General features: G+C 42.0%; 2 protein-coding genes, 1 non-coding gene and 1 pseudogene across 10 annotated transcripts; 2 read left to right on the top strand and 2 right to left on the bottom strand.

The window, feature by feature from the left end:
* The first annotated feature begins 22097 nt into the window (after positions 1-22097).
* Positions 22098-22204, top strand: LOC132501476 (U6 spliceosomal RNA). The gene has a single exon (XR_009534243.1). It is a non-coding gene; the product is annotated as a U6 spliceosomal RNA (small nuclear RNA).
* A 93337-nt stretch (positions 22205-115541) lies between these two features.
* On the top strand, positions 115542-287408 carry SH3D19 (SH3 domain containing 19). 8 transcript variants are annotated; one of them, XM_060116276.1, is made up of 22 exons: positions 182370-182556; positions 184268-184307; positions 222498-222538; positions 227140-227180; positions 228567-228609; positions 230856-230994; positions 231119-231281; positions 232530-233519; positions 243683-243790; positions 255428-255543; positions 260901-260962; positions 262037-262301; positions 264622-264690; positions 264860-265000; positions 271278-271350; positions 272632-272762; positions 274603-274658; positions 277354-277556; positions 278371-278424; positions 281131-281316; positions 281955-282052; positions 285468-287408. In XM_060116276.1, the coding sequence occupies exons 4-22, from the start codon at positions 227165-227167 to the stop codon at positions 285582-285584; spliced, it is 3030 nt and encodes a 1009-aa protein (XP_059972259.1). In that variant the 5' UTR covers positions 182370-182556; positions 184268-184307; positions 222498-222538; positions 227140-227164; the 3' UTR covers positions 285585-287408. The 8 variants fall into 8 exon arrangements, with proteins under 8 accessions (XP_059972249.1, XP_059972239.1, XP_059972232.1 ...); XM_060116286.1 differs by lacking the exon at positions 182370-182556 and adding an exon at positions 183970-184185; XM_060116266.1 differs by lacking the exons at positions 182370-182556; positions 227140-227180 and adding an exon at positions 115542-115915 and having other exon boundaries at positions 231119-231272.
* On the bottom strand, positions 140108-147419 carry PRSS48 (serine protease 48). Its single transcript, XM_060089258.1, is given in 10 exon segments — positions 140108-140326; positions 140328-140365; positions 140368-140416; positions 140419-140477; positions 140480-140681; positions 142968-143137; positions 143857-144119; positions 146591-146738; positions 146916-146932; positions 147355-147419. Coding segments are annotated over 10 exon segments (1167 nt in total). The 3' UTR covers positions 140108-140170.
* Positions 266016-266730, bottom strand: LOC132500940 (transmembrane and ubiquitin-like domain-containing protein 1; annotated as a pseudogene).
* Positions 287409-288358: the final 950 nt, after the last annotated feature.

Raw genomic sequence — 288358 nt, 5'->3', positions numbered from 1 at the left:
GAAGATACGGGTTCAGTATTTTTTTTAAAAAAGGTAGTAAGAGGATCTTCGTACACATATCATCTTCCTACTTTCAACAAATCCCCATTGTTCTAGGGATGGGGGGGCGGGCAGTGGGGGGAAGGTATCAGGCAGAGGGTGTTCTGTATTCACTATTTCATTCAACAGAAAGTGTTTTCTGAGCTCCTATGCCAGTGATGAATGACATACAGTCCCAAATCTCAAGACGCTCACAGGGGCCCTGAAAGACCTACCCCTCAGCTAACAATACTGTTAAGTCATACCCATTGGCAGAGGGAACTGGGTTAGAATCCAAAGTCGAACTCAAGGCAGCAATTACAAATAGCCAAAAGCACCCTCGAAAATCCCCTGAAACTCCTCATAAAACACAACACTGTGCTGTTTCTCACTAAGTCCAAGATAACCAGGTTTTTCCTGACCTTTGGGAAAGACTATTATCTCTTCAGGTCAACACCAGATGACACGTTTGGCTTGGATTTTGTGAGTCATGCAGTTAAACCCAAACACTCACAATCTTCGAGGAAATGAAATCTCCCTACAAACTGCAGGCTCATATCTCTCACCTCATGTTCGTTCTAGGACCATGCTCATCATATTTTTTTTTTTTTTTTTTTTTTTTTTGGCTGTGTTGGGTCTTTGTTGCTGTGCGCGGGCTTTCCCTAGTTGCAGCGAGCGGGGGCTACTCTTCGTTGCGGTGCATAGGCTTCTCATTGCGGTGGCTTCTCTTGTTGCGGAGCACAGGCTGAGGCACGCGGGCTTCAGTAGTTGTGGTGCATGGGCTCAGCAGTTGTGGCTCGCGGGCTCTAGAGCACAGGCTCAGTAGTTGTGGCGCAGGGGCTTAGTTGCTCCGAGGCATGTGGGATCTTCCTGGACCAGGGTTCGAACCCATGTCCCCTGCATTGGCAGCCGGATTCTTAACCACTGCGCCACCAGGGAAGCCCTGCTCATCATATTTCAATTGTCATTTCTTCCCCTTTTTTTTCCTTTCGTTCAAGTTTACTTCTCATGAGTAAAAGATGCACATAATATGACACCACTATAATATTACCACCTTAATATTTACCCAAAGACTTGCCCCAAATGCCACCATTTCTTTGAGTCAACATACTGAGAATCCTTCTTTTGAATTCAAACATGTAACAGGGAATGGGTTATATATTAACCCTACACAGGAGAATGAATGTGTTTATTAAATTAGCTCCAGTTATCTGGAGAGACAAGAGACATGAGAGAATGAACATACAGTTTGGTAGACGGAAAGAAAATCAGGAAAGATGCAGAATATGAAATGCACTCCCAGCAAATTGGGCCCCGTCAGGGAACGATGTGACGCCATGGTGCACCCCAGGAAGAAGACTGGGGGAGCAGGAGGGGGAGTCTAATGACACAAAGTCAGTCCTGCCCTCAATACACTACAAAGTAACCCCCACCCCCAAAGTCTGCCAGGCAAGGGATGATGCAAGGAAAAGAGACGGCCATCCCTGCTAGGCTACTCTGATTTGACTCAACTAGACTGCCCACCCAATGGATTTCAGGAGTCTCAACTGCCATTGTCTTCCATTCCCTTCAAGGTCACACACACCACTCTGGCTCCAAACACTTCCCTGGAGACGAACACAGTCCCTACATTTCTGTTCCCACATGGTCATTAAAACGAGTGTCCCACCACCACACCTCAGACTCTGCTGGGCAGCGTCAACAAAGTAAGCCTGAACGTTTGCTGGGAAACCTGGCCCTCTCCTACTCCCAGAAGGGCATGTATACATGATTCCAGTCAACAACAATGTTTTCTCAGGAAACCAAGAACTCTCTCTCTACCTCCTCCTCAACCTCTCTCCTCGTCACCTGGGTGTTTTTAGCCTTCTTTCCTCTCTTTGTTGCTGTAGATTCTGCGGGTGTTGCCCCTGAGCAGGGCCCATGGTTTCCCCTCCTTCATGTTATTATTTTTAGCTTTTAGGGTGGACATCCCTCTCTCTTTTGTCCCCTCCAGATTACAGCTCATCTTCATCTGTTCTTCCTCAACCTCCTAATTGTCTAGATCCTTAGCCTCCAGTTCCCCGGAAGAATAGGTGGCACGTTTAATTGCAAAAATGCACAAAAGAAAACTATTTATACTAGTCAACATCACATACATTTAAGCCCCATTCCATTCTTCTGGATACAAATGCTCCACACCAGCCTTAAACTGTTCATGTGTGCATTTCCCTCCTTCAGTGAGTTCCTGATCCGCTCAGAACTTTTACATGACCCTTAGTCCACACTTATCACCGTCTTAAATTCTTCAGCTGATTTTGGAACTGAAAAATTTTAAGCAGGCAATTAAAAAAAGACTAGTAAACCTGTTCTTGACAGGACTAGACTTAACAGTAATGAGATAAAATGACAAGTACATAGCTTGTTGCCAGAGTACCATGAACATTTAAGAATTAGATTCAAAATAGCTGATAGAATCTGAAAGGCAGAGTGACCTCCATACATGTTATCTTTTGCTTGGTTTGCACCGTGTGCAAGGTACGAAATTCAAAATATTAAGATACCAGCTGAAGAAGAGACCTTCAATTCGAGATTTAGGAAGAGGTGCTGGGGAGGTTACTAGAGCAGAATACTTACTAACTAGATGCAACTGTTTTTATCCACAGCGAATAGGAAATATATAATGTACTGTTTTCCTGAATTTTATGTTCAGAAACACTTCAAAATTTTTTTCTGTTTTGCAGAATAAAATGACCGTTTCTTTGCTAAAATGCTTACCTCTCACGCAAATATATAAACCTAATAAATTAGGAGAATTTAACATGGGACCTATAGAAACAACCTAATTTAAAACGTTAAAATTGTTTCCACATTTGAAAAACAGTATGTCAGCATTCACATTTTCATAATAATGTCTTCTCTAACACCAAAAAGAAATGTCATCTTTCACTAGACATCCACAATTTCAATAAGAAATGTCCTCCCATGGTGGGGGGGGGGGGGCAGGGGAGAGAACTCTTAAAATATGAAAAACCATAAGCATTCAAACCAGCTGACACAAGATTCGCTTTGTTTCATTTGTTCCATAAAATTAAGAGCATGTGTCCAGTAATACAGAAAAACGTAAAAAGCTGAATTTCAAGTGTATACAAAACCCGACTCTAGAGGTAAATAACAGAGATTAATGCAGTATTACCTTGAACAAGCAATTAAAAGGGGCTGAAAAGCAGCAACTAAACCCCAAACCATTTGCTCTTTCACCATAGAAAGCTGAAGATTATCTTATTTACTAAACATAAATCACTTGAGATCTAGCCAAATTCGTAAATGATGTTCCAAATGGAAACACTGCAAAGCCAGGAGCTGCTTACATAAGTCTTTTCTTCCAACCCTGAAAACAAACTGGACCAGTTTTTCTTGTTGCTTCTAGGAAAGCGATCATTTTAAGGCAATCAAGCAATTCAACAGAAGGGCTTCCCTAAGACCTGCTCATGCTCCATTTTTCGCCCCACCTCTGCCCCCCTTCTCTGAACAGTATTAGATTTCCTGCCACTGAGTTTGCTTCCTTCTCCTTCAGTATCTATTTTAAAAAGCCTTCAGGCTACAGAAAGCAAGCTCCATTAATCAGTCTTACCTTTTCATGTATTTTTGTAGTATATTCACATTGTTCAAGAAAAAATGTCAAGATGCAGCCCTTTAATTTTTCCGTGTGTGTGTGTGTGTCTGTGTGTGTGTCTGTGTGTGTCTGTGTGTACTTTTAAAAATTTTTCTCTTTAGGGCTCTGTGAGGTTTATGCAGATAGGCCTTTCACAGAGGCCACTGTGTTTCCCAGGGTTCATGGTCACGGGCAGCCAGGTAGGAATAGCTGGGCTCTACTTTTCACTTCCTTGAGTTAAAGGCACTTAGACAGAGAGGCTTTGACAGCTACAGTGTGCAATAAGTCAGTGACATGTCTCTTAAAATGTGCTGTGTTAACACACCTTTAATTTTTGGTTAACTCAACAACCAAAGGTTTGTGAGGATACTTTCTTTCCACTAAATACCACGGGAAATGCCAGTGGTCCCGATAGAGATCCACTTGGCCCCAGAAAAGCTACTCAACAGCGTGAGTAGAGCTGTTGAGATCGTCAGACAAAAGACAGTGAGAGAAGTCAGTCCCCTCCACCCGTCGAAAACCTCACTTACTTTTAAAGTGCATTGTGACAGGAAGCCCTGGATTAAATCTCAAGCCATACGTTTTAGTTCTTTATTCCACAGCTCTAGCTATTCCCTCATTCACAGTTAGGAAGCCAAAGGTACAAAATATCCAGTAGAGTTGACTCACATCTGCCAAAGCTCGGACCAAGCCTCAAGCAGTCAGATTTTCCCCTCCTACATGTTGCCCACACACCACGCGCATCTTCTGCGCCTCACAGGAACTAGTGCTTCCTTTATCCCCTACCAAGGCCTCACCTCCCTGGGCACCGGAGGAAGACCTCTAGAGCCTGTCCACACCACAGCACACCTGATCCTGCTATCTCCTTCTCCCCCGGGGCCAAGGACACTGCCCGTTCTCCAATGCCCGGCTGCTTCCTCCGAGGCCTCAGAGCTGGCCACTGCCAACACTGTGAATAGCCTGGCCACGGAATGACAACTGTTTTCCTATCCAATGAATGCAATTCAGAGTTCTGTGGCCTAAAATCAAAACACATCACAGGGCTCAAGACCCAGAGGCAGACAAACCTGTCTTGGTTCTCTGCTACTTACTATCTCTGTGACATGGGCAAAAAGCGTCAGTTTTCTCTCTGAGATGAGGATAGTAATAGTATTTACCTTTACTATGAAGACAGGACAAGATAATGCATGTACCCAGCAGAGTAAGTTCTCAAAACATGTGAGCTATTTGTATTACCGTTATACTCCACTCCTCTATGCTATTACAACAGCAGTCACGGGCATAAGCAGGCATAAACTGGTCGGCTTCTAGCCCAATTTGGACTTTCTGTTTGGCCACCACAATGTAGTCAGTGTTTTCTTTTTACGTTAACGCCTTTGGAGAGGTGAGCATCCTCCCACCGGTCACAGGCCCCACGCTCCTCCTTACAATCTTTTTTTCTTTACTGAAGTCTAGTTGATTTACAATGTTGTGCTAATTCCTGCTGTACAGCAAAGTGACTCAGTTATACACATAAATATATTCTTAATATTCTCTTCCATTACGGTTTATCCCAGGAGATTGGATATAGTTCCCTGTGTTATACAGTAGGACCTTGTTGTTATCCATTCTAAATGTAACCCCAAACTCCCAGTCCATCCCTCTCCCTCCCCACCTCCCCCTTGGCAACCACAAGTCTGTTCTCTAGGGCTATGAGTCTGTTTCTGTTTTTGTAGACAGGTTCATTTGTGTCATATATATATATATATATATTTTTTTTTTTTTTTTTTTTTTTTTTTTTTTGCTGTACGCGGGCCTCTCACTGTTGTGGCCTCTCCTGTTGCGGGCCTGTTGCTGAGCACAGGCTCCAGACGCACAGGCTCAGCGGCCATGACTCATGGGCCCAGCCGCTCCGCGGCATGTGGGATCTTCCCGGACCGGGACACGAATCCGTGTCCCCTGCATCGGCAGGCGGACTCTCAACCACTGCGCCACCAGGGAAACCCCGTGTCATATTTTAGATTCCACATATAAGTGATATCATGTGGTATTTGTCTTTCTCTTCCTGACTTATTTCACTTAGTATGATAATCTCTAGTTGCATCCTTGTTGCTGCAAATGGCATTATTTCATTCTTTTTTATGGCTGAGTAGTATTCCTTAGAATCTTACGTGCTCATTATATAGCTGTCTGGCCCCTAAGTTTGTGACACCCCTTCCCCTCAAGCAAAAGGTCTCAGAACTACAAAGAATTTTTTAATAAAGACATTAGAGGAATAGGACAGCCAGACATTATACTAAAAGCAATGTCTTTTTAAAAACCACAGCAAAGAGACACCAATTTCCAAGAAGATTTAGACCTCTCAACCAGTCAAAAGGCACATATGTGACAGGTAGAGAAAAAAAGGAATAAACTCTACTCTGTAGTATTATAGTCAGTAACAACTTCCAAAACATGGAGAATTTGTGAGGTTCTTATAAAACATAGAATCCCACTGTTAGCTTTCCAGGTCTGGCAAAAAATGGACAGAGCAAATATAATAAGGGCAGATCAGAAAACATACCCCCAAAGCCCGGCTCTTCCCTAAGTGTGAAGGCCACACTGCCCAGGCAATTTCTTGTTCCAAATGTTCCTGTCAGCTGTCAGTAGCTTTGCACATACTAAAAAATTAAGTTGTCTGACATTTAGTATTTTTCTTTTCTTACTAAACCCACATAAATTTTCCGTGACTGATGAAAAGGTATAACTAATAATTAAGAAATACACACCTTCTTAATAACATACATCATTTCTGGAAAAGAATACCACTATAAAAAGGACAAAAAAACTAAACACTATAAGAATACAAAGATATTTACCTATTACAGAGATTTATTACTATCATAAAATTAAACAACCATAATTCTCTTTATTAGAAAAATCTCCATTTCCTTCTATCATTCCCGAAAGTGTGTCCACTGAAAACATTCTCTTTAAAATAAGGTCATTTGGGCTTCCCTGGTGGCGCAGTGGTTGAGAGTCCACCTGCCGATACAGGGGACACGGGTTCGTGCCCTGATCTGGGAAGATCCCACGTGCTGCGGAGCGGCTGGGCCCGTAAGCCACGGCCACTGAGCGTGCACGTCCGGAGCCTGTGCTCTGCAACGGGAGAGGCCACAACAGTGACAGGCCTGCGTACCCCTAAATAAATAAATAAATAAATAAAATAAAACAAGGTCATTTGCTTTAAAATACTCTAAAATGAAATCAAGTGGGCTTTTTTCAAGGTTTACAAAAAATTTCAAAATAACTATAAAATAAAAGGTAGGCAAGGTCAAAATTATCATTGCAATAACCAACACAATGATCTTGTATAAATCCAACTCATATTTATTCTTTTTTTTTAAGGAAATGAAAATTTATTAACCAGGAAAGGTAGACATCATAACTGAAAAAAAAAAAAGCTGGTTACAAATCCTATGCACAGGACAACTTCACTCTGATAACACATGCACGCAGACACAAAGACAAAAAGATCTAGAAGGATACACTAGGTAATAACAGAGAGATATATGTATAATGAGGTACACTCTGGGTAGTGAAAATATGTTTTCTCTTATTTTTGTTTTCCTATAGCTTCTATATATATATATATGCTTTTGTAGCAATAAGGTAGTTGTTAAAAATATGTTTTTAAAAAAGGCTATAGAGTTTACTTATTCATCAGACCAAAAGGTCAGCTGGATCCCTGAAAAGCTTGACATGTAAATTCTTTTTTTTTTTTTTCAGATTTTAAGGGTTTTTTTTAAACTTTTTATTTTACATTGTAGTATAGTTGATTAACAATGTTGTGATAGTATCAGGTGATCCAACTCATATTTGTTCTTTATGGAATCCGTACACCCTCTGGTGAGAGAATCCAAATAAATATAAAGTCAATTACACAGAAAAAACAGGTCATATTCCACAATGTTAACAGTGATTATTTCTAGGTAGCCAGATTATAGGTGATTTATTTTCCTTCTGTGTGGTATTATACGCGTCTTTTCCAAGTCTTTTGCTCTACAAAAAAGGTTATTACTTTCAGTATCAGATGAAAAATGTTATTTATATATTTTAATAATCCTGTACCTAACTACAATTAGAGGATCAGGATATATTTTCTAAAGGACCCAGTTCCTGAAGGAGTCGGGAGTCAAAAGTAGCTCTGTCCAAGGTGTTCCTCATTTGCTCTGTCTTCACCTGATCTCCTGGGAGGCTTAATGACCAGCTTCTCCTGCCCAGCGTTCCTGAGCACTGACGCTCTGGCCGCACAGCGCTGACCTCTCGGCTGCCCTGGGCATGTTCTCCAGGGCTCAATGCTTCTACCTTACACCCCGGACTCCCTGCAATGGAAACTGTTTTACATTTGTTCTACGGACCTCGACAGAGCTTAGCACAGCTCTCTCAACACACAGCAGGCTCTGGCTATCTATTTGTTAAACATAAATGAAATAACTCGTTAACCAATTAATTAACAGTAAAGTAAATCCAGCGTTCTGCTTCTTGGCCTTTAGAGGCAGCGTGCTATATGTGTCGTAAGGAAGACTGAGGAGCGGTCCCACTGACCCAGATCAGAACTACTGATGGGAAGGCTTTCAGGAAACACCCAAAGCACCAAGGGAAGAAGCTGTTTCTCTCTGAGTCAGCTCTGAACTTCCAAAGTAAGGGGAACACACCTCGGGGGGGCCACATCTCAAGAAAGCAATGCAGTCAACTCCTACTGCTTGTATCATTGCCATGCAAGGGCACCTGAGGTTAGCTGTGGGCTGGTAATCCAGCTTTACTATTCCAAAGAGAACTAAATCAGCAAACAGTGGGAGGCAGGAGTAGCTGATCCCTGCTGGGTCATGACCTGCCACCTTTCATGACAGCAGTGGTTATGTCCGTTTACACAGCCTATGAAGCACTGGCAGAGTGTTCAGAGTTCTTAGACAAAGTGCTAGTATTACAGTGACGCTGAGGACTGTCGAATAATAGAGGAAACATCATTACGTTCTTTAGCTTCAATAGCTTTAATTATATTTACTGTGAATTCTCAAACCAGTGGGTGTACAAACTGTACAGAGAAAAATGTAAGTCGTGTGTGTAAAATTAATTGTACTGGGTACTGTGATGCTACTGTTAACCCTTAGTGCTTGTGATTACTAAACTGAGCTGCTTCTCAGTCAAATTATCATCTATACAAACTGCCATTTAGAATGGCAAAGTGCGGGGGCGGGTGGAGACTGGGATTTGATCTCCCAAAGAGGCTGGGTCGCTCTGTCTGTCCCAAACCACAGTACAGAATGATTTTTGTTTTACCTCTGGAAGCCAAGAATTGCTGTTGGAGTTAAGTGATGTCCACCAAAGTGGACAAGGAACGAAAAAAATAAAGCCACAAACAACTTGCATTTACGCAAACAAACTTAAGGGATGTATTTATAAATAGTCATAACCTCTTGGAGTATAATCTTTCAGGTGGTGGTAATGCAACATTTACAGTCAAACATGTAACGCTTCCGTGATTTCAAAAATGCCCCGAGGAAGCCCCTGTGCATCTCTTAAGGCTTCCTGTGTTTTACTACAACCCCTGCTTGAGATTTTTTTAAGCCTAATTTGCCTAACTTGCTGTTTTCTTCACAGGACTGTAATTGTTAGGTACACGAGTGTTTTAAACAAACAAAGCTGTAAACACAGGAAAATGAAAATTTGCCCTGGGGAGAAACGTAACAAACTTGCTAGCCTCTTTACTTCCACAAAAGAGCTATTTCAGAGTCTTTGTCATAAGAAATGCCTGTATTTTGTAACACCTTGTCCCATGTCACACAAGCAGACCCAAAGTTATTACAGAAACAAAGTTCCTGGACCAAACGGGAAAAAAAATGGCTGCCAGTCTTTCACACCAGTAACTCCAATGCTTCCTGGTGAGCCGCCAAGGTGTTACACCTGAATCAAGAGGCAGATGAATGCAACATCACAACCCTTTTAAGAATCAGCTCTCTTTGACTTAACCCAGTGATATTTAAAAAGCCATATTTTATCACCTCCTTCCCACAACAAAGAAACAGAAAATAACAAATTTTGATAAGGATGTGGAGAAACTGGAACCCTGTGCACTGCTGATAGGAATGTAAAATGGTGCGGTTGCTATGGAAAACAATGTGGTAGTTCCTCAGAAAATTAAGGGAACTTCCCTGGTGGTGCAGTGGTTAAGAATCTGCCTGCCAATGCAGAGGACACGGGTTCGAGCCCTGGTTCCGGGAAGATCCCACATGCCGCGGAGCAACTACACCATTGCACCACAACTACCGAGCCTACGCTCTAGAGCTTGCGAGCCACAACTACTGAGCCCGCTCACCAAGAGCCTGTGCTCCGCAATGAGAGAAGCCACCGCAATGAGAAGCCTGCACACCACAACGAAGGGTACCCCTGCTCACCGCAGCTAGAGAAAGCCCACGCACAGGAACTAAGACCCAATGCAGCCAAAAATAAATAAATAAATATTTTTAAAAATTAATTATTAATTTTTAGAAATACCTCGTGATACAGCAATTCCACTTCTAGACATATACCCAAAAGAAAGCAGAATCTCAAAGAGATATTTGTATACCCATGTTCATAACACCATTATTCACCATAGCCAAAAGGTGAAGGCAACCCAAATGACCATTCAATAAATAAAATGTGGTATAAATAAATGTGGTACACACAATGGAATATTAGTCATACAAAGGAAATTCTGACACATGCTACCACATGAATGAGTCTTGAGACATTGTGCCAAGTGAAATAAGCCCGTCACAAACAGAATAAATATTGTATGATTTCACATATATGAGGGACCTACAGTATTCAAATTCATAGAGACAGAAAGCAAAAAGTTGGTTGCCAGGGGCTGGGGAGGGAGGCAGAATAGGGTACACAGTTTCAGTTTTGCAAGAAGACAAAACTTCTAGAGATGGGTGGTAAGGATGATTGCACGACACTGTGAATATACTGAATGCCACTGAACTTTACACTTAAAAATGGTTACATGGTCAATTTTATGTTATGTATTATTATAGTCTGTTAGGGCTATCATAACAAAGGTTCATAGACTGGGTGTCTTAAACAACAGAAATTTATTTTCTGATAATTCCAGAAGCTAGAAGTGTGAGATCAAGGGGTGAGCAGGATTGGTTTCTTCTGAGAACGTTCTCTTTGGTTATCAATACTGTCTTCTAGCTGTGCCTCCACATGGTCTCCGCGCTATAACTGTCTGTGCCTTAATTTCCTCTTCGTATCAGGACACCAATCGTACTGGATTAGGGCCCATCTGAAAATGGCCTCATTTTAACTTACATCATTAAAGACCCTATCTTCAAATACAGTCACCTTCTGGGGTACTGGAAGTTCGGGTTTCAACATATGAATGTAGCAGCAGCGGGAAGCGATTCAGCCCGTAAGGTGTATATTTTACCACACTTTTAAAATAATCATACAATAAAATAAATGACAGCAGGCAAAGGGAAAAGAACAACCTGAGGAAGGGCCCTGAGGAAGGAAAAGGATGTGATTAGAGGAAATGAAAGAAGGCCCATGAAGCTGCAGCAAAGGGGGCAGTGATCGCTAGGATTACAAACCGAAGGTGAATGAAAACACAACCCTTGAACATTCATTCCGAAATTTACAAAAACTCAGAAAAAGTACCCTTCATAAAAGAAGAGTCACAACAAAGAATAAGCAACTTATGTAAAAGAGGTATCGGGCTTCCCTGGTGGCGCCGTGGTTGAGAGTCCGCCTGCCGATGCAGAGGACACGGGTTCGTGCCCCGGTCCGGGAAGATCCCACGTGCCGCGGAGCGGCTGGGCCCATGAGCCATGGCCGCTGAGCCTGCGCGTCCGGAGCCTGTGCTCCGCCACGGGAGAGGCCACAACAGGGAGAGGCCTGCGTACCTCAAATAAAAAAATTTTTAAAAAAGGTATTGCTATTTACCTCTGAAAGACTTCTCTGCACTGAAAAATATACAGTACTTCAGTGTCACCTTTGCACTTCGTTAGAGCCCTAAATGTTCCAAAAAGTTTTTCTTTCAGCCTTGGATTTTTTTACACACTATTATTGTAGTGAAATATACATAACATAAAATGTACCATTTTAACCATTTCTACAGTTTTTACTTATAGAAATATCACCACTTAAAAGAAAAGGTCCCTTAAGTCAGGATACATTGTTAAATGGAGAAAAGAATGGCTAGTAATGAATGCTCTCTTTTTATAAAGCCAACTTACTTTTCCATGAAATTGCAGAAATGTGTAAACCAGGGAGTCAAGAAAAACACCTTTAGAGATCTGGGTTAAAAATATATTAGCGATCTGGGTCAGCATCCACCTCCCAACTCCTCTATTCCCCAAGTGCTGGCCACCCTGTGGTCTGACACCATTGAAGCACTTAGATCTCTCAGCATCGAGCAGCATGAGCACTGTACTCCAACTTAAATAGTACACACTCCAAAGAAAACATTCTGAGTTACTGAATGTCAAGGATAGTTTTTCAACCAGAATTGTTTCACAATAGAGGTAGATTAAGAGGAGGGATGGAAAAAAAGACTCCAAAATTTTTAAAGTGCCAAAACTTACTTTTCAATTTGTCAAAGATTAACCACAAACAAATAGAGAAAAAGAGAGAATGTTATAATCATGGCTCCAGGAAAACTGACTGCTGGACATGAATACTGCCTTTTCCTCCTGACGCAATGGATCCTGCCCACAAAAAAATAAGTTCCATCACATATTATAGATACAGATACACACACACTCTTATATAGTCAGGATATACAAGGAATACCCACCAGTCAATACGAGAAAATGAGGAAAACATGGTAAACTTTCATAGAAGAGAAAGCATGAAAGGTTAATAGCCATATGATAATATATCTTTAACCTCATTAATAATCAGGAAAATGAAAATTAAAGTCACAATAAGGTAAATTATACTAAACATAAATTACATCTCAATTTTAAAAACACACAGTAAGATATGATTGCACACCCACCAAATAGGCAAAAATATTTGAAATCTGATCACACTAAGGTCATCAAGCCAAAGGCAACTGCACACACCAGTGTAGTCTATCCTGGTACAAGCACTCTGGCAAAGAGTTGTCATCACCTAGTAAAATTAAATATGCATATACTCTATGACCCAGCTATTCCACTCCTAGGTTTATACATTTAGAGAAACTCTAGCATATATACAACAGGAACTATGTTCACACCAGTCTTCCTCACGATTGTGAAAAGTTACACAAACAACACAAGTGTCCATCAGCAGCAGAAAAGATAATTAAATGTGGCATATTCTTACAATGCAATGCTATACAGCAGTAAAGTAAATAAAATATAGCTTCATGAATAAACATGGATGAATCTCAAAAACAATCTTGAGTAAAACAGCAAGGTACAGAAGAATACAAGTTATATGATTCTATTTATTCAAAGAGCCAAAGCAGCTAAAATTAAACAATATATTGTTTGGAGATAAACATACATAAGACAAGGGAATGACTTTGAAAATGAAGGATGAGGGTAACCACAGGAGGCAGAGAGGGTGAAGGAGATGCAGTCAAGGAAGGTACCCAGGGCTTTCTAAGGTACCGAAAACGTGACATGCCACTTCTTAAGCTATGTAGTAGGCACCAGTGTTCATTTGATCACTTTTCTTTAAATTATACATATATTCTATTATATGTATGTGTATGATGTATCTCTCATTTAAAAAAGTAAAATAAAAGCCAAATGCTATTTTTTATAAGAACAACTTTGAGGTTTCAGTTTCAAGATGGTTGATAGCCTGGTTGTCCCACCTGAATCCCTAATGAAGTGAAAGCACCAAAAAATAAAATAGAAGAATTCTGTAAGATTAAAAAGAGTTTACTGGACACGGACCTAGAGAACAAACGTATGGACACCAAGGGGGGAAAGGCGGGGTGGGAGGGATGAACTGGGAGATTGGGATTGACTTATACACACTAATATGCATAAATAAATAACTAATGAGAACCTGCTGTATAGTACAGGGAACTCTACTCAATGTTCTGTGGTGACCTAAATGGGAAGGAAATCCAAAAGAGAGGGGATATATGTATACATATGGCTGATTCAGTTCGCTGTACAGTAGAAACTAACACAGCATTGTAAAACAACTACACCCCAAAACATTTATTAATGCACTATATATATATATATATATACACACACAAAATTTTACAAAGCCACCAAGAGGTTTCTGATCAACAAAGTCATGAGTTTAAAAAGCAGAAGGGTGTGACATATACACACTACTGTATATAAAATAGATAACTAACAAGAACCTACTGTATAGCACAGGGAACTCTACTCAATGCTCCGTAATAGCCTATATGGGAAAAGAATCTAAAAAGAGAGTGGATATATGTATATGTATAACTGATACTTTGCTGTACACCTGAAACTAACACAACATTGTAAATCAACTATACTCCAATAAACATTAAAAAAAAAACAAGAAAAGAAAAGAAAAAGAGTTTGCTGGAAGAGAATTTTAAATGCACAAGAGATTGCAACAAAATTCTGGAAAACGAAACAGGAGATGGGAATGTGCTGGCAGATGAAACAGTGAGGGGAGAGAGCTGCCACCCACAGGCCAACAAGGAGACAATCTGCTCAAGAGAAGCCCAGGGAGGCACCAGGCTCAGAGTCAACAGGTATCACAGAGCGGGGAGAATAACACGGGGTAGCAAACAGGGGGATAAAGTGATGACAGTTAGCACGCACCGCCCCCACCTCCCCACCCTCTAACAGAGCCTTCAGGCAGCATGGCCAAGTATAATGACAAACATCTGGGGGTTCATCTCTAAAGGAACAGAACCAATCATGGCAGCAGGGAATGAGAGATGGCTTGTGGAGGTTTCTGATGTGAATCTTGGTTCCTCAGAGTAAATCCTCCTCATCAGGGCATTTTCGGGGTGAAGCAAAGCTGGCCAGCAGACCGCTCAGTAGCCCTGCCCCCGACTCCCACACACACGTACACACTGAGCTCTGTGTAGAATTCCTGCTCAAGGGAGAGGTGGCAGGGGCTGGGGGGCGGGGGGACTCTACATACAGATGTTTCCAAGGTAGTAAACGCTCCCCAGCCCTTCACCCTTAATTATGAAGAGGCAACCAGGCCTACAAGGAAAATCAGTAACCTTAGGGGGAAAGAACTGACACTGAGAAGAAAAGGAGTTAATTCAGGAAACAGGAGAGCACTTTAAAAAGAAGTTAACTCTAGTATGACTCAAAGAGATTCAAGATATTACAACCATTAAACAAGAACAAGACACATGAAAATAAAACGACTGGAGAAAAACAAAGAGCTTTAAAAATATTTTTGACAACATGATTACCAAAATAAAAATTCAGTAGAAGTACTGTAACAGTGAGGAAATCGCTCAAAATGTGGAACGAAAAGAAAAAAGGATAGAAAACAGGCAACAATTGGAAACAAAGAACCAGCACAGGAGGTGCGATACCAACTAAATGCTGCCTGATTGGTCTGACGTTAAATGCTCCCCCAGCCCAACCCAACAGGTCATAGAACTACGGTAGTTGCCTGGTCCAGGGGGAACAGATCCACAGGCTGAATTAAGCCAATCACATGGTCTCTTTTGAGACTCTGACGTTGGAAAAATAGAGGCTCTAACATGGGCCTAAAACCAAAAGCTCACATCAATGCTGGCAGGTATCAACATGCTGGCCCACGCAAAACAGAAGGAAATAGGTGGAGGAAAGGCAGAAGGAGAGAAGAGGCTGTGTGATCACGACTCCTGACTTTTTAGCCTGTTCCACAGTCCCTAATGGGTCCACTGGTGTCATCAAGAGGGGCTGTTAAGTCCTACATCTTTAAGTTTTTTTCTATTTTGTTTAAGTTAATTTGAGAGGGCCGCTGTACTTTCCAACCAATAAACTCCAACTAAAACAGCAGGCATCTGCCGTCTGGAGCTGCACAGTAACCAGGAGACACCACCCTGCCTGCTGTACCACAGGGACACCCTGCCTCTCCCTGTACCGATCGGCTCTCAGAACACAACATGGGCTCCCACGGCCTGTCATCCTGTCAGCATTACGCACAAATGGAAGCCAGGCGGGACTGTTGAACATCATTACAGTTACGTGTGATCAAATACGCCTAATAATTAAAATGTCAGAATCCAGAAGTAAACACACAGTGTATTCAATGAAAACTTGAAACTGTGGAACAATTGGAAAAGGAGGAGAATGTTAACTTGACTTACAATATGGAACAAGAGAACAAATCGTGCAAGATTTGGAAGAAAAAGAACAAATTAATGTCTTTTGTATGCCCACTGAGTTTTTCAATCAGCCTGAAAAATTAGAAAGCCAAACAAAAATTCTCTTTCAATGATATGAATAAAGCTGATTTACTTAGGGCGCAAAATGCCATTGTCTAGACTAATCTGAGCTGAACAAGAAAAAAATATTCTTTGAAGTTCAAGCAATAGAAGGAAACTCTTTTGCATATTTGGAAGGTAACTTTCATGCATTCCCTGGCTGGATAACCAGAGTCAAACCACAGCATGAGAATCTTAAGCCAATGTCTGAGACCTTGAAAAATGAATACAGATGGTCTCCCGACTTACAATAGTTTGACTTACGATTTTTCTACTTTACAGTGGTATAGGAGCCATACGCATTCAGTAGAAACTGTATGTGGAATTTTGAATTTTGATCTTGTCCCATGCTAGTGATAGGCAGTACATACTCTCTCGTGATGCTGGGCAGCTCCCAGTGAGGCACACAATCAAAAGGGTAAACAACCAATACACTTACTACCATTCACTCCCATACAATCATTCTGTTTTTCATTATCAGTACAGCATTCAATACCTTACATGAGATAGTCAACACTTTATTATAAAATAGTGTTTGTGTTAGATGATTTTTCCCAACTGTAGGATAATATAAGTGTTCTGAACACATTTAAGGAAGGCTGGGCTAAGCTATGATGTTCAGCAGGTGAGGCGTATTAAACGTGTTTTCAACTTACAATATTTTGAACTTACTGTATTGAACAATACAATGGGTTTATAGGGATGTAACTCCATCGTAAGTCGAGGAAGATCTGTACTGCGCAACTGAGCAGGGAAGAAGATGGCCACCAGGTGAAGGGTCAAGGGATGGAGTATGTATGACTACCAGCCAGACTTGTCTTTCCTAGTTTCTGATTTCACAAACCAGTAAAATTACATACACACACACACACACACACACACAAGCAGAGCCAATTCAACTGCCAATTTTCTATATTTCCAAATAAAGATAATTCACTTGAGCCCACTGCTATTACTAGATGTAATTACATCATTTAATTATTTTAAAAGATATTTTAATGCCAAAAAAGTAGGAAGGACTTGATCTTAGCATTTTCTAAAGCCCTTGAAAACACCACAGGCTAGAAAATACACTTAAACTAAGTCAATTTTGTTCCAGTTTAGCAGGTGTTGCTTTAGCTGTGATTTGTGATTCATTCCCTAACCCCCAACTCCATTATTCCATTAGTCCCTTTCCTCAAAAGCAATAAATAGGCAAATGGAACATTTAAGAATAATGCAAAATTTAGGAGCCCCAAACATGATACAGATGGCTTCACATATGTAAGGGCTGAAAAGTGTCCCTTGTTGATTAAAGGAAGACAGATTTGGATGGATAAAGAAAGAGGAAAACCAAGCACATGATGAACACAGTATGGTATGAACAGAGGGACATTAAAGCAGGAACGGGAATGCTTTAGGGGATGCTAAGGAAGAGGATCAGCTGAGGAGAGAACGGACAAAGAGCACTTGTGTGATCTAGAACTGGAAAGTTCCTGGGGAGTTCACTGGACTGCAGGCTGCAGACTCGGGACTCTGTTTAGAAGCAACAAGGAATCTCCAATGGAACTAGATGACAAAGGAAGCATATGGGCAACATTAACCCAACAGAAGCTATGATTTTAGCAGTAAGTTTTGGTAACTTTAGTAATTTCCTGGGCAGTTAAGCAGTTATCTCTAGTTCTGGCTCAAAAGGTTCCATTTGAGAAGATTCAGGCCCACCTATCTTGTGTGAAAATGCACTGTCACTGTTTCTGCACCTAGACCCTTGGGGGCAGTGGCTGCCTTAATACCCCTGAAAATCATCTAATTTGCTCTGTCTTGGGTACGGCTGCCAACTCCTCTAGGATTTTGCTCTTGGTAACATGAAAGTATTCATTGGTGGAAATAAGAAAATCATGAAAAAGTGCTGTTTCAGAAGAGAATTAGAAGTGATCAATTAATAGAAATGTCCACTAGGCAACCGAAGATTCATTCATTTATCTGACAATATTATTGAGCCCCTATCTGGCTACCTACTGTGTGCCAGACACTTGAACAAAAAAAGATAAAGATCCCTGCCCTTGTGAAGCTTACATTCAAGTAGGGATACAATACAAACAAGAAACATAATAAATACAGTATCTACAAGTATGTAAAAAGTGCTTTGGAAAAAAAGATGTAAGATAAAAAGAAAAAGAAAAGAAAAATCTAAAAAAGAAAAAAACTCAAATACTAATTGAAGCTAAGAGAAGAGATGAGTTCCCCAGGGAGGAGACTACCTGATTAATGACCTTTCCACTTCTAAAACTCTACCACCTCAAATCAAGGAATTTGACACATATAACCTCAACCTTCTTGTTTAAGCAGAAGGTAATATCAAAGCATCACATTATTGTTGTGACTTAAAGAAATAACAGAGACCCATCACCAGGGAACTGTCCTCTTACAGATGAGAAAATGGAGGACCACAGAATTTAAGTAAGATCACCTTAGAGCACAGGAGGACTGGGGGCAGATGGGAATTCCAGAACTCTCTAGCTTCTTGTAACTTTTAAGAGCAGAAGCCCTTTCAGTCACTTCAAAAGTACTTCAAACCCTCTTGGAGGCAATGAAAAATATTTTTATTACATAAATAGTTTAGCCATATAATGGCAATAATAAAAATAGCAAACACTTAACAGAGAACTTACTGGTGCCAGACACTCTTCTAAATCCTTGTCATGAGTAAGAAACTCACTTAATCCTCACAACAACCCTGTGAGGCGCCACGCCACCCCTTCCATTATTTATGCATACCTTCATAGAGCATAATCCTTATCACTAATTAGGAAACTGAGGTCTAGATCTTTCATCTGGACTTGGCAGAATTAGATCATATTTGTATGTCAAAAATGCAGCCATTTAAGCTTCATTTGAAGTAAACATGTTTTAGAAGTAAAGAAAATTTGAAACTATATAATATAATCAGTATTATGCTTAAAAAATGGTATTTCAGTAATTCGATAAAGGGTCCTCAAAGGTATGTTTTCAACTAAATAGTCTTCAGAGAAAGACACTATTTCAAGACCCTAAGTTTTTAAAAAATGAAATTCTAGTAAGGCAGATCTTTTTTTATGTTTCACTTGAAAAAACCTTATGCTTTGATTTTCACAGAAGGGAAAGGGAGAGAGAAATACAATGAAAAAAGTTCTTTCCCCTAGTATTTTTCTAAGCATTTAAAATTTTAGATTAGATTTTAGAAAAATCAGAATCATGAGGCTTACCAATAACATATGATAACATGATAATAAAATACAATAAATTTTTAAAAAACAAAGTTTCCCTTTCTCAACACACCAAATATAGACTGTGTAAATTCAGTTATAAAATAAAGTGTTACTAACTATGTATCTAAAGTTGATGATCTTTTTGCCTTCAGTTCACTAGGTTCATTTTCATTTCAATGGACTTTCCTATTAAAGAGTTTTGACAATTCACTCTATGGATCTGTCCACATTCTTTAGTTGTACTGGAATTTCATCATATAGAGTAACAGTTGAATACATGGATCATTGGCTACAGCTCACAACCATTTTAGAGATGACGTAATCTGCATTACCCAGTAGGTATGTCTACACTGTTTGTATGCATGGATCTCAAAGCAACTTCTAAACCTTCACTGGTAAAATTGTCCCTCTCCTAGCAAACTCCTTGTCTTTTTCCTGTGAGAGAAGAGAACTGACCTTTCTTACTGGAGCAAGGTTGGAGAGGCCAGGTTCCCAACTTTGACACATCAGTATATTCAGATAAGACACAAAGAGGAAAACAGCACATGTTGGCTCCTATATTCAACATTCTTTTCTCATCCTTAGGAGCATCCCGTTTCATTGTGCCGTATTTTAAAACATACAATCCCTCTGGCTCTCAGCATATTTCAAAACCTCCACTGGCATACCACATATTTCTTTCTCCTTATCCTTATCACCATGGAGGGCCCAACATGAAGCTATTTTTGAATGGCCTAGTCACAGCTATTATCTGAGTGCCAAATGGGTGCAAGACACTGTGACGGCACTGTAAGGAATATAAACAAAAGTAGTAGAATCCTTGTCTTCAAACAGCTTTTAAAGCTAGTAGGATTAGATAACCATACCAGTCACTGTAGCCACAAGGTAGAATGAGAGCCAGAATTGAGGTGTCGTAGACGTTTAAGGGGGAGGAGGGACTCTGAGCTTTGCTGCAGCCAACGTGTAGAGGGAAACATGATCTGTTATAAGATTCAGTGTCCCTGGGGTAAAAATAAACCGGTTGCTCAGAGAAAGAACAACTATTTTTGCTACTGAGATCAGAAAGCAATTCAACTGATGGTTTCTAAGAGAAGATTCTGTTAAATGTAATAAAAATCCTAAGGATATTTTTTTCACAATAAACAAGGGTAAGTTTGAAGAGGGCTGAGAAGCTCTCATGAAAACCAAGACATCTAACAACGACAAGAGGCAGAAGAGCAGGCCTCAGCTCTACCATGACTGCAAACTCCACACGAGCAGAAGATGGTGAAGCATGACTGTCACACTGAGAATAACTGCATTTCTCTGGGCGGAATGAGATGGGGTCTAAGTAAGTAAAAACCACTGTGTTATTTAACTGAATTCATTTATCCTTATACAAACAGAATCACAAAGACACTTTGATGTCAACATTTGACATTTCATGTAAGTAGAAAGTAGGTCATCAGTTGAAACAGACAAAAGTGACTTATATCTAAGAATTACTATTTTTAAAACAAAGTTCCTAAAAATATCTCATCTAATATGCACTTGATTCTACAAAGTTTTTTGTACCACTTAAATTTATATCAGCGGGCTTCCCTGGGGGCGCAGTGGTTAAGAATCTACCTGCCAATGCAGGGGACATGGGTTCAAGCCCTGGGCTGGGAAGATCCCACATGCCAAGGAGCAACTAAGCCTGTGTGCCACAGCTACTGAGCCTGCACTCTAGAGCCCGCGAGCCACAACTACTGAGCCCGTGCGCCACAACTACTGAAGCCTGCGCGCCTAGAGCGCGTGCTCCGCAACAAGAGAAGCCACTGCAATGAGAAGCCCATGCACCGCAATGAAGAGTAGCCCCTGCTCGCCCCAACTAGAGAAAGCCCGTGTGAGGCAACAAAGATCCAATGCAGCCAAAAATAAATAAATAAATTTTTTAAAAATTTATATCAGCATAGGTTCACAGTTTTCCCACTTTATAAGAACTGACAGGATTGTTTGAGGGAAGGATGACACTTGGTCAAGTTTAAAATTGGGGTAGAATTTCTGCTGAAGGTTACGCAGGGAAAATACGATAATCACAGATAACCCCTTAATTATTTGGCTGTCTTAATTTAAAAGACTTTTGTTATAAAGGAATCTAGTTCTTCATCCAATCACTGAAAGCAAAAGTTTCCTCCTAAAAAAGAAAAGGTATTTCTTTAGACGACAGAATCTAAGAATGATTGGTGGAAAGAGGTCAATTCTTTTTCCCTAACCAGTGACCTGCTCATTGCTCAACAGTGAGCACTACACAGTCTTCTGAGGCAGGTTTTGCATACATTGATTGGAAATAAAAGCATTACTAGATCATATCAGCTCAAATTCCAGTGATTAGTGCCAGGCCATTAATGACATCAACTCCAGGTTTCCCAATGGACCAACTATTAAAATTTATGAATGACTGACAAAAAAATTCCAATTCTTTTGCAAAGATTCATACACCTGGAAATGAATAACTCATCAAGAGGCAGAGTGGACGGGGTCAGTGTGCAAATATTTACTCATGAACTTGGCTCCTACATTGCATCACTTTTCATTTAGTTTTACAGTCTGTGATTATATGTACTATTTGCCTAAAAACTATCAATTAAGACAAAGTTCATAGAAAACAAAGAACATATAAATTTAAAATGTGATGAGTCCTTCTATTTATGTACTGATCTGTAACATTCTAAGTATTCAATATATCTCATTCATATAGTGAATACCATAGTGGCATTATTTATTTAGCCCTTATCTCATTCTACAAGGAATCTGAGATAGCTTATGAGAAATGCATGTATTAAGGAAGGAAATTAATAATCATGACCAAGGAGTGCTCACTTGGGCAACACATACACTGAAACTGGAACGATACAGAGAAGATTAGCCTGGCCCCTGCACAGGGATGCCATGCAAATTCGTGAACCACTGCATATTTTTAAAAAATCATGACCAAGGAAAAAAATCATAAATTAGAGAAGAAACTGAAGACTGTGGCTGGTATAAGAGACAGTGGAATAGAACTCAAATTTGGAGACCTATTTGAGTCTTACACAGTTACTACAGTTAAACAGAGAATTCGAGTCTGTGCTTCCTAACAGCCAAGGTGAAAATGTCAATGTGATTAATTATATGATTTTCTATAAGGAACAAACAGCTACACTCCTTCAGGGAAGCAAAGCTGTTTCTTATCACTTACTGTGAAAGAGCTGCTCTAGGAGACTCTGAAAGATGTGATGGAAAAATTTCCCAATAGCATCTCAATGGCAAATAAGGTCACAAAGCTGGTTTTTTTATGTTGTCCCAGATTAAAACTGAATTCTACAATGGAGTCAAGATAATATGGCCAAGGCGCCCAATTTTTCAAGCAACATGGTGGACTGAGCTGAGAATAAAGAGCTGGAATTCCAACAGTGTAGTTTAAGAGATTATTAGCACTAAAGTGCAAGAAGAAAAATTAAAATAAATAGCCAAAATTACGATGATTCTAAGTTTCCATCCTTACCGCCTTTCTCTCTTTGAACGAGTAAGTCCCTGACCAGTGTCATCTATTCCACAACTGGAACCACTTAATTATCTCCCCAGGGCTTCCCTGGTGGCGCAGTGGTTGGGGGTCCACCTGCTGATGCAGAGAGCGCGGGTTCGTGCCCCGGTCCGGGAGGATCCCACATGCCACGGAGTGGCTGGGCCCGTGAGCCATGGCCGCTGAGCCTGCGCGTCCCGAGCCTGTGCTCCGCAATGGGAGAGGTCACAACAGTGAGAGGCCCACGTATCACAAAAAAAAAAAAAAAAAAAAAAATTATCTCCCCAATCTACATCTTCTAACCCACAGCTAAAGTCTCCTTTTCAGGTACGTATCTGACACTTTTACCTCAAGGTCCTACCAGCACCGTTAACTCCACGAGTCCCAAACTAATCTAAGTTATCTGTCCTCTCAAACACATTTTTCCTTCTGCCATCCTCAGTTTGTCATAGAAATCCTGTCCTCTCAGTCACCTGGGCTTACATCCTTGGAATCATTTTTTTCCCCTCCTCTCCGTAACTGCCCCCATCTGATCAGCGGTCTGCCTTACTATTCTCCCTGTACAACTGGTCCACGTTCTCTCCTCCAGCCCCAGGGCCACCTTCCTAGATCAGATCCCCAGTACCTCAGGGCCATCACAATAGCCTCCTGAATTACTGTATTCTCTCTCCCCACTCCAATTTCTCATATACACTACTGCAAGAATAATATTTCTAAGGTGGTGACTATGTCAGTCTACTAAAAAAAAAACCTGTAGCAGGTTCCCTCTGCTTACCTGAAGCAAACCAGCCTACCTAAGCCCCCAGTGGCTTTCTCTCTTACACACCCTATGCTCCAGCCAGTCCATAAACTCATAAGTCTAGCCACTCCCAAAGTAAGCTCGATCTTTCCTCTTGTTCACAGTAGTATGGCCCTGAGATGCCCTCCCCTTCACCTCTACATATTTAAAGACCAAGTTTAAACGCCACCTCATTCAGGAAGCCTTCCATAATTCTCTCTGTGAGAAGCACCACTTCCTTCTGCCGCCTCCCCCTTGCACTTGTCTAGGGCTGTAATCCCAGAGGAATGACCATATCCTACCGTCAGCCTCTTGCTGTCTAGCCTATGCTTGAGACCGCTCCACAACCGCCATCCTAAACACACACCCGGTCCTGGCAGCACACGGCTCACCGCCACCCCTCAGGTTCCCTCCACAGCACTTTGTTCATACGTGAATCACTGCACATGTTGATTCTACTGTAGTTCGCTGTTTACATGTCTACCTCCTCCAGGGCAAGGATCAAATCTTATTTATCTCTGCAATCTAACATAGTCAGCTCTCCGCACACCATCCAAGCTTAATTCCCTGCAGAACGGGTCTTTTCTTGCTGATTTATTGTGTCTCTCCCACGAGAATGTCCACTCAGTGAGAACACAGACTTTGCTTGCTTTGATCTCCACTATTTTCCCAGCATCTAAAACAGTGCCTGGAACATACTAGGTGATCAAAAGCATAGGATGAATTGATAAATTGATGCATGATTCTCACTGTCTAGCCCAGTCCTGGCACACCAAAGTGCCAAAAAAAAAAAGTTTGCTGAATGAATTCTGTCTTGTGTAAAAGTTCTTTTTATACATATTTTACAAGCTCTAACAGTTAGTGATCTTGATATCCTACCCTGGTACCTAGCGTAGTGCTTTACACATAGGAGGTCCTTGATAGATTTCTATTAAATTGAACAGGTAGTTCAATAAATTAATACCTTACTCGAGCTTTTATCTTCTAAATCTGAATTTGTCTCATCTCGTCAATAAAGAGGAATCTGTATTATTTCTTATGACACAGGATGCCTCCCTCCCAGGGGGAAGGTAGAACTGCACAGTGAAGCTTACCAGCGGTGCTGTCAGAGAGGTCTGGGTTCGGGTCCCAGCTCTGGCACTGCTCAGGTATGTGACTTTGAGCACACTATTTAACCTCCCTTCAGCTTCCTCCTTAGAAGAAGATTAGGAGGACCTCTCAGGCAGAGCAGTCTATTTACTTCACAGCTAAATGAACAGCCAGTCCTAAATCCTTTATTACCCCTTCTTTATCAGCCTTAAATCGTTCTAACTCATGTTAGACTATTTTAATATATGTTGCCTGAACTTGAGTGGGTCATTATTTAAAATAGTAGTGGATTATGTTTACAAGGCATTAATTCTCCATTAACTTTTCATGACCTTACAGCCCTTCAGCACTCATCCAGAAAGCACAGGTGACTTGAGCCCATGACTGCCATAATTCCTAAGGCTTTCTGGAGTCACAGCCACATAGTGGCCCAAGGTGGCACTACCTCACACGGAAGGGCAATTCTCTTTCCCACACAGGAAACAGCACAACAATCTGATAAGTGATGGGTACAAGAACTAGACCCATCAAATACATTACACAGTGACATGATCCTGGCTTAAGATGGGACGATTTATTTTTTTTAATAATAATAAAGGGCTTAATGCTAATGTAAGTGCATCTCGATCAAAATGCATTCAAATCCCTCTGGAGGACAATTCCGTCGGGATGTAGGGAGTGCTTAGCCAGGACTCACACAGACGAATGTCACTGATCAGGTATGAGGTAATGACTCAGTCACAGACAGGATTCACTGAGATTCACGCAGATGGGCAGAGAACACAGTGAGTCTTCTGCACAAACGTTAAGAGGTCTTTTTCTAAGAGCCTTATTTAATGAAAAGCAGTGACCTGCCAAGGAAGATAATTAGCATAGAACCAATCTTTAAAAGACGGAATTCAAAAGATCATTCTCTCACAAATCTTGGTATTATTGCCTGGCACAGAAAATATTTGCATAAGGAGGCACAAAAATATTTTTTGCATAAGTAAATACTGTCAGCACGGAAGCAATATGAAAATGTAAGACTTTACTGTCAAGTAGTAAACCAAACAAAAAGCAACTGAAAGCCAAATCTCTGTTGCTCAGGTGAAAACGAGAACACTTGAGAATAAAAGGTCAATAGAACTTTTGTTGGCCGCATAGCTAAGGCTGGCCACCTTGTTAGCTGACAGAGCTGTCCACTATTCTGAGAGCGCCTACACCATGCTGAGTGTCTGAATGCATTTTCTCAAAAGTCAACAAGTGAACAGCACAGTGCTAATGGTGACCTGAATGAAGCTGTGACAAATGTCCTGCTTGAAGATAATCTTCAATAGCGGCAGTTACTGGTTCAGTACCACCAAAAGCGTTCCCAGAGATTAAAAGGCACAGGCGTGGCTGTGCTATTTTATTTTATTTTTTTTTTAATTTATTTATTTATTTTTGGCTGCATTGGGTCTTCATTGCTGCACGCAGGCTTTCTCTAGTTGTGGTGAGCACGGGCTACTCTTTGTTGTGGTGCACAGGCTTCTCATTGCGGTGGCTTCTCTTGTTGTGGAGCACAGGCTCTAGGCACGCGGGCTTCAGTAGTTGTGGCTCATGGGCTCTAGAGCACAGGCTCAGTAGCTGTGGCGAACGGGCTTAGTTGTTCCGCGGCATGTGGGATCTTCCCGGACCAGGGCTTGAACCCGTGTGCCCTGTGTTGGTAGGCAGATTCTTAACCACTGCGCCACCAGGGAATCCCAGATGTGTTTTTTTTTTTTTTTTTTTTTTTTTTTTTGCGGTACGCGGGCCTCTCACTGCTGTGGCCTCTCCCGCTGCGGAGCACAGGCTCCGGACGCGCAGGCTCAGCAGCCATGGCTCACGGGCCCAGCCGCTCCGCAGCACGTGGGATCCTCCCAGACCAGGGCACGAACCCACATCCCCTGCATCGGCAGGCGGACTCTCAACCACCGCGCCACCAGGGAAGCCCCAGATGTGTTATTTTAAATTCAGTTATTTCCACTTAAAATCCATGCTGAGGGCTTCCCTGGTGGTGCAGTGGTTGAGAGTCCGCCTGCCGATGCAGGGGACACGGGTTCGTGCCCCATCCGGGAAGATCCCACATGCCACAGAGCGGCTGGGCCCGTGAGCCATGGCCGCTGAGCCTGCGCGTCCGGAGCCTGTGCTCCGCAACAGGAGAGGCCACAACAGTGAGAGGCCCACGTACTGCAAAAAAAAAAAAAAAATCCATGCTGATTTAAGGTGTTGGAGAGAGGGAGTAAGCAAAGCAACTTCCTTCCAAAATCAGGAGGTAAAAGGGCAATACCTACCACAAAAGAGGTTAAGTGACAATGGCTAAAAAAATAAAAATAAAAATTAGGGGCTTCCCTGGTGGCGCAGTGGTTGAGAGTCCGCCTGCCGATGCAGGGGACACGGGTTCGTGCCCCGATCCCAGAAGATCCCACATGCCGCGGAGCGGCTGGGCCCGCGAGCCATGGCCGCGGAGCCTGTGTGTCCGGAGCCTGTGCTCCGCAACGGGAGAGGCCACAGCAGTGAGAGGCCCGCGTACAGCAAAAAAATAAAATAAAATAAAATAAAAAAATAAAATTAAATAAAATTAAAAAAATCAACAAAAATATTGAATAAATAATCTTGAAGAGCAGAACTTGGCAAGAATCCCTGACACTTTTCAGTGTAAGAATGTGGTCCCAGTTCTGTGATCTTTCACCCTAACAGGGACTTTTCCTAAACACAGAACTCAACATCTAAGAAATTTAAAGCACTTGATAATAGTTCATTCAATTCCCTATTACATTCCTTCCTGGTTCAAAAAAAAAAAAACCCACAAATTTTGCAAAATGTATTTTGACCATGGAGGATGGGAAGCACCAAGACGAAATGAATGACTGGAGAGTAAAATGCATCCCTCTGCCTCATGGCCAGAAGCAAAAGTGAGACATCCTACGGCACGAAGAGCGACTTCATCAAAGATTTTCACAGAAGCAGCAGAGCCCACCCATCCACAGGAGTACGAGCCCCTTCAAAGACTATACGCTCGGTACAAAAATGCCCGCCAAGGCTCAAGACATCTCAGGAACAAATCTTTTAAGGCTGCCTTCACGTATATAACATTCTTTTGAAATCAACTGTGACAAATTTGGGTCTTTGAAAGTGGAATTTGATATCTGTAAGTTGGAAATACATTGAGAAAATAAAGGGAATCATCAGGCTGGATTTTATTTTTAATCAAAAGAACAAGTGCTTTCCTTATGTGGCTTGTAAACTAATACTTCCAAAGACAATTCTTTAAAACTATTCCAAACTCCCTTTCTAAGAGCAGCAGCTATGGAATAAGCAGGCAGCCTCCCTAGATGACCTCTTTGAAGGGCACCTTTTGCTTTTTAGGATGTCTTTGGTATTGGCATTGTACGTGCACTTAATTAGGTAGCAGCTATATCTGATTCCACTTTTCCACATTATTCATTCATTCAACAAATATTTATGGTGCACCTAATGCGTGCCAAGTACTGTGTTAAATCCTAGCAAGATGATGGTGAGCAGGCCCACAACCTGTCCTCGTGAAGACGATTTACATAAGCACACAAATTATAACCTATAAGTCAGTCCAGTGGGAAAAAAAGACATATGGTGATGCAAAAACCTATTAAGAAATGATTAAAGAAGACAATGAGGTGATACAAACAAACTTTAACACTTTATGAAGCGGACAATCTCCTTGCGGAGAACTGCAAAATGGGCTGGACAGCTGGAAGCCTTCATAGGATAAAGAATAAAGAACAAGGAAGAGAGGGACTTCCCTGGTGGTCCAGTGGCTAGGACTCCAAGGTCCCAACGTAGGGGAACCGGGTTCAATCCCTGGTCAGGGAACTAGATCCCACATGCCGCAACTGATCCCGCACGCCGCACTAAGACCCAATGCAGCATGCATAAATTAATTAATTAACAGAACAAGGAAGAGAAAAGTAGAAAACATCGGTGATCAACTAGGGCCGCACAGTCACCCTTGTCTGGAGCGAGAAGGCCCAGAGCTGGCTGGGCCCTTGCAGAATGGCTGACTAGCTACGTTCACTGTGTTCCTGGTCAAGCAGAGCAGTTTCAGGGACAGCAGCATCATCTAAGTGTCAGTTTGCTGAGGTAGCACCCTGGGCAGAAGCAGCTGCATCTGGGGCCTAGAACGTTATTTCAACAAGCATATGATAGTGAGATCCAGCTAGTGTAAAGAGGCTTCCCTGAGGAAATGTATTAGTTTGAGCTGAAGATAAATAGGAGTTAACTAATAAAAGCAAAGGGGACTATGTGGGGAGAGGTATGGAGACAGTGGGGGTGGAGGAGAATGGTGTTCCAAGTATTGTGAACGGCATGTGCAAAGGCTCTGTGGCTTTTTAAAAGACTATGGGTACATTAAGAAGTGAAAGAGGGCCTTCCCTGGTGGTCCAGTGGTTGAGACTTCGTGCTCCCAATGCAGGAGGCATGGGTTCAATCCCTGGTCAGGGAGCTAGGATCCCACATGCTGCACCATGTGGCCAAAAAGAAAAAGAAATGAAAGAGGGGACTTCCCTGGTGGCACAGTGGTTAAGAATCTCCTGACAATGCAGGGGACACAGGTTCGAGCTCTGGTCTGAGAATATCCCACATGCCATGGAGCAACTAATCCTGTGTGCCACAACTACTGAGCCTGTGCTCTAGAACCCGCAAGCCACAACTACTGGGCCCGTGAGCCACAACTACTGAAGCCCATGCCTAGAGCCCATGCTCCACAGCAAGAGAAGCCACTGCAATGAGAAGGCTGCGCACCACAACGAAGAGTAGCCCCCGCTCGCCGCAACTAGAGAGAGCCCGCGCACAGCAACGAAGACCCAACGCAACCAAAAATAAATAAATAAAATTTTTTTTTTAAGAAAGAATCTATTGTAAAAATCTAGAAGAGAGGGTGGAGCTAACACAGATGAGAGAAATGAATGGATTTGAGAGACACTAGGATGTAAACACACTAAAGGTTTGGATGTTACTCTATATTCGTTATTTACTCAAAGAAAATTCTTTGGTTTTGCCTAAGAATTCCTTATTTGTTAATTATTTGCAAACCAAAAAACGTCATGCAAATGTCAGAGTTCTTTTTCAGAGTTCTGCATCAATTTTATCTTCTTTTAGATAAAGAAGAAAAAGTAACAAAGAGAAAAACAAAACTTAAGAAGTATCTCATTTTATGTAAAAATGTGTGTTTCTGAAAAACTGAGCTACACCTGGGTAATAAAAGAACCTATATCTTATTACTGAGTAAATATTTCTTCCTTGCACAAAAACACACTAAAAAATGCACAACAGATTATCATGAAACTATATCAAGTGAAATGTAAACCATTATCTCAATTATTTCCATACATCATTTCTCCTTTATTATAAGGTACATAAATCAGGTGATTTTACAACTCTAAAAGGAGGGAATGGCTGAGAGATTTAATAATCACCATCAAGTTTTATAATAAACCATTTAGTAAGCAACTAGAATGCCCAAGAGACTTGCAAGGATTTTAAAACTAGTCTTCCACCAATGACTTCACCCACATGGAAAAGTCATTTTTATACCTATATTACTATGATATGCCACTTGTAGTCCACACCCTACAAAAGATACAGCTCTCCAGTAGGCCTGGGTTACCATGTCATAGCAATGTAGTAAGAAGTTCAAAAGGTAGTCAGCCTTGTAAACGCTATGAATACACATATACCACAAAAAGTTGAATTTTGTACTGAATTGGCCAAACGTTCTTGTGTCTGATGTACACAGGCCAATCTACCACACTCAGAACAAACATAAAGGAGGAAACTGGGTTTCAGCAGTCTCATATCAACAACAAATGTACAAGCTAAATTCTAATTCCATGAGCTAAAAAAGTCTAATTTTGAGACTATGCAACTAGAGTCTATACCACCCCTTCAAAATGCAGGGTTTAACTTGGAAAGAAACAAATTCAGTATGAAAACCACTGAGGAAAGAAAACCACGGCATGTTAATAAACTGACTTCTAAAGGCTAAAATGCATATTTAAACATGCTGCTTTTGGCGACTTAAGTCACAACCCAGGCATTACTTGGTCAGAGACTCTGACTCATATGAATTTGTTTTCCTTCCTTTAAAAAAATCATTAAGCAACTGAAGTATATGTGAAGTAACTTGAATTGCCTAAAACATTGTCTTGACAGTCATTATCCTCTGTAACACACTTAAGCCTGAATTGGGCTTATAGTGGTATTTTAAGAAATAAAAATTCTGGGGACTTCCCTGGTGGCGCAGTGGTTAAGAATCCACCTGCCAATGCAGGCGACACCGGTTCGATCCCTGGTCCGGGAAGGTCCTACATGATGCGAAGCAACTAAGCCTGTGCACCACAACTACTGAGCCTGCACTCTAGAGCCCACAAGCCACAACTACTGAAGCCTGTGTGCCTAGAGCCCATGCTCTGCAGCAAGAGAAGCCACCACACGAGAAACCCGTGCACCGCAATGAAGAGTAGCCCCCGCTCGCCACAACTAGAGAAAGCTCGTGCACAGCAACGAAGACCCAACGTGGCCATAAATAAATAAATAAATAAATTTTAAAAAACAAAAACAAACAAAACCACACACACAGAGTTGAAAGATGGGCCCTATAGTAAAGATATTGACCCTTTCATGATTTCATCTGCTTGACAAAGATGTCATGATGTCACTTGGCACATGAGTTTCCTAAGTGGACCATGCGCCTTCACACACTCACCAGTATTTCAGTGAGTAACAGCAAAAGGGGTTCTTATCTAAGTCTCAGGGCTTACAATTTCTGAATTCCAAGTGGAGGGATAGTCATTCACCCTTTACTTTTCTTGAGAAGCACCAAGAAGTATGTCTGAAAAGGCAGCAAAAGCTTGAAGGATTAACAAGGATGTTAGACGTCTCATATCTAATTTTTATGAACAGAAAAAAATGGAGGTTTGTATTTATCAGGGCTTAATATGGTATGTTCCAGATTCTGAGAGGACCTGATTACTGAGGCATTTTGGTTTACCTTTTCTGTTTTCCACTTTTTATTATGGAAATTTTCAGTACATACAAAGTTGAGAGAGTAGTATGATGAACGGCCATCACTCGGCTCAAGAATTAACAATGTAGGGCTTCCCTGGTGGCGCAGTGGTTGAGAGTCCGCCTGCCGATGCAGGGGACGCGGGTTCATGCCCCGGTCCAGGAAGATCCCACATGCCGCGGAGCGGCTAGGCCCGTGAGCCATAGCCGCTGAGCCTGTGCGTCCGGAGCCTGTGCTCCACAAGGGGAGAGGCCACAACAGTGAGAGGTCCACGTACCGCAAAAAAAAAAAAAAAAGAAAAAAAGAAAAAGAAAAAGAGTTAACAATGTATAGCTATTTATGATCTCCCATTCCCACTCCTTTCCTCTGCTGGATTGTTTTAAAGCAAACTTCATATATCATATCTGAAATAAGCAGAAAAAATGGTCCGCAAAAATATATCACTTCCTAATCCCCAGAAGCTGTGAATATTACTTTACATGGCAAAAAACTGTGACTGTAACTTTGGATCTTAAGGAGGAATTTACCTTGGATTATCCAAGTAAGCCCTAAATGCAATCACATGAATCTTTATAGGAGACAGGCAGAGGGAAATGAGACACAGACATACCAAGAGGAGAAGGCCATGAGACAGTGCAGAGAGATGCAGCCACAAGCCAAGGACAGCTTCCAAACCTGGAAGAGGTAAGAATTCTCCCCTAGCATCTCAGAGGGAGCATGGGCTTGCCTACACCTTGATTTTAGACTTCTAGTCTCCAGAACTAAGAGAGAATGAAGCTCTGTTGTTTAATCCACCCAGTCTGTGTTAATTTGCTACCGCAGTCATAGGAAAGTAATACAATATCACGTAATCTGAAAAACATTTCAGTATGTATCTTTAAGAAATAGACTCTTTTTTAATAATAATATAATTATCATTCCCTTTTTTTAAGAGTCCTTTAATTTGTCTAATATCCAGAGTTTAAATTTCCCAAATTGTCTCATAATTTTATATTTATAATTTATAACTTTATGTTGATTTAGCCAAACCAAGATCCAAACATAGTTATGTCTCTTAAGTCTCAATGCCACTTTTAAAAAAATAATAAATAAATATACAATAAATAAAAACACTTATCTGACACCAACTTTGGGGGAAAAAATAATAGTTCCTCTTCCTTGTTTTTCTTGCCATTTATTTACTGAACAAACTGAATAACTTGTCCTACAGAAATTTCTGCATTCTGGATTTGGCTGATCACATCTCAATGGTATTTTTTGACAAGGACCTTTGACAAGGTCCTCTTTTTCCTATGCTTCTCATAAACTAGTAGTCAGATCTAAAGTCTTGATCAGAATCACTTTCAGCTTTTTGGCAAGAAACTTCAGAGATGGTTCCATATATTCCCTATTGCATCAAATTAAGGGGCACGTATTCACTTCTTTCTTTTTGTAATGTTAAGATTGATCAGCGGGTTCTGGGGTTATCAGTCTGATCCATCAATTATAAAGTTCCCAATCAGCCTTTGACTTAATAGTTTTCACAGTCACAGATGATCATTCCCTAGATCTGTTATTTCATTAGGGGTAACGGAATGATACTATTTTCTTTATATCATTCCTTCTGCACTTACTAGCTGGAATTCTTCTAAAAATAAGATTTTTGTTCAAACAATCTATTTGGTTACTCTGGAATACAGGGTTTTTGTTTGTTTCTTTTTTAAAACAGGAAAAGTAAGATAAATGCTTGACAACATCTAATTTTTAAGGTAGTGCCAGGACGGACATCCGCCTCTTGACTACAAAGACTACCTTGTCTGTACTCAGTGAATGTAACTTCTCCAGTGTACTCAACTTAGTCCTCAAGTTACCAATTCAAATACTCAGTCTACAATATGAAACCTGTTTTTTTTTGAGATTTATTTGTGCTTTTATTTGCCAGTATAATTTAACTACAATGGCCTGCAAACTTTTTTGATCTAAAAAGTACATTTTACATCACAGTCCAACAAACACACACATATGTAATATGCATACATAGATGAAAGTGAAACAAAAGAATATGAAACCTATTTTTAAAGAATAAAAGCCAGGATCCAACATGTCTATGTCAATTTGATGTCGATTCTTAGGATTTATGCCCATCAGATCAGTCCAAACTCCTCAACCAACCCCTTCAAACCACTCACCCTGAGTCTACCTGATGCTGTTTCACTAATACAACCCATCTTCTCATTCTGGATTCTGTGCCTTTGGTTCAGCGCTCTGCACACCTGCCTCTAACCCCGCAACCAGCTCAAGCTGTCCTCTTCGCCCTCAAAAGTAAACACGCGGGGCTTCCCTGGTGGCGCAGTGGTTGAGAGTCCGCCTGCCGATGCAGGGGACACGGGTTCGTGCCCCGGTCCGGGAAGATCCCACATGCCGCAGAGCAGCTGGGCCCATGAGCCATGGCCGCTGAGCCTGCGCGTCCGGAGCCTGTGCTCCGCAACAGGAGAGGCCACAACAGTGAGAGCCCCGCGTAACGCAAAGAAACAAAAAAAAGTAAACACGCCTCCTGCTCCTCCATCCAGCACCCTCCTTTCTTTTATGAATGGCACCATCCTTCTTTCAGGAGACTGTTCTTTCTCCCCGTCCTAACTATGGATATGTATTTCTAGATGGGGCTGCCAATTACCAAATAATTTGGGCCCCTGGCCACAGGGAAAAGGGTGTCACACATGCGAAGTCGACCAGAGGCATCCCTGGGATTCTGAGATGTAGACTAAAAGAAAGCCAGGCCCTCTTTCTGGGTGATCCTTGCCTTTCTGGCAGTCATGCCGCCAGCCACGTGGAGGAAACTGACTCAGAGAGAAGTAGGGATAAGACACAGAGAGTCCTGGTGGTATAGGAGTTTTCAGTTTTGGTTTCCAAGACCGCCTTCACTTCTCCCATACCTTTGACCATATGAACCAATAAATTCCCTTTCTGTACAGTTTAAATGTCTAAAATTTACAACCAAAGGAATCCTAATATGACCCCCACCATGATTCTTGAATCCTATGACCACAGTGACCTCTACCTTCCTGGTTTCTTGCACTTACTTTCTATACAAATAACACTTCATCACATGCTGTCCTGACTTTTTTGTGTGTCAAGTACATATCTGTCACCATCTTTTGTGGCCTTGCAGACATATATCTTACATACCTTTTGAAAGACCCCCAAACAATCCCTAGAATAGTGCTAATAGAGCTTCAGTAATAAATAACAATCACCATGTATTGATTATTACTTCCGGGGTAAGCACTTCACATGAGTTATCTTATTTAACCCTCACGGAAACCTCCTGGGTTGGGCATTATTATTTCCACTTAGAGATAAAGAAGCTGAGATTCATCATAGGAAAGTAACTGGTGCAAAGACACACATTTACTAAACAGTAAAGCAGGGATTTGAACCAGATTTGAATCCAAATTGCGTCCTCTTCCCACCTCACCCATGTTGCCTCCAACAATGATAGAAACTTGCTAATTAATTTACCAGAGACTGTAACTGATCAAAGACCTCCATTTAACCCCTGATTTTCCACTAACCTCAAAGCTCAGGTCCCTTCATCATTAAGAATAACATTAATATATGAATGTATAAATAAATGCGCTATACGAAAATAAGTATCTTGAAAAAGTTATAATACAATTTCTCCAAAATTGCTACTGGCAGCCTGAAGATGAAATGCTGGCATTTCTCTTAAAGTAATAGGTAGAAGGAATGAATATTTATTTAAGACCACTCTGCCAGAACAAGATGTATACAACTCCCCTGGCAGTGATATTTCAAAACAGCAAAAGGAGATTTGTGAGCACCTGTCAATGTGCAACATGCCTTCAGCTCTGCAGCTGCTCACAGGAATATTCCTGTGTCATCATTAGACACGGATGTTATTGAGCACTCCCATGGCTTGCAGGCAAGAACAGAAGCCCGTTAGGAAGAAAATGGCTCCGTCTTCTTAGCTCAGCAACGACAGGGGCCAGGAGGACAGGAACAGCAATTTACTGGTAGAGAACCTAAAAGCCACTGGCTCTCATCGCCACATGATCTGCATCCTTCAGGCCAACGTTTTCAATTCCATGCTTGTGTCTCCAATTCCTGCTGGACACATCAACATGGAACTCCCGCTATCGAATTAACTTTGGGGCAATAATAGTTTCTCAGCATCTAGCCAAGTCCTTTCCATTGAAAAGTGTCCCATAAACGTGTTGGTGGTTGTCTGTTTCTCTTTTTTCCTTTCTCATTTTTACCACTTTACTTGAGGGCCTTATACCATATACACACTCTTCTGGGAAATATAATGATTGTTCCTAGAAGGCCAGAAGCTGCTATCAAAGAGGCATTCTCCTTATTTATAATTTGGCAACAGCACAGCCAAAAGGAGGGTATGCCTAGCACACACTGAAGAATGGCTGCATCCCCTGATAGGATGAGACTTTGCTAACTTGCATACTCTGGTGAAAGACAGGCCCTGAAGAATTCACTGCCATCACAGACTCAAAAATACTTCAGATGAGATCGTATATGTGATAGTGCTTTGTGACTTTAAATTACCCCTGCTAGTGATGTGGCTGTTACAAAGGCAAAGACCTGGGGAACAGGTAGGCGTATGGTTTGAAAGAACTAACTAGGTCCGAATAGAAGGAGGCAAAAAGAAAGAGAAAGCCCAGAGGATTCAACAGAAAGCCTAGACAACAAAGGGGATGTGGTGGTGGAAAGTTTCAAGTTAGCAAACGCCCACTCAGTTCAACAAACACTCACTGGATGGTAGGCGCTGGTCTACATGTTGGGACACAGAGGCAAAGACGGTCAGAACTAATTCAGCCAAGATCCCTGCCCTTTGTGGAGCTTTATGTTCTTGTTCGGGGAGACAGCTGATAAACAATACGCATAATAAAGAAGTAAATTGTAATATGTTAGAAGATAAGTGCAGGAGAGCAGGGGAAGGGGGATGGAAAGTGCAGAGGGTTTGCAATACTCTCAGATGAAAAGGCGCGCCGAAGAGCCTAATGAGTCAGGTTTCCAATGATGTTCCTCAAAAACTACATTCAAGGGACTTCCCTGGTGGCGCAGTGGTTCAGAATCTGCCTGCCAATGCAGGGGACACGGGTTTGATCCCTGGTCCAGGAAGATCCCACATGCCATGGAGCAACTAAGCCCGGGCACCACAACTACTGAGCCTGTGCTTTAGAGCCCGCAAGCCACAACTACTGAGCCCTCGAGCCACAACTACTGAAACCTGTGCGCCTAGAGCCCATGCTCCGCAACAAGAGAAGCCACCGCGCTGAGAAGCCCGCGCACCACAACGAAGAGTGGCCCCCGCTCGCCGCAACTAGAGAAAGCCCGCATGCAGCAATGAAGACCCAATGCAACCAAAGATAAATAAATAACGTTTTTTAAAAACTACATTCAATTGCAGGAGAAATGAGGAAAATCAAACACAGTTTGAATGAAACATGCATAAAAGCTGACAAATCCAAATTGCCTAGGAACATACAGCTCATTTTCCATATTTTGTCCTCTTCACCCTTGTTCAAAATTATTGACACCGACAGGCTACGTAACATATTTACAGAGCAAGATATGAAACACCTTAGCCAGAAGCAGAGCAAAGGGAATTATAAGAGACAAGAGCAAAGTAGATGAGAGCAAACATAGGTGCAAAGCAGTACCTCAGGAAAGGGCTAATTCAACAGGACTTTAAATATGACAATTGTTTCTTAGGAATAGTTGGCTCTAGGTCGAGGATGATATATAAGTTTCATTTCTAGTAACAACCCCAAACAGCTGGCAGAGTCCTTCTGGATCCCTGCATTGATAAGGAGTTCTGGGTCCTGTGGGCAATGAACTAGACATTTCTTCCATGAGCTCAAGATGGGGGACTGTGCACACATGCCCTACACTTGCCTCTCCTTCCTTGGTAGAGCTTAGTGCTTTTTTTAAAAAAAAAAAAAAAGCAGTAAACACTCATTGGCCACCTACAATGTGAAGCAAAACCAAGAACAGTGGAGGATTTGGAGTGTAGAGCTTGATCCGAGTCCTAATGGAGTTTATAATATAATTGGGAAGAAGAATAATTACACAAAAGATAACACACTAGAAAGCATCAAATGACTAAATTCCTAAAATTTCAGCACAGAGATTCAGATGCCAGGAAATTGCTACAGGAAAAGATAGCCAAGAAAGACTTAAAGGAGGACACAGGCTCTGAACTGGGCTTTGAAGAATTCACGTCACTGAAATAACTGGAAGGAGGAAGGACTGTCCCAGCAAGATGGCAAGAAAGGAATAGGCGGGGCTTCCCAGGTGGCGCAGTGGTTGAGAGTCCGCCTGCCGATGCAGGGGACACAGGTTTGTGCCCCGGTCCGGGAAGATGCAACATGCCACGGAGCAGCTGGGCCCGTGAGCCATGGCCGCTGAGCCTGTGCGTCCGGAGCCTGTGCTCCGCAACGGGAGAGGCCACAACAGTGAGAGGCCTGTGTACCACAAAAAAAAAAAAAAAAAGGAATAGGCAGGTGTGCTCAGAAATGAGGAACAGACCAGCACGGCAGCCAGAGCAGAGGATCTCAACAGGGCACCAGATCATAGATGCCTTGAGTATTAGTCAGGGATCTCCAGAGACAGAGAACCAACAGGAGACATATATATAAAGGAGACTGTGTGTGTATATATAGAGAGAGACAGATAGAAAGGTTCATTATAAGGAATTGGCTCATGCAATTAGGAAGGCTGAGAAGTCCCAAGGTCTGCACTCAGCAAGCCAGAGAAGTAGGACAGCTGATAATATAGTTCAAGTCCAAGTTTGAGGCCAAAGGCACAGACGATGGGTGCCCTAGCTCAAAAACAGGCAGGGTGAGCACATGCTCCCTTACTCAGCCTTTCTGTTCAATTCAGGTCTTCAATGGATTGAATGACGCCCACCGACCATGCAAAGGCCATCTGCCTTACTCAGCCTACCAACCCCAGTGTGAATATCACCCAGAAACGCCCTCACAGACACACCCAGAATAATGTTTAACCAAATCTCTGGGCACCCTGTGGCCCAGTCACGTTGGCACCTAAATTTAACCATCACAGCTTGAACTAAGTCATTATCCAGTAGGCAACAAGGAGCGTGACCAGAGACCTGAGCAAAGCTATACTTTATAAAATCAAACTGACTGTGGCATGAAAATGGATTACAGAAAGAAAAACTGGAAACAGAAACAAGGTAAAGGGCTTCCCTGGTGGCACAACGGTTGACAGTCTGCCTGCCGATGCAGGGGACGCGGGTTCGGGCCCCGGTCCGGGAAGATCCCACATGCTGCGGAGCGGCTGGGCCCGTGAGCCATGGCCGCTGAGCCTGCGCGTCCGGAGCCTGTGCTCCGCAACGGGAGAGGCCACAACAGTGAGAGGCCCGCGTACTGCAAAAAAAAAAAAAAAAAAAAACAAGGTAAAAAAATATTATAATTGCCCATGTGATAATAAGAGGCAGACTATCAACGACAAACACGTACAGGATTCTATTCAAAGTAAGGTACTCTGCTAGGAGATTAAGATGAGCTAGTCGTGTCACCCTACAGTTTAATTTGATGTCAGGATCGAAATGGAGACCTACGCAGCAGGACTGGAGAAGCAAGCCTAGGATTCCAAAGGTCAGCAATGAGGATGCGGATTTAGGGATTACCCATAGAGGGAAGGGAGCCAAGTTGAGAGTTTGCTTCTGGCGTGCCCACGCTGACAGAAGCCCGCAGGACAGCAGGCTGAATCCGTCAGCCTTGAGTCAGGAAGCCTCATCAGACTGACTCGTTTTTGTGATTCACTGGGGAGGAATGACCACTCCTAGGTGGCAAACTAATCCTAAAACATGATCAAGAGGTGGGATTACTTTAGAGGAAAAAAAGGCAGGAGGCAACACAACCAGCCTGCAGACACCTAAACACAACTTACAAGCTGATTCATCAAGAGCAACTGCAGGGTCCACTTTCCAAATCAGACACACAAAGTCTTCAACAGGAACTCAGTGGAGAAGAACAAGGAGGAAATTGAGAGAAGGTCAAACTTCATCAAGCTGATAAGAGATTAGCATTAACCATTAAGTTTCTAATACAACTCAGGTAAAAAGCAGGTTATCTGGTATTTCCTGGAGCAAATCAAGGTCAATGGAAGTCCTATTGTCACATTTTTCATAAGCATTTAAATTACTGCATCTTGCTTAAAATAAGCCAAAGTGTAAACAGTCTGCAATATACACAAACAGGTGAGATTGTAAATATTCAACTTACCAAAAAAGTGACAATGTTAGAGAACAGGCAGTAACCAAGACTAATACATAAGGTATGTTGCATCTTCCCACGAAAAAAAAATCAAAAGAACTATATATAAACGATGAAGTTTCTCTTGTGTTCTAAGAAATTCTTTTTTTACAAAAGAATTTTTCATACAAAAAGTATCAAGAATCATTTTTCCTAATACAATAAATATGGGCAGCATCATCTTCATTTTGAGGATGCACAAAGTTTCATGCTAAATGACCTACTGGTTTTTTTTTTTTTTTTTGGCTGCACCATGCTGCATGCAGGATCTTAGTTCCCTGACCAGGGACCGAACCCGTGCCCCCTGCAGTGGAAGTGCAGAGGCTTAACCACTCAACCACCAGGGAAGTCCCAATGATCATATTTTTACAGTATAGCTTATATCACTTATGCATAAATACACACATGTATATATATGTATGTCATATATATATACACATAAGGTGTGTATATGTTCATATTGTACAGATATTTATATTTGTTAAGATACTTTTATACTCATTCTGATATATTACAAAGAAAATCATGAATGAACTCCAAGTACAAGTTCCATGAACACAAAGCAGAAGATACTCATCTTGAGGAATGCAACATAATCTTCTAATTGAATGGTTAGGAACAAAGCTTGGACTGGATGAAAATATTAATCAATTCTCTAAGATGGTCAATAAAAACTTTGCCACAGGAATTTCTGAAATGTTCCTCCTTCAATGAGCCTGGGTCATGAAATTTAGCCAAAGTATCATATTTCACATTTGCCACACACAGATGAGTGAAATCAGTTCCTGGGACTTTCTATAGGCCTAAAGATCTTAAAATTGACCCATGACCAATATTTCAACAGAGGTAAATTTTCATACAAGAAGAGGAGCTAAAATACACTCACTCTGCATTCTGCAAAACCTGGTGGATTCTCTGAACTCCTTAATAGCATGTCCTAGAATAATGTTCTTAAAAAAAATTTTTTTTAACTATGCTCCATAAAAAATAATTAGCAGCTCATCCGACAACTGCAGAGTATTTTTATAGCTGTTATCGATTACTATGTTCTCCTGGGGAAAACATTAAAACCAAAAAGAACCTGACATGTGAAGAAATGAGGTAAGCCTTACCTAAAAGCTCAGCGCCTTCTGTTACTACGACCTTTTGTTTCACAGTCGGGTCATGTAATAATAATTTCTATCTTCAGTCCAATACATTCAAAAAAAAAAGCTATTAATATAATTTAAAATGTAGGGACACTATTAGAGGAAGTGTAAATTAGAGGAATTTAGCATTTTCATATCTGTGACTCTTTCACAAACCTTTCCTACACAAGTGTACAAAGATAGACTTTAAAGGATGTTCTCTAAAGCACTAGTCTTACTATAGAAAAATGGGAAACAACCCAAATTTCCAACAATAGGAAACTGTTAAAATAACCTGTCATGCAAAACTATACAGTATGATCTGTATGTATGGTCATGGGAACATTTTCAACACCAATTAAGTTAAAAATAAAAACAAAGTTGAAAGTTGTTTTATATTACCCCACTTGTTATTAACAATCACAATAATAAATATATTTTAATACAGGGAAATTTGAGGGAAGTTTCTCTAGAATACAAGATCACAGTGCACTTTATCGTTCAACATTACATGTTTCTGTGATGTTTGAATGTTGGATAATATGTATTGTGTGTATCATCATAAAAAATAAAGTTTTATTTTAAGTTAGTGATATAATTGGAGGGGAAGTAGGAAAAAACTTTATGTATAAAGAAAAGGGAAATCTTAGGGTGTTAAAAACTTTTCTATTATAGCTCTACAATATTATCTGCCTCTACCTCTCTTTTGGAAGACAGTTGTTTCCTTATTCTCAGAATTTCAAAACTGAATAACACACATAGACATTGGAAGGGCCCCTTACCGTCTCCCGTTAGTAATAGCTTCTAGGGATAAAAGGTTAGGCCAAACTCCAGTATTTATCAAATTCAACACTGTCAGTTCCTGAACAGTTGCAAACAAACTGCAAAGGTGTCTCTAAGTTATTTCAGAAATAACCAAAAAAAAAAAAAAAAAAAAAAAAAGGATTCTGCAGACTCTGAAACTATTTGAAGCATTTTCACAATGGAAATATGAGGAATTAGAGATAGCTATACCTACTTTTGAATCCACAGCCCTGTAACCTCTTCAAACATTGTAAAAACTAGATGGAAAGGACAAGAGAGCAATGCCTGGAAAGGTAACTGAGGAATCACAAGCACGGGGGAAATGTCCGCCTGCCTGGGGAAGGGTGTGAACCTGTGCTGGGAGAGGGGTGTCTCCATAGTCATGTGACCTTAGCAAAACAATTAAACTCCTCTACCACAATTTCCTCACCTGCAAAATCAAAGGACGGAGAATAAACAATCTCTGTGGTCCCTTTTGGCTCCAAAATTCTGAAAACGAAGCTTTACTCTTTCCTTGCCAAAGGATATCTTAAAATATATATAGATACATATACATATATATATATACACACACATGTACATAGCATAAAATATAAGGTATAAGGTTATAAGGTACATGGCCAAAAACAGCAGACGCCTGCCCGGCTCCTCCTCAACCTTGAGTTCCACTCTCCAAAAGAAGCCCCTTCAATTCTTTTAGATGTTTCTTCTAGTAATTACTTCCATATTTGTAAATCACACACTTAGATTACTATTTCCTGATTTTTCTCAATTTTAGACCCTAACAAAAGTTCCTTATGGCAACTATTGGGGCATTTATCACCTGTCCCACCTCCTGGGGTGCAGCTACACTGTTGAGATGCAAAGGATATAAAGATTATATGCATGTACACACATGTATAAGAACGTGTTTCTATACAGTCCTGTCCCCAGTGGGCACTCATTTTGATTAATGAGAAATAAGGTCCCATTCTAAACACTGCACATCTAAACACTGCACAAAATGTAGCAGAGAAAAAATTAAAAGCCTGGCCTCTAAATCAGAAAAGTCCTGCATTCGGGTCTGAGTCCACCACATACAGGAACAAAGTATGCACCTGAAAATTCCTTATTTTCTCTGAATCTAATCTATTTTCCTCCTGTGTAAGCTGAATATAATACACCAACTACAAAATGGTTAAATCACAAAGCACAAATACGATACCTGTGAAAGCACTTTGTTACTCATAAAGCACTACAAAAATGTTACTTTCCGTTATTGTCTTCACTAAGAGATGCCTATAAATGAAGTACCTGAAGTTATTGGTCACTCTTGAGCACTGTTCTCCTATGTAGGCTAAAAACTAAGAGTCAGAAGTCACTGAGAATAAGAGTGAAATAGATGTAAATCATGTTCCAAGGCCAGAATCTGAGGGTCCAGCTCTTCAAAGGGTCTATGTATTGCCCTATGAGACAAATGCACCCAGAACAAAGATCGAGCATCTCAGCAGGGATGAGAGAAATCAATTGTTTTATATTTGCAGAGAGAGAGAGCTTCCTTATCAAATTTTCTTTATAAAAGTAATACAAGGGGACTTCCCTGGTGGTCCAGTGGTTAAGAATCCACCTTCCAACGCAGGGGACCCAGGTTTGAGATCCCACATGCTGCGGAGCAACTAAGCCCACACACCACAACTACTGAGCCCGTGCTCTCTAGAGCCCATGCGCCACAACTAGAGAGAAGCCCACGTGCCGCAATGAAAAATCTCACATGCTGCAACCAAGACCTGATGCTGCCAAATAAGTAAATATTTTTTTAAAAAATAAATAAAAATAAAATACAAGAACATAATTTCAAAAGTCACTCCTCAGGCTTCTTCTAATATGTACCTCTATATTTCAACATAATTTGTACATCTGCTTTTTGATTTGCAGACATAATCTACTGGCTTCCTATTACAACAGAAAGAACTTTGCAGAGAAAGTGTTTTGGACCAAATTTGGGAAGTTATCATGAAGAACTGTCCAGCAATGCATTACCGACACTACAGTAAAACAGGCCTCTCATTTCTGGTCTTCAGAGGCCTACACTGAAAGTGATACAACCATAGTGTCTCTATTTAGAGGCAAGTAGGAAGCCAGCTGGGTAGACAGGTCTAGATTATGAGACCACTCTAAATCTCTCTCTGAATCTAGTTCAGTGATACTCAGTTTCTCTTGTCTTTTCCACATGCCCCACACAGTTTAATCCTGTTCCTAAAGCTAAAGGTCAAATGACAAATGGGACCCCAAACTTAACTTATTTCAAGACAAGCATGGAAACAATTCTATGAGCTGTGCGGAAAGGGGTTAACTGGAACTAAAAGAAACCAGCCTTTAATTATCTGAAAAGTTATCTAAAGCCAACAAGTATGCTGCACTAAAAAGTAAATGTATGGACTGAATCTCCTGCTCAATTTCTGTCCAGAGAAGACCACTAAACTTCTCCAGATGTGGTCTTGGGCTGTGGTACCCTACATTTGGGCAGTTTCAGGGAAAACATCCTGCCTAGTGCCAGGTGTACAAGTGAACTTGAGGTCAGGCAGGTGACCCTGCTGACCGGGCATGGTACTTTAAGGAGAGGAAATCTTTTCTCTCGCTAATCAACAGGATAAAGGTGATTAAGCAGGAATTATTTTTCAATGACCTACATAATTTCATCAGGGCTGCTGTGGCTATTAGCAGAGAGCAGCTGACTTTCTAATGAGATGAATTTGATAGCAGGGCCCTGCCAGAGAAGGCAGGGAGTGGGCCCAATCCACAGGGAAGCAACAAATGGTGTGCATTGTTTACTCCTCCTGCCCAGGGCTGTCTCTGCTCTGTTTTGGGCTCCTTCCTTCCACGGGGAATACTCCTCACCCTGGGATGCCTAAGGCTGCAGCACCTGCTGAATGGTGGAAGCCGGGTCTATTTATTTTTTTAATTTTTATTTTATATTGGAGTATAATTGTTTACAATGTTCCTCGTTTCAGGTGTACAGCAGTGTGATTCAGTTATACAAATACATACATCTATTCTTTTTCAGATTCCTTTCCCATTTAGGTTACTACAGAATATTGAGTAGAGTTCCCTGTGCTCTACAGTCCTTGTTGAATATCTATTTTACAGATAGCAGTGTGTATTAGTCTGGCTCTCTCCCACCCACTTGGATCCACCCATTTTTAATAAACCCGAATAAATTAGGAGTCTGGAATTAACATAAACCGGGTCTATTAAGAATGGATGGATCCAAGTGGGTGGGATAGAGCTGGGCTAATTCATCAGAACTGCCCACATGATTCCCAAAGTCCCAAGCAAACAAGGCTACCGCTGCCACCAACACCTCTCTCTGGCTGGGCTTGAGATAGGACAGCAGTTAGTTCCACTGCCTACCAGAAGTGTAATTAACAAGGGACCTTTGTTAAGGTCGGAGCAGGACACACACACGCACGCACGCACGCACGCACATACCATCATCATCATCAATAACCATGACTTGAACGCAGTTTCATTAGAGAACTTGACGAAACTGAGCAAGAGCCACCCAACAAGTAAGTCCTAACACCAGGAAAGCGCTGCAATCCTCAGCGTGGCACCTCCTCTGCCTCTTGTGTGAAAGCGAGGAGGTCGGGAGAGGAAAATTGAGCCCCAGATCTCTTCGCCTTTGCCTGTTCCTCCGGTAGGATCCGGCTCTCTGGCCCCAAGGACCAAGAAACGGGTGGAGAGTCCAGGTGCCATCCTTCTCCGTCAAAACAAGCTGGCTCTTTCTCCCCCGGATCAGTCACCGAGTCACGCCCGGTCCAGCAGCTCTGGGAGCCCCCTCCTCCCCGCCGTGCCTCGGCCCGACACAGCTATCTTGCTTGGGATAGTCCCAGCGGGGCGCCCCCCCTCACAATTCCTGCTCCTCCCGCCCAGTCGGGGAACGCAGGCAAGGGATACTTCTGCTCTCCGCCTTGCCATAACCCCTAAAATAAAAGAATCCCTCAAGCGCAAATCTCAGATCCTCACGCCACGTACCTGTCAGAGGCCGCGGCTCCTCCTCCCGGCCCGGTGCGGGACTCGCCAGGACTGTCCGGGGACAGTCCAGAAAGTTTGTACCACCACCGCGCTGGGCACCGCGAGGAAGGGGGAGCGGGCTCCTCGCCGGGACCGGGACAGTCCGCTCTGCGCCCCGGCCGGCGGCCGCTCTCACGCCTCGGGCCGGGTCCTCCCCACCCAGCTCCAAGTCTACAGCGGCGCCCCGGGAAGAAAGTACGAGGTGGGAGAAGGTCGGAGCGCAACTTTCCGACGGTGCGTCAGCCGGTGGCGGAGCCGCGCCGCTCCTGGGCTCCCCCGCCCCACAAACCCGCGCCCTCCGGGCAGCGCAGGCGGGGCCCGAGCCGAGGCGGGGCCCAACCTGCCTGGCCGGCTCAGGGGAGCTCGCGTCCGGCCCCGCCCCTGCCCTCGCCGCCAGCCCCGCCCCTTCCCCCGGAGGGGCGGCCGTCAGGTGCGCGGGGGTCGGGCTAGGCTGCGAGGCCGCCCCGGCGCCCGTTGCCAAGGTGAAGGAGGCGGAGCCTCTGAGGGAAAATTTCCACCGAAACTTAAACCCCGCGGAATGGAGGACACCTCGCCCCTGGGGACTCGCCTGTCGCTAGAACTACACCCCTTCACGAACACACACACACACACATGCACACCACGTTTACGGTCCGGCCAAAAGGCTCATTTCTTGAGTTCTGCTGAGTGGAGAAAGTCAGCTCCACGCGGCACGCACCCTGCGAGTATAGGTGTACGTGTCACAATTCACTGGCAATTTTCCCCCTGAAAATGAGGACTCTTTAATTGGACAGTTCTACAGCAAAAAGAAATTTCCCCAACCCTCCCCGGGAAATGGGAGAGCAGGTTGGGAATCCGTTTCCCTACCACCCCGAGTGTGGCGGTGGCCCTTGGCACTGCCTCGTGTTTCGCCGTCCTTCCCAGAGCCCAGACCTCGGGCCCCGGCCGGCCCGGCCCCGCGTTTGCCGGCTGCCCTCCATCAGAGACCTCGCACATTGCCAAGCTGGTATTGCCATCTCAACCTCCGCATTTCTCCGCCTTCCACGCCTCTTGCATGCTTGGGTGGTAAAGTCAAGGATCTGCTTTCTGAACTTTAAATCCAGGAGGGGGAATCAAATTCTTGGTCAGAGGCTCTCTTGGCAGTTTCAGAGCCCTGTGGTTGGTGTGGCTGAAACTTGAGGTGAGCCGCAGTCTGAGCGGGTGTGGCGCGTGTGGAGCTTTTCCTACCGCAGCAGCATCCTGCTGGAGCCTCACCAAATTCTCCTTTGGAGGAAGTATCTTCCTCCCTCCATTCTCGATGAATGGCATCCGAAAACAACCAAAATCAAATTTACCTAGTTTCGGGTTCTCTTTTGCAACCACGGCAATCAGAGGATGCAAACTTCACACTTCCTGCTCTACCATCACTGCTGTACTTGATGATGGCAGCAGGAATGCACCTGCTGTGAATAACTCTCAGCATTCACCAGCCTTCCACTTATAACAAATGCAAGACAGGTGGCTCCTAAGTAAAAACTGGGGAAGGACAGAGAGATAAAAGAGTAGGAGCGGGGAAGTTCTGCCCAGCAGGTCACCTGGGCCTGTTCTAACAACTGGGATGTGGGGCAATCATTTATTCAACCAATATCGATTGAGTGCTTTTTGCATGCTCGGCATTCTTCTAGGGGTTGGGGACACAGCAGAGAACAAAAACATAAAAATCCTAGCCCTCATGGACCTTACCTTCCAGGTGGGAGAGACAAATGATAAAGAAAATATGTGCCTGCAACATGATTAGAAATGCTATGGAGTAGCACAGGGAGATCAGCTCCATGCTTTGTGACCACCTAGAGGGGTGGGATAGGGAGGGTGGGAGGGAGACGCAAGAGGGAGGGGATATAGGGATATATGTATACGTACAGCTGACTCACTTTGTTGTACAGCAGAAACTAAAACAACGTTGTAAAGCATTTATACTCCAGTAAAAATGTTAAAAAAAAAAAAAAGTAATGCTATGGAGAAATATTAGGTAGGGGTGGGACATAAGGAGTTTGAGGGGTGTTCTTTTAAGTAGGTGATCAAAGAAAACCTCTGGAGGTATTTGAGCAAAGGTCTGAAGGAGGTTGGGAAACAAGATGTCTGGGCAGACAACTTTTGAAGCAGAAAGCACAGCAAGTACAAAAGCCCTGAGGCAGGAATATGCCTGAGTGCCCTGGGAGCAACCAAGAAGCCAGAGTGGCAGAATGGGGAAGTCAGAGAAGAAGTAAGGGTGACAGGTCAAATGAGGCCCTTACTCTGAGTAAGTTGGAAGCCACTGGAGGGTTTTGTGTACAAAAGTGTCATCTTCTGACACACTGTGATAGGACCACTTTGACTGCTGGGTTGACAATAGACAGTAGGGGGTAAGGGCTGAAGCAGAGACCAATGAGAAGGCTATTGAAATAACCCAGGAGCGGGCTTCCCTGGTGGCGCAGTGGTTGAGAGTCTGCCTGCCAGTGCAGGGAACACAGGTTCGAGCCCTGGTCTGGGAGGATCCCACATGCCGCAGAGCAGCTAGGCCCGTGGGCCATGACTACTGAGCCTGCGTGTCTGGGACCTGTGCTCCGCAACAAGAGAGGCCGTGACAGCGAGAGGCCTGCACACCGCGATGAAGAGTGGCTCCCGCTTGCTGCAACTAGAGAAAGTCCTGGCACAGAAACGAAGACCCAACACACCCAAAAATAAATAAATAAACTTATAAAAAATAAAAAAGAAATAATCCAGGAGCAAGAGGAGAGTGACTGGACCAGGGAGATAGAGGTGGTGGTGATGAGCTGACAGGGATTCCTCACAGACTGGATGTGGAATGTGAAGGAGGACTCTGAGGGTTTTGGCCTGAGCAGCTTGGAAGGTTGGAACTGCCATAACAAAGATGGAGAAGGCTTCAAAAGGAGAAGGTTGGGGTAAAATCAAGAAGGCCAAAGGGAAGACCAGAAAGAAAGCACACGTGATTTGAATGATCTTCGATTTCCTCAGCTTATAAAATGAATGAAAGGGCTTCCCTGGTGGTGCAGTGGTTGAGAGTCCGCCTGCCGATGCAGGGGACACGAGTTCGTGCCCCGGTCTGGGAGGATCCCACATGCCGCAGAGCGGCTGGGCCCGTGAGCCATGGCCGCTGAGCCTGCGCGTCCGGAGCCTGTGCTCTGCAACGGGAGAGGCCACAACAGTGAGAGGCCCGCATACCACAAAAAAAAAAAAAAAAATGAATGAAAGAATACCTACTTCATTAGGATTGTTTTAAGGATGACATGAATTAATGTAGTGAAGCGTCCAGCACAGTACCTGACACCTGGCAGCCACTTGAGAATGTTCCCTCTCTGCAAATATGAATTCATATATATCCATTATGCCCCAGAAGTAAAGGAAAGGGAAAGAAAACAGGAGAGAAAGGACATGAAATGAAAACAGAGGAAATAAAGTCCAACAAAGGTGCCTAATGCAAAATGTCTGATGATAGTTTCTCCTAAATTCTGCTTTCTCAAGGGGACACACTGAAGTATCAGAGTTTGCTAGTTTGGGAAAGGAGTATGAAATATGAAAAGTTGGTAATAAAGCAGAAAAAAATATCCACAACATAAACAAAGAATTTCGGTTGCTACTCCTTATAAAGCATTCTTACAAACAAATAAGAAAGACAGAAGAACAGAAAAATAGTCAAGGGAGATGAACAGAGAATTCTAAAAAAAAAGCCAATATTCTCTAAAAAGTCCAACCATATTAAGTAAAGCTAGAATAAGAGGCAAATCTTTTTTATTTATAAATTTGACAAAGGTTAGAAAAAATAATTATGCCTATTATGGATATTGGACCATATCATACCATGCTGAATGGAGTATAAATTACAATAATTTTTAGCAATTGATGTCTAAATAATTAAAATGTATATACTTTTTGAACCAGAATTTTTTTTTTTTTTTTTTTGTGGTACCCGGGCCTCTCACCGTTGTGGCTTCTCCCATTGCGGAGCACAGGCTCCAGACGCGCAGGCCCAGCGGCCATGGCTCACGGGCCCAGCCGCTCCGTGGCATGTGGGATCCTCCTGGACTGGGGCACGAACCTGTGTCCCCTGCATTGGCAGGCGGACTCCCAACCACTGCGCCACCAGGGAAGCCCCTGAACCAGACATTTAACTTCTAAGAATTTATTCTAATATTCAAATATTTTCTAAAAATTTACATATAAGAATGTCCATTACAATGTTATTTAAATGTAGTGAAAAAATTAGAAATATCCCAAGTATCTAACAAGACAAAATTATGGTAAGCATAAGCACAATATGTTATGGTTTAGCTATGTTATAATATTATAGGCAGATTTTTTAAAACATTGTTGAATACCTATTAAATGGAAATATGTTCACAATACATTAATGTGTAAAATAAGCTTGCTACAAAACAGTATGTAAAATATGGTTCTCCTTTAAAATGTTAATAACTGTTATCTCCATACTAGGATGACAGTTTATTTTTATTCTCTTTGTGCTTTTCTCTATTTCTAAGTGTTCTGGCATAAGCAGGTATCCTGCTCTCTTAGGAGTGGAATTGCTGGATGACAGGCTGTATATATCAGTCAGACTTAGTTAATACTGTCAAACAGTTTTCCAAACTAGCTATACCAATTTACACTCCCACTGGCAATGTATGAGTTCTGGTTTGAAGATGCATTTTTTTTTTGAAGATGCATTTTTAACAGCATGCGTCCAGTAAACAGCCATTGATTTGAACCCTACTGCTTTAGAAGTTACAATAATTAATTAAGAAGTTAGAAACAAGTACATCAGTTGTGAATGCATATGTTAGTAACATAATATCAACCATTTCTAACTTGTACTTTTCATTAATTTATCTCATTTTATTTATTTTTACCCTCTTTAGGTGTGTTATATACCCTATGTTAAAGAACTAAAATTAGATTTCTTTAGTGCAGAAGCCAGACAAGATTTCCTTCTTTTTCTTACCTCCTTTAGTCCCACTTAAAAATGTAATTATGTCTTAAATTGTACTATACATTTCTCAAACTATTAAATATTTAAGATACAAAAAATCCATGCTTATATGAAAAAAGAGAGCAGTATCTTACTAACACACACACACTTGCACACAGTCTTCTTTCACAGAGCCCATAAGACCATAGTCCATATCTCTTTGAGGAAATGGACAAAAGGTATCACCCTCTGTTTAACAGAAAACAGAAGTTAAGGTGTAGCATAGGGAAGTGAGCAGTCTGAGATGAGGACATCAAAATGATCCCTTCATTGACCCAGATACCTTGGAATCTAAACTAAAAATAGCATGAAGACATTATCATTTGTAATCAAATTAAATCTAAATTTAAATTAGATTCTAAAGTTTCTTTTCTTAGAAAGAGCTCAGAAATGAACACTGTATATCCTATTAGAATATTAATTATCCCATCAAATTCTTTTTTCTAGCAAATACCTTAACAAAAACCATTGCTTTTGAATGGTCTTGTCTCCTATAGAAATTGTCAAGTGGTCAGGGTCTACTCCACTGATGATGCAAGGCTTATTTATTATTAAAAACTCTTCTCAAATCCATCTGTCTTCTCTTTTAAAGTGAATCACTATAGCATGTTAAGGGCCCAGGCTCTGGAGCGGATGCAGCTGACAGACATGTGTTCCAAATCCAGCTCTACTGCTTTCCAGCTTTGTGACCTGGATCAAATAACTAAGTATTCTTATGCATTTCTTGTTGTGCCTCAGCTTTCTCTCTAAAAATAACCATCATGGTACCTAGATCATTGGTTTGTAATGAGGATTGTATATCCCTATCTCTTTATATTTTTCTAATCACAGTCTACGGCACATAATAAACACTCATTAATTTAGTTTTCAAGGCAATTTCTAGGAACTTTATCATAAAGAAATAATGCTAAACATGAAGGTTTATGTACAAGTATTGTCATACCAGCAAGATGTTATAATATCTAAACTTTGGAAACAATTTAACTGACAAATAGGAATAAACTAAAATAAATTATATTCTATCCAAATATAGTTTACCAAATAGTATGATCTCAGTTTTATAAATACTATAAAATAGGGCTTCCCTGGTGGCTCAGTGGTTAAGAATCCTCCTGCCAATGCAGGGCACACGGGTTCGAGCCCTGGCCCGGGAAGATCCCACATGCCGCGGAGCAACTAAGTCCGTGCGCCACAACTACTGAGCCTGCGCTCTAGAGCCAGCGAGCCACAACTACTGAGCCCGCATGTCACAGCTACTGAAGCCCACGTGCCTAGAGCCCGTGCTCTGCAACAAGAGAAGCCACCGCAATGAGAAGCCCGCACCCCGCACCAAAGAGTAGCCCCTGCACAACTAGAGAAAGCTGCGCACAGCAATGAAGAACCGAAGCAGCCAAAAATAAATAAATAAAACTATATATAAAACTATAAAATAAATCCCTTGGTACATTCAGAACTACAACATATGGTTGTAGAAGTTCTTCACTGCACAAGGTACCTGCCCTGGGGGCAAGTGAGATCTGAAATCTAGCTGTGCTCTGCTTGTCAAAAGCCACATACCCTGGTGCAGGGTTGCATTCACCTAGAGAACAGGATGCCTTTTTTTGAATTGCTCAAAGGGGCATTATGGATTAGCACCGTCCATCTGGAAATATGGACAGAAAAAACACTGGAAAGACACAAACCAAGGTATTAACACTGATTATTTTAAAGTAATAGGATTCTGAGATTTTTTTTCAGTATGATTTTCTATGTTTTCCAGATTTTCTTTTTTTTAATAAATAAATAAATTTATTTATTTTTGGCTGCATTGGGTCTTTGTTGCTGCGTGCGGGCTTTCTCTAGTTGCGGCGAGCAGGGGCTACTCTTCGTTGCAGTACACAGGCTTCTCATTGTGGTGACTTCTCTTGCTGCGGAGCACGGGCTCTAGGCACGTGGGCTTCAGTAGCTGTGGCACGCGGGTTCAGTAGTTGTGGCTCACGGGCTGTAGAGTGCAGGCTCGGTAGTTGTGGCCTACGGGCTTAGCTGCTCTGTGGCATGTGGGATCTTCCCAGACCAGGGCTCGAACCCATGTCCCCTGCATCGGCAGGCGGAATCTTAACCACTGTGCCACCAGGGAAGTCCCTTCCAAATTTTCTATAATGAATATGCACTGCTTTTATAAGACAAAAATTTTACTTTTAAAAAACAAGTTGGGGGCTTCCCTGGTGGCACAGTGGTTGAGAGTCCACCTGCCGATGCAGGGGACACGGGTTCGTGCCCCGGTCCGGGAAGATCCCACATGCCACGGAGAGGCTAGGCCCGTGAGCCATGGCCACTGAGCCTGCGCGTCCGGAGCCTGTGCTCTGCAACGGGAGGGGCCACAACAGTGAAAGGCCCGCATACCTCAAAAAAAATAAAATAAAAAATAAATAAAAATAAATAAATAAAAAACAAGTTGGATTTAAAAAGGCAAATCAAAACTAAGATACCACCTCATACCCATTTGGATGCTACTAGTAAAAAAACAGAATATAACAAGTGTTGGAGAGGATGTGGAGAAATTAGAACCTTTGTGCTATAAAGGGATATAAAATGGTGCAGCCACTATGGAAAATAGTAAGGCAGTTCCTCAAAAAATTAAAAATAGAATTATCATACGATCTAGCAATTCTACTTCTGAGTGTATATCTAAAAGAATTGAAAGCAGGATCTGGAAGAGATATTTGCACACCCATGTTCTTAGCGACATTATATCCAATAGCCAAGAGGAGGAGGTAGGAAACTTGGCATTGCCCTTGACGAGCTGCCTCCCCCAGGGCCATGCCCGCTTCTTGGGGACAGCCTGCATCCAACAGCTGGCCTATGCAAAGAGTAAAGGTTGGGGCTACTCAGTCCAAATCAGAAGGGCTCTCCCAGCTGCAGAGTTCCTCATGCAATCAGGCTGAGACTGCCCCTGTTCAACTTCTCCATCAATGGGATTCTGCTTCCTTCACTCCTCCATCTGTGTTGAGCCTGAGAGCACACCCCAATAAACCTCCTGCATGCAAATCTTTTTTTTTTTTTTTGAACGTGCCCTTTGGCAAGCAGGAGTCCTAACCACTGGACCGCCAGGGAAGTCCCCAAATCTCTATCTTAGAGTCTGTTTCCCAGAGGAACCAACCTGTGACTCTTATTAAAGAAATCCTTTCCTTTCCTGATACCCTCTTATATTTTCTTCTTTCATTTTATATTTGATCTCTAGATTTTTAAAAATACATTTGGAGTTTACTTTTACATAATATAGGGATCTGGTTGTATTTTTCTCCTTGCAGTGAGAAAATTTCTTCGGTGCCATTTACTAAATACTCCAACGTTTCTTCTCTGATTTTATTTCTCTATCAAATAACAAATTCTCATATATACACAGGTCTGTTTCTTGACTTTCTACCCTGCCCTCTCAGCTTAAAGATTTGATCCTGTGACACTGTTTCAATTGCTTTGGCTTATTTTTCAAAATTGCCTTTAAATATTCACCAAATACACTTGAGAATCATTTTATTGATTTACCTCCAAAAATCCTTCTGGAATTGTTTTTCGAATTACACTGCATTTATAGATTAATTTTGGAGGAATTAAATCTTTAAAATGTTAAATCATCTCACCTTTTAGCATGGTATTTTGCTTCATTTATTCAGGTGTTTTTAATACCCTTTAATAAAGTCATACAATTTTTCCATAATTATTTTTATATTCTTTTTTAGTTTAACTTCTGTATATTATATGGTTTTGTTGCTATTAAAATATTTTCTATTGGGCTTCCCTGGTGGCACAGTGGTTGAGAGTCCACCTGCCGATGCGGGGGACACAGGTTTGTGCCCCGGTCCAGGAAGATCCCACATGCCGCGGAGCGGCTGGGTCCGTGAGCCATGGCCGCTGAGCCTGCGCGTCCGGAGCCTGTGCTCCGCAACGGGAGAGGCCACAACAGTGAGAGGCCTGCGTACCGCAAAAAAAAAAAAAAAAAAAGTTCCCATTCACCAGAGTATTTCAAGGATAAAATGAGCTAGGGAGGGGCTTACCTGGTGGTGCAGTGGTTGAGAGTCCGCCTGCCGATGCAGGGAACACGGGTTCGTGCCCCAGTCCGGGAGGATCCCACATGCCGCGGAGCGGCTGGGCCCGTGAGCCATGGCCGCTGGGCCTGCGCGTCCTGCGCCTGTGCTCTGCAACGGGAGAGGCCACAACAGTGAGAGGCCCGCATACCGCAAAAAAAAAAAAAAAACTTCTATTAAAATTTCTAACTGGTTATTATTGGTAAGGAGGAACTAATTTTTATATATTGATCACGTATCTAGCTGTCTTATTGAACTCTCTTTTTAGTTCTAAAGATAGGTTGAATTTGAAGACATATTTATATAAATGATCAACCTCTGAAAATGAGAATTTTATCCCTTTCTTTCCCATCCTTCTGTGTCATAACAGGTGCTTATCACTCTTTCCAGCCACCTAGCATGTTTGAATATCCTTCCTAGGTATTCAAAGAGGTTTCTCTACTTGTAAGTCCCCAGCTCCTATGATGAAAGACAGAAACTTGCTTTTTTCAGACTCCTGTGCAGCTAGAAAACTGATTTTGAAAGAGAAATTGATGAAGGAAAGAATAAAACGCTACGAGGGGTCATTCTGAGAGAGAGGTAGAAGAGAGCGACTGGGTAGTGGTGGAGATCCTTGCAGTAATGCCCTGTGCCCAGATTGGTGGAGTTGTCGGTACCCACTGCAGTGTCTTTGCCAAATAGTGGTAACAGTGGTATGTCTAGTGGAACAGACCTGCAGTATGATTTGGGTATAGTTTCTAGTTACATAGGCTCCAAATTTGTATCTGTGGTCAACTTTATAAACTCAGTAAGCTACCTAGCGTTGCCTCATAAGTTATGTTCTTTTAAACCAACTAGATATAGTTGCTGAAGTTTGTGGCAGAACTCTGACAGAGTTATATGTCACATTTACGTTTGTCCGTTTGCAATGGCCAAGACATCAAGTACTAATTTGAAAGGTAGTGGTCATGGTGGGGATCACTGTGTTTTTCTCAAGTTAAAGTGAATACAAAGCAGACACTACCAGTTGTCAACCCAATTTTAAGTCTCTATTTTTTCCTTTCTACCAGGAACCAATTTTGTATAAACAAAGCAAAATGCAGCTGCCTTTGCAACTGAGGGTGGTTATGTAACACAGTCCAAGCCAATGGTATGTTAGAAGGACGTGCCTGCATGAGCTTTCAGGAAGCTCAGCTGGCTTGGTCCACATCTCTTTACCCTTCTCTCCATCCTCTTCTTCCTGCCTGGATCATGGTTACCTAGAGAGGCAGAAACAACCTTGAGAAGTTGAGAACAAAAGCTGAATGTGCGGGATGAAGGAACAGAGAGCTAGAAGGGGCCTAGGACACTGAAGCTGTGTGAAGCCATGTAGAGGGCTGTACTGCCCACCTCTGGACTTCCTGTCTGTTATAAGGAAAAGCCAATCCCTGTATGTTTATACCACTGTTGTTTAGGCTTCATTTACATATAGCAAACACATGCCTAGATAATATCGCATCTAAAGTTCCTGTTAAATGTGATATTTGCTGTAGATTTTTGGTTGATGTCCTTCATCAGGTTGAAATTTTTCCCTTCTGTTCCAGAGGTGGAGATCTCCCTTCTGGCATCTCCAGAATTGCTGTGCATGAGAAAGATCCAGCAGCCATTCTTAGCTCACCATCTTATCTAGCACCAGAAGTCCCTGGTTTAATGCATCAAACACTGATGCAAATATATTTCACTAAGTATAAATACATACATTAGGGATAAGGAAGATACCATATGTGTGTGTGTACAGACACATTTATTTTTTTCCTTCCTTTCAATGTTTTACACACATTTCAAGAACCCACCAAATTCCAAACATTCCACTAGTCCTTGAAGGAGCCATAAAAATGAACACAACACCATCTTCACCACTCTAATCCAGAAAGGAAAATAAACTGTCTGTCCTAATCCCTGTAAACAAGTATAACATGATTAGAGTTACAGGATATTTTTTTAAAGGGTAGTAATTTTAGATGGGGCTCTGGGAAGGTCTTAAAGACAGGTATTTGAAAATTAACCCACCTCCTACCTCAGACACACTAAATCTGCCGCTACATATGAACAACTTCCTGCGGTTGCGGGGGGGGGGAACTAGCAAGCAACTCCTACACGTCGGGAAAATTAGAAAAAAGTGGGTAGGAGAGGCTTAAAAGCAACCCTGGTGTGGTAACCCACAATCAGGAGGGGACTCAAAATTCAGAGCTTCTCCCTGAGGAGCAAAGGGTTTTAACCCCACATCGGGCACCCCAAATTTTAACACCTGTATCTGAGACACAGACGAGCTTTGAAAACCAAGGGGGCTCACACCCATGGGACCTGCCAGGGTACAGTGATATGAGAAACAACTCTTAAAGGCCTAGTGCATTCAGATCACCCACCCCAGGGAGCAGAGAGGCAGCCAATTGTAAGGTGTCCAGATTTTACATGAGAGAAGCTCATTTGATTATATTAAAGCACTGGGGGACTTCTCTGGTGGTCCAGTGGTTAAGAATCCACCTTCCAATGCGGGGGACATGGGTTCGATCCCTGGTTGGGGAACTAAGATTCCACATGCCATGGGGCAACTGAGCCTGTGCCCTCTAGAGCCTAAGTACCACACCTAGAGAGACCGCATGCCACAACTACTGAGCCCATGTGCCCTGGAGCCCACACACCACAACTAGAGAGCCTGCACACCTCAACTACTGAGCTGTGCACTCTGGAGCCCACACACCACAACTAAAGAGCCCACGTGCGGCAACTACTGAGCCCACACGCTCTGGAGCCCACACCACAGCTAGAGAGAAGCCCGGGTGCTGCAACAAAAGATCCCACATGCCACAACTAAGACTTGATGCAGCCAAATAAATAAATAAAAGGTTTTTTTTAAAGAGGTTTGTTTAAAAAACAAAGCACTGGACCAAGGGGCAGGCATCTAATTTAACATTCATCTAGGGACCTACTGGGGTATTCTCCAGAGACAGAGGCTGGTTAGTGCCATCTTTGTGCTCTCCCTCTGCCACACTCCAACTCACCAGTATCTCCCAGAAAGGAGAGTGTACCCTCCTCTGGTGCCCCAATTTTTGTAGCTGCCACCAGGGGACACCTCTCTATCACCTGGCTCTGGTGGCCAGCAGGAATTACACTTGTGGTCCCACAGGAATGTATATATTTGCATACTTTAAAAGTTGCTACCTGAGAGTCTGGCTTCCAATCAGCTTGAACCTAGGTGAACCTTGACTGAGAAGCTCTCCTTTGGGACACTGACAAGTCTTGGCACACCCTCAACTACTGGGAGCCCTAAAATAGGCTGCATGGATAATCACAAATGTTTGAGAGACAACCAAGAGTTAGGGCAGTGTTGAACAATAAGGTTCATGTCCCACACGAGGTCACTCCTTCAAGACTAAAGAGGTGTCTGTTTTATCTAATACATAGAAACCAACACAGAGAGTCAAGAAAAATGAAGAAAACAGAGGAGTATGTTCCAAATGAAAGAACAAGATGTAATCTCAGAAAAAGTCCTTAATGAAATGGAGATAAGTGATTTACCTGATAAAGAGATTTTTTTTTAATGATCATAAAGATGTTCACTGAACTTGGGAAAAGAATGGATGAACACAGTGAGCACTAAAACAAAGAGATGAAAAATGTAGTAAAGTACCAAATAGAAGTCAAAGAGCTGAAGACTACAATAACTGAACTGAAAAATACACTAAACACATTAAACAGCCAACCAGATGGAGCAAAGAAAGAGATCCACAGAGCAGTGTAACTCACCCAATCAGAGCAGCAAAAAGAAAAAAGAATGAAAAAAAATGAAGATAGCTTAATGTACTTATGGGACAACATCAAGCAAACCAACATTCATATTATAGGGGTCTCAGAAGGAGGAGAGAGAGAAAGAGGCAGAAAACTTATTTGAGTAAATAATGACTAAAAACTTCCCTAATCTGGGGAATAAAACAAACATCCAGATCCAGGAAGTCCATAGAGTTCCAAATAAGATGAACCCAAAGAGACCTACAACAAGATATACTATAAGTAAAATGTCAAAAGTTAAAGACAAGGAGACAATCTTAAAAGCAGCAATAGAAAAACAACTTATCACATTCAAGGGAACCCCCATAAGACTATGAGATTTTTCAGCAGAAACTTTGTAAGCCAGAAGGAGTAGCACAACATATTCAAGTGCTGAAAGGAAAAAACTTCTGATGAAGAATACTCTACCCAGCCAAGTTATCATTCAGAAATGAAGTAGAGATAAAGTTTTCCAGACAGAAAAAGTTAAAGGAATTCATCACCACTAGACCAGCCTTATAAGAAATGATAAAAGTACTTCTTTAAGCTGAAATGACAGGGCACTTAAATGTTTGACAAAAAAAAACATATGAAAATATAAATCTCACTGGTAAAGGTGAATATATAGTAAAATTCAGAATAATCTAGTGTTGAAAAGGTGGTGGATCAATCACTTATAAGCTAGTATGAAAGTTAAACGACAGAAGTAGTCAAAATAATTGTAACTACAATAATTAGTTAAGGGATAAACAAGATAAATGTGACATTAAATACATAAAATGTGGGCAGGATGGGGAGTAAAAGTGCAGAGTATTAGAATGCATTCAAACCTAAGTTGTTATCAATTTAAAATAGACTGTTATAAATATAAGTCGTCATTTGTAAGCCTCATGTTAACCACAAAGCAAAAACTATAGTAGATACACAAAAGAAAAGAGAAAGGGGGACTTCTCTGGTGGTGCAGTGGTTAAGAATCTGCTTGCCAATGCAGAGGACATGGGTTCGATCCCTGGTCTGGGAAGATCCCACATGCCGCAGAACAACTAAGCCTGTGAGCCACAACTACTGAGCCTGCGTGCTGCAACTACTGAAGCCCGTGTGCCTAGAGCCTGTGCTCCACAACAAGAGAGGCCACCTCAACGAGAAGCCTGCACACCACAACAAAGAGTAGCCCCTGCTCGCCACAACTAGAGAAAGCCCACGTGCAGCAACAAAGACCCGATGCAGCCAAAAATAAATAAATACATTTATTTTTTAAAAAAAGAAAGAAAAGAGAAAGGAATCGAAGTATACCACTACAGAAAACCATCAAATCACAAAAGAGAGCAAGAGAAAAAGGAACACAGGAACAACAAAAGAGCCAGAAAATAATTATCAAAATGGGAGTAAGTATATACCTATCAAAAATTACTTCAAAGGTAAATGGGCTAAGTTCTCCAATCAGAAGACATACAGTGGCTGAATGGATGGATAAAACAAGACTCACCTACACATTGCCTACAGGAGATTCACTTCAGATGTAAGCACACACAGACTGAAAGAAAAGGGATGTAAAAAGATATTCCATGCAAATTAAAACCAAAAGAAAGTGGAGCAAATATATTTATATCAGATAAATAGACCTTAAAACAAAAACAGTAATAAGAAACAAAGAAGGGCATTACATCATGATAAAGGGATCAATCCAAAAGAGAATGTTCAATTTGTAAATGTTTATGTACCCAAGCTAGGAGCACCTAAATATATAAAGTAAATATAAAGAGACCTAAAGGGAGAAATAGAGAGCAATAAAATAATAGTAGGGGACTTTAATACCCCACTTTCATCAATGGATAGATCATCCAATAGAAAATAAATAAGGACAAGTGGGACAAGATGGCGGAGTAGCAAGACCCTGAGCTCACCTCTTCTCCCGAGCACACCAAAATCACAAGTATCTACAGGACAACCATCAGTGAAAAAGACTGAAACCTACTAGAAAAGGTCTTCTTCAACTAAAGACATAAAGAAGAAACCACAATGAGATGGGTAGGAGGGGTGGACTTGTGATATAATAAAATCCCATAACCCCCAGCTGGGCAACCCACAAACTGAAGAATAATTATATTGCAAAGGTTCTCCCACAGGAGTAAGAGTTCTAAGACCCATGTCAGGGTCCCCAGAGCCAGGGGTTCTGGCACCAGGAAGATGAGCCCCCAGAGCATTTGGCTTTAAAGGCCAGTGGGGCTTCATTGCAGGAGCTCCATAGGACAAGGGGAAATAGAGATTTCACTCTTAAAGGGCACACACAAAATCTCACACCCACTGGGACATGGGAAAAAGCAGTAATTTGATAGGAGCATGGGCCAGACCTACCTGCTGGTCTTGGAGAATCTCCTGGAGAGGCAAGGGGGGCAGCTGCAGCTGCCACCAGCGGGTGGCAGACATAATTGGGAACATGCAACCACATGTATTCAATACATTGCTGTTGCTGGCAGCTGACATCTTGGATCATTAGTGCCAAGACCTGGCACTACCCAACAGCCTCCAGGTGCCAGTGCTGGGACTCCTCAGGGCAAACAACTAACTGGGCATGACACAGCCCCACCCATCAGCATAAAGGCTACCTAAAGATTTCCTGAGCCTACAGCCACCTCTAGACACACCCCTAGACACAGATCTGCCCACCAGAGGGCCAAGACCCAGCTACACCTACCAGTGGGCAGGCACCTGCCTCCCACCAGCAAGCCTGCAAAAGCCTCTAGACCAGCTTCACTCACCAGGAGGCACACACCAGAAGCAAGAAGACTACCATCCCACAGCCTGCAGAACAAGTCCAACAACACAGGGGGCCAGACCCTTCCCTGGAACCAGCTGGGCCCTGGCCCTGCCCATTAGCAGGCCAACACAACCTTTGGAGCACTGTAAACCCCATACCCAGCTGTGTCAGCCCCCACCCCAACCAATGATCTGAAATGAACTCTGGGATCCCCGGGCCCTGCAGCCACACTACAGGAACCAGCTCTGCCTGCCAGTAGTCTGGCACTAGCCCCAGAATTGGACTTCACCTGCCAGTGGGTGGGCAACAGTTCAAGAGTCTTTGGGACCCTGACTCCACACACCAGTGAACTAGAACTAGCCCCGGGACCCACTAGGGCTCTGCAACCAGCCACCTCATGACCAAGCCCCACTAAAAAGTGACCAGCAGCGTCTGCACAAGGCAGGAACTGTGCAACCAACCAGACTAGGGGCCAAACAAATCTACCAGACCACTCACATAGTCAGCCCACCACAACAGAAGGACCCATGCAGCCCTCTTTAGGGGAACACTCAATAGCATATACCTTGAGTGACAAGAGGAGAGTGCACTGCTGGGACGCATAGAATGTCTCCAAAAAAGGCCACTTCTCCAAAGGTCAAGAAATGTAACTAAACGACCACATACATAAAAATACGAATAGCAACTCAGACAAAATAAGGAGGCAGAGGAACATGTTCCAGATGAAGGAATAAGATAAAACCCCAGAAGAAAACTAAGTGAAGATAGGCAGTCTACCCAAGAAATAGTTCAGAGTAATAGTTCATCTACCCATAAAAATGATCAAAGAACTCAGGAGAAGAAAGGATGTACAGAGCAAAAAGTTAGTAGTTTTTAAACAAAGAATTAGAAAATATAAAGAACAACAAATTGAGATGAAGACTACAATTACTGAAATGAAAAATACACTAGAAGGAATCAATAGTAGACTAAATGATTCAGAAGAATGGATCAGTGAGCTGGAAGAAAGAATAGTGGAAACTGTGGCCACTGACCAGAAAAAAAATGAAAAGAAATGAGGACAGCTTAAGAGACCTCTGAGACAACATCAAGTGCAGTAATATTCACATTATAGGGGTCCCAGAAAGAGAAGAGAGAGAGAAAAGGGGCCTGAGAAAATATTTGAAGAGATAGTACCTGAGAACTTCCCTAACCTGGGAAAGGAAACAGTCAACCAAGTCCAGGAAGCACAGAGTCCCATACAGGCTTAACCCTAAGAGGGACACACCAAGACACATTTTAATCAAAATGACAAACATTAAAGATAAAGAGAGAATATTAAAAGCAGCAAGGGAAAATATAACATACAAGGGTACTCCCATAAGGCTACTGGCTGATTTTTTTCAGCAGAAATTGTGCAGGCCAGAAGGGAGTGGCACAATGTATTTAAAGGGATGAAAGGGAAAAACCTACAACCAAGAATACTCTACCCAGCAAGGCTCTTATTCAGATCTGGTGAAGAAATCAAAAGATTTACAGACAAAAAAAAAAAACACTAAAAGAATTCAACATCACCAAATCAGCTTTACAACTGATGTTAAGGAACATCTCTAGGTGGAAAAAAACAAACAAAAAAAGGCCAAAGCTAGAAACAAGAAAATTTCAAAATGAAAAAGCTCAACGATAAAGGCAAACATACAGAAAAGGTAGGAAACCATCCACACACAAAGCTAGTAGGGAAGTTAAAAGACAAATATTGTAAAATCATGTGTATCAACAACAAGAAGGTAAGGGATACATAAAATAATTGGATGTAAAATATGATATCAAAAACAGTTATCTTGAGGGAGAAGAATACAAATGCAGGGTTTTAAAAATGCATTTGAAATTAAGAGATCAGCATTTAAAACAAGCACACATATAGAGGCTGCTATACAAAAGTAACCACAAACCAAACATCTATAGTATATATACACACAAAAAAATCAAAAATCACAAGAGAGGAGAACAAAAGAAGAAAGGGGGAAAAAAGACCTACAAAAACAAATCCAAAACAATTAACAAAATCGCAATAAGAACATATATATTGATAATTACCTTAAATGTAAACAGAATAAATGCTCCAGCAAAAAGACATAGACTGGCTGAATGGATATAAAAACAAGACCCATATATATACTGCCTACAAGAGATTCACATCAGATCTAGGGACACATACAGACTGAAAGTGAGGGAATGGAAAAAGTTATTCCACACAAATGGAAATAAAAAGAAAGCCAGAGTATCAATACTTATATCAGATAAAATAGATTTTAAAGTAGACTGTTACAAGAGACAAAGACAAACACTACATAATGACCAGGGGATCAATCCAAGAAGAAGATATAACAATTATAAATATATATGCACTCAACATAGGAGCACCTCAATATATAAGGCAAATATTGATGGACATAAACAGAGAAATCAACAGTAACACATAATAGTAGGGGACTTTGATACCCCCACTTACATCAATGGACAGATCATCCAGACAGAAAATCAATAAGGAAACACAGGCCTTAAATAATATGTTAGACCCAATTGACTTAATTGATATAGAGTGTTCCATCCAAAAGCAGCAGAATACACATTCTTTTCAAGTGCATATGGAACATTCTCCAGGATAGATCACATGTTAGGTCACAAAACGAGTCTTTCAATTTAAGAAAATTGAAATCATATCTTTTCTGACCACAATGCTATGAGACTAGAAATCAACTACAAGAAAAAAAACGCAGAAAACACAAATACACGGAACATAAGAACATGCTAATAAACAAGCGATAGGTCACTGAAGAAATTAAAGAGGAAATCAAAAAATACCTAGAGGCAAATAAAAATGAAAACACAACAATCCAGAACCTATGGGACACAACAAAAGCAGTTCTAAGAGGGAAGTTTATAGTGATACAAGCTTGACTCAAGAATCAAGAAAAATCTCAAGTAAACAATCTAACCTTACACCTAAATCAACTAAAGAAAGAAGAATAAGTAAATCCCAAAGTTAGTAGAAGTCATAAAGATCAGAGCAGAAATAAATGAAATAGAGACTAAAAAAAAAAAAAGAAAGAAAGAAAAAACAGTGAAACTAAAAGCTTGCTCTTTGAAAAGATACACCTTTAGCCAAACTCATCAATTTTGTTTATCAAGAAAAAAAGAGAGAGGGTCCACATCATTAAAATCAGAAATGAAAAAGTAGAAAGTACAACCAACATCACAGAAATACAAAGGATCAAGAGAGACTAATACAAACAACTATATGCCAATAAAATGGACCCTAGAAGGAAAGGACAAATTCTTAGAAAGGTACAATCTCCTAAAACTGAGCCAGAAAGAAATAGAAAATATGAACTGACCAATTACCAGTACTGAAATTGAATCAGTAATTTAAAAACTCCTAACAAACAAAAGTCCAGGACCTGATGGCTTCACAGGTGAATTCTACCAAACACTTAGCTAAGAGTTAACACCTATCCTTCTGAAACTATTCCAAAAACTTGCAGAGAAAGAGACACTTATGAACTCATTCTATGAGGCCAGCATCACCCTGATACCAAAACCAAAGAGATTACCAAAAAAATATATAACAACAGGCCAATATCACTGATGAACATAGCTGCAAAAATCCTCAACAAAATACTTGCAAACCTAATCCAACAGTACATTAAAAGGATGATACACTATGATCAAGTGGGATTTATCCCAGGGATGCAAGGATTTTCAATATCTGTAAATCAATCAATACAATACACTACATTAACAAATTGAAGAATAAAAGACATATGATCATCTCAATAGATGCTGAAAAAGCTTTTGATAAAATTCAATATCCAGTTATGATTAAGAAAACTCTCCAGAAAGTAGGCATAGAGGGAACATCCTCAACATAATGAAGGCCGTATATGACAAACCCACAGCTAACATTATACTTAGTGTTGAAAATCTGAAAGCATTCCCTCTGAGATCAGTAACAAGACAAAGATACCCACTCTCACCACTTTTATTCAGCATAGTTTTGGAAGTCCTAGCCAGAGCAATCATAGAAGAAAAAGAAATAAAAGGGATCCAAACCTGCAAAGAAATAAGACTGTCACTGTTTGCAGATGATATGATACTATACACAGAAAATCCTAAAGACACTGCCAGAAAAGTGCTAGAGCTCATCAATTAATACATAACATTGCAGGATACAAAATTAATATACAGAAACCTGTACACTAACAATGACCTACCAGAAGGAGTAATTAAGGAAACAATTCCATTTACTGTTGCATCAAAAGGAATAAAATATCTAGGAATAAACCTACCTAAGCAGGCAAAAGACCTGTACTCCAAAAACTATAAGATGCTGATGAAAGAAACTGAAGACAACACAATCAGATGGAAAGATATACCATGTTCTTGGATTCAAAGAATCAATATTGTTAAAATCACCATACTTCACAAGGCAATCTACAGATTAAATGCAATCCCTATCAAATTACCAATGGCATTTTTCACAGAAATAGAACAAAAATGTTTTAGTTTGTATGGAAACACAAAAGACCGCAGTAGCCAAAGCAAACTTGAGAAGAAAAACAAAGCTGGAATCACGCTTCCTGACTTCAGACTATACTACAAAACTACAGTAATCAAAACAATATGATACTAGCACAAAAACAGACACATAAATCAATGAAACAAGATAGAAAGCCCAGAAATATATCCATGCTCTTACGGTCAATTAATCTATGACAAAGGTGGCAAGAATATACAATGGAGAAGAGACAGTCTCTTCAATAAGTAGTGCTGGAAAAACTGGACAGATACGTGCAAAAGAATGAAATTAGAACATTCTCTACCACCGTATACAAAAATAAACTCAATGGGCTTCCCTGGTGGCACAGTGGTTGAGAATCTGCCTGCTAATGCAGGGGACATGGGTTCGAACCCTGGTCTGGGAGGATCCCACATGCTGCGGAGAAACTAGGCCCGTGAGCCACAACTACTGAGCCTGCACATCTGGAGCCTGTGCTCTGCAACAAGAGAGGTCGCAATAGTGAGAGGCCCACGCACTGCGATGAAGAGTGGCCCCCGCTTGCCACAACTAGAGAAAGCCCTTGCACAGAAACAAAGACCCAACACAGCAAAAATAAATAAATTAATTAATAAACTCCTACCCCCAACATCTAAAAAATAAAAAAATTAAAAACAAAATAAACTCAAGATCGATTAAAGATCTATATGTAAGACCAGATACTATAAAACTTCTACAGGAAAAGATAGGCAGAACATGCTTTGACATAAATCGCAGCAATATTTTTTTTGGATCCATCTCCTGGAGTAATGGAAATAAAAACAAAAATAAGCCAATGGGCCTAGTTAAACTTAAACACTTTTGCACACCAAAGGAAACCATAAACAAAACAAAAAGACAACTTATGAGATGGGAGAAAATATTTACAAACAATGCTGACAAGGGATGCATTTCTGAAATATACAAAGAGCTGATACAGCTCAATATCAAAAAAAAAACAAAACAACCCAATCAAAAAATGGGCAGAAGACCTAAATAGACATTTCTCCAAAGAAGACATACAGATGGCCAACAGGAACATGAAAATATACTCAATATCACTAATTATTAGACAAATGCAAATCAAAACCACAATGAGGTGTGACCTCACACTATTCAGAATGGCCATCATTAAAATGTCTACAGGGCTTCCCTGGTGGCACAGTGGTTGAGAGTCCACCTGCCAATGCAGGGGACACGGGCTCGTGCTCCGGTCTGGGAGGATCCTGCATGCCGCGGAGTGGCTGGGTCCATAAGCCACGGTCACTGGGCCTGCGCATCCGGAGCCTGTGCTCCGCAATGGGAGAGGCCGTGATAGTGAGAGGCCTGCGTACCACCAAAAAAAAAAAAAAAAAAAAAATTCTACAAATAATGAATGCTGGGGAGGGTATAGAGGAAAGGGAACCCTCCTACGTCGTTGGTGAGAATGTAAATTGGTGCAGCCACTATGGAGAACAGAATGGAGGTTCCTTAATAAAGTAAAAATAGAGTTTCCATATGATCCAGCAATCCCACACCTGCGCATATATCCAGGAAAAACTATAATTCAAAAAGATACATGCACCCCAATGTTCATAGCAGCACTATTTACAATACAGAATACATAGGAGCAACCTAAATGTCCATTGACAGATGAATTGATAAGGAAGATGTGGTATATATATACAATGGAATATTAGTCATAAAAAAGAATGAAGGGGCTTCCCTGGTGGCGCAGTGGTTGGGAGTCCACCTGCCAATGCAGGGGACACGGGTTCGTGCCCCGGTCCGGGAGGATCCCACATGCCATGGAGCGGCTGGGCTCGTGAGCCATGGCCGCTGAGCCTGCGTGTCCGGAGCCTGTGCTCCACAATGGAGTGGCCACAATAATGAGAGGCCTGCGTACTGCAAAAAAAAAAAAAAAAAAAAAAAAAATGAAATAATGCCATTTGCAGCAACATGGATGGACCTACAGGTTATCATACTAAGTGAAGTAAGTCAGACAGAGAAATACAAATATCACATGATATCATTGTATGTGGAATCTTAAAAAATGGTGCAAATGAACTTATTTACAAAACAGAAATAGACTCACAGACATAGGAAAGAAACGGTTACCAAAGAGTTAAGCAAGGGGTGTCAGTGGGGATAAATTAGGAGCTTGGGATTAACTGATATACAGCACTATATATAAAATAGATAAACAACAAGGACCTACTGTATGGCACAGGGAACTGTATTCAATATCTTGTAATCATCTATAATGGAAAAGAGTCTGAAAAAGTTATATATGGATAACTGAATCACTTTGCCGTACCCCTGAAACTAACACAATACTGTAAATCAACTGGGACTTCCCTGGTGGCACAGTGGTTAAGACTCCATGCTCCCAATGCAGGGGGCCCAGTTTCAACCCCAGATCTGGGAACTAGATCCCACATGCGTGTCACAACTAAGGAGCTCACCTGCCACAACTAAGGAGCCCGTGAGCCATAACTAGCACCTGACACAACCAAATAAATAAATAAATAAATATTTTAAAAAATTAAATCAACTATACTTTAATGAAAACTTTAAAAAATAAAATAAAGAAAGAAACATCAAACTTAAACAACACATTAGACAGATAGACTTAACAGACACATAAAACAGTCCATACAAAAGCAACAGAATACACATACTTTTCTTTTTATATACATATATATTTATATATCTTATATTTATTTATAAATATATATAAATATATTTATATAGTTTTTCAGATTCTTTTTCTTTTCCATTATAGATTATTACAAGATATTGAATATAGTGCCCTGTGCTATATAGTATGTCCTTGTTTATTTACCTAATTGAGTACACATACTTTTCAAATCCACACAGAACATTCTCCAGAATACATCATAAGTTCGGCCACAAAACAAGACTTAATAAATTTAAGAAGATTGAAATCATATGAAGCATCTTTTCCAACCACAATGTTATGAAACTAGAAATCGATTACAACGGCTTCCCTGGTGGCGCAGTGGTTAAGAATCCACCTGTCAATGCAGGGGACACGGGTTTGAGCCCTGGTCCGGGAAGATCCCACATGTCGTGGAGCAACTAAGCCCGTGCACCACAACGACCGAGCCTGCGCTCTAGAGGACACGAGCAACAACTACTGAAGCCCGCGCACCTAGAGCCCGTGCTCTGCAACAAGACAAGCCACTGCAATGAGAAGCCCGTGCACCACAACAAAGAGTAGCCCCCGCTCACTGCAACTACAGAAAGCCCACGTGCAGCAATGAAGATCCAAAGTAGCCAAAAATAAATAAATAAATAAAATAAAAAATTTTTTAAGTTAAAAGAAAAGTTATAAAGAAATCGATTACAGGAAGAAAAGTAGAAAATTCACAAATATATGGAGATTCAACAACATGGTGCCAAACCACAAATGGGTCAACAAATCAAAAGAAAATTTAAAAAATATCTCAAGACCAGGAAAAAAAAACATGGTGAGTTCCAGTGTCTTCCTGTCGATGACTGTCCAGCAGCTAGTCGTGATTCTGGTGTTCTCACAAGAGGGAGTCTTAAGATTGGGTTTTATGTGCGATTTGTGAAATATCTCATTGTTTTACAGTCACAATTCTTATGTGACAGCCACAAAGTCCTGTCCTCTCTTTCTCATTGAGGGAAGATGACTCTTGAGTCCATGAATATTTTTTAAAGGTTCTCTGCTCTTAGCCCCTCCTGATATGAACTGGTGCTGTCTTTTGTTATTATTAATTTATTTTTTATTGAAATACAGTTGATTTACAATTTTGTGTGTGTGTGTGCAGTATGTGGCCCTCTCACTGTTGTGGCCTCTCCCGTTGCGGAGCACAGGCTCCGGACGCGCAGGCTCAGCAGCCATGGCTCAAGGGCCCAGCCACTCCGCGGCATGTGGCATCTTCCCGGACCAGGGCATGAACCCGTGTCCCCTGCCTCGGCAGGCGGACGCTCAACCACTGCGCCAGCAGGGAAGCCCTCCTTTCCTTACTAAATATGTGTGTGTGTGTGTGTTTATTTGGAAATAATGTTCTAAATATAGGAAAATACAGAGAATAATATCATAAATATGCACATACCTATGGCTCACAATTAACGGAAATGGTCAGGTGTCAAATGAGTTCCTGATTTTTTTTTTTTTTTTTTTTTTCTTTTTGCGGTATGCGGGCCTCTCACTGTTGTGGCCTCTCCCGTTGTGGAGCACAGGCTCCGGATGCGCAGGCCCAGCGGCCATGGCTCACGGGCCCAGCCGCTCTGCGGCATATGGGATCCTCCCAGATCGGGGCACGAACCCGTATCCCCTGCATCGGCAGGCGGACTCTCAACCACTGCGCCACCAGGGAGGCCCGAGTTCCTGATTTTTAAAAATATTTAAGTCCTAAAACACTCAGCCACTACAGACAGAACACCCAGCCCCAGGCCTATTTCCTTTCCTCTCTCCCCGCAGAGACTGCTTTGATGATTTTGCTGTGTCTCCTTCAATTCCATAGTTTTGATACTTTTAATACATACTTTTGTATTTATGAAAATATATTGTTTTGTGTGTTTCCGAATTGTACAGGAATGGATGCATACCGTCTGGAAGTCTTTTTTTGCAGCCTACTATAGACAAATTTTTACTAGTTCATTCTTCTAAACCAGTGGTTCCCAACAGGAGGCAATTTTGCCCCCTCGAGGGACATCTGGGGACGTGTTTTTGGTGGTCACAATGGGGGAGGAAGAGGAGGAGGACGTGCTACTGGCATCAAGTGGGTAGAAGCCAGGGATGCTGCTAGACATCCTGTGCACGGGACAGGCCCACAGCAAAAAATGACCTGGCCTGGCATGTCAGTAGGGCCAAGGTTGAGAAACCCTAATCTAAACCAGTGATTCTCAAAGTATGAGCAGCATGAGCATCACCTGGGAATGTGCTCGAATTTGCAAATTCTAGGACTCTGCCCCTCACCCTGTGAATCAGAAACTTAGAGGGGAGAGCCCAGCATCTATTGTTTAACAAATACTCCAGGTGATTCTGATGCACAGCAAAGTGAGAACCACTGGTCTAAACTACTGAAGAGTATTCAGTTGTATAGAAACACCCCAATTAATTTATCTTGGAGCCATTTCACATTTATTATGAAACACAACATTTTCTGTACTATGAGGCTCCTTTGTCTTCCCATACTATACTATATATAAAACATACACTTTTACAAACTCAAATGGATAATTTAGTAGTAATAAACATCTACTGAATGCTGACCATATGCGTGGCATTATTCTAAATGTTTTTCATCTATTAATTACTCATAAAAACCGAGGAAGTGAGTGCCAGTATTATCCAATTTCACAGCTGAGAATCTAAGTAGTTAAGTAATTTGTTTGAGGTCACACAACGAAGCACTTCCTGACCACACAATGAGCCAGGATTTGAATCCAGTCTGTCTAGGACCAGAGCCTGTTTCCTTAACATTACATATACTCTCAGAAACATAGACCATATCATTTTGGCTTAATGTTCAGAACCCAGTATAACGGCTGACGTAGCCAAACATCTAACAAAAATCGATGTGAGAATGAGAGAAAAGGATGCAGTGAAGATGAAATCTAACCTACTTGGCATGCTTCCACCAAGCAGAGAATCCACATCTTAACTAAAATACCTCACAGCACCTGCTCCAGTCATATATACAGGCATTTATACTTATAGCACTAAAGTGTGAACCACCACATAAAATATGGAGGAAGTGTCTGGCTTCTCAACACCTTTTTTAGATTAAAACCAGGATTTGAAATCAGGTTGAATTCTGATCTAAGCATGTGAAAAATAGATGCTAAAACCTTAATGGTATTTTTTAACCCCCCCAAAAGAAAAAAACTTAAATAATGACTTTTAAACCGTTTCTGTGGTTTTTAACTTTTCTTGAATGCCACATTCTATTCTGATGTGTTATGAAAACTTTAGTGACTTTTACCCTAAAATATTTAGGCTTGCATCCTATCAGGCCTGCGAGCACGGCTTCCCCCCTTTAAAGGGCGAGCTATTGGTAACTTGAGTGGGATAATTCTTCATTATGTAGAACTCTCCTGCACATTGCAAGAAGTTTAACATCCCTGCTCCCCACCAGAGAGTGTAGCCAGGAGTGTTCCCAGTCACGTGACAACCAAAAATGATCCTGCACATGTCTGAACATCCCCTAATGCCTTGATACTCAAAGTGTGGCCCTTGGACCAGCAGCATCTATGTTACAGATATTGTTAGAGATGCAAAAGGGCAAAAGGTGGGGCCCACCCCAAACCTAGGGAATCTGAAACTGCATTTGGACAAGCTCTCCGGTGCTTTGTAAACACATCAAAGCTTGAGAAACAGAGTAGGACCACCAGCTGAGAACCATTTCCCTAGAGAAACTTTTCCTACGTATATCAGGAGGCAGGTACACAAATGCTTAGACTAGAGATGCTAAACATTTTGCAAAGCAGTTCTACTTCTGACTGAAAATCAGTAGCTTCGAGAGAGCATTTCTGAAAAAATGGAGTTGACATCTAGTGAGATGCAGAGTCAAATGGCAGATGAGCACAAGTCCAACAAAACTGTTTGCACCCCTTAAAACATCCTTGCCTATAGGATATATAAGTCAATACCTGGATATATAAATCAATACACTGCTTTTTTTGTTTAAAAATATTCCTAACCAGGGGTCTGTGAATGGGTTACTGAAGTGCCAAGCGGTTGATCCTTTCAGCCTTTTGGGCAAACAAATGGAGCCTCAGATGGCCAGAAACCCCAGCTGGTCACGTCTGACCATGAACGACTTGGCTTATTCACCCAGGTGTGCTAGTAATCATGTCTATGTGTGCCTTGATGAAAAAAAAATACTGGGAATTATTGTTATCAGCAATGGGAAGCAACTGGAGGTTTGTTTGTTTGATTTTAAATTGTGGTAAAGTACACATGACATAAAATTTCCCATCTTAACTATTTTTACACGTACAGCTCAATAGGGTTAAATATATTCACACTGTTGTGCAACCAATCACCAGAACTCTTCTCATCTTGCAAAATTAAACTCTATATTAGTTTAAAAAAAAAAAACATTCCCACCTGCCCCCAGTCCCTGGCAACCTCTAATCTACTTTCAGTCTCTATGAATTTTACTTCTCTAGGGACCTCATATAAGTGCAATCCCACAATATCTGTCCTTTAGCGTCTGGCTTATTTCACTCAGGATAATGTCTTCCAGATTCTTCCATGCTGTAGGATATGACAGAGCTACCAGGACTGATTTTTTTAAAGGAAAGGATTAAAGTTTCCCTCCTAGGACTTCCCTGGTGGCACAGTGGCTAAGAATCCGCCTGCCAATGCAGGGGATATGGTGTTCGATCCCTGGTCTGGGAAGATCCCACATGCCACGGAGCAACTAAGCCCGTGCGCCACAACTACTGAGCCTGCATTCTAGAGCCAGCGAGCCACAACTACTGAGTCCGCATGCTGCAACTACTGAGTCCGCATGCCGCAACTACTGAAGCCCGCATGCCTAGAGCCTTTTTTCTGCAACGAGAAGCCACCAGAATGAGAAGCACCCACACCGCAAGGAAGAGTAGCCCCCGCTCACCACAACTAGAGAAAAGCCCGCGCGCGGCAACAAAGACCCAACTAATTCACGTTGGCCAGCATCTAGTAGTTGCGGCAGGACATATTTGTCTGGAAGAAGCAGAAGATTAGAATAAACTCTATGCCTGATGTGATGCATTTCCCATGGAGGAAAGATACTGTGCTTGTTCCCACTGAACCCAGAAGTCTCAAATTGATAGAATAGTCAGTAATCATTTTTTCTTACAAGAAACTTCAGTCTTGTGGTGCTAGTCAAGTCAAGCAGAAATTTCCTGATCGTTGCGGTGTAAGAGTTTGCAGCTACTTAACTAGAAAGATGTCAGGTGTCCGACTTATCCTGCTCACTGGTTTCTGTATTTGACAGGACGTGGTATCTGTATGAATCAAAATTGGATGACTCAAAATACAGAAGAGGGTGTGATTTAGAATCTCAGTTCCTTTACCACTGACTGATTTTGTTTATGACAACTTGCAAGTTACACTTTTAAAACATGCATTGTATTAATGCTCACCCATCAAAGGGCTAGTTTCATTTCCTCTTTCATCATGAAGAGAATAGAATTTTTCTCAAGTAAGGATTCAGAGTTAATTCATTTATCTCTAAGCCTTGGAAACAGTTACCTGTGAATACTGATGAGGTGGTATTGTAAGAGTTGGTTGTTAATTTTTTTAGCTGATTGGTTGGTTGGTTGTTATTAGTCTGCTGAACAGTGGCAGAATGGGCAAATGCATTTCTTTGGAAAGGGAAATTCTTCTCACTGGCTTAACCTTATCTTAAGGCTCCCTTAGGTTTATTCTTCTTTCCAATCATATGATACATTTAAAATATTCACCATGTGTGAAAAAAAAGTTTTAAGAGTTTGCTAAACTATTCACTAAGCTATTACCAGTTACTAAAAAAAAAAACAACTGAATAGAGTTTAATGCTCCAAAAGCACTTACTGAGATTCCTGCCATTATTTTTGGAAACTTCTAATTATTTTATCATTTCTAAAATAATTGAACTTGATAGGTTTCAGTGTTCACTAGAGCATATTCAATTCAAACCATGATAAGAGATACAGCTTTACATTTGCAGCTCCGAATGGGTATTTTAATTTTTGTCCTTAATGTTCATTAATTACTATAATTTTCCCTACCTTTCCTTTCATTTAAACATTTCCTAAAGTTCTAGAACTTGTAAAGGCAAGATATTAAGAGAAAGCCTTCCCCAATATAAACTTTTAAAATAGTCCTATCTAGGATCCTCAGGTGTAATGACTCATCATTAAGCTAGAAATTTTAACTTATTAAATATAATTGGTTAACTTACCCATATTAAGCATTTCATAGTATTATTTTCCTGAATTTCATTATTCAGTTGCCTCTAAATCTTGTGTGAAAGCGGAACAATATAAGCCTAAAATATATATAAAGCTTTGTACACCATGGAATACATAACAATGATAATACTTAATAACTGTATAGAGCTTTACAGTTTATAGGGCTTTCACAGAGTAAGCAATAAGGACTTATGAGGAATTGTCACAGAGTTTTAAAAAAACAACAGTTCTTGAAGAATTCATTGTTGTTCAAATATACATAGACTCTGCCAAATGTAAACTAAGAATTTTGGGCTATTAAAAGGGCAAACTTTGCTATGAAGATATAAAAACACATAAGGGACTTCTGTTTCCATACAACATGGAGTAACATGGACCAGATTTATTCCCCTGCCTGAAATCCCCCAAAAGAAAGAAAGAGACAAAATTTAACAAGAGTTTCCAAGGCAATGGACATCAGGCAATGAAGTAAAATGATCCCTGGAACATGGAAAACAAGGAAGGGGAAGCCCACTCTTGCTGCAGTGTACAGCTTCGGGATAGGCTCCAGGCTGCTGTGCGGGGGATCGGGCACAGCCCAACAGATTCTCAGAGTTGAGATGGAGCTGAGGGTCCAAGAAAAGCAAGATGGTTAGCGTTCACAGGCCAGAGTACCAGAGAAGAAAGACCTGCACAAAGAGAGAACTCTGGAGATATACAGACGGCCCCCTTAAGTTTCCAGCAGAGTATTGATTAGCGCATGCATGTGAGGAAAATACAACAGTGAGAGGAAAAAATTATTTGAAAGGCACAAACTACCAAAGCTCACTCAAGAAGAATTAGGCAGCTTAAAAAGCCTTATGGACTTCTCTGGTGGTCCAGGGGTTAAGATCCAGCTGCCAATGCAGGGGACACGGGTTCGAGCCCTGGTCCAGGAAGATCCCACATGCCGCGGAGCAACTAAGCCTGTGTGCCACAACTACTGAGCCCGTGAGCCACAACTACTGAAGCCCACGCGCCTAGAGCCCGTAGTCGGCAACAAGAGAAGGCACCGCAGTGAGAAGCCCACGCACTGCAACGAAGAGTAGCCCCCGCTCGCCTCAACTAGAGAAAGCCCACGTGCGGCAACAAAGACCCAGCACAGCCAAAAAAAAAAAAAAAAAAAGCCTTATATATGTATTTCCAAAACTGAATATGTAGTTAAGAACCTTCCCAAAAAAGAAAACTCCAGGCTCAGGTGGCTTTACTGGTGAATACTACGTTTAAGGAAGAAATAATACCGATTGTAAACAAACTTTCCAGAAATTTTAAATTTAATTTCTGAGGCCAGCATTCCCTTAACACCAAAACAAGACAAACACGTTACAAGAAAACTGTAGATCGTATCACCCTTTAATATAGATGCAAGAAAAAAATCTAAACAAAATTGAACATTAAAAAGGATAATACATCATCATGACCAAGTGGCATTTACCCCAGGAATGCATAATTAGCTTAACATCAGAAAATTAATCAGTGTAATTCACCATCTTAAACTGAAAAAGAAAAATCATAAGATCATCTGAGCAGATGCAGAAAGGCATTTGACAAAATCCAACATCCATTTTCTCAGCAAACTAGGAAACTTCCTCGGCCTCATAAAGGGCATCCATGAAAAATCTATAGCTAACATCTTACTTAACTGTGACAGACTGAATGCATTACCCCCTAAGATCAGGAGCCAGGCATGAATCAACACTTCTTTTCAACATTGTACTACAGGTTCTGGAAAGGAAGATGTAAAACTACTCTTATTATCAGACAATATGATCATCTATGCAGAAAATCCAATAGAATCTACAAAAAAGTTACTAGAACTAACAAGTGATTTTAGCAACGTTGTAGGATACAAGATCAATATACAAAAATCAATAGTGTGAAATTAATCTCTATGATACTGTAATAGTGGATAGACATCATTACATATTTGTTAAAACTTATAGAATGTACAACACAAAGAGTGAATCCTATGTAACATAAGCTACAAACTTCAGTTAATAATAATGTATCAATATTGGTTCATCAATTACAACAAATATACCACAATAATTCACAATGTAAATAATATGGGGAACTGGGGAGTGAGGAGAGTATGTGGGAATTCTCTGTACTTTCTGATCAATTTTCCTACAAAACTAACAGAGTTTAAAAAAAAACTATTAATTTTTAAAAACTAACATATAAATTTACAATTAAGTAAATTATGTCAATTCTTCCTGAATTGATTTCTAGATTCAATGGCATCCCAATCAAAATCCCGGCAGATTTTTTTATTTTGGTGGAAATTAACAAATGATTCTAAAATTTATATGGAAATGCAAAGGACCTAGAATGCAAAAGAGCTTTGAAAAAGAACAAAGTTGAATGACTAACCCTATCTGGTTTTAAGACTTATAACACTATAATATTCAAAATAGATACTACCGAGCAAAGTGTAGATTGGAGCACCCTTTCTATGTGTCAATTGGCAAAGACCTGAAAAGTCTTTGACTCAGCAGTTCAGTTCTAGCAACTTTTACTGAAAAATAGTCAAACACACACAAGAACAAAGATATTAAAATCATCATTATTCTTAGTGGTTAAAAACTAGAAAATAAACAGATGTTTAACAAAAGGAAACTGGTTAAATAAATTGATATACACTTATGTTAAAATAAATATGCAGCCCAGACATCAAAAATCATGTATTAAATGACATGGGAAAAAGTTAAGTATATACAGTTATATGAATTTAGCAGGTCACAAAACAATAGTTCCTACTTTGTTAAAAAATATTTGTTTATATAACTGGAAGAGTATATAACAAAATATTTACAGTTCTAAGTGAAGAAATTACCAGTTATTTTTCACAAAAACTGCATAATGCTTTTGTGATTTTGAAAAAGATTTTAAAGTTTAGACTTTTTGAAGTTTTATGATTGGAAAGATATATTTATCAAAATAGTCATTTTTAGCATAAAAAAAATGATGGCTATCTCAAATGACACCTGACAATTTAAGATCCTGTTTCAAACTGGAGAAGGAAGATCTCTCTCTCAGTGACTGGAAGATATGTTTCTCCCTTCCTACTCATTTAACTGTGTTTTTCATCTTGAAGTCAGTCTGTACCTGTTATAAATTTTTGTATTTTAAAATAAAATCTGTACATGCTTTCTAGAGAAAATTTGAAAAATACAGAAAAGTATTCAGAAGAAAATAAACAATTATATATAATCACTACTAATATGTTCTCAAGTCTCATTATCCTTTCAAGGACTTGTGAGTGTGCTTCTCAATCCCTGGCCTTTATCAGCACAAGATCCATTAATGTGAATAAGCACACATGGAATCGGTCCCATGAGCCAACATAGCTTCATGTAACCGTGATAAAATCGTAAAATTGTTCTTCTTTGGGAATGGATATTTACTTATTTATTTGGGAATTTCCCTCATTAATTTTCTTCTAAGCATAAAAGTATCATATTCATTATTTTATAAATTATAAAACAATATAAAGAAGAAAATAAAAATCAACAGTAATTCTATCTTGGTAACTTCCAAGATTTTAATTCTATGTAAATATATATATTATAAACACTTTAATAAAGCTAAGATATCACTATATATTGTTTGGATATTTCTTTTTTTTTCACATAACATTTTTTCCTTATCATGTATCCTACATTTAAAAAGGTGCATTCTATTTCTTTGTATGAACATACCAGAAGTCGTTTACTCAGCCCCTGATCATTGAACACTTCGGTTACTTCCAATTTTTTTACAAGGCAAGTCCACTGTTTACTGGGACATGGGGACGTACAAGTAAGTCCTGTAGGGAACATCAATTTACAAACATTTCTGTACTCCACACACACTATTTATGATAGAGTTTTGTCTTTGTTTTGGGCGAGGAAGATCGATGGATGGTAGAGGAAGGAAGCGTGGAGCGGTAGAAGTTGGGGCCCTCCCACCCAGTCCAGGAAGAACCGCCTTTGCTGCTCTGGGGAGGGATTCCCTGGGACCCCGCCCCCAGACCCTTCGTCAGGCAGCGCCTGTTCCCGCCGTCCGCTGAGCTGCACTGCACCCCTGTGGCCCAGCTGCGACACTGCAGCACAGGAGCACCAGAGCCTAGTGGTTTTCGGGAGGCATTGGGGTTATTTTTTGGACTGATTTTTAAAATCCAATTTAAAACTGTGATTTTTTTTTCAGCTAAGCAACAGAAAATGTACAAGCTCAAAATGATAGAAGGCGTGGGATTTGGGTCTGTAATACACATTTTTTAAGAGCCCTGTAAATGTTCTTTAGAACATTTCTTTAGAGCACTTGAATGAAAATAAACTTAGCCCTTCTGTTCCCTGCTCGTTTCTCCAGCTTCAGTCGGGTCACTCTGCCCTTAGGCACTATCCCCTAGCACTAAAGAACTACTTACAAGTTTCCTAATGGTCCAGGCTTCGTTTTGCTTTTACTGGAACTTACACGAGCTAAGCAACCTCACACCCCTACCCGCGCCTGACTTCTAAATCTCCTTAAGACTTAGGCTCCTTTTGATTCCCTAAGATGAGGTTGATGGTTGATTGGTGTTCGGGGCTCCCTGTAAACTCATCTCTCTCTCCCCTATTGGACTGGAGGGTCCTTGAGCACCCACGTGACTCTTCCTCCTTTTGTCCACCACTTTTCTCGCCTTGGAGACAGTAAATCACGGAGAGTAGGAATCTAGTACGTTCAAAGGAGGAAAGCGCATGAACATGGACAATATAGTATACTCTCTCCATTCATTTCCACTGGATTCAGTTCTGCCAATATTGATGGGACACCTACCCTGTCCAAGAGTCCTCTCGGACAGCATGGGAGGGGAGAAGGGAGGTGAGAAAGGCTCTGAGATGACGAACGGATACCTCCTGCTATTAACTGCACGATTTGTTATTCCTTTCAAACGCCTACTGCGTGGACAAAGCTTGAGGCATTGAGGTCCAATGTCTGCACCTCACTTGAGAGGTTAGGCTCAGGCATGCATTTTTTAAAACATTTTTTGGCCACCCCGTGATTTTAATGCCCTGGAGTATCTGTATCATTGTAAGAAACTCCTGAGTCCCAGCCTTCAACAGTGAGAAAAAACAGTGAGAATTTCAAGTAAGCTGGTGGAATACTATTTGAAGCCAGGAGTAATTTGGAAAATCTGTTGGTTTTGCCTACCCAGTATCCATTCTTCTGCTGCTGCTAGGAGCCCCTCGATTTTCCTCTGGAGAGCCACTCCTTCCCTGCTCTAAGTCCTTGCAGTTGAGGTGGGGCTGATTCTCATCCTTGCCCCACCCCCACTGATTCCCAACACATACATACATGGGCGCTCGTAGGTGGTACTTGCACACACAGCCCATCCAAGCTCTGAATTTGCTTCTTTTTCAACTTGAATTGCACATGGATTCAGCCACATCTGAACCTTTAGACTGAACTTCTACCCTTAAACTTTCCAATTACTGAGCCAATTAATCCCCTGCCACCTTTTTCCCTAAATGAGTTTGAGGTGGATTTTGTCATTTGCAAGAACAAAATTTCTAACAGTAATTTATGAGACTTTCAAATGAGATAAGCAACTTTATATTCTGTCTGCTTATAGGAAAGGGATACATCAATTGACGTGTCCTGATATGCTGAGGTTTGGGGGGGTTTTCCTTGTTTTTTGATAAGATTTCCTTCACTGTTTTTAGCAGAGCTTAAGTTTATTAAACATGAAAAAGCCCATTTATTTGGCCTAGTTTAGCCCTGTTCAATGTATTTGTTTTTGGCATGGGCTTTTAAAAGCTGCCCACATGAACAAAAATGGAGATAATGAAACTTATCTCACAGAACTGTTGAAGGTAAAATGAAATAACATATGTGAAATCACCTTATGCTGTATAAATGTTGGGTATTATTCCTACAGCTTTCATCCTCATTATCATCGTATTTCATTTTCTGTCAGCAAAGTTGCTGGAGAGGGAATTCTCCAACGATGCAGTGGTTAGGACTCTGAGCTTCCACTGCAGGGGGCCCGGTTGAATCCCTGGTCCAGGAATTAAGATCCCGCAAGCCGTGCGGCACAGCCGAGAAAAATTTAAAAATAAAATAAGATTAAAACATTGCTGGAAAGTTACTTATTGTTAGTAGTACTGATAGCTGTACAAATGCAAACTGTCACCGAACAAGTAAAAGATGAAAAAAAAGGAAATTTGATTCCTTTTAGGCTACAATCATCCCAGGAATGTTGTAAATGATCAGTTGAGATCATATATTTGAAAAGGCTTTGAAAACAAAAATGCCATGTGATTATAAGATACTGTTATCTCCGCCCTGCAGGTCACTAAAACTTTGACGTTGCTCATTTGCATATATGTTTGATTTCAGAGTTTATTAATATCTGATACTTTTCATTTAATTTTAAAACAAAAAAACCCACATGCTGCTTTATAGAGTGCAGTCTTATACAGTGAACGGCTTTGTCTTGGTTTTCATTCTCTTCGGCCTCTCTGTGGCGTTTAACCACCCTGACAATCCACTCCTTCAAATTCTTTCCTCTCTTAGATCCAGCAACACTACATTTCCCTACTTCTTCTTGACCTGTTCAACGACTTTTGATTCCCCTCTCCCCTCCCAACTCCTATGATCTCTAGTTCCTTCTCTTCCTCCCAACCCAAGTTCCTGTACAAGTCACCCGTTCTCATCTATCTTGCATCAGTCCATAGTTCCGTCTTTATTGCATATTTATTTCAACACACATGTCCTGCCACTAACTCACTTTCAATATCTCCAAAAACGTCACAGTCTCCTCCATTCCAATTGGCTGCCTTCACAAGTGCCCCACTGCAATTGGTGGCCATGCCATGGTCCCCATGTTCCTACCCTTCTTGTTTCCCTCTCTTTCAATCCCTTTTTCCAGGCTCCAAATACTTCAAAGCCTTTCAGACACTTTTTCTCTGCTCTCCTAATACCCACACACCAGCCCAGGCCCTCATCATCCCTCTGCCCATCCTCACGGCTGGTCTCTTTAGCTCTGGACCCTCCTCACTCCCGTCTGTCCTGTGGATAGCAGCTGAATCAGGCTCCTAAAACGCCTCTGTGTGAGCTCCGTCAGAGCAAGTACTGCACACCGGGCACCTTGGTGCTCCCAGCACCTGGCACAATGTCTGGCACAGTTATGGCTCTTGACTGATGGTCCTTCCCTTGCTCAGGGGACTTGCTTCAGTGTGTGTGTGTGTGCGTGTGTGTGTGTGTGTGTGTGTGTGAGAGAGAGAGAGAGAGAGGTCAGTTTCAGACTTCTTAGCTTGACTAGTTCTCCATAATATGAATTATTCATCCCATCTTATTTTCAGCTGCTTCACAAAGTAAACCCTTTACTCAAGCCAATCTGGTTTCTCCTTTTATAAATTTACATTTCACTAATAATTTAGGTCAAACTACTTAGCAATCATTGTTTCTCTCCTATCAGTGTAATTTGTCTCCCTAACTAGATTATGATACCCTGAAACTGTGTTTATTGGCCACTACAGTCTTTTGATCCACTCCCTACCAAACGCCCTTACACCACAGATACTGCCTCTGAACCCACTAAAGTAAAAATATCTGATATTTTCCTGTGTATATTTATACTTACCTTTCTATTTATAGATCTTTAATATAGGTTTGTAGATCTCAAAACACCTAGCTCCGTGGTGAGTCCCGGGGTCACTTCAAATATTTGTTGATTAATCACATGGACCAAGCAGCAGTCTACTCTGATTCACTCCTCGACCTGGAAGCCCAACACAAAACAGCATCTTGGTGGCCTGACCTTGATACCGTTCTCTGGAAATATAAGGATTTAATTTGTCACAGAGTGAGTCTTTTTTTTTTTTTTTTGGCTGTGTTGGGTCTTTGCTGCATGCAGGCTTTCTCTAGTTGAGGCGAGCGGTGGCTACTCTTCGTTGCGGTGCACGGGCTTCTCATTGCGTTGGCTTCTCTTGTTGCGGAGCACGGGCTCTAGGCATGTGGGTTCAGTAGTTGTGGCTGGCTGGCTCTAGAGCGCAGGCTCCATAGTTGTGGCGCTCAGGCTTAGTTGCTCCGCGGCATGTGGGATCTTCCCGGACCAGGGCTCGAACCCGTGTCACCTGCATTGGCAGGTGGATTCTTAACTACTGTGCCACCAGGGAAGCCCATGGAGTAAGTCTTTTGATACTGGAATGATAGGACTCCAAATATTTATTTTAGTTTAAAATATTAGAAGGAAAAGCAATGATAACAACCATTGATAAACATGACTGTATAAACTGCAGGACTTACAAAGAAAGACTGATGGCCTCTGAGCTGCTGCAATGTTAAAAAAAAAAAAAAAGAGGTGGTGTGGTGCCTGAGGGACTTTTAACCAATCCAGTCTTGTGTCGTTTCTGATTTTTTTTTTCTTTTGCCCACAACAAAAATGATCACCTGGTAGCCTGAAAGAATTAATGAACCTCTTTTCAATTCCTAACTCGAAGCAAGGGAGTTACTTTGAGTCCTCGGCAGAATCTAACACACTGTGTCGATGCAGGAAGGAGCCTCAGAAACGGAGTCTTTAAGGCTGTATAATTCTGCATGTATTTGAATAATTCAAACTTCTGAGCCCCCTCCCCCAGCCATCCCTTTATGCTCAGCACACTGCAGACATTAACGACATGAAGCAATCGTGTACTCGCACACTTTCTGAAACAATCGCGCTAGTTGTGAACTTGCCAACTGCAAACAAAAATGCTAGTGTGCATTGCTCTGCAGTTGTGCCCAGTTCTACGAGGAGATAGCAACACTGTTGTCTCCACCAGCCAAGGCTCACAGATGGGTCACTCGGCTGAGGCCGAACTGGGCTGTACTCTTGGCAGATGGATTGGAAAGCTGGCCGACTTGCTCAGAAACCTGACATCCTGGTCACCTCCACCCCCAGGGGCGGACTCTCCTGACACCCAGCTGAATCTGAACCTTACCACCTTCTCTCCGCATCAGTCATTTTCCTTGGAAAAGTTTTGTTGTTGTTGTTGTTTTTAACTAGGTAGCTCGCTTTCATTCTGTTTCTATGATGACTGTACCTTTGCATGTCATATATATTTATATATAATATATATGTCATACATATAAAGATTTTAAAATTTGTTTTATATATAAAACAAATATATGTATATTTATATAAATACGTATAAAAATGTGTATATATATATATAAAACAAATACATATATAAATACAAAGAGAGACAGAGAAACAGAGAGAAGGGCTTCTCAGCCTCAGCACTGTTAACGTTTTGGGCTGGATAATTCTTTGTTTTGGGGACTGTCCTGTCATGACAACCAAAATGTCTCCAGACATTGCCAAATGTTCCCTGGCGGGGAAAACTTTCCCTGTCTGAGAAGCACTGGTATAAAGTAATGTTGAGTGAATTACTTGAATTAAGGTCTTGATGGGCTATACAAGCATACACACAATCCACGACAAAGTACAACCATATAAAATTCACTAGATCTGGGCTACCCTGGTGGTGCAGTGGTTGAGAGTCCGCCTGCCGAAGCAGGGGACACGGGTTCGTGCCCTGGTCCAGGAAGATCCAACATGCCGCGGAGCGGCTGGGCCCGTGAGCCATGGCTGCTGAGCCTGCGCGTCCGGAGCCTGTGCTCCGCAATGGGAGAGGCCACAACAGTGAGAGGCCCACGTACCGCAAAAAAAAAAAAAAGACCTAAATGTGAGGCCAGACACTATAAAACTCTAGAGGAAAACATAGGAAGAACACTCTTTGACATAAATCACAGCAAGATCTTTTTCGATCCACCTCCTAGAGTAATGGAAATAAAAACAAAAATAAACAAATGTCACCTAATGGAACTTAAAAGCTTTTGCACAGCAAAGGAAACTATAAACAAGACAAAAATACAACCCACAGAATGGGAGAAGATATTTGCAAATGAATCAACAGACAAAGGATTAATCTCCAAAATATATGAACAGCTCATGCAGCTCAATATCAAAAAAACAAACAACCCAATCAAATAATGGGCAGAAGACCTAAATAGACATTTCTCCAAAGAAGACACACAGATGGCCAAGAGGCCCATGAAAAGGTGCTCAACATCACTAATTATTAGAGAAATGCAAATCAAAAGTACAATGAGGTATCACCTCACACTGGTTAAATAGAATGGTCATCATCAGAAAATCAACAAACAGCAAATGCTGGAGGTGTGGAGAAAAGGGAGCCCTGTTGCACTGTTGGTGGGAATGTAAGTTGATACAGCCACTGTTGAGAACAGTATGGAGGTTCCTTAAAAAACTAAAAATAGAATTACCATATGACCCAGCAATCCCACTACTGGGCATATACCCAGAGAAAACCATAATTCAAGAAGAGTCATAGACTTCCGGGTAAGATGGAGGAAGAGTAAGACGCGGAGATCACCTTCCTCCCCACAGATACACCAGAAATACAGCTACACGTGGAACAACTCCTACAGAACACCTACTGAACGCTGGCAGAAGACCCCAGACCTCCCAAAAGGCAAGAAACTCCCCACATACCTGGGTAGGGCAAAGCGGAGAGATTCCCGCACAGAGGATCGGTGCCGAGCGGCACTCACCAGCCCGAGAGGCTTGTCTGCTCCCCAGCCGGGGCGGGCGGCGCTGGAGCTGAGGCTCGGGCTTCGGTCAGAGCGCAGGGAGAGGACTGGGGCTGGCGGCGAGAGCTCAGCCTGAAGGCGGCTAATGTGCCACAGCTAGCCGGGAGGGAGTCCGGGAAAACTCTGGAGCTGCCGAAGAGGCAGGAGACTTTTTCTTCACTCTTGGTTTCCTGGTGCGCGAGGAGAGGGGATTAAGAGCGCCGCGTAAAGGAGCTCCAGAGACGGGCGCGAGTCGCGGCTGAAAGCGCGGAGCCCAGAGACGGGCGTGGGACGCTGGGGCTGCTGCTGCCGCCGCCAAGAAGCCTGTGTGCGAGCGCAGGTCACTGTCCACGCCGCCCTTCCGGGAGCCTGTGAAGCCTGCCACTGCCGGGGTCCCGGGATCCAGGGGAGGCTTCCCTGGGAGAACGCACGGCGCGCCTCGGGCTGGTGCAACGTCACGCCGACCTCTGCCGCTGCAGGCTCGCCCTGCACTCTGTGCCCCTCCCTCCCGCCCGGCCTGAGTGAGCCAGAGTCCCCGAAGAGGCTGCTCCTTTAACCCTGTCCTGTCTGAGCGAAGAACAGACGCCCTCCGGCGACCTACACGCAGAGGCGGGGCCAAATCCAAAGCTGAGACCCAGGAGCTGTGAGAACAAAGAAGAGAAAGGGAAACCTCTCCCAGCAGCCTCAGAAGCAGCGGATTAAAGCTCCACAATCAACTTGATGTACCCTGCATCTGTGGAATACATGAATAGACAACAAATCATCCCAAATTGAGGAGCCAGGAGTCAGTGCTGTGCCTCTGAGGTGGGAGAGCCAACTTCAGGACACTGGTCCACAAGAGACCTCCCAGCTCCACATAATATCAAACGGCGAAAATCTTCCAGAGATCTCCATCTCAACACCAGCACCCAGCTTCACTCAACGACCAGCAAGCTACAGTGCTGGACACCCTATGCCAAACAACTAGCAAGACAGGAACACAACGCCACCCATTAGCAGAGAGGCTGCCTCAAATCATAAAAAGTCCGCAAACACCCCAAAACACACCACCAGACGTGGACCTGCCCACCAGAAAGACAAGATCCAGCCTCATTCACCAGAACACAGGCAGTAGTGCCCTCCACCAAGAAGCCTACACAACCCACTAAACCAACCTTAGCCACTGGGGACAGACACCAAAAACAACGGGAACTACGAACCTGCAGCCTGCAAAAAGGAGACCCCAAACACAGTAACATAAGCAAAATGAGAAGACAGAAAAACACACAGCAGGAGAAGGAGCAAGATAAAAACCCACCAGACCTAACAAATGAAGAGGTAATAGGCAGTCTATCTGAAAAAGAATTCAGAATAATGATAGTAAAGATGATCCAAAATCTTGGAAATAGAATAGACAAAATGCAAGAAACAGTTAACAAGGACCTAGAAGAACTAAAGACGAATCAAGCATCAATTAAAAACACAATAAATGAAATAAAAAATACTCTAGATGGGATCAATAGCAGAATAACTGAGGCAGAAGAACGGATAAGTGAGGTGGAAGATAAAATAGTGGAAATAACTGCTGCACAGCAAAATAAAGAAAAAAGAATGAAAAGAACAGAGGACAGTCTCAGAGACCTCTGGGACAACATTAAACACACCAACATTCGAATTATAGGGGTTCCAGAAGAAGAAGAGAAAAAGAAAGGGACTGAGAAAATATTTGAAGAGATTATAGTTGAAAACTTCCCTAATATGGGAAAGGAAATAGTTAATCAAGTCCAGGAGGCACAGAGAGTCCCATACAGAATAAATCCAAGGAGAAATACGCCAAGACACATATTAATCAAACTGTCAAAAATTAAACACAAAGAAATCATATTAAAAGCAGCAAGGCAAAAACAACAAATAACACACAAGGGAATCCCCATCAGGATAACAGCTGATCTCTCAGCAGAAACTCTACAAGCCAGAAGGGAGTGGCAGGACATACTTAAAGTGATGAAGGAGAAAAACCTGCAACCAAGATTACTCTACCCAGCAAGGATCTCATTCAGATTTGATGGAGAAATTAAATCCTTTACAGACAAGCAGAAGCTGAGAGAGTTCAGCACCACCAAACCAGCTTTACAACAAATGCTAAAGGAACTTCTCTAGGCAAGAAACACAACAGAAGGAAAAGAACTACAATAACGAACCCAAAACAATTAAGAAAATGGGAATAGGAACATACATATCAATAATTACCTTAAATGTAAATGGACTAAATGCTCCCACCAAAAGACACAGACTGGCTGAATGGATACAAAAACAAGACCCATATATATGCTGTCTACAAGAGACCCACTTCAGACCTAGAGACACATACAGACTGAAAGTAAGGGGATGGAAAAAGATATTCCATGCAAATGGAAACCAAAAGAAAGCTGGAGTAGCAATTCTCATATCAGACAAAATAGACTTTAAAATAAAGACTACTAGAAGAGACAAAGAAGGACACTACATAATGATCAAGGGATCTATCCAAGAAGAAGATATAACAATTGTAAATATTTATGCACCAAACATAGGAGCACCTCAATACATAAGGGAAATATTAACAGCCATAAAAGGAGAAATCGACAGTAACACAATCATAGTAGGGGACTTTAACACCCCACTTTCACCAATGGACAGGTCATCCAAAATGAAAATAAATAAGGAAACACAAGCTTTAAATGATACATTAAACAAGATGGACTTAATTGATATTTATAGGACATTCCATCCAAAAACAACAGAATACACATTTTTCTCAAGTGCTCATGGAACATTCTCCAGGATAGATCATATCTTGGGTCACAAATCAAGCCTTGGTAAATTTAAGAAAATTGAAATTGTATCAAGTATCTTTTCCGACCACAATGCTATGAGACTAGATATCAATTATAGGAAAAGAGCTGTAAAAAATACAAACACATGGAGGCTAAACAATACACTACTTAATAACGAAGTGATCACTGAAGAAATCAAAGAGGAAATTAAAAAATACCTAGAAACAAATGACAATGGAGACACGATGACCCAAAACCTATGGGATGCAGCAAAAGCAGTTCTAAGAGGGAAGTTTATGGCAATACAATCCCACCTTAAGAAACAGGAAATATCTCGAATAAACAACCTAACCTTGCACCTAAAGCAATTAGAGAAAGAAGAACAAAAACATCCCAAAGTTAGCAGAAGGAAAGAAATCATAAAAATCAGATCAGAAATAAATGAAAAAGAAATGAAGGAAACGATAGCAAAGATCAATAAAACTAAAAGCTGGTTCTTTGAGAAGATAAACAAAATTGATAAACCATTAGCCAGACTCATCAAGAAAAAAAGGGAGAAGACTCAAATCAATAGAATTAGAAATGAAAAAGGAGAAGTAACAACTGACACTGCAGAAATACAAAAGATCATGAGAGATTACTATAAGCAACTCTATGCCAATAAAATGGACAACCTGGAAGAAATGGACAAATTCTTAGAAATGCACAACCTGCCAAGACTGAATCAGGAAGAAATAGAAAATATGAACAGACCAATCACAAGCACTGAAATTGAAACTGTGATTAAAAATCTTCCAACAAACAAAAGCCCAGGACCAGATGGCTTCACAGGCAAATTCTATCAAGCATTTAGAGAAGAGCTAACACCTATCCTTCTCAAACTCTTCCAAAATATAGCAGAGGGAGGAACACTCCCAAACTCATTCTACGAGGCCACCATCACCTTGATACCAAAACCAGACAAGGATGTCACAAAGAAAGAAAACTACAGGCCAATATCACTGATGAACATAGATGCAAAAATCCTCAACAAAATACTAGCAAACAGAATCCTACAGCACATTAAAAGGATCATACACCATGATCAAGTGGGGTTTATTCCAGGAATGCAACGATTCTTCAATATACGCAAATCAATCAACGTGATACACCATATTAACAAACTGAAGGAGAAAATCCATATGATCATCTCAATAGATGCAGAGAAAGCTTTTGACAAAATTCAACACCCATTTATGATAAAAACCCTGCAGAAAGTAGGCATAGAGGGAACTTTCCTCACCATAATAAAGGCCATATATGACAAACCCACAGCCAGCATCGTCCTCAATGGTGAAAAACTGAAACCATTTCCACTAAGATCAGGAACAAGACAAGGTTGCCCACTCTCACCACTCTTATTCAACATAGTTTTGGAAGTTTTAGCCACAGCAATCAGAGAAGAAAAGGAAATAAAAGGAATCCAAATCAGAAAAGAAGAAGTAAAGCTGTCACTGTTTGCAGATGACATGATACTATACATAGAGAATCCTAAAGATGCTACCAGAAAACTACTAGAGCTAATCAATGAATTTGGTAAAGTTGCAGGATACAAAATTAATGCACAGAAATCTCTGGCATTCCTATATACTAATGATGAAAAATCTGAAAGTGAAATCAAGGAAACACTCCCATTTACCATTGCAACAAAAAGAATAAAATATCTAGGAATAAACCTACCTAAGGAGACAAAAGACCTGTATGCAGAAAATTATAAGACACTGATGAAAGAAATTAAAGATGATACAAATAGATGGAGAGATGTACCATGTTCTTGGATTGGAAGAATCAACATTGTGAAAATGACTCTACTACCCAAAGCAATCTACAGATTCAATGCAATCCCTATCAAACTACCAATGGCATTTTTCACAGAACTAGAACAAAAAATTTCACAATTTGTATGGAAACACAAAAGACCCCGAATAGCCAAAGCAATCTTGAGAACGAAAAACGGAGCTGGAGGAATCAGGCTCCCTGACTTCAGACTATATTACAAAGCTACAGTAATCAAGACAGTATGGTACTGGCACAAAAACAGAAAGATAGATCAATGGAACAGGATAGAAAGCCCAGAGATAAACCCACGGACATATGGTCACCTTATCTTTGATAAAGGAGGCAGGAATGTACAGTGGAGAAAGGACAGTCTCTTCAATAAGTGGTGCTGGGAAAACTGGACAGGGACATGTAAAAGTATGAGAATAGATCACTCCCTAACACCATACACGAAAATTAGCTCAAAATGGATTAAAGACCTAAATGTAAGGCCAGACACTATCAAACTCCTAGAGGAAAACATAGGCAGAACACTCTATGACATAAATCACAGCAAGATCCTTTTTCACCCACCTCCTAGAGAAATGGAAATAAAGACAAAAATAAACACATGGGACCTAATGAAACTTCAAAGCTTTTGCACAGCAAAGGAAACCATAAACAAGATGAAAAGACAACCCTCAGAATGGGAGAAAATATTTGCAAATGAAGCAACTGACAAAGGATTAATCTCCAAAATTTATAAGCAGCTCATGCAGCTCAATAGCAAAAAAACAAACAACCCAATCCAAAAATGGGCAGAAGACCTAAATAGACATTTCTCCACAGAAGATATACAGACAGCCAACAAACACATGAAAGGATGCTCAACATCTTTACTCATTAGAGAAATGCAAATCAAAACTACAATGAGATATCATCTCACACCAGTCAGAATGGCCATCATCAAAAAATCTAGAAACAATAAATGCTGGAGAGGGTGTGGAAAAAAGGGAACACTCTTGCACTGTTGGTGGGAATGTGAATTGGTACAGCCATTATGGAGAACGGTATGGAGGTTCCTTAAAAAACTACAAATAGAACTACCATATGACCCAGCAATCCCACTACTGGGCATATACCCTGAGAAAACCATAATTCAAAAAGAGACATGTACCAAAATGTTCATAGCAGCCCTATTTACAATAGCCCGGAGATGGAAACAACCTAAGTGTCCATCATCGGATGAATGGATAAAGAAGATGTGGCACATATATACAATGGAATATTACTCAGCCATAAAAAGAAATGAAATTGAGCTATTTGTAATGAGGTGGATGGACCTAGAGTCTGTCATACAGAGTGAAGTAAGTCAGAAAGAGAAAGACAAATACTGTATGCTGACACATATATATGGAATTTAAGAAAAAAATGTCATCAAGAACATAGGGGTAAGACAGGAATAAAGACACAGACCTACTAGAGCATGGACTTGAGGATATGGAGGGGGAAGGGTAAGCTGTGACAAAGTGAAAGAGCGGCATGGACATATATACACTACCAAACGTAAGGTAGATAGCTAGTGGGAAGCAGCCGCATAGCACAGGGAGATCAGCTCGGTTCTTTGTGACCGCCTGGAGGGGTGGGATAGGGAGGGTGGGAGGGAGACGCAAAAGGGAGGGGATATGGGAACATATGTATATGTATAACTGATTAAATTTGTAAAATAAAAAAAAAATTAAAATTAAAGAAGAGTCATAAGTCAAAAAGAGTCAGTCAACAGTTTTCACTGCAGCACTATTTACAATAGCCAGGACATGGAAGCAACCTAAGTGTCCATCAACAGATGAATGGGTAAAGAAGATGTGGTACATATATACAATGGAATATTACTCAGCCATAAAAAGGAATGAAATTGGGTCATTTGTAGAGACGTGGATGGACCTAGAGACTGTCATACAGCATGAAGTAATTCAGAAAGAGAAAAACAAATATCGTATATTAACACATATATGTGGAATCTAGAAAAATGATACAGATGAACCGGTTTGCAAGACAGAAATAGAGACACAGATGTAGAGAAAAAACATATGGATACCAAGGGGGGAAGGTGGAGAGGAGGGGTGGGATGAACTGGGAGATTGGGATTGACATATATACACTAATATGTATAAAATAGACTACTAATAAGAACCTGCTGTATACAAGATTTAAAAAAAAACAAGGATGCACACTCTTGCTTTTATTCAACATAGTATTGAATGTCCTAGCCACAGCAATCAAACAAGAAAAGGAAATAAAAGGCATCCACATTCAAAAGAAAACAGTAAAACTGTCACTGTTTGCAGATGACATGGTACTATGTATAGAAATCCTAAAGATGACGTTAAAAAACTGTTAGAACTAATAAATGAATTCAGTAAAGTTGAAGGATAAAAAATTAATATGTAGAAATCTGTTCCATTTCTATACACTAATAAAAGAGAAATTAAGAAAATGATCTCATTTACAAGTGCATCACAAAGAATAAAATATCGAAGAATAAATCTAACCAAAGAGGTAAAAGATGTGTATTCTGAAAACTATAAGATACTGATGAAAGAAATTGAAGATGACACAAACAAATGGACAGATATTCCATGCTCATGAATTGGAAGCACTACTATTGTTAAAATGACCATACAACCCAAGGTAATCTACAGATTCAATGCAATCTCTATCAAAATACTGAAGGCATTTTTCACAGAACTAGAACAAATAATTATAAAATTGGTATGGAAATGCAGAAGATCCCAAATAGCCCAAGCAATCTCGAGAAAGAAGAGCAAAGCTGGAAGTATCGTGCCCCCTGATTTCAAACTATACTACAAAGCTGCAGTAATCAAAACAATATGGTACTGGCACAAAAACAGGCACATAGATCAATGGAACAGAATAGAGAGCCCAGAAATAAACCTACACCTATATGAGCAGTTAATCTATGATAAAAGGGGCAAGAATACACAATGGGGAAAAGATAGCCTCTTCAATAAATGGTGTTGGGAAACTGGACATCTACATGCAAAAGAATCAAACTGGACAACTTTCTCACGCTGTGCAAAAAAATAAATTTAAAATGCACTAAAGACTTAAATGTAAGACCTGAAACCATAAAACTTCTGGAAGAAAATATAAGCAGTAGGCTCTTAGACATTAGTCTTAGCAATTTTTTTTCATATATCTCCTCAGGCAAGGGAAAGAAAAACAAACATAACCATATGGGACAACGTCAAACTAAAAAAGCCTTTACACAGCAAAGGAAACTATGAACAACACAAAAAGTTAGCCTACTGAATAGGAGAAGATATTTGCAAATGATATATATAATAAGGGGCAAATATCCAAAATATGCAAAGAACTCCTGCAACTTAACATCAAAAAAAATCTGACTAAAAAATTGGGAGAGGATCTGAACAGATATTTTTCCGAAGTCATACAGATGGCCCACAAGCACATAAAAAAAAATGTTCAACATTACTAATCATCAGAGAAATGCAAATCAAAAGCACCATGAAATACCACCTCACACCTCTCAGAATGGCAATCATTAAAAAGGCAACAAATAGCAAGTATTGGGAAGGGTGTGGAGAAGAGGGAACCCTCGTGCACTGTCGGTGGGAATGTAAGCTGGTGCAGCCACTATGGAAAACAGTATGGAGGATCCTCAAAAAAATAAGAATAGAGCTACCACATGATCCAGGTATCCCACTTCTGGGTATTTATCCAAAGACTATAAAAGCACTAATTCAAAAAGACATGTGCACCCTCATGTTCATCGCAGCATTATTTACAATAGCTAAGACATGGAAACAAACTAAGTGTCCATCAACAGATGAATGGATAAAGAAGGCATGGTATATACATACAGTGGAATATGTTTACTAGACTTATCATGGTGACCATTTCATAATGTATGAAACTGTCAAATCACTATGTAATACAGCTGAAACTGATATAATATTGTACCTCAACTATATTCTCATAAAATAAGAATGAATGAATGAATGTCATACCTCCCTCCAAGCCTCTTTCTACCACTGTAATCGTTGAAGCTTTATTGCCAAACTTTGAAGACAAGATATAGAATAAAGTGTCTCCAGGAACAGAGACATATGAGGGGCATGTCAGGACTCTGTTAAAACGACCACACATCCCTCCTTCAGTCAGTGCCTGAGGCATCTGATCTTTGCTTCTGCAGTATTTAGAATGGACAGTATTTAAGGCAAATCAGCCCTGACACCACATACAGTCTTGGAATTTGGTATTAGGCCAATTAACCTACAGACTCAGAAACACAGCCAGGTTAAGGGAGTGGGTGAGTGACATTCGAAATGATCCAAGGCTTCAACATGTGGTTTCAAATCAGGATCAGTTATGAAGCTGCCCAAGTAAACCCCAGCATAGAGCAATCCCTAGAAAATAAATTTCTGACATCAGGGTGGTAGCAAGGAAAGGAACTTTTTCCTTTCAGCTAGGGCATCAATCATCATGATGGCAGATAAATCATAGTTCATCTCCAGCATTTATTAAGGTGCCCAAAATATCATAGACACTCAATATTTATTAAACAAATGAATCTCAGCTTTTTAGAATGTTTGACAGTTGGTTCCAGGTAGAAATGAAGGATTAAGCAAATGCTTCTAATCTGACTCCCTCCAGAACCCCCACTAAAACTCATAAGGATGGAGGAGAGGGAGAAGAAGCAATAACAACATAATTTTGGAGGCTAGAAAGCAGTGATAAAGGACCTGGCAGACCTGAGAAAACCAAATGCTAAGTTAGTGGCATTGCAAAACCCTCTGGATGTGGAGTGAAGATGCAGGAGGGCTGAAATAAGAGAACTGGTTGGAGGTTGGAAGCTACTTGAGAGGTAGCTACTTTTATACCCTACCTTCTCCCCACATCTTTTCCACTGGGTGACTCCCCTCTCCCTACTCTAACCAAAGTGGAGGTTTATTCACTTTTTTTTTTCCCAAAGCTGAAGGGGCTTAGGGACTCTAGCGAGAAAACAGGGATTAATTAATGTAGGCACACCAAATGCTCAGATCTTCTCCCAATTCCTGATGGGTTAGAAATCGACCCTTACCCTCCAGACAGAAGATTGGAGAAGACTCCTCTAAGGAATATGACTAGACCAAGTGAAAAAAAAATCCCTAAAGATAGTGATATGGAGTGGGATGGGGTGAGGGGTGGAATTCCCTAACAAAGAGCTTACTCATATCATCTTTCAGTAAAATTTATGGTCAATAAGTCTTCCCGAAAGCATAGAGCTTCTCATCAGCTTTTTGCTATCCCACCCTTTAAATATAAGCAGGCAACCAGGATTACCAAACATCAGAGGAAACCTTAGTAGAAAAGATAACCGAAGGACCTAAATTGCCAGATTAAAAGAGCCCACAATTACCCAGCTCAGTGAATGGAAACAGATCCATGTCAAGCATATTATCATGAAATTCTAGAACACCAGACATGGAGACAACATTCTCTATACTTCTAAAGAGAAAAAGCACATATACAAATGAGTAGGAATCAGAATGGCATCAGACTTGTCAACAACCACCCCGAACCCTGAACTCTGAGGACAGTAGAGCAATGCCTCCAAAATTCTGAAAGAAAATGATTTCCTACCTAAAATTCTATACCCAGACAAACTGTCCATCAAAAATAAAAGTAGAATATACATAAATTCCCCAAAAGCTTACTTTCCATGCACCCTTTCTCAAGAAGCTTAGGGATGACATGCTAAATCAGAAAGAGAGAGATAGAGCATGGGAGGAAACCAAGGAAGAAGAAGGTGTGGAGGTGTGGATTATAGGGAAACAGAAAATCCAAGTAAGGAAATAGGTGAAGTGAGTCCTCAGGATGATGGTGGTGTAAGAGCTGTGTACCAGGTTTAGAGGGCAACAAGTACCCATAGGAGTGATGTGACTCAGGAGAGAAGACACATTGAGGTAGGTTATCACTAAGATGTCAACTGCTATTACTTTTTAAAATCTGAGGATGGAATGCCTGAATAAGCATAATCCAGGTTGTTTTTTGTATTTCCTTACCCATGTTTTCACAGAGTTTCTGTTCTCCTGCCCGCCTGCCCTCCCCCTCCTCCACACTATGACCTACTGCCTGCATAGACTGAGAAAGCTCGTTAAACCTCACAGAAGTTTTCTGCATGGACCTACTCCAGACCTGGAGATGGGTTTTGGTGAACTTAGAAAATGCAGAGCAATCCTCTCCCCCACCATAGTCTTGCCAGATGTCCTGTACCCAAACCACCTGCCAATGATCCCAACTGTAATGAGTCCTATGTTTCCCAAGTCTCACTCATGACCTTATCCACTGATCTCTCCAGAAATGGCTGTTATACACTTTCATAGATGCTGAAGCCAGATTATGGGCTAGAAATTCTCTTTAGCTTATCTTCTTGGAGATCATCTAACAGAGCCTTCCTGCCCTTTTTCTTACACACCTGGGTTTCTGCTTGCTGCTCAGTTTTATATTGACCATATATGGTGGTTGATAAAATATTTGAGAAAAAAAATGTTTGATAGTGGTATTCCCTATTTATTTTGATGACTTCCCTCACCTGGGACTTTGGAGATGAAATCCTGAGGATTGAGCCAATGAGTAGTGGATTGAAGTGGAAAGAGTTTGTGTTGCAGAAAAGCAGCCTCAAAGGCCTGAACAGCTGAGAAAGCATCCATCTTCTCTGCTTCCATTTCATGTCCCACATCATCTCCATTTGGCTGCTAAAATCTCCAATTCCAAATCTTCCCCTGCTGCCAGTACTAGACACTTTCCAGGAAAAAACAAAACAAAACAAAAACAAAATACCTAAGTGGGCCTTCCCAACCCTGCTCCTGGCTACCAGGTCACTCTGCTGCTTAAATTCCTCCCATGATCCCTATCGCTCCATCAATGGATGGCAGACAAAGGGTTTTCATTTCACTTTTCCCTACCTTGCCAGCTTCACCTGTGATGGTCCCTTATAGCATTTTTCTCTTATCCACAGGAATATTCATCTACTTCTAATTCCCTGGCTACTGTGTTCACAACTACTGGGTTGGCCAAAAAGTTCATTTGGGTTTTTCATACCATCTTACGAAAAACCCAAACGAACTTTTTGGCCAACCCAATACTTTGGTCAAGCCTAGAAGTCTCTTCTTACGCTCTCCCTTCTTCGCCTGGTTAATACCTACTTATTTTCAAGACCCAGTTCAGACATAACTTTCTACAGTAAAGCTCCACTACCCTAGCAACCACTCTTCCCCGGACTGGGTTAGATGTGCTTCCTCTGTGCCTACCTGTGTGTGTCACACTGTACTGCAAATTCTCTCTTTATCTCTCTGTGTCTTTCATTACATTAAATCCCTTGAAGATAGGGACAAGGTCTTCCATCTCTGCAACTCCAGTACCTAGCCCTGGGTCTAGTATAGAGTAAGCAGTCAAATAAATATTTGATGAATGTAATTCTTATAAAGCCTATCATATTGAAATTATGTTCACATTATTTTTTTCCTTTAAAAATAATTAACATACTTAATTTTTTAGAGCTGTTTTAGGTTTACAGGAAAATTGAGCAGAAAGTACAGAGTTCCTATATTCCCCCTCTTGCCCCACCCCGTTTCTCCTGTAATTAACATCTTTCAGTAATGTGGTATATTTGTTACACTTGATGAGCCAATATTGACACATTATCATTAGCTAAAATCTACAGTTTACATTAGGGCTCACATAGCATGTTTATAGGTTTTGACAAATGTAAAATATTATATAGTCTAAGGGTTGTGACAAATAGTTACATTTGTATCATACAGTATGGTTTCACTCCCCTAAAAATCCACTGTGTTCCACCTACTCATCCTCCCTCCCTCCCTCAAACCCCTAGAAATCACTGATCTTTTTACTGTCTCCATAATTTTTTCTTTTCCAGAATGTCATAGGGTTGGAATCATACAGGACGCAGGCTTTTCACACTGGCTTCTTTCACTTAGCAATATGCATTTAAGTTTCCTCTCTGTCTTTTTGTGGCACATTATTATTTTTAATCTTCAAAACAACTCTGCAAGTTAAGAATTATTTTAGTAGATGAACACCTGAGATTTGGAGAGGGAAGGTGACAGTGCAGAAGTAGTCAAAGTATCAATAATGCCTTACTACCTGTCCATTAAATAAACATTCATTGGTCCCTGCTTTGTGTCGGGCACAGTGTTTGCTTGATTCCAAGAGCAATAAGAAGATAATTTCCTAGTCCTCAAGGAACTAAGAGTTCAGCATATGACAGGTATATAAAAAAAACTCATCACTTCACAGTATGAAAAGGGCTACTAAAAGGGTAGGTATCCTGCTGATATAAGTAGTAATTCAGATAATGTAGGCACTTGTCACAATAAAGCCACATAATAAGTGCTCATAAAATGCTAACTATTATTATTTCACTTAATCCTTACAACAGCCCTAACCCTTAGATATTGCTATCTCTTGTTTTTCTGATCAATAAATAGTTCAAAGTAATTAATTAACTTGCTCAAAATCACAGAAGAAGGAAGTGAATCTGGGCTTGCCCCAAGTCCATGTTCCCTCTCTATTCTTCTTGTCTCGGTGATCCTGGCAGACGTGACATCATGTCCCAAGGTAGAGACATTAAAGAGAAGGGTATGTTGGGGACAGTGCCAAGTTGAGAGTGACTGGAGCACAGAGGGTGAGGACAGGGGCAGTGAGCAGTGGAGCTGGTCAGTCAGGCTATGAAGGACTCCCAAGTACTGAAGTTCGTAAAATGCTCCCAACCCGCTCATTTGCTCATGATATTTAGCTCCGAGAACTGCTGAAGCTGAACATTCCGTTTGGAGTGCACGGAATAAGACAAGCTCTGTGTGAGACATTCTTGGTCTTGCTGAGGTCAGTGTGGTGGGTTTGTTGCTGAGGGAGAGTTCTGACAATTGCTATTGAGACACTACATCAGCAAAGATAAGCAAAAACGTTTGACTTCCGAAAGCAAAATTAGAGGGAAGCACAGTAAATCAAGATTCCATACATAACAAGTTTTGCAAGTAAACACCAATTTGAAGAGAAGCTTCAGGAAATGGAATTTAAATTGACCAAGTCCAAGTCTGTACAGAAGACCCATCTGCTTTCCCCCCTAGGTGGGGGCATTTCCTTTTATCATCCAACGGCTTCTTTATTTGAGAAATAGAAATAAGTAGAAAAATTACCTTTGATCTCTATTATACCCTTGAAAGCATCAGAGCTGAATTCTACTTTTTCTCTTCTGGGGAGAAAATGAAAATTAATTTCTGCCTAGCTATTTTTAATATATTTGACATTGATTTTAATATAATAGAAAAAATATTAGCATTGAATTTCAATTCAGAACAATTGAAGAACATTACCAATACCTACTAATCTGATATATTTTTAACATATGACTTAAATGAAAGCAAACCAATGGAGGTCATTTTAACCATATTTTCTTGTTCCCATAAAAAAAATCGGTTTTCTGCCAATACTTGTTTACTTATTTAACCAAACTGGTTACTGAGGATCTACTATTGCCCAGCTTGGTGTCAGATACTAAGAATATAGTCACAATCAAGACAGACACAATCCCCACCCTGATGGAATTTATAGTCTAATTAATAATACCAAAATTTATAAACAATTGTATCAAAGGGTTAGGTTAGACATTTTTATTACTATATTGCAAGAAGATTGGGCTTGTGAGTACATGGAACAGTGCTTCTTAAACTTCACATGTGAATCACCTGGGGAGTTTATTAAAATACAGGTTCTGATACAGTAGAGCTAGGGTGGAGCTGCTATTCTGTATTTAAGTGTGCTGCCATGCTGATGCCGCCAGTCGTGGACCATACTTCGCAGCAAGGACATAGACTATTAAGATGTAAGACGTAATATTAAAATATAAGGCATAGAGTCATATTAAAATTTTTTCTTTGGGGTATAGAGCACATGGTAAGAATAAATGGGTGAATGAGATGCATTTACAAATATAAAATGTTCCCAAGGGGAAGTAGAAAGTGGTCTGGGAGCCATATAGAGAAGAAACAGCATGAAGACTAGGGAGGGGAGGGGGTTCAGGAGGTGCTTCCCAAGGGAAGTAGTGTCTCTAATTGAGCCAGGAAGATGTGGAGGATGTCTGCTGCTGGAGAGGGCAGGATGGTGCTCCAGGTTGAGTGTTGGCATTGGTGTTTTCAAGGGTCAGCTCAGGGCTCATCCAGAGACCAGCTACTGGTTCTCTTCAGTGGCTCTTCTGTGCAGGGAAGCAGGAAGGATAAGGCTTGTAAGGAGGTCCAGAGGAAGCCTTGCCTGATGAAAACCACCCCTGTCAAGGCCAGCCCCAGCATTCCTAAGACTGGAGCCAAAGACTCTGACCTTTCTTTTTACTTGTTTTCTCTGAATACATACCACACAGTACTTGGACTCACTGCTCAGGGCTTTGTCTGCTGTCTAGTTCAGGTATCCCTGTTTTTCAGCTCCTCTGGCCACTGACTATACCTCCCCTGGCCCTATGAAGTGGAAACTGAACTGGCATGGCTATACGTTTGACAGGATATCTGGTAAAAGACTTCTCTGGACAACATAGAGCATTGCTATCATCAGAGCAAGTTCTTCTGGACATGGAAAAGACCAATCCCTTTCACTGCCATCTGGTCCACTCCACTTAAATATCCTAGACTCATTGCTTTCCCCAGAGAAGATTTCACAAAGGAGTGACGTAAAAAACATATCCTTTGGAAATAAAATGTCTGAGTTTCAATCCTGGCTCCACCATTTGCAGGCTTTTCCCTCCTAAGAGGGCTACCTGACCTCTCTGTGTCTCAGTTTCCCTATCTGTAAATTGGGGATAATAGTAGGAACTATCTCCTAAGGTTGTTGTGAAGGTTAAATGATATAATTTATATAATGCACTTAGAATAGTGCCTAACTCTTGAGTTCTCAATAAATGTTAGCTATTATTTTTTGCATTAGTATTGTTTTAGAGACCTACTTGGAATTTGGTGTAATTTATTAATCTGAAGAGTCATGATTTTTATTAATTCTGGATAATTTTCAGTCATTTTCAAATGTTGTCTTTCCTTAATTCTTTTCGCTTTTCCTTTCTAGAATTCTAGTTGGACATCCATTGAACCTTGTCATTATATCTTCTATAACCTTTATGTGAATTAGCTTCCTCACAAATTAAATAAGAATACAAATAGTATCTACCTCACATGGTTGTTGCTAGAATTAAATAAGTGAAGATATTTAAAACATTTTGAATAGTACCCTATGTGTGTCAGCTATTATAACACCCTGGTTATAGCTCCTTATTCACTTTTAGCCCTTGTAGATTTCCCTTAATTTATTCGGGGAGTGATACTGTGATTTATAATAAGAAATATATATTTGGTCTTTGTCCAGCTTCTATCAGGAGCTCCTAAAACCCTTAGAATTTCCTGTGATGAAAGTGATAAAAAAGTCTTTTGTTATGTTAATGAGGTTATGTTAATGTTATGTTAATGAGGTTATGTTAATGTTATGTTAATGTTATGTTAATGAGGTATCTTTTGGACCCCATCAAAAGATGGGGCCTGGTTGTCAGTGGAGCCAACCATGTGGTTAGAGGGCTGGAACTTTCAGTCCCACCTCTGACCTCCAGGGAGGGAAGAGGACCTGGAGATTGAGTTCAATCACCAATGGCTGACTGGTGATTTAATCAATCATGCCTTTGCAATGAAGCCTCCATGAAAACCCAGAAGGACCGGCTTCAGACATCTTCCAGATTGGTGAACACGTGGACATTTGGGGAGAGTGGCAAAATCAGAGAGGGCCTGGAAGCTCCACCTCCTTTCCCTATATCCTGCTCTATGCATCTCTTCCATCTGACTGTTCCTGAGTTGTATCCTTTTATAATAAACCGGTAATCTACTAAGTATAATATTTCTCTGAGTTCTATGGGCCACTCTAGCAAACTCAGGGGGTGGTCAGAGGAAGTGGGGGGAGGTTAGCATTTCCAATCTGCTGCCGTCTCCAGGTGGACAGTGTCAGAATTGAGTTGAATTGTAAGACACAAGGTGGTGCCTGAGAATTGCTTGGTGATGTGGGAAAAACCCTCACACGTTGGAATTGGGAGCAGAATTGTAGCGATATTTTGTAATAGAAAGGTCTTTTCCTGATTATTTAGTTCACTCTATTGTGAAAACAGAAGTTATTTTAGACTCTCTTTTGCTTGCAAACCTTTATATATAATCTTTCTTCTGTTCAGAACACTCTCCTTCCCTCTTACCTCCTTTCATGACTGTTTAAGACAGAGTTTAATATCTGTAACAGTTGGAATCACACTAACTGTGTGACAGAAAACCCAAAATAATCATAGCTTTAAAAAGTAGAAGTTTATTTCTGACATAAATGAAGTCTAGATGTATGAGGTCTGATAGGTATGCCTTCTCCATGATCACTACGGGGACAGGCTTCTAGTTCCTTAATATCTGTGGTTAAAGATGGCTACTCCAGTTCCAGCCATTACATCCAAATTCTAGTCAACAGAGCAAAGGGGTGAAGAAGGACATGTCCCTTCCCTTTAATACAGTTCTTTAAAGTTGTACACACCGTTTCCCATTGGCCAGAATCTGGTCACATGGCCATGCCTAGTGCCATGGGACACTGGAGAATGTAGTCTTTATTCTTGACCACCAAATACCAAGGAGATAACAGATATTGGGGGAAACAGGTAGTTTCTACTTCTCCTATGCTCCCTCTTGGATCCTATATCTTCCCATCTTGCTTACCTCTAGGGTGACTGACTTGGCCTGGTTTGCCCCAAACTTGCCTGGTGTTTGCACTGAAAGTCCCTATGTCCCAGGGACATCCTCCCACCCCCCAGCCCCCAGGCATGGGCAAGCACACTGGGACAATAGTCACCCAACATCACCTCTACTATGAATCTTATCACACTATGAGCTCCCTGAGGGACAGACCTGCACCTGATTCACAGTTACATTCTCAGTACCTATCGCAGTGCTCCACACAAGGTAGGCAATCAATAATAGCTAATATTTATATAGTGCTTTTTATGTGTCAGGAACTGTTCTAAGTGCTTTACATACATGTTATGAGTTGAATTATGGCCCCTGCCCCCACTTCCTATGTTAAAGTCCCAGTACCTCAGAATGTGACCTTATTTGGAAATAGAGTAGCTGCAGCTGTATTTAGTTAAGATCAGGTCAACTGGAGTAGGGTGAGCCTCTAATACGATACGACTGGTGTTCTTATAAAAAGGGGAAATTTGGGGCTTCCCTGGTGGCGCAGTGGTTGAGAGTCCGCCTGCCGGTGCAGGGGACGTGGGTTCATGCCCTGGTCCGGGAAGATCCCACATGCCGCGGAGCGGCTGGGCCCGTGGGCCATGGCCTCTGGGCCTGCAAGTCCGGAGCCTGTGCTCCACAGTGGGAGAGGCCACAGGAGTGAGAGGCCCGCGTGCCGGAAAAAAAAAAAGGGGGTGTGGGAAATTTGGACATTGAGACAGGCACACAGGAAGAACTCCATGTGAAGATTGGAGTTATTCTGCACAAGCCAAGGAACTACCTGAAACAAGGAGAGAGGCCTAGAACGGATCCTTCCCTAGAACTTTCAGAGGGAGCCTGGCTCTCCCAACACATTGATTTTGGACTTCCGGCCTCCCGAACTGTGAGACAATAGATTTCTGTTGTTTAAGCCACTCAGTTTATCGTACTCTGTTACAGCAGCCCCAACAAATCAACATAATATATTAACTCATTTTAATCTTCACAACTCCCTTGTGAGATATTATTATTATCCCTATTTTATTGATTTATTTATATTTTTTGATGGGGACCATTTTTTTAAGCCTTTATTGAATTTGTTACAGTAATGCTTCTGTTTTACGTTTTGGTTTTTTGACTGCGAGGCATGAGGGATCTTATCTCCCTGACCAGGGATTGAACCCACACCCCCCTGCACTGGAACGTGAAATCTTAACCACTGGACAGCCAGGGAAGTCTCTATTACCCCTATTTTAGAGATGAGGAAACCAAGGCACACAGCAGTTAAGAAAACCAAAGAGAGTGCCAAGGAGAAAAAAAGTAAAAGAAGTAGAGACAAACTGAAAGAAAGAAGGAAAGAAGAGGGAAAGGGACATTTTTGAAAAGTTAAAAGTGTGGACAGGAATAAAGAGAAAGAAAAAAGTGGCAAAGGAAAAAGATTAAAGCTTGACCTGGCCAAAGAACACTAGAAGCTCTAGTCCACTGTATATAAACCACTAATATTTTTCTTTTTCAGATGTGTCAAGAGTTTGAATAAAAACATTCTTCTGTCAGGAAGTGAACTCTTTTTTAAAAAAATTAATTAATTAATTTAATTAATTAATTTTTAGCTGCAGTGTGTCTGTTGCTGCGTGCAGGCTTTCTCTAGTTGTGGCGAGCAGGGGCTACTCTTCATTGCGGTGCGTGGGCTTTTCATTGCGGTGGCTTCTCTTGTTGCGGAGCACAGGCTCTAGGCCCACGCGGGCTCAGTAGTTGTGGCTCATGGGCTCTAGAGCGCAGGCTCAGTGGTTGTGGCGCACCAGCTTCGTTGCTCCGTAGCATGTGGGAACTTCCCAGACTAGGGCTCAAACCCGTGTCCCCTGCATTGGCAGGCAGATTCTTAACCACTGTGCCACCAGGGAAGCCTTGAACTCTCATTTTTGACACTTCCATGTATTTTATTATATTTTGAACCTGAAGCTACAGCTCCTGAGAGCCCTGGTCTTGATTTTGCAATATAAGCTTCCTTTTTATTTGAAGAGAGGGACTAATAATAATTGCTTGTTCTGTGAATGTGACTTTGAGAGATTTGGGTTTTATGCTCATATGCTTTATCGGTTTGTTTTTGATGGATGAAATAGTACTTTTTTTTGAATTTTATTTTATTTATTTTTTATACAGCAGGCTTTTATTCGTTATCTATTTTATACATATTAGTGTACACGTGTCAATCCCAATCTCCCAATTCATCACACCACCACCTCCCCCCTGCCACTTTCCCCGCTTGGTGTCCATACGTTTGTTCTCTACATCTGTGTCTCTATTTCTGCCCTGCAAACCAGTTCATCTAGAAATAGTACTTATTTTTAAATGCTATTATATATTATTTTATGCTTCTTACCTCTAGTTTCATTCATATATATATATATATATATATATATATATATATATATATATATATACTCTTGCTGAAGGAAGGCATAGCTGAAGTGCAAAGTTGGAAGCAGTACTTTATGAAAGTGGGTTTTAAGCCTCCAGAATGCAGCATACGTTATATCAGAGATCTTTCGTTTTATGGTGCTGTGTCTCCAGTCAGGAGAATACATGGATCTGTAACTGAGGAGTAGAAGCAGGCGTAGCACCACTGACCATCACTTCCAGTGACCTATGGAGTTATGCTTCGTGGCTTCTCCAGGGCTAGAGGTTCTGGTTTTCAATAGGGGCATGTTCTCTCCAGAGCACACAGCAAGGGTCCAGTTGAATTACAAACTATGGCTGCCATCTGGGCACTTGGAGCTCCTTGTGACCAGGGACCAGCAAGTGAGAAGAGTGACCATCTTGGCAGGGATAACTAACTCTGGTGGACAGCGGGAGATAAGGCTGATTTCCCACAAGGGGAAACGGAGGCATATGTGTGGAACTCAGATGACCACTTGGGTGTTCCTTGGCTTCTGATTCTCCTTTGATCAATTGTAACTGTGAACAGACAAGTGAAGCAACCCCAACCTGAAAAGGATATGAGTACTAGGGGCTAAGATACCTCAGTAGAGAAAGTGTGGGTCATATCCCCAGGTAAGCTCCTGAGACCAGCAGAGGTGGTAGCTGAGGGCAGGAAAAATTTAGAATGGATGGTGGAGAAGGGAGGCTATGAGAACCAGCAGAGGCGCAAGACCAACTGCAGTGATGAAGGGTGACCTGAGCTGGACGGGTACAGTGAAGTGGATTTGCATGGTGCAAGAACTCAACTGTGGCTGACAGTGTTCCTTGCTTCAAGAAAGCTCTTGCTGCCCAGGTACAAAGAGTGTGGTAAGTCGACAGTTAGCAGCTCCTTCAGCATATGCCTGCTTTCAAGCAGCCTGTGCCAATGACTGAGCAAGGTGGTGACCCAAGGGCCTAGCCATGTACACCACCGGACTAGCAGAGGCTTTCTCGGGCCTGCATTGTGGTACGACAGTTCCCCTTGACCAATATTTCTGTCTCTCTGTTCCTTTCACAGGTGTGACACTCTAATAAACTTTTTGCGCCTCTTAACTCTTTTTCAGCGACTGATTCCTGGGGTATCCCAAAGCCAGTAGAGGCTGTATAAAAACCAACCACAAAACCTCAGTGACATAAAGCATGAAGCATTCCTTATTGCTTGTGAGTTCAGAGGCCAGCTGGCAGCAGTTTTGGTCTTAGCTGGGTCTGTGGTCTGCTGCTGGTCAGCAGGTCTGCCAGTCTTTCACATGTTGGGCTCACCTTGACTTGTGCAGATGATGATGGAAACCTTCCAAGAGAACAAGCTGAATGAAGCAAGCAAGGCCTCGTGTGATCTAGACTTAGAATGCACATACCATCTCCTCTGCCATACTCTACGGGCTATAGCAAATCCCAAAGCCAGCCCAATTTCATGGCGTAGGGAACCATCTCTTGTGGGAGGAGATGCAAAGTCACGTTATAAAGTGTATAGGTATATGGCCTTTATTATGTTGAGGTAGGTTCCCTCTATGACCACTTTTTGGAGAGTTTTTGTCATAAATGGATGTTGAATTTTATCAAAAGCTTTTTCTGCATCTATGGAGATGATCATATGGTTTTTATTCTTTAATCTGTTAATGTGGTGTATCACATTGATTGGTTGGCAGATATTGAAAAATCCTTGTGTCTCTGTATTTTGGGGATGTTTCATCAAACCCGCTTGATAATGGTGTATGATCCTTTTAAGCAGGGGTCCCCATCCCCCAGGCCAAAGACTGGTACAAGTCTGTGGCCTATTAGGAACTGGGCCGCACAGCAGGAGGTGAGCAACAGGCAAGCAAGTGAAGCTTCATCTGTATTTACAGCCGCTCCCCATCGCTCGCATTACCGCCTGAGCTCCGCCTCCTGTCAGATCAGCAGTGGCATTAGATTCTCATAGGAGCGCAAACCCTGCTGTGAACTGTGCATGCAAGGGATCTAGGCTGCGCGCTCCTTATGAGAATCTAATGCCTGATGATCTGAGGTGGAGCTGAGGGGGTGATGCTAGTGCTGGGGAGCAGCTGCAAATATAGATGATCATCAGCAGAAAGGTTTGACTGCACAGAGACCGTAATAAATCAATTGCTTGGAGACTCATATCAAAACCCCATCAGTGAGTGGCAAGTGACAGTTAAGTTGCATCTGGTGGCAGCCTTTATAGTGGCAAGTGAGTTGATGTACTTCAATTGTACAACTGCATCTGGTGGCGGGTTTTAAGTCAGAATCCAACACTTATTTTAGTCTGAGCGTGGCCCGCCCATTATTTTATTTACCACTTCCGTCCATTCCTCTTTCCCACACTGTGCACTTGTCGCAGTCACAGTTTTGTAAGCCCACAAGCTAACCCTAGCCAAAATGAGTAAAAATCAGACATCGCTGGAGAGCTTCTTTGAAAAGGGGGAAAGACCCAATGAGGAGACAGCAGAAGACTCTAAGATGCCAACAGAGAGAAAGCTGCACGGGGCTTCCCTGGTGGCGCAGTGGTTGAGAGTCCGCCTGCCGATGCAGGGGACATGGGTTCGTGCCCCCGTCCGGGAGGATCCCACATGCCGCGGAGCGGCTGGGCCCGTGAGCCATGGCCGCTGAGCCTGTGCGTCCGGAGCCTGTGCTCCGCAACAGGAGAGGCCACAACAGTGAGAGGCCCACATACCGCAAAAAAAAAAAAAAAAAAAAAGAAAGAAAGCTGTATTTAAAAGAAAATACCAAGAGTCCTGCTTAAATTACAGGTTCATTGCAACAGGTGATTCACATTCTCCAAGCCCGCTTTGTATAATATGTGGCAACTGGCTATTCAACAAAGCCACGAAACCTTCCAAACTGCTTCGCCACATGGAGACCAAGCACCCTGCATTAAAAGACAAGGCTTTGGAGTTTTTCAAAAGAAAAAAACGTGAACACGAAGAACAGAAGCAATTGTTGAAGGCCACCACTTCATCAAATGTTTCAGCATTGACAGCACCATTCTTAGCAGCTAACTGCTTGCTAAAGCTAAGGAGCCCTTTACTGTTGGTGAAGAGTGGGTCCTTCCTGCTGCTAAAGACATTTGTCATGAACTTTTTTTTTTTTTTGCGGCATGTGGGCCTCTCACTGTTGTGGCCTCTCCCGTTGCAGAGCACAGGACGCGCAGGCTCAGTGGCCATGGCTCACGGGCCCAGCCGCTCCGCGGCATGTGGGATCTTCCCAGACCCAGGCACGAACCCGTGTCCCCTGCAGGCGGACTCTCAACCACTGTGCCACCGGGGAAGCCCTGTCATGAACTTTTAGGAGAGGCTTCAGTTCAAAAGGTGGCACGTGTTCCTCTTTCGTCTAGCACCATAACTAGACGAATTGATGAAATAGCAGAGGATATTGAGGCACAATTGTTAGAGGATTAATGAGTCACTGTGGTACGCAATCCAGGTTGATGAGTCTACCGATGTTGACAACAAGGCAACAATGCTTGTTTTTGTGCCATATATTTTTCAGGAGGATGTGCATGAGGCTATGTTATGTGCACTTTTGTTGCCGGCCAACACCACAGCTGCAGAACTATTCAAGTCTTTGAATGATTACATATCAGGAAAACTGAATTGGTCATTTTGTGTCAGTGTATATATGGATGGAGCAGCTGCCATGACTGGACGGCTTTCTGGTTTCACTACTCGGGTCAAAGTGGTCGCTTCTGAATGGGAGTCTACGCACTGTGTCATCCATAGAGAAATGCTGGCTAGCCAAAAAATGTCACCTGAACTTAACATTTTGCAGGATGTAATTAAAATTATCAACCATATTAAAGTACATGCCCTTAACTCATGCCTGTTTACGCAGCTCTGTGAGGAGATGGACACAGAGCACACAACTCTTCTCTTAACACACACAGTGAGATGGCTTTCTAAAGGTAAATCACTGGCCAGAGTTTTTGAGTCATGAGAGACACTCCAGAGATTTCTTTTAGAAAAACAGTCACCGCTGGAAGCACATTTCAGTGACACAGAATGGGTGGCAAAACTTGCTTACTTATGTGACATATTCAACCCGCTCAATGAACTCCATCTGTCACTTCAGGGGAGAACAACAACTGTGTTCAAGTCGGCAGATAAAGTGGCTGCATTCAAAGCCAAACTGGAATTATGGGGGTGACGAGTGAACATTGGGATTTTTGACATGTTTCAAACATTAGCAGAGATTTTGAAAGAGACTAAGCCAGGGCCTTCTTTCTCCCAGCTGATGCATGATCACCTATCTCAGCTTTCAAAAGAGTTTGAGCATTACTTCCCAACCACAAAAGACCCCCGAACTGGGAAGGAATGGATCCACGACCCATTTGTGAATAAGCCAGGTGAATCGACTTTGTCTGTGCTAGAAGAGGATCAACTACTTGAGATCACAAGTGACGGTGGCCTTAAAAGTATGTTTGAGACAGCTTCAAATCTCCATACATTGTGGATTAAAGTCGAGGTGGAGTATCCTGAGAGTGCCCCCAAAGCATTGAAAAACCTGCTTCCATTTCCAACATCCAATCTTTGTGAAACAGGGTTTTCTGCAGTAACAGCCACCAAAACGAGATTACAGAGTAGACTGAACATAGCAACACACTTCGGGTGTCACTGTCTCCTGTGACCCCCAGATGGGACCACCTAGTTGCAAGAAAACAAGCTCAGGGCTCCCACTGATTCTGCATTATGGTGAGTTGTATAATTATTTCATTATATATTACAATATAATAATAATAGAAATAAAATGCACAATAAATGTAACGCACCTGAATCATCCTGAAACCAACCCCCCTGGGTCTGTGGAAAATTGTCTTCCAAGAAACCGGTCCCTGGTGCCAAAAAGGTTAGTGATATTGGCCTGTAGTTTTCTTTTTTTGTGATCTCTTTGTCTGGTTTTGGTGTCAGGGTGATGCTGACCTCATAGAATGAGTTCAGAAGTGTTCCTTCCTCTGCATTACTTTGGAGTAGTTTCAGGATAGTTGTTAACTCTTCTCTAAATGTTTGGTAGAATTCACCTGTGAAGCCATGTGGTCCTGGACTTTTGTTTGTTGGAGTTTTTTAAATCACAGATTCAAATTCAGTACTTGTAAGTGGTCTGTTCACCTTTTCTATTTCTTCATGGTTCAGTCTTAGGAGATCGTACCTTTCTAGGAATTTGTCCATTTCTTTTAGGTTGTCCATTTTGTTGGCATGTAGTTGCTCATAGTAGTCTCATATGGTCCTTTGTATTTCTGTGGTGTCGGTTGTAACTTCTCCTTTTTCATTTCTGATTTTATTGATTTGAGGCTTCTCCCTGTTTTTCTTGATGAGTCTGGCTAAAGGTTTATCAATTTTGTTTATCTTTTCATAGAACCAGCTTTTAGTTTCATTGATCTTTTCCATTTTTTTTCTAAAAAATAATGAAAATTTAAAAGTACACAGGCAATATGGAGAATAATATAACATAATAAACACTCATGAACCCACCATCCTACTTTAACAAATCTTAAAATTCTGTCATATTTGGTACAGACATTTTAAGAAACAAAACTATGAAGATATTATATTTTTAAAATCCACTGTATACCCCTGCCCATCCTTGCTTTTTCTTTTTTGAGGTCTTCAACTGTGAATTTTTAATTTCAGGTACTTACTTTTTATTTAAGTTAAAGGACTTGAGACTCATGTCTTCTGATCATTCAGCAGGAAAAAAAAAACAAAAAGGAATTATATTCACTCAGTCATTAAACAAATATTTATTGTGCCTTCTATTTGCCAAGTATTGTACTACCTATGTATTTATATAGTAAATTCTTATTTTTTGTAGTGTTCTATTCTCACACCATTTTGTTTCAGGCTGTATATTCAAAATGAGAAGCAAAGAACATTTTCCTCTGTAATGCAGGCTGTTTTTCAATATCTCTTATAAAAGTTTTTCTTAATACCTTAAAGCTTTGAGGGCAAATCTTGTTCAACTCTTTGCTGTGGATTTTCATTAACATTTTCCTTCTATGGGTTTGGCTCTTGCTGTGTCACTGGGGTGGGTGGGGTGTTTTGACAGATTTATTGAGTTGCCAGTTGGCCACACCTTTCCTTTTCTTTCATATGATTAAGCAGTTATTGCCTGTAACTCCTACCTGGTTTCTCTAGTTCAATATGATGACTTCGGACTGCAGTCCTCTCCCTGGTCCTTGATTTCTTGCTTTCACGGTGAGTGGGTTATACCTTTTTAAAAAAATAACAGCTTTGGGATGATGTGAGAGAGCGGCATGGACATATATACACTACCAAATGTAAAATCGATAGCTAGTGGGAAGCAGCTGCATAGCACAGGGAGATCAGCTCCGTGCTTTGTGACCACCTAGAGGGGTGGGATAGGGAGGGTGGGAGGGAGACGCAAAAGGGAGGAGGTATGGGGATATATGTAAACATATAGCTGATTCACTTTGTTATACAGCAGAAACTAACATACCATTGTAAAACATTATACTCCAATAAAGATGTTAAAAAAAATAACAGCTTTATTAGAATATAATTACATACCATAATATTCATCCTTTAGTATAGTCAGAGTTGTGCAACCATCACCACTATCTGATTTTATAAAATTTTCAACACCTCAAAGAGAAATAATATACCTATTAACTGTGGCTCCCCATTCTCCTCTGTCCCTGGAAACCCCTACGTTACTTCCTTTCTCTATGGATTAACCTATTCTGGACATTTCATATAAACTGGGCCATATATCTCTGGTTTTTTAAACTTAGTATAATGTTTTCAAGGTTCATCCATGTTGCAGCATATATCAGTACTTCATTTTTATGGCTAAATAATATTCCGTTGTATGGATAATGCCACATTTTGATTATCCATTCACCAATTGATGAGTATTTGGTTATATCTACTTTTTGCCTATTATAAATAATGCCACTGTTAGCATTCAGGTACAGGTTTTTGTGTGGACATGTTTTCATTTCTCCTGAGTATATACCTATGAGTAGAAGTGCTGTGTTATAGGGTAGCTCTACGGTTAACCTTCTGAGGACTGCCAAACTGTTTCCCAAAGTGGCTGTGCCATGTTACATTCTCACCAGCCGTGTATGAGGGCTGAAGTTTCTCCATATCCTTGTAACACATTATCGTCTATCTTTTTTACCTTACTCATCCTGGTATGTGTTAAGTGGTATCACACTGAGGTTTTAATTTACTTGTCCCTAATGACTAATAAGGTTGAACATCTTTTCATGTTCATATTGGCCATTTGTATATCTTCTTTGGAGAATGTTCTTTTAAAAATTAGGCTAATTTTTTTTTGAGTTTTAAGTTCTTTATATATTCAGCATACAAGTCCCTTACCAGATATATGATTTACAAATATCTTTTCCACATTCTGAGAGTAGTCTTTTTACTTTCTTTCTTTTTTTTTTTTTTTTTCGGTACGTGGGCCTCTCACTGTTGTGGCCTCTCCCGTTGCGGAGCACAGGCTCCGGACGCGCAGGCTCAGCGGCCATGGCTCATGGTCCCAGCCGCTCTGCGGCATGTGGGATCTTCCCGGACCAGGGCACGAACCTGTGTCCCCTGCATCGGCAGGCGGACTCTCAACCACTGCGCCACCAGGGAAGCCCCTCTTTTTACTTTCTTGATGATGTCCTGTGAATCACAAAAGTTCTTGATTTTGGTGAGGCCCAATTTATTTTTTCTTTTGTCACTTATACGTTTTGGTATAAGCGACACTCTAAGAAACTATTGCCTAACACAAGGTCATAAGAGTTTAGTCCTATTTAAGGGTTAAACCTTTTAAATTTAATTTACTTTGAAGTTTTCTTTGAAGAACTTTATAATTCTAGCTCCTACAGTTAGATCTATGATCCATTTTGAGTTAATTCTTTTATACGGTATAAAGTGGGGTTCAGGGCTTCCCTGGTGGCACAGTGGTTGAGAGTCTGCCTGCCGATGCAGGAGACACGGGTTCATGCCCCGGTCCGGGAGGATCCCACATGCCGCGGAGCGGCTGGGCCCGTGAGCCATGGCCGCTGAGCCTGCGTGTCCGGAGCCTGTGCTCCGCAACGGGAGAGGCCACAACAGTGAGAGGCCCAAGTACCGCCAAAAAAAAAAAAAAAAAAAAAAAAAAAAGTGGGGTTCAGATTCTCTTTTGCAAAGACAGTTCTTTCTCTATTGAATTATCTTGGCACTCTTGTCTAAGGTTATACATTTATTGTAGAATTTACCAAATTTTGCCTTGTTTTGTGGTAAACTGGGTCGGTCCCCCTCTGTCATGGGAGGACAGGAAATATGTTTTGTTCATTGAAAATGAGAAAACCTATGTGAAAAGCACCTACCATAGGGCCCCAGAGTAAATATTTCTTTCCTTCTTTTGAATCTCCCCACAGCACTTATTGTGGTATTTGTCATACAATAGTTACATAACTGTTTGTTGAACGGAAAGTCAGCTTGAGCCTACACCTCAAAAGGGCACGGGTTCCTAAAGCTCTGATTGGATGGACATCCAGAACACTTTCGGCCCTTTTCAAACTGAGAAACTGAATAGTGGAGAATGACAGCTTTGTGAAATTGGGCTGCTGTCAGGGTAGGGGCTTCCAAATGACTTATCCTCTAAGGTAAGTGACAAATACCCAAACACTGAAAACAACCCTAAAGGTCCAGAACTTTTTTTTCTTTCTAGTTTAACTTCAAGTGGTCCGGATGTCTACTTATTTAACTGCTTATGTAGTAAAGTTTCACTTGTGAATTTGACCTCAATTCCACAAAATCGATCGTGGCTCTTTTCTGCCTAAAAGCAGAAAGATTTTCTCTGGCAGCAACAAGCACTATTAAAAAGGTAAAGAGACAGCGCTCAGGTGTGGCTGGCGATTCTATTTTCAGTGACCCGTTTCTCCCTCTCTTTTTCTCTCTTACATGCTGAACATTAGGAGCCCTCACAAGCTTTCAAAAATAGAGCAAGAGGCTGAAGATAAAGGCCTGTTCATTCCATCGGGGAGTGTCCTACGGAGTCATGTCCAGGCAACGTCTCTGCCTGCATCTTGGATATCTTTTTCCGAGATGTGAGAATCTGCCCCTCTCTGTGCGAAAGTGTGTACGTGCGAGTGCGAACCGAAGATGTGTACTATGCAGAGATACAGAATAACTTTCTTACCCCAGTCTTTTCAGCTTTAGGGAAGTGCTTCAAGTGACAGCTTCTGACTCCAGAGCCACCGCTCTGTCACGTCACCAAATCGCTTTTCTGCAAATAATCAGGTCCCGGGCTCTTAAGGAAGAAGATGTACTTTTTTTTTTTTTTTTTACTATTATACTTTATATTTTGGAGTAGTTCCAGTTCACAGCCAAACTGAGCTGAAGATTGAGATTTTCCATGTCTTCCTGTCCCCACCCCTGCACAGCCTTCCCCATTATCAACACCCCCCGCCCCCCACAGAGTGGTACATTTGTTACAACTGATGAATTTACACGGACACATCATAATCACCCAAAGTCTTTGGTTTACATTAGGGTTCACCCTCCCTGTTGTACGTTCTGTGGGATTGGACAAAGGCGTAATGACATGTATCCACCATTATAGTATCATACAGAGTCGGTTCACTGCCTTAAAAATCCTCTGGGCTCTGCCCAGAGGCTCGACTTGAAAGGGCGAAAAGAGAGGGAAGGAAAAAAGCCTTCAACTGCGGAGGCGCTACCAAACTGCAAGCCGAGTTTGTTCCCAAGTTCAGAGGCTCCAGCTGCCCCAGCTCTCCAAGTCCGGCTACCGGCAGGTTCCTCCTCCTTTGGTTTAAGTGTCAAGCAAATGGGTTTCCTGTTAACACCGGAATACTGTGAAAGGGCAGGAAGAGGCCAGGCCGCCTCCTCTTTCCCCCCTTCCTATCCGGTTTATTTATTTTGCACACGTTTGTTTTGGTGGAGCGGGTGGTTGCAGCGCGTGCGGCTCTGGGGCAGCCTCGGCGGCTGGTAACCCCTCCCCGAGGAGGCGAGGCCCGGCCAGACCCCGCCCGATCCCGGCTCCAGCTCTGCGGGGCGGGCTAACGGAGAGAGGAAGGGGGAAGAGAGTGGGAGAGGCAGAGCCGGGAGAAGGAGGCCGCCGGGGCGCGCGAGGAGGCGGGGAAACCTGCTCGGTCCGCGCCCGGCCTCTCCCCCGCGGGCTGCAGGTGGAGCCGCGGAGGTAGCCGCTTCCGCCGCCGCCGCCGCCGCCTTCTCCTCCCCGGGCCTCCTCCCAGGCCCGGAGGCTGCTGGCGCGGGACTCCCGGAGCTGGCGGCCGGTGCGCGGGGCCCGCAGCTCGTCGATGGCTGAAGGCCGGCGGCTGGAGGACGAGGACGAAGAGCTGCACGAGCGCCGGGAGCTCGGGGGCCCGCGCCGCGCCCGGGGCCGTGCGCTGTCGGGCCACTCGGCCGCAGGTGAGGGGCGCGGGCAGCGTGAGGGGGGACCGGGGCACCGGGGACCCAGGGCTGGGCGTCCCGGGGCCGCGCAGGTCCTGCCCCGGACGCCGGCGGCTCCCTCGCCCGCCCGGAGGGGACTGGCACCTTTAACTCTAGGAGGCGAACGGGAGGGAGAGTGGCTTTTCTGTCTCCATCCGAAGTTTGCGGCCGAGCCCGAGGAAATTCAAACCTGTCTCTACCTGCTAGTGGCCCTGGAGCCGAACCTACAAATTTTCCATGCAGACTAAATCCACGAGCTGCTGGCTTGGAACTTGTGGCCCGGGTGGTTACTTATCTCTGGATGAGTCAGAGGCCAGTGGAGAATGCCTCCCTCCCGATAGGTTTGCCTCCGCTGTCGCAACCGGGTCGAACCACATGCTAATCGTCCAGGCGGGTTTCGGTGCCTCTTGAACTTCGGACCTGTGACTGTCCTCCCAACCCCCAGCCGCCCGAGTTCACCTGTTTTCTATAGGACTTGCTTTAGAGTTACTTGGTGACCCCCAGCCCCACCCCCCAGTCCAGAATATAGACTTCCAAAAGGCGATTCATTTGGACTGATCATTTCTGGGCCTGTAACTTGTGTTTTGGGGGTGCGGAAAGGCGGCGCGGATCAATAGTTTGGCGCAGAAGCGGAAGAGTGAATAAGTGTAGGTCCACACCCCTTCCCTCTTTCCCGGGCAGCTTTTCAATTAAACAGAATAGAGAGGACATTCTTTGGTCTTTGGTTCCAACTGGATAAGCCAGGTATCCGAAAACAAGAGGGAGGAACAAACCTAGGGAGGTGACAACAAAAGGGAGATAAGGCCGTGAGAAAGGTTCAGATGTGAACATTCATTAACGACCCTTTAGAAAGTGGAATACAGTGAACATTCCACCCAGCCATGGAGCAGCTTTTCTATGTGGCTCCCTTAACCTAAGAGAAAGTTGAAGAGTTAAAAGAAGATAATGGGTCTGTGGGGAACACCTGGAGGGTCGAAAATGGGATGAAAGGAAAGAGTTGGAGTGGAACAGGAAGAAATAGTCAATCTTGGAGCCTTAAAAATAATTCCTTTTGCCCGTTACTGTTTCCATCGAAATGAGGCATTTGACTAACCACACGAACACCAGCTGTCTTGAAGATAACTGATAGTTTTGTTCAGTATAAACCCAGGCCTAATGAATTAATGGGTAATTGCTGGGTATGAGTAAATAATTCTTGCAAGAATACAATGAAAAAACTTTACAAAGATGTTCCTCTGTTAAATTACTGATCTGAACACGCCTTGGACTCCTCTTACCTTCAGCAAAAAGCTTCACTTACGTACTGTGCAGAGCTGTACCCGAGGTCAGACTAGATATGATCCAGATAGATATTTATCATTTAGTTGCAAAATGTGTGTTTATTCCAAGGCTGGTGGAAATGGCATTTTGTAATTTGTTTTTCCCAGTTCCTTAATTTCCCAAGGCTACCAGAAGCTTTTCTAAGTTCCATGATAATATTTTGCTGATACGTGACACAGTGTCCCTTTTCACGCAGAAATTGGTGTTTGCAGTTTCTAACCATTTAGTGTCCCCTGTCTCCGTTAGGGGGTGAGGGGCAGAGATATTATGGAGTGGGCAGAGAGTTAAACTGGCCGTTACCGGGCTTCTTTCTTTTGAGACACATTATTTAAGTTTACATTTCTTTGCACGCTGTGCTCCTCTTGCCCCTCATTAGTTCCCGTGTGTTTTTCAGACTCCATCGCATTCCTTACCAAGCTTGGGCATTTGTTAGTAATGTTTTGTGCTGGATGTTCTCTCTCCAAGTGAGAAAGTAGGAACTGACCCAGAGGCTTCATGTTTCTTCTTTTAACATCTTTCTAATCTTTCACTTTTCCTGTTCTCATCCACTCCCTCCTCCCTCCACCACCTCACAGTCTAAAGATTTTCCATTTTTCCTTGATCTCACAGAGGTTGACACCATAAAATTAGGGTTTATGGACTTGAGGGAGTCTGTGAACTTCTTCTCTCAATGCTAAATTTAGGTGTGGTTGTGGAAATGTGTTTTTTACTTTGTAATGTACATTCAGGAGAACATATAAAACCTGTAAATCATAAAGTAAAACTCTTGTAACCTGTGCCCAAGTTGAGAAATAGAATATTATCATTTCTCCGAAGCAAACTCTACTCTCTCCCAGTCATGGCTTCTTCCTTCCCCTTGAGGGAACCACTTTTATTCCGTTGCTTTTCTGTGCAGTTTTACCTGTACAGTTTTATCTGTGCATCCCTATACAATATTATTTAGTTTTGCTTATTTTACAACTTCTTGTGAGTTCCATCATCCTGTAATTATTCTTTAGTGTCATTCTTTTTTCACTCCATATTAAGTTTGTAAGATTTATCCCTATTGTTGCATGCAGCTGTAATTTCTTTTCTTTGTATTCTTATATCATACTTTTTGCTTATTTTTTATTGATTTGTTGGAGTTCTTTACTTGCTCAGGAATCTCAACTTCTGTTGGTTGCATGTGTTCCAAAATCTGCTTCCACTCTGTGGTTTATTTAAAAAATGTTTGTTTGTGGTTTCTTTTGATGTGGACATTTGTAATTTTAACGTAGGTGTATATATGAATCTTTTTCTTTGTAGTTAGTGTCCCCCCTCCCCTCGCTGTCCCCCTTGGTTAAGAATGCTTTCCCTACCCCAAGGTCATGAAGATATTCTCCTGTATCTTCTGTATTGTCTCCTAAAATTTTGTTAACTTCCTTTGTGGAGAGGTGCCATAGCTTTCTTCAGACTCTCAAATGGGTTTGAGAACCTCTGACTGACCTACAGCATTTTTATATTGTTTATCCAAAGGGCAGGGAATACAAAATTCTAGGTCCTCCGGTAATCACCCGGAAGAGTGGTAGGCACTTAATAGGGTTTAGTAAATACTAAATAAATGTACTCTCTCTATATGTTGATGTGTTTATGGTATATGCTAGAACAGATATAACTTCTCCAATGTGTTTTGAGTAAAATAACTAATATTGTCAGTATGAGGTCACAGAATAAAATTCTTTGTATTCTTTATGAACCAGTTGCTTCGTACATGCTAGCACCTGTGAGGGAGGTATTATTTTCTCCGTTTTATAGTTGAAGTGGGTACGACTCCGTGCTCCCAATGCAGGGGGCCCGGGTTCGATCCCTGGTCAGGGAACTAGATCCCACATGTATGCTGCAACTAAGAAGCCCGCATGCCGCAACTAAAAGATCCTGCATGCCACAGCTACACATGCCGCAACTAAACATGCCGTCATGAAGATCCCACATGCCACAACTAAGACCTGGTGTGGCCAAAATAAATAAATACATATTTTAAAATAAATTTAAAAAAAAAGATTGAAGCTCAGAAATACTTAAGTGACTTGTCCAAGATCCTGCAGCTAGTAAATGGCAGGATGCGGACTTGAATCCGGGTCTGTTTGACCTGAAAGTCCATGTTTTTCCAAGCTATCCCACTGGCTGCAAATACAAGTCAATTGCTTTTAATGCTCCACACGTTTATATCTGCATGTTGCTTGTTATCTTTTAGAAATACTTTATTACATTTATCTGGTGCTTTTCTGCTTAGGAGGGGCTTTCACAGCCTCATGGAACTTGATTGTTAAAACGACCTGAGAGGGAAGAAAGTACATTTTTATTATTCCCATTTTAAAGACGAGTAAATTGAGACTCAGAAGTGTTAAAAGACTTAATCTAAAAGAATCTGAAAGAATACAGCTAGGTATAGCTGCACCTCAGTTACCTCTTTTGGGTGTTTCAAGTCATAAACTGTCGTTTCTTTTTTTTTTTTTTTTTTTTGCGGTACGCGGGCCTCTCACTGCTGTGGCCTCTCCCGTTGCGGAGCACAGGCTCCGGATGCGCAGGCTCAGCGGCCATGGCTCACGGGCCCAGCCACTCCACAGCATGTGAGATCTTCCCGGACCAGGGCACGAACCCGTGTCCCCTGCATCGGCAGGCGGACTCTCAACCACTGCACCACCAGGGAAGCCCGAACTGTCGTTTCTTTAATTTGATTCATATAGCATGTTAGGTCATATGGCCCAGAGTTTGTGGCTCTGTCTAGTAAGTTGTGTAGTTTTGAAAACTGCGTTAATTCTTCTGGGCCACCATCTTACAGTTTTTGTTATTAGAATTCCAAAGTTGTCTAATTTATTTTGAGGAAGTTATTTTAAGTCCTATAGAAACTATGGATATATATACACGTCGTTTAAAAATCCTGCACTCACCAACTTCTTTTAGAAGACCTGTCTAGTTATCCTGTCAACAAAATGTATGCAAAATGGTGTAGAAAATACAAGGAATACAAAGAAATATATAAAATAGGCTCCCTGCTTTTAAAGAACATGTCATAGAATTAAGGAAGGTAAGACTAATATACTTTAAAGAAATAAATAAGAATATAAAGTAGTCCATGGTGACTAGCAAGTGGAGTTTAGCATAAGAGAACGAGGCAGTCTTGGTTCATTTCTTGGCTTACCTCTTACTGTGTGACCTTGTGCAAGTTACCTAACATCTCTGTGCATCCATTCTTTATTTGTAAAGTGGGAATATTAATAAAACCTATTGCATAGGGTTTGAGGATTAAGTGAATTAGTATATGTAATACCTTTAGAACATAGCTAGGCACATAGTGAATACTTCCTGTAAAGTTATTCGTGTTTATTTATGTATATTTTTGTTAAAATATCTGATGCTTCATTGAGTCTACATTTTTCTCCCTTTGGGAATAGTTATGGGGTTTCAGGTTGGCAGAGAAAAAGGAGGTAAAACTGCATCGTCACCATTTCTAATCAAATGTAGTTGCTTTGCTTTGGAGTTCGTACATCTTTTTGAAACATCTTACAAGACCCCGAAAGACTGAGACCAGTTCTTCATTTGACATTCCTTGCACCATACAAACTATTTTAACGTGGCTTGTCGTTGATGTTTCCCCTTTCTTCATCATCACAAATGAAAAGCTCATTCTTGTGACATAACTATTTGTGTTCAAAGTGATTTCAACAAATCAAAGGTAAGTTGATGACCCTACATCCTCTTTTTAACCAGGGTGCATCCCTTCATTTTTTTTTTTTTAATTTTGCCACTATTCATGCAGTGCTTCTATAAGGTCATTGGCATGTTACATTCTGGGGGCAACTATTTTCCCTCAGATCGTTTCAGCTTTACATTTAATGGTACTTAGAGTCTTATCCTCAGAAGGCTTGGGTCTCTCTCAGTTAGCTTTAGCCTCCATCAATTTACAGCATCTTTCTGGGCCTTAGTTTTTGCCTTATTAATTGAAAGGATGAGGCTTCCAACATTACATTTTATGATTCTAGGGGATGAGGAGGAAAATAACTTCTGACTTGGTTTACAGAAGCCTGCCAGTGTGCAGGGTCCGATCTGGGGGGTGTTTCTCTGGGCTCCTTGTGATGAGGGAAAAGCCCAAGGTGCCACACTCAAGATGTCGCCTCACTGGGGAAAAGGCAGTCACGTTAGCTTAAGTTGTGCCGCAGGGACCTGCCTTTCAAGATGGGCACTTCACTTCATCAGTGGAGAACATGGGATGTGTTCTGGGGAGTTTATAATACTGAACATAAGTATGATGAAAATATTATCCATTAAGTACAAGATGAAAGTATATGTCTGGTAGCTTCAGAGCAAAGAGCAGGGTTAAGGTGCGGAGGAAGGAGGCCTGGCCCCCTCGTTTGTATGAAGGTTCAACATCCATTCCTGCCCCTCAGCAGCTGTAGGCCTCACCCTTAGGGACTCTGAGCTTGCCTTTGGGTGCGGATGGGTGCATGGCGGGGGAGGGGTGTACAGGCAGTAAATCATTGTTTTATTTTCTTTTTTTAAATAAACTTTGTTTTTTTTAGAATACTTTTATAGATTTACAGAAAAATTGTTAAGATAGTACAGAGAGTTCCCATCTGCCTCACATCCAGATTTCCCTGTTACTAACATCTCCTTAGTTTTTACCTAATTTCTTCCTGCTCTGCAGGATCCCATCCAGGACACCACATCACATGTAGCTGTTGTGTCTCTTCAGGCGCCTCTTGGCTGTGATGGTTTCTCAGATTTTTCTTGTGCTTGATGGCCTTGACTGTGTTGAGGAGTACTGACCAGATATTTTGTAGAATGTTACTCTATGGGGATTTGTCTGATGTTTTTCTCATGTTTAGACTGGAGTTTTGGGTGTTTGGGAGGTAAAGTACCATTTTAACCACATATTAATGGTTTAATATTAACATCATTTATAACTGTTGATGTTGACTTTGATCTCCTGGCCGAGGGAGTGTTTTTCAGGTTTCTCTAGGCCAAGGTTACCACTCCCTGTGCCCCCACCACCACCATACTGTAGGAAATAAAGGAAGTCACTATGCAGAGCCCACACTTAGGGAATAAGGAGTTAGGCTCCACCTCCTTGGGGGTAGAATATCTACATATATCTTTTAGAATTCTTCTGCACAGGAGATATCATTCTTTTTTACTCTCACCTTAGTTTCTTCAGGTTCTCCAAACATCTGCCTTGGGATTGTGTTTAGACCCTGCCGTTTGGGGACTGTAAGCTCAATTCCTCCACCCAGGTCTGTCCAGAATATCCCTTGTGTGCTGTTGTCTGGCACTTACTTTCATAATTAGAAAGGAAGGCATGAAATGAGTATCCAACTTGAGATGACCTGTGACTAAAACTCATTCACACTAGAGTATCAACAGGTACAATTTTGGAAATGGAGAGGAAGTTAGAGTATGAGAGGAATTTGGGGAAGCCCTGGACTAGGATAATCAAACAATAATGAGTTAACACTTATTGTGTGCTCGGTCCCAGGCTGCATTCTAATTGTTCTCCATGTGTTTTTCTCACTTAGTCCTCATACCAATCTTATGAGATAGGCGTGATGATTTCCTTCATTTTTGCAGATGAGAAACCGGAGGGGGTGTTTACCCAGAGGGGGTAAATAATCTAGTCAAGGTCACGTAGCTAGAAAGCTATGGACTAGGATTCTGTGCAGACTCCTACCCAGTATTTATTCTCGTCTTCCTTGGTCAGTGGAACCCTATATTGCTGACTGTGGCAAGGTACCCACCTGTGAATCTGCTTTACCCAGCCTACTAATGAGAGGCAAGAAAAAGTTGTTGAGTATGGTTTCTAGAAAAATTCTTTAAAGGGGACTCAACTGCACAGAATATCCTTTTGCCCTAACCTTCCATCCCCCTACCAGGAACAAGGATGTGTAGCTCACAGCAGCCATCCTGGGTCATGAGGTTATCTTGAGGATGCAAGCCAGGTGCTGAGAATGGTGGAGCAGAAAAATGGGTGGAATCTCAGTTTCCAGTGGTAATAGAATCATCATATGAGCTTTTGATTGCCTGTTCCTCCTTTGTTTAAGAAAAAATAAACTCTGTCTTATTTAAGCCACTGTTAGGTCTTTTAATTAGCAGCTGAATGCAATTCCTAACTGATAAAAGTTCTGACTTGATCATATTTTTCTCTCCTTACCACCAGGCTATGTTTGTTAACATGAGGTTACCTAGGTTCTTGTTGCTATTTTGTCCTTTATTATAATGTGACCTTGGACAAATAACTTAAAGGCCCCTCCCTTTTTGCATCTTTTGAATAGGAATTATTCATTCTCTAAATACAAGTTTACTACGGGAAACATGCTTTTAAACGTCACGTTCTCATGAGGGATGTACATTTCTTGAAGAGGGTCATGGTCATACTTGGACAAGTTTAAGGGTATTGCAAAGGAAACCTATGGAATCTGAAAACAGTTTTCTGATTTTGTCATTTTGCTGAGTGCCAGGTCTGAATACCTCTCAGGGAACAAACAAATAGAAGCTGTGACAGGAGGTGATTTTGTCCCTGCTGTGATATGCATACGAGCAGATTCTCAGTGGCACCACTGATGAGCGTATAACTCATGCCGGGGCTGCTGTGTAGGATTCAGAGTTTGTTTCCGATACGGCTGCCTTCAGTGTACCGGCGTGTTGTTTTCTGAAGATACATTAATCAAGGAATCGCTCTACTGGAAGAAAGCTAAATGCTTTTTCTGAGAGCCGGCAAAGAACAAGGCACAGAAGAAAACGTTTGCACATGTGGAGAATTCGTTTTTCTGGCAATAAATATCACCATTTCCAAAGAGTCCTTTGAAACTAGTACGGAGGTGTTCACAAAAAACTGGAAGGCCCCTCCCTCAGCATGGGGTCACCCATGTAAATGACCCTTTCTTGCTTTGTCACCACCCTTGTTTCTTTTTCGAGTGTGTGTGGTACGCGGGCCTCTCACTGCCGTGGCCCCTCCCGTTGCGGAGCACAGGCTCCGGACACGCAGGCTCAGCGGCCATGGCTCACGGGCCCAGCCGCTCCGCGGCACGTGGGATCTTCCCGGACTGGGGCACGAACCCGTGTCCCCTGCATCGGCAGGTGGACTCTCAACCGCTGCGCCACCAGGGAAGCCCACCACCCTTGTTTCTTTATTTCCTCAGAAGGACTCCCCCTCAATACACACTAGCTCAGTGGAGCTGAGCTACCTGGAGATTATAAGGTAGATTTGTGTCACTCCGTTGAGGTATAACTCTTGCCAGTGGAAGGTGTGGTTTGTAAGTGAAATTCATTTGGAATAAGGCGTGGTATTTCGAGTTTTAAAAGGTGCAGACTTGTGTTTGAATATTACTACTCTTAATTAGATGCTTAATAACGTGAAATGCCTAATATCACAAACATCTTATCTGTTATGCTGCTCTATTCCTGTTTCTCCTTTCTTCTTGAGGCATTCCACTTTAAAACGTGGTGCGGTATTTCTCACATTTCTGTAGCAATGGGACCTTTAAACAGTGCTTCTCAAACTTTAATATGCCTACAGATCACCTGAGGATCTTGTAAGGATGCAGATCTTGATTTAGTAGGTTTGGGGTGGAGCCTGAGATTTTGCATTTCTAACAAGTTCCAGGTGATGCTGCTGCTACTGGTCTCTGGACCACACTTTGAGTTACAAGGTACTCAATTACCTCTACCTCAGTGCCAGGGTTCTCAGTGCTGCTGGGCATCAGAATTAACTGAGGAGTTTTTCAAAAGACCTATACTCATGACCCCACCCTCAGATTTTCCTGATTAATTACTTTTGGAATAGTATCTAGAGAACTGTATTTTGGGAGTGCTATGTGAGGTGAGACTCACTGGCTTAATGTCCTATTAAAAAAATGTGATGTTGAGTGGTTTCAGTGTGCTTTCTTGTAATTTGAACTGTAATATTTTTCCATCATAAGTAATTAATGTTGTGATGCCTTTTAGTCAAACAGAATAAATAAATGGAATCCACCATGCATTTTCTACATGGATTTTATTCAGTCCCCCTGTTATCCATAGCCTAAGAAGATTCCACGTAAAGCATGATGTAAGGACCTATCATTGAAGTAACTGGAAAGCAACGTATGTGACAGTTAACGTTCTTTCAGATTGCAAGAAATAGAGGTCCGTTCTGCTAGCCTCAGCTGACAGGAGGCAGCTTATAAGGATATTCCAGTAAGTTGGAAGACACAGGAAGTAGCCTTGGAAGTCATTTGGAAATAAGAGTAGCTCTAGGAAACCGACAGCAAATATTTACCCCAGAGAACATTCCTTTGTAAGCTGGGAAGGCTGTTATTCTTTACGTTACTAACACCACCATTCTGGTGACTCAGTTCACTTCTGTGTCCTTCCGTGGCTTCTGAACTTACTTGAATAATTGACTCTTGTTTTTCTTACAGTCAGCCTCCCTGAGAAAGAGACTCTTAAGTAGGCTGGCCAGTCAGGGTCCTGCACAGAGTGCCCCTTGGGGGCAGGGGTCTCATGCTGGTTGACCTCAGAGGCTAAAGACAAAGTATATAGTAGCCAACTTTTCAGGCCCCTCCCTGGTCCCTTCTCCCGGAGGGGATGGTAGGGTCTTGTGGTACCCACACGAGAATTTGAGAATCGCCTGCAGCTGATTCTGTCAGTTGGGACTCTGGGCCCGGGGGGTGTTCTGAGGTTTCTTAGAATGGAGAGAAGGTAAAATTGGCAGGTTCCATGCGGACACTTTCAGTAATGAGTTCCACGAGGGAAGATTTATGTTGTTCATTGTTATAGCCCCATAACACAGAACAGTGCCTGGCACATATATTCAATGCACGTCTGTCAAATAGAATAGAATTTTTTTAATGATGTAATGTTGTCTTTATTGTTTGTTTGATTACATTTTTTTTTTTTTTTTTTTTTTTTTGCGGTACGCGGGCCTCTTCACCGTTGTGGCCTCTGCTGTTGCGGAGCACAGGCTCCGGACGTGCAGGATCAGCAGCCATGGCTCACGGGCCCAGCCGCTCCGCGGCATGTGGGATCTTCCCGGACCGGGGCACGAACCTGTGTCCCCTTCATCGGCAGGCGGACTCTCAACCACTGTGCCACCAGGGAAGCCCTTTTGTTGCCTCTTTAGCAGTGATGAGCATTAGATGTTTGCCACTTGGCGGCATCAGTACGGCTGGCGTCAGGCTTTGGGCTGAGGGGCGGCAAATGAATGTCAAGTCCAGCGCTCGGAGTCCTTCCTAAGGGCCTCCCTCTAGGGTAACGTTGGCCGCGGTGGTTTCTCCTCTGGGAGGCGAGCGGCCCCTCCCCGTCCAAGGGCGCCGCCATCTTGGGTCCCAGTCGCATCGGCTCTGAAAGGTCAAGTGTGGATTTGGACGTTTGGCCAAGGAAAGGCGGCTACTTTTCAGGTAAAGAGGGAGACACTGGGAAGATGGGAGTCGCCGTTACTTACAGCAGCGGCTGCCTCTTAAGAAGCTCCAAACCCCCTATCTGTGCGGAATGGGCGGAGGGTGGATGTTAAGGATGTTTTCGAGGAAGGATGGACCCGGCTGATGATGGATGGGATGTAGCGCAGCTCAGCGAGTGCCCAGTCCAAGGATGCTGACCTGCCCTGACTCGGGAAAAGGAGCTTGTAGTTGGCACCTTCCCAGGAGAGAGGCAATGATACCCACCATTGAGTACTAAGCGTTGACTGGAGCGCGTTTGCTCTTCGTGTGAAATATCACGGCCAATACCCACGTAGCTCTGGGAACAAGCCTTTCAGTAGCTCCTTGAGCTCAAGGATTCTGTAAACCTTGAAGAACGTAATTTGATACTGATCACCTCATAGGTTTCCAATGAATGTTTAATGAAGGTGATGAAGAATTAGGGGTTTTAATCCCAATATTCTTCAATTCTTTGCTCTTTAAATTAAAAACTAGATTTCTTTCTCTTGCAATGGGGTTTTTTTTAAAGTACCAACTTTTTAGCATGTCTGAACAAAACATTTTATTGATCACTCACCAATTTAATGCTTAGTGTATGCCAGGAACTCACATAATCCTTTAACAACACAGAAAGTCAGGTTGTTTTTAATAAGAACAACGAGGCAAAGAGAAATAGAGCTGGGATTTGAAGCCCTGCAGTCTTTTTTCTCCTTAATTTTTAAATTTACATACAGTAAAGGTGACTTCTTTTGGGTACGTAGTTCTGTGAGCTGTGATACACGTACAGATTCTTGTAACCACCCCCATAGTCAGAATACAGAACAGTTTCATCACCTCGAAATTCCTATGCTGCCTCTTGCAGTCATATCTTCTCTACACCGTTTAACCCCTGATCTGTTCTATGTCTCTGTAGTTTTGCCTTTTCCAGAATATGATATAAATGGAATCATTTCACCCAGCACATTGTTGTGGAGATTCATTCATGTTGTTAACTGTATCAATAGTTTGTTCCCTTTTGCTGCTGAGTAGTATTCCATTGTATTAATGCACCACAGTTTGTTTATCCATTTACCTGATAAAGGATATTTAGGTGATTTTCAGGTTTTGGTATTTATGAATAAGCTGCTGTAAACATACAGGTTTTTGCATAAACACAAGTTTTTATTTCTTTGGTTTAAGTACCTAGATATTGGTTTAATGGGTAATATGTAAGTGTATGCTTAACTTTACAGGAAACTGCCAAACTGTTTTCCAGAGTGGTGCTATACCATTTTGCATTATTATGAGCAATGAATGAGAGTTCCAGTTGCTCCACACCCTCATCAGCACTTGGTATTATCAGGTTTTTCTCGTTTGCTTTTGTTTTTGTTTTAGCCTTTCCGACAGATGTGTAGTGATACTTTGTTGTGGCTTTAATGTGTGTTTCCTTAATGGATAATGATGTTGAGCATCTTTTCATGTGGTTAATTGCCATCCATTTTGTCATCGTTGGTGAAGAATGTTCAAATCTTTGCACATTTAAAAATTGGGTTGTTTGTTTTCATATTACGGAAGTTTAAAGAGTTCTTTATATATTTTGCATTCAAATTTTTTGTTGGATATGGGATATGAAACTATTTCTCCTAGTCTTCAGTTTATTTTTTCATTCTGTTAACAGTGTCTTTAGCTCTTCGAATATATCTGAAATAGCTGATTTAAAGTCTTTGTCTAGTAAGTCCAATATCTGGGCTTCCACAGGAACTGTTTATATTGATTGCTTTTTTTTTTTTCTTTTTCTGTGCACGGGCCATTACTTTCTTGTTTCTTTGTGTGCCTCATCATTTTTTGTTGAAAACTGGGCATTTTGAATATTGCAGTGTAGCAACTGTGGAATCAGATTCTTCTACCTCCCCAGGGTTTGTTATTGCTGCCTATTATGATTGTTGTTGCTTGTCTAGTGATTTTTCTGAATTAATTTTGTAGAGTGTGTAATTTTTGTGTGATGTGTGGCACTGAAGTCTCAGTTTCATTAGCGTAGTGGTCAGCTAGTGCTTGGACAGAGTTTACCTTAAATGAATGCCTAGAACCAGAAAAAAATCTCCCAGTCTTTGCAGGGGGGCTCTGTGTGTGTATCACAGCACACCTTCAGCTCTCAGCCAAGCAGTGTACAACTAACCTTAGCCTTCACTTTCTGCTTGTGCAGAGCCTGTAGTTCAGCCAGAGCTGAGAGGTTAGGGCCCTCTCAGATTCTTTCTGAGCATGCACTCACCCTGGGAATGCACATGGACTTCTAGATTCCTAGGAATATGTGGGAGCTTTTCAAAGCCCTTATTTCCCAAAGCATCTCATCCTTCAGCCTTTCCCCCCAACTTCTTTGGTTAGTCTGTTGTTTGCCCCAACTATTATCCATGCCTCATGCAGCAGCAACAAATATATTTATTTGCCTGTAAATGATTTCAATAAGCTTTCTCGAGCTAGCCACTTTTCAGCACTTGGAGAGTTTTGAGTTAGGCAAGATAAAGGCAAGTCTTTTGTGCTGGTCTTCCAGGGTTCCACCGGACAAGTCAAAACAAATTATTATAATGCTTTGTGAATGAGGTCTTTTCTGCTCCCTCTGGTACTGGTACTGGTACCAGTACCAAGAGGGCAGGCTATTATTTTCAAGGCTTCCACTGAGCTGGAGAATGGGGGATGGGACCAGGGTAAGTTAAAATGCCACAAAACTTGCTACTGCAACCAAAACCCAGCTAGTTTTCCTTGATTAAGTATTTCACTGTACTTAAGTGCATCAAGTGGTTGCTGTAAGCTTTTGGTTAGTTTTCAGTGTTCAAAAAGAGTTGATTCTGCCAGTTTCTGCCAGTTTTTTGTTTGTTTGTTTGTTTGTTGCGGTATGCAGGCCTCTCACTGTTGTGGCCTCTCCCGTTGCGGAGCACAGTCTCCAGACGCACAGGCTCAGTGGCCATGGCTCACGGGCCCAGCCGCTCCGCGGCATGTGGGATCTTCCCAGACCGGGGCATGTACCCATGTCCCCTGCATCGGCAGGCGGACTCTCAACCACTGCGCCACCAGGGAAGCCCTCTGCCAGTTTTAAATTGCTTTTATGGAGGACAGACTTTTGGAGTTCTTTATTCTGCCATTGTCACTGATGTCCCTCAAGTATGGATTAAAAGAAAAACTGATTAAGATTGTTGGTCTTTTTACGAGCAAATTGGCCCACGTTTTCCCAATAAAATATCAAAAGAGAAAGTATGGATAGTCTTACTCATTTTTGAAGTGTTTGCACATCCTACAGTAGCATCATCAAGGTATTCGAGGAGCCGCACTCATCTGGTTACAGTGCTGGGGTCAAGACCCTCCATTTAAACTCTGCATAGGCAGCTTGCTTTTCTCAATTCCAGGCCACAGACCACACCTGACCCGTCTGTTGCTTTTTAAAACATGATTTTCAAGGGATGTCTGGTCAGGAAACCTATATTCCTCTTTGTTTTTGAAAGAATGACTTAGAGAAGGTAGCTTTATTGCCCTCTCCTGCTATAAATCAGTCATGTATTAACACTGGGTAGTGGAATTGAGGAGAGTGTGGAGTGTGTAACTTAAAATATTTCTGTATTGAGTTTCCTCCAATGAGTATTGCTTTGGAAATTAAAAGAAAGGAAAATAAATGAAAAATACCATGTGAAATAATTGCCTGCTGGTCTAGTGTATTTGTTGCTCATTTTGTGGTATGTTTTAAAACCTATTTTGCCTTAAGATGAGTTACTGTAGTGATCATAGCAAATGCTGTCCTGTTGATAAAAGAAATGATTGATAAGTATTGGAGAAAATGATAGTAGGAAGGAAGTATATAATTGCGTTTCCTCTGAAGATCATTTTTCAAACACTGGCTAATTTATCATTCGTTCACCTATTCCATCTTATGACATTCACTTGTTTTTTTTTTTTTTTTTTTTTTTTTTTTTTGCGATACTCAGGCCTCTCACCGCTGTGGCCCCTCCCGTTGCGGAGCACAGGCTCCGGACGCGCAGGCCCAGCGGCCATGGCCCACGGGCCCAGCCGCTCCGTGGCATGTGGGATCTTCCCGTACCGGGGCACGAACCCATGTCCCCTGCATCGGCAGGCGGACTCTCAACCACTGCGCCACCAAGGAAGCCCTCACTTGTTTTTATGAAAGCCATAATCACTTGAAAAGCAAATCCTCATTTATAACCACACTGTTGAAAGCTGTTTAACATAATCAAAACCTACCCTTAGCGTTCTCCGCCTTATTTTTTGCTGTGTATTTCATCTCCAAGTTGTCAGGCAACAGAACCTGTTCTAAAGCAATAGATTGAGGAGACCTGCATTGTAATGCTCAACTTGCCACCAGCCAGCTAGCTGTACGTCCTTGATTTAATCTCTCTAGGTCTTAGATTCCTCATTGACAATATGAAGGATTTAGACCAGGGATCTGGAAACCAAATCTGGCTCACTGCCTGTTTTGGTAAATAAAGTTTTATTGGAACACAGCCACACACATTCTTTTATATATTGTCTATGGCTGCTTTTGTGCCATATCTGCAGAGTTGAGTAGTTGCAACAGAGTCTGTATGGCTTGTGAGCCTAAAATATTTTCTGTTTATCCCTTAACGGAAGAAGTTTGCTGACTCCAGACTATCAGCTTTTCTTTCAGGTTAAAAATTCTCTGTTTCAGTTTTGGGATATTTGGGCCAACTATTTCTTTTTTCCCATCAGATTGCTTCTTAGCAGATCACCAGAAAAATTCAACTGGAGGAGGGGAAATACAAATTATACATTGTTATTTGTTAAACACCTATATCCATCATACGTCTGGCATATTTTGTTAATGCTGTGGTTACAAACCACCTCTAAAGCTCAGTATCTTTTTTTTTTTAAAGCTCAGTATCTTATGACAGGTATGTTCAGCTGGTGAGCTACAGCTCAGCCTTACTTGTCTTCTTCATTCTGGGATCCTGGCTGGAGGAGCAGTTCCTAACTGGGAAAAGGAGCAATGGACAAACGATGTGCCAGCTTTTAAAACTTCTGCTCAGAAGTGGCACATATTACTTCTACTCACATTTCTTTAGCCAACTGGGTGTTAGTGGTTCAGGGAAGGCTAATCCTTCTGTAGGATGCCCTGCAAGTCACCTGGTACCTCGAGTGGGTGGCTCATCCTTCTGCAGGGAGAGCTGTGGAACACTGGGAACAACGCCATCTCCCACAGCCTCCTTAAGGGCTCCCTGGTGTGAGCAGACTGAAACTAATGGCAAAACCTTGGTCTCAGAATTCTTTGTGTGTTATATTTTTCATGAACTCTCTGCAATTAACAAGTAACTAGAAATTGGCCCGTTGAGCTTTTGGAATATATTCTAAATCTCTCAATGTGCTTATTTAATAAATGCTCATCGTAAGAATGTAATATCTGTTTGGATTTCTCTTTTATAGATTCCTGATGTCTTTAACGTATAATTCTCACCCCTACGCTATCTTCTCCAAGGTTCCATATAATGACACAACTCAAGCTGCCTGGGTGAAGTTCTTAACTTCTTCCCTCCCCATGATTACTTATATCTAACCAGTCAGTTACCGGAGTCTATTGAATACAGCCCCGAGGTAGCCCTTGACTAAGTCCTCTTCCCTCCATCCTCATCGCTATCATCCTTGTCCGGGCATCTCTCTCCATTCACAGCAGCCTTGTAACTAACTAGCCTTTCTACCTCCTGACTTGCTTCTCTGTAATCCATTCTCTACACAACCACTGAAGTGATCTTTCTAAAATGCAAACTGATCATGTTATTCTGCGTTAAAACCTTTCAATGTCCTATTTAATCTTCTCCTTAAAGCTCAAATTTCTTAGCATGGCCTTGAACCTTTTTTTGCTTTATTTTTTTCTGGGAATTCCCAGGTCTGTCCTCTTATACTTAGCTTACATTCATGGCTGGAAAAATATAATCTTTCTTTTAGAAAGATTTTTCTAGAGCATATTTTATGAACTCACATAGTATTTGGTAGATGTTTTTCACTTGTAGAGATTCAAACACTTGATAAAAAGCATTGTGCAAAGCTGACTGTGTACAGTATTGAGGATCCTCCTCTCCTGATGCTCAGTGGATTGCCCCTTCTTGGAAGGGCTTGGAAAAGCCAGATCGGCTCCAAAGAAAGGCAGGTTGACACTGTTTTGTTTTACTTTCTTTGTGACCTGCTTTTAGAAGTTTAAAATGTGCCCATTTTGGAACTAGTCATTTATTGGCCCTCTTTTAAGTGAGCTAACGTATTTTTCCTTATGATATCAACTCAGCAACTTCAGACAAAAAGAATGTGAAGCAGGTGGCTTCCCTGGTGGCGCAGTGGTTGAGAGTCCACCTGCCGATCCAGGGAACACGGGTTCGTGCCCTGGTCCGGGAAGATGCCACATGCCGCGGAGTGGCTGGGCCCGTGAGCCATGGCCGCTGGGCCTGCACGTCCGGAGCCTGTGCTCCGCAACGGGAGAGGCCACAACAGTGAGAGGCCCGCGTACCGCAAAAAAAAAAAAAAAAAAAAAGAAAGTGAAGCAAATGCATTTTAAAAAAATACTATCTCCTCTAGGTCTTTCATGTTAGCTCTCTGTTTCAGAAATAAAAATAGCTTCATTGAACTCATAGGGGCATAGGAGAAATCCAAATACTTGCCTTTGAAGAAGCTCCAGTGATTTTAATTTTTCAGGCAAAAATGTTTTCATTATTTAAAATTCATTGACACAAAATTTCTTTGATCAACCAACTGCTATCCTTCTTTTTATCTAGCCTAGTTATGTGGAATTTTTAACAGAAGAAATCAAAAGTCTCAACTCTGAAGCTTTGCAGTTGTTGTAACCAGCTTTCTGTTATCATAAGCTAACTTTAAAAAGCAAGCTTAATCAAAGAAAAAAGCAAGGTTTAAAAAAACCTGTATATCTGTATAAACATTTAAAAAGGAGTCAGAGGTATGTTGGCCACATCTTTAAGCAAGAGGAGAACATGTAAAGGGTGATAGTGATGAACACAGTGGGTACATGGGGATTTGAACTTCCTATGTTAGATATTTCTATAACATTGTGGGGTTTTTTTTAATAAGAAGAACTAGGAAAAACAATATTTTTTAAAAGATTTTTTTTTTTTTTTTTTTGTTTTTTTTTTTTTTTGTTTTTGTTTTTGCGGTACGCGGGCCTCTCACTGTTGTGGCCTCCCCCGTTGCAGAGCACAGGCTCCGGATGCGCAGGCCCAGCGGCCATGGCTCACGGGCCCAGCCGCTCCGCGGCATATGGGATCCTCCCAGACCGGGGCACGAACCCGTATCCCCTGCATCGGCAGGCGGACTCTTAACCACTGCGCCACCAGGGAGGCCCTAAAAGATTTTTTTTTTAAATGAAGAGTTACTTGGTTTCCTCCTCCTTAGGGAGGGAACAATCATCAGAGTTAGAACAGGCTGCTTTGTGATTACTTACACTATTCTAGAGGTTCCATGAGTACAGAGATTCTTGACCATCTTGAAATTTCATGAAAAAATGTTGTGTTTGTGCATGAGTGCTTTTTTGGGATGCAGGGTTAGAGTAATGTGGGAAAGAGGGTCCATAATTCAAACAGATTCTTCTAATTTTTTTTCTCTAGTCCTGCCCTCTCTGAGCTCCAGACTGCCTCCTCAACATCTCTACTTGTATATCTAATAGACATCTCAAATCTAACATGTATGTATGTTTCCCATTGCTGCTGTAACAAATTGCTACAAATTGTCCTACAGTTCTGGAGGTCAGCAGTCTGGAATCAATTTCACTGGGCTAATATCAAGGTGTTGGTAGGGCTGCATTTTATCTCCAGGCCTAAGGGAGAATCCTGTTTGCCTTTTTAAAATTTCTGTAGGCCAGCTGCACTCCTTGGCTTGTGGCCCCTTGCTCCATCCTCAAAGCCAGCAGCACAGCATCTTCGTTCCTCTCTTCCTTCTGCTTCCATCCTTCTGCAAAGTCTCATGAACACCTCTGACTGCCTCTCCTGCATTCCTCTTTAAAAAGATTTGTGATTATATTGGGCCCACCCGGATAATCCAAGGTAATCTCCAAATCTCAATGTACTTAATCATATGTGCAGACTTGCTTTTACCAGGTAATGTAACTTCTTTACAGGTTTGGGGATTAGACAGGGACATCCTTGGGGGCCATTATTCAGCCTATCACTGCATTTGATAGCCCAGCAAACTGTTCCTCCTCCAGCCTTCCTCATTTTATTTAATAGTGTGGCCACTCTCAGGCCACTAACCTAGCAGTCATTCTTGATTTCTTTTTTCAAATCTTTATCTTTCCCATCCTCCTATTCCAATTACCACCCTCACTCCCATCACCCACATCCAATCCATCGAATCACATCTAAATCCAATCAAAACGTTATCACAGTCCTACCCAACTGTGTCTAGAATCTGTGCTCTTCTCACTAATTTCCACTAAAATCAGGATGGCTCTCGCATGTTGGAGCCTTAGGGCCTCATCCCATCCTATTCTTTTTACTCCTGGGTGTTAATGATCAAAGTTAAGTATGGTGCCATGCACTGTGGGCTAGGTGTCATAAGAGTGGCACAAAGAGCCACAGGACTAGCCCTCAGTCACTTTATTCCAACCACATGGAGATGGGAAGTGAAGACTTACATGGTAGAAGACACTGTGGAGAGAATTTGGGTTGGTTGAGGATAATTATCCTGGAAAGCAGTTAGAATTTCCCATTAAAGGTTTCAGTCTTTTTTTATTCTTATGACAGTGAACATTTCCTCTCGATTATTGACTGTAGGGGATAAAATTAATCTCTGGTTACTTTGAATGACTCCTTCCTTCCCGTCCTTCCTGAAGAAGGAACACGTTTAACAGAATTCTCAGGCAACTGATTTCTAGTATGTGAATAAACTGTATGTAGTCAAATTTGGTGTAGAGAATATTATAGCTTCCGGATGAAGCCAAGCATCTGAAAAGGTAAAATACCCACTGTTGAAATAATATAAAAATAAAGCTTCCACATTTTATTATTCTGAATCCTTTTTCTGTAATGTTGCTACATGTTGGGGGTGACTTTACAATTTAATGAAATAAAGAAAAAAAATGGGTGATTACTTGAAATAGTCTTATATGAATAGAAGATCTGGAAATAACTATATTTCCTCACTTTTGGGGGAAAAAAAATTCTGGTTGGATTTCAGCAGCCTTAGTGTATAGCTTTATTTGTTAAATGTGACCTTAGCAAATCCAACATTAATTAAAATTCCTCAAGACAAGAAAATGAAAATTGGAGCATATTAAGGCAGATATTCCAAGGAATAAAGTATTCTGCAAATTAAAATAGATTTTTAAGGCAGAAAAGCTATTGAGCCCACCTCCAAAATAAGATGTAAAGTTATTCCTATTAATTTTCTCCTCATTTGGTCAGTAGTGGTATGGACTAAATTCGTTACCAGTAAGTGTGACATTTTAGTTTTGTGAATACAAATGTTTATTGATTTTTTTGGTCCTCCAGTAATGTGTTACCAGTTGCTGTACTCATATATTGGGTTACACTTTATATTTTGTGTTTTAGCAATGGAAACAGAAAATGTGTGTAGTTATTTTGAGCCTTTTCTTGAAATACAATCATAAGAATTATTTAGAAGATCTTTAGAAAGCCCTAAATACACCATAGACTAGTTGTTTTTTGTATAAGCAGGAAAAAAACTTCCCTGCTCATTTTTTTAAACAATACTTTATTGAGATATAATTCACATACCGTATACTTCACCCATTCCCTGTTAGTTTTTAAAACCATTTCCTAGGGTCCTTTCAGTGTGTTTTGCAGATATTCACTGCCTCCTTTTCTAATCGACAGATTGATTGGGTTGAGGTATACAGGAGAAGGGCATTCCAGGTATAGAGAACAGATTAAATAAGGCCTTGAGGTGGAACTGGGAGGAAGGAGTGAGAAGAATATTGCTCTGGGTAAGAAGGGAAAAGACAAATAGGAAGTAAGGTAGGTGTCTTAGTGATGAATTATAAAGTAGATGGAAAAAAACTTGGCCTTGTGCCTTTCTTCACCTTGGTTCACGGGGCCTTATTATAAGGGTGGTGCAGGTAGGGGACAGGGAAAGCAAGAAACAGTCCCCAGCCTCCTGGAATCGAAGCTTCCTCACTGATGTTCAGGTGCCGTAGTCCTCTAGTGTTTTGCTTGTTAGCTCACTGGGGTTGATTGTCTTTCTCTCTGCTGCTTGTCTAATTCTGCTGCCATCCAGCTACCCTGGGTACCACCCTGGCTCCCTCACAGCCTCTGCAGACTCCCATGAGCAGCACTGTGGGATCTTCTGGTCTTCTCTTCTTTGATCATTCCCCGGCTCTCAGCCCTCAGTACCTTCCCATCCCACGGAGAATGCGATTCAGAGCCCTTACTGCGGCTCCTAGGGTGCTGCTCCCCCTGTGCTCCCAAGTCCCAGCCCTGTCTCCCCCGCCGCCTCCGCCCAGCAGTGACCTCAGTTCTAACTCACACACACACAGCCATGTGCTAACTCATCCTCCCGCCTCAGGACCTTTATACTTGCTGTTCTGTCTACCTGGAAGGTTCTTTCTCAGGTATTTGTTTTGCTTCCCTCCTTCATGCAGGCCTCTGTAAATGTCACCTCCTTAGAGAAACTTCCTTGACCACCTGACCTAAAGTGGAGTCCCACACCCTGATACCTTATCTGCTGCTTCTGTGTCATCTTCCTTTATCAGACTTTCTTGTACTTGACATTATAATAAACATTTACAGTTGGCACTCCGTAACCAGAGTTTTACATCTGTGGATTGGTTGAATCCATGAACGTGGAGCCCACAGATTTGGAGGGTCAGCTTACTATGCCATTTTATAGAAGGAACTTGAGCATCTGCAGATATTGGTATCCCTGGAGGTACTGGAACAAACCCCAGTGGCTCCTGAGGGAGGACTGTATTTTGCATTTGGTTATTGTCTCTCTCCCCCACTGGAATGTAAACTCCTTGAAGGCAGGCTTGGTGCCCTGTATATGTTGCGGTATCCTCAGTTCCTAGAACGTGCCTGGAACATGGTGGGCACTTAATATTGTTGATTGCACACGGACATACTATAGGGCCCATTTTCAGACTTCCCATGAGAAGGAGTCTGTTGGGTTGTCTAGTATTTAGTGCATCTGTTGGGTAAGTTGCTAGGCCAACCTGCCCCCCTACCTGCTAGGCAGCTCTTAAGTCAGGTGCTCATCCCTCGTAAGTCCAGCCAGTAGTGGTCAGGTTAGTGAGGTCATGTGGTCTTCTTCTATAGTTATCCCTTTCTTCCCACTTGAATGGCCTGGTGTCTCCAAAAGGTTTACGTTCCAACTCTTGGTTCAGGAGAAAAATTTTGTCAGATTCCCGGGCTGTGGAACAGTTGCTTCCTAAGGGTCTGGAGGAGCGATAGGAAGCAGTGTTTTGGCTTTCTTGACCTTCTTTATGTCCCCTTGCTGTGTCATATTCTGGCTCATACATTTATGTGTTTTCTCTTCCTATTTGTTCTCCTCCAGTTCTTGATTTTAGTCTGTGCTTTCTCCTCCATTTTCCTTTCTTGCCCCGCCTTTCTCTTTTTCTTTTCTCTCAGCTGCCATTTTGCTTTGCCCTCTGTATCATTCCAGAGCTTGCTTAGCTTGAATTATTGTCTCTGAGAAAGATTTCAGTTTACCTGCTTTGTGTACTGTTTGTTCCTTTGTGCCTTATAGGTGGAGAGAGGTAAGAAAGAGAATGGGGCCAAAACAGTCTTTCCTTCATCCTTTTTTTTTTTTTTTTGCTGTACGCGGGCCTCTCACTGCTGTGGCCTCTCCCGCTGCGGAGCACAGGCTCCTGACGCGCAGGCCCAGCGGCCATGGCCCACGGGCCCAGCCGCTCCGCGGCACGTGGGATCCTCCCGGACCGGGGCACGAACCCGTGTCCCCTGCATCGGCAGGCGGACTCTCAACCACTGCGCCACCAGGGAAGCCCCCTTCATCCTTTTATTTAACCTGTATTTGAAAACCTACTTTGTGTAAGACACTGTGCCCAGGTTCTGGGCTACCTCAGTAAACAAAAGGTCCTTAGTTGGGGAGACAAAGAGATTGTGTGTTTATTTCTCATTCATTCATTCACTCATTCACCAAATACTTAATTGAGACTGGAATATAGTGGTTGGCAAAAGCAAAAATTCTTCCTCTCATGGACCTCATTGCATTTTGGTAAAACAGACATACATTAATCAGACAGTTACACGAATGTTAAATTACACCTGTGTTGAGTCCTATCCAGGAGGACACCATAGTGCAAGACTGTATATTGGGGGGATTTGTTCTTGTCAGGAGAGCTGGGAACAGCTTCCTTGAGGAAGTGAAGAATGAACTGAGATCAGTGAGACTTAACTACGCAAAGACAGCAGGGAAGGGGAAATAGCAGATACAGAAGTCTGGTGCTGAGAAGGGGCTTCTGGAGCATCTGAGGAAGTGAGGGTGTAGAGAGCAGGTGGGGTGAGGCCAGATGAGGCTGACGAGGCGGCCTGGGATCAGAGCCAGCAGGGCTTTGTAGGTCCTGTTAAGGACTTTGGTTCTTATTCTTTGAGCAATGGGATGCCTTTGAAGTGTGGTAAACAAGAGAAAGGAGGAGAAAAGGATTTTAAAAATCTTTATTTTTAAAACACTAGTCTGAATTCTGTGGAGAACAAATGCACTTGAGCATAGGTGTGAGTGACGGTAAGGACGTGGGAGCAGCAGGTGGGAGGCTGTAGTGGCCGCCTCGAGGAGAGGTGAGGTCCAGGGTCAGCAAGGACTTTAACTTTGCAAACCTACCCTCACTTCCTGTTAAATGTATTTATTTATCCAAAAACATTGTTTTTGAAAGTTGACTTAGCCCAAAAGACAGAGATGCAACAAAACTTAAATTCGTTCAAATGAGAAATGAAGGATGATTGAAATAAAAAGGAGTATGAGTAGAATTATACCGGAGAGTATAGGATAAAGATAATGACTGAAATCATGTATAAAACTTAGCTCTGAGCTCCTGGAAGCCTAGGCAGAAAAGGAAATAGTATAGGTCACATGATTGTTCAACAAAAAGAAGCATGCTAGATAAGCAAGGGAAATAATCTTTTCCTTATAAACATTTAAAGTACTTTATTAAGAAGTAAAATTAACCTGGATAGGTCCAGATTATTGAAACCCAAAACCTCAGCTCTTGAGATTATTGCATTAATCCATTTTTGCTGGTAGGTATTTCAAAAAGTAAACATTTCAGAAATATTCAGAGCTGAACTACATACATGGATTTCTTATTTGACGCCTTGTTACAGAGGGGAAGCACAAAGAGTAGAGAAAGTAGAGAAAGATAGACCAGGTAAGATGCTCATAATGCAACCTATGGGCACAATGTAAACCCATAAGGTACTTTCTTGAGGACCTTCCCATTTGCCTTCCCAGATACTTTTTTTGTTGCCTGCTTCTGTCGCCATTTCTTTGTGTCTGTAAATACTTCTTCATGGAAGGCATCCTTCCTGCCTTGCAAGATGCATAGTCAGGGACAAAGAATGCCATGCCCAGAAGTGGCATTCTTATTTCTCAGTTGTTCACATTCCAGCCAGTGAAACCTACTTGCAGAATCAAGAACCTCAAAAACAAAATCCTTTCTCATTATTTTAAGGAAGTCATCCAGAGTTCCCAGCGACTCTCCTTGTGAGTTCTCTGCCCCTGGGGCTTCTCCACGCATTCCTTCCTAGCCCTGTACTTGGCCAGCAGCTTCAGTTACACCGCCTACTCTCCCGGTAAAATGTTAGGCCTAAAGGCGCAGGAGGGTCCCAGGAGTGCCCGAGAGAGCAGACAGTAGGGAGCAAGAAGTCAGATAAGTCCAGGTTGTTGGCATCCAAGACCTCAGCTCTTGAGATAATGGACATAGTCCATTTTTGGTAGTAGGTCACATTGGTGTAGACTCCAGGAAAAGAAAGACCACATCCTGTTCCCCAGCTTGACAATCCTATCTGGGTCCATACACCATCAATATGACATGACAGAGGCCCTCCAGAATCACCCTAAGGAAGAGATAAAGGTCATGAGCATAGTGAAGGAGGACCATGAAGAGGGCGTGGTCACGGGTGGAGGTTCCTTAGAATGGGGCAGTGGAGCCCATAGAGCTGTAATAATACGGAGGGAGCTGGACTTCCCACTGACATGGAAATTTAGAATCATAGAATCTGAAATTGGCAGAGACCTTAGCTAAATATATCAGTAGTTTCAAAATACTCATCTGTGATTGAAAAGAAATAAATATGATGAGTTTTCCACTAGATTCATTCAGTTGAATGAACTGTCCTTATTTTTCTATTTTTAGGTTCTTATTGCCTTTTTTAGTGTTAAGATAATGCTTTCTTATATAAAATGGTGGTGATAGTAGTTGGTGATGTATCTCTCAATCTTGCTATTTTTTTGGTAACAGCTTTATTGAGATATAATTCACATACTGTACAATTCACCCATTTAAAGTTCAGTTTTAGTATATTCACAGTGTTGCTCAACCATTACCACAACCCATTTTGGTCACCCCCCCAAAAAACTCCATACCCTTTAGCAGTCTCCCTCGTTTCCTCCCATTCCTTCCAGCCCTAGGCCAACCAGTTACCTACTTTCTGCCTCTGTGAATTTGCATATTATGGATATTTTGTATAAATGAAACTATATATGACCTTTTATGTCTGGCCTCTTCCACTTAGCGTACTGTTTTCAAGGTTCATCCGTGTTATGTCAATAGCATGTGTAAGTACTCCATTCCTTATTATGGCTGAATAATATTCCATTATATTGACATACCACATTTTGTTATCCAGTTATCAGTTGATGGTCAGTTGGGTTGTTTTCACTTTTTGGCTATTATAAATAATGCTGCAATGAATATTCATGTACAAAATTTTATATGGATGTATTTTCCATTTCTCTTGGGTGTGTACTTAGGAGTGGAATTCCTGGATCATATGGTAAGTCCATACTTAGCCTTTTGAGGTTTTCCAGAGTGGCTGCACCATTTTACATTCTCACTAGGTATGTGAATATTCCCATTTCTCCACATTCCTTGCCAACTCTTGTTATTATCTGTCTTGATTATAGCCATCCTCCTGGGTGTGAAGTTGTGTCTCATTGTTGTTGGATTTGTAAATAATGAATATACAGACAGGAAATTTTGGCAGAGATATAGAAAAATGTGTGTGAGGTGGGCGGGGAGGGAGGGAAGGAGGAAGTAAAACCCAAATGGTCATTCTAGAACTAAAAAATAAAATATCTGAAATAAAAATTTCACTAGATGAACTTAACAGTAAAATGTAGATGGCAGGAGAAAGAAGCAATGATTCTGAATATAGATTAATTTAAACTATCCAATTTGAAAAACAGAAAAAGGTAAATATAGAATATCAGGGACTTGTGTGAAAATATCAAAAGTTGTAACTTACAAATTTTCTGTTTCACCCAGAAGGGGAAAAGAGAGAAATGAGACAGAATAATAGTTGTAGAAATTATGAATGAAAATTTCCCAAGTTTTGATGAAAGGTAAAAGAGTAGATTAAAAAAACAAGTCACTGAATCCCAAATAGGATAAAGGCAAAGACAATCACACCTAGGACATGACATTCAAACTTCTAACAATCACATATGAAGGAAAGTGTATTGAAAGCTGCCAGAACAAAACACATCACACCCAGTGGAGGAAGACACAAATGATTGCTGAATTTTCATCAGACAGTTATGATCAGGAGACAATGGAATGACATCTTTTAAGTGTACAATGAAATGAAATGTTTCTTACTTCAAAAAATTAAAAAGGGGCTTCCCTGGTGGCGCAGTGGTTGAGAGTCCGCCTGCCAATGCAGGGGACACGGGTTCGTGCCCCGGTCCGGGAAGATCCCACATGCCATGGAGCGGCTGGGCCCGTGAGCCATGGCCGCTGAGCCTGCACGTCTGGAGCCTGTGCTCCGCAACGGGAGAGGCCACAACAGTGAGAGGCCCACATACCGCAAAAAAACCAACCAAACAAACAAACAAACAAAAAATTAAAAAGTTGGCACTTCTATGTCAACCTCTTAATATATTTATAAAAACATATGAGACTGTGAAAATCCAAGCACCAGTGGTTAGCATTGCTCTAGATCAGTAGTTGAAGAGATTAAATTAATAGATAAAGGTTAAGTGACTTATCCAGGTTAACACAGAATTATTGTCAGAACATTTGTCTCCTGATTCCCAATTCACTGTTGTTTACAGATGGGCAAACCTGGATCCAAATTAAGATCACATGTTAAAATAAAAAAATTTCAAGAGCAAACCCTGACCTGGCAAGTATCCTTTCTTTTCTCAAGATCACCAGCACAAATCTTGCTTTCCTGGATGACAGGCTCTGTCTGTGGTAGTAGGTAACCCACCGGGTTGTAGATTATTTCTCAATGCTGGTGTTCAATGATGGGTATTTCTGCTTCTTGGAGGATGGTAGGGTAGTCAGAATCTGTAGAGATAAATAGGGGTGAAAGGAAAAGCAGCCTGGAAAGGTGCAGGGATAACATGCTGTCATGATATGCAGACATCTCTGAATGGGAATCCAAAAGCAGGACACAGTCACTTTCCAATCATGTTGGCTAATGGAAGAGTTTTTTTGGTACAGTTAATCTAAAACAATGGATAATTCAAAATTCTATTGGTTTGGGGCTTTTCTAATGTGCCACGTGGGGCATTCCTAATGTTCTAAATAAAGAGAAGTGCTGATACATTTTGATTAGGTAAAGACGTGAGTATTCTACAGTATTCTACAACTTTTTCCTTTCTCATTTTTCTGCTCCCAGATCATTTCCTGTCTTTACTTTATCCTGAGAAAGAGTTGACACAACACTTTAAAAACAGATTTAAAGTACTAGACTCTTTCCAGCCTTACATCAGGCTTGTTAACCTCTGTTTCAGAGAGGTAATTGTGTGTTTAGATTGTTAGTATTAAAAAATAAATTAAATAAATAAATAGTATCTTTTCTTGCTGCTGTAGCTAGACTGTAGGCAGGATATAAGAGTAAATAAACATATAAATAAGCAGACATTTTATTTGAAGACTTTTAGATAGTGTCTGGTTTTGTTGAAAATATTTGCCGTAGTAATGAAATGCCTAGAATATGAATATTCTAGAATGGGTACAAGAAGGTGATGTATAAAACAACCCCTTTCTCTTCCCATTCTCACCTTCATCTTCTGCTTTTCCCCATCCAGTCACCCAGCAAGAGTCTGGAATTGTCCACTGCTTTTTGACACTGGACAAGCAAATAGGCAGGATGGAAGAACTGTAGGTGACTCTAGAGAACAGCCTCAACAAGGCAGTGTCTGCAGGGGTACCGTGGTGTTTGGGATGGATGACAATTCGGAACACATGATACTTCACGCCTGTATTTGAGTGGCCTATGTCAATTGATCCCAGCCACACAGCATATAAGAAAGGAATCCAGAGCCTAAGGGGAAGAGAAAGAGGAGAATAAAAGTGGAGCATGCTTTTGTGCTACAGCTGGGTCAGAACAAGCTGCCTGTGTGTAGCACTAAGTCTTTAGGTAAGAAAGGAGGGTAACAGACTTGGAATTCACCAGGCTGCTTCCAACTTGGCACAGGGTTGGTTTGCCTTCTTTTCTCCTTCCCTCACTCCCTGATCACTCTTTCTTTTGCTGTCTGCTGTTTCTGTGGTCTCCTTTTGTATGATTATGGCCAGAGTTTTGTCCTGTATTTTTTCCCTGGTTCTCTTATTCACCTCTACTATTCTCCATGGTTTCAGCCATAGCCTATATGCTTAACAGTCATTGTTGTTTTATTTTCACTTTTGAGTTCTGAGCACTAGACCTTTATTTCTAAATTAAAAAATTAAAGCAAAATGTAACCACCAAAGTTCATATATATATATATATATATATATATATATATATGATATATATGTAATTTAAATGTTCAGTAGTTTGATCAGATTTACAAAATAAATAAACAACAGAAGTTCTCTGCCCAACTGCCCTCAACTCATGCTATCCAAAGGCAATCACTTTCAACTCCTAGCTCTTTCTTTTAGCATCTTCCCTAGTGTTTTCAAGACACCCTATATATTGCCATTAATTTTTTTCTTTCAGTTTTAGAATATCGTATTCCTCCTGTAGAAGGTGAGGATTGACCCAACAAGTACTGCCAACTCCCCACTTCCTTTCCACCATCCTCCTCACCTGATGTAACTTTTTGTTAGATCAGTATTTAGTATGTATGTCCTTGTGACTGTGAAAACATTATTCACTATGAGGCCATGTTGAGTACCACAATGCGATTTCTTGTAAAACTTTTTGCTTCTCCTGGAATTAATTATGTGGTCTCACTTGTTTGTTTTTTTAGTTTTCAATGTACCTATTACTGACTCATTATTTGTTCCCCAAAGTGTCTGCTAGAAGTGTAAATCTCTCAATATGTTGACACCTGTTAGGCGTTTTATCAATAGTATCCTTTTTAAAAAATTAATTAATTTTTTTTTTTTGGCTGCATTGGGTCTTCGTTGCTGCACACGGGTTTTCTCTAGTTGCAGTGAGCAGGGTCTACTCTTCGTTGCGGTGCGCAGGCTTCTTATCGCAGTGGCTTCTCTTGTTGTAGAGCTCGGGCTCTAGGCGTGTAGGCTTCAGTAGTTGTGGCACACGGGCTCTAGAGCGCAGGCTCAGTAGTTGTGGCACATGGGCTTAGTTGCTCTGCGGCATGTGGGATCTTCCTGGACCAGGGCTCGAACCCATGTGCCCTGCATTGGCAGGCGGATTCTTAACCACTGCGCCACCAGGGAAGTCTATTTTTTTTTTTTTAAAGCCCTCTGCCCTGTAACTCCAACCTTGGTACTTTTCTTTATGATTTTCTTGAGGGTTTTCTTCTGTGTTGTATTCTGTTTTTTCTGGATCCCATGTTTTCCTGTCCCCACCCCACCCTTTATTTTTTTTTATTTTTTATTTTTTTTTTGCGGTACGCGGGCCTCTCACTGTAGTGGCCTCTCCCGTTGCGGAGCACAGGCTCCGGACGCGCAGGCTCAGCGGCCATGGCTCACGGGCCCAGCCGCTCTGCGGCATATGGGATCCTCCCAGACCGGGGCACGAACCCGTATCCCCTGCATCGGCAGGCGGACTCTCAACCACTGCGCCACCAGGGAAGCCCCCACCCTTTATTTTGATGAAGCGCATTCTCCTATGGCTTCCTGAGAAAATGTGCATGAAGGGTAATATTTTTTCTGCTTTGTATATTTGAAAATGTCTTATTTCTATCCCACACTTGATTGATCATTTGTAAATATGAGCAGAATTCTAAATGGGAATTCTCTCAGCCTTTTGAAGTTATTACTCTATTTTCTTTGAGCTTTCAGTTTGTTATTGAAAAGTCCTGGCGTTTTGATTTCTGTGTATATGTCATCTCCTGTGGCATAACAAGTTACCACAAAGCTTAGAGGCTTAGAACAGCAAACATTTCACAGTTTCTGTGGATCAGGATCTGGGTGCCTCTGACCAGGCTGCACTCAGGGTGGACTGCTGTGTCATCTCAAGGTCCGACTCAGGAGGGTCTGTCACGTCTTCATTAGCTGTTGGCTGGAGACATCAGTTTTACATGTGCCTCTCTCTACAGCTTACTCACCACATGGTACCTTACTTCTCTCAGAGATTGTGTTTGTGACCCAAAGCAGCTTAAGACAAAATTCCCTGACTGGTGTTTAGGAAGTGATGTGAAAAGTAAGCAAAGTTTCTAATGTAGTGACTATTTTCATCTTTTTTTTTTTCCTACCTCTGTGCCCTGTCCCTAGTCCAAGATGACCTAGGTTTCCTCCTGCCTGTTCATCTTGGCACTTTCCTTAGTCTGTTGGCTCATTCATGGGTTCATTCAGATATTTATCGAGAACCTCTCTGTGTGCTAGGCACCAGCTAGGACTCACCTGTGTAGGCAGTGTGCTGCTGTCAGTATCCACCTGTCACTGATGAGGGAACCTCCACAGACGTGGGACTCGCCCAAGTGCAGGCTGACCTGCCAAGGCCAGTGCTCACCACTCACAATACGGCTCGAGTGTACAGGTCGTGCGCACCCTAGAGAAAGAGGAAAGAGAGAAACATGGGAATCTGGTTGTGCTGTTCTCCTGATCCCCGTCTTATCATCTCCAAACTCCCATCCATTCCTGGGACCTGAGTCCTCCCGAGCCTCTATACTCCATCCTATTCCAGATCCAAACCCAGCAGTCTTGGGCCCAAGGGGAGACCACTCACCTGACTGCAGGGATTTCCTTTGGAAAGAAAAGGATAGGCAAGACCCTAAAACAAATACACCATATCATTAATATATAACAACACCTCTTATATCCAGATTTACTGAATAGAGAGGCTTTCTACCTACTTAAATTTCTCAGATTGGTGTTAATTTTTTTTTTTTTTTTTTTTTTTTTTTTTTGCGGTACGTGGGCCTCTCACTGTTGTGGCCTCTCCCGTTGTGGAGCACAGGCTCCGGACACACAGGCTTAGCGGCCATGGCTCACGGGCCCAGCCGCTCCGCGGCATGTGGGATCTTCCCGGACCTGGGCACGTACCCGTGTCCCCCGCATCGGCAGGCGGACTCTCAACCACTGTGCCACCAGGGAATCCCTAAAGGCCAAATTTTTATAAATATCTACCCACTAGTGGTAATCTTGATAATTACATACTTACTTACCTAACTTTTTTAGCAGCATACATGGGACATAATTTAACTTTTACTTGATGATTCACGGCTGCCATCAGGAGTATCAAGCATGTGAGGTTGTAAATACATTAATGCCTTCAGATGATTTTGAGGTTTATAAGCTATTTACTTTTGTTATGTTTTCTTGAACTGAACTAGTATTTTGCAGTATTTGTATATCTTTCTTCTTTGCTACCTGTTATCTTTTTGCTGCTCTCAGCCTACCCGGCTTTTAAATCACTGTGGGCCAGAAAAATAAATGAACAAGCTTATTCCTGAAATCACGGACTGGCGTTTGTACTTCCAGTTCCCTCTGCCTGAAATGCTCTTTCCCTCAATCCTCTTAGCTCAATCACTCATCTCCTTCAAGTCTTTGCTCAAATAGCTTCTTCTTAGTGAAACCTTCCTTGACCACCCTATTTAAAATGACAGTGTCCCTGTACCTTAGACACCCCTCTACGGTCACAGTATTTATTGCTTTCTAACGGGCCTTGTAATTTACATATTTGATATGTGCATTGACTATAAGCCCCCCAGGGGCGGGGATCTTTGTGTTTACTTCTATATCCATGAGCCTTGGACTGCCTGGGGCCTGGCACAGAGGGTCCCCTCAGGACTTTCGCAGGCCACACCATTCAGAAGTCCCATCCCGTGGGTGAAGTGTCCTGTTACTCCATATACGGTAACTTGTTGAGCCCCAAAACCTCTGCGTCCTCCTCTCCACTCCACCCCCAGCCTCAGGGGCTCACCCAGCAGAAGGGCCAGCAGGAAGACACAGCCCGCAGGGCCCACGTTTCTGGCCTCAGAGTCAGCACCCCCTGCCTTCTGGACTCCGGCTCCCAGGGCGAGGCCCGCCGGGGAGCAGCCGGAGAAGAGGGGCGGGACCAGCTTTTCCTCCTAGCTGGATCCTCGGCTTCGCCCCCTCCTCTGCTTTGGCCCCCACCCTGGCCAGGCGCTGAAGGGACCAGACTTGAGAAATGCAGCTACAGGACCCAGGGGGAGGAGCTGGGGCTCGAGGTGCCCCCTGCTGTCCAGGGAGTGCAGGGTGTCTGAGGCTTCTGCCGCCAGGGCAGGTTGGAGGCTACAGAAAGGAATGGAACCCTGTCTCTAACAAGGAGTTGGAAGATGGGCAGGATTCTTCAGAAGCTAGAAATGAAAAAGAGGAAATTAACCCAGTACCTGGCTATTTTTTTCTAAATTTTTTGGTCTTCATCTTCATTTACAGTGTTAGCCATAGACTGTACTGCAAGTCAGGTTTTCTGGGAGACAGACTCTAAGAAGAGATTTGTGTGCAAGAAGTTTGTTGGGGAGTGGTCTTAGGATCAACACGTCGAGGGGCGATGGAAGCAGGATTGGGCACAGGGAGAGTTGATGTAATGCATCTACAACAGGGGTCTCAGCCATTCCCAGAGGTTGCTCTGGAGCTGGGGTGGCCCTTCAAAGATGCCCTGAACTGAGACTAGAAGGCTGAGCCCTTGGACTTCTGAGTGACTGGGTGCAGTTCTTGGAATTGGACTTGGCTTCGAACTCTCTGCTCCTGGTTGCTAAGAAAGTGAAAGCTTTAGTCCTGAAGGGGGGGTCTGGGCCATGCAGCACAGCATCTGCTACAGAATTCTTTTCTGCGCCTTTTTTGTTTTCTGTACCCGTAGTCTGTAGGGTAGTAGGTCTGTGGAGGCAGAATTCAGGGAAGTGTTAAAGCATGTTGTTGCTCTCTTGCAGCTTAAAATTTGGGCACGTTTGACAGAAACACATGAATAATTTTAAAAAATAAGACCAGAAAATATAGCTGTTTGGGTAAGTGTTATTCAGTTACAGGCAGCAGAGACTCAATGAAACTCGCTTAAACAGAGAGAGATTATTTTAAAGATATTGTCATGGGCTGCAACGTGTCTCCCCCAACCCCAAATTTATGTGTTGCGGTTCTAACCCCCAGTACCTTAGAATGTGATCGTACTTAGAGATAGTGTCTCTAAAGAGGTAATTAAGGTAAAATGAGGTCATTAGGGTAGGCCTTAATCTAGTATGACTGATGTCCTTACAAGAAGAGGAAGTTTGGACACATACAGAGGGAGAAGACGGACATCTACAAGCCAAGAAAGCCTAGAACAGATCTTTACCTCCCGTCCCTCTGGAGGAACCAACCGTGCTGACACCTTGATCTCAGACTTCTCACCTCTGGAACTGTGAGAAAACACATTTCTGTTATTTAAGCCCCCACCCCCACCCCGCAGTCTGTGCTACTGTGTTATGGCAGGCATAACAAACCAATCCAGATTTCTGAGGAACAGTAAGGAGAACAGAGTAGCAAGGACATCTGGAGTTATCCTAGGACAGACTGGAGACCAGGGTGGGAGACTGGAGCTGGCAGTGGGCTCTGGATCCAGGATGGCTCGAGAGCTCAGAGCAGCAGTTCGGCATCCTCACTCTGGTCCTCTGCCATCAGGATGGCCCAGCACTCTCCATGTCTTTTCATTCTATCCCACTATAAACTACCCAAGTTGTTCCTTACTTTTAGTTCAAATTCCGCAGAATTTGAACAGGTGATCTTTTCTTACCAGCCCTTAGGTACATGGCTGTGGACTAAGTGTCTTTGCAGAAAGTGCCCTTGTGCATGATGAGGATGAAGGAATATGGCCACAGCTAAGCTGCAGGGACTGTTGTGGTGGAGCAGATGCCACATTTGCTGTATCTCAGTACAGTAAGGTGTTTACCTCTTTCAATACACTGTTTCAGATTTTAGAAGTGAACACTTCAAAAAAAATGAATTTTCCATCTCCGTGTTTACTGAGTGCCACAACTGTCTTTTTCAGGTTTAGTTGTCTTCATTTGTGACTGCTTGGTGGAGGTGGAAATCTACTACTATTATATTTATGTTATCTCCTCCATACATTTTTTTTTTTTTTTTTTTTCGGTACATGGGCCTCTCACTGTTGTGGCCTCTCTGGTTGCAGAGCACAGGCTCCGGACGCGCAGGCTCAGCCGCCATGGCTTATGGGCCCAGCCGCTCCACCTCATGTGGGATCTCCTGGACAGGGGCACAAACCCGCGTCCCCTGCATCGGCAGGCGGACTCTCAACCACTGCGCCACCAGGGAAGCCCTCCTCCATACATTTTTAATGGTTTTTGTTTTATGCTTCCTATGTTTTGTGTGTGTGTGTGTGTGTGTGTGTGTGTGTGTGTGTGTGTGTGGTTTATCCATTCATTCTGGTTATGTGTCCACCACTCACTGCGCTTTTTATCATTATATGGTGACCCTCTAGGTACTTTTCACCTTAATTTTTTCCTGAAATTAATATAGCAACCTGCAATTTTGTCCTGTTCATTTAGTCAGAGAAAAGATTCCTTATTCATATCACAATTGGTATTCCAATTAATTTATTATATTCACAGGCAATTTTAACTATTTAGTCAACTCACTTAAATATAGCTTTTAAGAGTCAGACCTCAATTTGAGATTTGCCTTCAAGTCATGTTTGGAGTAAAGATCATCTTTTTGCAAAGTTACTACAGGTCTGAACAGGTCTTTCTGTTGGTCTACCAAACGAACAAACTTTGACCAGACACTCCTTTCCCCCTGAGGGTCCTGTGGTTGTCCTAGACCTTTGGACTTTTTTATATCCCTGGACAAATCTGCGGTCACTGAAAACTCTTTACATATTAAATGGGTCATTCACACGATTTTTTTCCCTTTTGCTTAAATGTTTTGTGAAAATATATTTTTGGTTCTAATTTAGTTGGAAATAAACTTTATTGTAACTAAGACATGAGCTCCTTACTATTAAAATTGGAAGTAAAAGGAAAGAATTAAATAGCTATCTTGCTTTTCCTGTCCAAACTGTAGTTCAGGGTGACAAAACGGGCTTAGTTGATGAGGGAAGAATTTCAGCTAATAAATTCTTACTGGTTGGAGTGATAGAATTTCAAAGCAATACTTACAGCTCTTTATGAGATAATTGATTCAGGGGATGATTATCAGTAGTTGAAAGTTTTAGATGAAACAGCTCAGGCTGTTACTATTTGAATGATCTGTTCAATCTTACCATCATGAAAAGTGGGATAAGGCAGACATGAGCCTCCTGATGTGACGTAATGTGAAGGAATATCCAATGAAGTTTTCTTGTCAAAAAAGTGAAACCTGAATCTCTAAAGCTACTTCCACTTACAGCAAATACAGGGATGAAGGAGTAAGTTAAATTACAAGGCCAAGGAAGTTCACAGTCACATCCAGAATGTGGGACATTTTATAAAACAACTAACACTGCTTTCTATAACAAGTCAATGGTATGAGGGTACAAAGGGAGGGAAACTCCTCTAGGTGAAAAGAAACATAAGAGTCATAAGTGTGTGTGGCCCCTGTTTGGATCCTGATTCAGCAGATCAACTCTAAGAAGACATTTTGATACAAGCAAGGAAATTTAATAATTAACTGGGTCTTAGATGTTCTGAAGGAAGTATTGTTAATCTTGATGGGTGTAATAATGATATTGAGTTATGTAAGAAAATGTCCATTTTTAAAGAGACAGTTGGAATCTACGAGTCCTTTCTAAATCTAAGCTAAACTCTTCTATCATATTGGAGAAATCGTCTTTGGTTTTCAGCCCACAGAGCTATGCTGTCATTTTTATGGGGAAGACTGCATGACCTTAGGCAAGTCACCTTTCCACTAAGGCCTGTGTTTTCCCGTTGTACCATGAAGGCACTGGAATCAGCTGATGATCTCAAAAGTGTCTTTGCAGATGTAACATTGAATTTTTACTTCCTTATCTATTTACCTGTATTTACTTATCTTTATCTATTACCTCCATTACTCCTCTGCAAATATTTCATTATTGTTGGTTTAGCAATCAAGAAATGTGTCGTCGGGTCTTCCTTTTTTTTTTTTTTTTTTTTTTTTTTTGCGGTATGTGGGCCTCTCACTTTTGTGGCCTCTCCCGTTGCGGAGCACAGGCTCCAGACGTGCAGGCTCAGCGGCCATGGCTCACGGGCCCAGCCTCTCCGCGGCATGTGGGATCTTCCCGGACTGGGGCACGAACCGGTGTCCCCCGCATCGGCAGGCGGACTCTCAACCACTGCGCCACCAGGGAAGCCCTCGGGTCTTCCATTTTAATGCTCCCTTGCTTCTTCTAAGATAGGGAAGTACCAAGGAGTTGGAGGTGAGAGAGCAGGTGCTTGATGTCCACTCTAGAGATTTTCCTGAAGACAGCCCTTACAGCTTTCTGCCTTCTCTTCATGCCCTGTCTCGAGGTCCTAGAGTCTCTGTTCCCAGATCATTACCCTGTTATCACTAACGTTATCTTTAAATATCTCTACCGTACACAGTTACTGTTGGTTTGGGAAGTGGCCATGTGGTGGTGTTGGTAAGAGCTTTATTGCTTTTGCCATCTGGCTGTTGCCTATTACAACCTTTTCATCTCAGCAAAATGGGAATAATAATACCTCACAAGATTTTGGTAGGAATTAAATGAGATAGAGGGCAAGTACTTAGCTTGCATTTAGGCTATTTAAGCACAAAATGATAAATAGTAGCTGCTGTTTTTATTATTGTTTTTGTTGAACAAATATCCTCGTTTTAAGTACTAACTTAATTCTGGGCAAACAGGTCATCTTGGTGATGGCTTAGATTGATGTGAATGGTGCCTGTAGACCAGGGTTTCTCAGCCTTGGCACTGTTGATGTTTGGGGCCAGACGGTTCTTGTGGAGGGCTGTCCTGTGCATTGGGGGACGTTAAGCAGCATCTCTGGCCTTAACCTGCTGGATGCCAGGAGTACCACCCATCCCTAGTGGTGACAACCAAAAATGTCTCCAGACATTGTCGTGTCCCCTGGGGTTGGGGTGGGGAGCAGAATTACCCTTGGTTGAAAACCACTGCTGTAGAGGAAGGATGCCACTTCAGGGTGCAGTCTTCTCTTGAGCACCCTGAGAATAAAACAGGGACGACAGTAGATTTGCAAGTCTTGTAGATTTTTTTTTTTTTTTTTTTTTTTTTTTTGGTTGGCCGCAGCTTGTGACACGCGGGATCTTAGTTCCTGCATGCCAGGGATCAAACCTGCGCCCCCTGCAGTGGCATCTTAACCACTGGACCACTGAGGAAGTCCCCCAATTTTGTAGCTTTTTATCTGTAGTTCCAGGAAGGGCAAATGGATTCCATTGTCTCTTTTCTAATTCAAGCCATCAGATCAATCTATTATATTGATTGGAAAATGAATAATGAATAAATGAAAATGAAAAAAATGAATAAATCTCTTTATAAAATGAGTAAATCTCTTTATAAAATTCTCCTAAAGAATAACTAATTTCCCTCTGTTTGAGTCCATTTACACGAGGTACCTATAATAGTCTAGTCAAATTCATGGAGTCAGAAAGTACACTGGTAGATGCCAGGGGTGGGGAGGGGGAATGGGGAGTTAGTGTTTGATGGGGACAGAGTTTCAGTTTAGGAAAAGGTGAAAACTTCGGGAGATGGATGATGATGGGAGTCACACAACAAGGTGAATGTACTTAGTGCCACTGAACTGTACAGTTAAATATGGTTAAAATAGTATATTTTCTAGTATGTGACTTTTACCACAGTAAAAGAAATTTTTTAAAAAGCATAATTGATTTCTCTAGCACATGTGTAGCAGCAACAGACACCTATGCCCTCTATTAAAAGATCCAGTTTGGTCTTCGTTCTTGAACTTGGACAGGAAACTTTTAGTCCAGCTGTAGTTCCACTAACCAGTATGTCCTGGAACTAGTCCATACACCTGGCCTCCGTTATGTCAGGGCCAAGGTCTGGACAGCCTTTGAGAGACAGCCGCCTTCTGTCGCTCTCCACCTCGTTGTCCAGTCTGCGGTTTCCCTCGCCTGCACGCCCCTTCTCCACAGGGACTGGTCCTGCTCGGAGCTCCATCCCGCTTGCCTTGGGCCCTACTGCCCTTTAACTCGTTCCCCTTGGCAAGAGTTGGTCCTGTTCTTGTGATCACTAAAATCAAATGTTTCTATGTTTATTCACTTATACTAAATGAATTCTTCCTTTCCGTTTTGATAGCTAGCCTTCTACAGTCTATTGCTTTCATTTTGTTATTTAGAAAATAAGATTCGATACTTCCTGTTTGCGAAACCATAATAGATGCTGTTAGAAGAGCAAGAAGTTGACTAGGACAGCAGTTTCTCTTCTCAAGGTTGTTCTTATCTATTCAGAAGAAGTAAAGCTGTGTGCACTCAAATAATTACAGATGGAGACTGGAGTATAAGAGGTACAGATAACTAGAACCAAAGGGCAGATGTTATTTTGGCATTGTATAAGGAAGATCTTTATTAGAGCTTTCTAACAGTGAATGGAGGTAATTTGGTATGGTGGAATGAGCCAAATCTTTTGAGTCAGACAGTCCAGGGTAAATCTGTTTAGTCAGATATTAGCTGTGTAATCTTAGGCAAGTTACTTAACTTCTCTGATCCTCAGTTGTTTTTGTGTGTGTGTGTGTTTTCATTTGTAAAAGTGGAATAAATAATACCTTCTTGAGTTGTTAGGACAAAATAAGATGATTTTTAAGTGGCCCTCATAGTAATTGATAGAAGGCATAAGTAAATACAAGTTCCTGCCATAGTTAGAGGTAAGATAAAGATGGCATGACCCTCAGAGAATCCACTTTGGCAGGCAGCATGACTAGGCTGAAGTCATCTCAATCTAGGCTCTGGACCCTTAGCTTTTTAGCTTCTGAAATTCTTGTCAGAGCACCTAGAAGAGATCAAATTCAAGAGACTGACTCACTAAAATTTAAGAGACTTGTATATGAACCAGAATGTTGATTTGCAATGAGGACTATTCATTTTTATCATTTGGAATTTGCATTTTTCCCAACCAGGACACACCTTCTCGATATTGAGTAGGGAAACCCAATTAGTAGGTGGGTGGTGGTTTGAAGAGTCTTCGGATCAGAACAAGTGGAAGTGGCAAATCTCCACAAGCATTTCACTCGCTAGGAGGAAATATCCCTTCTTCACAAAAACTGGGTGACACAGTGCTTCTCCATAACAGAGCATGTTTTTCTAAGTAAATACAAAGTTTATATTCATCAGACTCAAGAGTCTCTCTTCCTTTACAGCCTAGGGTCTGATGAACACAGAGTTGTCTGGCTTTTGCTTTCTTAGATTCCATGCTGACCATTCCCTTTCCTAATGACGTTTTTCTTCAGTTTAGTGCCGAAAACTGTTGATTACACTTAAGCATTCTCAGGTATGATCTTGTTCCTGGTATGCTGCTTTGAGATTATACCCAAATCTCCAAGTTTAGCTTACTCCTAAAACACATAAGACCTGTATTTACTGAAATTTTGGGCATCCTTTCTACAGAAAACGATCTCCTTCCATCTCACCCATTTTGCGTATATTTTACTTAAGTTTCAGTTTTAGAGGATTCTGGTGGGCAAGTGGTGGGACAGTGCCATGTAGTGAAAATAGTTCCCTTTCCTCCATTACCGAAAGTTAGTTAGATAGTTAGTTTTCCAGTTCTATGATATTAAGAAGCGTAAGATCATCCATCGTGTCTGTGAAACAAGCAAACATGCCTTGAGCTGAGAGTTGTATCAAATAACTTGTAAGGTACCTTCCAACTATTTTATTTTATGATTCTAAAACCTGCTGTTATCTCTTTGTTGGATTTCTTGGCTTTAGTATCTAGATCCATCCTCTTGGCCCACATTCTTTTATCGTTTTTTACTTTTTTAGCATCTCACATGTTGAATAGGTTTATCTCTTCTTTTGCCGAAGCATGTGCAGCGTCAATTATGCCTTGCTTCCGATTCTGTGGTGTTGTCATCTAAAAAAAATTCTGGGAAGATCTTGTTAACATGAACAGTGTTCCTTTGAGAATAAATTGTAATCAATCTTTGAATCCTGCTTACACTTTGTATAATTTTTGCATTTGGAAAATTAATTTTTTTCAAAGTTCTTACTATTTTCTTTGTATGTGCAGAAACCTTTTTAATGGCCCAGATTTAATTTCCTTATTTTTATGTAATTATCTTATCTTTGCAGTTATTAATGAAAATTTTCATTCTCAAACAGTGATTTTATTGGTATTTAATGAAATTTGAGCAAGGGATGATCATTTTGCTGCTGTTCATTCCACCATCTTGCCCAAACTCCTTCTAATCATTTTTCACTATTATTTGTTGAGTAATACAGAGCATCCTGTATTATTTTAATCAGTATCTTATGAAATCCATAAATTAACTCACTGCTGGCCAGCGTCAGATCCCATGTTCCTAACTACTGTTTGTATATGTATACCACAGGCCCAGGAAAAGGATGGGGATAAAGCAGCCGTACGTTTCTTGTATGAGACATGTTCTTGGACCCCCCCACTCTGGTCACAGGATATTGCAAGTTGGATATCTCTCTAATAAACACCTTCCCTAACCCCAGTGCACCTCTGAGCACAACCATGAAGTACTCTTAGTGGGTGGGGTAAACAGGAGACTCCAAAGGCATTCTCCCTGAAAACCTCCATTTAAACCCACACCCATGCCTCCCCTTAATCTGTGACCACTAAACACAGTCAGTTTTCGCCTCCCAGCTCCTTAATCCAGACCCTTCTCTTATTGCATTTACAGAAGGCAGCCTTTGAGATGTCCTCAGTGATTCTTATCAGCTCACTTCTGAAGAACAGAATACAATAGAAGTAATGAGATGTCAGTTTTGAGATTAGTTATAGAGAGACTATAGCTTCCATTTGGGGTATTCTCTCTTGCTTTATCTTGTATCACTCACCCTGGGTGAAGCCAGCTGCCCTAAGGCAGCCCTGCAGAGAGGCCCGTGTGAGTGAGCTTGAAGCAGGTCATTTCCAGTTGAGCTTGGAGATGACTACAGTTTAAAGCAGCATCCTCTTGAAAGACCCTGAGCCAGAACTACCTGGCTAGGCCCTCCCTGATTACTGACCCACACACACCGAGAGATAGTAAACATTTGCTGTCTTCAGCCGTTATGTTTTGGGGTAATTTGTTACACAGCAATAGATAGCCAATACACTGCCCTAGGCTCCTTTTGCCTGGCGTGCTTCAACTGAAACCTTCTAATCTTTTGAGTCCCTGCTTTTTCTTCAGAACCCTGTCTAGTCCCAGACTGGGTGGTTTTCATCTTGACTTCAGCCAAGGGCAAACTAGTTAACCTCTCTGTACCCTAGCTACTTCTTCTTTAGCATGTGAGGAATTGGTTGGGTCAGGTGATTTCCAGATCCCTTTCAGCCCTAAAGTTCTTTGCTTCTGTATTTCCCCAGGCCCTGACTCCAGTTTCATTTAAAAAAAAAAATGAATATGAGAAGTAATAGTTAGAACCCACCAAACTTTATTCATGCCGGGGACCTTGCTTCCCAGGTTGACCTACAGGAGACAAGGCAGCAAGCAGACTGGGCTCCTGGGGGCTGCACCCAGAGGTAGCAGAACTGTATCTGTCTTGCTGAAGCTTCGGAATCTCTCCTCAAAATCCTCAACTTCTAGAATTTCCACTTTCTCTGTCATTCTTAATTGCCACTTCACCTTGGCCATACTGACCTCATCCAGTTAGGGTAGCCCTGGGAAAACGAGAGGCGGAAGCACAACAGGGAAGAGCCCAGAGAAGTCCAGCCTGAGGTCAGCGTGCGAAATGGCGGACTTCTCAATCCAAGACTTGTAGAAACTGATGTTTGTAAATACTCCAGGCTCATTGGTTCTGATGAAGTTTGATTTCCAGCTCACCACTCCTGCCAGGACCCAGAAATCCTCCACTTTACACGTCAGGGGATCTCCTCTACTGCCCTGGGGGAGAGAGGAAAGATGGCTGGGCCATGCACGGGGCAAAGGGAGAGACTCCAGTAATTTAGCCAAGAGCGGTGGAGTTAGGGCCTGTCCAGACACTCATGGGTTCACACAAGGACCCCGAAGCTACGAGACATGGAGGAAGCACACTGGGGAATGGAAGGGCTCTGAAAGGTGCCTATAGGATGGATTCTTACTATGCACTGATCCGTCCGCCCCACTGGGAGCCTGGAGCGGATCATGGCTTCACTGATGGGCTCAACTCCATGCAACAAGCTTTCTTTCTGTAGCAGTTGTTGCATGTCTGGAGATCACTGAGGGGCACTTTTAGCTCCTTCAGTGTATAAGATGGTTTCATAGCTGTAAGGTCAAAAAGAGTCAAAGTTGTCTTCAAAATTAGGAAGCAACTTTCAGCTATGGATATAGCTTTCATGCCTTTGATTTTCAGGGAGAGCTCTGATTTCAAGTTTCTGCCCCCATAACAGGCAGCACTCTGATTTCTGGTTGGGCAAATGGTCTGAAGGCTGAGTTCCCTGGGTCTGAACAAGGCTGATGGCAGTTGCTCCTGCTGTACCACAAAAAACAGAAAAATCTTTTGATTCAGAAAAACTTAAAATCATGAAAGATGTAGTAGTAAGTTGTTTGGCTTTGGAATATATTTTTATATTCCATAGAACATAAGAAGGTGGATCTAATGGATTAAGAAGAGGGGCTTCCCTGGTGGCGCAGTGGTTGAGAGTCTGCCTGCCGATGCAGGGGATGCGGGTTCGTGCCCCGGTCCGGGAGGATCCCACATGCCGCGGAGCGGCTGGGCCCGTGAGCCAAGGCCGCTGAGCCTGCGCGTCCGGAGCCTGTGCTCTGCAACGGGAGGGGCCACAGCAGTGAGAGGCCCGCGTACCGCAAAAAAAAAAAAGAAGAAGAAGAATCAAGACTATTGAGGGCTTCCCTGGTGGCACAGTCGTGAAGAATCTGCCTGCCAATGCAGGAGACACGGGTTCGAGACCTGGTCTGGGAAGATCCCACATGTCGCGGAGCAACTAAGCCCGTGCGCCACAACTACTGAAGCTCATGTGGCTAGAGCCCGTGCTCTACAACAAGAGAAGCCACCGCAATGAGAAGCCTGTGCACCACAACGAAGAGTAGCTCCCGCTCGCTGCAACGAGAGAAAGCCTGCATGCAGCAATGAAGACCCAATGCAACCAAAAATAAAATAAATAAATTTAAAAAAAAAAGGACTATTGCTACATGAAGCCCTACTCTCCTAGTCTGACTTGGGACCTGCTGAGCACTCTGAACTTTCCTGGATCCATCTTTGTGTCTGCTTCCCCCTACCCACCTACCCGCACACACTCTACCCAGGTGCCGAAGGAGAACTGACAACTCTCCTTAAATTCATTGCCCTGTCCTTTTCACTTTTAAGGTCTTAGTAGTATTGTGAAACAAGAGCAGAAGCAGATGTCGATAAGCAAAGCGATTACAGCAGCAGAAGTATGAAGGAGGCAGAGGGAAGCTGGGGGTCGAGGAGAACTGAAGTCTGCAGTACCTCGGATTAATTGCCGGAGAGCGAGAGCTCTGGTGCCAGGAGTGGGATAGAGAGTAGGGGGAGGGACTGTCAGTGGAGGAAACAGAGCTCAGAAAGTCTACTTATCCTCACATTGGGATATCCCAGAATTGCCCCATCCAGTCACCCAGCAGGAGGTTGAGTTCTTCAGCTGGACTGCCAATGATGGGAGGCAGATGGGCAGGAGGGCAGGACCAAGGGAAACCAGGTGGGCTAGTTCTGCCACAGCAATGGCGCTGGATGCATTTCTCTGGAAGTCGGAGTAGGGAATAATCCTGGACACGGGGATGATCGTCGTTTTGGAGTCTTGGTGACCAGAGACCTGAAGTGACCCCACCAATACCTTGTATTTTTTGGTGTCCTTAGACCTGAGAAGAAGAGCAGAACAAGTACCGTGGGTTTCTTGTGACTCTGCCGTGGAGTGTCGCAGCAGAGCCCGGAGTTCTGGAGGTTGTATTTTTCGTCTAGCTCTTCCGAAGCATATGTTCCTTCAATAAGTGCTGAGCATCTCCTGAAAATATAAGTGAGACTTAGACATGATCTGGCCCTCACAGGGCTTTTGGTCTCAAGGATTGTGTGTGTGTGTGTGTGTGTGTGTGAGAGAGAGAGAGAGAGAGAGAGATGGTGGAGGAGAGGGAGGGAGGGAGGGAGAGAGAACACACAAGTAAACAGGTATAAAATTTCAAATTGTGATAAATTTTATGAAGAAAACAGGATTTTGAGGTAGAGAGTAAAAGATGGGGGAAGAGCTTATGAACTGGTGATCGGGGAAGGTCTCGTTGAAGAGGTAACTTTTCAACTGAGTCCCACAAGATGGGAGTCAGCCATGAGAAGAGCTATAAGGAGGAGCATTCCAGAGGGAATAGCGTATGCAAAGGCGCTGGGCGTAAGAAAGAGCTTGGCAGTTTCTAGGAATTGAAGTATACCTGGAGTAGAATGGGATGTTAGGGAAATGAGCAGGTACCTGGCAATTCATGGCTTAATAGGTTTTATTCTAGGTGCTTGAGCAGTGACTGGAGGATTGGAAGGAGGGAATGACATGATTCTGCCTCTGACTTTAAAATAAAAAACCACTTTGTTGTGTGTATGAAGGTAGCAAAACTTATTTTGCTATTGCAGTGGTCCAGAACATTTGTGCTGGAGTCAAAGTATTCTGTGGAAGTAAAACTGAAGAATTGGTGTGTGCAGTGACTATGAAGGGTGAGGGAAAGTGAGGCTTCATATTTCTGGCTTGAGCAACTGGCTGTGTTGTTGAATGAGATGGGAAGAAAGGGAGAGAAAAGGTTTGGGGATATTGCTGGTGGTAGAATTGTAGTTCTCTTTTGATTACATCATCTTTGAGATACCAGTGAGATACCTGAATGGAAGTGCATCAGAATTAGTGTTTGGAGCTGGTGATGTAAATGTGGATGTTAACAAATCTGTGACATTTTAAACCATGGGAATAGATGAGGCCCCCTAGGGAGAGTGAAGAGGGCTCAGAACTGTGCATCCAGAGTGATGAGAATGTGGGCATGCAGTAGAGGGAGTGGCTCCCCCTGGGGAATGTCTCCTTGGGTAAAGAATTAGATGGGGGGTGGGGTGTGTGTGTGACATTTTCTAGGCACTCATTTCAGTCAAGATGATTGTCAAATGGAAAGATACCCGAAGTCTAAGAGCAGTCGTATTGCACTGAGCGCTAGGGCAGGAAACATTTGGACCCACTTCTTAGGCACAGGTACTGTATCGGCCAGTGCCAGGTAAACTCCCCTCTGTCCTCAGCCCAGGAGCTCCAGTCACCCTCGTCCCTGATGGGTCTGCCCGAAGCAAGGCCCCGCGCTCACCGGAAGCAGCTTGCCACCGTCGGTACCCACTGCTTTCAGATGAGGGTGGCCACACAGATGTGAAACAAGCCCTGGCGGTTGCTGACCTGCCAGGGCCACTGCCCCACGTTGGCCTCCGTGCCTGAGGCAGTGCCAGATAAGGCCGCGGGCCGCCCACAGACTGCGGACAAAGAGGAGAAAGTCCTGGGAGGCCTGCCCCTCCCCACACTGGTGTCCCCTCCTCCCTCCTCCTTCGGCCCCTCCCCCCGTCCCCCCCTCATGCTGGCCCTGGCTGGGGCGCCTTACTTGACTTCACGAGATTCTTTGGTCATCTGTGCCTAGGACGAGGAAAGGCGGACCGTGGGGACACCCAGGATGGCTTCTTAGTGCCGAGGGCGGCCCACACCCCAGGCCCTGTGCAGTCCCCCCCCGGGACTCTCCTCACCCCAGGGGTTCACCTGAGACCCCCAGCAGAAGGGCCAGCAGGAAGACACAGCCCGCAGGGCCCATGTTCCTGTCCTCAGAGCCAGCACGTCCTGCCTTCTGGACTCCGGCTCCCAGGGCGAGGCCCGCCGGGGAGGAGAGGGGCGGGGCCCGCTTCACCGCCTAGCTGGATCCTCGGCTTCGCCCCCTCCTGTCCTTTGGTCCGCGCCCTGGCCAGCCCAGCTACTGAAGGGCGCAGCTGCAGGACCCAGGGGGCGGAGCTAGGGCCCGAGGCGCCCGCCGCTGTCCGGGCAGAGCAGGGTGCCTGGGCTTGCTGCCTGTGGGTGCAGGAGGGGCCGTCGGGGGAGGGCGCTGGAAGGACAGGGCTCAGGCAGTGCAGAGACCCTGGTGGGGGCCGAGGCCAGGCTCACGGGCTCCCCCTGCCCCGCCTGCCGCATCTCAGGGACTTGCCCTGGTTGGTCCCACCTTCTCCCCCGCCCCCCCGGCCGAGGGTGAACAGTCCAGGGCAGGTTCCTGAGCTTGGGTCGCGGAGGGCTGTGCGGAGGGCTGCCCCGAGTTCTGGGCCTCGAGAACGGCTACAGGACTGACAGGAGAAGGTAAAAAAGAGGAAATAAGCCAGTCAGTCAGCTGACCCATACGTCCTGCTTTCTCACTTTCCCTTTTCTGCTTCAATCTCTACCTGTTGTAACTGGTTCCTTGCCTCCCTAAGTCAGGGAATATTTATTGGGTGTTTATTGTGTACAAGGAGCAGGACCTATAAAGGGGCATGAATCATGGGGGTGCCTGCCCCCCAGGAGCTGACAGTCTAGTCCGAGAGAGGCGGAGTAAGGAAGTAACCCTGGAGGTTTTGCCTTATGATTGGTACCCTGTTCATTACAACAGGAGGGGCCGGGGCTTCCCTGGTGGCGCAGTGGTTGAGAGTCCGCCTGCCGATGCAGGGGACACGGGTTCGTGCCCCGGTCCGGGAAGATCCCACGTGCCGCGGAGCGGCTGGGCCCGTGAGCCATGGCCGCTGAGCCTGCATGTCCGGAGCCTGTGCTCCGCAACGGGAGAGGCCACAACAGTGAGAGGCTCACATACCGCAAAAAAAAAAAAAAAAAAAAAAAATCTTTGTTATAATTCAAGTTTTTTTTTTTTTTTTGGTTTACAAAAAGAATGAACTAGTGTCTACAAATGTTAAATTGATTCTAAACAGTTTAACGTGATCAGTTACAGAAGCTTGACAGTATTTTACGTTTGCATAACATTTTCATCCACACATTGACTCCGTGAGGGAAGCATGTTTTCATTTCTATTTTATAAATGAGGAAACTGAGTATCTTGAAGGTTAAATGACTTAACGAGTTGTATCATGCTGGTCACTAGCCAAGCTGGGTGTTGCTTCTATTTCTTAGTCTAGTAATCAGATTTAAATCTAAATCTTCTGATTTGTTGTCTAGAAATCTGCCTCCATGTTCTGGCAGTCTCCCAGGTCCAGGGTCAACACTCATGTATGTAACAGTCATGTTCTCAGTGCCCATGCCAGGTGCTGTTCTAGAATAGTGGGGTGACAACATAGAAAAAGCCCTGCATCATGGAGTTTATATTCTAATTTTAGGTCAGATCATGACAAGTTCTTTGAAGAACAGTAAAACAGGATAGGGATGCTGGGGTGGGCATCACTTTTAAATAGAGCGGTCACGGGAGGCATCACTGAGGTGATTTCTGAGCAGGAATTTGAGGAAAGAGAGGCAGTGAGCCAGGGGGTTATCTGGGATAAAGGGATTGAAGCACAGAGCATAACTTACAAGGTTCCTGAGCAGGTGTGTGTGTGGGATATTTGAGAAACACTGAAGCCAGAGCAGAGTGGGCCGGGGCTCCAGTGATAGGAAATGAGGTCAGACAGGGAACAAGGCCAGACCACGTGGGCCCTCCTAGGCTACTGTGAGGCCTTTGGTTTCTATTCTAAGTAGAATGGCAACAGTTTGACCTGACTTAAAGTTTTAAATGGAACCCATTGGCTACTGGATTGAGAATGGTCAGGGGTAGAAACAGGGAGACCAGTCAGAAAACTACTGCAGTCATTTGGGCAGGAGGGGATGGTGGCTTTGGACCAGGGCCATTGAGATAGAAGTGGTAAGAAGGGGCAGATCTGGTTGTATTTTAAAGGCAGAGTGGATGGGACCTGCTGATGGATTGGTTGTGGGTAGGAGTCAATAATGACTCCAAGGTTTTTGGCCTGAGCCCCCGGAAGTGTAGGCTATCCACTTATTGAGATGGGGTGCACGGTAGGGGTAGGAGGTTGTTGAGGGGTAAACAAGAAGTACATTCACAGGCATGTTAAGTTTAAGATGCTTGATAGGGACTTCCCTGGTACTCCAGTGGTTAAGAATCTGCCTTCCAGTGCAGGGGACGTGGGTTTGATCCCTGGTCGGGGAACTAATATCCCACATGCCGTGGGGCAACTAAGCCCATGTGCCGCAACTACTGAGCCCACACGCCTCAAACTACACGAAGAGAGCCCACGTGCCGCCAACTACAGAGCCCATGCGCTCTGGAGCCCACCCACCACAACTAGGGAGAAGCCCACACACCACAAGGAGGAGCCTGCACGCTGCAACGGAGATCCCGAGTGCTGCAACTAAGGCCCAACACGGCCAAAAATAAATAAATACAATATTTTTTTTTTTTTTAAAAAGATGCTTGATAGATGTCCAACTGGAGATGTCCACTAGGCAGTTGAATACACCATTCTGGAATGAGGAGATTCCATAACCTGAAGGGCTAGATTAGGGTGTTGTCAGCATGTCATAGTATTTAAAGCCAAGAGATGAGATAAGGTCATCTAGGGAGTGAACATAAATAAAACCCTCTGTGAGTTTTAAGGACTGATCACACCAAAGTTGGGATGAGATAAGCAGGAACCAATAGGAGACTGAGAGGAAAGCAGAGAGGAAGGCAGAGAACTGACAAGTATTCTGGAAGCCAAGTATGTAGAGAAAGTGTTTTAAGGAGGAAGAAGTGATTGGCTGCCAAATGCTGCAAACAATGAAGAACCGACCATTGGATTTGGTATCGTGAAATGGATTCAAGAGAAAGAGGAGAGTAATTGGAGACGGCAAATATAGGCAATTTTTTTTTTTCTTTTTTTTTTGCAGTACGCGGGCCTCTCACTACTGTGGCCTCTCCCGTTGCGGAGCACAGGCTCCGGACGCGCAGGCTCAGTGGCCATGGCTCCCGGGCCCAGCCGCTCCGCGGCACGTGGGATCCTCCCGGACCGGGGCACGAACCCGTGTCCCCTGCATCGGCAGGCGGACTCCCAACCACTGCGCCACCAGGGAAGCCCAATATAGGCAATTTTTCAGCGTAGGTTTGCTGTCAAAGGAGGTAGAGACATAGCTGGCAGAAGAACCTGGGTGGTGCAGAGTTTTTAGTTGTTTTGTTTTAAGATGAGGGAAATTACATCACGTTTGTGTGCTGATGGAATTATCCAGGAAAGGGGGGGAAATTGATGATGCAGGAGAGAAAGTGGAAGAATTACTGAAGTGGTGTCCTCGCCAGACAGGAGGGGACTGAGCCTAACTCACTAGTTGGGGGTGAGGATGCTTAGATTGGAGCACAGACCGGTCTTTCCTACAAGAGCACGAGCAAGCCTGTGGGCACAGATGCCAGCCGGTGGGAGACGCGGTGGTAGAAGTCGTCTGCTGATGGCTTTCATTTCCCCGGTGAACTAGGAAAGACATTATCTGCTGAGGATGGGAAGGGAAGTGTTGAGGACTTAAGAAGGAGTGAACTGAGGGTGGGAGATGAATGGACCAGAGAAATAGTAGCGTGACTGCTGAGCACAGAAAGTATCCACTTGAATGTGAAGTGAACTTGGCATAGTCGTGTGTTCACAAGCGGTGTTCAGTAACATGGGTGGAGGCATAGAGAGGGCAGAGGTTGACTGGAACCGGGTTGAGGATTTCTGACGAGCATGTGGTGAAGAGGGAGGGAGAAGGGAGTGATTATAATGATACATCAGGAGCTTCAGCCAGAAAGGAGGGAAGTAAGGAATGGGGTGGGGTGTGCAGAGAGTAAAGCAAGGTAAAAACCGGTGGATTATGCATCCTAATGGTGTTGAAAAAGAGTGGAATTGGCATTTTTGCTATAAGGAGTGGAAGAGAGATAACGTTCTGGGAAGGTGAGATGCTTAACATTGAGATCATGGAGAGGGTGCAGTTCTTGGTGATCCCGAGGCCAGGGAGGACCACAGAAGTAGCATTGGAGGCTGGATGAAAAGATCAGTTAGTCCTGAAGGCGGATTATGCTGGAAAGGCAGTGAATGTTAGGCTTATCAGGAGCACGCAGAGATCCGTGACTCTCCTTTCACTTTCCCTGAGTGAGGACCAAGATAGATATCAACCCATGTTTATGGTTCCAAAGTCAGTGCTTTTTCCACTTCTCCAGGAGTCTATTTTCTGTTGACTTTTATCATTGGAAGAAATTCTTGATGCTCAAAGAAGTTTTTGCTAATCTGAGATCTAAATATCTCCTGACTGGATTATGCATGTTTGAACATGTAAAAATATTTTCATTTTAAATTAAGTTTAATCTTTTACTAAATGTTCCCTATTGTATCGGGAGAACTTTGAAGCAAGGATCAGAAATCAGATGACACTAATGCTTCCTGATTAAAGAAATTTCTACTTAATGGTAACTAAAAATATATTGGCTGGACTTCCAGTCAGCTGGTCAGCCCTAAATTCCTGAACATTATGGGTAAAACACTTTGTCCAGTTCAGAAATAGCCAGACTCTTATCAGGGGAAAAAAAGAAATTAAGAAAATGAAAATTATTTAAAACTATTTTATTGTTAGAGAACAAGGTTAACGTGAAATAAGGAAGAATGGCAATCTCTCATGTGTCAGAAGGCAGGGCGATCGTATTTTAGTGTTTGCTTCCTATTGCTTGCTGCCCGTGGGGCTATTAAGTATAAGTGTTTCTGGAAGTCTCAGTACTGAAGATAGGAAAATGAGAACAATCATACTGCTTTGTTTCCATGAGTACCAGGTAGCTTTAATGAGCGATGAGAAAATTACACCACTTGTGCACAGCACCACATTGTTTTCTCAGAAGTAAAGAACCTTTTAATATAATATAGTCACATTATATGCAATTCGACTCAAGATTTGACTCTACTGTTTTATTTGATCCATATAAAATAGATGCATCTTTCCATAAACATTAAGGTTATAGACTTGTCCTATTAAAATGGAGGGGCAGGAGGTGGTAGCGGGGATTGACTCTAAATGGGCAGAAGGGGTCTTTTTAGGGTGATGGGAATGTTTGAAAATGATTGTGATAATGATTGCACAACTCTGTAAATGTACTAAAAATCATTGAATTGTACGCTTCAAACAGGTGAATTTTATGGCGTGTAAATTGTGCTTCAGTAAAGCTGTTAATTTTTTTTAATGAAATGGAAAGTATGTGACCATAGCTGACCCCGGAAGACAGAAAATCTGAAAGAAAATTGATTATTGATGAAATAAAGCTGTTAAAGAGCTACCCTCCCTTCCCTCTCCTTCAGGTTCACAAGGCACATCTGTCACACCTTAACAGATCGTCCCAATATGATTTTTTTTTGCGGTACATGGGCCTCTCACTGCTGTGGCCTCTCCCGTTGCGGAGCACAGGCTCCGGACGCACAGGCCCAGCGGCCATGGCTCACGGGCCCAGCCGCTCCGCGGCATGTGGGATCTTCCCGGACCGGGGCACGAACCCGTGTTCCCCGCATCGGCAGGCGGACTCTCAACCACTGCGCCACCAGGGAAGCCCCCAATATGATTTTAAACTGTTTCAGAAGATAGAAAATGAAGGGAAGTTTCCATATTCCTTTTTATGAAGGGAAAATAATGTTGATATTGAAACAAGGAAAAGATATTTCTCCTAAAAGAAAAACAGAGATCAGTTTTGCTGTGAATATTGAAACAAAAATCGTTGGAAGAAAAATTATAAAATAGAATTCAGTATCACATTTGAAAAGTAACATACAAAACAGCAATGTAGTATATATGCTGAATAGTTTGGGCTCTGGAGCTGGACTGGCTTGGAATCCCAGTACCAGGACCTAGTTTCGTGACCTCAGCAAAGTAACTCAACTTCTTCCTTTCTTGTCAGTAAAGTGGCACCAGTAAATAAGAGAACTTACTTCATAGGGTTCTTGTGAAGGCTGAAAGAGTAAAGCACTTAAGTAAGTGCCTGACACCCAGTAAATGTTGAATATGATAATAACTGCATAGCTTATAAAAGGATGAATGTGTCAGAATTTATTTTGTCATTCCTCTATTGTTGATCACTGTTGATCACTTGGATTTGCTATTATAAAGACAGTGCAATAATTATCTTCATATGGAAATTTCCCTCACTTTTCTCTCCTGAAGATAGATCTTTAGGAGTAGCATTTTGGAGAAAAAGCCATAAACTTTTTTTTAAAAGTTATTGAAGTATAATTGATTTACAGTGTTGTGTTAATTTCTGCTGTATAGCAAAGTGATGCAGTTACACATATATATTTAAGTTCTTTTTCATGTTCTTTTCCGTTATGGTTTGTCACAGGATATTGAATATAGTTCCCTGTGCTGTACAGTAGGACCTCGTTGTTTATCTATTCTATATATTGATGTAATATATAGTTTGCATGTGCTAATCCCAAACTCCCAATCCATCCCATCCCTCCCCCACTCCCTTCCCCTTGGCAACCACAAGTCTGTTCTCTATGTCTGTGAGTCTGTTTCTGTTTTGTAGATAAATTCATTTGTGTCATATTTTAGATTCCACATACAAGTGATATCATATGGTATTTGTCTTTCTCTTTTTGACATACTGCACTTAGTATGATAATCTCTAGGTCTATCCATATTGCTGCAAATGGCATTATTTCATTTGTTTTTATGGAAAAGCCGTAAACTTTTTTTTTTGTGGTATGTGGGCCTCTCACTGTTGTGGCCTCTCCCGTTGCGGAGCACAGGCTCCGGACGCGCAGGCTCAGCGGCCATGGCTCATGGGCCCAGCTGCTCCGCGGCATGTGGGATCTTCCCGGACCGGGGCACGAACCCGTGTCCCCTGCATCAGCAGGCGGACTCTCAACCACTGCGCCACCAGGGAAGCCCTGGTCTTTCTATTTTTATATCATTGATTTTCCATAGATGTTTGCTTATCATTGGTTGTAGGTACATGTTTATGAATAAAAGACTAAATTGACTGGTATAGGTAGTGGGTTTGTTTCTCCAGAAATGCTTTTTTCTGGATGATATAACTGCCTGTGTCAACAGGTATAGTAATGGGGGTACCAGTAATAGGTGGGCTTTCCTGTAGGGGAGGAGGAAGGCAAGCTCAGGACCCCCCCCCCCCAAATTGCCAAAATAAGGAAGGGGTTAGATGTATCTGGAGATGGAGTAGTTGACTGTATTTTACCTCTAGGACATGTCTGTCTTCTCCATCTCTCAATTTCTGGGACTGAAGTTACCGTAAATCGTAAATTACCTTAAACTCTAGTCTTTTTCCCTGACAAGCCCCAGGTCCCCCACAGGGAATCTTCCCAGGCAGATCACCAACTTTGTGTGGACAGTAGTTTTCTGCCTTTAGCTCAAAAGGGAAGCCTTGACTGGCTATTAAGGAGTAATTGGTTGTGGAGTGGTCTGGGCGCTGCTGAGTAGCTGGATCTGGTAACCTGAATGCAGCCCTTTAATTAACTGTCTTTTTGGTTGCTTCAGGGCCTACTTTTTATTCTCTGGTGCAGAAGGAGCTCCCTAGGGAGAATTCCTGTTTAACCTCTGATGTCTTGGACCCTGGTTTCTCAGGATCTCTGATCCCTTGATGACTCTCATTCTTGGTTTGTTTGTTTGTTTGTTATGGTTCCATTCAGTTTTTTAAGTTCTATTTTATTGTCATTTCACATTTAGAGGGAGGGGAGGTGGATGTCACTACTTATTCAGCCATCTTGAATGAGTCAAGTAAACATTTCCATGTGATTTTTCACTTAGAAGCCTCAAACTTAATATATGCTAACCCTAAGATCCCCCTGCCTGTTCTCTCGTCTTGCTTTTCTGCGAACCTCAGTCACTGGTAGCAGATGCCCCGTACCATGTCATCACTGCTGCTTCCTCCTGCAAAACCGTACCATCCATTCCTAATCCTGTCGTATCCCCTCAACCTTCCCACTTTCATTTCTTCTTACTCTCTCCTTACGTCTGCTTTTAATCCTGGTTTATACTGTTGTTAGTGGTCTCTCTGCTTCCATCCCCTCCCCCCACCAAGTCCATCCCACGAGGTTACCTTTCCTCCATTGCCTACAGAAAAGTACAGATGCTAAGGCATGACATTCATGAATTGCTCCAAGTGCTCCTGAATTAATTTTGTAACATTATCTCCTAATATATTTTCCTCACACCTTGAGGTCTGCCTACAACTGGATTACTCAACACTTTCCCTCAGTTCTTTGCACTGTCACACTTTTGTACATATGATTCTCCTAAACTTAGATGCACTTCATCCCTTTTTACTTCTCAAATTTTGCCAACCTAAAGTGATGCTCAGGGAATTCCCTGGCGGTCCAGTAGTTAGGAGTCAGCGCTTTCACTCCCATGGGCCCAGATTCAATCCCCAGGTCAGGGAACTAAGATTCCACAAGCCGTGAGGGGCAGCCACATGAATGAATGAATGAATGAGTGAATGAGTGAATGAATGAATGAATGAATAAATAAATACTGTTTTAAAAAAATAAAGTGTTGCTCAAATCAAATGCTATCTACTCTGGGAAGCCTTTGGAGATTTCTTAGTCACAACTAAACCTCTTATAATTCTGTATTTTGGTAGCTCTTGGGCATTCATTTATTTTGATAGTCACCATTTGATTATTCACTAGCAACTCTGTAAGTCCAAGTAATTTGCATGTCAGCTGATGTAGGAATTTTTTTATTCCTCCTGCAAGGTAAGTACAGCTGTGCAAGTGATTGATAAAACTGTAGTGAAAGATGAAAATGCAGTTGACTCATGCTACAAAGATGTACATAGGAAATACATGGATTTTGATGAAATTGTTATTTGCGAGAGGTCTGGGAATTTGTGCAAATATTTTTGTTGACGACTTTGCAGATTCTCACAATTCTTGTTGATATGTCCAAGAATGTTAAGGTTCTTATGCACTTTTTTTTTGGCTGTGTTGGGTCTTCGTTTCTGTGCGAGGGCTTTCTCTAGTTGCAGCGAGCGGGGGGCCACTCTTCATCGCGGTGCGTGGGCCTCTCACTATCGCGGCCTCTCCCGTTGCGGAGCACAGGCTCCAGACGCGCAGGCTCAGTAGTTGTGGCTCACGGGCCCAGTTGCTCCGCGGCATGTGGGATCTTCCCAGACCAGGGCTCGAACCCGTGTCCCCTGTATTGGCAGGCAGATTCTCAACCACTGCGCCACCAGGGAAGCCCTCTTACGTACTTTTTGTATTCGCATTATGCTTTAGAAATTGTTTGTTCTTACAGTCCTCAACATGGATTGTGAGTTTGTCAAAAGCAGATTTTGTTGTGTTCCAGCTGTATTCCTTAATCTCTTATCCTCCAAGACAGTCAGCATTATCTTTGTTTCTTTATTCTCTGGCCCCAGAACTGAGTAGATCAGAGAGCTCTCTACCTGAGCAAACTGAGCCAGAAAGTGGCTAAGATCATCTCACTCACCTGCATCTGCTGGTGTTTCATTTACAGCTCTGTGAGGAGAAAGCACACAACACCTTACTTTGGTTTCTGACAATGTTGAATAGGTCCTGTATTTCATCCCTATATTGCTGGATTTGTCCCCTGATCAAATGATCACTCTGTTTTTCAGACCTAATTTTTAACTGCCTGTGGCGCATGGGTTAATCTATGAATGATGCAAACACACATATTTCACCATGTGCCCATGAGTCTGGGTGTGGAGTAGTGTGGGGATGACAGGCAAACCCAAGATACCTGAAAGTCTGGTGTGCATAAATGATACACCAGCTGCCCCAGAGCCAATTTCTGGTCATGTGGCTAATATATCTTCTAGTTCTTCCTCCTCATCCCCCAATGTTTGTGTGTCTTAGCTGTCGTTAAGAGTGGACTTTGCATTGCAATAAAAAAGATAGCTAATTGTATTTGAAAAGAAGATCAGCAACATCCAGATTGGTATCCTATAAAAATATAATAACTCTCTGAGGTCACTTTATTCTTTTTTAAAAATTTCACTCCAAGGGTACAAGAATTAACAACAAACAGTATTCCAACAGAATTCAAGCTTGTCTCACAATCTGTTAATTTTTAAATGAATTGTCCCTCCCATCATGCACCTGTGTCCATACTCTGTTGAGCCCATAAATTTCATGTTAGTAGCATAAGATTATTGAGAGCACAAGGTAGCAAATTGAAACTGTTTGCCAGCTCAGACATCTTGTTATAAGATGCCCAAGTCAAAACCTTCTGTATTCTTAGGAATTTATAAGAGGGTGTTTGTATGTTTTGTGGAGCTGAAGAAAACCTCAGAAACAGTTGGAAGGAATTTGAGGCCCTGGATTCAGTCTCTAAACAATACACCATCTGATGCTGAAATATAAGTGCGGCTTCTGGTGAACAGCATTTCTGCACATTTATCCTGTAGTTCATCAAACGAGTGGGACTGCCAGCCTTCTGATGTAGTGGGAAGAGCAGGGACTTTGGGATTCTTCAGATCCAGATTGAAAATTCATACTCCCTCTTAATTTAACTGACTTCTCTGAGACTCTGTTTTCTCATCAGTAAAATGGAAAAGACTTGCATCATGGGACTTCTGTGAAGATTAAATGTGAATGTATTAAGAATGCTTGTAACATAGTAAACGCTGGGTGAATAACAGCTGTCATTGGTGGTGGAGTTGACCCCCTGATAGCCAGTTCTTGAATTGACCTCAACTGTTTTTTGTGACCAGGCACCCACAGAAGTGAATCCCTTGTACAGCTTCCTGTACTTCTTTGTGATCATTGCATTGCCTCCCCGCCCTCACTTAAACAGTGCATTTTTTCATGACATGAATGTGTTTTTACTAATTCTGCAACTCTGAAGTAGCACTTCAGAATGCTTTCATTCCAAATCAAAATTATTTGAAGCCTTCCCATGGTAATGCACAAAATCTCTTCTCTAGGAATTAGTAACAGCCGCCTCCTCCAAAAAAACACCAACACAAAGGCTGTCCACTTTGCAGAGGTGTTGGAGAGGTTTCATGCCAGTATATTCAATGACAGATACTTAGGTTTCCCTACTGTGTAAGGGGCTCTGCCAGGCGTGATAGGGTACGTAAGGCCCTGGCTTAGAGGAACTGATCGTGGTGGAAGCGTGAAGACACGAAGAGAATGATAACGTGAGTCAAAATGTGATAAGTGCCAACAGGTGCGGGGCACTGTGTGTGTTGGCGGGGGTGGGAGGCCGGGGGGGTTGGAGGGAGAGCGTTATTTCTGCCCGTGGGAAACAAATAAGCTTCAAAGCAAAGATGGCAGATGCCTCTCGGGCCTCCTCTCACCCCAAGTTCCTGTGTGTTAAGAACTGTGAAGACTCGGAACTGAGCCACACAGCTGAAGAGCAGGAGGCCACTGGGCATGCTCCTTGTCTGTGTTCCAGTAGCCTTTGAAGGTGTCTGTGTGGATGGTACTTTGTTAACGGAGTGGAGAGGAGGGAGCTCGGTGGGCCCGAACTTGCAAGAAGCCGTGTGTTGTTGTACAGAGAATACATCCTCTACCCGTCAGTAAGGTAACGTGGCCAGGCTTGGATGTGACCGAATTGATTAAAAGAAAAAAAAAAGGTTTTCATAATTCTAGATTAGAGGCCAAGGCTGCCCCACTGTGGATAAAAATAAGACTCCGATCAGAAAACTCCTCAACCATGTAGGAAAGGTTTGCACATCGGAGTGAGGTGTGTGGTGTTTGGAATAATGTGATTTTCCCTTTGTTTCCTGCTTGCCCAGATAAGGGAGTCTCTTGGTTCCAGTGGTTTCTGATATTTGCTCACTTTGCAGAGTCAGTTCTACCAAGGTAAAACCTTGTTGCGACATCTGCAAATTCATCCTGAGCTAAAGGGAGAGGAACAGTAAGAATGGACCTTTTTGCCCTTTAAGGGGGAAAAGAATCATCTTTATTTTTACCCTAAGAGCTGAAAAGGCACCCTGTGGTTAGAGATGTTACCTACCCTTTGACACCTGAAATAACACATTTTAATCTTTGTTTTCTGGATTCTTGTAGAAGAAATCCATAGAATCCTAAAATATGGAGGCAGATTTCAGTAATTTCATAAACAGATAAAATACCTATATTTAATCTATTTAGTTTCTGTCCTTATATCACTCATTCATCCTTCTCAGGAAATTCATGTTAGAATCTTGAGTCTCAGAAAATGACTGTGAGGGCTTAACACCTTCAGGATGAACTCGGATTGGGAAGAGGCTTCAGGGGATGGGAGGGGTGGTGATCCTTGGTTGGCACAGTTTTTCATCCTGAAGGAACTACCTGTGTCTGCCTTTTCGTTCTCTTTCTTCCTTCTGCTGCTTACTTTCAGGGCTTATTTATCACTTCTGTCAGAGGCTACAGTGGGAAAATGAAAAAAAAGGGAAAATCATATGTATTCATTTTTCATAGTAGCCCTTGGTTCAAAAGAAGGGGAAGGGAAAGAGGCTGGAGCCGTTGGGTCAAGGAAGATTTTGGAAATTATTTATTAGTGCGTTCCTGTCCTCTTCACCACTAATAAGCAAGAAAAAAACCCTGCAGAATTTCAAAATCCATATTGGACAAAGGATGATTAACCTTTTAGATAATTCTATTCACAATATTATGAACTCTATGAATATTCTGTATCCCCCATATTATCATCATAATAGTAAACATTTATTGAGCATTTATCATGGTCAGCCACCATGCTATCCTTTGTATGCATCTCTTCATTTAATCCTTGTTCAGCTTGATAAGATGAGCACTACTATGACATGTCCCCCTTTTACGTGTGGATGCTGAGGCTTACAAAGGCTAACTGTTTTGCTAAGGTCATTCAGGTAATATACAAACAGTGGAGCAAGAACTCAAAACAAGGCCTGTCTGACCTAGAGTTCCTGCCCTGAACCTCTATCTAGGTTGTCATCCTGAAATAGCAACTGATTTCCCATTATGGGTAGGACCCGGTAGTAGAGACCTGGAAGCACTACATGCACAAACCTTCTTTGTGGAACCTGTAATTCTAAAATGCACAAATTAACCCAAACAATGCAAAATCAAAGATAAATAAGTGACGGGATTGAAGGAAGGACACATTTAATATAATCTTCAAAGATCAGGGTTTAACCCGATCGGGTTGGGGGATTTGTTCATCATTAGTTCCTTCTCCTTTTTGCGTTTGGGTACCATGCCTGGCCCTACATCAGCTGGAGTTCAGTTAATTAGAGAAGTGCCATCTACATGTCATGGGTGGCGCTGGACGTGGAGATGCAAATACTAGCTCTGTAAAGGGGCCTTGGGTTCCCAGGGGAGTGGATGGTGCTAATGAAATAACATTGTTCATGCTAAGGTACTAGATATCAAGTCTGATTTTGTACGAAATGTTTCCTCTTCAAATTAGTTTGGGAAATGCTAGTTAAAGTCAAACAGATTTTTTTAATTGTAATATTTCTTAGAGCCTTTAAGATACTAATATGCTTTGTGACTACCCCAGAGGATTTTAGAATTTAGGAAACACTGAAAGCAATCCCTGTTATTGGGTCACTTTCTCAGGTTACCTTTCTTGTAGCATATCTTATTCCAGGTAAAATTTATGCCTCCTTTAGAAAAACCCTTAGGAGTGGCCTAATATTTTGAATATGGGTCTAATATTTTTAACTTGGCAGTTGGGGGAATAGAGATTTTTTTTTAACTAAAAGTTCTTTTTATCCTGTCTTAAATCACAAGTTTCACTTGCTGAAAAAAGTGACATTTTGTAACAAGAAGAGTTACAAAAGGGGCTTCCCTGGTGACGCAGTGGTTAAGAATCCGCCTGCCAATGCAGGGGACATGGGTTCAAGCGCTGGTCCAGGAAGATCCCACATGCCACGGAGCAGCTAAGCCTGTGCGCCACAACCACTGAGCCTGCACTCCAAAGCCTGTGAGCCACAACTACTGAGCCCACGTGCCACAACTACTGAAGCCCGTGAGCCTAGAGCCTATGCTCCACAACAAAGAGTAGCACCCGCTCACCGCAACTAGAGAAAGCCCATGCGTAGCAACGAAGACCCAACACAGCCAAAAATAAATAAAATATATAAATTTATTTAAAAAAAGAGTTACAAAAGTAATTATTAACAGACTCACTAGGGAGCTTGAGGTGGGAGCAGCAGGGAGTGTTGAGGACACCTTGCTGCGAAGCCTGCTTCCGTCTACTCCCCTCATCACCTTGCCTCCCAGGACCTGAGTGGCTCTGATGAAATGCCCCTCTTCCAGAGGTCTCTACCGAATTCACTTTGAGGTGAACATGGGCAGTATAGATGGTGGCTCTGATGTTTCATCTGTGAAACTAACATAAAAAACTCAAATCATATAAAGCCTCTTTCAGTAGTGAGTTGGACCCAACAATCAAAATGATTCAGTTGAACTATTTAAGGAAGAATTATTAAAAAGAAGTAGCAGCCTGTTATCAAATAGCTGATTCTTCTTCCAGTGCAAATGTGCTATGTAGTTGTTTTTTTTTTTTTTTTCTCCTGTGTGTAGTTTGGTTTGGTGAGAGCTGCTTTGAGACAGAAGAATAGACCAAATGTGGATTGTTTTAGGGCAGAGGTGATTCTTAAATCACTAGGGTGTTTATAAAAAGTAAAAATGTTTGGGGGGCTTCCCTGGTGGAGCAGTGGTTGAGAGTCTGCCTGCCGATGCAGGGGACCCAGGTTCGTGCCCCAGTCCGGGAGGATCCCACGTGCCGCGGAGCGGCTGGGCCCGTGAGCCATGGCCGCTGAGCCTGCGCCTCCAGAGCCTGTGCTCTGCAACGGGAGAGGCCACAGCAGTGAGAGGCCCACGTACCGCAAAAAAAAAAAAAAAAAAAAAAAAGTTTGGGAATTCTTAGGAAGGCACATTTTTCAGCAATATCAGATATATCAGTGAACCAACCACAGCCTAAAGAATGCAGCGCAGGAAAGGAAAGGGCTTGGGAGGGCATTGGGTATTACCATCATCAACAAATATTTACAGGGGGCAGTCTGTGAAGCAGAGTCTAAGATACAGTTCTGCCTTCATCAGACACACTGATAGGATAAGGGGGTAGACAGATGCCTAAAGCTAAATAATAATACAGTATTATTTAGTATTGCTAAATGTCGAGTGAATGGTATAGATAGTACGAGAGTTCAGGTAGGATGTGGTAGGCAGAATAATGCTCTCCCCTCAGAGATGTCATGTCCTAATCCCTGGCACTTGTGGTCATGTTGTATTGCATGGCAAAGAGGAATTAAGGTTCTTCATCAACTGATCTTGATGTAATATCATTTTGGATTATCCCGGCAGCCCCAACGTAGTCAATAATAAAGCTTCTCCACAATGGAAGAGGGAGTCGGAGGAAGAGGTCAGGGTCAGAGACTTAAAGATGCTACATTGTTGGAGGAAGAGGCCACAAGCCCAGGAATGCGGGTGACCTCGAGACGTTGGAAAAGACAAGGAAACTGATTCTTCCCTAAGACCTCCAAAAGGAATATAGCCATGCACACACCTTGATTTTAGCCTTGTAAGACCTACTTTGACTTCTCACCTCTAGAACTATAAGGTAATACATCTTCGTCGTTCGAAGCCACAAAGGTTAAAGTGATTTGTTACAGCAGCAACAGGAAACTAATACAAGGATGCTAAAGAGGAAGAGGAGTCGGGGCAGTTTCATGAAGAAGGTGGTTCTTGAGCCAGGCATGAAAGATAATAAGAATAGTCGTAACAGGGGAGTTCCCTAGTGGCCTAGTGGTTAGGATTCTGGGCTGTGGCCTGGGTTCAATCCCTGGTCAGGGAACCAGACCCTGCAATCTGTGCAGCATGCCAGAAAAGAAAAAAGAATAGTCGTGGCAGAATTCGAGTTGTAAAACTTATGTTCCAGGTACTGTGCTAAGCTCTTTATACACTTTAATTCATTTATCCTCACAAAAACTCTACAAAGATAGTATTCTTGCCCATTTTGTAGATAGAAAACTGAGATGTAGAGAGGTTAAGTAACTTGTGCAATCACTACTCTGCAGGACTAGTCACTCCACCTAGTTAATAGCTGGCCTTTTAACACCAGGTGGCAGCTGACATTTATTATTATGCACAGGCAACGTTCTAAGGATGTCACTGTCATTACCTCATGGAGTCCTCTCAGAGTCTGGGGCACATAGTAATTTGTAATTTTTCCGAGGCATGGACTTATCTGGCCAGGAATACGGCTGTATTGGAGGGGAAGAGACAGGAACCAGAAAATTCGATCAAGACACAACCATTCATACAAGTGCTGATCAGATCCTAAAATGCAGGTAAAGGCAGCAGGCATGGGAAGGAGAAAACAAGATTCCAGAGACAGTCTGCTTCTTTGGTGAAACATAACTTCCACGTGGAAAAAACTTCCCTTCCCTCTCTAATTTCTCTCCCGCTGTGATTTTAGCGTGCTTCATTTGAACGAGTTGAGGCACTTTATAATTAGAATTAATGAAAGGTATCAGTATTGGCAGTGCTGTAGACTAGACTTTTCCACTTATCCACAGAAGCGTGGGCAGCGCTTATGTAAATACACCTCAACTTCTCTCGTGCAATGGTCACTCACAGATGTTCTTTCATTCCTTGGACCAAGACAGTAGTAACTTTCTTGCTTAAGTTCAACAACAACAGATACATATGTATTGAAAACCTACCATTTAAAAGAGCAATATACTAGTCACTGTGAGAGTCTCAAAAGTGGCTAAAAATCAGTCTGGAAACACACCTGAATGAGGGTGGTGAAATGGAATTAGAAAGAGGAGGTGAGGGACTTCCCTGGTGGCCCAGTGGTTGAGAAGCCTGCCAGTGCAGGGGACACAGGTTTGAGCCCTGGTCCAGGAAGCTTCCACATGCCGCTGAGCAACTAAGCCCGCAAGCCACAACTACTGAACCTGCATGCCACAACTACTGAAGCCCGTGCAACCTAGAGCCTATGCGCCACAACTACTGAGCCCACGTGCCGCAACTACTGAAGCCCGCACACTCTAGGGCCTGTGTGCTGCAACTACTGAGCCTGTGTGCCACAACTACTGAAGCCCGCGTGCCCTAGAGCCCATGTACCACCACTGCTGAGCCCACGCGCCGCAACTACTGAAGCCTGCACACTCCAGGGCCCGTGTGCCGCAAATACTGAGCCCGTGTGCCACAACTACTGAAGCCCACATGCCCTAGAGCCCATGTGCCACAGCTACTGAGCCCACGCGCCACAACTACTGAAGCCCGCACACTCTAGGGCCCGTGTGCCGCAACTACTGAAGCCTGCACACTCTAGGGCCCGTGTGCCGCAAATACTGAGCCCGTGTGCCACAACTACTGAAGCCCACATGCCCTAGAGCCCATGTGCCACAGCTACTGAGCCCATGCGCCACAACTACTGAAGCCCACACACTCTAGGGCCCGTGTGCTGCAACTACTGAGCCCATGTGCCACAACTACTGAAGCCCGCGCACCCTAGAGCCCATGTGCCACAGCTACTGAGCCCACGCGCTGCAACTACCGAAGCCCGCACACTAGGGCCCGTGTGCCGCAACTACTGAGCCCGCATGCTGCAACTACTGAAGACCCTGTGCCTAGGGCCTGTGATCCACAACAAGAGAGGCCACCGCAATGAGAGACCTGCATGCTGCAACGAAGGGTAGCCCCTGCTCGCCACAACTAGAGAAAGCCCAAGCACAGCAACAAGGACCCAACACAGCCAAAAAAAAAAAAAAAGAAAGAGGAGGTGAATAGGTATTAGCTGGTGTCAGTAATTTCTAGAACGAATGCTGGAGTTTTTTCAAGTAGACATATTTGCCATTTTCTCAGCCTACATATAAGAACCATTTAAAGATTTTAGGAAAGCCTCTGAAACTCTCAACTGAGATATATAAAACTCCATTCATGTTCTATTTGAGTAGAACCAGTTTTGCTATCTTTTAGAGTCATTAAAGTAGGATTTGTGAACCCTGCGTAGATACCCTGTCTTCTAATGGAGGGATTCATTGTTTTATTTATTCTGCTTCTCGTAAGTAAAGAGGCGATAATATCGTAGGTGCAAAGTATTCTTCAGAATGTGTGTATCTTTTAGTTAATACTGACAGGCATTGACCATTTTTTTAAAAAACATAAACTATTCATACATACTCCCAAGCCGGAGTATGTAAGTAATGCTTTGGAGTCTGATCCAGAATCCCTTCACAGATAATAGTCATTCTAAAGGGACATGTTAGTATTCCAATATGAGGTACAAGACAGATTCCCACTCTATGTATTTTCATTCCCATGGACTGTCTTCCCACTAATTTCAAAGAATGATTTAGGACCTTTTGTTGCTGACTTGAGCAAGTAGTGTAAGTTGATTTTTCTCTCCAGTTAAGTGATCAGAGCCAAATCCTCAAAGCCTGAATGTCTTACAGTGGATTCTAATAAGCTCTGAGTTGGCCATTCTTCTTAGTTTTAATCAAAGCAAAAGATGACATTTGCATTTTTGTCATCTTCATTTCAAAGTGTTTGTCATATTATTAGATTCAGAATCACCCTGAATAATTAGCATCAGTAGAATCTGTCTAGCCATTCCCAAAAAGCTGTCCCTACCAGAATAAGGGCCTATTTCCACAATGGTGGTACACCACCTAAATATATGAACATTGGAGTCGTGTATGTCCGATTACTTAGAACCAGGAGTCATCATGGCAGGAAAACGTGGGTAATCTGGAGTTCTCACACAGACCCATGGAAACTTCCCAGCACTCTCCTGATTCTTGGTGCCCTTGATGTGCACGTTGCCTCCTTTCCACGTCCTCACAACATTTACACACATCCAGGCTTCAGCACCCTTTGCACCAGTTCTGCCTACTTTCTGCCTTTGTTATTCTTGCAGGGTATTCTTCCATTTCCTCAATTAGCTTTATTAACTAGGAGACGTGGATGAATGGGGACAGGGAATGCAAGGTCTCTCGCTCTCTCTCTCTTTGTCTCTCCGTTGCGTGTCTGTGTGTGTGTGGGGGGGGGACATACACCTACGAAACCAACACACTTTCACACAGCCACCCAGCCATGCTGACCTTCACATTGAGAGTGTACTGCTCATTTTTGAGTGACCTAAAGATCATCACGCTCTACTTGGTGGGTCCCCAGAGTTAGTGCATTATCCACAGCAAATGTGCACCATTTGGCAACTAAATTTTAGAGTTAGGGCATTCTTATCTCTAATAACTCTTTTCTTTGTGGAAATGGTGAGACTTTGGGCTAGTAAGTTATTTGTGTGATTTCTAAATATGTAAAAGTTTGGGAAGCCTTTGCAAGTATATTCTAATTATTTAAAAATTAGAAACTCTGAAAAAAATTGGGGGGAGTGTGCCAAAGAGTATTTAATTTGAAATAAATAGAAACCATATGCTTAAAGCACTGTATAGTCAAGATGAAATTTCTATGTTTGCTACAGATCTGTTCTCATTTTTCATAAGGGGATTTTAATCCAAATGTTTTATTATTGTTGGCAAGATCCAGATCCCAAATCTGCCCTCAGTGCTTTGTTTTGTTCAGTCTTAGCTTTTGGATCAAAATGACCACTTACTATTTTGCCAGAAATTCAGTGTTACCACTAATGTACCTCTCGACAATTGTACAATAGCCTCGGCTATCATGAAAATTACTTTGCTTAAAATAAGTATATAAAAATATGTGTAGACACAGAGGTACACAACATACAGACAGTACATATTTATATGTTTTCAAGCTAAAAGATGGCTTATGGCAAAATGTGAAGTACAATTATTTGTATACTTTAAGAAAAAAGATCAAGCCAAGAACATGTATTTTAATTTGTTTTCCACTGCCAAGAGCTAGGGGCTGGGGAATATTGTGAGTAATGGATAATTTACCCTTACCCTCAAATTATCAAATATATGGGTCTTAGGAGTAACTGTGTATGCATAGTTACATAGAAATGTAACACATGTAACGCTAAGAATGAATTTGGGAGGAAATGTTTCAAATGCCCTCCAACAGATTATCAAGTTATTGTCTCAGATTTTAATTACTTCTCAATAGGGAAGTACAGTGGGGAGGTATTTGTATTTTCTTAGAGCAGAAAGTATTAAAATGACTGTAGAATTTCCTGTTTTAACCAGAAAAGAAGGAGAACCATGAGCCATTCACTTCCTGAATGGCCACATTCCAGCTGTGCAGACTGATCATAACACATCTGCCAATCAGAACAGGCCCTGGAGGGAAGCCCTCAGATGCTGGGTCTTGTTTACATGCATTGTGACTCTGTTTCTCCCCTCCTCCTGTGTGTTGTACGACTAGGAAGATTTGTAGGGGAATTCGCTATTACATGCCTAAAAAAACTGAACGAAACTAGGACCACAGCCACAGCAAATGGTGTTACGGGCAGACTTTTAGCTCATCCTTAGCCACAGGTAAGACTTGTTGCTTTGTTATGAGGATAGCTGATCTACATCTAGTTTCTAGCTTTACCTTGAGACATCATACTTTACTTCTGTTAGCAAAACTAACAGGCTAAAAGCTGAAGAGGAGCGATAGAAAAAATGAGTAAAATGTGCGCTGTATTCCTGACTTTAAATTTTTAGTACTCAACAAGGGAAAAACTGTGTTTTTATTTAAGGGAGGGGTAAACCAAGTTAAATTAAAACAAAAGTTTTAAAAACGGCAGTAATGCTCAGCGTATAGAGAAATTGGAACCAGAAGCGTATTAACCTTGTGCCTTTTGAAGAGCATTATATCTTAACAAACATGTTTTATTGCGACTCTTCCTACTTGTTAGTGTTTCAGAGTACAGTGTCTTCCTGTGTGCTAACTCCTTGGTTTAAAAAGACATTTCTTTTTTATTATGAACCCATTCAGAAAGAATTTATATTTAACTATGTAAATCTGATTCCTTTTCTTCCATAAACCTCTCTAGAAGTTTTAGAGAATGTCTTCGTTGCCTTTATGCTGCTCCATCAGCAGTAAAATTAAGGAAGAAAAAAAAAGAGAATCCCTGTCTAATCTTTGTTTCACCGTTAAATTATATCATGTTCGTGTTAATTCAGAAGATACTTTAGAGAACTCTATTGTGATAACATTGCATAGGATTTTTAAAAGTCATCGTGTAGGATTTTATTGTGGCTTACCCACTGCTTTCTGTTGTTAGTTTTTTCATAACACTGAGATCTTTTTGCTTCATTTATTTATTTATTTTTAAGCATGCACTGAAGAAAAAATAATTACTCAGAGTCAAAAAAAAAGACATCCTGTGGGTTTCGTGGCTCTTTCTCTTGTATATAATAGTCTTCAGGCTGATTAAGAGCATTTCAGAACAGTGCAAAGAGGCATTTTTAAAAACTTCAAGCAGCCAGGCTCCTGATTTCTCAACTTCAGCACTGTTGATATTTTGGGTGAGATTATTCTTTGTTGTAGGGTGGTTAGCGGCATCCGTTGTCTCTACCCACCAGATCCTAGTAGCTCCCTCTCCCCAGCTGTGACAACCAAAGAAAGTCTCCAGGCATTGCCAGATGTCCCCTTGGGGGAGGAGGAGCAACGTTGACACTGGTTGAGAACCACTGCCTTACGGCACATTAGACCTAATGATCTGTGAAACATGGAAATCCAACTTCTGAAAAGTTCTGGGTGATAGAGAGTTAAGGAAGAGGTTCTACTGGTCTCCGGGTATGTGCAGATGTAGCTGACTGCTCATTTCTTCCCCCTCCCCATCCTGTTAGAAGCTTTTGCCAACCATGATTCATGGAATGATTTTTTTGAGCTGAGTAATTTGTGGCTTTTCAGTTTCCTTACTTTCCTTCCTTAGCTAAATTTGTTTTGGTTTTAGCAAAGTGTTTAAAACAGCAAAGATCTTTGAAAATGAAACAATACATGTAATGATATATTTTCTAAGGAGGTGATTTTAACAAACTGTAAAAACCTTACATGACTGTCCTTCCTCGTACCCTTCGTACCTCCTCTGTCAGACAAATCCTTTCAACTCTGAAGAGGAGCCTTACAAGGGGAAGACACAGCAACCTTTGAACAGTCCTTTGTGAAATCTAAGGGTACGGCAGCTGGGATGTAAGAACTTCTTTCCCAGGACGCCTAAAGAGCATTTTAAAATGTAACTGTCTTCTTTCTTTACAGATCCAAACGAACGAAATAAACCAGAGCATCGTGCTTCAAGGTATGAATTTATAGTATTTACTAGCTCTGTATAAAGCTTCTCATTTGGAAAATATTGTTTGGAGGGAGTGCAAGTGTCCCTTTTAGAAATACTGTATATTTGAATCCTCTGTAGCACTCAAGCTTCACAAGGGAAATACTGTTCATTCTCTGAACAAAAATTCTTTATAAAATTATTGACTACCTGGAAGACATATTTTATTTTGAGAATTCCTATCAGTGACAGGTATATCTTTGCAAAAAATTATTTTATCCCTGCTTCTTTCCTTTTGTGGTTTACTTTCCTCCTTGTTCTTTAATTGGTATTTTTTATAAATATGTACTGCTTTTTTCCTAATTATAAAACTAACATGGGCTCATTGTAGAAATTTTTAAATTATTTTTTAAAATATAAAGCATTAAAAAAAAAAAACCAGCATGTCTTTCATCAGCTAGAAATGGCTGGCTACTGCTAAAAATTTGACATAATTCTCTCTAGATTTTATCAGTATATATGTATTCCAGTTGAATTCTTTAAGTTCTTGTTAGATAGTTTCAAATGGCTAGGAAGGTTCTATTGCTTCAGCCTCTTTCTCATGATGTCTGAGAGTATGTCTCACAAGACCTTCACCAGCACTGAAGAGTACATTTTAAATCCTTGTCAAACTTATATGTGGCAAATTGTCTAAGTTCCACTCCTAGGCAAGAATGACAGGCCTGTATTCGATTTTTTAACCCAGTTCTGTGAAGGATTGTAATTTTTAAAATACTATTTTCACCTTATTCCACATTCCATCACTTTTTCTTTGCATTTTATATTGTGGGAATTGATAAAATGGTAATAATACATTCACTGGGTTGAGTGGCCTGGTAAACAAATCCTGATGCTTTTTCAAGGTATCAAACTCTAGAATGCATTGACCTCAGATGAATAAAAATACAAAATCTAGGGCTTCCCTGGTAGCGCAGTGGTTGAGAGTCCGCCTGCCGATGCAGGGGACACGGGTTCGTGCCCCGGTCCGGGAAGATCCCACATGCCACGGAGCAGCTGGGCCCGTGAGCCATGGCTGCTGAGCCTGCGCGTCCGGAGCCTGTGCTCCGCAACGGGAGAGGCCACAACAGTGAGAGGCCCGCATACCGCAAAAAAAATAATAATAATAATACAAAATCTATGAAAACTCTATTAGAACAGCAATACATTTTGCAGAGATTGTCAATCAGAATAAGTTAGTGAGACCTAATCTGAGAGAAAAATGTAAATGAGTATTTGGGATATAAGGCTGATTTTTTTTTTCAGTTGTAATTCACATACATTTACTTTTTTTGCTGTATGATTCTATGCGTTTTGACAAACACATACAGTTATATAACCACAACCACAGTCATAGAAATATGTGTAAGAGTGATTTTTTAATACTTAAAAAAATAATAGAAGGGACTTTCCTGGCGGTCCAGTGGTTAAGACTTTGCCTTCCATTGCAAGGGGTGTGGGTTCAATCCCTGGTCGGGGAGCTAAGATTCCCACATGCTTCGCGGCCAAAAAACCAAGATGTAGAACAGAAGCAATATCGTAACAAATTCAATAAAGACTTTAAAAATGGTCCACATCAAAAAAAAATCTTTAAAAAAAAGAAAAAGAGACAATGTAAGGGGACTTGGACAGCGTGCTTGACTGACATAAAGTTGGAAGGGTAAAAAATAATTAGGATGATAAAATCAGGATGCATAAGACCCTTGACATACCGAAAGCTTAACTGAATTAAGCAATATGTGTTTTCATTGGAACAAATGTAAATCCTTACACCTAAGGCTGAAGGATCAGTGGAGCATGAAGAGATAGGGGGGATACACCTTAATAATATGTTGGAAAAGATCTGGAGGATTCATAAATTCATCATGAGGGGAGTTCCCTGGTGGCCTAGTGGTTAGGATCCTGGGCTTTCACTGCTGTGGCCCAGGGTCAGTCCCTGGTTGGGGAACCAAGATCCCCCAAAAGCCCTGTGGCGGGGCCAACAACATCAACTAAATAAATACATTCAGTCATCATGAGCCAAAAATCTCATGTCATTGCCTCCACCTCCCCAGAAATGTCAGCATTGATTTAGCTATGCTGAAGGAACTCTAATGTCTGGTACAAGAAAAGTGGGTAGCTCTAGGCCACACTTTTGATGTTGTATCCAATACTGGGTCCACAAGGCCTTAAAAAATTGGCATGTGCAGTGGGCTGGCTATGTTGGTATTACTTGGGGAACTTAAGGAAACAGAAACAGTCCCGTGATCTACTCCAGAGATTCTCATCCAGTAAGTGGATCCTGGGAATCTGTGTATTAAAGAAGTCCTCCAGTGATTCTGATGCAGAGCCAGGTTGGGACCCACTGGGATAGAAGACAGCAGCTGAGTTGGGACAGGGACTATGAAAGAGACGAGCTGGGTAGAAATCGAAGCTAAGTTGCAGGAAGACTTGTGTAAGAAATTGGGTGAAGTTAGCCTTGGTTTGGAAGTTTGGGGAGGGGTATGGGACAGAAATAACTGGCTTCCAACACCTGGAGGGCTGTATAGAAGAGACTAGAAAAACTGTTCCTCATAAGTGCTGTTCCCTCTAGGAGGAACCAGGGAGCCTCGGAGGAATGGCTAATTCTAGGTCCTGGGAAGGGGAAAGTACAGGTAAGCTTGGACCCCTAGTGACAGAAAGTAGGAAATGCTCAACTAACGGGGTCATGTCAAAAAGGCCTAGGAGGCAGCTTCAAGAGGCTCCCACTGGCCAAATCTGGGCCAATTTGAGTAGCAAAAAATGTTTAAATGATAGTGGATTCTAACACACTGGATTTTTTAAAATCCATGTAGAAGAAGAAATAGAATCAGAAAATTATCATTTTATAATTCTCAATGTAATAGTTGATTCAGGCAAAGATCACCAGTGGCTCCTAAAACTTGGGTAAAAAATTGTTGGAGAGGGCTTCCCTGGTGGCGCAGTGGTTGAGAGTCTGCCTGCCGATGCAGGGGACACGGGTTCGTGCCCCGGTCTGGGAGGATCCCACATGCCGCGGAGCAGCTGGGCCCGTGAGCCCTGGCTGCTGAGCGGGCGCGTCCGGAGCCTGTGCTCCGCAGCGGGAGAGGCCACAACAGTGAGAGGCCCGCATACCACAAAAAAAAAAAAAAAAAAAAAAAAAAAAAAAAAAATTGTTGGAGGAGTAGATATTCACACTCCCATAAGATGATATTTAAGTTTTTAATTATAAAGGGGAAAATGTACCTTTTCAATGAAGAGATCTGGTGATCCCATTCTTAATCAAGTGGTCAACTTATATCCACATCACCACTAGTGAGACAACCTGACGATATGTGGCTCCAGCTGATGCTTTAGCAGTGTACACAGATATCACTTATGTAGTAGTGTTCCTGGCCAAAAAAAAAGGTAATGTTATGAAAAATACAAAAAGGCTAGAAAAATATTCTAGGTTAATAAAAAAGGCTGTGATTTTTTTTAATCTGGAATTTTAAAATCCAGATTTAAAAAAAAAAACAGAAAAACACTTAGGGAAATTCCCTGGCGGTCCAGTGGTTAGGGCTCCATGCTTCCACTGTCGAGGGCCTGGGTTCGATCCCTGGTCAGGGAACTAAGATCCCACAAGCCACACAGTGTGGCCAAGAAAAAAATAAAGAATAAAAAGAAAAGAAAAGAATAAAAAAAACACTGGGGATAATTAAGAAAATTTAAATACGAATTTTATTTTACATAATATTTGATTAATATTACTTTGTTTAGGTGTATAGTAGGGAAGCTGTTATGTGGGAGAATGTCCTTATTCTTAGGAGATGTATGCAGACGTATTAGAGGTGATGCAGGCTTCTGTGTGCAGCGTACTCTCAAATAATTCATGAAGAAAAAAACACAGCAAGAGATAAAACTGTACATATGGGAAGATATTAATAATTGGTGAACAGGTGATAAGTATATATGGGTGTTCATTGTACTGTTTCTTCAACTTTTCTGTAGACTTGAAATTTTCACAATAAAAAGTAGCAGTGGAGGGAATGGTTCTGTGTGTTCTGCGGCATCCCAGAGGGTAGAATATGCGTCTGTGGGTGGAACCTTGAGGGGGTGGATTTCTGCACAATGCGAGGAAAGATTTCCAGGCATAGCAGGTCAAGGATGGAATGCGCCATTCTGTAGGGGAACATGTCAAGGAAAAGCTGGACAAACTAGTGCTGGGATAAAATAGAAAAGATTCATGCATGGCTAAATCATGATTCTAGATGGCTCCAGCCCTTCCTCATTCAGTAGCAGATAAATATCCAGGCTCAGGATACAACCGAAAACAAGAAAAAGTCTCCAGCTTCGTGGAGCACAGAGCGCCCATTGTCTGGGATTTACATTCCCAGTCTCTCACGTCAGGATCCAAGTCTTCCTAGTTCTGCTTCAGGCAATGCTTGTGGTACTCGGTCTTCAACCTCTAATTTATAGTTTAGGTTCTCAAGGACTCTGCTGCTGGTCTTGGTAACCCTACCAATTAGCTTTGTGCCTGGTCCACAATGAGCACTTAATAAATGAATATGGAATAAATGTCAAATGTAACGCGGAGAGAAAGGAAATGCCAGTGTTTTTCCCTTGCAGATTGGGAAGAACCTGACTCTCAAAACTCGCCCATGACTGTTATTGAATGTTTGTTACTACAGCAGCAAGAAGTAATGCCCTATAAGAAAGGAGAAATGTTTTCCAGGGAAGGTCATTGTTGTCTGTCCAGGGTGTCTGCTGAGATTGGCAGTGACCTCCTCTTCCCCTCCCATCCTTAGCTGAGCCAGGCCACCCTGTCAGTCCAGCAGTGCATCAAGCAAATTAATACCTGCTGCATCAACAGAGCAGAAAGGAGAAAATATAAATAAAAGTCACTTAATTTTGGTATGTTTTTTGGTTCTCCTCAGGCCACTTGGCAGCAAGAGCATGGGCTCAACGCCCAGCAAGGATAAGAGATGCATTTCTTTGGTCTGTGTTTTTCTAAGGCCAAACACTTCTATAGCTTTCACAGTGAGAGGTGAATAAATCTGGGACGGCTGCCTGTTCTTTCATTTCGGTGCTGAAATAAGAAGGAAAGTAAAACTATTGTCAAGTTAAAGGAAAAGTCTTATTAGGTATAGGTCAACACTAAGACCCCAAGCTGAAAAACATCACTAAGGCATTTTCAAGAGGCTTGCTGGGTGCTTTTTGATTCGTTTGTTTTGTAGACGTCAGAAATATCTGAACTCTTCTTGTCTTTTCGTTATTAGTTTAAATACACCATTTCCCAAATTGCTGTCCCATGGAACGTTCTTTGTGGGATATCAGTTAGGATGCAAGAAGTGAATAATTAGTGCATGCAAAAAGTTTGGAGATGGTGAGTTAAGACAAAATTAGACATATTTCTTTACTGAGCGTCTTTGATGTACTGAAGTGCATTATAAAACTCCAAGTGAGAGACTTACTATAAAGGATTTTTAAAATTTGTTTGAATTTGTTACTTCCTTTCCCAGACACAGCTATTAATACCATCTAGAAAAATGTACTATGGAATGGCAGTTTGGGAAGCTAATTGGGAGGGGGGTAAGAGCTAAAGATAATGAAGAAAATTAAGCCCTGTGGCAATCCGTGCCAGCAATGGAAAATTAGCAACTCTTTTTATCACCCCACCAGCTCTGAATAATAGATCCCAGTGACTTATGGAGGCTGAAAAACCAGCTACTTTGCCTTAAATGCTTTACCAACTACAAGGAAATAACTTACAGCAGGAAAAAAAAAAAAAAAGGCGGCAGCAAAACAGAGAACCCTTAATCTATTTCTCAAAAATTATCATTTGAATATTAGTAAATATTACTAAAGCCTGTCATAATGCCCTTTGATACCCATTTATAAAGTTCAATGGAATTTCAGTAAAAATCACAAAATTTTTAAAATATTAGACAAAATGATTCTAAAATTTATAAGGAAGAACAAGAAAAACCAAATAACCAAGGAAACTTTAAAGATCAAGACCAGGAGGTAGACTCTTGCAAGTGTTTTGTCAGCAGAGAAACAGGTCGAGGGAACAGGATAGAGAGTCCAGCAAAGACACAGATGGATACGCATGGTTCTGTGTCACATGCTGTGATGGAGCCAGCAGGGAAAGCGGACGTGTCAACAAGTGGTGCAGTTGATCACCCATATTTAAAAATCTAGATGGAATTTGCTTTATTTTATCCTGTAGGGTAGAATCTAAAGACATGAAAGTAAAAAAGTAAAACATTTTGAAGACATACGTAAGGATATCTTTATGACTTTAGAGTAACGAATGAGTTCTTAGACAAGTACAGACCACAAAGAAAAAGACTGATAAATTTGACTCTGTGAAAACTCTGTGAAAAGACAAGTCCTGGCTGCAATGCACATAGGCCACAACAGTTAGTGTCCAACATAAATAAAAACCTATGCATCAGAAAGAAAAAGACAAATAACTCAGTAAAATAGGGGCAGGGAGCTCAGAAAAGATGAAACCTAAGGAACCAACTAATATTTGAAAAGATTCTTTACCTTGCTACTACTAAGAGGATGTGTTCCGTGGGGGTAATGAGGTACCATTTCACTTCCATTGAGTTGGTACAGGTATCTCAAAGATTGACAGTAACAGTTCTCAGAGGTTGAGAATAATTTGGTACGTCATATTTAGAGAGTAATTGAGCAATGTCTGGTAAAGCTAGAAATGCCCATACCATACAACCCAGCAGGTGTTATATACCCTAGAGAAATTCTTTCACCTGTGCCAAAGGAACTATGTATAGGAATGTTGAGAGTAGCACTCTTTGGACTGAGGGAACTACAGCTACGTGTGACAACATAGATAAATCTCAGAAACAGAATTTTGGATGATAAAAAGCAAGTTGTAGGGAACTATATCCAATCTCCTCAGATAAACCGTAATGGAAAAGAACATTAAAAAAAGAATAAGTGTATGTGTATAACTGGGTCACTTTGCTGTACAGCAGAGATTGCCACAGCATTGTAAACCAACTCGACTTCAATTAAAAAAAAAAAAAGCAAGTTGTAGAAAAAAAATAGGTACAGTATGATACCATATATGTAAAGCAGAGGTCAGCAAATGGTTTTTATAAGGACATGAGTGTAAAATTGAGTGACATTTTCTTTGATTATTTCTGAAAGAGGAAAACAAAAAGGAGGAAGTAATCAAGAATGTTCAGAAAAAACCATGATCAAACACTGCTCCCATTTCATTTCTACTCATAGTCTACTCCTGTAGTTCCCTCTACTCAAAGCACTATTTATTGCTCTGTGGATTTTTATCTCATCTTGTTACCCAAGAGTTAAACAAGTACCACATGAAAACATTTTTTAGTAGTATAGAAATATGTGGTGTCTGTCTTTATTCCACAAGCAACTATTATTAAAGGAGTCTGATGGTTCAGCGTCTATCCTAGTCTGCTTTCTATGCACATACATAGTATATATTCAAATAATATTTACAGTAAATGAGGATATATATATGTGTGTGTGTAGTGTATATGTATATATATTCATAGATATATTTATGCCAACTTGCCTTTTCACTTGTATTTTAGAAAGTTTTATCATGCCACTTTCCACTTCATTGTTTTTTTCAACTGCTACATAGAATTTTCTAGTGAAGTTATATTATTATTTATTTAACCAGTCTTTTATTGGTAGCATTTGGATTGCTTATTGATAGCATAACAGGAATGATGCTGCAGTAAGCATCTTTATGTTCATATCTTTGTGTACCTGTGTGAGAAAACCTCTTGCTTCTTACAAGATAAATATTTTACTCAAGTTTCTGTCAAACTCCTATTCTCATTCACACTTAACTTTTGACATTTTATATACCCTACATTTCTGTTTTCTTCACAAATCTCAGATGGCTTTGTGGTGGTTTGGTCCCAGCGCAGGTTCAGTAGGGCCTGTTGCAACCACCGTCCCCATAATGGGCCTGAACTGTCACCCACACAGGGAGGTACGTGAACTCAACATGAAGAATATTTATAGCACAAAGTTTGGTGCACTCACAGTTAATAGTTGATGATATTAAAACTCATAGCAACCACTTTATCATTAAGAATTTGAAAGGGTCTTGGTTTTCTGCATTGGTACCCTACTGTTGGTCTTATAAAGATGTTTAGGATTTTATTTTGACACTTTACCATTATCACATTATGGTTTAAATAGATTAGCTAAAAGCAGAAGATTTAACTTGATTTTGCTTTTCTCCTTTCTAAATATGTCTATTAAAATGTCATGCTCTGCTGGGCTTAGTTTAACTATTGGCATTCTGTAGTATTTCCCTACCCTTATGTCCTGATTTCCATACCGCTATAAACTATAGCTTGTGCGTCATTACTTTCTGGCATTATGTTTTCTAAGCTATAAGAAAATACTTTTGCTGTAGCATCTCTAATGCTGTAAACAAGGTGAAAAGTTAAAGTGTATGCAGGCTTTGGGGGGAAAAATCCTTTTGCAATGGGAGATGAGAAAGGATTATTAACATTTTATGTCATTCTACAGAGAATATATACTTTTTATTGTGGTTTTAAGAAATGTGACTTTAGCATTCCCCCCTAGTGTGATGGGAATGAAAAGGAAGCATTTATATGGTTTATCAGTTGGGTAATTGAAAAGTTTTATCAGCTGGCCTGTCACTGCCCTAAGTGCTTAGTGCAGGGGTGGGGGGCCTCTCTGAAGCTGTTTCAGATTAAACTATCAGCAGGCAGTTAACTTTGGAACAGCAGCTGGTCCTGTGTTTGCTGCTTTTCTCAAAACTGGCAGGTGCGGCCCGCACTTCTCGGCCGTCCAGGGAGCACGTGGACATCCTAGCCCTTAAATCTTTTCATCCTAATTCTTTTCTCTCTTTCCCTTGGGTTATATGTTACATTAGTTCTTTACTTTTCTGCAGTATAATTTAGAAGCAGTTATTTACACAGTTCTACAAAATCTATATTAAATAGCCTTTAGTTGAGTGAACTTTGTATACATCTTTGTGGATCTCTATCTGCCCTTAGGTTATGATTTGACCCCGATTAATAAATATCCTTGTACAGCTGGACTTTAATGTTTTATTTTAATTTTTTATTTAAGTGCTTTCCCTTACTGGCAGAGCATGATCACATTTTTCAGTGTGTGTATTGAATAGGACTGTAAACCATAAACGTGTACTAACTAATTCCTGGGAGCATCTTAGTGTGGACAGAATTCCTAAACAGTCATTCAGAAGCCCAGTCACGTGCTGTCTTGGTAACAGTAAACTGCTGTTAATCAAAATTCAGTCTTGTTTCATACACAAAACCCTTCCTTTTTTTCTTTTTTTTTTAAATTGAAGTATACTTGATTTACAATATTGTGTGAATTTCAGGTGTACAGCAAAGTGATTCAGTTATATATATGTATTTATATGTATTTTTTTTTTTTGCGGTACGCGGGCCTCTCACTGCTGTGGCCTCTCCCATTGCGGAGCACAGGCTCCGGACGCGCAGGCTCAGCGGCCATGGCTCACGGGCCCAGCCGCTCCGCGGCATGTGGGATCTTCCCAGACCGGGGCACGAACCCGTGTCCCCTGCATCGGCAGGCGGACTCTCAACCACTGTGCCACCAGGGAAGCCCCTATATGTATTTTTTTCAGATTGTTTCCCATTATAGGCCATTACAGGGTATTGAATATAGTTCCCTGTGCTATACAGCAAATACTTGTTGCTTATCTGTTTTATGTATGGTGGTGTGTACCTTTTAATCCTATACTCCTAGTTTGTCTTTCCTCTCCTCCCTTTCCCCTTTGATAACCATAAGTTTGTTTTCTATGTCTGTAAGTCTATTTCCATTTTGTATATAGATTCATTTGTATTATTTTCTTGATTCCACATATAGGTGATATCATATAATACTTGTCTTTCTCTCTTAATTTCATTTAGTACAATATTCTCAAGATCCATCCGTGTTGCTGCAAATGCAATATTTCGTTCTTTTTATAGCTGAGTAACATTCCATTGTGTATATATACCATATCTTCTTAAACCAATCATCTGTTAATGGGCACTTGGGTTGCTTCCATATCTTGGCTATTGTAAATAACGCTGCTATGAACATTGGGGTGCATGTATCTTTTTGAATTAGTTTTCATCTTTTCCAGATATGGAGTGGAATTGCTGGATCATACAGTAGCTCTGTTTTTAGGTTTTTAAGGAACCTCCATACTGTCATGAAACCATTCTTGAAACCAGAAATCAGGCCTGCTCCCAAATATATAATTTCAGGGTTGAGGACTTCCTTTTTGATGAGGGGCTCCTCTGGACACCAAATCAGAGCATTCAGTTCTGCCCTCTGACAAGTTTTTGTCACTTTCCATCTTGTTCCAGTTGTAGAGCAGCTCTCAGGAGATGCAGAGTGAGCCTGCCCACCCTTGTACTTCTATTGATAAATGCAGCAAAAATAAGGCAGGTGTGCCAAAGAAGGACTTTGTGTGATTCTCTCTCCTTTTGGAAAGGAGAATTGAGAATGAATACCCTTTGATAATTAAGAAAATAAAACAATAGAAGGAAAGTATAGATTGTCTGAATGCTTCAGAGTAACATTGTGTCTAAAATACAAACATCCCATCAACTGTAAACCTGTTTCCTAGAGATAAAATTATCCCTGGCTGCACTGCCTTGTGTAGACTGTCTAGGGATGTTATCAAGGAATGACAAGCAGGCCTTAAAGTTTATCACCATCTCTTGCCCAGTAGTTTCTCTTTGGTTACAGATTCCAGAGAGAAGCTGAAAGTAGAAAAAGTCCTTATACGCTGAATTGCACTCTTCGGAATTTTTTTTTTTAATTATTTAGGTTTGGGGTTGGTCAGGGCATATATATTGATTAACGCTGCCCAGGTATGCTGATGAACAAGCAGAAAGAGTCCAGCTCTAGCAGGAGTTTTAAAGAAAAAAGCAGGGATAGTGTGGTCTCAGAAGAAGAGAGCTTGTGTAAGAAACTACCTTATTTCCAGTGCTGCATGAAGTTCAGGTGTACTTCCTGTTTGTGGGAATTCCTGAGATAACCTTGTATACTCATAATGAAAATTCCTTTTATTTAATTCAAGTTGAAAGGGTTTCAGTTGCTTTTAACCTTGCGAGTTAATGTAATATCATTAGAAGGAATATCAACATTACTGTAATTTAGAAATGAAAATCACATACTTACATTGGCTTTAGGAATATCCCAGACAATAGCCTTGATTCTAGGATTTATTTCCACAGAGGTTAGGGTACCATGAGTATATTGACCAAATCCCTGCCATACAATATATTGTGTGAAGAAGAAAATGTATTGCTTGTCTTATGAACACTGACAGCAGATCTATGCCTTGGTGAGTAATAGAAGGCTTTATTGTTTTGTCTTCTTCAACAAAAGGCCAAAAAACAAAACACCCCTCTTTTATTTTATTTTATTTTTTTTAAACATCTTTATTGGAGTATAATTGCTTTACAATGGTGTGTTAGTTTCTGCTTTATAACAAAGTGCATCAGTTATACATATACATATATCCCCATATCTCTTCCCTCTTGCATCTCCCTCCCTCCCAGCCTCCTTATCCCACCCCTCTAGGTGGTCACAAAGCACCAAGCTGATCTCCCTGTGCTATGCGGCTGCTTCCCACTAGCTATCTACCTTACGTTTGGTAGTGTATATATGTCCATGCCGCTCTTTCACTTTGTCACAGCTTACCCTTCCCCCTCCCCATATCCTCAAGTCCATGCTCTAGTACTTCTGTGTCTTTATTCCCATCTTGCCCCTAGGTTCTTCATGACCTTTTTTTTTTCTTTTTTTAGATTCCATATATATGTGTTAGCATACGGTATTTGTTTTTCTCTTTCTGACTTACTTCACTCTGTATGACAGACTCTAGGTACGTCCACCTCACTAAAAATAACTCAATTCCGTTTCTTTTTATGGCTGAGTCATATTCCATTGTATATATGTGCCACATCTTCTTGATCCATTCATCTGTTGATGGACTTTTAGGTTGCTTCCATGTCCTGGCTATTGTAAATAGAGCTGCAATGAACATTGTGGTACGTGACTCTTTTTGAATTATGGTTTTCTCAGGGTATTATGCCCAGTAATGGGATTGCTGGGTCGTATGGTAGTTTTATTTTTAGTTTTTTAAGGAACCTCCATACTGTACTCCATAGTGGCTGTATCAATTAACATTCCCACCAACAGTGCAAGAGGATTCCCTTTTCTCCACACCCTCTCCAGCATTTATTGTTTCTAGATTTTTCGACGATGGCCATTCTGACCAGTGTGAGATGATATCTCATTGTAGTTTTGATTTGCATTTCTCTAATGATTAATGATGTTGAGCATTCTTTCATGTGTTTGTTGGCAATCTGTATATCTTCTTTGGAGAAATGTCTATTTAGGTCTTCTGCCCATTTTTGGATTGGGTTGTTTGTTTTCTTGATATTGAGCTGCATGAGCTGCTTGTAAATTTTGGAGATTAATCCTTTGTCAGTTGCTTCATCTGCAAATATTTTCTCCCATTCTGAGGGTTGTCTTTTCGTTTTGTTTATGGTTTCCTTTGCTGTGCAAAAGCTTTTAAGTTTCATTAGGTCCCATTTGTTTATTTTTGTTTTTATTTCCATTTCTCTAGGAGGTGGGTCAAAAAGGATCTTGCTGTGATTTATGTCATAGAGTGTTCTGCCTATGTTTTCCTCTAAGAGTTTTATAGTGTCTGGCATTACATTTAGGTCTTTAATACATTTTGAGCTTATTTTTGTGTATGGTGTTAGGGAGTGTTCTAATTTCATTCTTTTACATGTAGCTGTCCAGTTTTCCCAGCACCACTTATTGAGGAGGCTGTCTTTTCTCCACTGTATATTCTTGCCTCCTTTATCAAAGATAAGTTGACCATATGTGCGTGGGTTTATCTCTGGGCTTTCTATCATGTTCCATTGATCTATATTTCTGTTTTTGTGCCAGTACCATACTGTCTTGATTACTGTAGCTTTGTAGTATAGTCTGAAGTCAGGGAGCCTGATTCCTCCAGCTCCATTTTTCTTTCTCAAGATTGCTTTGGTTATTCGGGGTCTTTTGTGTTTCCATACAAATTGTGAAATTTTTTGTTCTACTTCTGTGAAAAATGCCATTGGTGGTTTGATAGGGATTCCATTGAATCTGTAGATGGCTTTGGGTAATATAGTCATTTTCACAAAGTTGATTCTTCCAATCCAAGAACATGGTATATCTCTCCATCTATTTGTATCATCTTTAATTTCTTTCATCAGTGTCTTATAATTTTCTGCATACAGGTCTTTTGTCTCTTTAGGTAGGTTTATTCCTAGCTATTTTATTCTTTTTGTTGCAATGGTAAATGGGAGTGTTTTCTTAATTTCACTTTCAGATGTTTCATCATTCGTGTATAGGAATACAAGAGATTACTGTGCATTAATTTTGTATCCTGCTACTTTACCAAATTCATTGATTAGCTCTAGTAGTTTTCTGGTAGCATCTTTAGGATTCTCTATGTATAGTATCATGTCATCTGCAAACAGTTACAGCTTTACTTCTTCTTTTCCAATTTGGATTCCTTTTATTTCTTTTTCTTCTCTGATTGCTGTGGTAAAACTTCCAAAACTATGTTGAATAATAGTGGTGAGAGTGGACAACCTAGTCTTGTTCCTGATCTTAGTGGAAATGGTTTCAGTTTTTCACCATTGAGGATGATGTTGGCTGTGGGTTTGTCATATATGGCCTTTATTATGGTGAGGAAAGTCCGTCTGTGCCTACTTTCTGGAGGGTTTTTATCATAAATGGGTGTTGAATTTTGTCAAAAGCTTCCTCTGCCTCTATAGAAATGATCATATGGTTTTTCTCCTTCAATTTGTTAATATGGTATATCACATTGATTGATTTGCGTATATTGAAGAATCCTTGTGTTCCTGGAATAAACCCCACTTGATCATGGTGTATGATCCTTTTAATGTGCTGTTGGATTCTGTTTGCTAGTATTTTTTGAGGATTTTTGCATCTATGTTCATCAGTGATATTGGCCTGTAGTTTTCTTTCTTTGTGACATCCTTGTCTGGTTTTGGTATCAAGGTGCTGGTGGCCTCGTAGAATGAGTTTGGGAGTGTTCCTCCCTCTGCTGTATTTTGGAAGAGTTTGAGAAGGATAGGTGTTAGCTCTTCTCTAAATGTTTGATAGAATTCAGCTGTGAAGGCATCTGGTCCTGGGCTTTTGTTTGTTGGCAGATTTTTAATCAGTTTCAATTTCAGTGCTTGTGATTGGTCTCTTCATATTTTCTATTTCTTCCTGGTTCAGTCTCAGAAGTTTGTGCATTTCTAAGAATTTCTCCATTATTTCCAGGTTGTCCATTTTATTGACATATAGCTGCTTGTAGTAATCTCTCACGGTCCTTTGTATTTCTGCAGTGTCAGTTGTTACTTCTCCTTTTTCATTTCTAATTCTGTTGATTTGCGTCTTCTCCCTTTTTCTCTTGATGAGTCTGGCCAATGGTTTATCAATTTTGTTTATCTTCTCAAAGAACCAGCTTTTAGTTTTATTGATCTTTGCTATTGTTTCCTTCATTTCTTTTTCATTTATTTCTGATCTGATTTTTATGATTTCTTTCCATCTGCTAACTTTGGGGTTTTTTTGTTCTTCTTTCTCTAATTGCTTTAGATGTAAGGTTAGGTTGTTTATTTTAGATGTTTCTTGTTTCTGGAGGTAGGATTGTATTGCTATAAACTTCCCTCTTAGAACTGCTTTTGCTGCATCCCATAGGTTTTGGGTAGTCATGTTTTCATTGTCATTTGTTTCTAGGTAGTTTTTGATTTCCTCTTTGATTTCTTCAGTGATCTCTTGGTTATTAAGTAATGTGTTGTTTAGCCTCCATGTGTTTGTATTTCTTACAGATTTTTTCCTGTAATTGATATCTAGTCTCATGGCGTTGTGGTCAAAAAAGATACTTGATACAATTTCAATTTTCTTAAATTTACCAAGGCTTGATTTGTGACCCAAGATATGATCTATCCTGGAGAATGTTCCATGAGCACTTGAGAAAAATGTGTATTCTGTTGTTTTTGGATGGAATGTCCTATAAATATCAATTAAGTCCATCTTGTTTAATGTATTATTTAAAGCTCTTGTTTCCTTATTGATGTTCATTTTGGATGATCTGTCCATTGGTGAAAGTGGGGTGTTAAAGTCCCCTACTGTGATTGTGTTACTGTTGATTTCCCCTTTTAAGGCTTTTGTTATTTGCCTTATGTATTGAGGTGCTCCTATGTTGGGTGCATAAATATTTACAATTGTTAAATCTTCTTCTTGGATTGATCCCTTGATCATTATGTGGTGTCCTTCTTTGTCTCTTGTAATAGTCTTTATTTTAAGTCTATTTTGTCTGATATGAGAATTGCTACTCCCTCTTCCTTTTGATTTCCATTTGCATGGAATATCTTTTTCCATCCCCTCACTTTCAGTCTGTATGTGTCTCTAGGTCTGAAGTGGGACTCTTGTAGACAGCCTATATATGCGTCTTGTTTTTGTATCCATTCAGCCAGTCTATGTCTTTTGGCTGGAGCATTTAATCCATTTACATTTAAGGTAATTATCAATATGTATGTTCCTATGACCATTTTCTTAATTGTTTTGGGTTTGTTATTGTAAGTCTGTTCCTTCTCTTGTGTTTCCTGCCTAGAGAAGTTCCTTTAGTATTTGTTGTAAAGCTGGTTTGGTGATGCTGAATTCTCTTAGCTTTTGCTTGTCTGTAAAGGTTTTAATTTCTCCATCAAATCTGAATGAGATCCTTGCCAGGTAGAGTAATCTTGGTTGTAGGTTTTTCTCCTTTATCACTTTAAATATGTCCTGCCACTCCCTTCTGGCTTGCAGAGTTTCTGCTGAAAGATCAGCTGTTAACCTTATGGGGATTCCCTTGTGTGTTATTTGTTGTTTTTCCCTTGCTGCTTTTAATATTTTTTCTTTGTATTTAATTTTTGATAGTTTGATTAATATGTGTCTTGCTGTGTTTCTCCTTGGATCTATCCTGTGTGGGCTTCTCTGTATTTCTTGCACTTGATTGACTATTTCCTTTCCCATATTAGGGAAGTTTTCAACTATAATCTCTTCAAATATTTTCTCAGTCCCTTTCTTTTTCTCTTCTTCTTCTGGGACCCCTATAATTTGAATGTTGGTGCGTTTAATATTGTCCCAGAGATTTCTGAGCCTGTCCTCAATTCTTTTCATTCTTTTTTCTCTATTCTGCTCTGCAGTAGTTATTTATACTGTTTTATCTTCTGGGTCACTTATCTGTTCCTCTGCCTAGTTATTCTGCTATTGATCCCATCTAGAGTATTTTTAATTTCATTTATTGTGTTGTTCTTCACTGTTTGCTCTTTAGTTCTTCTAGGTCCTTGTTAAATGTTTCTTGTATTTTCTCCATTCTATTTCCAAGATTTTGGATCATCTTTACTCTCATTATTCTGAATTCTTTTTCAGGTAGACTGCCTATTTCCCCTTCATTTGTTAGGTCTGGTGGGTTTTTACCTTGCTCCTTCATCTGCTGTGTGTTTTTCTGTCTTCTCATTTTGCTTATCTTACTGTGTTTGGGGTCTCCTTTTCGCAGGCTGCAGGTTCGTAGTTCCTGTGGTTTTTGGTGTCTTTCCCCAGTGGCTAAGGTTGGTTCAGTGGGTTGTGTAGGCTTCTTGGTGGAGGGTACTAGTGCCTGTGTTCTGGTGGTTGAGGCTGGATCTTGTCTTTCTAGTGGGCAGGTCCACATCTGATCGTGTGTTTTGGAGTGTCTGTGGCCTTATTATGATTTTAGGCAGCCTCTCAGCTAATGGATAGCGTTGTGTTCCTGTCTTGCTAGTTGTCCAGCACTGTCGCTTGCTGGTCATTGAGTGGAGCTGGGTCTTGGCGTTGAGAGGGAGATCTCTGGGAGATTTTCGCTGTTTGATATTATGTGGAGCTGGGAGGTCTCTTGAGGACCAGTGTCCTGAACTTGGCTCTCCCACCTCAGAAGCACAGCCCTGACGCCTGGCTGGAGCACCAAGAGCCTTTCATCCACACAGCTCAGAATAAAAGGGAGGAAAAAAAGAAAGAAAGAAAGAAGATAAAATAAAATAAAATAAAACAAAATGAAGTTATTAAAATAAAAAATAATTATTAAAAAGAAAATTTTAAGTAATAAAGAAAAAAAGAAAGAAATTAAGGAGAGAGCAACCAAACCAAAAAACAAATCCACCAATGATAACAAGTGCTAAAAACTATAGTAAAAAAAAAAAAAAAGAAAAAATGACAGACAGAACCCTAGGACAAATGGTAAAAGCAAAGCTATACAGACAAAAATCACACACAGAAGCTTACACATACACACTCACAAAAAGAGAAAAAGGGAAAAAAGTATATATATCATTGCTCCCAAAGTCCACCTCCTCAATTTGGGATGATTCGTTGTCTATTCAAGTATTCCACAGGTGCAGGGTACATCAAGTTGATTGTGGAGATTTAATCTGCTGCTCCTGAGGCTAACACCCCTCTTTAATGTAGGATTTCCAAAAACACAAAATACAGCCAGGCCCATGAATTTTCAAACATTTATTTGCATATACTCCTTTGACATTTTGTGTATTATGAATAAATCCCAGAAGTGATGAAAGTCTTAAATAATTTTCTAATACTCTTCAAGACACCTTCCCCCTTCCTCTGATTTTAAACCTTCCACCCATGGAGAGTCAGTGAAAGAAGACAAGTTCTCAAGGTTCCTTGGTAATTGATTCACAATTCTTTCTTATTTAAGTGGGTTTTTTTTGGTGATTTCCTGTCAATGTTCGGCTGTAGGTGAGGCAGTGATGAACAGTAGCTAAGAACTCAGGCTCTGGCACCAGACCATCAAAGTTTAAGTCCTGGCTTCATCATTTATTTGCAAGCTGTGAGACCTTGAATGTTTAAATTACATAAACTCTTTTCTCATCTGTAAAATTGGGATAACAATAGTACATTCCTCTAAGGGTGGATGTGGGGATTAAGTGAGTTAAAGGATGTAAGGCATTAGAGCAGTGCTCAATAAGGTTGGCTGTTATTACCATTGGAATGGATGTTCTCAACTCCAGTGTTCTTCATTCCAGGTGGATTAAGTAATTGATTCTTATTAAGTGGAATTTAAATTGGGATCTTGGAGTTTTTTAAGTTTCATATTGAAAAAAAATTTAGAGTAGAAGGTAGAATAGAGATCATCCAGTCAAAGTATATGATAGATGAGGAAACTGACATTACAGTTATGCTCAGAGTAGTGGCGTGGCTGTAACTGGACCTCGGACCTCTGAACTCTTCTCACGGTCCACTCTCTGTGTCTGACAACTATCAGGATCCTTGGTCCTGAGCCCTACATGCCCTGTGTCTCCAGGAATTCACTTAGAGCATTAATGCTCTCAGATGCTTTATGTACAAGGGTGAATCACCTCTCCCCTCTTCTGTTTGGCCCTTAGTTGCATAGAGTAGAGACTTGATCTTGGTATTATTTTGTAATAGTGATTGTTGAGAATATAGCCTTCAGATCTCCCATAGGTTTGTTCTGCTTAAGTCTGAGGCAAAACCACAACTTGCATTTAGGGTCGGCCTCATGTTGGGAAAAGATTGTGACTTAAAAAAAAAAATCTCCATGAAACATCGATGAATGCAGATTTGATATCAAACAAATGTATTGGGGTTTCTGTATGATATATTTGAAAGTGGGATTCACTTATATTCAACAAATAGTTATTGTGTGTGATAAGCATTTATAGGGCGTTGAGGTAATTTTATACTAAATCTGGGGAATTGGAACCCTAAAAAATAATCTACAGAAATTTTGCCCCTCCCTGATTTACCTTACACTCTTAAGGTTAGCAGTCTTTCTGTCTTCCTTTTACTAGTACTTCTCTTCTCTGTAAAACAGCACTCCAGATGTTCCTTCTAGTGGTGCTAGTCAAAGTGGCGAGCCCCAGGCTTCCCTGGTGGCGCAGTGGTTGGGAGTCCGCATGCTGATGCAGGGGACACGGGTTCGTGCCCCGGTCTGGGAGGATCCCACATGCCGTGGAGTGGCTGGGCCCGTGGGCCATGGCCACTGAGCCTGTGCGTTCAGAGCCTGTGCTCCGCAACGGGAGAGGCCACAACAGTGAGAGGCCCGCATACCGCAAAAAAAAAAAACAAGTGGTGAGCCCCATGATTGGGTCTTCTTGACCTCACTCCTCATTTTGAACATGACCTCACCTTGAAAAAAAAATATTTGGGTTTTGACAACGTTACAATTCCTGTAGGGGATCTTTTCTAGTACCTCCTATAATCTCTTACAAATAAAACATGGAAAAGCAGAGTCTGCATAATCAGAGTGGGTTTTTTTTTAATTTTTAAAAAAATTTATTTTATTTTTGGCTGCGATGGGTCTTTGTTGCTGCGTGCAGGCTTTCTCTAGTTGCGGCGAGCAGGGGCTACTCTTCGTTGCGGCACATGGGCTTCTCATTGCGGTGGCTTCTCGTTGCGGAGCATGGGCTCTAGACGCACAGGCTTCAGTAGTTGTGGCACGTGGGCTCGGTAGTTGTGGTGCATGGGCTTAGTTGCTACGCAGCATGTGGGATCTTCCCGGATTAGGGGTCGAACCCATGTCCCCTGCATTGGCAGGTGGATTCTTAACCACTGCGCCACCAGGGAAGTCCCAATCAGAGTGTTTAAAAACACACAGTGGTGATAAATGTAACATTAATGTAAGATGTGAACAACGGAGGGAACTGGGTGTGGGGTATACAGAAACTAATCTTCACAACTTTTCTGTAAATCTAAAAGTATTTACAAAATTTTTTAATTTATTTTTTAAAAAGGTCTTCCCCCCACCCCAAAATACATATAAAATTACTGTGACGGGCCTCCCTGGTGGCGCAAGTGGTTGAGAGTCCGCCTGCCGATGCAGGGGATATGGGTTCGTGCCCCGGTCTGGGAGGATCCCATATGCCGCGGAGCGGCTGGGCCCGTGAGCCATGGCCGCTGAGCCTGCGCGTCCGGAGCCTGTGCTCCGCAACGGGGGAGGCCACAACAGTGAGAGGCCTGCATACAGCAAAAAAAAAAAAAAAAAAAAAAAAAAAAAAAAATTACTGTGACAAAATAAGTTACAGCAATTCAGTATTAGCATAGTGAGCAGTTTTTATTCTACTTTACCAGATAATCTAAGGTAAAATGGTCAAGGCTGAATCACTTCAGTAAGAGAAAGGTCACTATTGTTATACGAAGTCCTAGTTTGAAAACAAACATTTCTAAGGAAATGTTAGACGTAAAAGGGAATATGAGTACAGTCTTTATGTTAAAATTTTTAAATGGGGCCTAAAGTCATTATCTGCAACATTTTGATATCCAGGGACAAAAAGAAACAAACAAACTGACCAACTAAAGACTGCATCCTAATTACTTCGGCATAGTTCTATCTAGAGCACAGATCACCCTGCATGATGGTTCATCATTATATGTTTATAAGTCTCACTCCCCACCTGAAGGCAGTTGTTCATCTTTGTATCTCCAGGTTTGGTACAGGACAGATGATCAGTTAGTGTTTCCCAACTTGAGAAGAGATACTTTCAAGTGAACTAGAAACAACTAGAAATCTGAGGCTCTCACGACGTGTACTCCGTTTTGAGGCTGCTTGCAAACGTAAATAAATGATGTAGAAAACGCTTTCTGATTTGTACTCGTGTCGGTTATCTCCACACACTGCTGTTTTCTCCGGCCGCTGAAATCCTCCAGAGGCCCTGCTGTTCCACCACCAAGCATAGTCCCACATCAGCGAACTGTCTGGTAGAGGGGCTGGTGGGAACGAAGAGGGAACCTTTGCTGTTCCTGTCCCGGGAATCCCACCCCGTCTTTCTTAGACCCTTGCCATCAGGGTTGTGGCTTGTGGGAATGAGGTGAGATTAGGAGGAGAGCTTGGAAACATGTCTTAGATCCTAACCCCACCATCGGTAGTTATGTTTCTTTCCTCTTTTGTCTCCATCTCCTTCTTTCTTCTTTTCTTGAAATTCCAGGAAGAACCCTAAGTATCGTTGGACTGGGTTCAACTCAGACTGAAACAGTGGTACATCTCTCCTAGGAAAACTGTGGCCCCAGTTTTAACAGAATGTTTGTCTGGAAGCAAAATGTGTAATATTATCACACCACCTTCAGGTGTGTGTGGGGCTTTCCTCTTTTCGCAGCTCCATTAAAGCAGGAATGATATTTGCTACCTAGATAGGTGGGACGTATAGGTGGTAGGAGTTACTAAATAATGTATCTTCTTTTTTAAAAGTAACATCATTAAGAAAAAACAAGTCTGTCTACCCGTCCATCTGCCTATCTGTCCACCCACCTATCTGTCCATCCATCTGTCCATCCACACATTCATTTCAGTTGATTCCTGTTGTCAGGAATACTTGTAACAGGAGGGGCCATGGCCCAGGAAACAATTGACGTATCTTATAGGCATCCTTAAGGTGACATAGGCATTGGTGGCAGGTGAGCAGGATGTCCCTGGCACCCCTGGAAGTTTGAGTTAGGACTGGATTGTTGTGCTAAGCCCGTTCTAGAAACGCCAGCCCTGGACTAGCTGGGAGCTTGAGGAGTGGTTCTGGCTTTGGCTGCTGCAAGGAGGTAGATGTGACTCTTCCCATCTGCACCGTCTTGCCACTCAGAAGCCATTTTATTATTTTTTAAAGTTTGATTATACTTTACCATCTCTTTCAATTGCATTTCATTTGAATTGACATTCCTGATTTGTCTTATATTTGCAATATTATTTTTTAAAGGATATCTGGAGATGTCCTTAGGTTGTCCCACACTTCCTAATGCAGAGTAAAATTGCCTGATTAAAAAAAAAAAGAAAAGGAGCTTACCTGTTTACTTTTCTGTCTTTTCCACTGAACTATAAGCTCTTTGAATGTGGGGCTCACCATTTTTATTCTTATCCCCAGCGCCTAGGAGAATCTCTGGAACGTAGAACACACTAAGGAAGTAATAGTTACACTAATGATTTTTAAACTCTAGATGTTCATGTTCATTTAATTTGATTCTTAACTCCCTCTTTTAAATTTTCATGCTGAAGCAATAGGGGTTTGTAAAATATATAGATCATTTTCTTTTCGTAAACTGTTTTGAAGTTGTATGCATGCTGCTATCCATACTAGGATTCTGGGGGATTTTCACCCCATAATGGCATTTAGGTTTGACCTTAGCCTGCTGCTTCCATAAAGTGATTCATTATCTGATGGTTTGAATGTAATTTTAATAATTTTAAAGTCATGACTTTGATATAAACTGGTCACTTTTTTTTGCTTTTTGCCATACCAAATCTTTTTTAAAATAACTTACAAATTACAAAAGTAATAATGTTCCTTACATAAAACTTGGAAAATACAGAGATACAGGTAGATAACCAATCATATGCAGTGGTGTCCTGATAAATGTTCAACAACCAGCTAAGTGTAATTGCAGTATGAATGTTGGTTGATACTTCTGTTTATATAAATAAGATGACAGTGAAACAAGCAAAACATAGGTCAGAATTTCCACCCATTTTGTCAGTGACCTGAGCCAATGTTTTGCTGATTTAGATAATAGTTTTCAAATACTGGAAGACTGTTTCCTCAGTTTTGGGGGATATTCCTCATGGAACAGCTACAAACACAACATACTTTTATTTTGAATCTGCATTATTAACATTTTCTCCATCACTTTCTTAAGTCTAGACAACCAGTAAAATGATAAATTCAACCCTGGCTTGCCAATTTTTGCAGCGTACATATTCCCACCTTGGCCAACATGACACCAGTGATGATGAATTGGAAAAAGTTGCACAGTAGCACATCATTATTATGGTGTTTCCACCATTCGGAAATGATAGGCATACTTCATCTCAAGAGCATAGATGATAGTGAAATGTGGTAAAATAATTAGGAGGTGATACGTTTTGAGTATTTATTACCTTTTTTATGTGATTTATTTACTTGTAAGTTTATATAACTTAAATAGTTTATATACTTTTTAATAATGGCTATGTTTAAAAAACTGGCCTGTAGAATTTCTGAAAATTTAATGGTCAGCTTTCATGAGCCAGTATGAGCTGTCTCCAGCACACTGCTGGGTAGATAGATGTGTTCTCACTTTTCTTGTATAAATATAAAATATAAATATATAAATTATGTATGTGTATATATAATGTAGGTATATATATGTAATAGGTATATGTGTATATATATGTTTTTTTAGGTATGATTTAAAAAATAAGATTGGGATCACACTGAATATTCAGTTTGGGGATCTGTTTATCTACCTTATAGAAGTAAATTCTGTACTGGTCACACTCTGTTGCTTTGCCACAGACTGTACTTTAGGCCGTTTCACTGTGGTATATAGCTGGTCACAAGGCAGACTGGGTGAGAATGGCTGAATACAATGCCTCTCCTCTCCAGTGTGGGAGGGAAGAGGAAAGAATGAATGGGGAGGGGACCCCAGAAATCTCCTGAGTAGCAGGCCGGTTATATCACAGTGTGGCACCGGTGTGGGCTGCTCATTCCTCAGGCAGAGTCCTTCTCTTGAGAGCCTTGGCTCATCCACATTCTATATAGCTGGACCCCATCCCTGCCATTCTCTCCTGTGTTCTCTTCGGCATTTTCTTGCTTCCCTCCTTTCTGCTGCTTTCTAGTGCTTATAGCAGGCAGATTTACTCTCTCTGAATCTTTGTAAATGTCCTGTAAAGATAGAACTGCTGGGACTTCCATGGCGGTCCAGTGGTTAAGACTTCGCCTTCCAGCGCAGGGGGTGCGGGTTCGATCCCTGGTCGGGGAGCTAAGATTCCACATGCCTCGCGGCCAAAAAACCAAAACATAAAACAGAAGCAGGGCTTCCCTGGTGGCGCGGTGGTTGAGAGTCCGCCTGCCGATGCAGGGGACACGGGTTCGTGCCCCTGTCCAGAAAGATCCCACATGCCGCGGAGAGGCTGGGCCCGTGAGCCATGGCCGCTGAGTCTGCGCGTCCGGAGCCTGTGCTCCGCCACGGGAGTGGCCACAACAGTGAGAGCCCCGCGTAGCGCAAAAAAAAAAAAAAAAAAAAAAGCAGCAGCAGAAGTGTAAAAAATTCAATAAGGGCTTTAAAAAATGGTCGACATAAAAAAAATCTTAAAAAAAAATAGAACTGCTAGTTTGGGGGCAGTTGTACTCGGTGTCTGCAGTCTTCATCAACAGTCATACCCTTGAATGAAGGTATCTTCAAATATCTAATGTGTATCCTAAAGCCTGTTTTTCTGTGGGCTCCCTAATCTAGCGATTTACTATACCTGTCAGGTAATTTCATGTAACTCCTAGTAGTCGTCATTTTAAATGCATTTAAAGTCTTTTGGCTGCCAAATATGTTCTTGTTTTACGATGAAAAAGATTTCCAGTGGCTTTGCAAAAACTAGATGTTAGCTGGTAGGTGCGCTGCTTGCAATCCTTATTGTCATGGAGAAGTGGTTGAATACTGCAGTAAACGTTTTCATGCTGACCCGCCGCTGAAGTTCTGCTCCAGCTCCCAGAGGAGAACAAATCTGCGTGTTTGTTGTTAGAATGAGCTCAGCTTTCTCCGTGTTCCCTTTTACAATTCCTAGTCAAAGTTTTAAGCTTTAACAGAAACTCTAAGAACTGCCAGCTTTTGAAGTACTTGGTTAAATGATTTTTTTAATGTGTTTGTTTTTATTAGCAAAACAAAAGCCTTTTTAGGCCTTCAACATATGAAATTACATTGATCAGATTTTTCCGTTTTGTATGTTTATTCCTTCATTATTATTTCCTCCACCATTGATTGAGCCTATTTTATTCTGGCTTAGACATCACTGAGATTTGGTGAAAAGATAGAAATGTAATGCTCTAGGAAACTATAAAAGGGTAAAAGGAAAGACTTAGCCAACCTAAAACCTTTGATCAAGAAATTACAAAGCTAAGAAATGGGTGGCTACGACATTCACTTTTAAAAGAGATTTAAAAAAAATTATTGGTCTAGAAAAATCTTGTAGTGCCTTATAACAAATAATTTATGCATTTTTATTAATAACATTTAAACCTAGCTTTTAAAAAATATCTGCCTCACTATTTCAAATAAAAAATGGAGCCAACATTTTAGAAGTAATATCTTTGTAAAGTTTTAAAGTCAGGGTTTCAAACTGACCTAATTTTCTATCTTATTGGAAGCATCACTTAACTGATATTTTGATCAGTTTCAGATGCTTAAAATATATTTGTTTTTGCAATGAAAAATAGCAAAACTGCCTTGTGGCAGTTTTATTTTCATCCCATAAAGAATGGAGAGAGGGGCTTCCCTGGTGGCGCAGTGGTTGAGAGTCCGCCTGCCGATGCAGGGGATACAGGTTTGTGCCCCGGTCCGGGAAGATCCCACATGCCACGGAGCGGCTGGGCCTGTGAGCCATGGCCACTGAGCCTGCGCGTCCGGAGCCTGTGCTCCGCCACGGGAGAGGCCACAACAGTGAGAGGCCTGCATACTGCTAAAAAAAAAAAAAAAAAAAAAAAAGAATGGCGAGGAGACTTCCCTGGTGGCACAGTGGTTAAGAATTCACCTGCCAATGCAGGGGAAACAGGTTCGAGCTCTGGTCTGGGAAGATCCCACATGCTGCGGAGCAACTAAGCCCATTCGCCACAGCTACTGAACCTGCACTCTACAGCCTGCGAGCCACAGCTACTGAGCCCGAGAGCCACAACTACTGAAGCCCGCGCACCTAGAGCGCATGCTCCACAACAAGAGAAGCCCCTGCAATGAGAAGCCCGCGCACCACAACAAAGAGTAGCCCCCGCTCACCGCAACTAGAGAAAGACTGCACGCAGCAACGAAGACCCAACGCAGCCAAAAATAAATAAATAAATAAATAATGGAGAAACACAAAATCGTGTTTCTCACCTTTTTTCTTTCCCTGCTGCCTTCTACTAAACCCACCGATTTTTCATATGCTATTATTAATAGTAAGATTTCATTTTTTACAAGAGGATACTACAGTGGTTAATTGAGATGAATTTGATCTCATTTGAAAACTACCACATGCTGAGGTTAAGGCATCTTCCCAAATATTCATATTCTTGCACACACCCCTTTGTTTGGAACATATTTTGTTGCTAGCCCAGCTCCAAATATCAACTGCTTCTGGAACTTCTGAGTTTTGGTACTGATTTTGATTGCCCACATCATCAGGAGACACCAAGCATCTATGCTATGCAATTATCTCTTCTAGGTTTCAGTCCTGAATTATTCAAAGCGAGTTAGGAATGATGTCAAAATGAAGGCCAAAAATATTGGTCTATACTAATTGTACCTAATTGTACCTCCACTAAAAATTAATCCCCTCACTTTCACTCTGATAGATTTATCAAGTTGTGTGTAGAGTGTAATTCCTCTTTTCCTCCTTCCATCCTTCCTACCTTGTCCTTCTGCATCCTTTATATGACGTAAAATTCAAATAATCTATTAATCAGATACTCTCCCTTACTTATCTACATATATATTCCTTTGATTTTTTTTCAGTGTCTCCAAAGGAATAGAGTTGATCTCAGATTATTTTTTAAGTGTTAGATTTGTTCATGTACTAAGGAAGGAAAAAGATACATAAAAGCTGTAACCAGAAATGTTAGAAGAGAGCTCATCTCCATAACTGACATCAAAAATTGTTACCAGCTACGTCTCTGAGTTTATAGCAGCAGTGAGGGGGTGGGGTCATTACCTCTTTCTGCGTCCCACCCTCTTCCATCCTTCTGCATAATAGGACCAAGAGAATAGAAAAATAGATTACATGTTCTGATGAGAACTGTCATAAAAAACACACTTATACCAAAAAGCAGATTTTTCTAGGTAGGTGATAAAAATGTTACGAGAAACTCTTCCTCCTTCTCTTTTCTCCCTGAATATTTTTTTCATCCTTGAGCAGAGGGTTTTCACTTGGTGTTTGCTTCCTATTATCTAGGCACTAGGACTCTGTATAATGGTCTGTGATGTAGGAAACATCTGCCTTTAATTGTTCCTTCTGTAGTGTGACCAAGTGACTCTGGATTTCCACCAAGCTTCCTGTGTCCTAATTTTTCTTGCCAGGTGGAGTCCCCTACCAGTCTCCTGTCTGTCACAGGAGTTTATCCCAGGTTTTCCCTAACATCCATAAGGAAGTGTCCAAAGGGATGTGTCAACCTTTTCCAGTAGAAGCTCTGCTGCAGGATGACAGCTTTTAGGGAAGGGTGTGGATTTTCTTTTTTTTCTTTTTTAAAAAGAACTTCTCTTAAAAAAATTTAGAAGTCATTGTTAAATAGGGTGGAATTGCATGAGTCATTTGTCTTTAGGAGACTTGTTCTTTACTTATGATCTAAAATATTTTATGGCATGGAATCTGAACATGCCAAAAGTACTTTAAAAGTTGTCTTAATTTTTTCAAATTGGCCATACTTATTTTTTTTAATTTAAGGTTTATATGCAACATCGTTCCAATATGTACATTGCCTAAGAAGGAGTTTATAGACTAGCAGAGGAAATAATACAACAAAACACCTCTAATACAAGGTACCAAGAATATGAAAGACCTAATTTTAAGAAAAGCAGAACTACACACAAATTGTGAGCTCCTGCCCACAGGCTTCTCGCTAGACCATGAGCATCTTACAGCCAGGGACCATGTCCTAATTGTAGACCTTATTTCTTTGGTAAAGTTCTTGGTTGAAAATTAAAAATTTCTCTTCATAACTGGGTACATGCCTGTCTTTTGGTCAAAAATACAGACATCATCAGCTAATAAGACAAAAGTTTGAAAAATCAGGCTCTGGTTGTTTTGGGTGCTTCAAACTTGAAACTGCTTGAAACTGCCATCTATTTATTTGACATTTTATTATCCCTCACTCTGTCCTGGCATATATATAATGGACACCCCTTTAGAACCGTGTGATCTTTTTCATGCCCTTTACCAACAAATAACTTTTAATCATAAAATTTAATCCTCCTATATTGCTATATATCCAGCAAGGGGAGGGCTAAATTTTAGCCCTTTTTCTCTTTCTGGGTTTTCTATGTAAACTCGTTCTGTAGATCACTTTAGGTTGACTATAAAGGAAAGATATAAACCCAGAAAAGATTTATTCTGATTATTATTTCCTTGGTTCATTCAATAGGTGTTTGTTGAACACAGTTATACATCAGAGCCACAGTTTTCACCCTTTTTGTGTTAACATCTGAAGATCCAGCTAAAGACCCTATTCTCACATGTTGCAGAAAATGCCACCTTTCTTAGTGTGCTGACTTGACATTATGCCTATTCCTCTTCTCAGAGTAAGTTGTACATGCTCTAACCCACAGTTGCATCTGATTAATATCACTGTATGCTATTGTGTATGAGACATGGTTTGAAATTTAGCAGCACACCAGTGAAGTTTGTGCTGCTTATTGACTGGGAATTACCAGAGGCTTAACTTATAAAATTATCCCTGAAATTCCATTAATTGACACTTAAAGTACAGTATTTGTTGCCAAATTAGGTGCCATGTCCATGCCATCTTTTTTTTTTTTTTTTTTTTTTTTTTGCTGTACACGGGCCTCTCACTGCTGTGGCCTCTCCCGTCGCGGAGCACAGGCTCCGCAGCCATGGCTCGCGGGCCCAGCCGCTTCGCGGCACGTGGGATCCTCCGGGATCGGAGCACGAACCCATGTCCCCTGCATCGGCAGGCGGACTCTCAACCACTGCGCCACCAGGGAAGCCCCCATGCCATCTCTTAATAAGGTGAACCTGGCCAGTTTTCCATCTACTGTTAGGAGAGAGTTCTGTTCTTCTTTGAGCAACAGATGCTCATCAAGGTGACATTTTGTAGGAAAGATTCCTATTTTTAAACATCAGACCCAGACACTTTTTGGCAAGATGTGCATACAAGATGTACCTGGGAACTGAAACCAACAGAACAAAGCCAGCAGCAAAATTATTTCTGGGGATTTGCTTATTAAGTAGATTGTAGGTGGGATCACCTGTGCTATTCAAGTTACATGTGTTTCTGTGAGTAGGATTGAGTTTTCATTAGTTCAGTGAGCACGTGATCCCACTGAGCTGCACTATAAAAACGAGTGGAGACCGTCTCTTTCCTTGAGAAGTTTGCAGGCTAATTAGGAAGTCAAGGCATGCATGTGTGGGAAAAAAAGAAAAAAACAACTTAAAGCCCTGGAAAGGACAGGGCAACATATTCTAATTTTAGATATGACTTCATTTTTTTTTTTTTTTTTTTGCGGTACGCGGGCCTCTCACTGTTGTGGCCTCTCCCGTTGCGGAGCACAGGCTCCGGACGCGCAGGCCCAGCGGCCATGGCTCACGGGCCCAGCCGCTCCACGGCACGTGGGATCTTCCCAGACCGGGGCACGAACCCGTGTCCCCTGCATCGGCAGGCGGACTCTCAACCACTGCGCCACCAGGGAAGCCCCATATTCTAATTTTAAATGTACTCTAGTTATTAATAGTAGAGCTGAAAGCCTCTTTGCAGGATCTTTGAACACTTTTGTGGGATTTGTTTTTTAATAGAGCTAAAGAAATATGAAACTCTGCAGAGCTACTGATCACCATGCCCATTTTGTGAAAAACGTCATGGGAAGCATGACCTAAAGGAACAGAGATCTGTGTTCTCAATGGGGAACATACAGCGCTCACAAAAGCCTGGGGGTCTGCTTTGTTCTCTTGGCTTTGTTGTTGCTTCAGCTTCCTAGGAGATTAGGTACATGAGAAGCATGCATTGTGAAACTCAGAATGGTTGTTAAGGTGTGAATAATAATTGCAATTGAAATGCGAATGGTCAATTATTTGAATTTATAAGGTAGGGTTATGATAACTACAGGGCAACTCAACTGGCTGGGCAGAATAGCTCCAAAAATTTCAACCACATGTGATTATGGACTCCAGAAGTTTGTGTGTTGGCAAACAGGGTGGGAAAGAGAACTAACATTTTTTGAGACTCTAATAAATGCCAAGCACTGTGCTGTATATTTTATGTAGTATTTTTTCATTCAGTTTTAGTAACAAGCCAAAAGATGGGCATTCATATCCACATATCACAAATAAGAAACAATCCCAGCAAGTAAGTAAATTGGCCGAGCTCACACAAATAGGAAAGCAGGTCTCTGGCCAGCTCCAGATTCTCTCCTTTTCCCACTACAGTCATGATACCCCGGAGGTACATCATGCATTCTGTTTGCTTTCTTTCTGCCTGTCCTCTGTATTCTTCGTGTTCACCCGCACACTGTCAATAGAACTCGTTACACATTTTGTAGCAGGTAGAGTGTGTTAATGAAACTCATTTAAATATGTATTAACTTTTTTGTCCAGAAACCAAATATGTAAATAAAGGTTATACATATGATTTTCTTGTCTTTGAAAAAGATTAAGTAGAAAAATACCTGATGTAACTTGATGTTATATTATAGATCTCAGTGATTATACTTGAGCTGTCGATGTGATGAAAAAGTTAGTGAACTCAGAACTCATACAACTTTTTGCCTAAAGCTTTCAAGGTATTAATAGAAGTATTTTATAGTTTTGTTTTAGTTTTTAACTTTAGCGAAAGTCATTCTAATTGGATCTCAATTATTTTTCTTTACTCACCTTTATTTTCTAATTCTGAAGAAGGAATTCACTCCCCTTGCCATACCCCAACTTTATGGACGCCAATCAGAGTTTTAGAACTAAAACATAATTTGTTTTCGTGAGTTTCAGATAACTACACTTAATCTTATTTTTTTTCCATTCCCCACAGTGTATCAGATCTGGCTCTACATATGATGATGATGATATTAGCTTAGACACTTTTAAAATGATGTCATAGCTTTATATTTGTCTCAGGGGCAAAATATCATTTACTAATTCATGCTTTCTTCTCCCATTACATGATATTGTCTTAATCTAGCAGGCAATACAGGGTGATAAATTTTGAGTCATGCACGCAAAAGATGAAAGCCCACGTATTTTTGTTATTCTCTAACACTAGTGTTTTCTGTTTTGAGAAGCAAATCAAGGTTGGCCCAAGGCTTTGTTGATAAAAGTACTATATATGTAATGATTTTTTTTTCTGCCGTGCAGCAAGTCAAGGTTTATTGTAGTCCTGAAATGAGTATCATAAAAAAAGCCGTGCACATAATCCTTGGTTTAGAAACACCTGACTGAAAAAGGTTATTTTCATAGAATGACGGACTTCCTATGTTCCTTCTTAGAAAGACTAATCGTTTCACCTGATGGAGCCCTAGTACCGCTTTTCTAAAACTGTTCCTGGTGCTAGAACTTTCTGTTCCTTCTCCTCTTCTCATCACTGCTTTGTCCTGTCCCCTCGCATGGAGCCCCTAACCCTGCCCCATGTATTCCCACTGCTGCCACCATCAACGTGGCAGCCGGAAATGGCAAAGCCAACATCTTTCCCATCCGTATAAACACTGTTACTCTTTTTCGTTGCCATGGGCTTAGTGGTCCAACTGAGGGCACTTTTCCTCCGTGGGACATTTGGCAATGTCCAGAGACATTTGGGGTTGTCAAAACTGCAGAGGGGTGTGGGGAGCGTGCTTTTGGCATCTGGTACGTATAGGCCAGGGATGCTGCTAATCCTCCTATAATACACAGGACAGCCCCCCACCCCTACCCCCTTAACAAATGTCAATAGTACCAAAGGTGAGAAAACCTGCGCTAGTTCTATTCAAGCATCAGCTCTGTCTTTTCCTCACCTCTCCCAGGGCTAAACTTAGACACTCCTCTTTTGAGCTCCCATAATACCTTGTATAACATTTTTTTCATATCCTGTTTGTATCTTTTATTTGTTGATCTTGTCAATAAGATTGCATACTTCTTGAGGGAAGAGGGTATTTATTACCAATATTGGTGTCCCCAGTTTGTGGCAAAATGTCAGGTACATAGTGAGAATTCCATACGTGGATAAATGCATTTTTGAATAAGACACCCTAGACTTCTCCAGTGCCTTTCTGGAACTTCCAGAAACCTCCTCTTGCTCACTTTTATCTTCTTTTTCCTACATCTACTCATTACTTATTTTTTAAAACGTTAGTGTGTCAACCCCATCATTCATATATTTAGTTCCTAAAAATATGGATCTCCCTACAATTCAAGACATATAGTGGGGGCTTCCCTGGTGGCGCAGTGGTTGAGAGTCCGCCTGCCGAAGCAGGGGAAACGGGTTCGTGCCCCAGTCTGGGAAGATCCTACATGCCGCGGAGCGGCTGGGCCCGTGAGCCATGGCCGCTGAGCCTGTGCGTCCGGAGCCTGTGCTCCGCAATGGGAGAGGCCACAACAGTGAGAGGCCCACATACCGCAAAAAAAAAAAAAAAAAAAAAAAAAAAAAAAGACATATAGTGGGATAGGGAGGGTGGGAGGGAGATGCAAGAGGGAGGAGATATGGGGATATATGTATATATATAGCTCACTCACTTTGTTATATAGCAGAAACTATCACACCATTGGAAAGCAATTATACTCCAATAAAGATGTTTAAAAAAATGACATGTAATGCCAGACTCCAGGGTTTATTCATAAACCCTTTAAAAATGTCAGGCATGCCATAAACATCATGGCTGGTGCATACAGACCAGCTGCAGTCAACAGTGCTTGTTCTAGGGAGATGTCCCAGACAAATTCCTACTTGCTTTTGAAACATTTTGCTGTCATATCCCTGACCTTAGTGTTTCTTAGTGTTTAACTGATTCTTCGTGTTTAGCTGAGCTAGTCATGCCTGGCATCAACACTACCCTCTGTAGCATGTTCCCACATCCTTTGGCATGGCATTTGGGTTCCATTCCCTTCTTATCTTTGACTATGGCTTCTTCATATGTGGGGCTCAAACCATGCTCAACTGTCTCTTTACTCCTGATGGTTTGCTACCTGACACTCTCTCTTTAGAACCTTTCCTCCAACACATTCTTCAGGTCTCAGTCAAGATACATGTCTCATGTTAGAAGCCTCTCCTCGGACCCCAAGATTGAGTGATGTATACCTTCTCTGCATTCATAGCACCTTGCGCCTACCCCTGTATACTATTAATAGAAAAGCAGTTGCAGTATTTGTCTTTCTCACCAAGGTCAGAGTCTGTGCTTTCAAGGCATTTCTGGTGCCTGGTACATATTATACATGTAATAAGTATTGGATGTATGAGAGAATGGATGAGACGGAATACCTCTTCCAGCCTGCAAATATCGCACCCATCTGGTTAAACCTTTCTGCTGGGAGATGGAGATAAATCAGTCCAAATGTTGAGAGCCTTTGGAGAAGACGCTACATACAAGGGGATAACGTTTATGTTCACTGGCAGCTCTGTCAGGTTGACGAGAGGGCTGTACCTCTAGATCACATTAGTTTAACTCCTTGTTAAGCTGATGGCTTTATTGACTAGTACTCTAATGATATGCCCATGGCCTTTATTGAGGATTTTTATATAGAATGCATTTTTTAAAATATACTCAGTTGCCTCTGCACATAGAAAGAACTCCAAAACCTATAAGATGTTGCGGGATGGGCACTTGGAGGCATTGTTCTGATTTGTTTACCAAACAAGCCAAATCCAGCCACTCCTGGATTTGGGAAAACAGTTTTTTTCCTTACCAGAGAGAGTGTTGGGGCAATGCATTTAAACTTGGGAACAAGCTGTTGCTTTGAAAGTTGGATAAATATTTTTAAATCTGTTTTATTTTGATAAAACATGATCCAAAATAAAGGGAGATTGGATTTTCTTAGATGAGATTAAGAACAACCATTGTGTTTGTTGTTGCTGACAACATCACAGTGTCATACTTAGCAACTTTTATTTTGTTATTTCCTGTCATCTGCAGAGTCTGGATGAAACTTCAATGTGAAATTTTGGGGGCCAGCTTTATGCCTAGGGGCGATTTACATATTGAACTTTGTGGAACAGTGGAACATTCAGAAATTTACACCCATCCACCCAAGCCTGAACTGTAGACTTTTGCACTATGATCAGACAGTGGTGAATCCACATCTGGCTCTGCCACTCACCAGCTGTGTGACTGCAGCCCCTAACCTCTAAGCCTCAGTTTCCTCCTCATTTTCAAAAGGGATCGTGTGTTTGGCACACGTAATACTAAGCTGTTCTCATCATCACCTTCATTGCTGAAATCTCATTTCATTATGTTGAGAAACTCTTTTTTTTAATGCAATTTTCTTTGTTAAAGACACTTTCTTAACAACTAAGCAAGGTTCTGTGCAAAAACAGTGGGAGAGAGTGATCCTACAGTACAGCCTGGGAAGGGCTATTGGGGGAAAGTGGGAAGAAAGGATAGAAGGGGGCCGTGAACAGCTGGGGACCCCAGAGTCCTGGAGGAAGACAAATCAACATCAGCAGTCACACCTTAGACAATTCTGTCTTGACCGCAACTTTTGGTTCTCCTCCTCAGGATCGAAAGCCATTTCCCCAACCCCTCGTTTCCCTCCTTGGAAGGTTCTTTGACTCTCACACTCTGTAGTGGGTTTATCTGCCGCACCAAGAGCAAGGGCAGCTGAAAATAGGGCAGCAACGCTTGAAGAGCAGAAGGCAAGAGATCTGGGTCAGCTCTGCCAGGCGCCAGGACGTGGGCTTATAAAATTAGAACGGAGTGAAGATGGAGTTTCAGTCCTGGGTTTTGTCATGGAGGGGCCTGGGCTCAGGTTCTGTCCGAACAGCAGAAACCAGAGGAGAGCAAGTGAATCTAAAAGAAAAAAAATCTCTTAAAAACATAAACTGGGGTTTCCCTGGTGGCGCAGTGGTTGAGAGTCCGCCTGCTGATGCAGGGGACACGGGTTCATGCCCCGGTCCGGGAAGATCCCACATGCCGCAGAGCGGCTGGGCCCGTGAGCCATGGCCGCTGGGCCTGCGCATCCAGAGCCTGTGCTCCGCAACGGGAGAGGCCACAACAGTGAGAGGCCCGCGTACCACAAGAAAAAACAACAACAGCAACAACAACAAAAAAACATAAACTGTTAGGCCTACTATCTGTATGATATCAGACCCCAAAGTGAGACCCTGTCAAGGGCTGTATGTGTTGTCAGATGTGTTGTGATGGCCCTAAAGATTATGAACAAACATGAATCATGTTAATAGCGGCTCACGTTTATGGAACACATACTTCGTTCCAGGCACTGTGTCAAATGCTTTAATGGATTCTCTCTCTTACTCTTCACAATGACCTCATGCAGGAGTTGAGTTATTCTTGCTTTTATACATGAGGAAACGAGGGGCCTTGGAGAAGCTGAGTCATTTAATTTGCACAAAGTCACACCAGCTGACAGGCAGAGGCGCCAGAGTGAATATGGGCAGTTGGACCCCGAACGGGCTCTGCTGCCCCCTCCTCTGACCAGGGGTCATGTGGCCATGTCTACTGTCCCGTGGTGGCCATCCTGCCTGGATGTTCCCAGCTGGGACGTGAGCCTGAGCTCGTGCTGAGGGAGGATTCCTCTGAGGTCTTCTCTTAGGACTGTAGAGTGATACCTTCCACTGCAGTCTGGGCTCTGCAGAAAGAGGGAGATAAAGGCGCATCTTCAAAACCCCAGAGTTTGCATCTACAGCTACGTTTGAGATACAGACACTGTATGCACTGCACAGCCTGGCGGCTACTCCAGCATCTCCTAAAACTGCTTCCCATAGAGATGTGTTGGACCACAGGCCTTCTTTCTAATTCTCCCTTCCACAAAACCTGTCAACCTCTAAAGGAGAACTTTAGAGTTTGGAAAATGTTGTTTTAGACATAAGATGGTTGTTTGGTTGGTTGGGTTTTAGATCTAGCCTGGACATGATGCTGCAAGTCTTGAATTGTAGAACCTGAGCTGACCTCAGTCGAAATTCTATTTTGTGCCAAAGTTTCCACCCCCGACACACAACTTTTTATTAAAGTATAACATACAGAAAAATACACCAAGTGTACAGCGCCTCGAATTATCACACCAACTCAGCACCCCTGAAGGCCACCCTGTATTAGTTTCCTAGAGCTGCCCTAACAGTACTATAAACTGAGTGACTTATAACAACAGAAGTTTATTGTCTCACAGTTCTAGAGTCTAGAAGTTTGGAATCCAGCCCGCCAGAGGGGTCATGCTCCCTCTGAAAGCCGCAGGGGGTCCTTCCTTGCCTCTTCTTAGCTTCTGGGGGTCTGCCAGCGTCTTCGGTGTTCCTCGCCTTGCAGCTGCATCCCCGTCTCCCCACCTCCGTGGCATCTTCCCTTGGCGTCTATGTTGTCACATGGTCTTCTTCTGATGACAGCAGTTACATTGGAATTAGGGACCCACCCCACTCCAGTGTGACCTCATCTTCACTGTAGTCATGACATCTGTCTTGGCTTTATTTCCAAATAAGGTCACATTCTGAGGTACCACGGGTTGGGACCTCAACGTATCTTTTTTGGGGAGGAAATGGTTCAACCCAAATGACCCCTACCATGTTCCACCCTAGTCAATACACCTTTCTCCTTCACAAAGGTAACAGAGTGTTGTAACATCCCTTCAGGTCAGTGGAGACATTCAATAACATCCCTTATACCCTGCCTGGATACATACATGAAACTTTGCCCTTTTTTTGGACCCCGCCGCATGGCATGTGGGATCTTAGTTCCCTGACCAGGGATCAAACCCGTGCCCCCTGGAGTGGAAGCGCAGAGTATTAACCACTGGACTGCCAGGGAAGTCCCCTAAACTTTGGCTTTTTGAGCCCTGCTTCTAAGTACTGTTTCTGATCTTTTTAATTACTGTACCTGAGTCGACATTACACTAACATGCAGTCTCTGCACTTTGACACCAAGAAGTTTCTTCTGAAAACTTCAACCTATTTGCATTTTAGAGCTGTTACCTCTTCTATGTTACCTTATACTAATTTTTTTAAGTAGTTGTTTACAGAAAGCCTTCAAGAACCTTTTAAAAAAATAAGTATTGCTGAAAATACTTATATTTTTATTTTACGATCCTAGCTTCATAATATTAGAGACCTCCTGGAGCTTTTTTTTTCTTGTCTGTCAGAATAGTATATTCTTAAAGTATCCCTCCCATAAAATGAACTGATATATCATTGTATCTTCCTGAAGTTTTATCTACCTAAGTAACGGCAAGAGGATTTATACAGATTACCACAAGCATAAACTTTAAAAGAGCACAAATTCAAAAATAAGTATAGGGCCTCCCTGGTGGCGCAGTGGTTAAGAGTCCGCCTGCCGATGCAGGGGATACGGGTTCGTGCCCCGGTCTGGGAGGATCCCATATGCCGCGGAGCAGCTGGGCCCGTGAGCCATGGCCGCTGGGCCTGCGCGTCCGGAGCCTGTGCTCCGCAACGGGAGAGGCCACAACAGTGAGAGGCCCACATACCGCAAAAAGAAAAAAAAAAAAAAAAAGTATAAATTTTTTAAAAAGCATTCTGAAAAAAAAATTTATAAACAAGTTTTTTTTTCCCTAAATCACATCATTAAAAGTTAATGGTTGTATATTTTTTCTAAATGACTCCAAAGATAATTAATCCAGCTGGTTTGAATAAAGACAAGAAACAAATGAGCAAACAACCTTACAAACTAGAAGCAGTAACATTTGCAGCTGGAGAGTTTTGGGCAGTGAGGTGAGGCTCAGAAGGCTTCTGTGACTCACCCAAGGTCACATAGTCCGGGGTAGCCAGGACCAACCAGCTATTGAACAAAACTCAAAGCAAGCAGAAGACTTCTATTTTTAGGTGGTGATATTTTTAATTCTAATCTTAGAAAGAAATGCTTTTGGTCCTGAGGTCAAATTGACTCTAAAAATGATCTATTTTGATCTGATGTGAGAAGACAGGAATTCTGATGACAAACACAAAAGAGATATAGGTGGGTCAGAATTCTTTTGGGCACCATGTAATTTCTACCTGATTTCAAGCGGTGTCCAGAAGTTCACTGGAAGACTCAGTATGTAGATAGCTATGAAAGCAAGCTTAAGGCAAAATTTTATTTATGCTGTAGACACCTCACCAGCCTCGTCAGTTCCCATAAAGCATCTTAAATATCAAAGGCAATTTGAAAAGTTTTAAAATGTATGTTTCTTAAATAAGATAGACCAGTAACTCATGTATCAAACTTGCTGCTTGGAGCCATTTGAGTCCCAGAAATGACCTGGCATTCTAAGTAATTCTTCTTTAAAATGTTAATGAATGTGTAATAATTTTTCTTTCTTTCTTTTTCTAGCCAAGGACCCTTGTCATCCATTAGAGCAGTAATCAAGAGATGTAAGTTTGTTTCTTCCTGCTCTGTATTTTCCTCTGCAATAATTTTGAATGATGATTTAGATTTCTAGCAAGTGATTGTATTTGATGAATCTTACAAAGAATCTGACAAGAGTAGCTTCTCCTGAGGAGTAATAAACCATTTCAGACAAGCAGCTAGGTTTTCAGTGTTCTTTTCAACTTCTGTTTATTGATAAGCCAGTTCCTCAGAACAATATTTTTCTCTAGAGAGCTAAGCTGTTAAAAAAAAAAGAAACTATATTATGTAGTCAATTTTCATGATCTAATTAAATTGTAGGTAACCATTTTCTACAGGTAGAGACATCTGATGGGTTTCAAAAATATCAAACCCTGTCCTTTTTTATTGATTTACTTCCACAGTATTTTAACTTGACTCTGTAACTAAGTGCTTATGGAGATCAGCTCACACTTCCACATACATGCTAGAAGTGCCGTAACAGAATTCTCTCTAAAATGGCGCATTCATACTTTCTGACTTTACTCCTTGGTTAAAGCTTTAAAACTTGCTCTTGGTGCAGGAGTTCAACATTCTTTTTAATAAAAGGCTCTGCAAATGTCCCTTTTCCAAAAAACACATGGATTACCTGTTATTATTTTTAAAAAGATAAGAAAGGGATATTAAATGTTCTTCGCATTATTTGAGCTGAGGTCACCACCCTGAGGAGAATGTATCCTTTTTTAGAAGCATAAGTTATAATATTTAGTATGAATTTAGGATATCCACAGGTGTGAAGAGCATGCATTTGAGCCATTGCAGTGAAAAAGTTGTCAGGTGGCAACACAGATATTCCATGCTTTCCCACATTTAATTTTTTGTTGGTGGTGGTGAATTATGAAGGTGTGGGAATGCCACAGTGGATATTGATAGGAATTCATATATGAAAATGAAAAATTCATGGTAACTTTATATGCCTTAGAGCCCTTGGGGGAAAAGGGGCAGATGGGGCAGGGAGAGAATTTAAAAAGAAAAGTAGGGTTTGGAATTTAGACAAATGTTCTTGCTGAAGATATAATTCGGGGTAATTAAGGTTATAGGGAAAACCTTGGGAGTAGCTCAGTATTTAAGGAGATAGTGTTGAGAATAGAGAAGGCGAAAAAAATTAAAAAAAAAAAGAGAATAGAGAAGGTGACAAAAGACAGAATCTTAGGAAATATTGGTGTCAGAGATCAAGCTGTGCCTTTAAGGTTCCATAGGACCAGAGAGGCGTGAGGTCCCCTCACTGACTCCTGTCTGCTGGCCCCTGCCTTTGTTCCCTGGCTTCTTACCTTTCCTGCCTCTTGGATTTCAGAGGGGATTTGTTGGGGATTGTAATCCATACCTGATTTCCTACCTGATTTCCTGTAGATCCTCCAGCATGGCACTTGCTTACACTGAGGCCCCAGTGCCCTGCAAGGCTTAGGAGAAGGCAGCTAAGGAGGAGTGGACCCAAAAAAGCTGAAAAAGAATGATCCCAGTAATAGGAAAACTAGGAGACAGCTGTACGTTAGAGGTCAAGGGGGGAGAGGTTTTCAAAGAGAATGAGTGAACCACGAATAGCTCTTAATGCTGCAGCAGGTGAGGTGACAGGAGCTGAGAATAGGCCGTTGAGTGTGGTGCTCAGCAGTGACCTTGGAGCGGGCAGGTTCAGGAGAACGTTGAAGCTGGAAGCCACACTTCATTTCAACAATGAATAAATGGAGCTCATGAGGTTGGGGCAGCTGAGTAGGCTACTCTTTCATGAACCATGGTGGTAAACAGGAGAAGGATGGAGGGTCAGGCAGAGAGGAAATCTGGGCACGTTTATACACTGTGTAGGATGAGGAAGCCTGGAGACTTTTGTAGGCCGGGGAGGGAGGAACCGGGTGGGGGGGGGGGACCAGACTTGAGCAAGAGAGGAGAGGAAATAGTGAAGCAGGGCCCTAGGAGAGAGGGAGGGAGGAGGAGATGAAACAGAGGGAAATGCCTGCTTTGAGCTGTCTCTAAAAAAAATAATGACCCAGTGATCTTTTAATTCTTATATGTCACTCACTTTGTACATGCTGAAGAAATATGTGTTGGTTGTATTTATTCCTGATGTTTAGGCAAGATGGCCAAACAGACCCTCAGGTGCTGCCACGTAAATACAGAATGAAGCATAATTGTGTCATCCCCTCTGTGTTTTCCCTTTTTGCCCATATTCTATAAGAAAACGTTGTAAGCAGATTTTGCCTTACCCAACTCATTAAAATGTTCGCTTTCCTATCCCAGACTCAGTCATCTCTCCTTGGCAAGGAGAAAGACTTTATCACATAGTTAAAGCAATATTCCTTAACTGGTTGTATTTTAAACTCTTTCATAATGATTCTGGATCCAATCAAGACTTGAGATCCTTCTTTTTGTGTTCGTTCTTGGGAGCCCTAAATATTTTGGGCAAAGATCTTGAAAGTGTTCTAAGTGGATGTTTCTGGAAGTTCGTGCTTTTCCTTTCATTAACGTTTTAAGAGAAAATTGTTCTTTGAAATTCACAGACTTAACTAGTGTTTATTGCTTTCTGTGAGTCAGGAACTATTCACTTACACTGTAAAATAACACTGCGTGGTAGGTGTTAACCCCATTTTACAGATGGTAGGGATACTGAGTCTCGGAGATTCAATGGCCTCACAAGGTAGATCTGAGATGTGGACCTAGACTTCCTGACTCCAGGGCCATGTTGACCTTTCCACTCCTTGGATGTTCCTGTTATCATGTCAGACGCCTCTAGTTTATACCCTGTCCCAGGCAAATGTAGTTAGTGAGTTATTTTTATTATTGTGATTTTCATTGGTAAGGTAGCACTATAGCAAGGATGCTTGTAATATAATAATTCTTCTTTGTGTTTTTTTCTTCTGACAATCATTTAATTGATAATTTTGAATTATTTAGAATTAGGACTAGCATCCAGCTCTCCTGGCTCCACGAAGAGTTTAGTTCAGGAAACAAACTGCTCCCAGCCCTTCCCATAATGAGCTGTGTGAGGTGGGATAATTCATTGACCCTCTCTGATCTCAGTCTCCTCATCTGTAAGGTTGGAGTAGGATGATCATTAAGGGTCCCTCCAGGACTTCCCTGGTGGCACAGTGGTTGGGAATCCACCTGCCAATGCAGGGGACACGGGTTCAAGCCCTGGTCCAGGAAGATCCCACATGCTGCGGAGCGACTAAGCCCGTGCGCCACAACTACTGAGCCTGCACTCTAGAGACCGCGAGCCGCAACTACTGAGCCCTCCTGCCACAACTACTGAGCCCACATGCCACAACTACTGAAGTCCACAGCCCTAGAGCCCATGCTCTGCAACAAGAGAAGCCACTGCAATGAGAAGCCCACGCACCTCAACAAAGAGTAGCCCCTGCTCACCGCAACTAGAGAAAGCCTGCACACAGCAATGAAGACCCAACGCAGCCAAAAATAAATAAATAAATAAAATTTTTTAAAAGCAGAAATTTACTAAAAAAAAAAAAAAGGTGGGGGGGGTCCCTCCAGGCTTATGATCCTATTGAAACTGAGGAGAATTCTTTATTAGTGCTAATAATGCAAATCCAGATCTCAGTCTTTTATAAACAGCTGAATATGAATTTGCTCTGTACTTAGAATTTAGCCATATGAACTAGAAAAGTTTGAAAATCATTCTGTAAAATGATATAACTTTGACTGAAAAACCTGCCTTTATTCTGCGGCCTTAATCCAAAATGCATGGAAGACTGGACTTGTGTGGCAGGGTTTAAAAGGAACATGTTCTGTGCGGGCCCTGGGGGCAAATTTGAGTCTCCTGGTAACAACCACATCAAATCTGTTTCATCTGGGAAAGTGAGAATGAGATTAAGCAGATAGTTGAGAAATGAACCGGAAGAATGTGAGGCACTACATGAAAATCTGCCATGAAAATCTAAAGTGATTCTAGCTACTAAACTTGTTCAAAACTGACAAAAAGTGCTAGTCATTCTATAAGGATCAAGAGAAAAGAGAGATTTCAAAGATGAGTGAATATGAGAAAAAAAAATATCAGAGCAGGAGAGGGGAGAGCAAGTGATTCTCCAGGTGTGTGGAGGAGGTCTGTAAGCATGATTGGGAGCCTTCCTCTCCCCTCATCCTGCTGCATGCAGCGTGGCAATACCACTGTGCCAGCCGGGGGTTGGGGTGCCGTTACTAATGACAGCTGGGGTGAAGGAGCACAATGAAGTGGAAGGCCACTGATGTGAAAGATGTAAGCTGATTACTGAAGTACCTTTTGAGTACTATTCATACTTTAAAATTGATCCTGTTGCAGTAGCAAATCGATTTTGCAGAATGATTTTTAGATTTTTTTTTCTTTTGCTCTGTTACTGAAAACTGTAGGAAGATTTTTTTTTTTTTAACTGTGGTTATGTGTGTGGTTATCCTGGTCTGTACAGATATATCTTTGCCTGCAGCATATTTCTTTACTCTCTGAAACTATGGTTCATCCACTGTTCCGTCGAAGTACAGAGGTGGGTAGCAACAGTGGCATGACAAGACAGTTTTGCTGCTTATTCTTTTTAGAGCTTAGGCAACTGCGTTCACTCTTTTTTCTCCCTTTCCTCTTCTGTAACCCCATCTTTTTTTCCCTTAGCACTCATGAATAGTGCACAGCAAAAATGCCCCGTGGACGAGGTATGTTTGTGACGATAAATAACATGATGTCTTTTGAAAGTGCTGTGTCTGCTGATTCTGGCTTTAGTGATGGCGGTGATGGGATTGTAGCACACTCAGTGAGCCTCTGACTTAATGAAACCGTTCTTACAAATCAGACCTGCTACTCAGAGCTTTAGCCTCTCTGTCCTGCTTTATTCCAGTAGAGAAAATGCACCTCAACTTGGTTCACTTGATAGAAATGTACCAGTCCATCATACCAGTTGAAGGTATGAGTACAGAACATCCTCCAACTTGAGATCCAAGGGTTATGGTTTCAGATGTCAGGTTTGCTTTGCTAACCCCACGTAGGTTCGCTGTCACAGCTCCAACCCCAGCCTAAATTTCATCCCCACCTCCCGTCTTCACCCCTGCCTTCCAGCTTTGGTATCCTCCTTGTTCAGAGAGAACCAGAACTTAATAGGAGGAAGAAAGAAAAGATTCATACCTTCAACCTTTTCAAGTCAGAAGAATTGAAAAAGTAGAGTTTGGAGACATAGGAAAGTAGAAGTAGTTTATGTCTGAAACAAATTCCCCTTTGTCCACAAATTTTTACAGTATAGTATTTGAAGAGTTTTTTTGAAAGGTATCTTAAATGTGCTCCTTAAAATGGAAATACTATTCTCTATTACACATGTGTGTAATATGTGATCCCATATGTGACACATTTTCCAGGTCATCTGGTTAAGACATAATATAATTTTAAAATAAAATTTAGAAAAAATTTAAGCCATCTAGCTTTTTGAGTTTGAGGTTTAAGGGAAAAGTTAGTGCTGCATATACAATAATACTCTCTGCTATAAACATTTTTATAAAAGTGCTTTGAACACTTTTTGCATGTATTATTATTATCTCTTAATGTAAATAATACAACAACTTAAGGCTTGTAAAACTCCAGAAAAATTAGAAAATAGATGGAAATTTGACCACTTCCACTCTCTTTACCATAGAGTTATAAACAAACATTACAAAAGTGTAGTAATATGGATTAGAATAGATATTTAAAATTTTTTCTGCCCATTGTTATTTCATGTCATCATAACGCTCTTTACCATGCAATTTCTATTTAGTAGCTGTCGTCTTTTCTCTGTTCATTCTTCAAATTATTTTTCAGAACCACGGAATGTGCTTTGGGGAGTTTTTGAAATCTATATTTTCTTATGCAATTCAGATATGTAACTATAATTAACTTTATGCCATATGAAAAGATTGTTTTGATTTGCTTTTCTACTATGGATGTTAAAATTCATACATTCTATCTGATGTCAAATATAAGCTCACTTTTTCCAATAGTATATCCTATAAAAATTTAAATCTTTATTGAATGTATGAATTTTGTACTATATCAGTGTATTCTTTCTTTTATAGCTTCTCGGACTTCTATTCAGAGTGAGCTTCATCGAGATAGGAGGTATGGTTATATTTATAATAGAGGACACATACTCTGCTAATTATGAAGTAAAAGTGTGTCATCAGTTAGCAAGTTAAATATTTCTCTCTCATAAGGAGTGTGTTACAGCCTCCTCAGTACATCTTCTGAATTAATCTGTAAGTTTGAATGATGATTTCGCTTGAGAGAAGGGGCAGTACAAGCCTGAAAATCTTCTTCCGACAGTAATTATTCACTGCAGCCAATTAAAAATGTTTATTAAGCCACTGCTCTATGGGAAGCATTGTTGTAACTACTTCAGAGAAACGCTTTGTACCTCATAGCTACTTAGTAAATGTCACATGGATGAATGAACTGATGACAGGATAGAAAATTGAATAAAGAAAGGAAGAGAGTCAGGCAGACTAGGTGGATAGCTGAATGAATAAAAATGGCTAGATGGCTGGTGGTGGGGAGGGATGCAGGGGAGCAGGGAGGAGGGAGTCACTGGATAGATAGAAGGAAGGACCAACAGACAGACAGATGGTAGGATGGATGGAAGTGTGGACAGGTGGCTAAATAGAAAGGGAGATGTATGGTCCCTACTGTCAAATTTCTTAAAGTATCGTGTTGACTAATGAAGAACAAGGAGTTTATAGTCAGACATAGCCAAGTTCAAATCCTGACTTGGCTTTCTCACCATGTGACCTTGGGCAAGCTCCTTAACCTTTCTTAGCTTCTCTATACCCACCTTTAAAATGGCGCTGATCATACTTACCCCATAGGGTTGTCCTAAGGGTTAATGCGTGTATAGTGGTTAACATTTATTAACTAGTAATTCATTATCTAGTTAGATAAAAGCTATATAAAAATGGGAATGACTTATTTGGATTGCACACAGGGAAGTGAAAGTAAGTTCACTGTGGCACACTTAGCGTAATGTCTAAGAGGGGATTGGCTAAATGCAATTTGTGAACCGCTTTTTCTAACTCTGAGTGTAATACATGCTCATTACAGAAAATATTGGAAAACTAATAAAAATGTAAAGAATAAAGCACAGCGTATTCACTCTCCTACATAAAGGCAGCAACAATTAATAGCTTTGAATAGTACATTCCAGATTATGAAGATAGGTAACAAGATTCTGTACATACATCTCAGAATCTCATTTTTCTCTATAATTAGATCTTATACTTCCCTTTGTCAATCCAATTTCTTCAAATATATGACTGTTTGTGTTTAAATAATATTTGTCTGTGAGGTGATCATTTTTCTCATGTTGAAAATATGTGTTCTTATTTCAGTTATTTGTGCTAATAAATAATTCTTGTTATTTAAATTTTTAAAAGCTGTAAGTAGAGGTTCTTAGGTAATACAATTCAAATTTAGTCAATGGGCAGTTTCTACTGATTCACAGGCTAGCATGAGGGTGTGTGTACGTGTACAGTTTTTATAATGGCAGTGCTTTTTATTTTTATTTTTATTTTCCATAGAGTTCTAGAGAAAGGCAGAGGAGGTATCATCATACCTATTTGTTAGATGAGAAAAGTGAGGCTCAGAGAGTTTGACTGATTTGCTCAGAGACACACAGTTGGTATTTGTTAGGAAATCAGGTTGAAGGTAAAATGTAAACATGAGACCGAAGAATCAGGTTAAGAAAGTGATGAAAGAAGCCACACCTAAATCACTGTGGCTCCAAGTATTGAAGATTAAGCATCAGATTCATATACAAACTGACCAGGAACACAGACACACACATCAGGGTCTAGAAGTGAACAAGTAGACTCTAAACACTTAAAGATCATTCTGAATGGGGGAAAAGAGGTAGAGTGAAGAGGAAGACGCTGTTCTTCTAATGCATAGTATCATTTCAGAGTACGTACTTTATAATAACGGAAAACTAAACATTTCCACTCAACCAGTGCATTTTTCTGTCTTATGATACCCTATGTTTGTGCCATAGGCTAGATAGTAGAGTCCTGGGTTGAAGAGGTTGTATGGGTCTTGGTCCTCATTCTCATCAGCCAAGGCAGAGTGAAGTGTACTCAGGGTACATCTCTAACTCTCTGAGGCCAGTGTCATGGAGGATGGCTGTCACGTGCTCCCTCGAAGCCTGCCTCGGTGTACTGTTAGAGAAAGTGCAGGTCAGACAGGTCATCTCTGTGACTATGGCAGTTCTAATGTCACTTTCTTGGGTGGTAGTTATTTTCATGAATCTTTGGACATTTACAAATAGACAATAGCTTGTTACCAAGCTGTAAAATCTCACTGAGGCTTCTGTCTGCTAGGCGCCCAGAGATCACCATTGTGGCGGCTGAGCCACTGAGGCCGACCTCATGGTTTCCAGGAGCCCCACCCCCAGGACTGGCATTCCCCCCATCTTCTGCAGCAGGCCCTTGGAGGCCCAGTGAGCTGGTTCCTGCTGAGGTGAGTAAATATCGCATTATCTCTCTGCATTTTATTTTTAATGAAGTTCAAAGATAACAGTGAGACCGTTAACACCTTGGCTACCACCCATAGGTGTCTAAAATCTTCATCCTTCATTCTGCAGCTCCCACCATCGTATGAACAAGTCATAAAAGAAATCAACCAAGTTCAAGTTAACACTACAAATAATAATAATGCCGCTGCCACTCCAAGGCACACTATTACTTCAGCAACTCAGACTGACTTTTCAGAAGAAGTAGACAACCATCTGCCTCAAAGTAATGCAAGTAATTTGTCTCCCCTAATTCTGACCTAGTTCTAGGGAAGTAATCAGTAGGCTCCAGCCTTTAAAATAATTTGCAATTTGTGCATAATTCATTGAGCTCTGCTTCCCAGTCATTGTGATCACTGTGTGCTTGCTTTATTTGGGTTTGCTGTGATTATTATAATAGGTCATTCTTCATCCTCACAAGCCGCAGCCCCAATCTCTAGGGTTCACCCTAGTTCATATCACAAAAACATCATCTTTTTTTATTATTTTTTAAATTTATTTTATTTTATTTTTGTCTGCGTTGGGTCTTTGTTGCTGTGTGCGGGCTTTCTCTAGTTGTGGCAAGCGGGGGCTACTCTTCGTTGCGGTGTGCGGGCTTCTCATTGCAGTGGCTTCTCTTGTTGCGGAGCACGGACTCTAGGTGCGCGGGCTCAGTAGTTGTGGCATGCCGGCTCAGTAGTTGTGACTCGCGGGCTCTAGAGCACAGGCTCAGTAGTTGTGGCGCACGGGCTTAGTGGCTCCGCGGCATGTGGGATTTTCCTGGACCAGGGCTCGAATCCGTGTTCCCTGCGTTAGCAGGCAGACTCTTAACCACTGCACCACCAGGGAAGTCCCCAAAACATCATCCTTTTAACTCATGGTTGGTATTACTGCTGATGCCCTTTATTCCCGTTGAGAAAGCTGTTATATTTAGCACTTAACTTGATAGTATGCTAAAAGTGGTTGTCCTGTTAGGCTTTTAAAAAGCATTATATTAAGATAACAGATGAGAGTAAGTTACTTTGAAAAAGTAAAGCAAGAATTTTTGGAATTTTGACAAGAGAGAAATGGTCATTGATAAGTCTACTGAGAATCAGGAATTTAATGGTGTTTTAAAATATTATATAGGGGCTTCCCTAGTGGTCCAGTGGTTAAGACTCTGCATCTCCACTGCAGTGGAAGCACGGGTTCCATCCCTAGCCAGGGAACTAAGATCGTGTATGCCTCACAGTGTGATAAATAAATAAATAAAAATAAAATATAATGAATATCTTTATATGAATAAATATAACGTGAAGAACCCTCCTGCGGGAAGCTGAATATAAACATCTCTCCATTGATTTTAGAATTACTTTTTCCTAAGGAAGGAAACCAAAACCTCTCGATATTCTACATGTATATTTTTATACTCTGTGTATCCTTTTTCTTTGAAATTATAACATTGCAGCTTCTGTTCGTTTTGGTCTTGTCAGCACTCTGAAACCTCTCCTGCCTTCCCCAGCAGCCTCAGCCAGCGATCCTCCGACAGACGAGACGCCTTTAATAGTCTTTGATATTTCTGAAGAACAGAATTGTCCAGAAAACACCAGTGCTACAAGATGTCCAGTGCCCAAACCAAGATCAAAAAGCAACCTCAGACCAGTGGCCAGAGAGCCTCACGTTAAAGAGCAGAATCCCCAGAAAAGCAGCCCAGCGGCCACCCCGGAGGAGGCAACCCCGAGCCGGCCCCAGCCTCTGTGGGACGATACCGGCCACTCGGACAGCCAGGCAGTGATGAACATCATGAACGCAGAACGGAGCCCAAACACCGTCGTTTCCAGGATCAAAGCACTTGAGGGTGAGACAAATGCGGAAAGCGTGGGGCTGCCCAAGAAGCCAGAAATTGCCCCCCGCACAGTCCCCCCGAGGCCTGCTGCTTCCTCAGGGAAACCCTCCGTGGCCCCCAAACCGGCAGCTGACAGAGCCTCTGGAGGCTGGGACTCCTGGACCACAAACAGACTCCGGGGGGCCTCTAGGGAAGGCCTCACCCCACACTCTCCACCGCAAGAAGCAGGGAGCGTCCCTGTAACCAAACCCGAATTGCCAAAGAAACCAAATCCTGGCCTCATACGAAGTGTTAATCCCGAGAGTCTGGGAGGAGGGTCCGTGGCCGAGAGCCCCGCCAGTGGGAAGAAAGCCCCGACTCCTGCTCCTCGGCCTTTGCTGCCCAAGAAATCAGCTTCTGCAGGAACGGCCCCCTACCCCGCGGCCTCAGAAACACCCCCCTACCCTGCGGCTTTGCTGAAACCCATCACTGTGCCTCCCCGACTCTCCGTGGCGTCACAAGCCAAAGCGTTCAGGTCCCTGGGAGAAGGACCCCCGGCCAGCCCCGCATCCCCGGTTCCGCAAAGCAAGCCTCCGGGGGACATCGACCTCATCAGCTTTGACGATGAGGTTTTACCCGCCCCGTCTGGGAACCTGGTTGAAGACTCTGTTGATTCCGAGATGGTTCTGGGTGAGTAAAGCTCAGAAGTGGAGGGCAATCTAAATTCATCCTAGGGTATCTCAAACGGCACTTGCTGTTTTCGTTTCTGGCACATAAGTTATTGAGGCGTGGACGTGCATGTGTGTGCACATGCATGCGTGTGGATGTGTAGAGACAGGGAGAAACACAGCGAGATTCAGAAACAAGGAGCCGGGTGGGAGATGGAATCAGAGAGCAAAGGGAAAATCTGGGATGGGGAGATGGAGACAGAGAAGGAGGGAGGCACGCGTGTTGGTTACTCTCACATGGGCCAGGAATAAGCAGACTGGGACCAGGGACTTAACTAGATGAGAGGCTGGCTCCGTCCTCGGGCAGGTGGACATTCGAGCATGAGGAGGAAAAGAGGGAAACTAATCAGAGGGGGGAAGTCATGCCCCAGAAGGGCTCCTCAGATGGAGCCAGCCCCGCGGAAGTGCTGGGAAAGGGGCCAGCCCCGCGGAGGACTCTGGCATGAGCAGTAAACCCGGCCATATGTTGCAGAATGTTGTTCCATAATCTTCACAGAACACCTTCCCTTGGGAATGGGAAGTTTTGTAAATAAACTACAACAGTTGTAAGTTTCCTGCCAAGATCAGGGACAATTAGATTTCCCAAGAGGCAGAGAGTATGTTTTCTTTCCTCACACTGTTCAAATGGAGAGTTGTGATGGTAAAGCGTATCTTTGATTTGTCAAACTAAACTGCTATACTTGTCATTGCTAAGATTCCTTTCACTGCTGTTTACTTACTTGGGCAGAATTTATGAACATGTAAGCGTAATAGTATTTTCAAAAGGTTAGCTCTCATCTTCTAAATGTTTAACATGCATCAAAATGATAGAAGCTCTGTGAGTCAAAACCAAATTCTGCTAAGTACAGGCATATTTTAAATGATAACAACCACATATTTATTAAATATTTATCATGCACACAACATTGTAACTGGCTATAGCATGCCTCTTGTCCATAAGGAGGGGAAAGAAAAACATTAGGATATGTTGAACTTCTGCCTATAGCTCCAAACCCTCTGCCAGATGCCCAGACACACATTATTTAATTTAATACTTACACTAACCCTTTACAAGGCATCATTGGCCTCAGTTTGCAGATGAAGAAAATGAGACTGAGAGAGATCAAAGGGTAGCTTACTCAGTTTTCCAAAGCAGGATTCAAAGTCCGTCTTTTCTTTCTAAGTCTAGTTTATTTTTTGCTCTATCATGTTGGTACTCAACATTTTCACGAATCCTTAAACCAGGCAACACATTAAAAAGTTTTCAAGTTTTTGTTATACCATTTTCTTATTGAAACCTTTTTGGTGTTACCAGGGTTCAGAGTAGGACAGGGAGGGGTAGGTCCAACAGCAGCAAGTGGTTCAGGGGTGGAAACAGTACGAGCCAAAATAATAACCACCTTTTGTAGAAGCTGCTAGATTCTGTGGGAATGGCAACTTGGTTAATAATTGCTGAGGATTTATTCTGTGTCATCAAGCAGATAATTACAGTCCTCTTCAAAAAGGAAGGTCAACAGTGTACATCAACATGAATACAGTATCATGCTGCCTACCCCGCCTTTTCTGTTTCTTGATTTCTCCCACTTCCTTGCACAATGTTTAATTACTGAGGCAGTCTTTCAGCAAAAGGTCTAATTTGCTTGCCCCACCTGACTTTAACAATGGCTCTTACCTGTGGAGTTATCCTGAACTGAACACTCTGTCTTCTTTTTTTTTTTTAATTTTATAAATTTATTTATTTATTTTATTTATTTTTGTCTGTGTTGGTCTTTGTTGCTGCGTGCGGGCTTTTCTCTAGTTGCTGCGACCGGGGGCTACTCTTCGTTGCGGTGCATGGGCTTCTCATCACAGTGGCTTCTCTTGTTGCAGAGCACGGGCTCTAGGTGCGCGGGCTTCAGTAGTTGTGGTTCGCGGGCTCTAGAGTGCAGGCTCGGTAGTTGTGGCGCACAGGCTTAGCTGCTCCACGGCATGTGGGATCTTCCCGGACCAAGGCTCGAACCCGTGTCCCCTGCACTGGCAGGCGGATTCTTAACCACCGCGCCCCCAGGGAAGTCCACTCTGTCTTCTTTTTAAACCTGCTTCTCTTCCTGTATTCTGCTCCTGTCCTGATGACACCATCACACACCAGCCCCCCCCCAGAGGATCCTATCCATCATCCTTGAGGCTTCCTACCTGTCACACACAGTGACTAAGTTGTTTGGACTTAGAGTCAGGCAGGTCGGGGTCTACCACTTAAATGCTATGTGACCTTGGGCAATTTACTTAACTCCACAATGCCTCGGTTTCCTCACCTGTAAAACACGATAATAATACTCCTCCTGGAGGTATTGCAGGTGTTAAATATGATTATGGAGGAAAGCCTTATCACACCATCTGAAACGTGGTATGTGCTCCATAAGTGGTAGTCATTATTCTTCTTGTCCTTCACATCCAGTTAGTGGTCAAGTCCTGCTGGTTTTACTTTCTGGATAGTTCTTAAAATTTCCTCTAGTTTCCGTCACTCCTGCTACTGGCCCACTTGTCTAATCCTTAGGCCCAGATTCCTGCAGGAGCCTCCTAAATTGAGCCTCTGCTTCTGCCTCAAACCCATCATCATATCATGGTTACCCGACGGATTTTTCTAGAGCGTACATTGGACCTTGTTGCTTCCTTGCTTATTGCCCTCCAGAGGCCTTCAAGATCACCTCTGAATTCCTCAAAATGTAGAGGGAATTTTTGTTTGTTTACTGACTGGGGCTTTGTGACTTTTGGGGGGTGGGGGAGCTACACATTTTTTTAATTGAAGTATAATTGACATACAGCACTATGTATAATTGACGTACAGCACTGTGTTAGTTCCATGTACACAGCCTAGTGATTTGATATTTCAAGAGGATCACCATAAGTCTAGTTACCATCTGCCATCATACAAAGTTATTACAGTATTATTGACTATATTCCCCATGCTCTAAGGCTTCGTGACTTTTTGATGGTGTATTAATATAGCATTGTCTTGTAGATAAAGGGTTATGGTCTCTTGGTGAAACCTTGCTTAGTCGTCCTGGCGTCAGCCAAAAACTGGGGGAGGAACACAGGAGAAAGGAGAGAAACTCACAGATATGTCTTTCCTTCTTTTTCTTTTCCCTCAAAACATAAAGAAAATCCAATACAGTAGTTTTCATAAAATGAAGTTGCCCTATTAATCTCAGGAAATAGAGATCAGAAAATACTGAAGCTATGAAAACATTGTAAGGATTAGAAAAATTATTAAAGGGAAACTCATAAAACAGGCAATTTAATATTGGATTCATTTCTTAGGTAGAATGCCTTCCAGGTTAATGTAGTGGAGCTGAGAAGCATTAGCAATTCCTCTTCACACCTTTACAAATCATACCCAGTTGTCAAAAAAGCAGAATGCTTCTGCTGTCAACCCCATTACACAGACCAGAGTAATAGTTTAGCAGCCAATTTCTGCTATTAACAGAACTCAAGGGAAAGAAATAAATGACAGAAAAGCTAGCCAAGGATGGTGAAACTAATTATGATGACAAGCATATTATTAGAGACAGATAATGGGCAGAAAACTACATTATCATCAATGTTTTTCTCAACCCGGTAATGAAGACCATGTGGATATAGGTGTAAAGGGGCCACAGGTGTAGAATAATTGGCATTGGTGTGAGGGGGCTGGAAGGAGGGCAGAGGAAACACTGCGAATAAAAGTAGAGAAAGATGCCGTGGACTTTCCTTAGACTTGGTTAGGAGATGCTTTTGCAGGTAGTTGTGTTTTCTCTACAGAAGCAAGGGCAAAGAGTCTGTGATAGAGGAAATTATGACACTGGGGTTCTTAACCCTTTCTGGATCACAGAACTCAGTTAGCCTACGAATCTTTTTTCTCCCTTGAAAATAACCCTTTTGCACATGTATGCACAGTTGGAGGTACAATTTCCAGAGCTTCAAGGGCCTATTCTTGGAACCCAGATTAAGGACTTCTACTACAGAGTGTTGGAAATTGCCTTCAGTGGACTGCTAAAATAAATTCTGGTTGCATCCATACAATGGAATATTGTGCGGTAGCTAAAAAAGAGGCAGACCACCTATTATCCCCTACTATGGACCAACCGCCAAGATATTCTGGGTGAAAAATGCAAGGTATAGATAGTATTCATGGTATTTTAGCTATAGTGTTGGTGTTAAAACACATATTTACATGTAAATATGCTGTGTCTTTGGAAGATGTATTAAAAATGCTAACAGGGCTTCCCTGGTGGCGCAGTGGTTGAGAGTCCGCCTGCCGATGCAGGGGACACGGGTTCGTTCCCCAGTCCGGGAAGATCCCACATGCCGTGGAGCGGCTGGGCCCGTGAGCCATGGCCGCTGAGCCTGCACGTCTGGAGCCTGTGCTCTGCAAAGGGAGAGGCCACAACAGTGAGAGGCCCGCGTACCGCAAAAAAAAAAAAAAAAAAAAAAAGTGCTAACAAAGGTTGTCTTTTATGAGGGAACTCCATCAGCAGGAGAGGATGCGGGAAGCTGGTTTTCAAATAGATGACCGGAAGCAGAATTAGGATGAAAGAAACTAGGAGACATATCCCTTGTCTTTGCCGCAGAGAAAAAGCTGCCCCCCACACTGGTCCTCAGCCTGTGAGGTGTAGAAATTTTAAGAATAATAAAATATGATTTTTCTAAACAATTATATTATTCAAGGTTACAAACAAAAGCTAATTATTATGAACTAAATATGTCTAAGTTAGACAAATTCAAAAATATATATCTGCATTATTTCCTTTTAAATAGAATCACTGAGGAGTATTAGCCAAAAAAAAGAATTTTTGTTTTTCTGGTTACTTTATGGAAATTTTTATGGCCATTGTCTTGAAAAAGCAGCTAAAGGGACAAGTATTTTCATATTTTTCCTCTTATTTCTTTTTTTTTTTAATTTTTATTGTTGGCTGCAGTGAGTCTTCACTGCTGCGTGCCGGCTTTCTCTAGTTGCAGTGAGCAGGGGCTACTCTTTGTTGTGGCTCACGGGCTTAGTTGCTCTGCGGCATGTGAGATCTTCCCGGACCAGGGATCGAACCCGTGTCGCCTGCATTGGCACGTGTATTCTTAACTGCTGCACCACCAGGGAAGTCCCTCCTCTTATTTCTAAGTGATTTTTCTTTCAGTTTGTTTGGCAGGGGTGTTATTTCAGCTTAATTTTGTAACTTTTTTCATGTGATTGAATTTATTTTATTGGATTTTTTTTCAGTCACAAAGTAACATATATTTGCGGTAACAAGTCTAACAATATAAACATTTAGTAAAAGACAAAAATGAATCTCCCTCCAATCCATTCAAATCCCCAGAATAACCAGTGTGAACCATGTTGTACGTAGCTTTCTGTGCCTTTGGACATTCCAAACCAAAGCTTACAAACATGTACACATACATGTACTTCTTCCTGTTTTTTTACAAAAAGTTTTACCTAACTGTACCCATTACTCAGCAGCAAAAATGTTTACCTAACTGTACCCATGACCCAGCAGCTTACTTTATTCATTTAGTGATGAGGTTTAGGGACTTCTCTCCAGGCCAGAAGATCTAAGTCTGACTCCTTGTTCCCTGATACCTGCCTGATATTCCCTGGTATGAGCACAGCACAGACAAGTCAACGTTTCCCCTATGGATGGACACCACTACAAAAAATGCTGCGGTAAACACTCTTGTAAATATTTTTACTTCTACTAGTGCTTTTATAAAGAAATTTCCAAAAGTGGGAGTACTGGCTTAAAGATCATGAACTTTAAACTTATTAACAGTACCAACAATCCAGTTTCCCACCTGGCAGTGCCAGGAGTTCCCAAACGTGAGGTGCCATCCTTGCCTTCTAGGTTGCCCACTTAGCATTGCTGTTGGAGAAAAATACCCCTCTCGTGAAAAGACGTAAAAAGTAAACATACTGTGTAGCTAGAGAGAGACTCTCACACCATCATCAAGATGAAAAACAGGCCTCTGGCTCCACCTTCTCACTGAAGTGATGCTGTCTGTCCTCTCCGCCCATCGGCACGCCTCTTCTGGATAGCAGCCTGGGACGGGGCGCAGAGAGGCAGAGGCCGAGCTCACTGGCTCAGGGAGCACAGCTCGGGGAAGTCATTAAGCAGACCCACTCCTGCCAAACAGCCACAGTACTGGAACACTCAGACTTCCTGGCTTCACTGTACTGAGAAAGATTATTTTTTCTTTTTTTTGGAGACGTGTATACTAGAATAATTACACATGATCTGAATACCAGTTATCAAAGAGCAGCTAATGATACTAAAAATAAAGACCAAGAAGGATGGGCTTCCCTGGTGGCTCAGTGGCTGAGAGTCCGCCTGCCGATGCAGGGGACGCGGGTTCATGCCCCGGTCTGGGAAGATCCCACATGCCGCGGAGCGGCTGGGCCTGCGCGTCTGGAGCCTGTGCTCCGCAACAGGAGAGGCCACAACGGTGAGAGGCCCGTGTACCGCAAAAAAAAAAAAAGAAAAGAGAGAAAATGTGTAGCTAGGACACTTTGAATACTTTGTATTTAAGTTGTATCTTCCTACTTCAGTTTAAATCTAGCAGGTTTTAAAAGATGACTGGACCCTTTAATGTGGTAGTTGAGACCTGCAGGATTTGGGACGGGGTTCCCTGAGGCTAGTCCTCCAAGAACAAGCACAGTTGGGATCCCCTGTGCCCAGCCCTTCAAGGGCACCGAGTGGCCTCTTTCTCCTTCTTTGCCCCGCTTGTTCGTGCTCTCACTCCTGGGATGTGAGAGAGACAGACTGTACGTGGTATCCTGGCCCAGAACATCAGGTGAGTTGGGAAACAATTGAAGTGATTCCATGCTCAGGATTTTCTTCTCCCTCCACACTCACCCCCCCAAAATCACCAACTAAAAACCTATCCTAATAACCACCAGATTGTAGGGGCCCAAAGCAGCTGTTAAAACAGAAATACCACTTGAATGGGAGAGCACAGTGAACAGTTATCAGCCTTAATCCTTTTCTTGAATTTTGGTCCTTTTCCCAGCAGGAAACAGTGCCCTGAGAGGATGGGCTGTTACAGCCAAGGTTGAGGGGACGGGGGACGGTCAAGTCCCTGCAGCAGTGGGGGAAGGAACGTCGCTCCTTGGAGGACAGTGGGTTCCAACGAGGGCCAAGGAGGCCGAGCAAGGGCAGCGGCAGGGGAGAGAGACGAACAGGGAGGAAAGGTGTGCACACCGGAGAGACACTGTGTTTCCGTGTTTGAATAAAATATATGCCGAGATTGGGGTCTTCAAATTCTTTCATTCTAGCTAGCATTACTCAGAACAGATGACACGTTCGGGGAGTTCAGTTGCAGGTAACGTTTGCAATAATGGGCTTTAATACCAGCCTACCTCCCCCTTTTTATCCATCAGCACTGCTGTTTCCTAAACCCCAGATGTGTATTTTCCAGCTTGGAAGAACTGTTAGAATGTGCACAGTCCATCCATTGGAAGGAGGATCATGGAGCCCTCCTCCCCCTGCACTCCTGCTTCACGCTGCAACCTGCTTCCCTCCTGAAGTTCCTTCCCCCTTGCTCTACGTTTCCCTTTTCCAGTAGCATGTCTCACCTTCTAATAGACCACATGAATCACTCAATACATTTATTGTTTATTGTCTCCGTCTCCTGCTGGAGTGGAAGCATCACAAGGGCAGAGTTCTTTGCTCTGTTCGCTGACGTATTCCCAGCCTCTAGAATAGCATTTGATGTGTAGCAGGCACCCGATCAGTACTGAATGAGAAAAAGTGAAAGAGTAAGTTACAAAGAAATAGATATAAAATGATCCTGTTTGTGTTTTTCAAAATGCCTGTGTGATAATACTTAGGATACACGTTTGTGTTTTTCAAAGTACCTACATAATAATACATATAATACAGAAAAAAAATCTGTAGACAGATACACATATTTTAGATAATAATTACTACTGCAGGGATGGGATTACAGGAGACTTTCTATCATATATTTCTTTTTTTTTTAAAGATCAACTTATTTTTTTTAATAAATTTATTTATTTTTGGCTGCATTGGGTCTTCATTGTTGCGTGCAGGCTTTCTCTAGTGGCGAGTGGGGGCTACTCTTCATTGCGGTGTGAGGGCTTCTCATTGCGGTGGCTTCTCTTGTTGTGGAGCACGGGCTCTAGGCATGCGGGCTCCAGTAGTTGTGGCATGCAGGCTTCAGTAGTTGTGGCTTGTGGGCTCTAGAGTGCAGGCTCAGTGTTGTGGCTCACGGGCTTAGTTGCTCCACGGCATGTGGGATCTTCCCGGACCAGGAATCGAACCTGTGTCCCCTGCATTGGCAGGTGGATTCTTAACCACTACGCTACCAGGGAAGTCCCTATCATATATTTCTTAATGTTTCCCATTTTTACAATAAATGTTACTTTTGAAATGAAAAATAATGCTATAACAAAATAAGGAATTGATGAATTTCTTTAGACCTAAAAGAAGAAGCTTTGTTTGTTTTCTGGGGATATAGGTTACAATGGAAGAAAGTGATATTATTACAAGAGCCTTTTTTGAAAGTTTGATATTGTTTTGATGATGTTGAGTTGGATTTTTGAGCAGAGACAAGACTCGCCTCACTAATGAGCTAATAGACTGGTTTCCATAGAGGGGTCATCTAATTTTTTTTTTCTAACTAGCTTAATAATTATTATTTTACCTAGCATGCCATCTGGGGGCCTTACTTAGGTGATAGATAATAAGCTTAAAATAGGATTGTACTTAACCATCCTATCTCCCCACCTCGCACCGTTATTGGCACGTGGTAAGCAGACATGTGAGATCCAGTGACTAGTGAGTGGGTGATGCTCTGGTAGCAGGTCTGAGAGTGGGGCTGCCTGAGAGCTGGGTGGAAGGGAAGGGCAAGTATCAAGGAGCTGAAAGGCCATCTTATCCTTAGCTCAGTGCTTCGTGTATCCTGAAAAGAGCTGGTCAGCAAAAGACGCTTTATTGAACTGCGGCTCATAACAGGCAGAACATGAATGCTGTTCATCACAAGTGCTGTGAAGTGCATTGTTTATAGGGAATATCTCCCTACAGGCGAGATGCAGAGAACAGGTTCCGAATACAGTATGTATTCATTCTGCCTCTTGTTGAATAAAGGCAAAAGCGGCCTCTTGAGACCCTGTGCACTGTATAGAGTGTGCATTATACAGCATTTGATTTTATTTTTGCTAATCTATTTATTTTTAGGTTTTTCATCTTTTAAAAATTTTTTGGTCATCTTCCCAAAAAATGAAAACATTTCTACTACTAAACTACTAAAGGAACATTTACATTAAAGAAAAAAAAAACTATTTCTTTCAGTAAAAAAGTTTGGTGGGGGATTTCTCTGGCCGTCCAGTGGTTAGGGCTCCACACTCTCACTGCCGAGGGCCTGGGTTCCATCCCTGGTTGGGTAACCAAGATCCCACAAGCCTTGCGGCATGGCCAAAAACAAAAAAAGGAAGAAAAAAGTTTGGTGGTTATGCTTTTATTTAAAATACTGTCCCTAAGCACATACTGTCCATTTTAAATGAATGGGTTAAGATGGAGAATATATATCCTTGGCCCCAAATTAAATATTTGAAGGGAGATGTCTTCTTTTCTTTCCAGGATAAAACGTTTTCCGTTTTCATGTTAGCAAGGTGTACTTTCACTTCACTACTCAATCCGAGAGTGCTGCTGCTAGGCTCCGGCAGGGTGGGATGAGGGGTGGGATGAGGCCCAGGGCCAGCCCTTCAGGGAGGTTTTCCAATGCAGGCACAGGGGTGGGGCAAAGAGACCTACCTTCCTGGGGGATCCGGGAAGCTTCACTATAGGGGGGAAATTGGCTGCATGTTTCAATTGCCCCTCATTTTCAGGCAGACACTTATGGAATGATGACACTCCTGTGAAAGATAGCTTCTACATAATTGAAGATTGTCCTGGATCTCTCTCATCAGAGAGGAAGAAAAGCCACATGAATTATTTACCGAGCGCCAAGTTATTTCCTTTCATGGGCCCTGACTTTGTTTTTGTCTCTGCAGACTGAGATTTTGTTTATCCATGAATAGTTTTCCCTAGGGCATGAAAAATATGACGATTTAATTATGAATGAGGTTTTTTGTTTGAGTCCATGTTAACTAAAACATGCAAAATACACTGTGTTTTTCATTAGATCCCTTTCAGCTCCCCACAAGAATAGAACCAGCAAAGGAACGAGCAGCACAACCAGCACCCACCAGGAAGCCCACTGTGATTCGAATTCCAGCCAAACCGGGAAAATGTAAGCACTTCTCTGCCCCATTTATTTGCTTCTCCAAGAGCCAGTGAGAAATATATGCTCATTTATCAACGTCTGCTTTTGAAATTATGTGTAATCAGCCACTTATTTTTCTGTTGAGAACATTTTCTTTTAACATCTTTATTGGAGTATAATTGCTTTACAATGGTGTGTTAGTTTCTGCTGTATAACAGTGAATCAGCTATACCTATACATATATCCCCATATCTCCTCCCTCTTTTATTTTTAATTTTTTAATTTTTCTAACATCTTTATTGGAGTATAATTGCTTTACAATGATGTGTTAGTTTCTGCTTTATAACAAAGTGAATCAGTTATACATATACATCTGTTCCCATATCCCTTCCCTCTTGTGTCTCCCTCCCACCCTCCCTATCCCATCCCTCTAGTTGGACACAAAGCACTGATCTCCCTGTGCTATGCAGCTGCTTCCCACTAGCTATCTATTTTACATTTGGTAGTGTATATATGTCCATGCCACTCTCTCACTTTGTCACAGCTTACATTTCCCCCTCCCCGTGTCCTCAAGTCCATTCTCTGCATCTGCGTCTTTATTCCTGTCCTGCCCCAAGGTTCTTCAGAACCACTTTTTTTTTAGGATTCCATATATATGTATTAGCATACGGTATTTGTTTTTCCCTTTCTGACTTACTTCACTCTGTATGACAGACTCTAGGTCCATCCACCTCTCTACAAATTAACTCAATTTTGTTTCTGTTTATGGCTGAGTCATATTCCATTGTATATATGTGCCACATCTTCTTTATCCATTCATCTGTCGATGGACACTTAGGTTGCTTCCACATCCAGGCTATTGTAAATAGAGCTGCAATGAACATTGTGGTACATGACTCTTAGAATTATGGTTTTCTTAGGGTATATGCCCAGTAGTGGGATTGCTGGGTCATATGGTAGTTCTATTTGTAGTTTTTTAAGGAACCTCCATACTGTTCTCCATAATGGCTGTATCAATTAACATTCCCACCAACAGTGCAAGAGGGTTCCCTTTTCTCCACACCCTCTCCAGCATTTATTGTTTGTAGATTTTCTGATGATGGCCATTCTGACTGGTGTGAGGTGATACCTCATTGTAGTTTTGATTTGCATTTCTCTAATAATTAGTGATGTTGAGCATCCTTTCATGTCTTTGTTGGGAATCTGTATATCTTCTTTGGAGAAATGTCTATTTAGGTCTTCTACCCATTTTTGGATTGAGTTGTTTGTCTTTTTGATATTGAGCTGTATGACCTGCTTGTAGATTTTGGAGATTAATCCATTGTCAATTACTTCATTTGCAAATATTTTCTCCCATTCTAAGTGTTGTCTTTTCATCTTGTTTATGGTTTCCTTGGCTGTGAAAAAGCTTTTAAGTTTCATTAGGTCTCATTTGTTTACTTTTATTTTTATTTCCATCTCTCTAGGAGGTGGGTCAAAAAGGATTGCACTTTGATTTATGTCATAGAGTGTTCTGCCTGTGTTTTCCTCTAAGAGTTTTATAGTGTCTGGCCTTACATTTAGGTCTTCAATCCATTTTGAGTTTATTTTTGTGTATGGCATTAGGGAGTGTTCTAATTTCATTGTTTTACATGTAGCTGTCTAGTTTTCCCAGCATGACTTATTCTCCATTGTATATTCTTGCCTCCTTTATCAAAGATAAGGTGACCATATGTGCATGGGTTTATCTTTGGACTTTCTATCCTGTTCCATTGATCTGTGTTTCTGTTTTTGTGCCAATACCATACTGTGTTGATGACTGTAGCTCTGTAGTATTGTCTGAAGTCAGGGAGCCTGATTCCTCCAGCTCCGTTTTTCTTTCTCAAGATTGCTTTGGCTATTCAGGGTCTTTTGTGTTTCCATACAAATTGTGAAATTTTTTATTCTAGTTCTGTGAAAAATGCCATTGGTAGTTTGATAGGGATTGCATTCAATCTGTAGATTGCTTTGGGTAGTATAGTCATTTTCACAATGTTGATTCTTCCAATCCAAGAACATGGTATATATCTCTCCATCTGTTTGTATCATCTTTAATTTCCTTCATCAGTGTCTTATAGTTTTCTTCATACAGGTCTTTTGTGTCCTTAGGTAGGTTTATTCCTAGGTATTTTATTCTTTTTGTTGCAGTGGTAAATGGGAATGTTTCCTTAATTTCTCTTTCAGATTTTTCATCATTAGTGTATGGGGATGCAAGAGATTTCTTTGTATTAATTTTGTATCCTGCTACTTTACCAAATTCGTTGATTAGCTCTAGTGGTTTTCTGGTGGCATCTTTAGAATTCTCTATGTATAGTATCATGTCATCTGCAGAGAGTGACAGCTTTACTTCTTCTTTTCTGATTTGGATTCCTTTTATTTCTTTTTCTTCTCTGAATGCTGTGGCTAAAACTTCCAAAACTATGTTGAATAACAGTGGTGAGAGTGGGCAACCTAGTCTTGTTCCTGATCTTAGTGGAAATGGTTTGAGTTTTCATCATTGAGAACAATGTTGGCAGTGGGTATGTCATATCTGGCCTTTATTATGTTGAGGTAAGTTTCCTCTATGCCCACTTTCTGACATGTTTTTATCATAAATGGGTGTTGAATTTTGTCGAAAGCTTTTTCTGTTTCTATTGAGATAATCATATGGTTTTTCTCCTTCAATTTGTTAATATGGTTTATCACATTGATTGATTTGCATATATTGAAGAATTCTTGCTTCCTGGGATAAATCCCACTATATCATGGTGTATGATCCTTTTAATGCGCTGTTGGATTCTGTTTGCTAGTATTTTGTTGAGGATTTTTGCATCTATGTTCATCAGTGATATTGGCCTGTAGTTTTCTTTCTTTGTGACATCTTTGTCTGGTTTTGGTATCAGGGTGATGGTGGCCTCGTAGAATGAGTTTGGGAGTGTTCCTCCCTCTGCTATATTTTGGAAGAGTTTGAGAAGGATAGGTGTTAGCTCTTCTCTAAATGCTTGATAGAATTCACCTGTGAAGCCATCTGGTCCTGGGCTTTTCTTTATTGGAAAATTTTTAATCGCAGTTTCAATTTCAGTGCTTGTGATTGGTCTGTTTATATTTTCTATTTCTTCCTGGTTCAGTCTCGGAAGGTTGTGCTTCTCTAAGAATTTGTCCATTTCTTCTGGGTTGTCCATTTTATTGGCATAGAGTTGCTTGTAGTAATCTCTCATGATCTTTTGTATTTCTGCAGTGTCAGTTGTTACTTCTCCTTTTTCATTTCTAATTCTGTTGATTTGAGTCTTCTCCCTTTTTTTCTTGATGAGTCTGGCTAATGGTTTATCAATTTTGTTTATCTTCTCAAAGAACCAGCTTTTAGTTTTATTGATCTTTGCTATCGTTTCCTTCATTTCTTTTTCATTTATTTCTGATCTGATTTTTATGACTTCTTTCCTTCTGCTAACTTTGGGGGGTTTTTGTTCGTCTTTCTCTAATTGCTTTAGATGTAAGGTTAGGTTGTTTATTTGAGATGTTTCTTGAGGTAGGACTGTATTGCTATAGACTTCCTTCTTAGAACTGCTTTTGTTGCATCCCATAGGTTTTGGGTCATCATGTTTTCATTGTCATTTGTTTCTAGGTATTTTTTGATTTCCTCTTTGATTTCTTCAGTGATCTCTTGGTTATTTAGTAGTGTATTGTTTAGCCTCCGTGTGTTTGTATTTTTTACAGATTTTTTCCTGTAATTGATATCTAGTCTCATAGCGTTGTTGTCAGAAAAGATACTTGATACAATTTCAATTTTCTTAAATTTACCAGTCCTTGATTTGTGACCTAAGATATGGTCTATCCTGGAGAATGTTCCATGAGCAGAAAGAAGCATATTCTGTTGTTTTTGGATGGAATGTCCTATAAATATCAATTAAGTCCATCTTGTTTAATGCATCATTTAAAGCTTGTGTTTCCTTATTTATTTTCATTTTGGGTGATCTCTCCATTGGTGAAAGTGGGGTGTTAAAGTCCCCTACTATGATTGTGTTACTGTCGATTTCCCGTTTTATGGCTGTTAGCATTTGCCTTATGTATTGAGGTGCTCCTATATTGGGTGCATAAATATTTACAAGTGTTGTATATTTTTCTTGCATTGATCCCTTGATCATTATGTAGTGCCCTTCTTTGTCTCTTGTAATAGTCTTTATTTAAACCTCTATTTTGCCTGGTATGAGAATTGCTACTCCAGCTTTCTTTTGATTTCCATTTGCATAGAATATCTTTTTCCATCCCCTCACTTTCCATCTGTATGTGGGTCTGAAGTGGGTCTCTTGTAGACAGCATATATAAGGGTCTTGTTTTTGTATCATTCAGCCAGTCTGTGTCTTTTGGTTGGAGCATGTAATCCAATTACATTCAAGGTAATTGTCGATATGTATGTTCCTATTACCATTTTCTTAATTGTTTTGGGTTTGTTTTTGTGGGTCTTTTCCTTTTCTCGTGTTTCCTGCCTAGAGAAGTTCCTTTAGCATTTGTTGTAAAGCTGGTTTGGTGGTGCTGAATTCTCTTAACTTTTGCTTGTCTGTAAAGGTTTTAATTTCTCCGCTGAATCTGAATGAGATCCTTGCTGGGTAGAATAATCTTGGTTGTAGGTTTTTCCCTTTCGTCACTTTAAATATGTCCTGCCACACCCTTCTGGCTTGCAGAGTTTCTGCTGAGAAATCTGCTGAGCAATCAGCTGAATCCTTATGGGGATTCTCTTGTATGTTACTTGTTGCTTTTCCCTTGCTGCTTTTAATACTTTTTCTTTGTATTTAATTTTTGATAGTTTGATTAATATGTGTCTTGGAGTGTTTCTCCTTGGATTTATCCTGTATGGGACTCTCTGTGCTTCCTGGAATTGACTGACTATTTCCTTTCCCATATTAGGGAAGTTTTCAACTATAATCTCTTCAAATATTTTCTCAGTCCCTTTCTTTTTCTCTTCTTCTTCTGGGACCCCTATAATTTGAATGTTGGTGCTTTCAATATTGTCCTAGAGGTCTCTGAGACTGTCCTCAATTCTTTTCATTCTTTTTTCATTTTTCTGCTCTGTGGTAGTTATTTTCACTCTTTTATCTTCCAGGTCACTTATCCGTTCTTCAGCCTCAGTTATTCTGCTATTGATCCCTTCTAGAATATTTTTGATTTCATTTATTGTGTTGTTCATCATTGTTTGTTTGCTCTTTAGTTTTTCTAGATCCTTGTTAAACGTTTCTTGTATTTTCTCCATTCTGTTTCCACGATTTTGGATCATCTTTGCTATCATAACTCTGAATTCTTTTTCAGGTAGACTGCCTAGTTCCTCTTACTTGTTTGGCCTCTGGGTTTTTACTTTGCTCCTTCATCTGCTGTGTGTTTCTCTGTCTTCTCATTTTGCTTAACTTGCTGCATTTTGGGTCTGCTTTTTGCAGGCTGCCGGTTCATAGTTCCTGTTGTTTTTGGTGTCTGCTGCCAGTGGGTAAGATTGGTTCAGTGGGTTGTGTAGGCTTCCTGGTGGAGGGGACTAGTGCCTGTGTTCTGGTGGATGAAGCTGGATCTTGTCTTTCTGGTGGACAGGACCACGTCCTGTTATGTGGTTGGGGGTGTCTGTGACCTTATTATGATCTTAGGCAGCCTCTCTGCTAATGGGTGGGGTTGTGTTCCTCTTTTGCTAGTTGTTTGGCATGGGGTCTCCAGCACTGTAGCTTGCTAGTCATTGAGTGGAGCTGGGTCTTAGTGTAGAGATGGAGATCTCTGGGAGAGCTTTTGCCATTTGATATTACGTGTAGCCGGGAGGTCTCTGGTGGACCAATGTCCTGAACTCGGCTCTCCCATCTCAGAGGCTCAGGCTTGGCACCTGGCCGGAGCGCCAAGACCTTGTCAGCCACTTGGCTCAGAAGAAAAGGGAGAAAACGAAAGAGAGAAAGGGAGGAAGGGAGGAAGGAAGAAAGAATAAAATGAAGTTATTAAAATAAAAACTAAAAGAATTATTAAAATAAAAAGGTAATAAAAAAATAAAAAGAAGAGAGCAAGCAAAGCAATAAACAAATCCACCAATGATAACAAGTGCTAAAAACTATAGAAAAAACAAACAAACAAAGAAAAAAATGGATAGACAGAACCCTAGGACAAATGGTAAAAGCAAAGCTATACAGAGAAAATCACACAAAGAAGCATACACATACACACTCACAAAAAGGGAAAAAGGAAAAAATATATATATATATTAAAAAAAACAGGAAGAGAGCAACCAAATCAATAAACAAATCTACCAGTGATAATAAGCTCTAAATATTAAACTGAGATAAACCTAAAACCAGAAACAAATTAGATGCAGACAGCAGACCCCAAGTCTACAGTTGCTCCCAGAGTCCCCTGTTTCAATTTTGGGATGATTTGTTGTCTATTCAGGTATTCCACAGAAGCAGGGTACATCAAGGTGATTATAGAGATTTAATCCGCTGCTCCCGAGGCTGCTGGGAGAGATTTCCCTTTCTCTTCTTTGTTCGCATAGCTCCTGGGGTTCAGCTTTGGATTTGGCCCCGCCTCTGCATGTAGGTCACCTGAGGGCATCTGTTTCCTGCCCAGACAGGACAGGGTTAAAGTAGCAGCTGATTAGGGGGCTCTGGCTCACTCAGGCTGGGGAGAGGGAGGGGTACGGAATGCGGGGCAAGCCTGTGGCGGCAGAGGCCAGCGTGACGTTGCACCAGCCTTAGGCGTGGCGTGTGCTCTCCCCGGGAAGTTGTCCCTGGATCACGGGACCCTGGCAGGGGCGGGCTGCACAGGCTCCCAGAAGAGGAGGTGTGGATAGTGACCTGTGCTCGCACACAGGCTTCTTGGTGGCTGCAGTAGCAGCCTTAGCGTCTCATACCCGTCTCTGGGGTCCGTGCTGATAGCCGTGGCTTGCGCCTGTCTCTGGAGCTCGATTAGGCAGTGCTCTGAATCCCCTCTCCTTGCACACCCCTAAACAATGGTCTGTTCCCTCTTAGGCAGTTCCAGACTTTTTCCCGGACTCCCTTCTGGCTAGCTGTGGCGCACTAGCCCCCTTCAGGCTGTGTTCACGCAGCCAACCCCAGTCCTCTCCCTGGGATCTGACCTCGGAAGCCCGAGCCTCAGCTCCCAGCCCCCATCCGCCCCAGTGGGTGAGCAGACAAGCCTCTCGGGCTGGTGAGTGCCAGTCGGCACCGATCCTCTGTGCGGGAATCTCTCTGCTTTGTCCTCCACACCCCTGTGGCTGCGCTCTCCTCCACGGCTCCGAAGCTTTCCCCCTCCGCCACCCGCAGTCTCCGCCCGCGAAGGGGCTTCCTAGCGTGTGGAAACCTTTCCTCCTTCACAGCTCCCTCCCAGAGGTGCAGGTCCCATCCCTATTCCTTTGTCTCTGTTTTTTCTTTTTTCTTTTGACCTACCCAGGTACGTGGGGAGTTTCTTGCATTTGGGGAAGTCTGAGATCTTCTGCCAGTGTTCAGTAGGTGTTCTGTAGGAGTTGTTCCACATGTAGATGTATTTCTGATGTATTTGTGGGGAGGAAGGTGATCTCCACGTCTTACTCCTCCGCCATCTTGAAGGTCCTCCCCTCGAGAACATTTAAAAGCAAGTTGTTTTCTCATAATTCTTTAGACAATTAGTACAGCAAATTTGTGTTTTTTGGTTTTTTAAAATTTATTTTTGGCTGATTGGGTCTTCGTTGCTGCATGCAGGCTTTCTCTAGTTGTGGCGAGCAGGGACTACTCTTCGTTGCAGTGCATGGGCTTTTCATTGTGGTGGCTTCTCTTGTTGCAGAGCATGAGCTCTAGGTGTGCAGGCTCAGTAGTTCTGGCACATGGGCCCTAGAGCACGCGGGCTTCAGTAGTTGTGGCTCGCGGGCTCTAGAGCGCAGGCTCAGTTGTTGTGGCACACGGGCTTAGTTGCTCCGCGGCATGTGGGATCTTCCCAGGCCAGGGCTCGAACCCGTGTCCCCTGCATTGGTAGGCGGATTCTTAACCACTGTGCCACCAGGGAAGTCCAATACAATAAATTTGGTTTTTACTTCTCTTTAACATTGTCTTAGGCAGAGAGAATAGAGGGAGGCTGAAACTCAGAGTAATTATAATATCGTATGTTAGTGCCAGTAGTAAAGATTTGGTACAAAAGTTTTGAAACTGATAGCAAATACAGTTGTATATGTCTGTCAGGAATGTATTATTCCAATGAGCATAATCTAAATATAGCTATGTGTGAATTGTCTGAAGAGGAGTAGCCAAGAGTTATAAAAACATAACAGTGTATAAAAATATTATTTTAATTAGTATAACACTATGTTTTGATACACTTCCTTACTTGATTTTTCAGTGTTAGAATAAATGAAATTTTGGATGAATTTTATTTAATAAGTACTGCAGATACATCTGATATTATCATAAGAGAGAAGCCAAGAGGGCCAGAACTGTTTACCTTAGGCCCTAGAGATTAGAAAAAGCGTGAGTATGTATGCACATGCATGCACATGCAGTGGGTTCCAGAGCTGTTCCTGGGTGATCACACAGCTTTCTCTGTGAGCCTCTGCTTTCCTTTCGTTTCCTTCAGTGCTTTTGCACAGCCCAGCTGCATGCTTGCCTTTGTCTGACGAGGTTCGGCCACCCCGTTCCTGCCAACGGCAGAGCAAGTGTCCCAATGCTTCACCTACAGCATCCCAGGGTGACATTGTAGGCATACCCTGGAAGGCCATGAAACTTAGTTTAGGGGTGTGGTTTCTCTATAAAATACTACCTAGAAGAATCACGTTGGTTTTAGTCTCTTGATGGTTTTATTAACTGACGGCTCTAAGCCAAGTAGTGAGAAGATTGAACGGAGTTTCTATGAAGAATGAGGAGGAGAGAAAGTCAAGGGCACCAAATTCTAGTGGGTTCTCGCTTCTTAGGAGCGTATATGGTAGTGTTAGACTGAAGACCTGGTCGTATGTTTCTTTTGACAGTATTATATAGCCTACAGATCAGTGACAGGACAGCTCATTGGGTTGTCAGCCTGCTCACTGTGACCTTGTTAAAAGTATTTAGGGGCTTCCCTGGTGGCGCAGTGGTTGAGAGTCCGCCTGCCGATGCAGGGGACACGGGTTCGTGCCCTGGTCTGGGAGGATCCCACATGCCGCGGAGCGGCTGGGCCCATGAGCCATGGCCGCTGGGACTGCGCGTCCGGAGCCTGTGCTTCGCAACGAGAGAGGCCACAATGGTGAGAGGCCCGCGTACCACAAAAAAAAAAAAAAAGTATTTGGGATTTTAATAAGCTGCATGAGATAGAATGATAATAAATATTACCTGAAGCTCATGTGGCTTTATGTAATACAACTTTTACATTTAAATGTATTCTCCTGTTGTGTCAGGGTCCCCCAGATCCCCATGTTTGATGATTTGCTAGGAGGACTCACAGAATTTAGCATAGAGTTGTGTTCGTGGCTGTGATTTATTATAGCAAAAGTATGCACAGCAAAATCAGCAAAGGAAAAAGGTGCCCGGGGCAAAGTCTGGAGGGAACCAGCACAAGTTTCTAGGAGTCCTCTCCCAGTGGAGTCACACAGGGTGTACCTAACTCCACTCAGATGTGAAATGTCAATCAGGGAAGCTCATTAGAGACTCAATACCCAGGGTTTTTGTTGGGGGCTGGTTACATGGACACCTCTAGGAATTTTGGCATGTACCAAAACTCCAGATTTCCCAGAAGGAAAGCAGGTGTTCAGCATAAACCATATTCTTTTGTTTTATCTGTTCTAGAAATGGTGCGAAGCTTCCCAAAATCCAAGTTCCTAGGTGCCAGCAAGGACCAACCTTGTGACTTAGGCCTGCTATGTTTACTCTTTTCTACACAGTTATAAATTGGATTAATACTCCTGAAATCCTGAGAAGGGTATATTGAGAAAGCACCTTTATTTATTATCCTGACAAAGCTCCAGGAACTATTAGAAAGCTGAGTTCTGTACTGCTATATGTGAGAGAACTGAAGTGCCAGTTCCTAGAGAATTCTTTCTATTTATATCAAAAACCAGTTCCCCAGAATTTTATTAATACGATTATTAAGCAATGCATATATTGCTGTGGAGGAAAAAAAAATAAGACTTTTGGTGTCCAAAGAACTTGGAATAGACAGGAAAAGAAAGGAACAGCTTTGTGGTGCAAAACTCCTTGCTCTGAACCTGTCGGCTTCTTCCACTGGGGACCTGTTTCTTCTGACTAGGATGTCCTTTCCCCAGATCTCTGCATGGCTCCCTCCTTCACTGTTCCTTCAGGTCTTTGCTCAAATGCCACTTTTCTCACTGAGCACTCCGCTGACCACATAGTTTGAAATGGAAAATACCCACCTCCCCCACATACCCACACCAGATAATTACTATGTCCCTTCCTTCCCATGAGCTGTCTCCTCTCTGCTTTCATATTCTTACTGCTTTGTACCCTTCAGTAAGGAAACTGCAGCACAGAGAAACTCTTCAAGATGGCGACTGAGTTGGACCGTCCCTGTGTGTGTCTTAATTCCCCACGCAACACTGCCTCTCAACTAAGAATGCTCGTCTGTCTCTAGATCATTGTTTTCCTAGGAGTTGGCCTGGGTATTTTCCCCCTTTTGAGAGTGTTTTCCTGTCTGTGGATAAAACAGGAACCTGACAAATCATCCTCTTGTTTTGTTATAGGTTTTTCATGTGAAATGGAAGCAAAGAGTGTTCATTTGAATGGGAAAAATTCCTATCTCCTTTAAATGCCCAAACCAGTAAAAGGTGGCTTTAGCCTTCTTTAGTATGTTACAGTCATCCTCTCTCCAAGTGTTTTGCACACAGATTTTAATTAGCTGTCACTAATTAAATCTGATCATCTTTGTTTTCTTCTTTTTAAAATAAGTTGGGAGTGCACTATCTGGGTTAAGGATGTAGTTTGGATGTAAAGATATTGCTTGTTAAAATGGGAGCAATTAAGCCAGCCCATTAATCTGGAGCTAATATATTAGAAAACACATTTAATTATTTGGATGGGGGAGGGTTGGATAAACCACCTATTAGGAAGCAGCGTGCCTTACTACAATGAGTACAGGCTTTTGGTTTCAAACCCATCTGACCATTACTAGCATTAAGACCTGGCTAGCTCATTTATTTTCTTCTCAGCTTCAGTTTATTCATCTGTAAAATGGGTAGGATATTATCTAGTATAGTGCTGTCCAATATGGTAGCCAATAGCCACATGTGGCTACTGAGTGTTTGAAATGTGGCTTATGCAACTGAGGGACTGAGATTTTAATTTTATTTAATTTTAATTAAGATCTAAGTTTAAATTGCCACGTGTGGCTACTAGCTAGTAGACTCAACAGATCTAGCACTTAGATTGAGGTTGGTTTGGAGAAATGTATATGAATAAAGTGCCTTAACTTAACGCGTGGCCCGTAGAAGGTTCTCAACAAATGCTGGCTTGCTGTTATAATTATTTAGTATTATTTTTAATCTCTATAAAACATTTTGTAAAAATTAACCGATGCCTACTAACTCATCAATTTTCTGAGGTTTGCCAGAATATCTTTCTCATTTGCTTAGCTATCCATTCTTTGTGTGGATCTTTTACAATAGCCATTTTCCTAATAGGGAACCAAGCTGTAATCATTTCATCCCTTGAAACCCCAGAAGACTAGAAATTATTGATTAATTAATTACTGCTATTTTTCCAGGTTCACATGAGGAGGATCCACAAAGCCCACCTCCTCTCCCTACTGAAAAACCTATTGGAAACACCTTCAGCACAGTATCCGGAAAACTCGGTAATGCTAACAGAACTAGAAACTTGGTAAGTGGTCATTATAGGTAATCTTAGGTTGAAGACTAAGCTAGGCACTAATTTTAGGTAATCAGCTGATGTCTAAATTATTTTACTATTGGCCAGATAAAACCAATTTCTGAGCTCCATGTACTTATTTAATATTTTTAAAATTCCTGTAGAATAAAAGAATTAGGCTAATTCATTGTACTTCATCATAAAATAATTTGCCCTATACCGATATTATGGCATTGTCTTTTAAATAGCACTAATAATGAGGAAGTTATTGAAAATCTCTAAAAACCTTTAATTTTTGTGGAAACAGATTTATTTCAATTATATGGTTTTATTTAAAATACCAAATTAGGGACTTCCCTGGCGGTCCAGTGGTAAAGAATCTGCCTTACAATGCAGGGGACGCAGGTTTGATCCCTGGTCAGGGCACTAAGATCCCACATGCCGCATGCAGGGCAACTAAACCCACGCACCACAACTACTGAGCCTGCGTGCCTCATCCAGAGCCCATGTGCCTCAAACTACAAGAGTCCACGTGCCCCGGAACCTGTGTGCCACAACTACAGAGCCCATGCTCCCTGGAGCCTGCATGCCACAACTAGAGAAAAGAAAACCCACACACCTCAACTAGAGAGAAGCCCGTGCACCGCAGCAAAAGATCCCACATGCCTCAATGAAGATCCTGCATGCCACAACTAAGACCCCATGCAGCCAAAAATTAAATAAATAAATAAATAATAAATAGATCCTTAAAAAATAAATAAAATACTGAATTAGTGACATAATTTTAAGATAATTATAAGAATTTGTTCATCTGAAATTTAGGAGAGAATTATTTTTTACATTTAAAAAGTAGTGCTTTATCATGTACTTGTTAACAGATGGTGGTAAAAAGTTTTTTTTTTTAATTTCAACCTCAATATTGTTTTTCCATACTTTTTCAACTTCCCATATGATAGATTATCTTTAAGGTTTGTTTCAAAAGAAACCAGTTCTTAAAGTCTTTGAGCCAAATTTTCAGTTCAAACTTCATAATAGTTTTGCATTTGTGCATTAACTATGCTATTATACATGCAAACCCATCTAATCATCTAGTGAAAAGAAATTTCTTTGAATGAGACATTAAATTGAATTAGCCAATGTCAAGTTAATGAGATTTTTCTGTAGGCTGAATTAAAATTTAGTGATCACTTGCATTTCAAAATACTTGGTAATAAATTTTTATTAAAACTGGGCTAGGGACTTCCCTGGCAGTCTGGTGGTTAAGACTCCACGCTTCCAGTGCAGGGGGTGCGGGTTTGATCCCTGGTCAGGAAACTAAGATCCCACATGCCGTGCAGCAGAGCCAAAAAAAAAAAAAAAAAAAAAAACTGGACCAAGATGACCCAAAAGAGGATGATAGGGCTCCCACCATACTACTGTTGAATGGGAAAATCCCAAATTTCCATAGAGGAAAAGTTACTTAAGAAGGTTACTGGCTTCTTCTGCTCTAAAGGGTTGTAAAGAAGAATGAGAGGATGATGAGTAGGCATACAAAGCATTCACTGAGTCATGTCATAGGCTTTGTAAACCCATAAAGCTCTATTAAAATATTAAGTATTATTCCATTTGGTGTTAAGCAGTCCGCAACTCAAACATTTTAGAAAAAACAAGGAAAGGAAGTTAGAATAAACTAAGCCATCTGGAGAGGGACCATATTCATAACTGTTTGTATCTCGCATAAACAACATGAGGGAAATCCTGTCCTGCGCTGTTTACAAAGGGTGGGGGCCGGAGGGGGGCGCGGTCAAAGCACTCTGTGCTGTACTGTAATGAATACATACCATAATAGACACACTGGGTCTGAAGGAAGAAGACAAGAGAAAAAGACCCCAAGTTAACTGATTTGGCTGAAGTCATGCACTTAGATTTCCAGGGCCCAAAGGTCAAAACTATGCCTGAGAAATTCCTTTGGTTTCGAGAATTACAGTTACTGAGTGAATTTTAGATCAGAGGCCAGAAAGGCTTCAGGTGTTGGGGAGGGTCTCTAGAAAGAGTGCTTCACCACTGTGATGACCCATGAGGAAAGGCACGGTCTTTGAATGTTGTGTCTTCTGATGAGGCACAGGACAAAGACCCTTGACTATTTCTCCTGCCTTGAGTGCCGGGGAACTTTCCATCACAGGACAAGGTGGCTGTAGTTGCAGAATCTCACTTTCTTCGCTTAAACGATGAGGGAATCCAGGGTGAGGAACCACAGGAGCCACTGGCGCTGTTCTGTCCGCAGGAGCAGACGCTTCTGTGGAAACCCAAGGCTCCCGGAGCCGCCCGCAAGGCGGCTGCCAGCCGGTGCCAGAGGAGAGTCAGGGGACGCTGCCCAGAAGGCGGAAGGAGTCCCAGCTGCAGCGTAGGAGATGGCTAATGAATTCAGGACATGAGAAGTGGTACCAGTTCCTGGAGAAAAAAGAGAAGGCACATCTTCAGAGGCTGCTCAGTGATTCCAACAGACAAGAATGTGGTTTTGGAAGAAATATCTGTTTTTCGAAAAAAACAAAACAAACAAAAAAACGGGGAATTATTTTGAAGTTAGAATATAAGAAACCATTCCAAAGAACATGAACAAAAAGATGGCATCTGCGGGGCAGTACAAGCCGAAAAACCAACTTCACCAGGAGCTAAAATGCTTACCCGAGCACATCAGAAGCCAAAGTTCAGGGGTGTCAGGGCTAGAGAAAAACTACAAAAAGCAGGTACAGAGGCGCTCCATTCATGTGTGGACTGTTGAAGAGCAGGAAATCCCTAATCAGTAATCTTCCAAAGACTGTCAGCAGACCCTGCACACAAACCTGGACTTGAGCAAACACGAGACAGTGGCTCCTACAGGAACCAAGCCCCTGCTCTCAGTATTTGACGTGTGTCGGGTGCAGCAGTGCCTTTTGGAATGTGCCTAACAGTCCCGGGGGATTTGAGTGTGCTGCCTTTTTTTCTGATTTATTTTTGCTCATTATAGAAAATTGAGACATTAAAAATATATTTAAGGGCCTCCCTGGTGGCGCAGTGGTTAAGAGTCCGCCTGCCGATGCAGGGGATACGGGTTCGTGCCCCGGTCTGGGAGGATCCCATATGCCGCGGAGCAGCTGGGCCCGTGAGCCATGGCCGCTGGGCCTGCGCATCCGGAGCCAGTGCTCCGCAACGGGAGAGGCCACAACAGTGAGAGGCCCGCATACCGCAAAAAGAAAAAAAAAAAAATATATATATATATATATATATTTAAGATTTCCCATAAAAGTAAACCAATCAGAGAAAACTATATTTAGTACAAGATTTGCATTATATGGTATGTGTTTATTAAAGTACATCATCTATAACTTTCCATGTCAGATTTATATATCTATATTTCTAAAATTCTGCCCTTAATTATTAAGGTGTCTAACAACTGTAACTTTAAGGAAAGCTATAAAAGTTCCTACCTATCTGCTAGAGTGTTTTTCTCTTTGCTTGTTTGTTTTAATTTTAAAGGCAGCCAAAGAAATAAATGAGTTTTTCAAGTATCATAGCAGTATTTGTCAGGGGGCACATAGGCAGCAGTGTATTTATAAGGCATGGATGATAGTCTGGAATATTGCAGGGTTTATGAGCTGGTGACTTGCCTCACTACATTAACTGAGTTCATTAGTGAAACCAAGTTTTAAGGGCAAGCTTAATTTGTTTTTCAAAATGGGATTATAAAACACTGAAACATATTCAAGTGATCGCAGTTATTAGCAATTAATCATTTGGTATTTAAGGAAAACTAGTAAATATTCAGTTTGAATTAAAAACCATACAAGTGAGTTTTAACTCATTTGTAAGATAAGAAGGGGGAAAACAGCCTGAATTAGCCCAAAGATTTCCAAGCTAGAGTTAAACCTCTTTTATAAAAAAAGGCAGTATATGGGCTTCCCTGGTGGTGCGGTGGTTAAGAATCCGCCTGCCAATGCAGGGGACACGGGTTTGAGTCCTGGTCCGGGAAGATCCCACATGCCGCAGAGCAACTACACCCGTGCGCCACAACTACTGAGCCTGCGCTCTAGAACCCACGAGCCACAACTACTGAGCCCACGCACCACAACTACTGAGCCCGCGCGCCTAGAGCCCATGCTGCGCAACAAGAGAAGCCACTGCAATGGGAAGCCTGCGCACCGCAACGAAGAGTAGCCCCCACTCGCCACAACTAGGGAAAGCCCGCGCGCAGCAACAAAGACCCAATGCAGCCAAAAATAAATAAATAAGATAAATTTTTTTTAAAAGGCAGTATAATTTTAAAGAGCTGGTATTTTTCCCTCTCAGGTGGTCTTGGAGAAATATTATTTCCTGGAGGTCAGTGGTGAGGGCTTAGAAAGTAGGAAAGGTGAAAAAAGAGACTCAATCAGAATTAGAAGGATTTAGTGAAGACTTTTCCCTAAAAAACAGAAGTCTTGGCTTTAAGATCCTTTGACTTCTCATTCAACAGAATATCTGAAAATGTTTTCCATGTATTATACTCATTTCCCAATCCCTGGACCGTAACATGTTCGGAAAACCTATTGAATTAGCACAGTTTGAACCCCTTCTGAAGAAATCTTCCTGTTGATCCCCATACTTCCAATTTCTCTCATCTACTTTCAGGCCAAAACATTCCAACTCTCCCTATCTTTTGTTTTTCACACTACCTCCCTTTGCTTTTTCCTACAAAATTCTTCTCAGCACATCCAGCCCCTTTGCTGTAGTGGTACAAGCTAAGCTCTCTGCTTTCTCGGGCCTCTTCTGTTCTTCCTCACATGCCTTGCTTTCAGGCCACCCCTTAAGCTTCTGTTGTGTTCCACCTCCTTCCAATTCAAAACCCACCACACAATGTGGAAACCATCCAGTATGAGAGATCTGCCTGTTCTAAGCAAAACGAACTGATCACCACCTCACTTACTATGTGTTTAAACTTAGGAGCACTGCATATCTTAAATGTTGTCATGGGATAAATAAATGCCATACTTTTAAAAACTTCCCTACAGTGTCTGCTTAAATTGCTGCCGTGTAACCCAACATGATTTCAACAGCATCCTTAATTCCTCAGAACATGCTGGATGTGTAACCATGCAGTGCAGTTGGTTGGGCTGGTGTCCACAGTAGCAGGACACCCCCCCTCCCTGCCCAGCCTCTTCCTCTCTGTTTTCACTTGCATTGTGACATGGACAGTGTAGGTAGGAATGAGAAATGAGTTAATATTGCTTAAGACTAAAAAACTCTTTTAATCTCCTTTCTGTAACTCAGCTACATTTCCACTTTATAGATCCAGCCAAAAGGTTGTCCATAATTCCTCTTGAAAAGCTCTTGTTTCAGATTCATCTTAACTAAAAATCCTTCTCTGATACTTGCAGGAATCTGACCATGCTGGTCAGTCAGGAGGTCCTGTGCGAGGACCCCCAAGGTTGCCACCGAGGTAAGTAAGCTGGGAAAACTTCTAAAAAGTCAGTTAGAGAAAAACTAATGACTCCGAGACTGGACTCTCTTTTCTATCACGAAAACTGAGTGTGGCTGGCCTTCAATCTTCTTGTAGAGATACATTTACTCACAAGTTCACCCAGGCCACTAGCCCACAGTCTGCTTCTGACAGCAGGTGTGGGAGTCTCTGCTCCTTGTTTAACGCAATCCAAAAACTCACAGAGCACAAACATGGATATCTATTACTTTTCCTCAAACAAATGAACAAGACTCCTTTCTGAACCTAAAACAACTCCACTTCGGGAACACACACGCACGTATACACACACATACATACACACACTCATACACATACACACACACTCGCTCGCTCTCTCCCTGTTCCCAGAAACCAGCCTGGTTTTTGGCATTTCCAAAGGGAGACAGGCCTCGTGAGCTCAGAGGTGACCAGCCCTCCTGAGTTCCAGGGCTGTTTAGACAAAAAACCGTGATGTTATCCTAAGACATTACTATGTTGGAAATTATTTTTATCATAGGGATTAAGGAAAGGCTTTCAAAGTAATAATTGTCCTGTCCCATTTTCAGAACTAGCTTTCTTTATATTAATCTAAATTAGTGTTTTAATAATGATTCCTATAACATGAATATTAGGGGAGTTTGACGTACCTTTTCTAATCATGTACAAGACTCCATCACGTATACCGGATATCTTATTATAAGCTTTTCATCTCAGACTTTGGTAGAAACTTTAGTTTTCTGAAACAGTCATGGTGTGTTTAAGAGCTAATGGGGCCTTAGAGAACTCATGATAGTAAATGCTTGTTGGTCTTGAACTAATGAATCTGTAGTGCAAGATAAGAGGAAGCTGGAAGATCATGGCACTTCTTCAAATAATATAATGTTTAATGCAGCAGTCATTTGCTAAAAAACAGCATAGCCTGCATGTTTCAGTAAATGGTATTTACACTAGCAGAACGCTGTGTGTGTGTGTGTGTGTGTGTGTGTAAGAAAGGACAAAACAGAACCTACTGTCGATCAAACGCTGACTCACAGCTATCACGTTGACTTTCAGACCTGTGAGTGGAAAAGTCATACCAGCTCGACAGCCTCCTCCCAAGGGGGCCCCTGAGAGACCACCTCCCCCCAAACTTCCTGCAACCAGAGCAGCAGATAAAAAACTGCCTTTGAATCGGTCTTCCTCCGACATGGATCTTCCGAAAAAACCAAGTAACCTGGCCCCTGGACTCTCAAAAGCCAAGAGCCAAGTCCTTAAACATCAAGATCCAGTACCGCCCCCTCGCCCCAAACCAGGACACCCTCTCGACAGGAAATACACGGTAAATTTAGCTTTTAAGAATGTTTGTGGTCAAGAGGTTTGTCCTGAAGTATACGTAAGACCCTTATTCCTTAGAAAAAGATGATGAGACCACTGTGGAATTGCCCCTTGACACTGAGTGCTTTAGACAAGTAGGCCATGTTAAAACCTAGGTCTTTTAAAGCAGGGTTTCATCATTAGGAGAACTATAGGAGAAGGAAGCAGGGAAGACAAGGATTGCCACCTGCTGTCTGGCTGGACCAACCAGAAACTCTGAAAAACCTGACCCAGTAGGTTACACTGATGGGAGTATCTCTGCCAGATATTATATTCATATCTTGGTATCGTTTATATCTTATAGCTACCTTGCCCACAGTAAAATGTGAAGTAGAAAGAAAGTTCTTATTAAAATGGATGGTTTTTCTCTCATTTTCCAGTTCTGTAAACCTGATTATCATGGTCCATTTAATAGTTACCAGTTAGAAGTTTTCATCAATAATTGAGATAGTTGAGATATTAATTTTGTTCCTTTTGAATGTTTTTCTCATCATATGACCTTAAGCCTCTGTCTTCGGAGTTGATGTACTCTCTCTATTTTGGTCAGGTTAACCTGATGAAATCTAGAACAGATTAAAATGATAAGGAGAGCAGGAGTGTTGGCACTTTTTAAAACAAGTGTACAACAGTAGGTCTTAACAAGAACAGCAATTATTCATTTCATATTGTTCTACATTTCCATCGTTGAGCTGGAAATTGTGTTCACTTTAAGCAATTTAGGATTTTTTTCATCTTCCTAAGGGAAGGGTGTAGACAGATAAGAAGGAGGTAGGATATTCATATATATTCATATTCATTTAAACTGATAAAATTTTACTTGCTAAAACCCAGGGGTGTACTTTGGGATAGGATACTTTAAAACAATTAATAAATAAAAGCAGTAGCTGATGTGTTGAATACTTATAAGCCAGGCATTCTTTGAAGCACTTTATATGTAAATAACTCATTTATTCCTCACACCAACCCTGTGAAGTAGATACTTTTATTATCTCTATTATACATATGAAGAAGATAAAACTCAGAGAGAGTAAGTAGCCTGTCCAGGGTCACACATCCGGTAATGGTAGAGCCAAGATTCGAACACAGACTGACTGGCTCTGAGCCCATGCTCTTTACCATTAGGCCATACTAAGAAAATAGTGTTAGTGGGGCTTCCCCAGCGGTCCAGTGGTTAGGACTCTGCACTTCCACTTCAGGGGGCACTGGTTCGATCCCTGGTCAGGGAACTAAGATCCCGCAAGCCATGCTGTGCAGCCAAAAAAACCCCAGAAAATAGTGTTACTAACTGTAAAGTCTCTGCTTGCATTGGCTGTTCCGTGTCAAGAGCCTCACTTGGGGGAATGAGATTTTGCTTATAGGTCTTAGCATAGCGGTATAATGTCAACAAAGCATTTGAACAACTCAAAGAAATTAATAAATTCAAAATGATGGTGTATTAGTGTGTCTCTTTATGAAATAATTCCTTAAATCTCTCATTGTTCCTGTGGCCGCCCCACCATTAAATGGCTAACCAGGGTAACCCGGGTACCTTGGGCGCCCTGGTGCTCCGACAGAGATGCTGGGGAGCAGCACGACCCGCCCCAGCCCCCCAGGGCCACACCCTCGTACTCTACATCTTTGCTCCTGAGTGCAGCCTCCCTTTCCTGGCTGGAAGCGAGCTTGTGTGATCCCATGTCCTGGGCACGCCTTTTATATTGCACAGGCCCTCCGACCCGCGCTCATCCGCCAGAATTCACCAAGGCGGGGAACAGAGTTCTCTGGCCAGAGTAAAAGCCATTCTAAGATCAGACAGGGCCGAGTGGACCAGGAATGACAGGTCAGGCAGTGAGATGGGTTTAAACAGATGCTTGTACCAGAGTGACTGCGGGAGCAGATGAGATTGAAGGCGGATGGAAGAGGCCAGTCCAACCCCGCAGGGGAGGCACCTGTCCCCTCTCAGCCGCCCCTGAACTAAAGTCCGTGAGGTCAGGTGCTGAGTATTTACCCTTCCGACGCCCTGGGGACGTGGTGGACCTTGTCCTGTAGAGCAGAACTTCCTGGATGTGGTTGTTAAGGGAACTTCAGGCCACCTTCAGCTGCCGAGGTCCTGTGGGCTCAGCTCCAGGCCCCCGAGGGCTCTGAGCACCCTGAGAAATGGCAGCCCCGCCAACTAGATCCCGAGCTTGAGGAAGAGCTTAACTGCTGAAGGTTCTACTGCAGGCGAACGTGCCAAATCCCCACGTGATCAGCCGCTTAGGATGAGGTTATTTGATGGTGAATAATCCTTTTATTGGTTTATGTTTAAGCTCTCTGTGCCTCACGGAATTGCCAATGAAGACATTGTCCCGCAAAACCCTGGAGAACTTTCCTGTAAGGTAAAGGACAGCTCTTTCTTTACTGACTGATGTAAAAAAAAAATCTCTGGCCTCTGTTACTGTTTTACATGTTATTAAATGCTTTAGGCTCCAAAGATTAAAATGTGGAAAAAGTAATAATGTTTTATTAAATAATAATTGCTTCAGAGAGTGATATCGTACCTTCCAGCGTGGGGACGTCCTTGTGATACTGAAGCAGGCGGAAGGTAATTACTTGGAGTGCCGGAAGGGAGCCGACGCCGGCAGAGTCCACCTGTCTCACATGAAGATCATCACCCCACTTGATGAACATCTCAGAAGCAGGCCGAACGTGAGGAATTAATATTGTACCGCCTTCATATCACACATGGCAGCACATTTCATAGAACTATTAATTATAGCTCATTCTCAGGTTTTTATTAGCACGTTTATTTTAACCAGAGTAAAAATTACAGTAGCGTTTTATTCCATTTTAAGAGTAAATTATTTCTAAGAGACTTGCCACTGCGATACTAATCACTTTGATACAGAGTGACTACCATGTGTTTTGCCTTTGTCGCATCGTGCTGACTTACAGCAACCAGGACACTCAGTCATTAATTTTCAACCATGAGAGCATTTATTTTTGAAATAATGTAAACATGTTTACCAAAGTACTAGAGATTAGTTTTCTAACAGAATGGATAATTATTTTAAAGGCGGCCCTATAAATGCTAAGCCTGACATTTAAAAAAACTTCCCTTTAAGATTTAAGCTTAATATAAACCTCATTTCTCTGCTTATAGCCCATAAAAATAATGAAATGAGATGTTCCAACAATCTGAAGTCACAATTTAGGCCTAACAAATTTGTCGAGCCTGGGAGAACACAGTGATTTTTTTTTTTTAAACTTCACAGTTATTTAATCTGCACATGTTCCAGAGAACCCCCTCCACCCCTCCCAGCTCCCCTTTTCCAGCCCCTCAGTCCTGGAGTCCCTAAATCAGCCCAAGGAGCTGTCAGGGACTAGAGGAGGCTGGATCCTCAGGCAGAACACTAAGAAGGGCCCAGGGGCGTGGCCCGGCTCTGCCCAGCGCCGGGGCAGCGACAGCAGCTGCCTGACCCGGAGGAGCCGACTGTTAGTGGGTGCGGAGGGCCAGCTGCCCCGGGGGATGGCCCAGAGCCATGAAGGTCATGGGGAGGGGCCTCCACTGGCCCCTGGAGTGCTCTGTGGCACAGGGCTGGGCTCCAGGGTAGCGGGAAGAGGCAGGTCGGAGAGGCAGGCCTAGGCAGGCAGCAGCTCCCACCGTGTCATGGGGAGCAAGGTCCGGAGGGGCCAGCAACACGGCCAAGAGCCCGTGGAGGCACTACGGGCGGAACGTGGCAAAGGCCAGGAGACTGTGGAGCAGGGTGAAGCCGGCCAGAGCCAGAGTGGCGGTCCGGGGAAAGAGGGCAGGTACTGGACCTGGCAGGCCCAGAGCAGCAGCAGCAGGCTGCCCGCTGCCAGCCCAGAGGGGACCGGCTCTGACCCCGGTGGGCAGGGTGGGTGTGGGGGACCCTCCCGAGCGGGCACGTGGCAGTGGAGAACGCAGTTAGGAGGGAGGTGAAGGCCACCCAGTGTCTGGGTGTCGTCTCCTAACAGTTGCCCTCGGTAGATGAGCCGCATGTGCTGCTCCCGGCCAGGAAATTGGGTCCTTTCAGGGAGCCGATGGTGTCATGGGGCCAGGCCCTGGCCACCTGCTCTGAATCGTTGAGGAATTTCAGCCGAAGTACTGGGGGCTCCTGAGGGGGGTCTGGAGGTGGCGGCATTGCTGGGAGCCCCACGCCAGGCTCTGGCTGCGCAGCCTGACCTCTGTGTCTCAGGCTGGGGGTCTCGGCTCCTGGGGCCTCCCCTCTGATGCTGTTAGTGACCGCCATGGCTCCTCTGGGCTGTGTCGGTGTCGGGGTCCCTGACGGCTGGGGCAGTGGGTCAGCGCCCTCGGCAGTGTGTGTTGAGGCCCAGGCGAGAGCCAGCACCGGAAGGCAGGCACGCACCGCAAAAAGGCTGGTCACCTCATCACCCACCCCTTCGGTCAGGGCCATGGCACCTGCCTTGCCCGCTGCGCTCCCGAGCTGGAGAGGCACAAAGAACCCGAGAGGGGCTGGCTCGCCCGCCAGGAGCCCTCTGAACTTCGGGGGGCGCCTGACCCCACCCCAACTCTCCCACAGTCCTCGTAGCTCTGCCTGCATACCCGAGCCCCGCCTTGGGACACGGACTGCTCTGACGCCCAGTTATCCCAGACCTGCCCCACGTACCCCTTCCCATCACCAAATCCCAAGTCCTAATTTTTTGAAACCTAAGATCTAGGTCTTTAACCAGCTCCCCAGTCCACCCAAACCCTATTCCGAGGTCAGGGCCTTGACCTTCTAAGCGACTCTCCCCTGAATTCAACCCCCACCAAACTGCACCCCGAGGCTCACCTGTTCTTCCCGCCCAGGTCATCCCGAAGTTCACCTGCTCCTTCGTCTCGCTGACCCAAAGCTTATCTACTCTTCCGTCCCTAAAGTTTATACAAGGGGGGAGAAGGTGGTCTCTGCACACGCCCGCGCACACACACCCCCACACCGCCCCGTTACCATTTACCCAAACCCCGACCCACTTCTCAAGGCTTCCCCACGCCAAACGTCAACCTGCGCCCTTTGGCAAACTGGAACCTCCGAGGGTTGCCACCCCCCGCCCAACCTGGCCCCTCCTGGTCTGCTCACACCCCAGCCCGAGGCGGCCCGACCCCGCGCCTCCCCTGGAAGCCTCTCCACACCCAGCCTGCTGCAGGACCCCCAGACCTCGCCCGGGAATCCGAGACTTCGCCCTCCCTGCCCCCGTCCTCCATCACCTCCCATCTTCCCGCCCCACACACCCATCCCCGAGCGGTGGGAGCGCCAATATAATGATTATTGAAGGTCGTTTGTTCAGCAAGAAAAATGCCATTGGACAGTTTATAGACATATATATATATATATATATATATATATATATATATATATATATATATATATATATATATATATATTTTATGGCTGAGTTGGGTCTTTGTTGCTGGGTGCGGGCTTTCTCTAGTTGCAGAGAGCGGGGGCTACTCTTCTTTGCGGTGTGCAGGCTTCTCATCGCAGTGGCTTCTCTTTGTTGCAGAGCATGGGCTCCAGGCTCGCGGGCTTCAGCAGCTGTGGCTTGCGGGCTTTAGAGCGCAGGCTCAGTAGTTGTGGCGCATGGGCTTAGTTGCTCCGCGGCATGTGGGATCTTCCCGGACCAGGGATCAAACCTGTGTCCCCTGCAGTGGTAGGCAGATTCTTAACCACTGCGCCACCAGGGAAGCCCTAGAGTTATACTTTTAAAAGAGCTTCTTAAGGTACCCAGTTAAATTTTCACTCTCTATTAGGTAATGTAGCAAACATGAAAAATGAGACCCATCTGTCATTTAAAACAAGTAAAGTACTTCGTCATTCAGCCTAGTTTTCATAATCTCGTCCAATTCTTTCTTCTTAGAAGGCAGCTTATCATTTGAGGTTTGCTAAGAAACTAAAAATTTGGATTTCGGAGAGCAGCGAAGCTATGTCTTACGCTCGTTGCAGCTGGGATACTGAGATTTCTGACTTTGGTCCACACGGGGAGGGTTCTTCTTTTAACTCATTTTCTCTCTGTTTTGATGCAGCATTAACATCTGTCACCGCTCTTCTTCCTCTCTCAGAGCACACTGATGGGTAACCATGGGAGTTGTACTGTCAAAAAGCTCCCCTTGATGAAAATAGAAGCTGAAAAAATTACAAGTTGTTCTTTTATAGAAGCCCACAGTTTTGTCCACTTGAAACATTATCATACTCAGGCTTGTGCCGTAGACGGGCAGAGAGGTGGCCGCCGAGGGCTGACAGCTGGTGACACTGAAGTGGAGCCTCTCTTAGGCTCTGGGTCATGGCTAACAGGACATTTCTTTTAGAAAAATAAAACTTACCTATTTGAAAGCCTAGGTTTAAGGTAAATATTTCTAAAAATGTGTTCTGCTTTCCCCTGCCTTAGTCAACAGGGGGCACTGCACATTATCAGTTGAGGCTGGGCTGTCGGAGCTGGGAGGCGGGGGAGTGTCACTGCACTTGGTTCCCAGCACGGACGCGGGTTTCGGTTTCCCTCCCACCCCCTGAGGCGGTGATTGGACCTCTCTAAACTTCTTTTAATATGTGAAATAATATGTATGATAATTCCTCACAGAGTTGATTATACAATTGATTTATCATTATGATTCCATTTATGTTAAGTCCAGAATAGGTAAATCCAGAAGGTAGATGAGTGGTTGCCCAGGGCTGGGGGGAGAGTGAGTGGGGAGAGACTGCTGATGGGTGGGAGGCTTCTTGAGGGAGTGATAAAAATGTTCTAAAGTTAGATTGTGGTGATAGTTGCACAGTTCTGTGAATATACTAAACCTAGGTACACTTTAAATGGGTGACTTTTGTGGTATATGAATTATATCTCAAAGGTGCTTAAAAAATTAAATGAGCTAATTAATGCATATAAGGTGTTTAACACAGTGAGTAGTGCATAGTGGGTGTACAGTGAATATCAGCTTTTTTTTTTTTTGGCGGCACTGCATGGCATATGAGATCTTAGTTCCCCGACCAGGGATAGAACCCGTGCCCCCTGCAGTGGAAGTGTGGAGCCCTAACCACTGGACCGCCAGGGAAGTCCTAATATTAGCTATTCTTTTTACTCATTAGTATTAACCATTATAGTCATACTGTCATACTAGAAAGAGCTTTGAAATATGTTGGATTTTCCTCCCAGATACCCACCCTAATGGTATGGTCTGAGTTGTACAGACCCCTGTGGCCAACCCTGTTCACCTGTGCCTCTCACCCTTCATCTGCCAGGCCAAGGTGATGAGCAGTATTCCAGGGGTAGCCATGCATGGAAGGCAGAGAAGGGAAACTGGGAGGCCCAGGTTGCCATCCCACCTCTTCTACCTTCTCAGGCTGGTGTTTAGATCTTGGTCCATCTGGAGGTTCATGTTTGTGTTTGGTGTGGGGTAGGCCTCTGACTTGACTTCTTCCAGCAGATGGAAAGCCATCTAGCCTAACACCACTTAGTGAGCAGTCATTCCTTTTTCCACAGATGTAAGTCAGAAAAAATGAAAACCACACATACACACATGTAATAAATTGTGTAAATAATTAATTTTTAAAGCCCTCTAGGCTTAAAATATCACACAGTTCCTTTCCACAATCCCTGAAATTCCCATCATGCCCATTGATTTAGGGAAAAGCACTGAGCATCCTCTAAGAAAATGTCAGTGTTGCTTTGGTAAACTAATACACTGAGCTGCCATTAGCTATTCCTCTATTACCATTCAGCTGACATGAGAAGGCAGCGTGCCTGTGCAGGTGCGTTTTGACTGATTCAGAAAAGAGTCGAGCAAAGGTGCTGCAGGGCAGAAGTGGAAGGAGTGGACCTCGATCCCTGCTGAGCATCATGGCCAGGGGAGGGGTGAGCCCTGAGGGGACAGGAGCCATTGAAGGAGGGAAGAGAAAAGAAAGGGCACAAAAATTTGCCTTCATTTATTGTACAGGTTTGCCAGTGTTGAAGAATTTTAAGTTATAATTTCAAATAATATCCTTCAGTCAGATTTGATGATGATGATGATGTGGATAAGCCTGTCTCTTCATATAAAGAAACTAAGAATAACAGCTGCCTGTCAATAAGAAATGGTCACTGTTCAAATTCGGCTTCTTCTCTGGCCAGTCTAAGCAGTTGGTTAGATGGGTAGAGAATATTGAATTCTCTTTGCTAATTTACTTAGAATTACTGGTGAATAAACCATTCAGATTAAATAGGAAATCCAGGCCAGGCATGGGAGGTAGCGTTGGCTTTCAAATTAGAGAAAGCATTCAGTTAAGTGGTAATAAACGAAATAGATTTTACTTTTTGTGAGTTATACTTTTGTGGAAGTCATTAGCTCTTTTCATTACAAAAGACAAGAGCATAAATTGCAGAACTTCCTTCTTTTCCCATCTTAATGAAGAGACTGCTTTTAAGGCTCTGTTCTTAAGGTTTAGTCCTGATCACAGTTTATGGGAAAAGTGACCCTTGAAAGGTAAAGAGGTCAAAAACCACTACTTCAGGGGCTTCCCTGGTGGTGCAGTGGTTGAGAGTCCACCTGCCGATGCAGCGGACGCGGGTTCGTGCCCTGGTCTGGGAAGATCCCACATGCTGTGGAGCAGCTGGGCCCGTGAGCCATGGCCGCTGAGCCTGCGCGTCCGGAGCCTGTGCTCCGCAACGGGAGAGGCCGCAACAGTGAGAGGCCCGCGTACCGCAAAAAAAGAAAAAAAAAGTTAAGTAATTTCCTTTTGTTTTACTCTCTTGCTTTAAAAAATGCTGAGGGATATTATAATTGAGAGTTATTTCTGTTTTCCTCTGGCAAGGACACATGCCTTTTCAACTTGGTAATGATTCCCTTGTCTGGCTCAACCGTGTGGTTTGCATCTTGTATTCATATGTAATTGTGTCAAGAGGACCCTAATGAGGAAAACTAAAATGGTCTCAGAGTGAATAATAAGTCCAGTGTCCATCCTGCACACTCCACTCACCGCCCTGTTTTCCCCCTAAGGATCCAGGCCACGCTCAGAAGCCCGTTGACAGTGGTGCCCCTCATGCTGTTGTTCTTCACGATTTTCCGGCAGGTAAGGACATAAGTAGTAAAGTGGTAGAACCTTAGGATCTGGGATCAGGCATCCTCCCCAGGTTAACCTCTCAAGGACACCCTTCTCATTTTCTGCACCAGCAGAGCCCTGGACTGGAGAGGTCATCTCATCCATCACCCCACCTTCAGGAAGAGTCAGCTGTACCCAGGCATTCCAGAAAGCTTAGCTGTAATAGCTTTGCCTTTGAAACTCCCTGTGAGAGAGAGAGGAGGAGTGTTTCCCTTACAAATGAACAATCAGCAAATTGCCTACCAGTTGCAAACATTTTAACTCTTTCAAAATGGGGTACCAAATACCAGTTATAATGAAATTAATTTGAATTTAATAAGTGGAGTTCTTTTCTCCTAAGGGTTGTAAAACCAACACACATAGCTCAGCTGTTACTTATGAAATGAGTATAAAAATAAAAAATAGGGACTTCCCTGGTGGTGCAGTGGTTAAGAATCTGTCTGCCAATGCAGGGGACACGGGTTCGATCCCTGGTCTGGGAAGATCCCACATGCCGCGGAGCAACTAAGCCCATGTGCCACAACTACTGAGCCCGTGTGCTGCAACTACTGAAGCCCATGCGCCTAGAGCCCGTGCACTGCAACAAAGAGTAGCCCCCCCCCCCGGCCACAACTAGAGAAAGCCCGCGTGCAGCAACGAAGACCCAGCACAGCCAAAAATAAATAAATATAAATAAATAAATAATATAAATTTTTGTAATCAAATTTTAAGTACCTTTTATATCCAAGGCTACAAATAAAATAAATTCCTGATTTATTTATAACCTTTTTTTTATCCACTTGGTAGACTGATTTTTATTTCACTGTAAATTTATTTGCAAAAGAGCTGTAGGACTCCCTTAGTTAATATTTTGAGATTGAAATGATTTTTAAGCATGGTTGAGAATAATATGAATATTATACCATGTCTATAAAACTCTTTTCATTGTTAAAATATGTATTCAGCAGAGGGTTTATATTGACACAGGAAGAATCCTTGGCCAGCACAATGTTTTGTGTGTGCGTGTGTGTGTGTTTTTTAACCATTTCCTATCAGTCAGTGCCTGGTAAATATATCTAATTTGATCTTAAAAGAGGAAGCTCATAACAATGATAGCCAGGAAAAAATAATATATTTTTAAAGTCAATTTGATTAGTATAACCTGTTCTCAGAATCAGTAGCACATACTGCCTCGGTGGACAGAACTAAATGCTACTTTAATCAGATCTGCAAGCCGGATGATTCATCACACGTACTTATTTTATGTTACAGAGCAAGTTGATGATTTGAACCTCACTTCAGGAGAAATTGTTTATCTTCTGGAAAAAGTAGATACAGATTGGTACAGGGGGAAATGTAGAAACCAGACTGGTGTATTTCCTGCCACCTACGTCAAAGTGATTGTAAGTAGATTGTGCTTGTTTAAATTGGTCATATATTCAGTGAATTCTGTGTAATTTACAGTTTGGAAAAAAAAAATAACCAGAAGCCTAGATTCTTGGGTTCTGGTTCTCTCTCTTCCGTTAATTCATTTGGTGTTTGAAAAATTCAGAAATAAAGGTTTGTTCCATTAGATACTAGTTAATTATTAATATATTATGGAGTATTAGAACTTAATGCTTAAATGCTATCTGAAATCCTAAGGTGAAAAACTACAGGTCCACCGGTGAATCAGCTATTCTTGGAGGGTTGATAAGCACTTGAGGGTATATGTTAATTCTTTGCAGCGCTCAGCAAACAAGACTTAAATGATCCTGGATTGTCCTGAAGGAACGTTTGTTCTCTGGGGTTACGGCACCACTTCTCCTTCGCTTTGGAGACATTTCAGTGCTGATTCCTTTCATCCTTTCCATTCCCATTTATTTCAACCTTTAAAAAAAATAGATTTGGGAATATACCAGAGTACTTTCATTGGAGGTAATGGTCCATTAATGATTTTTCACAGAATAATTCCAAATTTGACTGGGAAACATATATTAGCGTGTCCGAATTTTATACACCCTCCTACCTAACTTGTGTAAGTAGAGCCCTGAGTGCTAAGCCCGGGTGGCTGAGAAACATGGGGATGAAATCAGACTGCCACTTGAACATTTATATCAGTAGGAAGAGAATGACTCAGTCTCTAATATAACTTATTGATACTGGAACATATCAATAAACCTGGCTTAAATAGTTGAGCATTAACTGCTTGGTGGGGTGGGGGGAAGAAAATGATTTTCCAGTACATCAGAAACTTAGCAAACAAATATAACAGAAAACCTGTATTTTTCAAGTATGAATGAGGTTGAGTCTCTTGAATTACGAAATGTGGGTCTTAAAAATTGTCTGGTATATAAAAATACCCTGATTCTTTGGAGAAATCCAACCACATGCTCTAAATTAATATTAAAGAGTAATGTTAGTTTTAGCACTCTTCCTCATTTTTCTTCTTCCCAATGTAGCAGTACTTTAAAAAGCACAATTACCACACTGAAATCAATCACACTGAATTTGCCAGATTATTGGTGTAAGTGTTATTTCTAAGCCTACAAGTTTAAAAAATTGTTTTAACACTTCGAACTTTTGAAATTCATTAAGAAGGGCACTGATTTATTTAATGTAAACCTCAAAGCCTTAAGTAGTTTTCAGACTTATAGTGCATTATGGTCAAATATTTCATCACAACCCAGCTCTCTGGAGCCTTGTAGATGAGTTATTATATAAGGTGCCCGCCTCTTAGTAGATGCTCACTGAGTACTCAGTCCTCTCTTCCTTCCTTACTCACGTTGAAGGGGAAAAAGTGTTCCAGAGTTATGAAAATGGAGAGAATCCACAAGTGTGATTAAAAGATTTTATTTTAGGGTCATGCAAGTATTGCAGAGTTCTACCAACAGTTTGAATAGGTGTCTACGTAGTGCCTGATGCCTGGTTTCTATCCTAAGCCCTCCTCACCTGAAGTTTTCAACTTAGGGGATAAGGGGTAGAGTATACTCAGTCAGGGGTAGAACGACATTAATGTGCTTATTCCAGCAAATAAGAGGATTGATTGGTTATTCAAGGAAGGCTACATCACAAGTTACGCATTCTTTTAAAAACCCAAATTCTGGATTTCATACCTTTGTAGCACCTGTGGTACATTTCGTCAGTTTAACACCTAGCTAAACTGGTTAACTTCAGTCATGAATTTGCTAATTACTTAGCTTAAATTTATCTTATTAAAATCTGAAAGAATACAGCTGTTGTCTTGATTTTTGTCTTTACTAGACTGATGTTCCAGGAGGAAATGGGAAAAGGGAATCCGTCGCATCTCATTGTGTTAAGTAAGTTTTACTTGTGTTGTTTTGCACAAGATACAAAGGATGTGAGCATTTATGTCATACAGAATTAATAAGCTTAAACACTTCAGAGGTATGATTATTCAGATTCTCAATGTGTCTTTTTTTTTTTTTTTCGGTATGTGGGCCTCTCACTGTTGTGGCCTCTCCCGTTGCGGAGCACAGGCTCCGGACGCGCAGGCCCAGCGGCCATGGCTCACGGGCCCAGCCGCTCCGCGGCATATGGGATCCTCCCAGACCGGGGCACGAACCCGTATCCCCTGCATCGGCAGGCGGACTGTCAACCACTGCACCACCAGGGAAGCCCTCAATGTGTCTTTTTAATTACGAGGAAAACTACTTGTTTAAAAATTCTGGTGAAATTGCAACAGGCTGATAGAAGCAACTCCATATCAATACAGGCCATATAGATAGGCACAAACAGTCTATATCCTGGTGCGTCCCACAGCCTGGCCTCACTCGAGCAGACAGGTTTCATCATCCAGGGCATTTTGTGTTGGCCTTCTGCTGTTTATCTACCAATAGATTACTAGAAGGTTCAAATATTTTTGTCACAGTGTTAGGGAACCACCCACCTTGGCTAGGCACGATGATAACCACTTGCAAGAGGTCCCGATAAGAAACTTGCTGCTAACCAGGAGAGTTCCGGAGCGGCCGAAAAGAGGGAGGAGATACCAGCCCATAATATGTCTTGTAAAACTAACTAGAAGAATTCAGGAGGGGCCAAAAGGAGGGAGGATACACTAGCCCATAATATTGTCCTACCAACGTCCCAGAATCCTTCTCGCTGGAATCCATCCTGCCTGAGTGATGCGCACACCACCAGGAAGGACCCTGAGTCAGAGTGACTGGCCAGAGACAACCCGGAAACTCACCCCATTCCCATAAAACCCGAGACTGCGAGCCACGTAGCAGAGCCGTCCTCCCGGGCTCCCTCACTCGGCTGCTCTCCGCCCCGGCGCCCCTTCCCAGTAAAGTCTTTTGCTTTGTCAGTACGTGTGTCTCCTCGGACAATTCATTTCTGAGTGTTAGACAAGAGCCCACTCTCAGGCCCCCCTGTTCCAGCAACAATAGAAAATATTTAAACCTGATAGAGGGACTTCCCTTGTGGTCCAGTAGCTAAGACTCTGAGCTCCCAATGCAGGGGGCTCTGGTTCAATCCCTGGTCAGGGAACTAGATCCCACGTTCCGCAACTAAGAGTTCACATGCCGCAACTAAAAGATCCCGCATGCCGCAATGAAGAACCCTCATGCTGCAACTAAAAGACCCCTGCATGCCAAAACTAAAGATTCCACATGCTGCAACGAAGATCCCACGTGCCATGACTAAGACCCGGTGCAGCCAAATAAATTTTTTTTTTTAATGAACAAAAAAGTAAACCTAACAGAAATATGAACCCTACAAAAACTGCTAGGCATTTTGTAGTTTTGTTTTTGAGAGGAACTGGAAGAAAGTAAAGGAAGAGTTAATTTGGAGGGGTCTTCTTTATGTTTGAAGACCTTTCCGTGAATTTATGTACCCTTTTCTGCATCACAGTAACTCCTTTGTGATTTAAAACACTGACACAATGCAACTTTATATTCCAGTTAAATGAGCAAATTAATAGAATTCAGTACCTGCTGAAGACTGTAAACCTGTCTTTGAATAGGTCAGACATAAGAAGATATGCTCCCTGAGGACTTTAGAAAATAAATGCAAAGGTTATCACAAATAAGAAAACTTCTGATGCCACAATAGTTTAATTCTATTTCGGGTTCAGTTTTTCTCCTATTTTTAAGCAGTGTTTACTGTGTCAGCAGGTTGAATTTAAAGTGGGCTTTCATGGCTGTTGATCCATTGACCCGACTTAAATCAGACTTTGACTGGAGCGAGTACCCACCTTTTCTCTTCAGACAATTGCATCTCCTTAGTCATAGCTGTTGAAACTTCCTTTCAATAATGTCTTCTAGGGACACAATTTCATCTCTGTTTTTACCTTATTTTCAGTCAAAATTGTAGATCATTTAAGGGTCGTTCTAATTCTCAGAAATGAAGCCTTTTTAAAGGAGATACAAAAATCATTTTTAAAACAACAGTGTAAGATATAAGATTAAATGTTATAAGATAATAAGCCGAGTTTCTGTTTTCTTCGAACCTTCTAGTTTTGAAGGCCATTCATCTATATACACAACTCACTGATTCAGCATACATTGAGCATCTACCCTGCCCAGCTGGTGCCCATTGCATTTCTGCCATGGAAGTTTGATGTCTTGCCCTGAGATTCTCAGGATTAACACTCCTGAACTCAGTGCATTTATGACTGAGAGGGTTCAGACTTGGCCCTGGATTACTGTGGCCCAAGGATACAAAGACAAGGAGATTGGGGAGATTCTGTCATGAAGAAAAGGTGATCAAAAATGTGCAACATTAACCAACCACCAGCTGCTTATCTGGGATTCTGCCTGTACTTGTGACCTTGACTTTAGCCTTTCTGAGTGAATAGGTTCATATCTAAAAAGTAAGGACTATCATTTAGAAATATAGCTTATTCTTTTTCATGGAAAATTTTAAACTATGCCTAGTATACCTTGTTCCAAAGTAAACAGAGAATATTTATTGAAAGACTAAATGAAGGTTTTAAGGCATTTTGAAAGTTAGTACTCTCTAGTTTAACCCACAAATGTGGTCTTCTTTCTTCAGAGGCCCAAGATGTGTTGCTCGATTTGAGTATATTGGAGACCAGAAGGATGAGTTAAGTTTCTCAGAGGGAGAAATTATTCTTCTTAAAGAGTATGTGAATGACGAGTGGGCAAGAGGAGAACTTCGAGAGAGATCTGGGATCTTCCCCCTTAACTTTGTGGAACTCATTGAGGATCATCCCACCTCTGGTGCAAATGTTTTAAGTGAGTACAGAGAATATGGTGTTTTTTTTAGAAAGTTTTTTTTTTTTTTAAGATGATGTTGGGGGTAGGAGTTTATTAATTTATTTATTTTTGCTGTGTTGGGTCTTCATTTCTGTGCAAGGGCTTTCTCTAGTTGTGGCAAGTGGGGGCCACTCTTCATCATGGTGCGCAGGCCTCTCACTATAGCGGCCTCTCTTGTGGAGCACGGGCTCCAGACGCGCAGGCTCAGCGGCTATGTCTCACGGGCCCAGCTGCTCTGCAGCATGTGGGATCTTCCCGGACCGGGGCACGAACCCGTGTCCCCTGCATTAGCAGGCAGACGCTCAACCACTGCGCCGCCAGGGAAGCCTGAGAATATGGTTTTTTATTATGTCCTATCCTAATTCAAATAAACCGAATAGTAGGTTAATTCTTAAGTTGCATAATAAGCCATATTGCCATCTTTTTTAAGGTAGAAGGAAAAATGATTTTTAAATGGTAAACATCATTATTGGGATAGTCACTGTTGTGGCAGTCTCTCAAAGAGCTGGTTTTGGTGTTTTAGGTGATTAGTGGTGGCTTCATATTAGAAATAGCAGGAAAAAACTCACAGACTTTCAAACGGAAATGGCCTATAGCGTATAACTAATGTGTATCCTCCTTCACCTTACAGTAAAGGAAACAAATCCGGAGAGGGTAGTGCCGGGCAAAGTTCTATAGCCCGTACATGAGGAGACTGATCTGGAATCCCAGACTTTTCACTCTCCCCCTGCAGTTTTTCTCCAATACTATGTGGTCTTTACAGCTGAAGTTTTGACATTTTTTTTAAATACAGGCACAAAGGTACCACCGAAAACCAAAAATGAAGATTCTGGTGCAAATTATCAGGTAGGCTGCTTGAACAGATAACTGTAGTGAAAGCCAAGTTTTATCTCTGGGAGGACTATTAAAATCATAATTATCAAAAGAAAATGTTATAAATCATTTTGGTTTTCTTTTTATTTATTTATTTATTTTTGGCAGTGTTGGGTCTTTGTTGTTGTGTGCGGGCTTTCTCTAGTTGCAGAGAGTGGGGGCTACTCTTTGTTGCAGTGCGTGGGCTTCTCATTGCGGTGGCTTCTCTTGTTGCGGAGCACAGGCTCTAGGCACACTGGCTTCAGTAGCTGTGGCATGCGGGCTCAGTAGTTGTGGCTCGTGGGCTCTAGAGTGCAGGCTCAGTAGTTGTGGCACATGGGCCTAGTTGCTCTGGGGCATGTGGGATCTTCCCGGACCAGGGCTTGAACCCGTGTCCCCTGCATTGGCAGGTGGACTCTTAACCACTTTTTAATTCATGTAGCAAATATTTGAAGTAAATAGATGATTAATATCATTATTGCATATAGAGCTCGTACAAATGAGTTAGAAAGACATGCAAACCCTGATAAAAAACAAGGAAAGAGATATTATTAGAATATTCATGAAAGAGATACTATAAGTGGCTGATATTAAAAAAGTATTTAACCTTATAGTAAAGAAATGCCTTGTAAAGAGACAATACCATTTAACGTATCTAGTTAATGAAGATTCAATACAACTCAACAGTAAATAAGTAATTATAAGTATGTGAATGTTAAAACAGAGAACGTACAGATTATTGTTATCATTATTTTTATTTCTCACCCTAAGAAAAGAATGAAAAATGAGACAAGGTTTTAGTCACAAAGATGGTCATGGTGGTGTTATTGTAACAAGAAAAAATTGGAAATAACCTAAATATGATCATTATCGGGAGAATGTTCTGAGGCCATTAAAAACTAGATTTGTAAAATAAATGGCATGGGAGGAAAACGTATTATAGGGAAGTTGAATATATAGCATAAAAAAGACTATGAGGAAATGTGTTTGTTACCATTCAGTTGCCCTTAGGTAGTGAGATTATAGGTGGTTGGGTGTTTTTCCCATACTTCGTATATTTCCAAACTGCCAAATGTTTAGGAACATTTGTATTATTTTTATAATGGGAGAGAGAAAAAAATGGATTAAAATTTTTACACTGTATAACATGGCTTCAGAAGTGTTTAAACTGAATAGGAATGTGGGTGACTTCCCATTGTTTTTTGTGACATATTTTAGAAGAGTGAGCCTGATGGGGTCATTGTTCGTCAAAATGTCAGTGGTAATTAGGCTGTGTGTCTCTCAATTCTTTCATCTTCCCCCCACTGCTAAAGTCAAACAGGAAAGAAAGGGACTACAGTTCTCCAAAAGGAAATGTTCACATGGTTCCCTGTATTCCTTGGGAGTGACAAGTACCGTTCTTTAGGGTTGGTTACCCAAGTACAGGAACAAGGCAGTAGGGTTAGGGGTTTTTGTTTAATTTTTTGTTTTTCTTTCAAGCCATCAGTTGATGAGAACTCAAGATGTACCAGGCACTGTGCTAAGCATTCTACAAGCATTACCTCATTTGATCCCCAAAGCAACCCTAAGATGAAGCTGAGGCTCAGAGGAGAGAAGCTTCTTGCCCAGTGTCAGCTAGGAGGTGGCAGACCTGACTGGCGGGCTCCAAGCCTCTGCTCTTAGTGTTATCCTTGCCTCTCTGCTTGGGCTTCTTCAACATAGGGCTCCCATCGTGACTTGGCAGTGATACCTCTTCACAGGGCAGAACCTTCTTCTGATGTGTTTGCAGTAAAAGCATTCCTGTTGGAGCATTCGTCACACTAGCCCAGCATATCTGGGTGATTATCCTGCCAGCCTTGGAGCTAACTATACCTCATAAAATTAAAAGTGTGGGGACTTCTCTGGTGGCACAGTGGTTAAGAATCTGCCTGCCAATGCAGGGGACACGGGTTCAATCCCTGGTCTGGGAAGATCCCACATGCCGTGGAGCAACGAAGCCCGTGCGCCACAACTACGGAAGCCTGCGTGCTCTAGGGCCCGCGTGCTGCAACTACTGAAGCCTGAGCTCCTAGAGCCCATGCGCTGCAACGAGAAGCTACCGCAAGGAGAAGCCCGTGCACTTAAACGAAGAGTAGCCCCTGCTCACTGCAACTAGAGAAAGCCCGCGTGCAGCAACAAAGACCCAATGCAGCCAAAACAAACAAACAAAAAATTAAAAGTGTGAACTAATGAAGTCCTGTGCCATGGAATCTGATAGCCTCTGAACCATGTAGAGATCTGGGAATTAACAGACTGCCCATTCTGATCCTTCCTAATTTAGATAAAGAAGAACCTCACTGAAAATTATATGCTTTGCCAGAATGTTTTCATAGTGTCATAAATACTATACACAAATATTGCAAGCTTTTATCTAATCTTAGTGTAACTAATGTCATAGAAAATAATAAGAAAAAATTTTTACTTAAGCATTATATAGCCCTTGAAAGCAGAAAGTCACAAATTTTATCACATCTGTCATTTAGAATTCTATTTTAAGAAAAAAGTTATTGGAAACTTTTATTTCTGAAACTCAATAGTGACATAAGGTATTGAGTGATTTAAAGTGGCCTTCAGGCTTTGAAATCTTATGACCCCTTAGCTTTTTTTCCACCACTTTTTAAGCTTTGTAGAAATTAATCTCAAATAAAATCTCACATTTCTTACCAAACTTCTGATTTGTAACAGAACAGTCTTTCTGCGGAATGGTGCGAAGCTCTTCACAGTTTCACAGCGGAGACCAGTGACGACTTGTCCTTCAAGAGGGGAGACCAGATCCTGATTGTGGAACGTGTGGACTCCGACTGGTACAAGGGCAGACTGCGCGACAGGGAGGGCATCTTCCCCGCAGTCTTCGTGCGGCCCTGCCCAGGTGCGACAGCTGCAAAGAAGGCCCTTACCCTCTAAGGGGAGCGTGAGACCTTTGAAATGATACATATTCCGTTTCCCTCTGGCCATGTTCAATTTAAGTTGTTTGCCTACATTTGCAAGTTGATTCATAAAGTTATGCACACTTTCTTCATATAATTTGTTGAAGTTATGGGGAAAAAAGATTTTAAAATGCCTTCAATTAATAATGGCTAGGGCTTCCCTGGTGGCGCAGTGGTTGAGAATCCGCCTGCCAATGCAGGGGATACAGGTTCGTGCCCCGGTCCGGGAAGATCCCACATGCCGCCAAGCGACTGGGCCCGTGAGCCATGGCCGCTAAGCCTGCGCATCCGGAGCGTGTGCTCCGCAATGGGAGAGGCCACAACAGTGAGAGGCCCGCGTACCGCAAAAAAATAAATAAATAAATAAATAATGGCTAATTTTGTCTCCTAAATATTAATATATTTTGTATAATTTTTTTCCTGCTAAGACAGCATCTTTCATCTTTTTTGCAAGTTAAGTAAATTCAAAATTAATTGAAAGTATTATGTCCTGGGAATGACAAGGGGGTTTCTTAAAATGTTCGACTTGTGTTTTAGTCCAATGTCTTTCTATATATTTGAATTTTTGGTGTCTTCACAGCTGAGGCTAAAAGTATGGCTGCTTTAGCACTGAAGGAGAGGAAGGCCAAAGCCTTGTATGATTTCCATGGAGAGAATGAAGATGAGCTTTCCTTCAAGGTCAGAATGTGTATCTTTTTGTAATTGTATTAAGCAGCTATAAATTTTGAAATGTCTTCCACTGAAGGGTGGCACGTTTGGGTGGAGTATTGATCATTAGTCAAGAATGAACAGATCTCAGACCCTCATTCTAAAGGATGAGATTAGAGAAAGTGAACAGGGCAAATGTAAATTATCAGCAAGGCATTTAGGTACTTAAAGAAAGCCTTACTGATATCCATAGCACCACAGTCGTCTACCGAATTCCTTATTCCTTGGCCTTATAACGTGTGACCTCACTAATGTTGGAGGTTTCACTGGTAGCCCTAGTAAAGGATGATCCTCTACATGGCCCTTGCAGCCTGCTCCTGTCATGTCTTTGAAACCAGTGGAGAAATCAGGTGGCACCGACTACAGCTGGCCTCGGCAGCAGTGCCTCATAAGACACCGGAGTCTTGTCCACAAAGACACTGACTAGACTTTAGGGAAATGATCCCAAAGGTTAAGGTACTTTGCGGAAGTTTTTTTTTAGAAGCCTAAAATCTAATCTTCATCTTACTTCATCAAGGAAGTACCGTTTATTTTTTTAAAGTAAAAAGAATACTTCCATGACCCTGTTTCCGCAGTCCACAGTTCGACCATGGTCAGAGGAAAGCACCCAGGGTAGTACTTCGGGATCGGGCCAGAGGAAGGAGGGTGGCTTTAGTAAGTCACTGCTGTCAGAAGAACCCGTGTCAGACAGTGGGAAATTCTCCATTATCGGAGATACTCAGAGGCAGGGATGCCACAGAAGGAATTAAAGTATCCAGGAGTGATTGGACAAGATGAGACTTAAGACAGTGGGTACCCAAACAAAGTTTTCACCTGTCTACAACAGAATGAGGCAAACAGTGATATTGGGTATGTGCAGGCTTTAGGGGAGCCATGGACAAGGGGCGGCATGCCTAGATATATCAGGTTGCTAACTTTTCTATCTTGTGATAGTTTTATTCTGAGAATTTCTTCTTTTTCATATTAAAATGTCACTTGTTATAAAATGTTATTAGTAAATGATTTAGATTTCTTATGCAAAATTATAATTGGTAACTCTGTATCCGTTTCTTTTTAATTTCTTGGCCCATAAAATCCAAATGTTTGGAAACTTGCCCTAGTCCTTGTCAATCTTGAGAGTCGGTGGCTCAAAATTAATTCCTTTTATCTTTACATAAAATGTTACTGCAAGTGAACACTCTGGATTCAGACTTTGTTGGATATTATTTTGGCCTTCATTTAGGTTATGTCAATGTAACAGAATTCACAGTATCATCCAGAAAATAGGTTGTCTTCATTTTACAAATGCCTGGCTGTAAGCAAGATAGTTCTAGAGTTTTTTAGTTAAGGGATTCTGCGCCACTTTCAGTTGTTGATCATTAATACTTTATTAAATATCCACAGAATATTAGTAAATAAAACTTTTTTAAAATTGTCCTAGCCCTCAGAAAACTGACATGGTATGTATGTATGGACCAGAGCTAAGAAAAATAGTTTTAGTCAGTGATTATGTTACAGTTTAGGAAGTGGAAGGAACTCACTTGTAACAGAAACTTTGAATGCCAGAATTTTTAGATTTTAGCGAGGTAAATTAATGTCATGGGATACTCAGCATTTTCCCTTAAGAAAGGCCTTAAATCAAACCAGTTTTCCAAAGGGCAATGTCCTAGGGCTACAAATAAATCCATTTAGCCTGATAAAGATATTCTTAAAAGTAGCCAGGGTCATCTTGGACCATTATAGAATCCTAAACCCAGATTCTAAGCAACAGTTAGAAACCATAAAGAACAAAATAGTTTCAGGAGATAACAGATGAAGACATAATTTTTGAAACAGGAATTATAATTCATACTCGAATAAGATACAGAACCCCTCTGACTAACCTGATGAGGATAAATCATGTGCTGAGTCAGGGTGAAGCTCTTTAAGACAGGAAAGAATGCAAATTTGATATTGAGGCCGTGGAGGAATGGAATAAACCAAATGGTAGAGGAGAATACCACTATGTGGAAGAATAAATATAGAGTACAAAGTGCTCAGGATGTTGAGAAAAAGCAATTGCGGTAAAAACCTTTCTAAGTAAAAAGGTCTACTGTAAAATGTGGTGACCTCATGCCTAACAGTTAGCAATACAGGCCCTGGAATCACACTAGATTTGAATTCTGTCTCTACCACTAACTAGACATGCGACACTGAGCAAGTCACGTAATCTGACCTTCAGTTTCCTTTTCTTTAAAATAGGGAAATCTATAAAAATATTTCTCAAAAATGGGGATAATAATAGTACCCACTTCTAGGACTGTGTTGTTGTTGAAATGAATTAATTTCCACTATTCTTAGTTTGTTAAAAAATAAAATAAATGAGTTAATTCCCATGAAGTACACAGAAAAGGACAAGGCATACAGTAAACATGTGGCTCGCTCCCTCATCTTCAGGTCTTTGCTTAAGGGTCACCTGGCAGCCCACACTTTCTCTCCTCCTCTGCTGGCTTATTCATCTCCCAACTCTAGAATAAGGTCTTTACTCTTTGCTGTATCCATAGTGCCCAGAATGGTGTCTGACACATAATGGGTACTCAATAAATAATTGTTAGATGGGGGAAAAAATTTTTATATACATGATAGCTGGTATTTTTATTTATTAAAGAATTTTAGATTAAGAGTGGTGAATTTGGGGCCTCCCTGGTGGCGCAGTGGTTGGGAGTCCGCCTGCCGATGCAGGGGACGCGGGTTCGTGCCCCGATCCCGGAGGATCCCACGTGCCGCGGAGCGGCTGGGCCCGCGAGCCATGGCCGCGGGGCCTGTGTGTCCGGAGCCTGTGCTCCGCAACGGGAGAGGCCACAGCAGTGAGAGGCCCGCGTACAGCAAAAAAAATAAATAAAAAAAAAAAAAAAAAAAAAAGAGTGGTGAATTTGGGGGGCACAAAATACAACCAGGAAAATAAAAGTGCAGCAAGGGTGACAATGGCAAAGGAATGCACTCTGGGGAAAAGAGCATACAAGCTAATGGCATCATTAGGGTTAGATCATCTTTGTGGTACATTGTTTAATCATCTCAGCAAGGGCTTCCCTGGTGGCGCAGTGGTTGAGAGTCCGCCTGCCGATGCAGGGGACACAGGTTCGTGCCCCGGTCTGGGAGGATCCCACATGCCGCGGAGCGGCTGGGCCCGTGAGCCATGGCCGCTGGGCCTGCGCGTCCGGAGCCTGTGCTCCGCAACGGGAGAGGCCACAGCAGTGAGAGGCCCGCATACGGGGGAAAAAAAAAAAAAAAAAAAAAATCCTCTCAGCAAATCAAGATAAATGAGTTATATAAAGAGGAGATGTACATGCCTCTCCAGGTGGGCTGCATTACCATGCTTATCCTCAATAGAAACTAATAATTATTTTCAATTCCTGTCTTCTTACAGGCTGGAGACATAATAACAGAGCTGGAATCTGTAGATGATGACTGGATGAGTGGAGAATTGATGGGAAAATCTGGAATATTTCCCAGAACCTACATTCAGGTTTTACAAGTTGGCTAAAGGTGAAGCTTGACTGTGTTCCTTGGCACAAGAACTCACTTGAACTATCACTTTGACTATCAGATATGTTTTTGCACTATTTTTTTAAACTGAAAGAAATATCTATGCTGTACATGGTATACTAGAATTTTCTGAAAGCAGAAAACATCTGATTTTGTAGTTAGCTTTCATTCACAGTAGAAACGTGCGCACGGAAACCCATGAGCACATTTCTACCAAGGAGGACATCAAGCAGGATTAGCAAGGCAGGCAGACCCTCCCCCCGGGAGAGTGTCTGGTGACAGGGCAGCAGGACGACACTTAGAAGCAGAAGTTGCACTTGGACCTCTGTGTTCATCAGCACAAGTAAATTAACTGTGCTTCTTCGTTTTCTACTTTAGTTGTAAAAGAGGACACTTGTTATTCTACATGCTGTAACTATCAGGCCATGGTTGGTAACCTAAATTTCATTATTGATATTCAAATTAATTCTAACAGCTTGAGCGCATTATCCTTATTATTGGAGCAAAGCCTTGCTCCAGGAGAGGGTAGTTCACTGACTGGTGGGAGCCTTTGTGAGCACATGGTGAATCAGCTCAGTCACCACATGCTCCTGTGGTAGCAGGTGTTTCCCCTTTGTCCCAGTGTTTGAAAGGGGTTGAAATTTGATGTGTCTTAGTCAAAAGAACCAAAACCATCCTGAAATGCCTTGCTAATATAACTAACCCTTCCACATACCTACAGTACTTAATTTCTTTCCTCTGTGTATACTTTATGTTAACAGGGTTATTATAAGCACATTTTCTGAATCTGCAATCATTCTTTTGACAATTACTGGTACCCAAAGAAAAATTCATTTTCTTTGAGTTACCCCAGTAATACATAAAACTGTCTTGTTATAGTGGTACATTATGAATCACATATATCTCAGAATACAGAGCAACTCTTAAGATGGAAAACAATGCCAAACCCCCAGCTTATTCTTCCAAATATAATCAGAGTGAAAAATAATCTGAGAGAATCTGAAGGCTGATACTTTTGGGGTTATTTTCTTTTTTCTCCAGCTCTTCCCTGCAGTTATTAGAGTAAATAAAAAACCACTTTCCTGCTATCCATTGTTATGCATTCCAGGCTTAAGATAAAAGTGGTTCCTTGCAACACTGAATCAATTACAGTTTATGGGCTAAAGCCAAATAGGTCGAAGACAATCTTCTGATCAATGGAATAGAGTTTCATTGGAAATGGAAAACACTTTCCCAACTATGTTCATAACTTTCTTCCATTTTTGAGAAGAGTTTCATATGCTGGGCCATTTTTTAGCTTTTGTATTTGTTTCCACTGTCTGAATTCAAAGTTAGGCAGTAAGTGGTGAAACCATCATGTGAATACCACGGGGGGGTTCTGTAAGGGAGGAGATATTTACTCTGTCTTTGATTAAAGTTCATTTCCCAGTATATGGTTAAAATTGATTTTGGAATATGGGAGCTGTTTGTTCTACATGTTTTGGGTAAAGAGAACAGTATAAAGAAAACTGGTCAAATTTCACTCAAGTTATTTCATAAGAAATGGATGGCTTAAAGCATATTATCCCAACTAAATTCCTATTTGCAGCAAGCTTGTGTACAACAGTAGGAAAGTGAGAAGTGGGGGCGTAGTGTCTGGGATAGGACATGAGGTATATTTCTTTGCCTGTGTAATTTTAACATCCTGTATCAAAGATCATGAAAACTTAGCTTTATTGGAGAAAAATATTCCTTTTAAATGTTGGCCTCTGTCAGCAGAATGATAAGTGCAATAGTTGTAAATCTACTTGACACTATAATAAACCGAACTGAACTTTTCAAAGTCCTTTTCTCATATGTATTAGACTGAGGTTTTTGAGAACGGAGTTCGTATCTTATCTTTATATCTCCAGGCCTTTGCACCATATAGGCTCAATAGAGGTTTTTTGGTTGGTTGACTGGTTGGCTGGCTGGCTAACTTTCATATAATAGCGATACTATCTTGGATCCAATATGCTCCAATATCTTTCCTCTTTATTAACAAAAATCTTTATTGAAAGAAAATTTGCAGTTTTTTGTCTTCCACTCCATCATGCTACATTTTTTGCTTGCCATTTATTACCTACTCAACTGACAAGAAGTAAAAATGTAGCATGGTGTAGGTTTTTCATAGGTACTTTTTTTAAAATTAATTAATTAATTTTATTTTTAGCTGCGTTGGGTCTTCATTGCTGTGCACAGGCTTTCTCTAGGTCCGGCGAGCAGGGGCTACTGTTCGTTGTGGTGCACGGGCTTCTCATTGCGGTGGCTTCTCTTGTTGCGGAGCACAGGCTCTAGGTGCACAGGCTTCAGTAGTTGTGGCTCGTGGGCTCCAGAGCGCAGGCTCAGTAGTTGTGGCGCACGGGCTTAGTTGCTCTGTGGCATGTGGATCTTCCTGGACCAGGGATCAAACCCGTGTCCCTTGCATTGGCAGGTGGATTCTTAACCACTGCATCACCAGGGAAGCCCCTTCATAGGTACTTTCTTATTCTGTATATTGACTGAATATGATTTTTATACTCAGTGAATTTCATAGTGAAGAAATAGAAATGTATTCTTGTTCCTTGCAGGAATTTTAGTTGAAAACCTCATGTTGTTCATCCAATCCTCCTCAAACTAGAATCTCCAAATCCTTTTCCTTTGGTGGGTTAAAACTAGAGAAGTCATTTAATATATTATTCTTACCCTTTTGAACACTAAAAGACAGCAGATTTCTTTAAAAGATGCCCTTGCTTATATGGCTGTCATTTGTGC

This window comes from Mesoplodon densirostris, chromosome 1 (genome assembly GCF_025265405.1).
Source record: "Mesoplodon densirostris isolate mMesDen1 chromosome 1, mMesDen1 primary haplotype, whole genome shotgun sequence".
Classification (NCBI taxonomy): Eukaryota; Metazoa; Chordata; class Mammalia; order Artiodactyla; family Ziphiidae; genus Mesoplodon; species Mesoplodon densirostris.
The sequence above is the reverse complement of the archived record's forward strand: the minus strand, read 5'-3'. Positions and strand labels throughout refer to the sequence as shown.

Excerpts from the sequence above, each read along its gene's own strand:
- SH3D19 (XM_060116249.1), top strand. The coding sequence starts at position 115,804 with ATGGCTGAAGGCCGGCGGCTGGAGGACGAGGACGAAGAGCTGCACGAG. Across the intron at positions 231,282-232,529 it reads TCTGCCTCAAAGTAATGCAA|CCTCAGCCAGCGATCCTCCG; the intron begins GTAATTTGTCTC and ends CTTCCCCAGCAG. Across the intron at positions 282,053-285,467 it reads AAGATGAGCTTTCCTTCAAG|GCTGGAGACATAATAACAGA; the intron begins GTCAGAATGTGT and ends GTCTTCTTACAG.